The sequence below is a fragment of the Camelus dromedarius genome, chromosome 29 (assembly GCF_036321535.1).
Source record: "Camelus dromedarius isolate mCamDro1 chromosome 29, mCamDro1.pat, whole genome shotgun sequence".
In the NCBI taxonomy this organism is placed as follows: Eukaryota; Metazoa; Chordata; class Mammalia; order Artiodactyla; family Camelidae; genus Camelus; species Camelus dromedarius.
The window spans coordinates 16,897,562-17,135,867 of record NC_087464.1 but is presented as its reverse complement, the minus strand read 5'-3'; the positions used below and the strand labels follow the sequence as shown (position 1 = coordinate 17,135,867).

General features: G+C 41.6%; 2 protein-coding genes and 1 long non-coding RNA gene across 6 annotated transcripts; 2 read left to right on the top strand and 1 right to left on the bottom strand.

Annotated features, from left to right (window-relative positions):
• Nucleotides 1–15,950: 15,950 nt before the first annotated feature.
• On the top strand, nt 15,951–106,636 carry IQGAP1 (IQ motif containing GTPase activating protein 1). Its single transcript, XM_031440601.2, has 38 exons — nt 15,951–16,107; nt 17,948–18,047; nt 46,119–46,275; nt 47,728–47,805; nt 52,323–52,399; nt 56,139–56,206; nt 57,349–57,462; nt 58,039–58,217; nt 59,472–59,556; nt 63,553–63,716; nt 64,525–64,609; nt 65,348–65,511; nt 65,851–66,011; nt 67,112–67,236; nt 68,843–69,006; nt 76,702–76,792; nt 76,958–77,125; nt 77,882–78,024; nt 81,609–81,779; nt 82,622–82,705; nt 82,808–82,879; nt 82,977–83,046; nt 83,415–83,623; nt 84,332–84,487; nt 84,725–84,888; nt 85,499–85,723; nt 89,168–89,308; nt 89,401–89,485; nt 90,573–90,805; nt 91,392–91,524; nt 92,538–92,640; nt 93,138–93,273; nt 93,659–93,746; nt 96,314–96,526; nt 97,271–97,437; nt 99,287–99,409; nt 102,498–102,606; nt 104,455–106,636. The coding sequence occupies exons 1-38, from the start codon at nt 16,053–16,055 to the stop codon at nt 104,566–104,568; spliced, it is 4,974 nt and encodes a 1,657-aa protein (XP_031296461.1). The 5' UTR covers nt 15,951–16,052; the 3' UTR covers nt 104,569–106,636.
• Nucleotides 106,637–117,377: 10,741 nt separating this feature from the next.
• CRTC3 (CREB regulated transcription coactivator 3) lies at nt 117,378–205,056 on the top strand. 4 transcript variants are annotated; one of them, XM_064480601.1, is made up of 16 exons: nt 117,378–117,628; nt 126,320–126,418; nt 164,196–164,315; nt 171,532–171,593; nt 172,899–172,961; nt 175,111–175,211; nt 181,943–181,978; nt 184,543–184,628; nt 186,161–186,210; nt 191,423–191,640; nt 194,119–194,417; nt 199,163–199,363; nt 199,452–199,532; nt 200,842–200,944; nt 201,060–201,128; nt 201,410–205,056. In XM_064480601.1, the coding sequence occupies exons 1-16, from the start codon at nt 117,497–117,499 to the stop codon at nt 201,616–201,618; spliced, it is 1,929 nt and encodes a 642-aa protein (XP_064336671.1). In that variant the 5' UTR covers nt 117,378–117,496; the 3' UTR covers nt 201,619–205,056. The 4 variants fall into 4 exon arrangements, with proteins under 4 accessions (XP_064336671.1, XP_064336672.1, XP_031296460.2 ...); XM_064480602.1 differs by lacking the exon at nt 201,060–201,128 and having other exon boundaries at nt 117,379–117,628; nt 201,413–205,056; XM_031440600.2 differs by lacking the exon at nt 201,060–201,128 and having other exon boundaries at nt 117,380–117,628.
• On the bottom strand, nt 126,649–142,668 carry LOC135319566 (uncharacterized). Its single transcript, XR_010378288.1, has 4 exons — nt 142,510–142,668; nt 132,418–132,591; nt 127,149–127,233; nt 126,649–126,953 (listed from the first exon to the last, which is right to left on the bottom strand). It is a non-coding gene; the product is annotated as an uncharacterized LOC135319566 (long non-coding RNA).
• Nucleotides 205,057–238,306: the final 33,250 nt, after the last annotated feature.

Sequence of the window (238,306 nt, the reverse complement as noted above, 5' to 3'; positions counted from 1 at the left end):
TCTAGGATATGTTAGAGTGTCTGAGACACCGCAGGACTGGAGGGCCCATATTACATCCACTAGACCACTCTGAATTTGGAAATGATGGAGGGATGTACCCAAAGTTCCCAGCAGCTTTACAGGATCCTGTGCTGGGGTCCTTGATCCTCATGGAGTAAGGTGGGGTACTAACAGCAGATGTAAGTGGTTGAGGAGGGAGCTGGGCATTTAACACTCTACAGAGAAAAGTGGTAAACTGAGGGTTTTTTATTTCAGCCTTCCTATGTCAATACAGACTAAATTAATACATCAGCCTTGGAACACGAGTTCTCTTCCATTACGTAGAATGCTGACTACTGTAGCTCATGGGGAATAGAACTCAGCTGATAACTAAACCCTTTCTTTAGATAATTGATCAGAAAAAAAAAATCTGGTTACAGCAGCACAGTAAATTCTTAAAATGGGAGCCCTGACCAGTAGCATTTTCATCACCTGGGAACCTGTTAGAAAGAGTCCCCACCCCAGAGTTACTGAACTGGAAACTCTAGAGGTGGGGCTTAGCAACATGTAGTTTAATAAGCCCTCCAGGTGGTTCTAATGCATGCTCAAGTCTGAGAATCACTGCTTTCAAAGGTATCTCTTCTACTAACGTGGCCATGATATGATTATTACTCCTAAAAGGTATTTGATAAAAAATATCAAATACTCCAGTTAACATTCACGTTTCCCTAGTTATACTTTTGGGGGGGGTGGATTTAGGTTTATTTATTTATTTCTAGAGGAGTTACTGGGAATTGAATCCAGGGCCTTGTACATACTAAGCATGCACTCTACTCTCCCCCGCCTTTCCCCCCTCCTTTTGTTTTTCAGTTTGTTTGAGCCAAAATCCAAATAAGGTCTTTACATTTGATTGGTTGATATGTTCCTTGCAAGTCTTGATCTAAAGTCCTCCCTCTTCTCTCTCCTTTTCTTACCTCATTTGTTGGGAAAAAAAACCTTACTCTTTAAGTGTCTCCCACAGGTCTGTACCCTATAGGGTCCTTTAACATACTCCTCTATCCTCTAATGTCCTAATATTGGTAGTTGGATCTGTAAATAAGATCAGATTCAGATTGAGGGGGAGCATGAATACTCCATAGTGTTCTTATGTACTTGTATCAAGAGGTACCTGGTGGTTTTGTTGTTGTTTTGTCTCTTTACTTATGATGTTAGCAGCCTTTCATAGGCCCTTACTTCACTTGGGTGTGACAGGTGGTGATACAGCTGTCATTTCTTCTTTTATTAGCTGGAAAGCTTCTATAAAGAGAACTCCCCTAATCAACAATTTGGTTTCCCTGAGGCACAATTTGTATAGTACAGATCTGCATAATAGCACAGTAGCTACTTGATTAGAACTCTTTTGATTTTTTTAATATCACTATATAAATTTTGGCCTCCATGCCTTAGATTTCTAACCCTCTTCCAATGAGGTACTCTGCTCTGACAGGACGTGTATAAATGCATGAATCTCAGGTTAACTTTATTAATATCCCCTATCATTCTTCTCCTGCCTACTCCCCTCCAGTTTGTCTGGGTTCCCCAGAAAGCAGTGTGCTAAAGAGCTCAGTAAGTACTTGAGTGAGTCCTTCATCAGGAGTGAACTTGCTCAGTTGTCAGTTAATATTTCCTGATATGATCCAGGCCTGAAAACAGGAGAGGAAACTACATTCCTATTAGCTAGGAATGGTTTTACATCACTTTTATGGTCATATGAGAGTATACCTTCCTTTATCTTATCTACCCAAGGATTGTTCTAAATCAAATATGATCAGTATGTTAAATGACAGCAATAATTTATAAAAATCAGATGAGACGGTAAGGAAAAAGCCTGGCAGGCAGAGGTAAGAGGTAATTCATGTGCGATCCAGGGGTACCATCTCCCAGGGGTGGAAGTGTTTTGGATGGCCAGGGGCAACGATGTGGAATGAGAAAGTTCAGCGTTGAGTATGATCTTCCTCAGAAGTGACACTCTGAGAATTTCATACTGGATTAATGTGAAATGTCTTAGAAGAGTGTTCCACAAGAAGGAGCCAGTTAGAGGACATGGAGGGACACAAAAGTTGCATTATTAGCACAAGCAGGCATAACCCTAAACTGGACTAGGAATGCGACGTGGGCTCCTTGTTTGTGAGCGACCCTAGATCTTGGAGGCAGGGTGTGGAAGCATCACAGAATCAGGAATCAGAAGAGCCAGCCTCTAGTTTTGGTGTGGTTATTTACCAGCCGACTGTCTTTGGACAGGTCAGTTGATCACTCTAGGCTTCAGTCTATCTGTGAAGTCAGAAACAAAATCTTTGTCTCTAACGCTTTATGAATTTGGGGCTCTCACGGACCCCAGTACTGTCCATGTCGTGAGCAGGCTGTTCCACATGTGCACCTTCCTGCTCTGCGAGGATGAAGCAGGTGGCCCACAGCCTGGCTCCCTCTCCCTCCCACTCTGCAGCCCTCTCCAGCTTCTTGTAGGAGAGGGGAAACCTCACAGCTGCCTGCGGAGTTAGCATGGTGTCTCCAAACTAAAGACCTCCCCAGGCTCCGGCCCCTCCTCTCCCGACTTCCCAACAGCATTTAACAGACACGGGTTGCTGGCTTATAACATAAACTGAGTCTTTTTCTATCACCTTGTTTCTCATGTTGTACCGGTGTGCCTATCTTATAAGCTGTGAACTCTTAAGGGACGATGTGTGACTTGCTTTGTGGCTCTGCCACCTGCTCCCCACCAAGCTCTGCAGCCATGAGCAGGGAGCACTTAAATGGTATTGGTGAGAGTCAAGGTAACTGACTTTCCATGTTCCCTTGTTTCTACCCTGTGACTGGGCCATTAGCTTCTTTCACATGCTCTATACTGCTTCTCTCTCTCACTTCAAAATCCACATCATCACCAAGCCCTATCACCTTTGCCTCTCAGATTCCTCTCAACCCCATCTGTCAACCTCTCCATCTCCACCGCCGCTCTCTCATCCCAGATGACCACCATCTCTTGTCTGGATTTCTGCAGTGGACTCCTAACTGATCTAGATTTTATTTTTACTCTAATTTCTTCTCACTGAAGCAAAAGTGATCTTCTAAAATCCTGAATCTACTTACATACTTAAAACCAGTAGCTTCCCATTGCTTTAGGATAAAGACTGAAATCTTTAACGAGACCTATAAGGCCTGCCTTGGTTTGACCCATCCTCCAGTCTCTTCTGGTATCACCTTGCCCCTCACTCACTGTGCTTCAGCCCACTTGCTTTCTCTGTTCCTTGATCACACCAAGGTCATGCACACCTCAGAGCCTTGGTACTAACTGTGCCCTCTGCCCAGAATGTTCCTCATCCAGATCTTTGCTTAGACTCCGATTTGTCAACCAGGTTTCAGCCTAACTCTCACCTCCTAACAGAGACCTTCCCTGCCTATCCCATCCAAATTAATCCTCCTCCCCAACAGTCACTCTCTATCACATTATCCTCTTTTATTTTCATCGAAGTCCTTACACCTGTCTGATATTTTCTTGTTTACTTATTTATTTTGGTCAACTCCATGATAGGAGGGAGCCATTTCTCCTATTTCCCATTCATTTCCTGGTACCTAAAACAGTGCCTGGCATGTAGTAGGTGCTCAGTAAATGCTCATTGGATGAATTAATGAATGCATACTCACAGGCAAGGAACTCATGCTGGAAAAGCAGCAGTGTGAGACAAAGCTGGACAGGTGAGTGAGAGTCACACCAAGAAGGTTAGTTGCCAAACTGAGGAGTTTGAATGTTATTCTCTGGGGAATAGAGTGTCACTGCTGGTTTTCCAGTAGAGGAGAGGCATGATCAGCATTTGAGGAAGTTTGATTTGGCAGCTGTGTTAAGTCATATTCCAGAGAAAAAAACCGAAGGCATTGATGTAACAGTGTCTGGCCCATAGTAAGCCTCCAATACGTGATTGTCATCACCAAGTACCATGGCAGGCACTGGGGGATACAGAACAAAAAGGCAATATCATTAAACTTTCTGTCTACTTCACAATAATTCTTCCTAGATCCTATTGTCACATTCCTTCCCCTACCCCTTTTGTCACACTTCCATTAATATGTAGTTATTCTCAGAGCTATCACGTCTAGGCCCTTTTAATCGGGCTTCCCACCACCAGTCTGCCTCTAGCCTAGGTTCCTCTCTGCCCCTTGTTTCCTGTATTTTGTTGGTGCCAAGTCACATAGCTTCTGCCTCCACACTATCTCTCTTTTTAATTGTAAAAGCACCACATGCTTTCTGTAAAATTCTCCAGAAAATACAGAAGTGCCCAAAGTGAAAAAATGGAAATACCTTGTCTCTTCCTCACTGCCTCCCCCAACCTCACTTCCCAGATACCAGCTCTGTAATAGCCCAGTGTGCCAAATCTCATTTCTAGCTCCTCTTTTCCATCCCCACTGCCATCATCTGAACGAAAGGGATGGTTTTCCATCTGTTCTCTTTGACTTTTTCCTTTAGTTCAGCTCAACAGACATTTACTGAGTGCTTCCTATATATACATGGAGTCCTACATTAGACCATGGAGGTATAAAGACAAAACAGTGAAAGAGGTCCCCATTTAAGAGCTGTTGAACTTTGGGCAAGTTACTTACTCTCTCTGACCCTTATTTCCTTATCTGTAAAATGAGGTTAAGCTCAGTACCTTCTTCATGAGGTTGGGTGAGGATTAATGAGATGACACATAGAAAACTGCATAGTAACTGGTACATTGTATCTGCTCTATAAATGTCAATGACAACAATGATAATGATGATAAGCTTGCGTTGGAGGAGTTTATAATTTAATGGAGAGACTTGAAAGAATAGGAATTATCTAGGTGAAGAAAAAAATGGGAAAATATTTTTTGGAAAAGAGGAGACGAGCAGTTTAATTGAAATTAAAAGTTAGAGGTAGAGATTTGGGAGACTGAAAGAGAAGAGCTGGTTCTCATCCTCTAAGAATATTTCTCAAAGTGTGAGCCAGGGACCACCTGCATTAGTTCTATCTGGGGTGCTTGTTTAAAACGCAGACTTGGTGCCCACCCCAGGCCAAACTGATAAATTCACACAGTGGAACCATTGAACACATCAGGAAAAATGAACAAACTACAGTTATGTGCATTAACACAGATAAGCCTCACAAACTCAATACTGAGCACAAAAAATAAGACACAGAAAATACTTATAGCTAGGGCCAAAATACAGTAAAGATTAAAACATGCAAAGCCAAATACTGTATTGCTTAAGCAGTAAGGATACACACAAAACGGCAATGAAAAGCACAGGATTTATCAGCATATAATTCAGGGTAGAGGTTAACTGGAATGGGGAAGAGGATGCTGAGTTTCTATTTCTTAAGCTGGGTGCTGAGCCCACAGGTTTTCTTTTTATTACAATTCTTTAAATTAATATGCATTATTTAGATACTTTTTACTTACAAGATACTTCACAAGGGAAAAAAAAGCAAATAGGAAAACAGAATACTCTTCCAGAGACTGCCCTTTTCCACTTAAATCTCATAGAATTGAGTTATACTAAGAAAAAAAGAAAGGAAAAAACAAACAACAACAACAACAAAAAACCAATCCAAATGCCTGGGTCTGAACAGACACCAGGCCAATCCCCTCTATTCTTTCTTAATCACAAGCTCACACTTTCTCATTTTTCCTTCCATTAAAAAATAAACCCTCCCTTTATCAGTTAGTGCAGATAGATGTCTGGAAGATTACAGGCCCACCCTCCTAAAACAGCCAAACCAGGACCCCTGTCTGAAGGGAGGATGCCCTGCCACATTAATAATGCTTTTGAGAACATCCTTTTTTTTTTTTTGTCTCAGGGAAAATATTTCCACAGGGTGTGAACAGTTTTACAGCTCTTGTTGCTTGCTGCCAAATCATTTTCCAAGAGAACTGTATCAATTTACAATGCTACCAGCAATAAATGACTACCAGTTTCACCACACCCTCATCCTTGAAAAACTGTTTTGCTAATTTAATAAACATGATTCCTACATATTGTTTTAATTTGCATTTCTTTGATTATCAGTGAAGTTGAACACTTCTTCATATGTTAGCTTCTTTATTTCTTCTGTTGTTTGTCATTTTTGTACATAAGGGATAAGATCACAATCAAAGAACTTGACTATTTGACTTAGAGGAAGTCAGTTTTTTCCTGCTCCCTTCCCTTCCCCTCCTTGCAATATTACTTTTTTACTTCATGAGTTATACATGTTCATTTTAGAAACATCAGAAAATATAATTAAGCAAACAAGAAAAGCAAAATCACCTATTAACCTACCTTCCAGAGATAACCACTACTGTTCATTGTATATCCTTTTAAGCTTTTTTTCTCCAACAAAAATATTTACAAACATATCATCTAACCTTTCTGAGCCTGTTTCATCATCTATAAAATGGGAATACATGTCTCTCAAGTTAATTAAATGAGCTGGTGTATGTGAAAGTGATTTATAAAGTACAGGATGTTATATAAATGCAAGTTGGTTTTTATGACATAAAATACCCTTTACTCTGCCAAACAGAATGATGACACTTTGTTCCCTGAATGTAGCCTGCCCTCTCCAGTACATTCTTCTTTCTAGAATGACTTTCTGCCTCAATTCTTCCAACTAAATCAATATCCACTATAGTTTTAAAATATTCAATATGTAAGATATACAAAATGTGTAGAGTAATGCAAAGAACAACCACATATCTACACAGCTTAAGAAATAAAATTCTCAAAAAAAAAAAAAAAGATTTTACCAATACACTTAAAGTTTCCTGTGAACCCCTCCCCAGTTATAGCCCCTCTCCAACCCATATTCCACTCTCCTGAATTTGGCATTTCTCACTCCTATGCCTTTGTATTTATTTATGTATGCTCTTTCTTTCTTTATATATATTTATATGGCAATATTGATATACATCCCTAAGCAATGTATAGTATTGGTTTGTATAAACTTGTTTAAATTGCAAATGAATGGATATCAATGTAAGTATTCTGTACTCCCCTCCTTCCAATATTATGTTTGTGAGATTCATCCATGTTGGTACCTGTACTTAATTAATTTCCTTGCTTTAATATTCAGTATATAATTATACCACAATGCATCTGTTTTCCTGATGATAGCCATTTAGATCATTTCTGGGTTTGCTGTCACAGGTATTTCTGTGATGAACATTTTGGTACGTCTCCTTGTGTACACGTGTAGGAGTTTCTCCGGGCATACGAAACTAGAAGTGGAATTCTCAAGTCACAGAGTGAATCGTTAGCTAGATATTGCCAAATTATTCTCCAGAGTGGTTGTACTAATTCCCATTCTCATCAGAAGTGTATAAATATTCCCTTTACTATTCTTTCCCATCAACCTTTAGTTTTCTCAGATTAAAAAAAAATTCCTATCTGTTGGGTGTGAAATAACATCTTGTTGTGGCTTTAATCTGCATTTCCCTGATTAGTAGGGAGGCTGAACAACTTTCACAAGTTTGTTGGTTGTGTTGCCTCTTTAGTGAATTCTATGTTCATAAAGTACCTATCCTTTAAAACCCCTTTAAAACACTCCTTCTCCAGGAAATATTTCCAGGCCTCCTCCATCAGGCAGGTGGGATCTCCTTTGGGTCTCTATAATCCTTTCTGTATCCTGGGTTTCATTCATTTTTTATTTCATCTTATACTGTCGTTTGTGTACTTGTCTAAAGGGCAGGAACTATGTTTAACTCAACTTTATGACCTTGTTAGTAGTACCTAGTACAAAGTAAATATTTCATAAATCTTTATTGAGTCAAATCACACTCCTTCCCTGCTTATATAATCTGAAGTAGTTTCCTATTGTCTACAGGAGAGAGTTGAATCTCCGTAGTGTAGAATTTAAGACCCTTACATGGTCTCTGGCATCAATTTTCCTTCTCCTGGTCTGACCCTGCCTTCTGCCCCAGATACTAGATTCTTTGTTCTCAGTGAGGTCCCAGTACTCAGATGTTTGGCTTCTTTCCTTGCAGTCAGGATGGCAGGTTGATCCCACCTGTTTTAGCCACCCATCAGATTATTTAAGAGAAAATCTTGGGATCCTGAAGTGATAAGCTTGTTTTTACTACTGAGCAGGGAATTTGCCATGAATCTGTCATTTATGTACTTAGAGTACATACATTTCTTAACCCAGGTGACTTGGATTCAGCTGAAGGAATCCCAAAGCATTTAATTTCAACACCTTAGCATGGAGTCTAGACCTGGACACAGCCTGTCCTACCTCTTCAGAGTCAGAGGCATATCACAGTCTGTAAATACATGCCCAACCCCACGTTGTATCTCCCCAAATGATTCAATTTAATTCAGTAAACACTTATTATATACCTATTACATCTAGGCCCATTCCAAGGTGCCAGGGATACAGGTATAAACACAATTTTCTCAATGAGCACATAGAGTAGTTGAGGGAGACATACATAGTTTCAATACAAAGAAGAATATGGGAGCCACAGAAGGGCTATCTTGAGAATCAAGGAAGACTTCCTGGAGGAGATGTCACTCAGGGGAGTTGGTGTATGAATGAGTAGATGAATACAGGGCATGAGCTTGAAATTAAGCTTTCTTTAAGCTTCACATGTGAATTCTGCCACATAAGACACTCTGATACATGGGGTGCTGCCAGTGATTCCACTGAACTGAACAACATGATTGGTACTTACTTACAGTTTAGACAACCCATCTCTGTATTGTGAGGAGGTGGTTAGAATTTGGCCATTTTCCTACCAGACTGGACATGAGTTAGCTAACTGACTGGTGTCTTAGGGAGGAACAGGGCTACATACGTGTGTGTCTGTCCCATTTTTTTTTTCTGTGATAGTTTACATAGCTTTGAAATCTCACAGTAATCTACATAATCCTGTTCTGGCAAACAGATGGTACTAGAAATTCCCCAGTTTGCCTGTGATCTCCCGAGAGGCCCTGGAAGATTTCCACACTCTACTTCTGGAGGAGCCCATAGGAAAGTGGCATTGCACAAATGATGTGAGCATTCTGCCATCTGAATACCAATCTTACAGAGAATGAGGGATGACAAAGGAAGAGGGCATTTAAAAATCCCTCACAGCAAAAGTGTCTGCCCATTCCCCAACCAGCAACCCAGGTACCAGAGGAAAGAGAAGGGCACATCCTCTGCAAGAATGGGGCGTCTTTCCAAAGAGGTTCTACTTGGACTTTCTGAAGTTTGTGTGGCTTTTGCTGTCTGAGAAGGCTGGAGTGAAGTGAGCTAGGAAGTAAGAAGGGCAAATACACACATGCACAAGACCACACACCATACATTTTCACAATTTCCTGACTTCGTTTACAGTTTCCCCAACTTGTGCTCTTTCTCACCCTTTCCACTGGTCTTCCCTAGAAGCCTTGCTTAAATAACACCTTTTCTAGGAAATCTTATATCTTCCAGTAAAAATCAACTGTTCTCTATTCTGTGCTCCCTGATCTCTGTCTTGATGTCTGAAAGCTCCGTGGGGGTGCTTCGTTATGACTGTGCATCATGTTCTTTGGCAGATGAGGCCTCATAAATCTTTCAACTCAGCTCACTACCATGGACAAGGATTGGCACGTCAGCATACAGTAGTGTTCACATACATGGGCTTTGGGTCCAATGCAATTTGAATCCTAGCTATGTCACTCATTAGGTATGTAATCTTTGGAAAAGTTAATCTTTTGGAGTCTCAGTTTCCTCATCCTTAAATTGAAGAGTTCTAGTGCAATTGACCCTTGAAAAATTCTCAGGTTAATCTTCATGTGATTTATAGTTGGCCCTCAGGATCCGTGGTTTCTCGGCATCTGTGGATTCAACCAACCACCGACCATGTAGATCTGTGGTATTTGCTATTGAAAAATATCCACATATAAGTGGACCCATGCAGTTCAAACCCATATTGTTCAAGGGTCAGCTGTACATCCTGCCTTAACAACCTGTTGGGAAGATCAAAAAGGTAATACATATCAAACATTTAAAACTGGATCTGGAGGACACTCATTACAAGTTAGCCATCGCTGCTAGTAACCCACTGTCATCCTTGTAGATATGTAAGAGGCATGCCGCGAGGGAAACCTGCCTGTGCAGGCTTGTCTCAGGATCCAGGCCCGGGAAGCAGTCTGGCGTTCATTGCCATTTACTTCGCTTTTCTTCATACTTTGATCTGGCTACCTCCTGAGCTCATGTGTGTCACCTAATGGGCCCTTATATTGTCCTTTGCCTGTAGCCTTCAGACTGCTAATGCCTTGTGGTTTATTCTAACCCCAGCCCTTGGAAACCAATGCCCCACTCTATTCTGGGCTGACTTTCTGGCTTCCTCCTGCAACTTCTGAGTCTCTGTTGTCAGCTGTCCCTAGATCAGGACATGAGTGTTGAGAAATGTTTGTTGAAGAGTTCCCAGAGGCAATTAGACATGTTCAAGAAGTGAATGAACATCTTTTCACTGATAAGCTGTCTATAAACTGTGAGCTGGTGTTGAATGGTGATATACCAGAAATTTTAGAATCTGAAGGACCTAGGCTTGATTCTTAATTCTGAATCTTATGACCTTGAGCAAAATACCTGACCTTTTTGTGCCTGTTTCCTCATTTATAAAATGAGAATAATAGTATTTTCCTCACAGGTTTATTATGAAGATTAAATGAGACAATAAGTATAAAGCACCTAGCATGTTCTGGAACATGGTAAACAATTGGTAAATGGCTGCAATTATGAACAGATAGTTTAAAAATTTGTCTTCTTTCTGAACAACCATGAGGTTGAAGAAGTATCAAAATTTAGAATACCTGGCAGGAGCTATGCTCAGACACAAGGTCCAGAACATATGAATACCTGAAGTGCAAGACAAAATAGGTTTTCTTCAAATGAAGAGGTAAAGGAGAGTTAAACAGTTAAACACTTAAAGTTTATTAAAGATGAAAACTGGCTCTTAACAGACTCACTTCATGGTATCCTGTAATTTGCTGTGTGTTGTCTCTTTTGTTCTAGATCTAGCCTTTTAGTTTACTTTGTTTAGTCTGCAGGAAGACAGAGAAATAAGATCCAAGATTGCATAGATCAAATAGAGTGCTTACTTCATTACTGGCTACATCTGCTCAAAAGACTCGTTGAATATATGAAGACAGTCCTGTCAGAAAGGAGCTGGGACCCCAGCTAGCTCATAGTGTTTTTTAATGCAAAATCTTATCATCATTTGGTGACATTACCTGTGAACCTCCTTATGCACCTCCCCACACACTCAAATGTCCTAGGGCATATGTATTGGTTTCTATTTTTTTTTTCAATCAGGCAGATTTATTTATTCATTTAAAATTGAAGTAGAGTTGATTTACAATGTTGTGTTAATTTCTGGTGTACAGCATAGTGATTCATTTATACATATACATATTCTTTTTCCTTATAGGCCATTACAAGTTATTGAATATAGTTCCCTGTTCTATACAGCAGGACCTTATTCATTTATGTTTATACATAGTTGTTAGTATCTACAAATCCCAAACTCCCAATTTATCCCTCCTTACCCCCTGGTAACCATAAGTTTGTTTTCTATGTCTGTGAATGTGTATTAGTTTTCTATTAAGTCTTAGCAAGCTTGACTGGATTCTTTGCTTAAGGTCTTACCAGGCCAAAGTAAAAATGTCCACTGAGCTAGGCTCTTATCTTGAGGATCTGGGGAAGAATCTGCTTCCAAGCTTCTTTAGGTTGTTAATAAAATCAAGTTTTCTCACATCTGTAGATCTGAGGTCCCTGTTTCCTTGCTGGCTGTTAGTTGGGGGTCACTCTGCTCCTCAAGGCTGCTCTTAGGTCCTTTCCATGAGGCCCCCTCCATCTTTAAAACTGACATTGGCCCACTGAATCCCTCCTGTGCTTTGAGTCTCTTTGACTTCTTCTGCTACCAGCTAAAGAAACTCTACTTTTTTTCCCTCTGAATTTATTATTATTATTATTTTTGGAGGTACTGGGGATTGAACCCAGGACCTCGTGCATGCTAAGCATTCTAGCTCTGAAAGTTTTCTGACCTTTTCTGAGAAATTAGTTAAATTCACACATTGGCAAGCAATGACAGTTATGTTACTTTCCCATCTAATTCTCTACCTGGTAGCTGGCTAGTGTCTTTAAATACTGATTGTAAGGCTATCCTGATTTCAGAAGTATTGAAATGTGAAAAAAAACTTGGGACTTACTTTGAAGACATATGGTTTATAAGTGCTATGGGAAGTAAATGAGGAAGTAATTAATTTTGCTTAGGGAGGAGGTGACATTTAAGTTGAATCTGGAGAGTTAAGTAGAAGTTTCCCAGGCAGATAAGAGGCGAAAAGTTATCCCAGGCCAAGAGAAACCTCTATTATTGTGCTTATCTGAAGCTATTTTGTGAATATTTCTCCACTCTCATGAGTCTGTAAATTCCTTGAGGTTATGAACCAATTCTATCTCCAAAATAACACTTTAGCTCATTAGTTTCCCATTTTATTATTTATTTATTTATTTATTTCATATTTACTAACTTTATTCATATTTATAGTTCTGATAAGATAGTATTTTGAGTAGCTCATTGTAGAAAACTTGGTAAAAACGAAGAGGCAAATAAATCCTACACAAATCCACTGTAATTCCACATTTGGAGAAACCACTGTTAATATATTGATGTACATGCTTCAAGCCTTTTTTCTATTCATATGTACATCTATATCTATCTACCTATACTTTTAAAGCAAAAGTAGTATCACAATATATTTATTCATTCATGATGTTATTTCATTTAACTATCATATTAAAAATACTGATCATTATTTGCCTACCCAGCCTCCTGTTGAAGGAAATAATGCCAGCTCACAGTTTTCTGTTCTTAATTGGCTGACCTCCTGATCCCAGCTAACTGATTTAAAAGATTGGTATCTGATCCAAGGACAGCCCACCTGTAGGCAGTCAGAGACTGACTCATGGGGTGAAACATGAGCTGGGCCAATCAGATGCCACTGGATTATGGGATTGAGCAACTGATATTATCCTCAAGGGAGCTGATGGTGTAAAGATGCAATGGCCTTGCATCAAACAGAAGCCAGAGTTGTGAGGGAGCAGAAAAAATTAGAATGGAGGAACGGAGGATTGTCAAAGAGAGGAGGGTATAGCAGACCTGTGGAGGAGCAGAGATGCCTGGAGGGACAGAGCCATGCCTTCAAGCTTCTGTTAGTCCTGTTTTTTCTTGCTCCAGTTCCAATCCATATATATCTTTATTGTAAGTGCCTCCCTTCCAGTCTTTTTTCCTCTAGGGGGAAAAAAAAGTGGGTCTCAATTCCTTGTAGCCAGTCAAGCCTGACCAGAACCACAAATCATCACTGTTATGGCTGTATAGCATTCCATTATGTGGTGGTGCCATCACCTATTAAAATAACGACAACAACAATAACAACAAAAAACAAAACAAAAAAACCAAATGACAAGCATTTAAGACATTTCCAATGAGCATCTTTATCACTAATTTCTGCACATTAAAAAAAACTTTGTTATGATATATTATAAGAAGTGAAATTCCTTGCTTGAAGGATAGCTGCATAATGCAAAATTGGACTTCAGAAAGATTGTATCAATTTACAACCCAACCAGTCATGGGAATGGTTGCTTTTCCACCCTTCTGCCAATAGTATCAATTAGAAAACAAAACAAAACAAAACAAAACAAAACATTGCTACTCTGATGCCAGTTATGACCTTAATGTGCATTTCTCTAAATCTTGTGTTGAATGACCAGGCATGTGGGTTATGTCATTAGATGGACCTAGGTTTGAGTTGCAGCTCTGCCTCTTGCTCTGTGGCTTCAGGTGAATTACTTAGTTCTCCATTCTTTCATCTGTAAATTGGAGATAATAATAGTTCTTTGTAGGATTATCATAAGGCTCAGATGAGAAAATAAATACAAAATATTGAGTCCAGTAAAGCCTCAGTACATTTCAGTTATTATAGTTATGAAGAATAACTTAATTTGTGACCACCAGATAAAGCTATGTGAGATATCTGAAACTCAATGGGATATTAACTTAAATACTTTTTAGAATTGTATGGTCCTAGGAATAAGATAGAATGCAAGAGCCCATTAGGTTCATAACCTTTATGATTAGAGAGAAAATACATTTATATATGCGAACTTCATCCAGTACAATTTATTTTAGAATTAAAATAAAAACATATATACATATCTTAAAAGCCAAGAAATATAAAATAAAACCAAAAGATACACTGCAGATTTCTAAGAGTAGTCAGGGGATGAGGTAATGAGGTAATTAATATATGACATAATTTAAAAAGGAACCCCTAATGACAGTTGGCACAGTGAGGAGAATGGCTCTGAAAGTCTGCAGCTCCAGGACTTATGTTTGGTAGAAACCTCTGATCAAAAGTAATCTTAATTAACTAGGTTGGAAACTGTCTTTCTTAGCAGCTCTGTGTCTTTCAACTCAGAGAAGCTTCAGAATTAAGCACAGAAAGGCTTAACAGGGTAAAAACTATGGGATTAATATGTTGAGGTTTAGAAGAAATATGTGCATATTTTACATTTTATACACTTGCAATGTTTAAGAGAATTTTTAAATGGGAGTGGTTTTTTTTAAATAGATTTTCAAATATCTCACTTTAATATTTTGAAGTTGGAGTGGATAAGCTGAAAATTGCTAGAGCAAAAAGCCTAGACTCAGGTTGTGAAGGGGCATGCTAAGGAAATTGGGCCACATCCTGAAGGGAGTATTAGGAAAAAATTATAAAAGGGAGAAACACAACCGCACTTGCATTTTAGAAAAAATATGCAGGTGACTGTAGGTAGTTAGTTAACAGAAGGGAGAATAGAGATGATGGCAATCCAAACAGTGTAATCACAGTGAAGACAGGGACTAAAGCAAGAAACCATAAATGATACCGATTGCATGTAGGGCATGAGGCAAGGAATGTGGTGTGTCCCACCTGCGAACTGAGCACTTCCATTAATAGAAAATATAATAGGATCAGGGTCATTGTTGGACACATTAAGTTTAAAGTATCTGTGGAATTCATAGGTTAAACTGTCCATTACATAGCTGAAAATAATGAGTTGGGGCTTCTAGAAAGTCTGTTCTGGGATATACATTTAGGGCTGTTCAGTAGTTTAAGGTGAACGTTGAGAAAGTTATTCAGAAAGAGTGAGCAAAGAAAAAATGAAAGAGGACTGGGAACAGAATTTCGTTGAATACCAATGTTTTAAGGGTAGGCTACAGGCTGCAGGGGGAAGAGGCATCCCTAAAAGGGGTAGAGTCCCCTAAAGAAGAACTTGCAAAGAGTACTGGCAGGGAGTCTAAGGGAAGGAATTTTGGACAAACACAATTCTCCTGCTTTAGCATCCACTTCTCAAATACTAGAGGGTGGGGTGCGGTTAAGCAGTTCAAATCTGGCGACTTCTGGCGAGTCTGGGAGAGGACTGAGGCCAGAATGCCAGACTGCCAGACTGTTTGGTCCCTTTCGGCAATTTGGGTCCCGCTTGTGTCCACAAGATCAACTGGGTCACTTCAAAGGAGGCCTTTCTCGAGTCCTTTGGTGCAGAAGAGTTTAGCTAGGCAGCCAGGGGAAGGAAAGGTGCCCACGTTTTTTATTTTAAGCTATCGACACTGTCGGCCTTTTTGTCCGAGATGTAGATGGGGCGGCGGCCGGGAAGGGCGAGGCTCCAGAGCAGGGGAGGGCCTTTTCCGTCGAGCCGCGGTGACAGCGAGTAAAGCTGGCGGGCAGGCTCCGCCTTCTTCCTTCCGCCTCCAGAGGGCGTTGCGGGCACAGGGCGGGGCCAGGGCGTGGTCGGGAGGCTCAGGCCCCGCCTCCTTTCGCCAGCTCCTGTCGGCGCGGCAGGGCGGGGCCGCTGGGGCGGGGCCTGCGGGTGGGGCCGGCGGCGTGGGGCGGGGCCTGCGGGTGGGGCCGGCGGCGTGGGGCGGGGCCCCAGGGACCAAGGCAGCCCGCGCACTCTGCAGGAGTTGCAGCCGCCACCGCCCGCGCCTCCAAGGTCTCGCCGCTTCCTGAGCAGAGACCCGGGCTCGGCCGCCATGTCCGCCACGGACGAGGTTGACGGACTGGGCGTGGCTCGGCCACACTATGGCTGTGAGTGTGGGCTCCGCGGCGCGGGGGTCTCGGGGCCAGGCTCGCTGCTTCCGAGGCGCCGTTTTCCCGGGGGCTCGCGGGGCGGGTGGGGCAGGGCGGCTGTGGGCCGCGAGGACCCGGAAGAGCCGGTCCGGCGAGGTGGCGGGCGACGAGGCCCCCGGCCCGCGCCCCTTCGGTCCCTGAGGCAGCCGGGAGGACCCAGGCGGCCTCTCCGCCTAATGCCGGGCGCTGCAGTCGGAGGGCCCCACCCAGCGCCTCCCGTCTCCGGGAGGCTTGACCGAAATTGGGGAGGTGGCCTAGGGTGAGGTGGCAGGAGGACGGTGCAGGGCGTGTCCCGGGGACCGGAGACCGGAGACGCGGGCTCTGCTCCGGCTTCATGGGAAGGTGCTGCCCTAGAGCCGCCTGCGAGGTGTACCCAGGGTCCAGATTTGCCCGGGCCCCAGGCTAGCTGAGAGGTGCGGCCCTGGGCAGGTCACTTCAGCTTTCTGAGCTTAGTTCCCTCGTCAGGATTTCAAAAGTGAGAAAAAAAAGAAGCAAAACCAAACCCAAACCTTTGACTTCCTCATTTTCCCGAATCTTTTATTTTGTAACTATCCCTGGGACATTACTGAACTGCAGGCGAGATCGTTACCCCTGGCCAAAAAAGTTTTTTGGGATCTTGAGGTTTTAGATTTTATTTTATATTCTGCGAATAATGTTCTGTTTTTAAGTTAATTTCACTCAACAGTTATACGTCAGGTGTTGTGTCACATTTGTGACATTAAAGATGGATAAGACCAGGCCCTGCCTTCAAAGAACGTTTAATCAGAGAGGCAGGTGTACAATCTAGTGATAATAAAGATAAAGGTGCCCATGAACTAACTAGGCATAAACAGTAATGTGGGCGAGGAGGAGAGGCTTGGGGAAGGCAGTAAGAACACAGGTAGGGCATTTGAACAGAGAGCCTTGCAGGATGCTGTGTAGTTTGACAGGGGTAAGGGACTTGACATGAATAGTAAGAGCTTGGATTAAGGAATTGAAGAATAGGAGAGCACTATGTGTGTTGGAAACTGAGTGGTGCAGAGTGCCCAGTGCTGGGAGGGAGGCTAGGGAGAGGGAGAAGAGTTTCCACAAGTAGTTGGGGCTAAATTGGGAAAGGCATTGAATGCCATCCCCAGGAGTTAGGAATTTATTCCACATCCTGGGTGCCCATAAAGGAAATGGATTACTTTGAAGTTAAGCTCATAGGCTTTTGAGATGTACTGCCTGGGTTTGAATCCAGGCCCCATCATTTATTGGCTGTGAGACTAAGATCATCAGCCTTAATTTCCTCATTTGTGAAATGAGAGTGATAATCACAGGATTGTTGTGGGGCTTCAAAGAGCGAATGCATGTAAAATGCATAGCACGATTACTGCCACTTAGTTCTCAATGACTGCTGGCTTTAGTTAGTAATAAAAGAGGGAAAAACATTACTCCGGAATGTACAGAGTCTGGCAGATAGACTAGCACAAATTTAGACCAAAATCTCGTCAGTAGTTTTCAAGTCACACTGAAATTTAGTACATGTTCATATAATTGTATTTTTAACAAAGGGTAGGATGAACATAGTTTATTTTTTTCTCTTAACGGAGGCACTGGGGATTGAACCCAGGACCTCATACATTCCAAGCACACACTCTGCCTCTGACCACCCCCTAGGATGAATATAGTTGAAGCCCCATGGTTCCTGTTTTAGGAAAGTTATTGTGGTATACCTGGCTGCCACACATTACCCTGATTCTCTAGGAGATTAGCAGGAATTTTATCACTCAGGAAGGTTACAGATCCTTGTACTTACATTCTTTCTTTCATGTTTTAGCTGTCCTGGATAATGAGAGACTTACTGCGGAGGAGATGGATGAAAGGCGACGTCAGAATGTGGCTTATGAGTACCTGTGTCATTTGGAAGAAGCAAAGAGGTAAAGAAGGGCTGACTGGAGAGAAGATTGGGAGAAGGGAGCTGATCTGATGTGGACAGAGATAAAGATCTCTTTGAGTATGTTGTAGGTATGACTGTGGGAGGCTGGTAGTTTAAAGGAGTAAGTCCACATAGGGTGTTTTTCATGGGAGCAAGTAGCCTTGATGGCAGTTTATCATGAAACACTTCAGTGGGCAAAATATGTATACTGAGAAACTTCCAGATTTGTGTCGTTCAGTTTTATGCTTATGGTGCATGTTTGGGGCACTACCACCCAGCTGTGGGGGAGAAATACCATTTTTAAGGTTTGAAGTTCTTGACCTTAATATTTCACTGGTTCTTCATTAGTTTTGATTTCTATACAAATTGGGTCCATTCTCCACTTGGAAGTGCTCTGGGTGTAGGTCCATCCATTTGGCAATGTGCAAAGACTGTTTACTAAAGCCAGCGTCCTCTGCATTCTTTGTGAAGTGAATGTACAACTGCTGTTTTCCTTTTTCAGATATTCCAAGACCTTGTGGTCTTATTCTTAGAGTGTCGATTTGCTATCAGTGGTTCCTTTCTTTTGTTCTGGTGCCTGTGTTCCTTTGCAAGGTCCCAGGGTAGACAGATGTAATTACAGATCATGTATCCTATAAGTGAGCATTGGTGGGTAATAAAAAGGGATAAAAAAAGGGTTTTGTGGTTAAAGTCTAATGAAAATCGAGGGTGTTTCAAATGGTGCTAATAAACAAGAGTGTTTTTGTCTTGTTTTGTCTTTTTAATTCTGAAAATTTTAAAATGCTACAGAAAAGTCCAGAGAACGATACAACAAACATCTACGTATTTCAGAACTAGCAAATGTTAGCTCTTCAGATTTTTCCCTTTTCTCTCAAAAGGCACAGTTGGAGTCCCCTTTGTGTCCCTCCCTGGTCCCATTCTCCTTCTTTCCATTCCTGGGGCCACCACTAACATGTGTTTGGTGCATCTTCTTGAATCTGGGCTTCTTTTCTGAGCTTTAAGCCCTTTCATTAGACTGGGGGAGAATTGTGGGGAGATTAGTGATGATTTAGGTGGAGAGGATGATAATAACACTTGTTTTTCTAAATGGAAGATTAGACCACAGGAGGTGAATATGTTACTAGAAGACGTTTCTCATACAAAGTTTGTAAGGGCCCCATGAAAAAAAAAATTAAATCCTTTGCTACTTAAATTGTAGACCAAATCTAGTTTTGGAAGGTATAGAATTTGAAAGCTGCAGCTGGTATGAGAGACCATCTTGTGCTCTGTGAAGTCTTGGTGTCTTTGTTAAGGTGACCTGGGGATGAGAGAGAAGGGCCCCACCTTGCCTTTCTTCCCCTGGCTATTGCGTTTCTTCTTTTATTGGGTTTCCATGGTAAAATTCCCTTTTTTTTTTTACAGAGGGTATCTTGGCTAACACTCCCTTGCTACCACTATTCTAGTTGTACTACTAACCTGGTGCAGCCACCTCATTTCAGTGAGGAGACTGAGGCCTGAGCTTTCATGGTCTACTTGTCATTTTCTTAACTGAAGAATAGTTTTCATCATTTTATACAGTGGTTCTTAACCAGGTGTGTATATTAGAGTCACCTGGGGAACTTTTTAAAAAATACATATCTAGGTCTTATGACACAGATTCTGGTTCAGTAGATCTGGGCTGGAAGGTCCAGATAGCTATATATTTTAAATGCTTTTAGTGGTTCTGATGGTCCTCCCTCCCCCAGTAGAGAAACAATATTTTAAACATTTCTAGAACTCTATCTTCTGCTGGGTTATGATAGCCTGGATAAGATGATGCACTTCATCACGTTTCCTTCTTCAAGTGCTGCACTAGCAAGGCGCTTCACTTCCATCTACTGTAGAGCACTCTGTCAGGTGTTTTTTCCCCCATAGTAGGAAAGGAGCCCATTTCCTTTAAAATCCATCCAGTGGGCCATGATCCCCTGGGATGTTTTTTAGTTGGGTGCTTTTGCATACTTAGGAAGTGACTAAGGCACTGAGACATTTGTGATAGTCTTTATTTTTTATGCTTTGGGTTATAAGGGAGAGCATAACAGTGGCATATTGTCCGGGTACACTCTATGCTTTGACCTGGCATCGAGGAAATGTGCTTGGTTTATTTTATGGAGGCAATCATATACAATCTGGATGCAATGTTTTTTTGTTGTTGTTGTTTGTTTTGTTTTTGTTTTTGTTTTTTTTGCTTAAAGCTTTGATTAGGTAATAGATACTGTAGTTTTATATATCTATCATTTCAGTGAAGAAGAGGCAGTTGCAAAAATTTTTTTTAAGTTTTTTAGATTTTTTTTGATTAGAAGATCAACTTTGGAAGCACCTATTTAGATTTTACAACTAGAGAGGATTATGAAAAAAAGCCCAGGATTGTCATGCTGAGAAAAGAAGATTGGGATCCCTCCTGGCCACCTAACGTGGCTGCTCCCTCCACTAAAAATTGTTTGAGGTGCGCCACAGACAAACCACATGCTCTTCCTAATAAGCTGGGGCTTCAGCTCCCAGTTGTGTCTCCTACCCTCATGAGCTGGGTTGTACCTTGTGTGCTCCTGAGGTCCCACTTTCCCCTCTAGCACAAGTCCATTTTGCCTTTTTGGACTGACCCCATCCTGTTTCCCTCATACCTCCACCCCTTCCAAGTTGGAGGAGTCCCAAGGTCTGGAATTTATACCCGCTTCAAGGCCAGGGAGAAAGATCAGAGAGATCCAAGGGAGAAAAGGTTTCCCTCTTCAGTTCTATTTATAATGCTGCTACTCCTCCCACTAAAAGCTCCACCTTATAGCACAGTGGCCCCATTGTGTATCCCAGGATACTCTTATTTTCTCCTGTACCTGTAACAGCTCTTTCGTGGGAAGAGAGGAGAGTGTGTAGAGACAGAGCATATAAATGTGCACAGACATGGAGTAAGAGTATGTGTAGAGAAATCAGTGTGTTGTGGGTGTAAGTTTGTGTTTCCCCAAAAGGTTAAGTGGGAAAATTTAGGAGTGATTCCATAAAAGTATGCACTGGGAGTGGTTGGGAAATAAAAAGTATAGAGATTTTGCTTTTCTCTGTTGTTTGGAGAGTATCGTCAATATGGAAATTGTTATTGTTCTAATGAAGTATCTAAGGATTCAGGGTTTTATGCTGTGGGCTGCAGAGCAGACCAAGGACTTTATAAAAGACATCTTAAATTACAGATTTATGCTTAAATGTGGTTAATTTTTTTTATCCTTTTGCCTGTTCTGATTGGGCTTTACATTTGTTTTGCCTAAGGAGCAGTTGTTCGTAGAGATGAGCAGCATTTTCACTCCACTGAAGGAGATGAGGTTTAAATATGTGAGGTGTGGTAGGTGCTCAGGTCTTGTACAGGAGGAAGTAATAGGAAAATCAAAAGGTTCAGGTGAAAAGACCCAAGAAGAGAACATATCAGGCAGAGCAGAACAGGGCAGTCAGCAGAAGAGGAGCATGTATGAGTAGAACTGAAAATGGGAGAAAATTCAGTTCGGTTAGAGGTCACAGAGGAGGGTTAGTTAATTCCAGCACTCCTCGAGTTTGACAATTTAGGATTCCTTCTTTCAGATGCTTGCTGGTATGCCCTTTGAAGCCTGTCAAGGGCCACCTTCCTCCTGCTTAGTGTCCCTACCCCAGCTCCAGGGGCAGGACACCCTCCCCCTTGTAGAAGGGAAAGTGAGGGCTGTGGCTGGTTGGAGACAGGAACCACGTGATGTTAACAAGCGCTTAGCACTAAACAGAGGCACTTTACCTTCTGTAATTTAGGGGAATTGAAAAAATATCTTGGAAAGAAATCAGTTCTTGAGAACAAATTCTCTTTTGTGCCTGTGTCCTTGTTTTTAGCACTGAACATTTTTCAGGATAGGCTCTTGAGATCTCTCCTCTAAGTGGGATCAGAATTCCAGTAACATCTGCATATATCCAGGTTGGCACACAGTGATCATGAAAAGAGTAGTTAAAGACATTTAAGAGGCTACCAAATAAGAATGGATAGGTGAGGTGAGTAGGAAGAACAGCTTGCGCACCAGCTTCTAGAATTCTCAGATGGAAGAATATCACCTAAAGACTGAGGAGGATTCTTTCAGTTTGACCCAAACTCTCCTTTTACAGATGAAAAAACTAATTTAATCGTTTCACGAGACCCAGTGTGATTAAGGGGCCACAGTATATGTAGCTACTTAATGGTACTTTGGGACTGCAAGCTGCATGCATTCATGTATTTATGATTATCAAGAAGCACGGGGTGGTATTTATTCTTTTTTTTTTTTTTAATATAAGTACAGTCAGTTACAATGTGTCAATTTCTGGTGTACAGCACAATGTCCCAGTCATGCTGTTCTTAAGTCTTAAAATGGTGACAGATGAAAATCTCTTTTTTTTCTGAAATTTACGTTAGTTCAACTGCCTTGGACAGACTCCATGGTAAGAAGTGGGTTGCGTCTGAAAAGTGATTCAAACTAAGAGAGCTTATCACATTGTAATAATGTTACAAAGGGGAGGAGTAGTTCCTAGCAGAGGCCAGGAAAAGCTACCCTACAGTGTAGCTGAAACACTTAGCAAAGTTTACATTTGGGAAACGTGGAGAGTAATCTGGTATATATTAGGCAGTCAACTAGTTAGTAGCTATCAGGATTATTAAGAAAAGTCGTACAACTATAATCTCATAATACTTGTAATTAAGTAAGATAAATTTTTAAAAATCTGAATAAAAGGTTTCTGAAAATCTTGACTGTTGAGATACGTGAAGCGAAAAGAATGAGAGGACTTTCAGTTTTGGCAGGTGTGAGTTCTGATTCTTGTTTTGCAAGTTGTTTAACTTTAGGGAGTGAGACTAAATTTGTACTTTGCAGATTGGCGATACTGTGCATTTTAGGGAGTTGATGTGAGGGTTAAGTGCCTTACATTGTCTGAAATACAGTAGGCACTCAATAAATGTATTCTTTATCCTGGTCCTTGCGGCAAAAGCAGGTTTAATATGAAGATGATGAGACGTTCATAAACTTTTCTGGGGAAGTTTCTGGACACTTTCAAGGTGCTGAAGATTGGTAGTTCTAGTTTTTTTTCATTTCAGACTTAAGCTGTTGTCTGAAAGGAAACACCAGAAACAGAGGATACCTCTAGAGGGTCGAGGGAAGACTCTTCCTTTTTACTTAATATTTTCTGTATATTTAAAGTGATTTTTATGGAGAGGGTATAGCTCAAGTGTTAGAGTGCGTGCTTAGCATGCAAGAGGTCCTGGGTTTAATCCCCAGTACCTCCTCTAAAAATAAATAAATAAACCTAATTACCTCCCCCCCCTGAAAAAAAAAAACTTTACAAAATAAATAAAATAAAATACTTTTTACAATAATCATGAATTTATAATAAAAAAAGGAATGGATTAAGAAAAAGGAAAAACTATCCAAGTATGTAATTTTTAGATAGTTGTAATCACAAATTTAGATTTGTTTGATTACTGTGTTGTCATCTTAACTACTATTTTCAATGGGTACATAATGTCCATAATTTATTTAGGCTTATTCCAAAAGTTACATTGCTTTCATTGCTGGAAAGAGTAAACATTTTCCCATTTTTTTGTTTACCATTTTAATTTTATTATGCAAATTGTCAATGATGTTTGTTGGTCTTCTAGGGTCATGATGTTGATTTTTTCCAGCTCTCTTATAATATGGGTGTCAACCTGTCATATTGCTACAAACATTTTCTCCTGATTTTCCATTTTATTTGTTCTTTCACTATACAGAAGTTTTAAATTTTATGCAGTTAAGTGTTAATCTTTCTCTTTATAATTTCTTCTATCAATTCAGAGCCTAGATAGTTTAACTTCTCTAAAGCCTTGCTAAGATTTGAAGTTTTATATTCTGTTGCTTTTCTATGATTTAGTCATGTGGTTTTTAAGCATCTAAGTCTTTAAATTTCATGGTGTTTCTCAATTACTCTGATATTATTTAAAAATAATCTTTCTACTACCTATTAGCAGTCGATATCTACTATTTCAAATATTAAATTATATATAATTCTATTTCTAGACTTTTTATTTTATTATGGTGAATTATGTTTCATTTTTCTTGAAAAACTGTGTGACTTCACTTTCTTGTACTTACTATTGAGAAACAACATCTGAAGCTAGTTTGATTTTTAGCTCCATGACAAGTAACATTTTTAAAATGCTTTTTCATGATTTGAAACTTGTAAAATTCTTGTTTCTTGAAGTTTCCCCAAGTTACATATTAGAATTGATACTGACTTAGTAACTTTGCCTGTAATAATATGTTTTTTGTGTGTTTATTTTAGATCCCAGAAATTGTTATACCTTTAATGATTAGTTCTAATTCATTAGTTCTGTGGTAGGGGTGCCTGTTGGCAGGTTGTATCTGCACAGTGTTTTATGGTGGATCTTCATTTTGTTTAAATCAGCATTCTAGATATGTATCTTACATATATGTCTTCTGTTTCACTAACTTGATTTTCTGCCATCTTGATTTATTTTTCCCCTTGGTTCTGTTAATGGTAGTTGCTTTATCATATTGTGACTTTTTTTTGTTTGTTTGGATTTTTTGGTGAGGGGAGGGAGGTAATTAGGTTTTTAATATATTCTTAGAGGTGGTACTGGGGATTGAACCCAGGACCTCGTGCATGCTAAGCATGCACTCATACCACTTGAGCTATACCCTCCCCCTATCATACTGCAATTTTCATTTTGGACAATTAATTCTTTTTCCCTCTCTGCTCTTATTAATAGATTAAACAGTCTCTGATTAGTTCATGAAGAATAATGTAACACATGTAGGGTCCTTTTTAGGTGGAAAAAAGGAGATTGTAGCCAAGAGAATTTGTTAGTTTACCAGTTCCCTTATTTTTGGTGTGACCACAGGAAATCAGTGTTAACTGGGTTGTCTACCTGTCAAGGTTAGGAAAGTCTGGTTGGGCTAAGTAGACCATTGGTTTGACCTAATCTGGCATATATTTCTTCTGGTCTCAGATGTCAGAGCAACAATTGTGTTTATATATTTTGATGTTCCCAGTTGAAAACACAGTAAAAATATATTTGAGAGCCTAAATTGGCATTTCTAAGAATGTAATTTTATAGCTTTGCATAATGACCTGTCTCTGATTTCTGCATAATTCTTTCTGTTTTCACAGTTTAGCAATTTGGGGATACCTGTTGATACCAGGACCTGTTTTGAACATTTTTAAGCGATGTGGTATTTGATGGACTCCAGTTGTTTCCAACTGGTGTTGCTAAATAAGCCCCTTCACAGGAAATATTTTTTGTAAGAAAGTGCTGGTAGGCAAAGTGAGACCGTCCGGAAGTGATTCATATGACTGGGGTTGTTTGTTTAGTTTGGGACTTGGTTGCCTAGAGACAACATCTTTGAGCAAGCTGAGTGAAGTGGCACTTGAATGCAGAGGTCCCATTGCCTACCTGATCAAATCAGGACTCTGCTCTTTGGTTGTTCTGGAAGAGCTTCTGGTAATCTAATTGATCCCTGTGCTTTGGCAGTGTGTGAATCAAAAAACTTTAAACATATAAACGAAAGATCTGGTTAGTGGTTTATTTTGAAGAGAAAGTTTACTTGCTTAAGTTTGAATGTTGTTTAACAATTTTTTTTTTTGTAATTGTATGTTGGGAAGAATTAATTTATTTTTCAATAATAAGGCATTTTGTTATAGAAACCCCAATACCTCAAATACCTTTACAACAGCTAAGAAGAAGCAAAATAAAACAAAAAACCCCAAACCAAAAATCAGCCCTGCAGTTTGCAAGGATATCATGATATACAATATCTCCCTCTTCTTCATCATCATTATCATCAGTAACATTTACTGAGCCCTTGTCATGTGCTAGGTACTGTGCTGAGCACTTCATATGCATTGTCTAATTAGCTATTTTTGAAGTCCCATGAGGTGCTTATTCTTATCTACATTTAACAGAAAAGAAAGCAAAGCTCAGAGAGATTGACTCACCCATCTAGTAAGTGGTAGATCCAGATTTTATTTTAGGCTTGGCAAGGACTCCATAGCCCTTGCTCTTCCCCAGACCAGTCTGTCACCGCAGTACTACTTCTGCTTCTAAAAATAAAATTGATGGCAACAGTAACTACGAGTAATTAAGCAGAATGGTGATATACTTTACCTACAACATTACTGTGAGATAGGCATTATTTTCTTTTGAAAGAGGGAAAAGATGAGGTAGTATCACTTGTTTCAAAGTCATGCAGCTATCTGGGGAATTCAAACCTAGGTCTGAGTGACACCAGCACTACTGTTGTCAGCCTCTACAGGCACTGAAGGGGCAACATCTAAGTCCAACATTAAGTCAGTTAGCTCCCAGAGATATTAAACAATCGTCTAGCTGTCAGATGTGTGAGGGAGTGTGAGCCATTCCCTGCTTCTTACTGCAGTCTCTTACCTGCCTTTCTGATTGTATGAGGGCAATTCTCTGATTTGTCTTATGTATTTTTGTGTCTAACAAATTGTTGAACTCTGTCTTATACTTCTTATTCACTGCAGAGCTAAGATAGTGACAGGCATATATGTTAAATGTTTGTTGATTGGTGAAAATTTTGTGCATGAATGCTTAAAAGAAATACAATAAACATAAAATCTAAGTTAACTGATTTTTTACAGGTATCTAGAATCAAAACTGGTCTGTGATAAATGTGTATATATCTAACTTTTTGACCTAACACCTGCTCACTAAGATGGTCTCCTAGAACTGGAAATGGATTCATCAGAGGTTATATGGTTACATACAGTGATCTGGCGAGACTGGAGAGTGCCTGGTTGGTTTTCTTCTTCACAACCTGGGATATATTTTTGATTCAGCTTAGAAAGGCATTCCTTCTTCCCAATTGCTTACTTTTTAAATAGTGACCTCATGCAGACAGGAGTGGCAAATTGGATTGGAAATTGCCTTGGATTGTTTGGCAAGAATTGTATTTTTTGGTGTTGTGGGTGGAGGAAAGGCCTGTCTAAAGGCCCTTATTTCTTCTTTACTCCGAATACCTTCCTGTTGACTCATTGGAAATCATAACAAAAAGCAGAAGGATCATTGGAGAAGCAGCTGCCAGCCCAGGGCTTGGCTTCTGTTGGGGCAGATATTTGGGGACTGAGAGAACTCTGGCTTTAAGAAAAATTGTGAGACTTTTGTAGTAGAAGAAAACACTATTACCATGGTAGATGTTTATCAGCCTGTTGCTAGCAATCATTAATCAGCAGCATAAAAAACTAAAAAATATTTTCTTGAATAGGATTATTGTTCTAAAAATTGAAGCAGAGGAACTAACGTGTAGAAAGAGAGAATGGGGCAAAATTAGAAAAGGAAGAATTGAAAAGAGGAAAAAACCTACCACCATTAAGGATAGGAAATGATATTAAAAAAAACTTAAATAGAATACATCTCATGATATAGCAGATCACTTTGTTACAAATACCATACATCTCAGATAACCTTTAAAACAGCTGAAACAAAACAAAAATTACTTACCACTTACATGACTATTATAACAAAATGTTTTTCTGCCTTGAAGACATATTACTTTGGACAGTGCTTCTTAATCACTGATAGTTTGAAAGGGTAGTGCTTAACAGTGGCTCAGCTTCAGAGGTTTTCCTTTAAAAACTCAAGAATACCCACAATAATATTTTTTAGGCAGATTTGGTCTTAATTTTTAAATTAAATATTTTTTCTTAATTATTTAAAATAAATAGGTAGTATTACAGATATGATATTTAATTCAGAGGCTCTGCTAGGATATGCAGTTAAAAAAAAAGTCTGTCCCCTTAGTCCTGTTTCCCAGCCACCCAAATTTCCCCAGTTGGAACCACTGTTACAATTGTGTATCCTTCCAGAGTCTATGCATATAAATACAAATCACTTTTGTTTCCTTGTTTAAAAGTGATAGCACTATACATTCTGCTTTGCATCTATTAACATATTCCACATGAATACATTATAGTGTTTCATTTTTTCCCATCACAGTGGTGTAGTTTTTCAGTATATGGGTTTAACCTGTCAATGGACACTTTCTCCCCAGCTTTTACTATTATAAATAGTGTTGTATTAGCCACTTTGTATGTATACCATCTTGCAATTGTGAGTATTCTTGTGGAATAAATTTCTAGATGTGGGAATATGTACATTTAGTTTTGATAAATATTGTCAATTTGCTCTCTCTGGAGGTTGTATCAATTTATAAGTCCATCAATAATATATGAGAGGGCTGCTTTCTCTGTAATTTCACTACTCTAGAGTATCATAATTTTTTTCATATTTGTGAATTTCACAGATGAAAATGGTATTTCACTTGTAGTTCCATTTCTAGATTATCTTATTCTGAGTGAAACTGAACATCTTTCCATATGTTTAAAAGCCATTTATATTTCTTTTTCTGTCAATTGTTTTGGCAGAACCCTTTGCTTATTTTATTAATGTTGATTCTTTGGATGCCATATGTATAGTAAGTAATTATCCCAGCTTGTCTTTTAACTTTTTATTTTAGGGTGTTTAAAATAATTTAGAGTTTTAAAACAATTTTTTTTCATTAATCTTTTATTTTTAGCTTTCGGGCTTTATGTAGTTTTTAGTGTCCTTATCTATACTGAGATTACACAAACACATTATTCCCCCAGGCTTTCTTCTGGTATTTTTAGGATACAAAGAATTTTAACATGTAACCCTTTGATCCATTTGAAATTTATTTTGGTGTTAGGAGTGGTGTAGAGATCCTGCTTTTTTTTTCCCCCCCCTCTAAATGATACTTGCATAGTATCTTAAATATTGAGCACCAGCAATGGCCTGCTTATGAAATGTACTTTGGAGTTTGCCAAACTCTCTGGTCTATGAATTGAGATCTTAATTTTTTTCAGAACAAGGGAGCTTCAACTTTTGAGATTTTTGAAATATATGGCTTAAATATCCTTTTAGGAAAATTAGCTAGAATTTTCCAGAGTGCTTTCAAGCAAGTTGTGTTATGTTAAAGAGATTTATAGTGTAATGAAGTTGGCATTGGGAAAACAGGTTTTGGATTAACAGCTTTGACGTATATACTGTGAAGAGATAAATAGACTTAACCAAACTAATATAATTTATTCTTTGTGTTAAAGGAAAGTACAGTGTTGAAAACCTTTGAAAAAACTGTTTAGCTGACTTCTGTATCACTATTTTTTGAAGTGTATTCTATTAATGTGACATTAAGGAAGAAAGGGTTTGGTGGTCAAACATATTTCAAAAATACTGGATTAAACCAAGTTAAATAGATTAGTTAACTGATGGACTATTTAGACTGTCATGGGCTGTAAACTCTGAATCTCCAATGGAGAGGATAGTATAAGCAATATTCCTCAAACCCAGTTACTAGTTTACTATCAGACGCTTGCCTCACAGATCATCCTTCTTAGGACTAGTGTTCCAGGGTCTACTTGTTGGGAAACACTGTTCTCTATCAGAATAATGGATTTTAGGGACTATTTCAAGTAAGAATTTGAGACATGTTCATGGTCAGTTCCTGTTTTATGTTTTATCTATAGTTTCTATCCTTTCTCCATTGAGTTCTCATGTTCTTGGTTTACAGAGCTTACAGCCATTATTGTACTAACTGAATAGGTATAATTGCTGAACTGTTGCCGTGATCTTTAAGGCATTGTGAAAAACAAGAAGGTAGTTTTTAGAAGTGTGGGAGTGCAAATGTAATTATTATAAAGAAGAAGATATCACAAATTCTAGTCTAGTAAACTAGTCTGGCAAAATTCCATAGCATTTTGTCAAACAGATGGCTTATGAGCACTTGGTGAGAAAGGAGGCAATGCTTAGGAGACAACCAGGACTCCCTGAGAAAGGCCCTGTCACATTAACATCGTTTCCTTTTGGACAGGGTCACCAGATTGGTGAATCAGAGAAACATGGTAACGTCTAGATTTCAGTAAGGCATTTGAAAGTATGTCTTGTGATACTTTTGCAGACAGGTTGGATTAATGTGGACTAGATTGTAATGTAATTAAGATTTATAGCCAGTTGAATAAATCATATCCAAAAAGAGCTGCTAGGTGGGGAATGACTGCTTAATGGGCATGGGGTTCCTTTTTTGGTCATGAAAATTTTCTGAAATTAGTCATGGTGATTGTACAACATTGTGAGTATACTAAAAACCACTGAATTGCATACTTTAAAATTGTTCAAAATGGTGAATTTATGTTATATGAATTTTAGCTAAAAAAAAGCTGCTAGGTTTTTAATTCAAAGAAAGCTCTTTAGGGCATGTTACATGTAAAACATTTGTGTTGGGACTTATGAATGCATCAGTCATGTTGCTGGGATGAGTTAATACACTGCATGACAGATTTTGCTTTCAAAATACCTTGAATCTCATGATGAAGTTTAATACTGATAAATGTGACATTCTACATTGGGGTTCAAAAAATGGAGTGTCTAAATACAGGGTAGAGAGAGAAGTTGCATTAGTGGGAACAGGACTACTGGGAAAATAAAACAAAATGAAATAAACCTGAGACCTTTATTAATTCACAGAAATGTGGTGTGTGTATGCAGCAAAGGAAGACATGGTTCCATTGTCCTCTGTCCTGATGAGAGGCTACCTGAAGTTGGTCTTCAGTTCTGGAGGCCATACTTTAAGAGGGGCCTTGATAGTCTAGAGCGGGGATGAAAGATAATGTGATAAGATTCTTTCACACCCACAGCAGGCACTGCCAATAGTCAGAATCCTTTTCAACATAGAAACTGAGAACTACTCCTAGTCAGTGGGTGTTGGTCCACTAGTTGAGATCTGGTTATTGCTCCAGTACTAGGGCATGTTGAGGGCATGTTGGATGAGCATGACCAGGATGAAAAAGGATCTACAGATTACTATGTATGAGGAATAGTTGAAAGGAGTGAGATTATTTAATATGGAAACACGATTTATAGGGAATATAGAATCATAGAATCTCAGAAGATCAACCTCTTATCCAGTATAGGAATTCATTCACCTGTTACTATTTTGCCTACATTATTAGAAAATTCCTGAAAAAAGAAGAGAGGTTTAGTGTATCATGTGTGATACCAGAGGAACAGAACTAAGCAATGGAACTCTGCTTAATCTGAGGGAGAACTTTATAACGATAAGAAATTTCCAAAAACATTCCCCCAAAACTTGCTTTGGGAAAGCCTACGTTGCAGATTTTCAAACATAGACTGTGTAATGGTTAATGGAAGATTATGTTCTAACCTAAATGCTTTCTCAAGTTACTTAAAACAGTTTTTAGTTTCATTTCCTGTGTTATTAATAGGTATTTTTATTTTAAGTGACTTGATAATATTACATTGCTCTTTTTTTTTTTCTGACATGGCTAAAAAAGGTGGGAAAAACACCTCCAATATAATAAAACAGGTAAAACATTTTGAGCTCTTCCATCCTTTAGGACCTTCTGATAGAACTGGAGAAGATGAGAAAGTATAAGCCAGTCCTGCCCTTAGGGAGCTTACAGGTTAATTGGACAGATAGGGGATAGCTCTTTGAAAAGTTACACAACATCAAAGGATGAAAAGTCTAGCTAATGTCATAAGGCAAGATAGATTGCCAAGGAAATGATGCACACAGTTAATGTGTGAGAGTTTAGATTAGGGAAAGGTTATTTTATGGCTGAGTTTTGCTAAATAATGTGAAATTATATGGAAGAGAAGGGAAAGCATAACATGTACATTTATCTTTTTCTTTTGTGCTCCTTTAGAGGTAAGACTGTCCTTTTCAACTTTGGTGTCCAAAAGCACCTCCCTCCATAGTGCTTTTCACAAAGTAGATGCTGGGGAATATGGTTCAGTAGAATTGGTGCAAAGTTGGGTGGAATGTGGAGGCTGTGGAGGTTAAGAGAATTTCAGTCCTAATGGCAATGAGAACTGAGGGTAATTTCTTTTTCTTTTATTATTTGGTTGTACTTGAGACCAGGTCCTTAAGCAAGAAAGGTGACTTTTGGAAGTAACATTGGAATTGTCAGAGATGGGTGCTTAGTAGGCATCTCCATCCCTAACTTCCCACAGCACAACTTGATGACCTCTATTTTCTTTACAAAATCCCTCAGTTTTTCTGGCGCTAACGAATTTATCCCATCTCGCTTAACATACCATCTTGACCTCCTTCCCTGTAGCAATTGAAGAACTGTTTTTCTTCCTAGGACACAACCTTCTCTCAGTGGCCTAGATCCTATCCCTTCTTGTCTTCTAGAGTTCTTTCCCAATATTATTTTCTTAACTATATATAACTTGAACTTTTTCCTGCCAGTTCTTTCTCTTTAGCACATAAACATCCTCACCCATTCAAGATATATCCCCTTAGTCCTAGACCCTCACCTAATTATTGTCCCCTCTTTTTTCCTGGGAGGAAAACTTGTCTTTATTCCCTACATCCACTTTCTAAAATCTTAAGTCATGTGGGTGTGATTCCTTTACCCTAATGAAATTTCTCTTTCTCAAATCACCAATGACCTAATTGCTATGTCCGTTGGAAAATTTTCAGTACTTATTTTACTTAATCTCTGCAGCATATGACACTTGATTCATTTCATGAGATTTTCTTCCTTTTAACTGGGTATCATTTTATACGTAAAAAAATTTGGCCTGTGTAAATATATTGCCTGTCTAAGAAAATAAATTCAGGCAGTACTTTCAGGAAGCTTACTTGGACACCCACCCTCATCCCATGTCTGAGTTAGATGCTCCTCTCCTGTGTTTCTATCACCCTACCCACCTGCCTTGTTTCTCTTGGGGTTTTTTGTTTTTTTTGGTGTATATATATATATATATATATATAGATATATATATGTTTATATATATATTTATATATATCTATATATAGATATATAGATATCTTTTTTTTTTGGTGTTTTTTGGGAAGAGGGAAGTAATTAGTTTTACTTATTTTATTTAATTTTTAGAGGAGGTACTGGGCATTGAACCCAGGACCTCGTGCATGGGAAGCATGCGCTCTACCATGTGAGCTATCCCCTCCCCCCGGTATATATATATCTTTTATTGAAGTATAGTCAGTTTACAATGTTGTGTCAGTTTCTGGTGTACAGCATAATGCTTCAGTCATGCAAGTATTTTTATTACAGCTTTTCAGAATGTATTGTATGTGTTTTATATTTTTCTCTTCCTTAATTTACTGTGAGTCTTAGAGGGCAAGGGCTATGTCCTTAATGATATCGTAGTTAACCCTGCCTCCTGATATTTCTCACTAATGACTAGATCTGCAAACTAAATTTTTCACATATTCTTGCTCTACAGGCTCTCCTTGTTCCCCCGAGCTCTAACAGCTAACGCAGTAGGCAGTGACTCAGAGAACTGCTTTTTGCAAAGAAATATGTATCACTCTTCTAGTAGAGGAATCTTCTAGTAGAGGATTCTCACCTGTTTTTTTTTTTTTTTTTTTCCACAAGAGCTGCTCACAACCAACAGTGACTAGGCTGAGACTTTAACTCAGTTTGAAGAATTTTTTTTGTTTTTGTTTTTTCATTTACAGTTAAAAAGTCTTTTATGCCTCATGGTATTTGGTAAAGTAGAGATGGATGGATGGATAGATTGAATATGATAATGTATTTGAAAACTTAGTCTGGGAGTAAGTTAATCCTATTCACCCAGGGACTTTTTTGTTTCTTTTTTAACTTTATTGAAGTATAATTTACATGCCATAAAATTCTCTCATTTTAAATATATGACACAATGATTTTTAGTAAATTTACCAAGTGGTGCAACCATCACCATAGTCTAGTTTCTACCACTCTAGTAAGACCAGAGGATATTTTGAAATATGATAACAGTTAGACATTTAATTTTAGCAAGTAAACTTGACATACCTCATCCTGTTCAGCAAGAGTGAAATGATTTGCTCAGGGTTAGGTCTGTATTAGGTATCAAGAGACACAGGTTAGATAAGTTACTTAAGATAAAGAAAAAAATTTTCTCTTGTGTTTCTCACTTATTCCTATAGCTGTTCAGACTGGTTTAATTTATACTCAGAAGTTTCTTTTAGAACAAATACTACCAAGATTTCTCATTTTGCTTGTATGGCGTGGAAAACTAGCCTTTATCATTTCTTGCCTGGGTTACTACAGTACTTTCTTTAGCACTTCCTCATCCCTTAATAGTCCTTCTCCTAATCCATTCTGCTCAGAGTAATCTTTTAAATCAGATCTGATCATTTCCTTCATGTTTCAAATCCTTCACAGGGTCTGTACATTTTCTTCCTTGGGTTTGACATGTTCTCCCTCATCAAAACACACACACACACACACACACACACACACACACACACACAGACGGGTCTGTACGTTTTCTTCCTTTGGCTTGACATGTTCTCCCTCATCAAAACACACACACACACACACACACACATACACACACACACATCCTTCAAGACCAGAATGCCCTTTTCTCCTGGAAACCAGCCTTAATTTCCCTCTCTTTTCATGTGGTGAGGAATGCTTTATTGAATACATTTCTTTTTTTCAAGACTTGTTCTTAACCACAATATGTTGAAATTACTAGACTGTTTCCAGTGCCTAGATGGTGCTCAGATGTGTTGGTGGCTTAGTAAAATTATGTAATTTTAAAAGTAATTATGAGGAGAGATGAACCAACTTGGGAGGTTTTTAGCAGTGAGTAATGCTGGCATTTGGTGTGGGGGGTGGGGGGGCATTTGCTCTGCAAGCTGGGTGTGGTACCAGCAGAGCTGCTCCTGGAGGAACTGAATCTCAATGGTTTGGAGTAGTCAGTTCCGGCATTGGTATGTTCCTCTTCTGTATTGCACAGAGCTGGCAAACCACTGAAGTCATGTGCTCTGCGGAACTTGTTCAACTGGTTTCCTCTTCACAGACCCCTAATTCAGATTTCCACCCTGATTCTTTTCTCCATATGCACTTGGTCTGGGCTTGTTTTAAGGCTTACCACAGTAGAGTTCTCCGAAAAATCATTTCTTTGTCTTGCTGAGTGGTGGAAAGGGTAGGGCCAAGTTTATGCTCCCTTTAACAAACTTTATCAGTAAGACAAGGTAGACAGGTATTACACAAGTTACTGGGTATCAGACTTTAGAGGTAGGTTTATTTCTGGGATCTAGCTATCCCACACACATATGCAAACATGCAGTTACTATTATTTAGAGCCTACTAGTGCTTGTATATATTGTCTCAGTTAATCTTCTCAGTCTCAGTTAATCTTCACAACAGTCTTACGAGGGTAGGTGCTGTTCCTAAATCCTGTTTTATAGACAGGAAACTGAAGCTCAGAGAGGTTAGTTAGGTATGTCATTCTTGCTCATTCTTATTTCCTTCCCTCTTTTCTCAAGGAAGAAGCGGGTATTTTTCTTTCCATAGCTAACTGCCCACTGTGTTCTTTAGAACCTTCTTTTTTATTCTTTATTTCTTGTATCTTTAGTCCCTCCTTCTTTTCTTGCAGGGTGAAAATGCATGCCTCTTCTTCAGTTATTAAGAGAAAAAAAGAGAGAGACAGACAGACAGACATAGACATGCCTTCCCTGGACATGCATGCCACCACCTCAGACTAACCCTTTCTCTATTCCCCCAATTTCTCTTCTTAGACTTCTTCAAAAAGAAGTCTACATTTGCTGTCTCTAGTTTCCCACTTCTAGTTACTTTTCTAGTTACAATAATCTGATCCTCCTGCATCACTGCTTCACTGAGACTCCTCCTTATTGGGGTCCCAGATGACCTTCTTTCTTATTTGCCGTATCCTTTTCTCTTTGCCACCCATCTCTCTGCAGCATTTGAAGTTGGTGACCTCTCCGAGCTTCCTGAAAAAATTTTCTTCCTTGATTGCCATCATGTGATTCTCTCATAGTTCTCATTTTATCATAGTAACTATTCTTTCTCTGCAATATTCACCTCTTAAATGTTGGCATTTTCTAAGGCATAGTCCTTGAACTTTTAAATTTTTCTGTACAGTCTTTCTGTCATGAGCTCATTCACTTCCATGGTGCCAGTTTTCAAATCTGGATCTCCAACTTGGTCTCCCTCCTGAGTTTTTCAGACTTTTACTTCCAGCTGCCTGCAGGATGTCTCTACCTGGATGTCTCGTTGACCTTTCAAGCTGAACGTGTTTCAGGCATGAATTTATCATTCTGGCCTGCTTCTCCTGATGTGTCCAGCTTTGTTTAGTGGCATCATCTTTTATTTAGCCACCTATGCCACAAGTCACCAAATCATTTGTTAAAAATAAAACAACCTTTTTCCTTTCATAGAAGTTTTTGCAAGTTTGCTATGGATGGTACATGTTGCCAGATTTTCTTCTGGGACAGTGTGAGAATGTGGAGTTTCCCCGCATATTGGACAATAATAAGTTACTATCATTCTTTTTTATCTTTGCCAGTCTGATAGCTGAAAATGGTGTTGTTGTTTCTTTAATTTGCATTTCTTTGATTAGTAGTGAGATTAAGAATTTTTCCTATAATTACTGGCTATTTATATTCTTTTGTGAATTGCCTATTTGTGATTCTGTTACATTTTCCTAGGGGGAATATCTGTCATTTTGTTTATTTCAAGCATTAAATATGTATATGCATATAAAGATTATGGGAGAGTATTAGCTCCTTGTTATGTGTTGCAGATTTTCCCTCTAGTTTATCTTTCCTTTCAGATTTTTATTTTTTTAAGAAGTTTTATTTTTTTATTTTTTATTTTATTTTTTTATTTTTTATTTTATTTTTTTGTAGAAGTTTAACTGCTTTTTATATAGCCAGTTTATTTCCTTCTCTTTTTTATGGCTTCTGCCTCCATAATCTTGTTTGGAAAGGCCTTTCCCATTTCAAGATTATAAAACTATTCATCTCTATTTTTTCTCCTTTTATTTTATTTATTTTTAATTTTTAAAAACTCTCTTAATTCACTTGATGTTTAATGTCGGTAGCAAAATGTGAAGTCAGGAGCTAACTTTGCTTTTTTTTCTTTTCCAGTTGTCTGTAAAATCTTCATCTTCCTCAGTGTCCTGACTCCCACTCCCAGCCATCTGACAGATGGTCAGATGGGGTCAGTTCTTCCTTTGAAATTACTCATCATTTTTCTTTCTGTTTTTGCCATTGCCCTAGTTGAAGACCTTATTATCTCTCACCTGGATTCCTGAGGTAGTTGCCTAATATTTCTCTGTTGAATCTGTCTTCTGTGCTGCTGTCCTAGTTACCACACTAAGCATTAGATCTGACCAAGCCACTCTTCTGTTTGAAAACTTTTGTGGTTCTAAAGTTCCAGATATATCCACCTACTCCTCTACCACAGTGATTTGTCATTCCCTAAGTATGCCTTTTGTTTTCATGCCTTTTTGCCCTTTCTTCATGCTATCTCCTTTATCTTAAATGTCTCTTTTTTCTATTTTCACCTCTCTAAACACAATTTATCTTACAAAGCCTAGTGCAAATATCATCTATTGTAACTAGTAGTTTAAGCATCTCTGTTCCCAGAGGGTAATATCCAGGTATTCAGTACATTTTATGCCACTGATAAGTGCTGCACAGAGTGTTCCACTGGATATGTTTCCCGGATGGATGTGTAGCTGTCGGAGTAGATTTTTATTTTTTTGAAAATTGATTTAAAATATTTATAAAATAAAACTTTATCAAAATAGGCTAAATATGAAATGTATATAAGGACTATTTATAAGAACTATTATGCAGTTATATTAAAAATAGGCTTTTATATAAGCATTTATTTTTCAGACTAATTTGTTAACTTCAGTGTTTAATATTTAATAGATCTCTCTCAGTACTTGATAGAGTGAGGGTTGCTAATGAGGTCATATACTGTGGTGTGGGATGCTTCAGGAAGCCCAGCTTCAGAACTTGAGCCTGTATTGGTGAGTGTTAAGTAGGTAGTAGCCGTTATTATTTTTGAAGGAAGTAATATATTGTAGCAATTGAGTTTGGGCTTTAGAATCACACCAGCTTGAGTTCAAGTATGAGCTCAGCCACTTACTAGGCAGATAATCTTGGACAGGTTGCTTTACTTGGAGGAGCCCATGGCTTTCTTATCGGTAAAAGAAGAATAATAATACATTTGCCTTATGAGGTTTTTGCAAGGATCAAAGGAGGTAATGCATGTAAAGTATTTAGTTTAACATCTGCCAAATGGCCTTAGAGATTCTTTTTCAGTGTTACTTATATTGAAAATGAACCATTCAAATGTTATTCTCCCTGTTTAATAGTTGTGTTTCAGATCAGATGTCACTTAAAAAATTTTAGTATTTTTCATTTGAATTAGATTTGTTAAAGCATTTCTGGAGTTAACAGGAGGAAAAGAAAATGTTGAAATTTTGTATCCCTTTTTGTGAGAGGAAGGACTAAGAACTCTGCTCTCCGTTTCCTTCATATAAGAGTTTTGTCACTGAGTTCTATTTGTGACCAAGGCTGAGGATGTGCTGATGTCACCACTTGATGTGATATTCTCAGAACTTTTAAAAAGTGACTTATTTGTTAAAACATTTGTACTTGTAGAAACATTTGTACTTGAAGAAAAATTAAAAAACCCCACATTGTTGCCAAAGTGATTTCCTGAAACACGGATCTGATCAGGTCATCTCCCACTTAAAATCCTTCGGTGCCTCTCCTGACAAGAGTGAAGGAAAGATTTCTTACCATGACAGACAAGCCTTGCACCATCCAGCCTGCTCATTTTTTTTTATCTCCACCTCCCATTGTCCCCCTTGTGCTTTTTTTTTTCCAGCAGTGGCAGTGCTGAGCTACTGTGTAACCCACGTTGTTTTCTCAGCCCTCTCTGCCTTTGTACATGGTATTTCTTCTGCTTGGAGGCCTTCTCTGCCTCAGCCATTTGGTTACCTCCTCATCATTCTTTAAAACCTATTAATATTTATGGATTATAAATAAGCTGGAAGAGAAGTTAATGTTTTGGATAACAGAATTAGGATCCCAGAAGATGTTGATATTTGGGACAATGGGCTGAATCAAACATAAAGAAATGTAACAGAGATGAGTGCAAATAATGATTCTAATATGTAATTGTACAGATAGAGTTTAACAGCTGCATATTTGGGAAAAAGATTCTAAGAATTTCTGTTGGTTGGAAAAGTGTTATGAAATAATTTAATCGAGGCTTTGCAGTTATTTAGTGTTTAGAATGAAGGGTGATCGTCTGGTCCATTTCAGGCTAGTCAGACCACACCTGGAACATAGTATTCAGCTGGAGAGAGTTCAGAGATGAGTGAGGAAGATGGGGGGGGCAGGCAGTAATGTCTAACACTGCTAGTAATACCAGCTAACGTTCTGAGTGCTCTTCCAGGCACTGTTCTTAACACTTTATGTGTATTACTTCTTTTAATCCTCACAGTCATCCTATGAGGTAGGTGCTATTCTTCCTCTCATTTTATGAAGAGTACTTGAAGGAACTGGAAATCATTTTACTTACAAAAGTGTTAGCATATGACTCATCCTGTGAGGAGAAAGGAGTAAAAGGACAAATATTTTTTAAATACCCAGCCAAGCATTGTGCATTTCATGTGGAGCCAGCTCCACATTTCACATATAATCTTATTAATCCTTAACGACAGACCTATTCAGAAAGTAATGTTATTTCCTTTTAACAAATGAAGAAACTGGATAAGCAATTTGCTGTGTTGATAAATAATAGAGACAGGATATAAATCCAGGTCTTTTTAAGTCCCTAACCAGTGTGAGTCACATCATATTTTTAATTCCATATGTTGTGTTGCTCGAGAAGGCAGCTTAGGGTGCCAATGGGGAACTAGTGCTTGCTTAATAAATTTTTTCCTGCTGCCAGAGTCCAGAAATGAAATGGGTTAACTTGAATGTGTGATTCCATGTTAGCATCAGTGTTCTGGGTCAGCTTGCATCGTGATTTAGCCAAGATGTTTTGAGAGCATTCAGGCATTAAGGTCAGGGAGGGAGTGGGAGGTGAGAGAGGAGTGGAGGAGTTGGGGTAGACTAGAAGATCTTTAAGGAGCCTTCCAACTGTGAAATTCTCTGAAAATTAAGATAGTTTTAAACATGAGAATTGGTAACATGAAAATTGTTTTGCCCAATGACTTTTCTTTTGTGCATAGATTGATTTATTTTTTAATTTCAGCATTATTGAGGTATAAATAGCATATAAAATTGTAAAGTGTTTAACGTAAGTCCATTGTGTTGATTTATTTATTTGTTTATTTGTTTACTTATATAGAGATACTGGGGATTGAATCCAGGACCTCATGTACACTAAGCATGTGCTCTATCACTGAGCTACACTCTCCCCCCTAACCATTGTGGTGATTTGATATATGTATACATTTTGAAAAGATTCCCTCCATCTAGTTAATTAACATATCCATCACCTCACATATTTATCTTTTTGTGTCTACGTGTAAGAACAGTTAAGTTCTACTCTCTTAGCAAATTTCAATTATACAATACAGTGTTATCAACTATAGTCAGTATATTTTACATTAGATCACTCAGACCTTATTATAGCTTATAGCTGAAAGTTTGTATCCTTATACCAACCTCACCCTATTTTCCCTACCCTCTACCCACTAGCGACCACTAAATGTTTGACTTTTTCTTTTAGAGTCTACATATAAGTGATACCATGCCATATTTATCTTTCTCTGTCTGGTTTATTTCACTTAGCATAATGCTCTCAAGATCCACCCATGTTGTCACAGGTGACAGGATTTTGTTCTTTCTCATGGCTGAATAATATTCCTTTGTATACGTATACCACAGCCTCTTTATCCATTCAGTTATTCCTGGGCACTTAGGTTGTTTCCATATCTTGGCTATTGTGGAATAGTGCTGCAGTGAACACAAGGGCACATATATCACAGTCATCCTTCATATCCACAGGTTTAGCATCTGTGAGTTCAGCTTACTGAATTGAAAATACTCAGGGAAAAAAATAATTCCAGGAAGTTCAAAAAGCAAAACTTGAATCTGCTGCTTGACAGCAAATATTTATATAGCATCTACATTGTTTTATAACTGTTTACATAGTATTTACATTGCATTAGGTATTATAATTAATCTACAGATGATTTAAAGTGTGCAGGAGGATGTGCTTAGGTTGTATGCAAGTGCTCCAACATTTTATATATGGGAATTAAACATCTTTGGATTTTGCTACCTATCTATGTGGGTCTTAGAATCAATCCCCTGTTGATACCCAGGGATAACTATATCTCCAGTAGTTGGATTGCTGGATGATATGGAAGTTCTGTTTTTAATTTTTTGAGGAACTTCCATATTGCCTCTGAAGTGACTGCACCAATTTACATTCCCACTGTCGACTGAAAAAAAAAAAAAAAAAAAGCACATCTTAGAAGTTGAGAATTATGTTTTATTTGGCAGACTTACTGAGGACTTAAACCCGGGAGACAGCCTCTCAGATAGCTCTGAGGGACTATTCCGAAGAGTTGAGGAGCCAGGATACATAGGAGTTTTTGAAAAAAAACTCAGGGATTTGGAACATCAAAACATTACTGCTAATTAAAGAAAACCAGACATCTCAAGTTAATGAATTTAGTGCTTTTCTATGTATATGGGAAGATGCAAGAGTCGGCCTATTGAAATTATTCCTTTGATATGCACCTTACCTAAAGGGCCAGTATCCTTTTTTCTCTATCCTGAATCCCCTCAGGGTGCACCATTGGGGGTGGCTGCAGAGTCCGATGGCTTGGTGGCAGCCAACCTGTTTTTCTCCATCCGGAATTCCCTTCAGGGTGTACCTTCAGGGGTGACTGCAGTGGCTGATGACTTGATGGCCTCAACATTCTTTGTTTACTGAAATGGCAGGTGCCATTCTTTGTCCACACCATCAACTCTGCACAAGGGTTCCCTTTTCTTCATGTCATCAACAGCACTTGTTTTCTCTTGTCTTTTTGTTAATAGCCATTCTAACTTGAGTGAAGTGATATCTCATTGTGGTTTTGATTTACATTTCCCTGATGATTTAAATGATGTTGAACACCTTTTCACATTCCTATTGGCCATTTAAATGTCTTTGGAAAAATACCTATTCAGTTCCTCTGCTGAGTCAAGTTGGATTGTTTGGTGGTTTTTTTTTGTTTGTTTGCTTGCTTGTTTTTTGCTATCGAGTTGTATGAGTTCTTCTTATAATTTGGATATTAATCCCTTATCAGATACATGATTTGCAAATATTTTCTACCATTCTGTAATTTGTCTCTTCATTTTGCTGGTGGTTTCCTTTGCTGTGCGGATCTATTTAGTTTGCTGTAGTCCTCTTTGTTTATTTTTGCTTTTGATGCCTTTGCTTTTGGTGTCAAATAAAAAAAAAATCATCTCCAAGACCGATGTCAAGGATCTTCCCCCCATGTTTTCTTATGGGAGTTTATGGTTTCAGATCTTATATTCAAGTCTTTAATCCCTTTTGAGTTGATTTTTGTGTCTGGTGTAAGTTAGGAATTAATGCATAGATTTATTTTTAAATGTATTTATAAAGTTAAATGCTTAAGTTCTAGAAGGAAGATTTGTGTTTGAGTTGAGAGTCACTGGTGGACTTAAACTAAAATACTTAAAACCCTATTAAGTGGACAGAACATGGAGAGAAACCAGCCTTTTTCCTGCATGGGCTATCTGAAACTTTATCCTGTTTAGACGGTCCTGTGGAGCTCAGCCCTGCTAGGTGATGTGGTAAGAGCAACAGTGGTATAGTGAGAAGGATTCTCAACTAGGAATCAGGTTCCTCTTATTCCACCTTTGCTACTAGCTGGTAAGTGACCTTACTCTTATTTGTAAAATGATGGGGTTGAACGAAAATGTACAGCCTTTGGGTAAGCTTTTGGGCAATAATTTTTTTTCTTATTTTGGAGTTACACTTCTAAGATCTCTCTGAAGGAATTAATTATAAATGCAGAAGAACATTGTGTACAAAGATGTTCCTTGCAGAATTATTCAGTGGTTGAAAACATTTAGAAATGATATAAATATCCAACATAGGTGACTGATTAAGCACTTGGTAGAATTTTAATGTAATTCATAGTCTTCAGAAACTCCATATAGTTAACATGGAAAATATTCATAAAATATTAAGAAATGTTTTATAATTTTCTTTAGTGAATATGTATTATATTGGGGAGAATACCCCAAAGGATTTGTCCTAGAAGTACATTCAGTTCCTGGCTCTCACACTTTGTGATTCTGTAAGTCAGTGGCAGAGGGGGAATCTCAGTTGGGCTCTAGAGAAGGACATGAAGGAGGGTTTGTTGTATCTTCTTGGAATTACAGTAGAATCCAAACCTCTGCTAAGATTAAAAATGATAGTACTATAACACCGTACATAGTGCTCTTGATTTTTCATAGCAGTTTGGTCCTAATTTAACTTACTCTATTCTTATAAACAAACCAAGTGATACTGTAGTGTGGAGCAGAACTTTGAATGGAGGGTGAGCCATGCATAACTGGAGGGCAGTTTTGGGCTTTGGGCAGTTGTTTAGAGACACTTCTGTGTTTTGCCTGTTTCTTCTAGCTCTCCCTCTCTGCTTATCCCTTTTCATCAGATCACAGTTAGCTTTTATTCTGGCCTGACACTTGTGTGATATGTAGGGTGTTCTACTCCACTATAGAAAATTTGTAAACCTTGTTATCAGTCAGTTAACTGTTTTATAGCAGTTAGACAAGAAGGCAGAGATAAAGGATTGTGGGAAATGTGGCTGTGGTCCCTCCTTTTACTTTAATTTAATCTAGTGGTCTCAGACAAGAGGACAACCTAAACGGCTCTGATTCAGGGTAAAAGCACTACTGTGCTGTTTATCCGTAGTCTTCTCTATGTGTTTACCTCATCTTGAGAGGAAAATAAGTAACTTTTTCTTCATACTGTTATGTGTTCAAGGGCTGGTTTTGGCTTAGAGTTGTTCTAGGTTTATCCCTGTTAATGAAAACACAAGTTAGGTTGTCCCCTGAGAGCTGGGGTTGCCAGGAGCTGTTTGCTGTAATCTTTTTAGCAGTGAAATATTGGAGGGACAGTTATATGAGATGTATCGTTGGACTACAACTCTTTTTCCATACCAATGACCTACGTTCTTTTCCATATTGCCCTTCTGGACTTTAGGCTGTTGGAGAAGTATAGTTTAGATTTTGTAGCTGTTACAAATTGGTATCCAGTTCAGTTACTATGGCAACTCTTCTGGAAAATTCATTTGTTTCTTCTTTTTTCCCTTATGACATTTTAGTTCTACTACCTAAAAGAAAAGCCAGAGGAGAACACTTACTATCATTGGGTATAGGAAATACCCAGGGAATTCTCTGGCCCATTCATCTAGCCAGTTTTAATTTGGGTACCTACTGTGCATCAAACAGTATGCTTACTGCTTTAGAAGTAGAATAGATTTGAAAGTGAGGCTGAGTAACTATTCTATAGAACTTAAGAAAAACAGGGAAATTGTTGCATTTCCTTATTATTTTTTAAAGATTCTGAGTAGTAATCTCATTTTGAAAAGATATAATTAATATAAGAAATTTTATCCTGAATTCTAAAAGTAGTTTTTAAAAGTATGGTAAATTCAAGCTCTATTGTATATCTTTCAGGCAATTTTATTACTGTAAAGAATTATACAGAAACACACAAATGGGATTATAAATACATTTACATGTTACTTGGCCTGTTTTTCTGTTGGTATGTTAGTTTTTCTAGTGTTAAATTTTCGTATGTGCGTGTACAAAATATGGCATATTTAAATGTTTCTTCCAGGTTTTATCTTTTAAGTTAAGTGTCTATGTAGCAATGAACATTGTAAATATTTTATTCTTATTATATTGTAAATGTTTTGTTTTATTTGGCAGTAGATCTAGTTTTTATTTCAGTCAGCTGTACCTTTGGATTTTTTTTTTAATTTGGCTTTTCAAAGATTTATCACTAGTGAAACAGACAAGGCATCATCTAGTGTTTTGGGTTTTTTTCCCCCAATATGATGATGAATGTGGGGATAACAGATGCCTTGTGAAATCTGAGTGGAATAACTTTAAATTAGGAGTTTCTAATCTGCAGTCGATGAAATCTCTGAAATTATATATTAAATTTAAGTATATTTACATTTTGGGGGGGGAGCTATAGCTTTCTTTAGATATTCAAAGGATTGTGACTAAAAAAAAAAAGTTTAAAACCATTGTCCTAAATGATTTTTTAGTTATCTACATTTCTGTTGGTAAAAAATATATGCAAATAAACTATGTTTTATCTTGGGCTTCCCTGAAGCCTTGTGAGAGATATTTGAGAGGGACAATATAGTTTTCTTTTCCTTAAGTGTTTCCTTTAAAAAACACTGAAGAATTCATTTTACTGTTTCCATTGGAGTTTCCTTTAATATTTTAGGTGAGATGATTGACTGTTTTGGTAACTCCAAAACAGCTTTAAAATCTTAACCTAGAATAGCACAGAGAACTAATATTCAATATCCTATAATAGCCTTTAATGAAAAAGAATATGAAAATGACTACATATAAATATGTGCGTGACTGGGACATGATACTGTACACCAGAAGTTGACACATTGTAATTGACTATCCTTCAACTGAAAAATAAAAAAAAATAAAAAAATAAAATCTGAACCTAGAAATTCACTGTAGATGATGAATTCTTAAACCAGAAAAAAACTTCAAGTACAAATTTAAGTTTCTGAACAGTTGAGATGGTGGCTCCAATACTTTTTTTAAGGAATTTTTAAGGAGCAACTGAAGGAGTGAGAGAGTCTGAGGCTCATGGGGCAGTTAGGACCTGGGGAGACCAGTTGGCTTCTTGATGCAGGAGAAGATATGGTAGAGAAGAGGATGGCATTTATGCTCAGGAATTTTCCTAAGTTCCCTGCCCCTGAGATCTCACTCTGCCAGGACAAGGATGTGTGTGAAATTGAACCTTAAAAGAGTATTGCTTTTAAAAAAGAGAGAGAGAGAGAGAGAGAGAGAGAGAGAGAGAGAGAGAGAGAGAGAGAGTATGGCTTATGTTCAGTTTAAACTTCTCCAAGGAGAAAGGAAATTAAGCTTGAAATGTCTAAGGAAGGGTTCAGACCTTCCCTCTCTTTTCTCATGTCCTCTCTCCTTTTGTGCAGGTGGATGGAAGCTTGCCTTGGGGAGGATCTGCCTCCCACCACAGAACTGGAAGAAGGGCTTAGGAATGGGGTCTACCTTGCCAAACTAGGGAACTTCTTTTCCCCCAAAGTGGTGTCCCTGAAGAAAATCTATGATCGAGAGCAGACCAGATACAAGGTGAGTTCTTCCTTGCCTGGTGCTTAAATTTCCATAAACTTGAGAGAGAAGGTTAGCATACTTTATCCTGTGAAAGAGTTAATGAGAAATATGTATAAGTGTGTTTGTTCCAACAAAATTAAATACCTGGAATAGTGGAGAAAATAGCGCAAAGTCAAGATACAGTAGTAAAAGAACTTTAGCTGTCTGTACTTCTGGCTCAATTCTGAGTAATTTGTATCTAGAAATTTTCATGGTCCTTGATAAATTTTTTATTTCTTAGAAGGCAGAGGAAGTAACTAGGGGAATTACTACTTTAACTCTAATTTTAACTAAGCACTGAGATTTGTAGACAAATTGAAAGCAATAGCAACTTTGGGGGAAAAACATCACCTTGTGATATTAAAGTTCAGGATAAAATGGGAAAGTGATCCAGTTTCAGAAAATTGAGATAAGTGAAAGGGTTTGATTCTTGTGGCCTGGGGCCTTCAAAAAGACGATTGTTTTAAGTTGGGATGTTGACAAAGTCCAGATTCCGTTGTCTACAGAGCTTCTGTGGGTAGCTTTCCTAAGAGCTCTTATCTGGAAAAAGATGAGTATAAAAGATAGTGGAAGATTGCAAAACCAAGAGCAAATGTAAGAATGGTCAAGTGTAAGAACTGGGTCAGAGCTCAGAATGAGTTAAGAGTGAAGACAGAATCAAAAGAGATTTTTTATGTTTTAAGTTCAAAGGAAAAGAAGGAAAGTGTAGGTCTTAAGCCAAAATTAACATCCCAAATAGAAACTGTTCTTCATCAAAAAGCAAAGATTTATATATTGAGTTTTACATGAGTGGTTATTCTGAAGACACCTCTGGAGCTGTTCTATTTAGAGTCTGCAAATGTTGGACAGAACAGGCAGACATTAAAGGAAGAGTAGAGACTGCAGCAACAGTAAAAACAATGGCCTGCACCTCTACCCTCTTGAGAGTAAATCTTCCTTAAAAATAACAGGCATAGGGATTTCGAGGGGGATACTTGTATGTGTAGTATAGAAAACCCTCATTTTGGGAGTATCTGCTATCAGCCAGATACCACACTGAGTGCATTATGTGTATTTTTCTCAGTTAAATCTTTCCAACAAAGATAAAGTAGGTGTTAAAGATGGGGAAACTCAGACTCAAAAGGGTGAAGTGACTTGCCCAGTGTTACCAGTAGATGGACAAGTCATTGAATCTGAGATAATTGAATTCCAAAGACCATGTTCTGTTGAGCGCACTGTACATAGAAGATTCTCCAGATGGTTCTTAAGTGAGAGAACCTGAGATGTGGATTTGGCTTTTTGGGATTGGAATGTAAACATAATGCTATAGACAGACCTGAAATTTAAGGGGACCATGTAAAGTCTCAGAGGGAAACTTTTACAAGGAGAGTTTTAATTCAGTATTTGCTTCAATATTGCCAACAGTGCCTAATGGTCTTTTATTTGTTCTAGGCAACTGGCCTCCACTTTAGACATACTGATAATGTGATTCAGTGGTTGAATGCCATGGGTGAGATTGGATTGCCTAAGGTAATTTACATGATACTCTGGCTTAATTCTGGCTGTTTTGGCATGACAGTTCTCATTCAACCTATAAAATTTTTCTCGGTGTTGAATCTTTGGTGATTTTTTTTCTTACATACTAAAGAGTCTCTTTCTTCTGTTTGTTTTTCTTTTATGTTTCTCATCTCTGCTTCACCTCACCCTAGAGAAATTTCCTATGATATCATTTACTTTTACTATACTAAATTGTAAACACTGAAATTCATATACCATGAAATTCACCACTATGAAGTATACAATTCAGTGGTTTGTATTCATTGACAAAGTTGCTACATTCTAGTTTGACTTTAGGAAACATAAGGGAATATTTTAGAAATGTCATCTTCCAGCTTCAGAATAACCAAATCTATAAGGAGGATCATTTTATATTTCAAATTGTAGAGGCAGTATAATGACATTTACTTCTTGCATCTGGTTTTGGTGATGGCTGTAGTTTTTTGTCTTTTGCTTTTTGTTTTTTTTGAACAGCCTTATTGAGGTATAATTGATTATAGAAAAACTGCACATATTTAATGTATACAACTTGATAAGTTTGAAATGATGGCTGTAGTTTTGATATGAGGGTGTGTGTATCCTTGAGTGTTTGGCTCAAGTGTTTATTTAGTGCTGTTCTTAGTGAAATTGCAGTTGGGTTAGCGTTGGGCTGCACCTCTCAGGCCTGCAAGCCTTGTGATTGCCCAGCCTTGAGACTGAGGGATGAGCCCAAAGGTAGGAACAGAGACATCAGTGGTTTATTGGATAGGGGATCTTACATGTCCAAAGCAAGGCCCTAGAATAACACCCTACCATGGACGGCAGTCAACACTACAGCAGTCTTCGATACTGGGGCAGGGGAGGTGTAGGGGAGGAATTGAAGTCAAGTTGGCTCATCAGTTACCAAGGAGAGCAGCAGAGAGGCATATCCCTCATAGCCCCTTAGGCAGATGCCTTCCCTTTGATAAATTATCATAGTGGAGTCATTCTGATCTAAAGATTAGAGATATCACTAGTATTTACTGATTAGGCTCTGTAACTAAGAGGGAAGGTCAGTCATATGAGTTGGGTGTAGGTGAAGCAGGGACTGGTGGACCAGGGAATGTACTTAGCGCTAGAGAACAGCTGTCCTGGTGGCCTAATCATGTGTCCAGCTACCTAGTCCTACCTCGAACCCATAGAGGCCATGATGTAGTATCACTCTTAGAGGCAGGGACAGCTTCCCCACCCGCCTCCCCCCAATATCCTCTGGCCTAAGAATTCTGTTTCTAGAAATGTATCTCCCCATTTCACTTCACCACTACCACTGGTCCAAAAAAAAAAAAAAAATTAGACAAACACACACACAAAATATATATGTAAGGATTTTTTTTTAACATTGCTTATGATAGAAAAAATTGGTAGCAAACCAAATGTTCCTTCACTTGAGGTATTGTGTTACAGCCAAATACTAGTGTAGTCATTAAAAAAGATGATGTCAATCTATATTGACAAAGGAATTTGTCCATGATGTCTTGAGTTGGGAAAAAAAAAAAAGAAGAAAACTAGGCTAAGGTTATAAGAATTTGTGTTCTGGCTAAGATGAGATCACTATTTTTGTCTAAAAATAAATGAGATTTCTTGGGGAAAATCTCCAAGGAGATAGTTTTCATTTCCATATGATGGGATTAAGGGGTGGTTTTTATTTTCTTTATGTTTGCTTGTGGAGTCTAAATTTTTGTAACCAAAGAAAGGTTAAAAACAAGTGAGATGTGGAGTACCAGAAGGTGGCTGAAACCACTTGGAAATGAACATTTGGCATTTAGCAGAGTGCTCAGCTCACATACCTGTTGAATTGAGTTAAATTTGGAGCTAAGTCTTTGCAGAAGACTAGCTTTTGTCCTCTTTTTTTCAGAACAAGGTGCTGAAGTTCTCTTCCTTGCACTGGTATGTTTGAGAATGAAGCCCCACAAATGTCAGGAAATGTAATAAGTCAAGTTCTTACAGCTACTTGGCCTTTCTGTGCACCTGTAACTTCCTGTTCCTGTTTTTTATGTGGTATGCCCAATGGGCAGTGATGATTTAACCTCTTTTGAATGGTACTAAGAGCTTTGTTAATATTTGCTCTTGCTAATAGTATTGTTACCACAGAATGCTTTTTTAATGATTTAATTTTATTACCTTTTTTGTTTACTAACAGTAGTGCATTGTCCTGGACCACAATCTCAACAAACATAGAATTCCCCGAAGACTATCAGGAACAAAAGGATTATTAAGGCTATCAGCCTTGAAATGTCTGCTTTATATGATTTAAATAATGTAGACTAAAGATCCTTAGCCTAAAAATATGTTGTTACCCATAATATAATGTGTGATCTGTAATACAATACATATATAGTATTCATTGGGATGTCTTCCTTAATCTTCCCTTTATTATTTATTTTAATGGAGGCACTGGGGATTGAACCCAATATCTTGTGCATGCTAAGCATGCACTCTACCACTGAGCTATACCCACCCCCTCTTCCCTAATCTTTTTCTATGGTACATACAGGCTAATTACAGAAACTTGTTATGATAATTTTTTGGTTTTTATTTGTTTGACTCTTTATTATAATTGGTGCTTTTGGCCAACTCCTCCAGGAAACATTCTATTATTTTGATTTTTTAAATTGTTTTAATCTGCATAATAGACCTCTGTTTTCTTCAACTACTCTACCTTCTACATTCTAGTGGTGGGCATTCCTTAAGATGCAATTTTTATTTTAGCTATATTCTCTCGTTCTTACGGTTTTAGTAGTTTTGAAGACTCTTTGCTGTTAGATAAAAACAGTTTCTTCATTTGGCTGCTGGACATTTCTCCTTGGATAGCTTTCTATCTCCTAGAATTTCTCATACCTGAAACTAAACCTACCTTTTCCTCCAAGTGAACTTCCCTTCCTCTGAGTTGTAGTTTGTCATCATTTTTCCAGTCATCCAGTCTCAAAATCTTGGAGTTACCTTGACTCCTAACTGCAGTCATTCCCTAAGCCTTCCTCAGTTATTTGAAATGTTTCTTTTATCTGTTGAAATAGCCACCCAGCCTGCTTTCCCAGCTTTAATCTCTGCACTATTCAATATAGCCTGTGTCCTGTCTCTAGTCAGATCTTCCTGAAGCTCTGTTTTCAGCCTTGACTCCAAACGTAGGACTTCTCTGTGGCCTGCATAATCAAGCTCAAACTTGTCTGACTTTCAAGATCCTCATAATCTGACTCCAGCCTACTTACCCAACCTTATTTTTCTATTACTTTCTAAAATCTATTTTTGTACTATTCTCGGGTAAGGTGACTGACCTTGACCATAATTTTCACCTTTCAGGAGAAGAGATTTCAGTCTTGGGAAGTGAGCATTTAAAGTTTGAAAAATTATCAAAAAAAGATGATTTGGGTACATCCCATCTCTCTTGTGTGTGTCGGGGGCGGGGGGTGCAGTTCTTTCTCATCGGGAGCCATAGCTATAGTGAGGGGAATGAACATAAAAACGAGTAATTAAACACAGTGTGTTAAGTGCTCTAATAGAGTTAGATATGAAGTGCTGTAGTAGTCTTCTCACTGCCTTAGTTAAGGCATTTTATTGCTCATTCAAGTTCTGCTGATCACCTCATAATTCAGTCTTCTACTTTTCTAATCCACTGTTATTCCTTTTTTTCTCTGAATTACAGATTGGGTTGTATAGTGCCGCATTACCCATGAGACTAGGTCTTGAAATTCAACACTGTTCTCCATATAAACCTACTCTGTTCCTATCCTACCTCATTCATTAATTCATCAAATATAGAGCTCCTTCCATGACCTTGACTCTGGGCTTGGCATTGAAGGTATAGCAGCGAACAACATATTCCTGGTCTTTGGATTCATGTGGCTTAGGAGGAGTCAAACAGATAATTACAACACACATAATTGATTAATTGTTGTATGTGCTGCCAAGGAAAACTACCCATCTCTCTCATTCCCACGTACATCCTCTATTGTATCTGTCTGTGTATCTTTCTACTTCCCCCAATCTTTGTAACACATTTTAATATTTTGTAGTTTTTTCAATATTTAAATGTAGTGATTTACACATACTGAACCACTTAGTGAATGTTTGTTGTTGAGTTATTACTCAGTCTAAGCATGGTAGATAGTAACTAGGAAGATTGCAGTCTGTCAGAGCCTCATACGTTTGCCAGTGTTTTGAGCTGCACTGAAACTTGGGTTTTGTTTGCCCGTGTGTGAGTCTATAGTAAGTAAATCACTTTCACATACTTAGTGAAATTCAGTGGGTTGACCAAATAAGGCTTTTCCAAGTAGTGCTTTTCATTATGTATTGTAGCATTTTATTCCTTACACTACTTATGATGAAATGTCTGTTCACCTTAATGAAGTTACTGGCCAAATGTTGACAATGTTTTCTAATTGTCCATAATTGTACTTGTACTACTGATGATTGGTGAACGATTAATGGTCTCTAGTGGATGAATACCTTACTCTACTTCTTTTCTCTCTCCTTAGATTTTTTACCCGGAAACTACAGACATCTATGATCGAAAGAACATGCCAAGATGTATCTACTGTATCCATGCACTTAGGTAATTAGACTTTCTTGATAAAATAAGCAGTATATAGACACAGAGAAAAGATTGGTAGTTGCCAGAGGTGGGGATTTGGGAGTGGGCGAAGTGGGTGAAGGTGGCCAAAAGATACAACCTTCCAGTTATAAAAAAAAAATAAGCCCTGGGGATGTAATGTACAGCATGGTGCCTACAGTTAATAATATTGTATTGTGTATTTGAAAGTGGCTTAGAGAATAGATCTTAAAAGTTCTCATCACAAGAAAAAATTTTGTAACTGTGTGGTGATGGATGTTAATTAGACTTGTTATGGTGATCATATTGTTATGTTGCACACCTGAAACTAATATATTAATGTATGTCAGTTATATCTCAATTAAAAAAAATAGTTTAGAGGTCACATCTGAGTTGAGTATGTAGTTTTTGTCTAAGGTATAATGAAAAAGTTTTTGCATTCGCTTCTCAGAATTTTCAAGTAGAATAGGACACTATTTTCTTAACAAAACGGTGAGGAACAGCTGTATTTTTCTAGGAAGCAGGGAGAAAGGATTTATTTAATCATATAATAATAGAAAGTTGTTTTCTAAAAACATGATATAATCTTTCATTATTGATCTAGTGTTCTATGAACTATGTATTTTGCTTGGAATGTAGTTGCTTTCTTTTAAATTAAAATCTCTTAAAAATTATAAAAACTATATACATTTAAGTGCTTTTATTGTCTACCATTTTGTTTCAAGGTGCTAAACTGAATTATGAAATATACTATGTCTTGATACTCTTGGTAGTACAGTTAAATTTTGCCTACATCTTCAAATAATACCAGCAAATATCAAATGGTAATTTATTTAGTTATCTAAGCCCTTGACAAGCCATTTCTTCATTGAATAATTTTTATGCCAATACCAATTGACTTAATTTCAGGTCCCCAGCTCTCAAAATCAACAAAATACTAAATTGGAGGGAAGAGGTGATACGTCTAGGGGGAGCATGGGATGGGATGGGAGTAGGTGCCAGTAGTACAGTGTTTCAGAGCAGTGCATGTTTGCTTGATGGCTATGGGGCTAAATCAGAAGATGGTAGAAGTGAGTGAGTATGAGAAGGGACATGAGTGTGAGATTTCTCTGCTTAGACTGCTGTTTTTATATAGCATCTGTATGTGTATTTAATAAATGTTAATTATGTATGTGAATGTATGTATAATATTGACCCATAAGAAGCCTAGTGTCTCCAGTTTCTTGATAAAACGTGTGCTGGATCCTTGGTATCACTGGAATCTTTTGTGTGAAACCCACAAAAGAATGGACATAAATGAGGACTAATAGATCTCGTGTGTGGACTAACGCATTAACCTCCTTAGAAATTTCCCTCCCTAGGCTCTCTGCCTCCCTTCTGGGCCATCTGCCATGCTCTCTTTCCAAAACAGCCCAGTCATATTGGATGCTTCATAAAATATTTTGATGGTTCCTTTCTAGTCTCACCTCCAGCCATTCCCTCCTGTGTACCTGTGCTCTGGTATTTTCACCAAATAAGCATGTACTCTTGTGCCTTTGATTATGCTGTTTCTTCCACCTGAAGAACCTTTTTTCCTCCCCAGTTTAACCTGTGTTCTCCAGGTGCCACTTCAGAATGCCACCTCTTGATTAGTATCTTCTCTTACTTTTTCCCTCTCAGGCAGTATTAGCTACTTACCATCTTTGTGATCCTTTCGCAATTTGTAACATACCTCTTACTTCAAGTATGGTCCTTGTTACATTGTACTCTGGTTACTGTTTGTTCTTACAGCTTGCTTTTTTTGTGGACTCCTTAGGGACGAGAACTATTTCCTTTGTTCTTTATCTTTGTGTCTCTAGTAGTTAGATGCCTGGCATAGAATCATAGTAAATGTTTTGTGTCAAAATTATACATTATAACAAATCTGCCTCCTCTCCTCCAGCTCAAGGGGATATTTTCTGTCCTATAGCTGAGAAAGGAAATGGTACTTTCTGTTTTATTAGACAGCTCTTCGTGTTTGTCTCTGTTTATTCAGCCAAGTTTTAGCTTAGTTCCCACCTTCTTGGTGAAGTTTCCCCAATGACTTCAGCTCATTCCTTTGTCTAAACTCCTCTTTTGTGTTTGTTTGTTTGTTTGTTTTTGGTTTTGTTTTTTGTGCATTTTTTTAAAGTTACATATTGCTTCTTTCATATGTTTGATCTTTTCTACATATTATATTTATTAAACTTAGGGACAGAAGTCACACCATACTCTTTTTTCCTCCAAGGTACATAGCATAATGTTGGACAAACAATGGTAACGTGAGAATTTTTAATAATTGTTTAGAAATAGGTAATATATCAGGGAATTTTCAGAATGTAGCAATTTCAAATGTATATATCTGAGCTAAAATCAGATTAATTCTGAGTATTGTGGTTGGCTTAGTGTTATGTGAGGTCTATGTTGATAACCTTGAAAAGGCTGTACCTACAATGAATATCTGAACTTGGCAGGCACAGAAGCTAAGCTGGCAGAATTCCTCTCTGCTGGGTCTGTAGCCAGTGCTCTCTGCAGTGTCACCTGGGTCGCAGACCCTCTGAGAAGAGATTGAAGAATTAACTGTGCCTTTCCAATCATGGAGTCAGAATGAGAATGGGAGGAAGCCTGCTATTGTTTTCCATTTCTCTTCAATATGCAGTTCGTGCTTAGAAAGTATATACACAACAGTGTGTTCTGGTTGGTGATTTATGATTTCTTTCCTCCCTTACAGCGTTTTTCCTGAAGGGTGGGTTGGCGACACTTGATGATAGGTAGGAAGTGTTTCTGACTTCCTGAGCCTCTTTACCTTTACACAACAGAGTTTAAGGCAGGTTCCATGCTTCACTGTATTTCCCTTTTGGATCAACAGTGACAGAGAAGCATTATCTCCTAGTTTTCTCCCTTCTTGTCTTTTTTTTTTAAGTCTTGACTGACATTATTCCAGAGATAATCACTGTACTTCAGTCATACTAAATTATTCTTATAGACTACATTCCTCTCCTAGATAAGACCCCAGTTCTTCATTATTCCAAATATATTTGTGTACTCCCTTTCCATTTCCTCTGATGCTTTATCTTTCTAAGAACTGATTTTGGGATTAAATATGCCCATCCATCCATCTTTGAAATATTGATTAATATTTATTAATATGTCCTAGGCTCTGGGTAGGCATTGATAAACAAGACTTTTATTGTCCCTGCCTTCGTGGAGCTTAGAGTCTAGGAGATTTTTATTTGAAGAGTAACAATTTATAATATGTACTTTATTTAAAACTCTTAAAGTACCCGAGTTAAACTTTTCTATCGGTAATATGAATTCAGCTTAAAAAAGATTTGCTGTCTGAATCATTTTCATGGGACTTTTCTAAAGTGTTTTGTTATTTAAAATTTATTAATCACTGGGAGGTAAACAAGTGGAGACTTCAGTGATATTCATTATGCTAACATATTAACATCTACTCACATACTGGATTTGTGCTAAACTGGGACTTAAATTTTTATCTACTGATTCCCAGTCTAGTGCTTTCTGCATTACATTAGGTGACTTTTTAGGACCTGGTTGATATGTAAAACTGAAAAAAAGACTCTGAGGTAAAGTATTGTAACTACAAAGTGTAATATGGTAGAGTACTGGGAGTCTCTGTGTTCAGAATATTTCTGTTCATTATGTTGATTTTCCCCTTCAGACTAAGCAGCAGCTCAGTATAGCTGGGAGGCCTGACTCTTTTGCATGTTGTGTCTTCTAGTTTGTACCTGTTCAAACTAGGCCTGGCTCCTCAGATCCAAGACCTATATGGAAAGGTTGACTTCACAGGTAAGAAGTTACAAACTTGGCAGGACATGCTTGAGTTGTGTGGAAATAGCCTGGAGAGTCAACAGTGCCAGTCTTAGAGATGTAGGGCTTTAAAAATACTGAGCCAGCAGAGATAAAGTGTAAGTAGCTTGCTTCTCCTGGTGTGGTGGAAAGAACACTAAACTTAGAATTTCAGGCCCTATTCTCTGTTATGACATGAGTATGATTAATAAGACTAAGTTTTCTTATGTGTAAATTAGACTATTAAGATATCATATGTAAAATGATAAAATATAATATCAACATCTAACAGTAAGTGTTCTCATATGGTGAAAAAACTTTATAACAGACTTTCTCTTTCAGCAAGCACCTGTTGTAGGCAAAGAAAGGGGAGTGAGATGATACAAAGATGACAATTTACTAATTTAAAAACTTCAGCTTTTTTGGGTGGGTGTTTCTATATGTATTTGCTGTCGTCAGAAGCTTGAAGGGATAGAAGCTTGGGGAGAAAAAGAACTGTGGTAGTATTGGTTAGGGGTAAGATAGATGTAAATCTTTTGACCTAGTGGTTATTTTGTAGGCCTGTGAGTTTTAAAAATTGGTAATAAAACTTTCACCCATGATATTTTTTTCCTTCCCGGGAAGTTTGTTCCCCAGTCCTGGGGCAAGGGCCAATCCTTATATGTTATTTTCTTTGTAATTTGGCTTCCTGCCTTAGAAATGAAACTGTTTAATAGTAGCTAGTGACTTGGATTATAAAGACTAAGATAACAGGCTGGCTTGTGAGTCACTTCTTGTTCGAGCTCCCTTTAAAGCTGGTCATTCATCAAGGGAGAAAAGAAAGCTGCTCCATTCATAAGTTCATTATAGAAAATGCCATAAGTGGCAGTTTTGGAAAACTATTTTCTTTAGAGCCATTCTTATGTTACAGCTATTTTTGGTGTTCTTGGTCATACTGATAATAGTCGCTCTGTCTGTTGAGTGCATGTTATGTACCAGGTATCATGTTCAGTGCTTTCCACATATTATTTAAATCCTTGTAACAACCCTAAGAGGTAGGTGCCATTTTACCCAATACATTTGCCATTGAGGAATCTGTTTCTTTCTCTGAGTTATGGAAAGGTACTTAACTTGCTTGATTGGGTATTAATTCTTTCCTGTAGAGGAAGAAATCAACAACATGAAGATTGAACTGGAGAAGTATGGGATCCAGATGCCTGCTTTCAGCAAGATCGGGGGCATTCTGGCTAATGAACTGTCAGTGGATGAAGCTGCGTGTAAGAAGAGAGGAATTTTGTGGGTTCAGATGGGATTGTTGCTGCCACTTTCAATGATTACTACTGCAAAGATGCTCTAGGACATTAGGAATTTTGCTAGCAAGTTTAGCTCAGTAGATACAGTTTTAAACGCTGCTATACGGTCTTCTATGCTATTGTTATTTGGAAATAAGTGAGTGATTTTGATTAAATTTAAAACACTAGAAAATGAATTCTACATTTCAGTTCCTTTTTGAATTTCTTATTTTCTGATGGTATTTACATGATGATTAAGGGTGAACATTGTCATAACAAATGCTCAAATGCTCCTTGCAGAGTCTCTTATGAATATTTCCCTGTAAGATTCTAACTCAGCAATCCAGACATGGATCACAGGCAGAGCAGTGGCTTTATGCATCAGAGGGAAAAGACTGGGTAGATTTATAAGATCTGGGGAGCCACTCTTCTAACCCCAATCGTTAAATCTCTGTGAAAGGAGCCTCTTTTTGTAACAGGGGATTTTAATATTGTTTTGACTGTGTAAGTTACATCCTTTACTTTATATAACCTCAGTGTTCTACTTTTTGAAATTTTTAGTGCATGCTGCCGTTATTGCCATTAATGAAGCTATTGACCATAGAATTCCAGCTGACACATTTGCAGCCTTGAGAAACCCCAATGCCATGCTTGTGAATCTTGAAGAACCCTTGGCTTCCACTTACCAGGATGTACTTTACCAGGCCAAGCAGGACAAAATGACAAATGCTAAAAACAGGGTAAAAATGGAATATCTGTTCTTTCTAACTGATTTATATTCTTCCATTGTTTGATTTGACTCCACTTTTTATTTTGTTTGTTTGTTTTTTGTTTTTATTTTGTATATAATCAATAATACATTTATACTTAGCTTGGTGGTTGACCTAAATTTTCTTATTACTCTTACTGAAAACAAGATTATTCACCAGAAGGATTTGGGTACATTTAAAGTTTTGGTCTACATGTAAAGCAAAATACTACCCTGAAAGGTTATTTCCTTTTTATCTTCAGAGTCAGTTTTATCCTGCAAGTACCACACAGAAAAATTTTAAATGCATTTTGTTAATTTAAACTTTGTACTATTTCTTAAATAGTCATGATAGACTGAATATGTCTAATTGAAAACATTTATCTGAATTTGTTGGTAGACCTAAGGAATAAGGAATATAACACAAAAATTGTTTAAATGGCTAAAAAAAAAAAAAATACTCCTCATTAAAAAACTTTCTTACACTAAGTATCTTTGTGAAAATGCGTCCCATACAAAATAGCATAGTAACTCTTTTCTGATAATTACATACTTTAAAGAAAATGCCTATTTTTGAATACTTATGACTTCATTTTTAAAATCAGTTTTATTGAGCTATAATTTACATATAATAAAATTCATTTATTTTAAGTATGCGGTTTGATGGGTTTTGACAAATGTCTTTGGTTATATAACCATCACCCCAAAAGTTCCCATGTCTTCCTTACCAATCAATCTCTACTTCTCCTCCGCTCCTTGTCTCTGACCCTGACAACTACCAGTTTGTTTTCTATCACTTTAGTTTACCTTTTTTAGAATTTTATATAAATGAAATGGAATTATCCAGTATGTAGTCTTTTGGTATTAGATTCCATTTTGACTTCTACTTTCTTCTTGAATTTTGTGCAAATCAATGAGAGGTTCTGACATGTGGTCCCTGGATGTGCCTGCCCTGCTCAGGTCTGAGACAAGCATGCAGGCTCACATGTGAGCAGAGCAGGGTTCACCAGTGCTTCCTCTCTTGCTTGGCTCTGGAAGAACCCTTGGGCTTGTCATTTACAAGTGGATCTGCTTTTTATGTGTTCAGTTTCAGTCATGCAGCATTGCACTTTGTTCTTCATTAAGGGTTTAAGCCATACCCTTCCTTGCTCTTGGTTCTGTCATGGTGAGGGGAAAGCACAATTGTATTTCTGTGGTCTTCTTAGAGACCTGAGCTAATTTAATTACATTTTTTACTCCTCTTCAGACAGAAAACTCTGAGAGAGAAAGGGACGTTTATGAGGAGCTGCTCACTCAAGCTGAAATTCAAGGCAATATAAACAAAGTCAATAGTAAGTATGTCCTGGGTCAGGCACCTAAGGGAATGTTACAGAATAATGTGAATGTCGATCTATTCTTGGACTGATGACATGGTTTATTTATTTTAGACATTTGTGGGTTTGCTTAGGAACTGTTGCTTATTTACTATCTTTTGTGTTCATTTATCTTCTCTTTGGGCTACCATTGTCTTCAGGCAGGCTCCCACTCCTCCATCTGCTTATCTGTTGTTACTTCCAGACTGAGTTTTCTAACTAGAGTTTTACTCTTTCACTCTCTGTTGCACCCTTTAAAAAAAATCTGAATAAGGATTTTATTTTTCTATTTTAAAGTAATATTATAGTTTTGTTTTTCTTTTAAAGAGTAATTCAAGTTAGCCAGAAAGAAACAAACAAATTAAAAATTAGACCCCTGTCACCTAGAAATAACCAGTATTGATATTTTCAACGTATCCTTCAAAACATATATTTAAACAAAAATGAAGTGGTACTATTCATATTGATTTTTTGTATATTGTACACTTTTGAGAAATTAACTTCTTGATAGTGTCATTTTCATTTTGTCACTCTTCTGCTAAAGAACATACATTGGTTCCTTATTACTTGCCAAACAAAATGCAGATCACTAGCCTAGTGGAGTTCTTTATGCAGCATTTTGTGCATACAACTCTGTAGAAGTTCATTTGCCTAATTGCTTGCCATATGCATTGTGTTCACTGCGTGACTCAGGAAGAGTGGCTCTGGAGTGGTTCAGACTTGGGATTTGATCTCTTGAACTGATATTAATAGCTGTGGGAATTGGACACCTGTGGCATAGAATCGTTATGCAAATGATGAGATAATATATGTAAATATCCTAGTATTTCATTAAGCACTCAATAAATAGTATTATTATCACTTTTGTTAATCATGTAATCTCCCCACTATCATGCCCTCTTGCCTCATCTCTTACCTAATCCAAATTGTACCCATCATTCAAGACTCAGCGTAATTTTCACCTCAGTGCCTGTCCTGGCTCACAATACACTTGCCTTTCAAATCTCCTACAGCATTTATAGGCTAAACCACACAGTCTTGTATTTAATTATGTATTGTCTTATATTGTTTACTTTTTGTTTCTGACATTTTTATAAACTTAAAATAGTGTTTACTTGTGAGTTCTGCATCTTTTCAAATCCTCATAATTCCTGGCATAGGGTAAGACTTACCAGAAGAACTAAAAAATTATTTGATTCAACCAGGCGTAATCTTGTTTTGCTCAAGATAATAATAATAGTATATTAATATTAATAATAGTAACCAGTGTCCTCTTTATTCGTTTGAAGATCATAATTTCTCACTTGAACTAATACTCTGAATAACTGGTGAGAATTTATAAGATTTTACTAACTCCATAGGATATAAAGTTCTAAATCCTGACCAGGAGACTTTGTATATTGTTCCATTCTGGTTCATTTAGGGTAATGACTTTCTGAACAGAGTAATAGTTCCATTCAGGTATGGGTCATTTATTGTGCTGTATCTGTATGAACACTACTTAAGTCAGCAAATGTAAACCAGAGTATCCTTGTACTTAGTTCTCTGTGTGAGAAGAAAGTTCAGCATGTTTCCTGCTGCATACAGTGCATAAAATAACTCTTCTTGCTTTACTAAGGGAATTTGCTCTATTATGTTGGTTGGGATTTTGTAACCTTTATAGCTTTACCTGGCTAATTATATGAGGATCAGTTATCAACACGTAAGAAAACAACCATGTGTATATGTTTTTAAAGTGTTCTGTGCATATTGTCACGTGGTCAGAGGAGCAAAACAGTAAACATTCCCTCAAATAGCTTTCAATGTAGTGAGGAAGGTAGGTAGGCAAATGAATAATTTCAGAGCAACTTGCTCAGAACAATACAATGAGTAATTTCAAGGCAACCAAAGGTGTGTGAAGTGCAGTCCTAGAATAAGAAGAAAATGATGACCTTTCTTTGAGGTTTGTACATGGACCTTCACTGGGACTCTTAGGGTAGATAAGAAGATGAGGATAAGGCAGAATTCCCCATGCAGGGACAATCTCTTCCTAGTAATAGAGAAAGAGGCAAGGGAAAGTTATATGTTAGGAAGACAGAGGGACTTTAGGTCCCAGGAATTGTCTTAATGTAATTGTAGATAAGATTGTTTCCTTAGGGCTTGAGAACCAGCAGTGAAGCCATTAACACTGCCCCAGAAGAAAGCCACAGGCCAAATAGTTAAAATTGAGAAAAAGTTTTTGTTTTTTGTCAAGTAGAATAAGGAAAACTCAAGTTAGATAATTAAAGCATAGTGGGAGAAAGTATTTAAATGATGTTCTAAACTTTATCATCTTTATAGTGTAAGTATTGGTAAATGTTCATTTAAATATTTACGTATTTAAGTAGTAAGATTATGTTTCTAGTAAAAGTAGAATTGACTTCATGCTTGGCAGATAGTCTGAGGTTCTACATTGCATACCTAGAGGAAGCCTGGCTGTTACCTATACCGATTTTATTTTCTGGTTCCTACTACTACCATATCTCCCTGAGGATGGACATACCTGTCTGTTTTGCTCACGGCTGTGTTTACATCAGGTGTGTAGTTAATGTTGTTGAAAGAATGGATGGTTAGTTGACTAATGGCCACATAGACCTGCAGCCTTGACTCAGGGAGCCACCACCTTTGTGTGCTGATCAGTGAGCCAAAGTGTAGGGAAGAATGTTGGGAAGAAGGAAACAGTCTCAGGAATCTAACCTTATCATCCTTTTACCTCTTGGTGTTATTTATTAGTTCTGCTTTTCCCCACTGCCCCATTCCCCATTTTCTAGCTTGAGACTTCATTTTCTCTTAGACTGTTTTTTCCCCCGTAACAGCTTATATTAATTTTCTTTTCTTTCTTTTCTTTTAACTAATGAAAATATTTAAAACTGATAAGTACTACTATGCCCCAAATATTTTGATTTTTACTATTTTATTATTGGTTTGTTTTGCTACTTTGGTGATAAAATCATATGTCCATCCGTGGGTGGGGCATGGGAAGGAGAAACTCTATTTTCCTTTCTAAAAATAGGGAAACTGAAAATAATACAGTAATTATGATTTTCCAGTAGCTGTCATTTCTGAAATCAGAAAATACGTTATTCTGACTTTCAACCTAGTAATAACCTTATTTACTTTACAATATACAAAATGTTTCCACATATATGATTTTATTTAATCTTAATAGCTCTGTGAGGAAGGTATCTTTATTATCATTTTCAGATGAAGGAAAGTCTGCATTTTTACTGTCAGATAGTATATGAGAGATCTTGTGTGACCTCAGGTTCTGTGACTGGAAATAGAGGATATTGAGAGGGTGCAGAGAGCCTCTTCTCCACGTGGTCAGACCAGCTGTGGCGTCTGGGCTCTGATTGCTTTGGGTGGAGTATGTTCAGGAGATGCCAGGGTAGTGAAGGGATTCAGAATGATGCTGTATAAGAAACAGTTGGAGGAACTAAGCTCTTTAGTCAGGAGTAGACTGTCACAGGGATGAGGGAGGGGGTTGGATGTATTCAAGTATCAACTCTAGGGTGAGAGCATTAACAAATTTTTTTTAAACAAAATTGTCCAAAGGTGTAGTAAACTGCTGTGGGAGATACTTTTTCCTGTGTAGTAGTTTAGTCTGGACAATAACTTGGTATTTTAGATGGAATTTAGGCTCACATTATTGATGCCTCTATGTTGCTGCCCACATTGGTGCCAAGCTGTGTACATCTGGAAGCTTCTAAGTAGGCCAGGCGTGTGGTCCAGGAATCTGTTAACAATCTGAACACCTTGGGAACCTCTGGGCTTGATGATTTTAAGGTTCTCTTCCAACCTCAAGGTCTCATGCTTCTGTGATACTCCAGAATAAAGGCTATATGAACTCTATTTCCCTCATCTGGAACTAAGATTGATTTGCAGAAAGGAAAAATATTCTAGGCTATAATATTAACATAGTTTTCCCTTAAGCTTTTGCCTTTTTTTCTTCCTCAGTGCTTTCTGCATTAGCGAATGTAGACCTGGCTTTGGAGCAGGGATCTGCACTGGCCTTGTTCAAGGTTCTTCAGTCACCAGCTCTGAGCCTTCGAGGACTGCAGCAGCAGAACAGTGACTGGTACCTCAAGCAGCTCCTGAGTGATAGACAGCAGAAGAGACAGGTAAGAATATCCCGAGTTGAACCTGCAGGTGTTTATATACATCCATTTGAATCCCATGTTGTTGTTTAAAGATATTTATGGGGCCTTTTTCTTTCTAGTATACCTTTTTCTTCTGCATGTAAATTAAGTTGTTTAACAGCCTCAGATAGAGTACATGTTGTCTTCAGCTCTCTTTTGCTTTTAGAGTTGTAAATTCTCTTTTAAAATAAACAGTGCCTTCCCTCTGAATTTTACCACCCCTTCACTTGCAGTCTCTTAAATCCCCAACTAAAAAGCCTGAGTTTTTACATTCTTACTTTAGGAATTTCCACTTTAAAAAAACCATACCTCCCTACTTTGCTCAGGCCAACACTGGGCAAGTACTTACTGTGCAATAAGAATAGACCTTGTGGGATTATACTATGTGGTGTTTTTTTAGAACAAGCATGAGGGGCTTTTTTTTTTTTTCTTCTTTTTCTTTTTCTAAGTAAGGACAAGTATACATTTTACAGATTCCCAGCGTTGGCCAGAGTAAGCAGCATTAATGTGCTAATAATTCTGTAAACATTTTATCTCAGAACATTTTGATGCTTTTTACAAAATATGTTTTTTTTTTAACATGCTGGTATCTGGAAAATGAGTCTACCCCAGATTTGGCAAGGGCTTTTGGCTCTAGTTGGGGCTGCCAGTTTGGCTGCATGTAGCCTGAAGGTGTCACTTATGCCTGTGGCTCTCTGTCCCTAGTGACTGTTGTTGAGATATGAGAACTATAAGGTCTGGGGGCATAGGCAGGAGTGATCTTTATCTAAATGTTCTTTGCTTTTCTCAGAATGGTCAGGCTGATTCCCTGCAGAAGGAGGAACTACAGTCTGGAGTGGATGCTGCAAACAGTGCTGCCCAGCAGTATCAGAGAAGTAAGAGTTCTCTCAGTGGTGTCTACTGAAATATTGAGTAGAGGGGAGGAAAGTGGCTTTATGGCACTGAGGGGGTCTAAGCTCAGATTCTCCTTAACCCACCTTAAGCCTGTTAGCCACAGTCAACCACCAGGTACCTTTGGTGGCAATACGATTTCTTCAGTTTTAAAAGTAGAACTGGAGTCAGTGTAGGCTCACATTGGCTAGTAAAGATGTCATAGTTGGTTAGGGAAACATCTGGAGGAGGTGAGACGTAAGGGATTGATTGGTAAGATATGGATGATGAAAGAGGATAGAGAAGGATGTTCCTGATAAGAGGCAACAGGGAGAAAAGGAAGTGTGAGCAGAGGGACAGAAGGTGAAAGATGTATTTAAGAAATAATGGTTAGAATAAAATTTTTGTAGGTGTTTTAGGCTGAGTTGTGTAAGATAGAGGCTTGGAAAGATTATGGAAAACTTTGAATGGCAGCTTAATAGGCTGGTACTTTGTTTGCTGGGCTGCAGGGGAAGGATGTTTTAGGTAGAGAGCAGTGATGGCATGCAGGATGATTTGGAATGGGAAGAAAATAGGGGGGAGGAGAAAAAGAGGCTGCTTCTTAAAGATGAAAGTTCCACTTCAAACATCATGGATAATAGTTTATCCGCAGAAAATAACTTTATTCTGTGAAAATTGACATCTCCTTCCCCTCAGGGCTTCTCAGAGCCAACTGTATTTCTGACCTTCTGTTCTCTGTGCAGGGTTGGCGGCAGTGGCAGCGATTAATGCTGCAATCCAGAAGGGCATCGCGGAGAAGACTGTTCAGGAACTAATGAATCCTGAAGCCCAGCTGCCCCAGGTGTATGCATTTGCTGCCGATCTTTATCAGAAGGAGCTGGCTACCCTGCAGCAACAGAGTCCAGAGGTAAGTTAACTGAACCTGTCCTGTTTGTGAGCAAAGTGGAGTGGAAGTGAATTAATACCCACTTCTTGGTGTAGTTGGGTAGAATTTTTTTTTTTTAACCAGAAACTTAGACATCTTATGGTTTTTTTGTTTATTGGTTTTTTTTTTCCTTCTTTTTTTAATGGAGGTACTGGGGATTGAATTTAGGACCTCGTGCACACTAAGCATGTGCTCCACCATTGAGCTACACCCACTGTCCACCTCCCCCCTGACTCCTTATGGTTTATTAAACTCTGAGCTCCCTTCATATTCCAGAATATCTTTCCTTATTCTTTCTCCCCCGTCTCCATTTCTGTATAGCATAACCTCACCCATCCTGAGCTCTCTGTTGCTGTGGAGATGTTGTCATCGGTGGCCCTAATCAACAGGGCGCTGGAATCCGGAGACATGAATACAGTGTGGAAACAGTTGAGCAGTTCAGTTACAGGCCTTACTAATATTGAAGAAGAAAACTGTCAGAGGTGGGTGCCCAGAGTGGTGGAATGAACCCATTAGGTAGCTGTACCTCTGTCTTTTGTGTGCCAGCCCTTTTATTTTCTTTGCAGGCATTGTGACTTTACTGTGATCATCTTTTTTTTTTTTTCTTTTCTATTTTGATTTATTTTATTCTTTATTATGCTGAAGGATTTATAGTAAATTTCAAGTATCTTAACATTCCACTCCTAAATATATAACTATGCTTGTGTAAAACAATGAGGCTATTTGTTATGTAGCAAAATTAATACTCTCTTACACACTGATAAAATCAACAGTACTTCTTTAATGCCCTCTAAACCTAGTCCATTTTCATACTTCCTCACTTGTTCTAAAACTGTTCTTTTCAGCTGGTTTGTTCAAACCAGGATCCGGTCCAGGACCACATGTTCCATCTGGCTGTTGTGTTCCTTTGGTATCTTTTAATCTAGTATTGTCCCTTTCTTTATGACATTGAGTTGTTAAAGAGGTGGAGTCAGTTGTCCTATAAAATGTCCCATCTTCAGTTCTAATTGCTTCCTAATATTTGGTTTATTCTTATAAATTGGAAATAAGGTCTAAAAGTTTGTCAAGATTCAATTAAATATTTTTGGTAGTGTGTGTTTCATATTTTCTCGTAACAAGAGGCAGACTTTTGCACCATCAAAATGTCCAATTCCCCATTGCCATTCACCTAATATTTTTAACCCCAATTGATAATCCTTGCTGAAATCTGTACTTTTGGTGAGAGTCCCTGAATGGTGATTTGTTGATCTATCATTCCTTCTATGTTTATTAGCTGGTGTATAGCCTTGTTTTCTTGTCTTTAGAGGAGTTGCTTGAGCTGCTGCCTCTGATTCTAGAGTTGGTCTTGCCTGGAATTTAGACCATGTAATAGGCTGTTAAGAATAAGTGATATTCTTGCATTTTTACACTTTGTTCAAGGTAACTCCTCATTCCCAAAGCTGGCCTCTGGAATACCTTTGCTATCTCTGTTCCTTAGATCCTTTATTCCCAAGTCTCCTCATTCCTGTCACCCAAAATAGTCCTGAAAGTCCCTTTTCTTATATTACCTTTCATTGTTTCTTTTTGTGGGGGAATGGAGCAGATATCTCGATGAGTTGATGAAACTGAAAGCTCAGGCACATGCAGAGAATAATGAATTTATTACGTGGAATGACATCCAAGCTTGTGTGGACCATGTGAATCTGGTGGTGCAGGAGGAACATGAGAGTGAGTAATCTACTTCCTGTCCCCCCAGATAATGTCACAGTTAAAGATAGTGTGATTCCATGAGCTGATTCTAAATGCTACTCCTGGCAGGATTTTTGGAAATTGAAAAATATATAAACTCTAAACCTAAGGTTGGATATAGTTTTCAAAACTCCAGGCAAATATTATAATTAGATATGTATGTAATCATTACATTTTTCAGGAGGTGAATTGAACATGGTCTGTTTTTAAAATGCTGTTATAACAAGTGGTTCTGACCCTGACTACCTGGTGTTAGATCATATTGCACAGATTGAGGGCACAGTCCTCCTCAAGACTCCTCTCACTTCAGACACCAGCCTTACCCTCTGGAGTTCCCAGGTCACCACACTTCTGAAAAACTGGCCGTATGTTCAGTGGTCTCCCTCTACCCACTCAGGTTCAGTAATTTGCTAGAATGCCTCACAGAACTCAGGAAAGAACTATACTTATGATTACAGTTTCCTTATAAACGATACAAATCTGGTCCAATCTAAAGAAGAACCCAATAAGGGGGTGCCTGGTAGGGTCCCAGATTTGAAGCTTGTGTATCCTCAGGATGCATTGCCCTCCCAGCCAATCGATGTGTATTGCCACCAGGGAAGTGCACCTGAGCTTTGGCTATATCCACAGTTTTTGCTGGGGCTTCATTACATATGAATAATTGGTTGAATACTGGTTGAACTATTCCAGTCTACTACCCCTCCCTGGAGATAAGGAGGCTGTGCTGATATCCTGGTGATCAAAGGGCTCAAAGCCCCAGTCTTCTAATCACATGGTTGGTCTTTGCAGCATGACGAGCCCCCATCCAGAAGCTATCTAGGGGCCCACCAGGAGTCACCTGGTTGGCATAAACTCAGGTGTGGTCCTAAGAGCCCACCATGAATAACAAAGATACTCCTATCACTTGGGAAATTCCAAGGGTTTAGAGGCTTCTACCCATAAACCAGGGGCAAAGAAAGTCAGATTTTTTTTTATTATACAATAGAGTCTTTACAAAAGTAGGCCAGCTGCCTAGGATACCTGAGGAGTGAACATTTTTAGTTTTAATTAGTATTTCCTGTGAGAAATATGCAGTGATTTAGTGGAAGGAGCCTTGCCTTGGAGTGGGAAGCCCTGAGCTTTGATTCTCTACTTGCTGCTTGTTTGCTGTGTAATCTTGGAGAAGAGATCCCTAAGCCTCATTTTTTTTTTTCTATAAAAATGTTAAGCTTGGTGCCTTTTGGGGTGGGGGTAGGTTTATTTATTTATTTAATGGAGGTACTGGGGATTGAACCCAGGATCTTGTGCATGCTAAGCTATACCCTCCCCCTCCAATCATTATCACCCTTAAGTTAGAGCAATTAAAAGTAAAACAAAAGGACCTGAGGTTTCAATAGGAGTATGGATACAAGGAGGTTTACTTAGATGAAACAAACACTAAATTTAAAGGAAAAAAATTAAATGCTGCTTAGTATTATGGATGACAAATTTTAGTTTGAATCATGGTAACTCTTGAGTAGAGGATTTATGATCATTTAGCATGTTTAAAGACTTATTTATATAATGTTTTAATTAAAAAATAACCTTTTGTCCCTTTTTTATTTAGGGATTTTAGCCATTGGTTTAATTAATGAAGCCCTGGATGAAGGTGATGCCCAAAAGACCCTGCAGGCTCTGCAGATTCCTGCAGCTAAACTTGAGGGGGTCCTTGCAGAAGTCGCCCAGCATTACCAAGACACACTAATAAGGGCAAAGAGAGAAAAAGCCCAGGTGAGTGGCACGAAGTTGATCCTTTCTCTTTAGAGAACTTCATTCCTCCTAGAACTGAGACAGAGGTAGGGAGGTTCACTCTGTGCCTATTCTTGGGCACCCTTAGATTCAGAGCACTGGAGGGCAACACAGCGCGAGAGACAGAGACTCCACCTTCCGGAAGCTTATGCTATTTTACACATTTGGTTTTTTGTTGTTCTTTGCTGTTACTGTTGTAAACACATCTCTTAACATCTCTTTAAATAAATTCTGTATCGAAATATAAGATCCAGAAAAATTCATAAGTTATAAGCATACGGTTGTATAAATGTTCAAAAGTGAGCATACCTATGTAATTGGTGCTCAGATTATAAAAAACATTAACAGAAGCCCCACTTCCATCCTTATTTACTCCCCCAGCCTTGTGGTAACTACTATCCTGGTTTCTAACACCGCAGTTGAATTTTGTCAGGTTTTGAGCGGTACTTAACTTAGATCCTGCATTATGTACTCTCTTGTGTCTGGCTTCTTTTGCCCAACACAATGTTAGTGAAATTCATCCATGTGGTTGCATGTAGCAATAGTTGGTTCATTCTCATTGTGGTGTACTATTCTGTTTTGTGGTTATATATTCTATTATTGGTGAGTTTTTAGCTGTTTTCACTTTATGGCTATTACAAATAGTGCTTCAATGGATATCCTAGTACATGTCTTTTGGTAAATATATGTATGCACTTCTATTTAGGTATACATTTAGAAGTGGAATATGTGGGTCATAAGGAATACATGTGTTAGTTAAGCTTTAGTAGATAATGTCATAAAATTGTTGTTTTAAATAATGACTTTATTGAGATATAATTCACATACCATACAACTCACTTTTTTTTTAACATTTTTTATTGATTTATAATCATTTTACAATGTTGTGTTAAATTCCAGTGTAGAGCACAATTTTTCAGTTATACATGAACATATATATATTCATTGTCACATTTTTTTCTCTGTGAGCTACCATAAGATCTTGTGTGTATTTCCCTGTGCTATACAGTATAATCTTGTTTGTCTATTCTACAATTTTGAAATCCCGTCTATCCCTTCCCACCCTCCAACCCCTTGGAAACCACAAGTTTGTATTCTATGTCTATGAATCTATTTCTGTTTTGTATTTATGCTTTGTTTTTTTGTTTTTGTTTTTGTTTTTGTACAACTCACTATTTTAAAGAGTCCAATTCAGTGTTTTTCCGTCTGTTCATGAAATTGTGCAACCATCACCACAATCAATTTTAGGACATTTTCGTCACCTGAGAAAGAAACCTGGTACACATTAGTAGTCACTCCTCATTTCCCTCAATCAGAGAGCCAGCCGTAGGTTATTATCAGTCTACTTTCTGTCTGGATTTGTGTATTCTGGACATTTCATATAAATGGGATCTTGTATGTGTGGTCCTTTCTGACTGGCTTCTTTCATTTAGCTTGGTTTATCTAAGCTGTAGCATGTATTTGTATTTTCTTTTTGTTTTGAATAATATTCCATTGTATGGCTAGCCCATATTTTATTTATCTGTTCATGAGTTGATGGTCGTATTTCCACTTTATGGCTATTAGGAATAACATTATGACTATAAAAGCTTTCCAAAGTAATTGTAACACAAACCAATCTTTTAAAAAGTATGTCTTGCCTCTCAGAGAGTTTGTTGAGGAAATAGTCCTTTTGCTGAATAGGATGTTGTCATGTGTAGAGTAGGCTCTCAGATATTTGTTCTGTGATTAAAGCATAATGACATATGTTTTTCTAAATTGTGAAGGATCTCCTTTAATGTTCTTCCTAACTAACAGTTGGATAAGGAGGAGCACAGAGCTTTCATTCCTGACTTAGAAGGTCCCTACAGTGAGGTTCTTGCAGCAGGCAGAAGAGCTCAGAGAAATTCTTTTACTCAGGGGGTTAGATTCTTTCTGAGAAGCCAAAAGTAGTAAAACAGACCAGGGCTTTCGTGTTATTGGAGATTTTGGACACTGACACCCTTGCGGGCTCTGTAAGCTTGGGTTGTGGGGGAGATGTGGGAAATATAATGTTGATAGATCTCCTTTGATTCCATTGTCATGAGAGTAGTTGACATTACTGCGTCCTAAACATGTAAATGTAGCAAGTACCAGGTTTTTCTTTAAGAGGTTCATTATTATGCAGGTCAGTTGTTCCAATGGTGAGGGTTGAATCACATCTCCTGGTTAGTAACCAGGAAATTGAGACAAAGGCATTAACTCATTTTACTTAGGTGAGGAGCAGCTGGCTGTCAAGAAGCTATAAATGGAAGTCTGTCTTTGGTATCAGTATATTGGATCAGAGCTTCCCAAACTTGACTGATCATTAGAACACTTGACTTGTATTCTTTGTTTTATGAGGGAGAGGTAATTAGGTTTCTTCATTGACTGCTGCTTGGAAGAGGTTCTGGGGATTGAACCCCTGACCTCTTGGGTGCTGAGCATGTGCTCTACCACTTGAGCTATATCATTTCCCCCATTAGAACACTTGAAAAGTCATCTTTTAAAATATAGATTCCTAAGCTTTAACTCTGTTTCTGCTAATTCAGAATCTGTAACCTGGGGCCTGGCTGCAATGATTCTGCATAGGCCAGTGGTGGTTAATGTTATTTTTGCTACGTTATTAGTCCAAAAGGAGCCTTATATCTGACAGAGGAATGGGCTCTGAAAGAAGAGGTCCGGGTCTATGTCTAAAAAATGAAAGTAGATTGAGGATATAACTTGTACCTGCTCTCACTCATGTGATGGGCCTGACTCCTCCTTTTGTTTGGGTCATGGGAGTTGAACTTTTAGAGGATGTGACCAGAGTATGAAGCATTTCCTTTTGTTGTGGAATAACTTTTCAGAGTTCATCAGAGGCAGAGGCAGAGGAGAGATAGGAAAAGTTGCTTAACACTGCCAGGCTCAGCTGGTAGACTGCAGTTTAGGTGTAACTGTCTTTTTTAAAGCCTCAGCTCAACTTCTAAGTTTCTCTTGGGAGTAGTTTTAAAAATAATCAGCTGAGTTCCAAATTTAGCAAGCAAAGTATCTTAACTTAAATTTGGCCTGTTTTTCTTATAATATCTTCATGTCTGGTTTTGGTATCAGGGTAATAAAAGCCTCATAGAATGAATGGGGAAGTGTTCCTTCCTCTTTTATGTTTTAGAAGAGTTTATAAAGAATTGATATTCATTCTTCTTTAAACATCTGGTAGAATTCACCAGTGAAGCCATATGATATGGTCCTGCATTTTTGGTTTTCTTTTGTTTTTGTATGACTATGTTTTGATTATGAGTCCATGTCTATCTATATTTGTTATAGGTCTGTTCAGATCTTCTTCAAGTAAAATACCTCTCTCTCTTTCTCCTTACCTTCTGAGAGTTCCATTGTGCATATATTAGTGTTATTGATGGTGTCCACAGGTTTCTGGGGCTTTGTTCATGTTTCTTCTTTCCTTTTCTTTACTGTTCCTTAGACTGGATGCTGTTCTTCAGACTGCATCATTTCAATTGACCTATCTTCAGGTTTACTGATTCTTCTCCTTGCTCAAATATGCTGAGTCCCTCAAGTGAATTTTGCATTTCAGTCATTGTATTTTTCAATTCCATAATTTAATCTGGTTCTTTTAAAATCAGTCAGTCTCATCTCTATTTGGTGAGACGTTGTTCTCATACTTTCCTTTAGTTCTTTAGATATGGTTTCCTTTAGTTATTTGAATATATTTAAGGTAACTGGTTTGTTTTTGTCTACTAAGTTCAATCTGGGTGTTTTCTGTTGTCTGCTTTTTTCCTGTTTGGACCTTGCTTTCTTGTTTCTTTGCATATCTTGTAATTTAAAATCTGGACATTTTAATAATATATAATGGGGCAACTCTGGAAATCTAGATTCTTATGTGTCCACTGAAGTCTCTGCTTGGTTACTAGTGGTCAGTTAATGATTAGACAGAAGTTTTCTTAAATGCCTAGAACCAGTAAAGCTCCCAGCCTTTGCTGAGGGCCTTTGTGTGTGTTGGGGCATGCCTTCAACACTCAGCCAGGCCGTTAACAATTTTGCTTTCCTTCACTTCATGCTTGCCCAGAGCCTTAAGGTCAGCCAGAGCTGAGAGCTTACAGCCTTATCTGATTTTTTCTGAGCATGTGCACAGCCCACACATACACTTTGGCTTTCTAGATTCCCATCCCAGGAATTTTTCAGAGCTTTTCAAAGATATCTGTGGACATATCATTCTCTAGCTTTTCCTTTTAAGCTTTTTGGTTAGCCTGTTATTTGCCTAAGTTTTTATCCACGACCTCAGACATCTGTGATGTGAAACAATTACCTCTTACTGTTTTGGACAAATGCCCCTGGAGAAAAAGCTGTTTGCACTGGGCAAGCTCTAAGTCAGGTCAAATAAAAACAGCCTAGCTGTGGTCTTCCAAGGAACTATCTAACAGGTCAACTAAAGACTGTTCTCTGTGAATAGATAGGGCTTTGAAGGAGGTAGATGTGTATGGGGTGGGGGGAGGGGGGACAGAACACAGGAGAGAATAGGGCGATTTAAAGTGCCACAAAGCTCACTGTCCTTACTGAGTTCAACTATTTTTCTTGAATAAACTCTCTCTGATTGCTGCAAGTGTTTGGTTAATTTCTGTTGTTTTGAAAAGTTGATTCTGATGATTTTTGTCGGTGTTTTTGTTGCTTTTATGTAGGAGGGGATTTTCAGAGGACCTTCCTCTACCATTTTCACTGTTGTCACATCTCTATTTAAATTTAGTGCCTTTGAAATACTAAAAAGTAGATTACTGGTCATTGGGTCGTATTGTCTGAATGCCAAGGCATGGATATCAGGGATTCTCAAGGAACCCATGTTATAATTAGAAATATGAATGATTCTTAAGTCTCTCTTTTCTTCCCCCACCTCACAGTGTCTGTGTACACTGACGTGCATACATGCATGTCGCTAAAAATCAGCTCATATGTACTGGCATAGCTGTACCAGTTGTTAGACTACTCAAATACTTTTGTTTGGTACATTGCTGCAGTCCCAGTCCTCCCAAATCTGTGCCACCCACAGTTCTAGCTCTCCCTGAACTTCCACTATGCTGCAGCTAAAGGATTAATACATAAACCAAAAAGGGGCCATAAGATCTCTACTCCACTCTGTTTGATCAGTGCTTGTGTTGATAAATATATGCTGTATAGATTCATGTATATGTGTTTTACATGTATATATGGCATGGTTTGCATGTGTATGTATGTGTGATGAGAGATAAAACATTTCATCTATATTATATGTATATGTACTATATCTCTAATACACAGATATATATAATACTTACACATGCATTACATATGTGTAATATTCACCGTCACACAGGCATCCATGCCACGTATAACAGGAGACACTTTTAAGAGAGTTTTAAGGGGTGAGAAGTGCCCTTTACTGGTGTGTGTGTGTGCATGTGCTTCCCATATATATGCACACACATAAGGGCCATTCTTCCATCTCTTCTCCATTTCCCTTCCTTGTATCTTGTGGCTCCTCCACCTCTTTTATCTCCAATCATTGCCCACTCCTCTTTGATTCTTATTTCTGGTTCCTATCTCTCTGCCTCTTCTAAAATGCAGTTGATGTGCTTCTAAGTGTCACTGTTGTTAGGGGACATTATTTCAGTATATTTTATAAAGGATTTTCATATTAAATCTGTTTTATCTCAATATTCTCTTAAGTATCTCATTCAGGGTTTTAACTCCCTACTAAGTGATTTGAGTTGATCTTTAGAGCAAACTTTCACAGGAGGATGTTGGCTTTTGTCATCTTATTAGATCTAATTGGAGCAGAGAGAACCTGTTCTTCCCTTACACTGGAATGAGACGGTGTATGTCGTCTACCTTTCCTTCTTTAGTCTGGTGAAGAGGAAATCATATTTCCCTGACACACCTGAGACACTGATCCATTGCCTTTTTTTTTTTTGTCTTTCATACCACAGTTCTGTCGCTTGTTTCTTAGGGGAGAATGTATGGAAGGTTTTGTTTTAATCTTTTTGCTGTAGTCTGTATGGGGCAGAGAAGACAGAACTCTGAGTGGTTAGAGTTCTTGATAAGCTATGCCTTTCTCTGGATGCAAGGAAGGTTGTGCCAACCCTCCCAGCTTTGCTTATTATAGATTCGGCTTAGAGATACCTGATGTGTGATTGGCCTAAAAGTGAACTAAATATGGTCTGGTTCTGTTTTTAGGGTACAAGGATGTTTATGCCACTTCTCTTAGAGACTGCACCTTCAGCCCTCTAGCTTATGACTCTCAGTTTAAGTTGTCGCAAAGCTGTGGCTGACTCATTGTGTTGTCTCATATTGAAACTATTTCTTACCATTTCCAGTAATTATTCATAGGACTCTAGGGATTGTGTGCAGCCATGTTCTATTTTTAGTAACAGAAAGTGACCATTGGTAGGAAAGTGCTAAATTCTCCTGCTAGTAGGTGACTTGGTCTTGCATTCTGTTTATCTGGTTACTCCTTTCCTTTCTCAAGACTGTGAGCTTCTTAAATTGGGATAGTGCCCCTTACTACTGTAACCCCAGCACTTATAATTAATTTAGTTAAAACATCTTTCTTTCTAGGGAGAAAACACTGGTTCGATTTCAGATGCCTTCCTTTGGCCTTATCCGGTCACCACCGTGCTTTATGTATTGCAAGGATCTGTGACTGCTTAGCTTTGCTGAGTGACATATTGTGTCTCTCCCCCAAGTAATGCAGGAAGAAAGCCAAGCCTCCTCTAAGGTTTTACAAGTTCAACTCCTGGGCCTGCTGAAGGCGCGGAAACTTTCCATTTTGCCTCAGAGCCCAGACCCTTCCACATCTGGCAACATGGTTATAGTTACTGACCCCAGATACCTCATTGGTACTTTGGTAAATTAATTTACATCAGGTAGTCTTGATGGATTTTTGAGCTGCTATTTATCCCAACTGCTCTTAGCTCAAGCCTTAGGAGTAGTTACTTTTGTTGGGTCTGCCAGGATTTCTTCAAACATGACTCTCGCAACCTGGTTACTTTAACACCTGAGGTGCCTCACCTTTTCTGGAGAAAAAGACTCCACTTCTATTTCACCTCTGTCCCTAGTATTCAACTCAAACTACACTGTGGAGTAGAGAGGCTTTGTTGGCCATATTGAGGAAACTAAGCACTATTTATTATGTTTCTGTGTGAAAATATGTTTTTAAATTTCCAACAACTGATTTAACACTCAAGTTTTAGAATAGAAGCTGGTAATAAGTTTAGATTGCCTATAGTGACTCCTGGCTTTACATGTGATGAAGTCTTGAGAGTCTTAAAAACAGTAGTCAATAGAGAATATCAACTTCCTCTGAATATTGTTGGCAAGGAGGTTTTCTAAAAAGTACTGCATGTTCATATGCATACTGTGGTTTTTGTCACAGTATGTAAGTCCCTGGGCCCCTTCCCAGTGTGGTCCTTTTGCCCTTTCTGGCCGCTCTTGACCTCCTGAGTGACTAATTTATCTTCATATATCCATCACCTACATCCAAGGCATTTCTCTTGTAACCTCTTACTGGTATTTTGATGCCTGGCTTCTTCGATTTGACTTTTCCATGTGTCTTGTATATTTGAAACTTCTTCCTCTGTATCTAATTGCCTCAGAAGCCCCATCACAATATGTACTCTGATTTCATGACTCTAATGTTTTGCTTTCAATGGTGTGCAGGAGACCCAGGATGAGTCAGCTGTGTTGTGGTTGGATGAAATCCAAGGTGGAATCTGTCAGTCCAACAAAGACACCCAAGAGGCACAGAGGTGTATGTGTCAGTTTTATTTGTTTTGGTGGAGAGTGGGGGTGGCAAGGTGCTCCATCTCAGTACTCAACCTGACCAAGACAGAGAGATGTTGGTGGGAACAGTTTGCCAGTAGGTGAATCTAGACACTTTCTGAACTATTCCAGTAACAGTTCTCTTCTGGGATAGTTGCCTTAGGAATTTTTGCCATTAATGAAGCAGTAGAGAGCGGCGATGTTGGCAAAACACTGAGTGCCCTTCGTTCCCCTGATGTCGGCTTGTATGGAGTCATCCCTGAATGTGGTGAGACTTACCAGAGTGATCTTGCTGAAGCCAAGAAGAAAAAACTGGCAGCAGGTGAGTTATGGGTAAATAAATATGTGCCCTGAAAGTAAGAACTTGAACGTATGATGGGACAAGCTGGGGGGACGTACTTCAGAAGAACAGTATTAGTCTTATTTTAAAGACCCAAGGAGATAATATTCCTGTTTTGTTGTTGTTGTTGTTGTTGTTGTTGTTGTTTTTGAAAAGTTTTTTCAAAGTTTTGAAAACATTCTTTTCTCCCCCTTGAGGGCAGCTATGTTAAAAGGGTCAATTTTCTGAAAATGAGGGAAGGATCAAAATATTTGACTGCTTATCTGGTATAGAGTATCTGTAGTTCTGATTACCTAAGCCTATAAATAGTTAGAAATAGTTTATCTGCAAGAAGGGGAAAAAATAAGATTTTTCATCCTATTTCATGGCCTTTGTTTTATTAACTAGAGAGGCCGAATGGTTGTAAGTCTTTTATCAGAGTAGTTTCCTGACATACAATCTCTTACTTAGGAATAGGCTTCGGAAGGAACCAAGGTAGTCAAGGTTAATTTTCCTGTTTGGATTCCATAGGTATTTTCTTTTTATAACATAAATATGAATGACTAAATGAGATACTATGAAGTCATGATTTGAGGGACTTAGAATGTCCCTTTACTCTCACAGACCCAAGGAATAGGTTTTTGGAATGGTCTTTATTTAGGTTGTTAAACCCGACTGGAACAATCTTGTAATGTTAGACGTGCGAATGTGGGGAACGTGGCTCTGGGTGTCTTTGATCTTTCCTGTCTCTTCCGTCAGGAGATAACAGCAGCAAGTGGGTGAAGCACTGGGTGAAAGGTGGGTATCATTATTACCACAATCTGGAGACCCAGGAAGGAGGATGGGATGAACCCCCAGACTTTGTGCAAAATTCTTTGCAGCTTTCTCGGGAGGAGATCCAGGTAGGTCACATTTTTTTCACAAAAGAAGAAGCTGAGAGAAAGTATCTGCATTTTAGAGCTAATATTAGGAGGAACAGGGCATGTGGTCAGGAGCTCTAGACTAAAATTAAAGCTACATAACAAACTAATTTGGAGTAATTTTTTTCTTGTGGGAGTGCCTGAGGCCTAAATTAGTAAGACATCTGGATTATAAAATTAAGTCAGATAAATTATGTACTTATTAAAAAATTTGGATGATCCAGCAAAGACGAAAAACTGAAAATTGCACTGACTCATTAAATGCAACTACTATTAATCTTCCCAATGTATATTTTTAATCCCTTTTCTGACTATTCCACAAACTCCAAACTGTACTGTATTAGAATATAACCTACAATTCACATGAAGTTAGCATTTTTATAGCTGTTTTTAAGTGTTTTTTTCCCATTCCCTGTGTCTTTGCTTATGCTGTTCATTTTTACTGGAATTTCATCATTCAACAGTTTCTGAAGGCCTCCTTAAATGTACCAGACACCCTTCTAAGCAATGGAGATATAGTCGTGAACAAAACAAAGCCCCTGCTGTCATGAGATGTCCCTCCCCTGCCATCTACGTCTGTCAAAATTCTATCCTTCCAGACATACCCATGTCAGGTGTCACTGCCTCGATGAATCTTCTTAAAATTCCTTTTCCTTCCCCTCTCCATCCTCGTAGTCTTGTATTCATTCAGAATTTAACCACCTTGGATTTGAATTTCAGTCATGTCTGTACTTGTTTTATGCCCACTGCTGGTCTGTAAGGTGAGCTGGTAAGTTTGCAACCTTGTATGTAATGGCCAATTATCTTGTCCTTGGTGGGCTATTGAGCACTTTCAGTGTTAAATGGCGCTGAGCTCATGTTCATTAAACTGGAGTTGTCTAATGAACATTAAAGGAGAGGAAAATACATTGAGGGAAGCTGTTCAATAAGCTCCTGTAGGTCATGATAAGACACATTATGAACAGGCACAAAGATTCTTAGAGAGAAAGGACAGTACAGGACTTCTGAAAGGTCATCTGCTTCCATTGAGCATTATTTCCCAAGTCCTTTGAACACATGGAATATACACATATGTAAAAAGTGAAGCAGTCTCTTTATTCAGAACTTACCGATCAGAGGGATGAGTTTCTATCCTGTGTATAAAATTGTCCTCTTTGGGAAATTATAGTCTCTTACTTCCCTAGTGTTTCATCGTTACTGCTGATGGTTTCACAAGTGATTACCTTTAAGTAAACTCGGTGAACTCTGTGTTGGGTGTTGAGGGGATATAAAGATGTATCAAAGAATCTGCCTCCCAGTTCACAGTGTTGTGGTGAGAACAGCAGGCACAGAGTACCGCGGTGTAAGCCAGAGAGAAACAGATGCTCTCGGAACAGTAAAACAGAGGAAATGTTAGGGAAGCAGTTAATTCTGTCCTGGAGAAAGAAAGCACAGATAACATTTAGCAGGTGGGAAAAAGGCGGAAGGCTATTCTGAACAGAGAGGACAACGTGGGAAAGGCACCAAGAGCTAGAGGAATGTGGGCCACTGAAGGGAGATCGAGTGGTCCTGATGATGGTGTGCAGAGGAGGAGGCAGAGCAGAGAGGCTCAGACCTGGCCGGCCACGTTTAGGAAGCCAGGCTGCATCTTCCAGCGCGGTGATTTTTAACTCTTCGGGTCATGAACACCTTTGAGAGTCTTACTGTCTTCTACAGAGACACTCATACTTAGTGTTTTGCATGTGGCCCTAAGAATTTTAAACAGCACATTACCTAACCTCCTCCTACTTCTCTAAAAATAAAAATAAAAGAAACGTGACCATCAAATTAGTTCTCCTTCTCTCCTTTTTCCTTCCTTTCAGTGAGTCTGGATTTTCACTGCCTCCTTCATCATTTCCTTTCCCCCCCAAAAAAAAATTTATCCTAAATTTATCATTCATCTTGTCTCCTTATTTCATTCTCTCCCAGTTCCTTGCAGAGCTCGTACTCCACCTCCTCTCATTTTTTTCTATTATTCTAATATGTAAGATGATCAGCCCTTTTCAGAATTTAGTGTGTACCTACATAAATCACCTGGGAACCTTGTAAAGTGAAGACTGATTCTGTGGGCCTGAGAGTCTGCATTTCAGACCAGTCCCTAGGTGATGCTGATGCTGCTGGTCCAAGGATATACTTTTAAGCATCAGCCTACATACGTAATCATGTCTCCCTTGTCTTAAAAAAAAGAAAAATTGTAAGCCTGTAGAACTTTTCTGATTTTGCTGTGCCTATAAGTTCATACTCTGTTCTTGCTAAGTGCCTTGAAATTAGTCTGCCCCACATTATCCAGCTTTTACTTTAATAAAACTCTTATTTTAGAATTTATTCTAAATTAAGGGGATCTCATCATAACTGACTTCTCACTGTGTTCTCTTCCTTAAACTCTCAACTCTTTGGCTTCTCTGGTGCCATTCTCTTCTGGTTCTACTTCTGAGTGTCCCTTCTTAATCTCTCACTACTTTCCTTTTCTCTACCTCCTTGAATTATATCAGAATCTCACTGGCACCTTCTCTTCCTCTAAACAGTCTTACTGAGTAATCTCATTCAAGCCTGTGGCTCCAGCTCTCACCTGTGTGCTTGCAAATCCTAAATCTTGTTCCTCCAGACTTTAGTCCTTTTTTTACCACCACCAGGTTTGCCTTTCCACTTATAGTTTAGGTGCCCAGCAGACACCTCAACAGTTCAATGGAAAAACCAGGGCTGAAATAGTATATAAGGGTGTATTTTTAACTCATAGAATTATTCTGGAGTTGAGCAGTCCAGGGAAGGTGTGGTGGCTCCCCAGTGTCATCTGTCCCCAGGTCCTTCTGTCTTTCTGCTCTGCAATTCTTAGCATGTGGCTTCCATTCTCAGGATCACCTTGTCATCCAGAAGGATAGCAGGCAGGGAGTAGGAAGATGGGAAGAAGAGCAAAACAGGCATAATACCAGCTGTCTGTCTGTCTCTCAAAGAGTTCTCCTAGAGATCTTACCACACTACTTGTGCTTACATCACATGACCTATCCCTGGCTCATAGCTACTCTGCTAACAGTGCTGCGTCTCTAAAAAGAAATCTGATGGTTTTATTCCTGTTTGAAAGTTTGCTGGCTCTGGTTCTCCAGTGCCTGTAGTAACTGGAGTCCAAACACTTTAAGTTACTTCTCAAGACCATTTGCAGTCTGGCCCTCCCCTGCAGTGTCTCCACTGTGGCGTTCTAGGGACTCTGGGCCTTGGTATTGGCACCTGTCACTCTGTCTTCTTGTCAACAGTGACCCCAGATCAGCAAGCACAGTTCCTGACACAGTCAGTGTTGGGTAGGTGAGTGAGTAAAGGAAATAACATATGAAGTAAAAGATCAGGTTTTTGCTTATGACTTTTTGGGGGGATGTGAGAACAACTTGGCCTTGAAAAATAGACCTGAAGTCTTCATTCCTGTTTCTTGGCTGAAGGTCTAGTGTAGGCGTAGAAAGCAGTGAGGGTTACTTTGCATGCTGTGGATGATACTGTGTTAAAATTTTTGTCCATTCTCACCTTTGTATATCTTCTCTCGTCACCAAATGCTTCTTCAGAGTTCCATCTCGGGGGTGACTGCCGCGTACAACCGAGAGCAGCTTTGGCTGGCCAACGAAGGCTTGGTCACCAAGCTGCAGGCCTGCTGCCGGGGATACTTAGTTCGACAGGAATTCCGATCCCGGATGAATTTCCTGAAGAAACAAGTCCCTGCAATCACCTGCATTCAGGTATTTCAGAGCCTAAGACACAGCACGTGGGCCTCTAGAGCAGGGGTAATAAACAGTCAGCTCCTACAGTCCAACGTCTGAGTGTGTTTTTTGCCTTCTGACCTCTTAGCCTCATCCTTCTTCTGACGAGCAATTCGTCTGCTGCCACGGTAAACAGAGTGCTTAATGGTGTTTAGTGGTGAGCTGCCCAGCTCAGTGGCACTTCTTCTCGGACACCTCTTTGTCTTCTAAGACTGTTCCCTTGTGTGGATTTGAATGTCACGGGAAACAACTGTGATTTTGCTTCAGTGACAGGGTAGCACAGTGTCACGGAAAGAATTCTGAGTCAAGAATTATGGCTCCACCACTGCCGGGTAGTGGGGAACCTCTCTAAGTTTGTTCCCTTATCTGTAAGTGGAGATACTGGTATTTATCTTTTCCACCTGATTTGTTGTGAGGAGCCCGTAAGAGAGCCTGTGTGGATGCACTTTCAAAGGTGTAAAGTGCTCTGCTGGCGTCAGGGAATTGGGGGTTGCCCAGTGTGCTCTCCTGGTGGAGTTACAGCCCAGGACCTCCTTCCCGTCACTGATAGATGTGGTCCTTTTTAAAGCTGCATCATGAATTGCACTTGGATAATATATCAGGATGAGATTTTGGGGGGTTTTTTTGTAGGGGAGAGGGGGATAATTAGGTTTATTTATTTTTGTTTTAACGGAGGCACTGGGGATTGAACCCGGGACCTTGTGCGTGTTAAGCACGCACTCTACCACTGAGCCTATACCCTCCTCCCAAGATGAGTTTTTTTTTAACTTCCTCTAACCCTTGGAAAATAATGTGTCGACTATAATATTTGATGGTTTCAGTCACAGTGGAGAGGATACAAGCAGAGGAAGGCGTATCAGGATCGCTTAGCTTACCTGCGCTCCCATAAAGATGAAGTTGTAAAGGTATGTAGCCCGAGCAGGGTTTCTCAGTGGGGGACGTGAGTCTGGTATGTGTTGAGATGAAGGGCTCTTCTCATTTCAAGGATCCCTCTTCCTTTTCCACAGATTCAGTCCCTGGCAAGGATGCATCAAGCTAGAAAGCGCTATAGAGACCGCCTGCAGTATTTCCGAGACCATGTAAGTACCCCTGGGTAGTAAGGACCAGTAGAGTCAGTTTTGCTGTATTTGTGGTGGACAAATGAACAAAGGAGTTTCTTCTTTTTTGTTCTTTTAGATAAATGACATTATCAAAATCCAGGCTTTTATTCGGGCAAACAAAGCTCGTGATGACTACAAGACTCTCAGTGAGTAACTGTGGCTCAGCAGAGAAGAGTTGAGGCAGTGGTTGAGAGCCGTCAGGTTCTGGGTATTCTCCACGGATCTCTTTTCTTGTCCTGCAGGCAAGGCTTGGCGGGTAGGGTGCTGCTTGTGACTTAAACCCCTTTGCTAACAGATGTCTTGTTGCTTGCCGTGTGAGCCTTCCACATAACAACATAGTGATCGCATGACCCAGAAGACTGCACTTGGTGGTTGTCTTTGCACATCTCAGAAATAAACAAATAACCTTAATGTGTGAATGGAGCTGTTTTTTCAAGACATTACTGATGTTTGCCAAGACGTAGAACTTCTGGAAATTCCATTCTTTGTCTGACACATGCTTTCTTTCTGTCAGTCAATGCTGAGGATCCCCCTATGATTGTGGTCCGAAAATTTGTCCACCTGCTCGACCAAAGTGACCAGGATTTTCAGGAGGAGCTTGATCTTATGAAGATGCGGGAAGAGGTCATTACCCTCATTCGTTCTAACCAACAGCTGGAGAATGACCTCAATCTCATGGACATCAAAATTGGACTGCTAGTGAAAAACAAAATTACACTGCAGGTATGGTCCAGTGCCTGCAGGGCCTTGGGGCACTTTGTCCTGCTTGGTACTCCTGTCTCCTCCCTTATGACTTGTGGGGGGAGGGGGCTCACTTTCTTCTCAGCTAAAGTCATAAATTTTTAAAAAGTTAAATAAGAAATGAAATGATTTAAACGCAAAATTTTAAATAGAGAAAAGAAGATAAAAATCATCCCATAATTCCACTATCCCAACAGTCATTTTGTGTCCTACATTTTTACTTACCACAGAGGATAAGATACTTTCCATATGATAAGTAGTCATAAATATTATTTTTAATGGCAGTGTAATAATTCATCAGAAAATATTCTATGATTTACCTCCTTCTTCCCTCAACTATTTGACATTTCCAAATTTTTATTATTACCAAATAACAATGTAATTAATATTTCAATGTGTATGTAGCTTTTACTGTCCTTAAGACTTTGTTTGTAAGATAGATTCCTAGAAGTTAGTTTTCTAAATCATTGGACATTTTTATGGTTCAGATTCTTCATGGGAAGATGGAAGTAGGAATGGATTTGATTGGTGTACTGAAAGTAAGACATAGTGTAGTGATTCTGAAATGTTTGATGGGGAGCCAGTGCAGTAGACCTTCATGAAAGTTTTTAGGTGCTAAAAGAACTTTCCATGATGGCCAGAGTTTCACCTTGAAAGCTTTTTGATATTTGTATATGTGTTTGTTTCCAGGATGTGGTTTCTCACAGTAAAAAACTTACCAAAAAAAATAAGGAACAGTTGTCTGATATGATGATGCTAAATAAACAGAAGGGGGGGCTCAAGGCTTTGAGCAAGGAAAAGAGAGAAAAGTTGGAAGCTTATCAACACCTGTTTTATTTACTGCAGGTGAGTGGCTCCTGGCATTAGTGCTGTAAAGTTTAGTTAATTTACTTTTCCACAAGAAAACCTTACACATAGATCTCTGCAGAAGTCTTTCTTATTTCCACTGAGGGGTGAGCAAAGGGCTGTCCTGTTTTTCTTTATTACTCAGGTACCTTCTAATCCTTGAAACTGAAAAGTCTGGATTGTTTGTGCCAGCCTTTGTGTTATCTAGAAATGATTTATCCCTTGGTTTTATTTCAGACCAACCCCACCTATCTGGCGAAGCTGATTTTTCAGATGCCCCAGAACAAGTCCACCAAGTTCATGGACTCCGTAATCTTCACACTGTACAACTACGCATCCAACCAGCGAGAGGAGTACCTGCTCCTACGGCTCTTTAAGACAGCACTTCAGGAGGAAATCAAGTATGAACAGATTTCTGCAGGGCAGGGGACCCCTCCCACTATCATAGATGCTCCCAGTTTGAGGTTCAGGCCTGCCTGTGCCTCTTCTTGTTCTCAATACTGTGATCTGTGTGAAACATTTACTCAAAAGAAGCGTCTATCTCTTATAATGTAATAATATATTATACATGAATTAAGCTAATTATACTACACACGATATATACTATACACTAATATAAACTAATATCCTACACTCATTATAAATGATTATAAACACTAATATAAAGTGTTCCTGCTTCTGGGGAGGTGAGTGATAGAGTAAGAAATTTGCTAGATTAGTTTTAGAAGCATTCTATATTAAGGTATAATTTTTTAAAAAGCTGATCCAAACATGAAGATTTCACTTAGTTGGCTAATAAAGGGTCTGATCGTGGTCCCATGATTGAGTTCGCAACCTCAGGAAGATCCTGTGTTCGGATAAGTGTTGGGGAATGTTTCTAGAAAAGAGCATATACCCCTTTCCATCTAAGTCTTTCTGTTTTTAGGAGATGAGACCTTTAAGTGGGAAGGATCCTTAAGTTGGTAGATTCAGTGATTAGTTTGAATTGAATTTGTATCTTCTGTTCTATAGGTCAAAAGTAGATCAGATTCAAGAGATTGTGACAGGAAATCCTACCGTTATAAAGATGGTTGTAAGTTTCAACCGTGGTGCCCGGGGCCAGAATGCGCTGAGACAGATATTGGCCCCAGTCGTGAAGGAGATTATGGACGACAAATCTCTCAACATCAAAACTGATCCTGTGGATATTTACAAATCTTGGGTTAATCAGATGGAGTCTCAGACAGGAGAGGCAAGGTATGATAACCACAATACATTTTCTTTCATGTTTTTATTCTTTCCTTTCTCTCTCTTTAAGCAGTTAATGTTTCTTTAATTTATAAATTAATAATTATTCAAATAGTCTTTCCTTGGAGACCTCTTCTTTAAACAGTTGACCTAGTAATTTATTCACTTATTTAGCAAATATTTGTTGATTACTATATGCCAGACTCTGTCATGTATACATATAATAATACAATAATGAATGAAACAGACATGCTCCCTGCCCTCTGTTCATAGTTTATTGCATGGGAGAGGTGACAAACACATGCATAAAAGTAACATTACAAACTGAGGAGGATTTTGTGGCAAACTGTAATGGAGAATACAGAGGGAGCTGACTAAGAGGGGGAGCCTCTCTGAGAAGGTGAAACGCCACATGGCTAAAGCCTGAAGGATACGAGGGACCAGCCTTGCCAAGAGCTAGGTGCAGAGTCTCCGTGTCTGAATGCCCTCAGGTGGAAGGAGCTTGGGAGAGTGTAGGATCTAGGAGGACACTGGCATCACTCGAGATGCGGTTGGATGGGAAGACTCGCACAGATCTGCATGAGAGTACTGTTTCGTTAAAGGAAAGAGGAGATGGCGTGGGCAAGTGATGAACTGCCCTGGAGTACTGAGCATTGGACTAACTAAATTCACATAATTCGGGAGAGTTCTGTGCCTGGGCTGTAGTTTACCACCAGCAGTAACACATCTAAAGCAATAGTATGTCAACAGAATATGGTTAGTGCTGGTAAAACAGAATTCAGAAAGCCAGAATGTTTCAAAACGTTTTTATTCAGTAGAGTGAGGACAGTGAGGGTTGAGGAATAGAAATGTGAATGGCTTAGGCTATGGCAGTTTTTCTTGTTGTTGTAGAGTAGGGTTAGATCATGCATGAAGTTCTCTGGAGCTTAAAAAAGTACCATTGCTATTCAGTGTGATCTGTGGGCCAGAAACTGAAAATCTGTGAGGCTAAGCACACTGTTTTTAGTTCAGCTGACATTTTTTTTCCATAGCAAGACTTTCAACAGTGTGTTGATTATATTCTGGCTCCAGCTCCTTACCGGTCTTGGACTGACTGGTAGACTGGTACTGGTCCACACATTGAAAAGCGCTGCTCTACATCATTCTGCTTTCCAGGTTACCTGGACACCAGACAAAGAGGGAAGTTACCCTGGATAGAAAACAGAACATTCTGCTGACTCCTAGAGAAGGCTTATCTCCCTTACTGGGAATTACTGGGCACCTGATTTGATTCTCAGTAATGTGCAAGTCTGTTACTAGGAGTTAGATCATTGCTTGGTGGGATGAAAAAAATCCATTTTTGTTTTGACCTGCACACCTGAGGTTCAGATCCTGGAATGTGGTCAGCCAACTGCAGTATTTGACTGGGAAGGTTTGCCTGCAACCCAGAGCATCCCAGATGACAGTCCTGTGGATGCTGACTCAAGGATACTAAGATATTTCCTCCAGTGGTCATAAGTCAGTTGTTTTTAAAGCAAAATTCCAGTAGATGTTTCAGGATTTTTTTTCTTATGGGTGCCTATCAGAAACTGATGTCTTAGTTTGCTTTTCATAAAATTGAAATCAGTTTCAACACTTTTTTTTTTTTTTTTTTTTTGATATGGATAACTTGGAGGTGTAGTGGTGTGTGATAGGAGCCCATTCCGCATGTAAGCATCATGGATCCTTGAGCTGTAGCCACCAAACACATAGCAAACTGGGACCTTGTCATCGCTTGGGAATGTTCACCTCTAAAATCTTAGAGATTTAAGATTCTGTTTTCTGCCTATAGCCATTGTGTTTTGCACTTTTATTCCCTTTGCTCCTTACTACTTTTTTAAAATGTCATATACACAGAGTTATAAATTTTTACTGCTATAAAAATGTTTAGCACATAACTTAAAAATAACAAAATATACAATGCCCTTATTATAAATCCCATACGGCCAGTTGTTTCAAACAGAATATGTTTGTTGATTTTGGCTGAATCCTTGTGTTCATAGTCTACCTATGTTTGTAATCCAGCCACCGTGTGATAAATGGAGTTGTAGCCCTATCTGCTTGTATCAGTTTTCTGTTGCTCCTGTGATGAATTACCACACTCTTGGTGGCTTAAAACAACAGAAATGTATTATCTCACAGTTTTGGAGCCCAGAAGTCCAAAATCAGTATCAAAGGGGTGGAATCGAGGTGTCAGCAGGGCTGCGCTCCCTCTGGAGGCTCTAGTGGGAAATCCATTCCTTGCCTCTCCTGGCTTCTTGGTGGCTGCTGGCATCCCTGGACTTGTGGGTGAATCACTCCAGTCTCTGCTTCTGTTGTCACATCGTCTCCTCTTGTGTGTGTAAGGTCTCCCTCCAGGTCTCCCTCCAAATCTCCCTCCACTTGTCTCTTATTAGGACGCTTGTTATTGGATTTAGGCCACCAAGATCACCATTACTGCTTTTTGACCTCATTGAAAGTATTGGACCTTGACCCCTGCATTTCATTTTTGTCTTTCAGCTCCCTCCTGTTTTTATTTCCTTCCTAATCAAGCCTAGGCTCAGTGTTCTAGCATGTTTCCTATTCTCTTGAGTTTCTTTTGACACATTGCCCTCTCCTTGAGTGATCTTGTCAGCTCCTCTGGCTTGAGTTCCTATATATAAAACTGTCACCTCCCTCATTAGTACCCAAAGGGTCACCAAGTCGCATTGATTGTATCTCCTTAATATCTGTCATATCTGCCTCCTGGCCCCACCACTGCGTCCGTGTCTATGCCCTCAGCATCTCTGGAGCAGCCTGTGGCACCAGGCTTCCAGCTCTTTCGTCTGTGAGTGTCCACCTTTAATTCATTTCTCGTGGTGGACCAGAGCAATTTTACTCAGAATTCAGGTCTCCTGTCTTTTAATAGCTCTTCCTGGCTTCTAGGAAAGTTTAAACTTCTTAGCATTATATACAAGGTCCTCCGTGACTTGGCCCCTGTTTATTTTTCTACTGTCATTTCTCCTCCCTCTTCCCTTTCTTTGCATTTGATCATCTTTCCTAGAAGACCTTTCTTCTCCCTTTTTCCTGGGGCCAGATATCCCTTCTTTATGAAAGTCTTCCTTAGTTCCTCTAGTCTGGATGGCCTCTTCTCTGTGGCCTGGTGGTACTCCTCGTTAGCTCCTTATCTACAGCACAATGTGTTTGCAGGTATTTATTTGTATGTCTCTCCCACCAGATTGTAAGAAACTTGAGAAGCTGTCATGTCACATACCTTTTATCCCAAGTGCCTATTTTAGTGCCTGGCACATAGTTCAAGGCACCCAATTCATAGATGAAAACCTGAGTCTAAGTTCTGGCTCCCCAAATTTACCAGCTCTATGTGCATAAGAAAATTACCTGATCTCTCTGAGTCTTGCCTCAGGATGTTCCTGGCTGTTGGTCTAACATAGTTGGGAATGATTTCTGCTTTCCCAGCAAACTACCCTATGACGTGACCCCAGAGCAGGCTCTGGCTCATGAAGAAGTCAGAACACGACTAGACAACTCCATCAGGAACATGCGGGCTGTGACAGACAAGTTCCTCTCAGCCATCATCAGCTCTGTGGACAAAATCCCGTGAGTGCCATCACTTGTGACCCCAAATAGAGCCCAGCATTGGTGGCCTTCTGCTCCCCGGCCCTTCTCACCAAGTTTTGTCCATCCCACAGTTACGGGATGCGCTTCATTGCCAAAGTGCTGAAGGACTCTTTACATGAGAAGTTCCCTGATGCTGGTGAGGATGAACTGCTGAAGGTAAGACCCGGAAAGCTGGCACATTCTTGCCCTGGCAATAATCCTCTGGGAGGGAAGTGACAAGACTAGACCTGACCTTAGATCCTTAGTGAATACCTAAGCATAGATTTTTGTCAGTAACTCACCATTGATTGTGAGGTTTTGAAAGTGACTGTAAACAGTAAATAATACCTCTCTTAGTTCCTCTATAGTTCCGGTGTTGTTTGATTGGTACACAGACACCAAACAAGTAGAGAAGATGGATTTTCCTGTCTTGAGACAAATTTCTTTTGAGTCCTCTATCTTTTCGCTGAAGAATTGCTCCCTCTGCTGGTGGCCAGGTGAATGGTAGCAAGCACTTTTCTGCTAAGGCTGTTGCTGATAACTCTCTCTTACTCGGCTATGCTCCTTCCCTTTTTTTTTTTTTTTAATCTGAACGCTTTTTTCTTCTCTCCTAGTTCTGTGCTTTCCTACAGTGAGGCCTCGATTCTAGACTTTCTGTTCAGGTGAATTAATTTTATTTTTTTCTGAATGAAACTCTAGGGGAAATGCTGTGACTTTCCTTGAGTCCTTCTGTGAAAGTGTTGTGTGTTGAGTGACTTTAATTTCAGAGGCATGAATTTGTCCGCCTTTGAAGTCTGCAGCATGAGGATGGTGGGGGTTGGACAGATTATGCTATGCTAATTTGGTCATGTTTAAGGATTGATTTTAGCTACGTTTGTTAGCTTCTTAGGATGAAAGCCCATTTACCTAAAAACGAAAAGTGCATGTGGTTGACAGCACCCTTATTTGCTGCCGTGATATGTGAACAAAGACTGCCCTAAAATGCCCAATACAGACTTTACATCTTTCATTTTTACCTTCCGAATCTTCTCTTTCATTATGATTTTCAGTTCTGTTCTCATTTTCTTTTTTCTGCATCCAGTCAAGGGATGTTTGGTCACTAAAAGTTTCAGGTGCCTTGAGAGAAAGTGTATGTGCATGTGTGTGTAGTGTTTATTTTTTTCTCACAGGACTGCATTTTCTGGTTTTCTTTGCTAGCAAAGCCATTTATGGCTTACTTGGTGGAGTGATTTTTAACTCCCATTTCTTTATCCTCTGTTCCCAGATTATTGGTAACTTGCTCTACTATCGATACATGAATCCAGCCATTGTTGCTCCTGATGCCTTTGACATCATTGACCTGTCAGCAGGAGGCCAGCTTACCACAGACCAACGCCGAAATCTTGGCTCCATTGCAAAGATGCTCCAACACGCAGCTTCCAATAAGATGTTTCTGGGAGATAATGCTCACTTAAGCATCATTAACGAATATCTTTCCCAATCCTACCAGAAATTCAGGTGAGGGGAAAGGGACAATGTACTTGAAAGATTCCATGGGCATGTTTCTAACTCTGAAGGAAAAGACAGGATTAAATACCACACTCAGCATTCCCTGGACCACAGTATTGTAGGACACATGTTTGATATGCTCAGAGCTCTGGGAGATAATGAAGAGGATGTCTGAGCTATTAAAATGTATTCCTGTGAAACAGACAGTAATGTAAAAACAATGGTCTGCATTAGGCACATGCTACTTTGTAGTCAGAGAAGAACTGGAGAGTGCTTTTAATAGTTGTAAATTAAACATTCAGTTGAGCTGGGGGCATTGTCTTAGAAAGTTGGATCCACTAATGACACAGGTGTTTGAGAACTGTTTTAAATTATGGTTGAGTAGTTCTTGTGGGTAGAATTAAAACTGGGTGGTGAGAGAACCAACGCCCCAAGGCTGTCAAGCATCAATGAGTGTGCAGCAGTTTCTCTAGAATTAACCATCTTGACTGGCTTATGTTTGAACTCACTGCTCCAGAGGGTTGTGGGGTGTCCTCCCGTCCACTTCTCACACATGTGTCACCTGTTGGGGCCTGACTCCTGTGTTTATTTTCAGACGGTTTTTCCAAACCGCTTGTGATGTCCCAGAGCTTCAGGATAAATTTAATGTGGATGAGTACTCTGATTTAGTGACCCTCACCAAACCAGTGATCTACATTTCCATAGGCGAAATCATCAACACCCACACTGTACGTGTTTTTCTTTAATTGCTTACTTTCATTGCTGTGTCTTAATTGCCTTCCCTGGCTGCTGCTTGCTATCTCTGGAAGCCAGATAGCTTACCTTCCTGTGGTCTTACTGACATCACATCTGCCTTGTTGTTTATCTTCCTTTGCTTATTATCCTTAACTTTCTCGAAGTGATCCCCAGGCCACCTGCATCAGAACATCTGGGCTGATTATTAAAAATGAAGTTTCCTGAGCCCCACCACAGACCAGCTGAATCTGAATCCCCACGGGTGGGCTTCCGAATCTACATTGTGACCACTGATGTAGTGACTTGATAAAATACTGTTTTTACTGCTCCTTCATTTTACCCTGGCCCTCTGTGTTACATTCTAACATCATAATACCAACTTTTTTGGTCTGTCACCTTAGAGTGATTTTTCCCTTGGGTGCTCCTTTTTTCCCCCAAATTTTTATAATTGATTCCTTTTCCCTTTGGGGACATATTGAACAGGAAATGAGGAAATATATAAAATGTAAATGAAATTTCAGGTATTGTCGTTTCTGATGGCATCGCCTGGGATAATAGCATCTTAAAGGCTTTGCTCAATGTCCCTAAAATAATGATAATGTTGATCTGGTGCACTTTTCTCTGAATTAGAAGATATTATATACTGGAAACATTAAGTAAAAGTATGAATGTGAGTCATTGGAACTGGCTGATGACTTGGAAATTGAAGTCTGTGGGTTTCATTGTTCTTTCTTATATAGAGTTCATTGAAATCCTTTATATCTATAAATTTGAGAGAGTACCAGCGTTCCCTCTTCATACCTCACAGCATATGCCATTCAGCACGGCTAGTGTGTTGCTTTGTATGTTGTTAATTTAGGTCAGTTTGTTGAGGATTGGTTTGTCAGTTCTTTGAATGTAGGAGCTTTGTTATCTCACCTCTTTTGTGCTGTTAGGCATTGTGGATGGGGTGGGAGCTAATGGGTTGAGTATGTGAATGGAATTGACCCCTGGATGTTCGATGCAGCTCCTGTTAGATCACCAGGACGCCATTGCCCCGGAGCACAACGACCCGATCCACGAGCTGCTGGATGACCTTGGCGAGGTGCCCACTATCGAGTCCCTAATAGGTAAGGTTCTGACTCAGCTACCCAGAAGCTGAGAGGAGACCTTGGCAGGAGTGCTGTTCATTGTCACCTCCACTGTTTCTGCACTGTTCAAGCTCTGAATATACATTGGGGAAGAAAACCGATGTAACCCCTGTCTGTAAGGAGCTGAAGTCCAGGGGAAGAGATCATTTCCAGTGCATATACGTGCATAGTCTTGTCACTAGAAATTGTAAGTCCTGTAAAGGAAATGAACAGAGTATTTTGAGAGAGAAATATTACAGTGTTGAAATGGTTTGTTAAACATTTATTAAATTGTTTTATTATGGATCCTTTGCCTTTATCATCTGGCATAATATTTTCTTACATTTCTTAGTAAAAGATGTCCTTGCTACAGTGTACATATTGGCTTGTTCAACTATCTTCTTAAACTCACATTATCTTTTACTTGTATTATTATCTCCTCTCCAGTGTCTCCTCTCTTTTTAACATTGATTCTTTCTACCCTCTCAAAACTTTAGGAGAAAGCTCTGGCAATTTAAATGACCCAAATAAGGAGGCACTGGCTAAGACAGAAGTATCTCTCACACTGACCAACAAGTTTGATGTGCCTGGAGATGAGAATGCAGAAATGGACGCGAGGACCATCTTACTGAAGTGAGTATTGGAAGTAGGAGGAATGGAGTAAATGTAACCCAGTGACCCCTTAGTCCTGATGGACAAGTCTGCTTGTTCACACCTGAAGCGATCATCCTGGCCGTTTAAGCCTGACATGATTCTGGCCACTTCATGTGTTATGCTTGGCAAAGGACCTACTGCCTTATTTGCTAATAAGATGCCAAAATGAGTTTGCACCTTGGAAATCCTAACCTCGGTGCCCACCCTGGTACAGCTGCATAGAGAAGCCTGGGGCCTGTGTGCCTTGCAGTAGCAGCTGCTCAGTAGGCCCGTGTGAGGCAGTGCCGTGCTGCTGCTGCTGCGGCCACTCGAGGGGAAGCAGGACTCCTGCTAATGCTTAAACGCTGCCCGCATCTCCTTTCAGCACAAAACGTTTAATCGTGGACGTCATCCGGTTCCAGCCAGGAGAGACCTTGACTGAAATCCTAGAAACACCAGCCACCAGTGAACAGGTAAAATTTAGGGGTTTAACATCTACCACAGCAAGGCGGAGATATGCTCCTGTGACGGTCACATGACAGGGCTGAGGAGGCAGGACGCAGCTGGTGAGAGGTGGCAACCTGGAGGTGGGCTTGGCAGTGACTGGAGGGTGGTGGTGTTTAGGGCTTCCTGAGAAAGTTGTTGGTTCCTAAATCCAGAGGTAGATGTTTCTAGGGCACAAAGCTCACTGGCACTTACATGCAGCCTATGTGTGTGTTTTAATTTAACCTGAAGCAGAATCAATGAGTTACTTATTAAATATTATATGGTTGGAAGTTTGGTAAGTGCCTTGGTAGACAGAATAAAAGTAGAGAATGTGGCTTCTAAGTTCAGTGAACTCATGATCTAGTTGGAGACGTGTGGCATATACACCTGAAGCAATTAGAAAACCTATTCAATTCTTTTTTTTTTTTTTTAAATGGAGATACCGGGGATTGAACTCCGGATCTCATGCATGCTAAGCATGCGCTCTGTCACTGAGCTGTACCCAATCCCCTTAGTAAACCATTAAAAATTCTCTGTGGTATTGGCTCTAAAAATGCTAGAAGTTAAGGAGAAAGGCCAGTGGGGAGCAAAGCATCAGGAAGGTGTGGGACTTGAACCAAATGGACAAAATGGACAGGATTGGAGTGTACATGTATGACAAGGGGGCATTCTGGACAGGAGAGTCCAGGTGAACAGAGGCCCGAGGGAGGGGACAGCGTGATGTGACCAGACCTACATATCTGGAATGAAGAGGTGGGTGAAGATGAGTAGTGAGAAATTAAGCATGAGGACAAATTATATAGAACCCAAAACTTAGGAGTTTGGCACCAGAGAGATAAGGAGTAAAGAGCTTTATAACCTTTGGGACCATTTGATATTGATCCACTTGGCAGTGCTGTCGGAGCAGCTGGTAGCTGTGTCATCTAGGTGTGTGCTTAGGGCCCAGGCCCAGCTGGTTGAGGGGTGGCAGTGGGAAGGGACAGATGAATCACTTCACACTTAAGATTCCTGTTTCATGTATATAAAATGGGAAAAGTAAGTCCAGTCATTCGATTTCAAATTTTGAGCATGAGAATCCTTTTCATTAAGTAACAGTATATTTGGAAGCCCAATATGTAATACAAGTAAAATTGGAGCTACTCTAGTGGCACTAGGGATGGGGCCCTTAGAAGCCCACCCTCTGAGACTCATGGTCCCTCTGGGAGACCCTTAAGGCTGCACCAAGGACTATATGAAAACTACTGTTTTAAATGAATTGTCAGCTATCAGATGCTGTGGTTGATTACCATTTAGATGTATGTGAGGGTCAAGAAAAGATACGTAACCAGTAACTGCAACTTGTGTAACCTGGAAGGAAGTTTGAAGTTGGGAAGGAGGAGCTGGTCTTTATTGAGAACTGACAGTAGTTTGGTGCTTTCACCTACGTTCTTTCGTGTAATCTTTGCAGTGTCCCTATGAGGTGAGTCTTTTTATCTACATTTTACAGATGATGAAACTAAAGAACTGCTAGAGGTTAAGTAATTTGCCCAAGATCATCAACTTGCAGTGGCAGAACCAAACTTGGATGCAGTTTTTTCTGACTCCATAGTTTATGTTCCTTACATTATATGATAAAGAGTAGTATTGGCTTTAGAAGAAAAGGGAATATTAAGAAAGAAATTGCTCCAGTTTGGGAGAAATTACAAGTTTGAACTACAAGCTTTTCCAAATATAAACATCCCTAGTACAAACATTTCAAAATATGGTACCAGAGCCTTAGCCATATGCTGGGATCTCTCAGCATAGAGGTGGTCATTGAAGTTTTGAGAGAGAACAATTATAAGGAAATGACCATGGGTCACTTGGAGGTGCCAACCCATGCTTAGTGCAGGGAAGATGACCAAGGCAACAACTAGGAGGAGGTGCTGGATTTAGGGTAGGAAGAATGGTAATTGGTGATGAGAGCAGTAGATGCAGAAGCCAGATTCTGAGGCAATAAAGAGGAAAGTGTTGAAAGAGTGGAACAGCACGTGTGGATCATTTGTTGGGCGGGAACATAATGGACACGTGTTGGATGGTGATTGGGAGAGATACCAGAATTAAGAAGGGTCTTTTTAAGATTACCAGCATTTGTGGCATGTCTGACAGTAGAGGGAAGGCCTGAGTGTGAGTGGCACTCAGCCTGGAAGAGGTGGCAAAAAGAATTAGCAAGAATTTACTGAGCACTGTTGTTGCATTGGGTGGTTATAACATTCATCAAGCTGGGTTTCCATTAAAATTAAATGGTTTCCATGTCCCAGATGTGATAGGGAAAAAAGGAGGGATTTTGTATCCAGCAGAGTCCAATCTCCAATTATACCTTAGAGTCCAGGAAAGAAGCCCTAAAAAGGCTCGTGACTTCACAGACTTGTCTTCTGGATGAAGAGAGATCTTCCTCTGCTTCATGCAGTGTCTCTGTCATTTGTTGGGGAGTAAATTTGTTCCCTTCTGTTTCCAGAATGGAGTTTGAAAACTATATAAATTCAGTATAAATAAGTGTGAAGACCTTGCCACGAACTTCCATTTCTTACTGTAGGAAGCAGAACATCAGAGGGCCATGCAGAGACGTGCTATCCGTGACGCCAAAACTCCTGACAAGATGAAAAAGTCAAAAACGATAAAGGAAGACAGCAATCTCACTCTTCAAGAGAAGAAGGAGAAGATCCAGTCAGGCTTGAAGAAGCTAACGGAGCTTGGGACTGTGGACCCGAAGAACAGATACCAGGAACTGATCAACGACATCGCCAAGGTACGGCATTTGGGGGACAGGGAAGGCCTGGCAACGTTTAAAACTGTCACAGAGGCTCATGAGGGGACAGCAGCTGTTCCAATGACAACATACCTTCAGTTCATCAGCAGAGTTGAGCCCTCCTCTGGGGAGTTGTTTCTGACTCTTCCAACGTGAGTTCCTGGCCTGCCCTTTGATGGCTTATTCCATGGCCTAAATTAGGGAGAAGACCCTAATTAGAGCTTCCTGCGTCTCAGTTTGTCTTTGGCCTTAAAGAATTCTTCCAGGCTTTTTAATGATTACTATGAAATATAAATTCACATCAGAATTATCATCAAACCTTTGATTTATGTGAGTCTTCTCAAGAAAAGGGCTCTGGCGTGGGCTGAGAGTGTAGCCATTCTCTGCTGTCGCACCAAGATCGTGCCATGCACGGGTGGAAGCTTGGTAACTGTTCTATGAAAATTATCTTTTTCTTCCCCTCCTGACAATACACTGAAGAGATTTAAACCAGCTTTGCAAGTCAGTTCTGAGAATGCATAGTTCTGTAAAAGTAACACATTTCCCTGCCTCTGGAAAATACAAACGGGGAAAAAATTGATGAGCTCTGAATTTCTTTGTTAATTTTTGAACATAAATTGCTGCCTATTAAGAATGTGTGGTCAAGCAAGGCACAGTTAAAGCACTGCTGGGATCTAGTGTTAATGACTCAAGAAGCACGTGATATCCATCATTATTTTCCTAATTTCAATAATTATGTCTCAGGATATTCGAAATCAGCGGAGATACCGACAGAGGAGAAAGGCTGAACTCGTGAAACTGCAGCAAACGTATGCTGCTCTGAACTCTAAGGCCACCTTTTATGGAGAGCAGGTGGATTACTATAAGAGCTACATCAAAACCTGCTTGGATAACTTGGCCAGCAAGGGCAAGTGAGTATTCTTTTAAAGAATCAGTGTCGGGGGAAAAAGAAGAGGCAACTGGAGTGACATTGGAAATTTTTATTTAAAACACACTGGGTTGGTTTTTTCCATTAGTCTTTTATTTTGCTTCTAATCATTTATATAATTTCCTGGTTCCATTTATTATTATATGTAAATAAATAATGTGTGGGGGGTTTCAAGGCTGTTTATTTCTAAGCATCCCTTGTCCCAAAATACCTTCCTGGCCGTAGAAACTAAAGAATCATGGGAAGAGATCATTTAGTGGTCCCCAAACCAGAACGTGCCACAAAATCACTTAAGGAACATTATAAACACTTACGTCAATTCCTGGCCGCTACACCTCCTGAACGTGGGATCCCAGATCCTGATTGTTTCCTCAGCTGCCAACGAAAACCTGATGCAGCCCATGAGCCATCAGGCTGCCCGTTTTACAGGGAGGGAACCTGAAAATCCAGAGAGATGAGGTGATAAGCACAGGTTCTGCTTATTAGATGGGTTGGTTCATTATTTGCTCCTAACTTTTCATTTTAAGAATTTTCTATCCCCAGAAATGTTGAAGGAATAGAATAAGAAACGCCCATTTACCCTTCACCTAGATTCACCTGTATTTAACATTTTGCCACATCAGCTTCCCCTCTCTCCAGCTTGCCTATTCTTCCATCTGTGCTTTTTCCCTCCCTCCCTGAAGAGTTCCTAGAGTGAGGCAGGGCTGATATGAAGGACTACAAATCAGGTCCACCTTACCCAGCTTGCAGAGCTGACTCCTGTGTCCTTTTGAAATGTCCCCATTGTTCTTTGAGCACTTCTTGACTTTGTGCCATGAGATATTTCTGGTTCAATTTGTACTTTTCCCTCCCCAGGCTTGGAATTAGTTATTTCTCCAACCATCCCTGGTTCCTTTTAATGAAGAATGTATTTAGAAACCAAAATCTAGGCACTAGATGTGCTCATTGCCAGAGTCATCATTGTTTCAGGCCTTTTAAGCAGACGGACCTAGGTTCTCATTGCTTTTTTAATGGCTGCATGATATTCTATTGTATAGATAAATGTAACTGCTCAATCAGTTCTCCACTGATAGACATCTTCATTGTTTCCACTTACTTATTATAAAAAATTCTGTAACAAATAACCTCTTATACATATGTCGCTTTGTGAACATAGGTATGTTTTTAAAGATAAATTTCTCGAAGGGTTATTGCTGGATCAAAAGTTCTTTGCAGTTGTGATTTTGATAGATATTTCAGTTGCCAGCCATAGCAATTATTCCCTTTTACAAAAGTACCAGCTTTTCTGCTCCACTTTTTGAGACCCTCCCCTTGGGAGCCACAGATTGAGTTCTCGTTCATCTCTATTCTTCCCTCGCTTACTTTTCTTACTGCTTCTTGCCTTGATTATCCCAATAGCCTTCTAACATGTTTCTTTTTCCTTGCTCCCATTCCTCTGTAATTGCTATGGTGGCTTAAACTCTTAAAAATTATGCATTCTAAGACATTTTTATCTTTTTCCCTGCACAGCCACTAAGTGACTCCCTTGGGATTCAGCACAGTTCCCTCAGGCTGGCATGTAATTTATGTGCTTAGGTTCTGAGAGGGACATGGAAAGATTAAGGCACTGTCAGATTCATGGTGTGTTCTCAAAAATAATTTAAATTAAAAACAAAAGCGATTTAGGAATGTTTCCCTGTTTTGCAGAGACATTGCTTAGGCAATTTATTTGCCATTTTAGAATTGGTTTGTTACTTACTTGTGTATGGGGCTGACCTCATATCCTTGAATTACCAACAAAGATTCACAGTAGATAGTTACTTACAGAAAGTGACATAATGTGATTTTTACAGGGTCTCCAAAAAGCCTAGAGAAATGAAAGGAAAGAAAAGCAAAAAGATTTCTCTAAAATATACAGCAGCAAGACTACACGAAAAAGGAGTTCTTTTGGAAATTGAGGACCTGCAAGTGAATCAGTGAGTATTTACTTTTTCACTTTTAGATATTGATTTTTTTTTTAATTTAGCATTTGTCATATCTTTATCTTATTGACTTTATTTCCTTTATCTGGATATATTTTGTGTGTGTGTGTGTAATTAATCAGTTTTATGCAGAATTTGGCATAATACTCAGGGATAATTTGTCTGTCATAGAAGGGAAAATATTTCTTTACTTTGTGGAACATTTGCCTTAGGACATCTTAATTTTCCTCTTTAAAGCAGGAAGCCATTCCTTCCATTTTTTCCTGTGTCCAAACCAAGAATCAATAAGAATAACGAGAACAGGAGTGCCCCTTACTCCACTGGAGGCCAGGAACCGGGGACTTACCCTCATCTTCTTTTCTGGGAAGCACCAGCTTGCTTTACCCGTGGTTCCTGGATCAGACCTGGCCTGACCATCCTCCCTCGGGTCCTGGCCCATGTGTCATGAGCAAGAATTTATCGAGTACCCTACTCAGTCAGCCCTGAGCTTTTTCTTCTCGTGTCTGTTTAAAACTTTTTAAAAACTTTAAAAAAAAATTTTATATTTTTCTGATTCTAAAATAATCCGTATTCATTATTGAACTTTGAAAAATATGATAAATCATGAAGAAAAAGAAAAAGCACCTATAACCCCAGAAGCCAAAGATTACCACTGAAATCATTTCAGTGTATTTTCTTCTATGACTCTATTCAAATAAAGATCTTCTATTCTCTCACTTATTTACCATCCTACTTTTTCTTTTTTAATTTATCTTTCATTCTAGGATTTTTTTTTTCTTTTTCTTTCTTCCTTTTTTTTTTAATGGAAGCACTGGGGATTGAACCCAGGACTTCAAGCATGCTAAGCATGACTTCTACCACTGAGCTATACCCTCCCCCTCCACTTAAATTTTTTTTTTAACATAAATTGGGATGATACTGTTTATAGTCATAGATCCAGCTTTTTCCTCATAACATATTGTGAGCATTTTCATATTTTTTTAAAGCATCCTTTTTAATGGCCACATAACATTGCATATTATAGCATTTGCAATTATGCATTTATTTAACCATTCACCTATTGTTGAACATTTAAGTTGATTTTACTTTTTACATTATTAACATGTGATAACACCTTTATATGTAAATCTTTGATTCTCCTTCTGATTATTTTTTATGATAGATGCCTAAAAATGTAATTTCTGGTCATAGTATTAAATTTTTTTTATTGTAAAAAACACAAAACATAAAATTTACCATCTTAACTACTTTTTAGTGTACAGTTCAGCAGGGTTAAGTATACTCACATTGTTGTACAATAGATTTCCAGATCCTTTTCATCACACAAAACTGAAACTATACCCATTAAATAACAACTCCCCATTCCCCACCCCCCCACCCCCCAGCCCTGGGCAACCAGCATCCTTCTCTCTATGTCTGAATTCGACTCCTCTAGGTGCCTCATATAAATGGAATCACACAATACTTATTTTTTTGTGTCTGGCTTACTTCACCTGGCATAATGTTCTCAGGATTCATCCATGTTGTAACATGTGACAGATTTCCTTCCTTTCTAAGGCTGAATAATTTTCTATTGTATACGTGTACCACATTTTACTTAGTCATTCATCCATTGATGGACATTTGGTTTGCTTCCACCTTTTTGCTCTTGTGAATAATGCTACAGTGAATCTAGAAGTGTAAATATCTCTTTGAGAGTCTGCTTTCAGTTCTTTTGGCTGTCTAGCCAGAAGTGGGATTGCTGGGTCATATGATAGTTCTATTTTAAATGTTTTTATGAATTGTCATACTATTTTCTATAGCAATTGAAAAAGCTTTTAACTCATATATTGCAAAATATTTTCTAGCAGTATCTGACATATGTATAAAAATGCTTACTTACCTCACAACTTCCTTACCATCACTGAGTAATAAGATAATTTTCAATGTTTTGAGTCAATAGATAAAAATGGTAGCATTTTAAAATTTTGCACTTTTTAGAATTCTGGTTGAATTTTTTGGTAGGTGTGTGTGTGTGTTTTTAAACATGACTTATTATCTATATTCTTTTCTCTGGTCATTGTTTCAGTTGGGGACCTTGGTCTTTTGGGGGTTTTTTCAGTTGATTGCTTTATGCATTTTTCAAATCTAATATTTACTATCTCCTCCCTTCTTCCTGTCATTATTTGCCACTGCTATTTAAGTGCCTACCATTATTTGACTCTCTTATTTCTTTTTAATTTGTTACTATGGGTTTAGAAACCAGATGACAAACCAAACCGATTAAAATAAAATTATTTATCACATAAAATAAATAGCTTTATAACCTGTGGGATCTCCTGTTGAGTAAAGAGCATCTGTTTTAGTACATGGATTTTGTGGCCTCTCTTTTAGCTTCCCAGGATCCTCTTGCATCCTTTGTGGTTCTCAGCTCTGTTTACAGTACATCAGTTTGCTCCCCAGTTGACTGATGGAAATGTGGGGTGATATACTTTGATCACCTGGGAAACAACATATTCCCACCTTCTTCTGGTGCTATAAAATTTCTTGGCAAATAGTGTGTTGAGAATGAGTGACACCTTAAATATTTTCAGTAATAGCAGTTGATCTACCCTTGGTGGCACTCAGTACATTTATATCTATAGCACCTGCTCTTTCCAGAAAACCTCTCTTGGTTCTTCTTGTTCTGATACCCTTTTGTTTACTTCTTCCAATCCTCAAACATCCATCCCTTCCTCCTCCTCCTTCTAGCCTAATTTCCTCTTGATTCTCCTTTTATCATTAGGTTTCAGCGTGGTCACATCAGAAGGCCCAGAGAATCCCTGATGTCACCCCTTAGAGGCCATTTGTGGCCTTCCCCAGTAGTTCCTCTTTCCATAGAAAGCAAGTGCTCCCGGGAGGTTGCCACTCCTCTCTACAGATCCCTAAGTGGATGGTACTTAGTGTACAGTCCAACACGGCTTTGCCTGCAGGAGTACTTTGGACCTTTATTTTGTACCCCTTTTCACTCTTGAAGACGTTGTCCGTCTCCTTTCTGTGTTTCACAGAATATTTTTATATGAGAACATAAAAATCATACCTTTATGATGCTATGTTTCAACAGGTTTAAAAATGTTATCTTTGAAATCAGTCCAACAGAAGAAGTTGGAGACTTTGAAGTGAAAGCCAAATTCATGGGAGTTCAAATGGAGACATTTATGCTACATTATCAGGTTGGTTTGCACCAGGTGAAACCGAAAGCTCTGTGTGTGAGGTAGTTGTGTTCTTGTCAAGGTAGGAGAATGGATAAAAAAAGACACCACGTGGTAAAAGCAGTCCACCTTCAGCAGTGAGCTGGGGAAGGAGCTGAGGATTTTGGTGCATCTGATTTGGTCTGCAAATGCTTCAGAAAGCATATCTGAATCTTCTACTTGGTGTTGCCAGTAAATTGAGCTAATACCTCAGACCTGAACAGGATGCTTAGGTACAGATCTAGACAGTACAAAATTGTAAGCCTTCTCAGTAGCTTGAAAGCTCTCTCTCTTTTTTTTTTTTTTGGCTATCATTTTGATTTGGGAGCTTAAATGTGCATTTCTGACAAGGTGTGTGTAAATTGCATCTTTGTAAACTGAACCCCATTTTAAATTCAAAAAGAATTCTGCAGTGAATCATTTTGCAAAATAATTATCTCTAATATTTATTTTAAAATAGCTCTATTTTTTATGCACTAAACAATATCAGGGCACTGAGAGGATTCCTAGGGAATGCACAGACTCCGTTAGTTTTATGTCCATGGTGCTTCACTGATGATCAGTACCAATCTCATTTGCACTGCTGCCCTCTGTCAAGCTGGGCAGATGCCTTTCTCTGAACATGCATCTGGGCTCTTGCACACATTACTCTCCCTTAATTGGGGGCTCTCCCTCCTGTCCCCACCTTGTTTCAACTCCCATCATTTATTGAGTACTTTCATGTGTGTCACCACCCCCAAAGCTTCCCCGATCAGCCAAGCCACAGTTGGTTTCTTCTTCGTATCCGTAGCCTTTAGACTCAGCCTCTGTTCACCTTAGGTGTTGACTTATTTTCCTGTCAGCCTCCAAACTGCAGACTCCTTAAGGACAGGGAGCATTTGTTTCTTTCTCAATGACTAGTAGACCCTCAAAACATGTTAGCTGTACAGATGTGACATGATTTTGTGATGCACATAGCTAACTCAAGTCCTTACACAAAGAAAGATCCTGTTATTCCCTCAGTTTTACCAGAGGCCACCCAGTCTACCTCAGTGATGTATTCCTCCATGCACAAATTCATTAAATAGGGAATGACCGCCAGGTGCGCGGTATTATGTTGGCACAGGTGCTGTACCAGGGTTCTCGTTCTCATGCAGCTGCTAGGATTTTTCCAAAAGGTGAATTGGTTGAACTTTTGAGGTCCCTTTAAGCCCTTTGACTCTTGCTTTCTGTTTATTACTCTTCCAAAGTTTAGGGGTGAGATGACTCAGATTTCCTCAGTTTGTTCTGGACAGTGGAGGGTAGTGGGGAAGGCAGGGGCCTTGCAGTCAGATCCGGATTCACCACGTCAGACTCTGTACTGGTGGGCAGGTCGTTAAACATCTCTGAGCCTCAGTAGCCTTATCTTTAAATCTAGGATAATCACACCTTGTAGGATTTTTGTCAGGGCTTAAAAGGACAATATAGAATGTGCTTCCACATCGTGGAGCGCAGAGTAGGCACCTACAAGCCATTTAGTCCTCTCTTTCCCCTTGCATTCAGAATATAAAAGCTTTCTCATTTGAAATAGAAAGTAAGACTCTAGTAGATATTGTTGAGACATTACTGGCCTTATCTTGTTCTTAGTGGTTAGTAGACTTCATCATGGATTGAAACGCCGTCACCTTCTCCAGGTGACACATCCTTAGACAACCTGGGCAGTGGGCAGGCAGCACCATAGTTGTGGACTTGTTTCTCACCCCAGGTCACATCCGGCATACAAGTGCCTCATTCCTTCTGGATCCCTCCCTATATTGTGTCCTTCCTTTTCAGTTCCACAGTCTTAATTGTCCAAATGGTTTTTTTGAACAGGACCTGTTGCAGCTACAATATGAAGGAGTTGCAGTCATGAAATTATTTGATAGAGCTAAAGTAAATGTCAACCTTCTGATCTTCCTTCTCAACAAAAAGTTCTACGGAAAGTAATCGATCATTTGCTGCCAGCCCAGAAGGATGAAGAAAGAAGCGCCTTGCAGCTACCTTTCTAGGGTCCTTCTTTACTCATAGGAAGCCAAGACCCAGCTCACACCACACCAGTGCCTCAATCTGATACACCCCCATTACCCCATGTTTAACTCCTCCCACTCAGTGGGACTTTGGTTGCCCTTTTTTCATAGTGAAATTGTATTTCAGGCTTATTCTTCATTTTCTTCTGCCACTTAGGAAAGAGTGGGAACTCCACTGAAATCTCTCATGTTGTTACAGTCTTAGAGGTGGCATTACTATATTGTAAGCTTTGGTGTTTGTTTTAATTAGCCATAGGGATGGTGAGATTTGAATTCTTGTTATTTAGAAATGGAAGCCATTAGCACCAGTAACATGCATATATGTAAGAGACACAAGTAAAATGTCAGATTATCCTTTGTTATCAGATTGTCACTTAATAAATTTGGGCAGTTCTGTTAGTGTAACTCTCTCATCGGTGAATGGGAGCGCCCCATTGACAAGATTAAGCTACTTAGGTAAATTTGGGGTGGTCTGAGGCGCCCCTCTTATTTGTGGCACCTTGTTTGTGTTGGTGCACAGAGACTGACTAGGTTCAGGAAGATAGTCCACTCTGTCCCTATGGCAAAGGAATGGTTAGCCCTAGCGTAGAATGTAATTGTTTTCAAAACTGTTTTATATCTTAAGAGTGCCTTATTAAAGTGTAGATTTATTTCTTAAAATGTGGGTGATAGGAATTTTAAAGATTTATATAACGCTTCAAAAGCCTTTTTAAATACTGTAAGAAAAGGGTTTTTAAAAATTGGCTTATCTGTATATCTGAACTCTTAAAACTTTCTTATAGCTAAAACACTAGGATTTATCTGCAGGGTTGCAGAGAGAGAATCCTGCCTTAAATAGCCTGAAACAAAAACAAACAAAACCAGCTAACCGATGTTACACTTGATATTAAAGTCTATTTCTCCCCATTTCTTTCTCTTTTCTCTTGCTGCCCACACCGTGCCTTTACTCTATGAGCTTCAGGTTTTTTTTTTTTTTTTAAATTTGGTCACAAACAATTCTGTTCTAAACATTGAGTTTAGGAAGCTTTTGTTCTTAGATTAAAAGTCATATACTTAAAAAAAAATCTGTTTATCCAGGAAAATATATTGAAATCATGCTACTGAGCCTCCATTTTCTCTTCATGTTTTGGTTCAGTATTCTTTTATCATAAAACATAAACTAATATTAAAACATGTACTGATGTGTATGTATTTAAAGCCAATAAATTGTTTCATTAATAACAAATCATGTGATGTCCCTGTTACAACTGTAAGTGTTGGAGATGTGTCTTTCATGGAGGACTGTGTACTCAGTCAGGTCCACGGGTGCCAGAGTAATAGTTGCATGAAGTCTTCACACACTCCAGACAGCCCCTGGGCAGGAGCAGAGGAGAGGTGTGGAGTGCCACGGAAGGAGTCTCCACTCCTCTGACCTTATTTGTTATATTTTGGAAGACAGTTTTTCCGTAAATATTTTCCTCAGATTAAAAAAAGGTGCTATTATAAGTAGCATCACCTCAAAAACTGGAACCAACCAAAGTGTCAGCTCTTTTCTCTTAAAAGATGATACACATCCCAAATGCATATTGGGCCCCAAAGGCCACATCCATGAGAGACAGTGAGCAAAGTTTACAACTCCTTTAATAAGATATCATGTTTTGATTATTTGTAAGGATTATAATTCCCTTGACACAACCTCTAGTGCAAAATAGCACAAAGTGCACTTCAAGAATTTTGACGGAAACTGTGTAGAATTACGGTTTTAATAGCATTGAGCATTCCCAGATGATCTCAAGTCAGGACATTGAAACCTCGTAGTGCTTATTAATTTTAATTTATTAGCTATAGCATCCTCTCTCTCAACTCTCTCCTTCCTTGACCTTCTCTTTGACCAGCCATCATGACACTTCCCATGAATTTACTTCCTCCTAAGAATTTGGTCTGTCCATCAGATTGTTGCTGCACACAATCGCCTTTGTATCTCTGTATGAAATAAAAGGTCACTTGTTCGTGTTTGTGTTTATTTCTCTCAGTTTCACTGTTAGCAGTTCCTGCAAAACAGTGCTGACTGGAGTGATATTTAATAATTGAAAACTGCAACACAAAATAGCCCCTTCATAGTCTTTTTGAAGAAGTAAATTAGCTATCAAATCACTGAATTATCTCAAAGCAATTTTTAACTTGTGAATTCAGCCTTTTTAAATGTAAATTGCTAAACATAATAAGGGTGATGGTGGTGAACAAACATAATGTCACTAATTTCTTTTTTTTTTAATCCTCTAGATTTGTTTTTAATTATTATTGGTGGACATTTCAGTGGCAGTTCTGATTGGCTAATGGCTAGAAGTTTCAAATTATAGCAGCACTGAATGTTGTTTTATGACAGCAGCACACTAGGTCGCAGTATGTCCCTCAGGGGACTTCTGTGTTACATACAAGTCACCAGAAAAGACTAGCAGAAGGTGGATATGAAAGAAGTAAACAGCTGCAAAAGGGTTTGAGAAAAGGGCTTCCTTCTAAGTAAGGTCCCAAGGGGTAGCCTTACTTAAAAATACAAATAAGCGTATAGAAGCGTCCTGCTGTGTTTATAAACCGAGGCCAAGCTATATTGGAAAATTAGCAACGATGTAAAATAAGGAGGGAAACGGAGTAATTCTAAAGTAAACATAAGTGAAAAATTGGAGGTGATGGTTTGTGTGGGTGGCCGGAGATGACCCCACAGGCTTCTGAGGTAGAGAGACGTACTAAGAGCCTGGGCTTTCCTGGCAGTGGGCCCTTGTGGATGGAAGTTACCCTCGGAGCCCGTTTTCCCCTTCTGAATTGGGGAGTCCATTCCGTACGTGTGTTACTGAAACCTGATGTATGTATATTTCAACAACTTACGCTCTGCATGGTCCTGCCAAGAAATCAAGGGCGTTAGGAAGGTGCTTATCAAGAATAACAATGTTAAGGAAACCAGGACAGGAGGGAAATGAGAGGAGAAAGGTGGACGGCAGGCATCTGCAGTGATGCTGGGATCCCACGGACGCACTAGCAGTGCAGCCGCGCAGGAGTGGGGCCGAGCAGCCCCAGCGGTGCTGCAGACACTTTTCCGCCTGTGTCAACCGGAGAATTTGAGAAAACTACATTTTAAATTTGACGTCTGCATTTTTTACTTTTAAACTGTGAAGTATGTAATTGCCAACATATGAATTTCCAGGTAAAAATTACTTCACTTTTTAAGGTATCCAATGGAACCCTCTATTTTATTTTATTTTTTAGTTTTTGTTGTTGTTTGGGGTTTTGTTGTGGGGGAGGCAATTAGATTTATTTATTTTTGTTCACATTTTATTTTTTAATGGAGGTACTGGGGATTGAACCCAGGACCTTGTGCATGCTACGCACTCTACCACTGAGTTATACCCTCCTCCCTAGAACCCCCTGTTTTAAAAGGTACATGAACATAGTTGGGGTACTAGGAGTGCTCATCACTATTAGGTTGGTCATTGTTTCTAATCTTTTTCAATGGAAATAGGTTTTTAAAGAACATTTCCTGAGTTCATAAGAAAAATTTTTAAATAAAACGCTTATATCTTCATATATGCGGCTCTATGAAAGAAAAAAAAATGCCCTGATTGGTAGCATTTGCCAATTCCATGGTGTAAATACTTCCCCATAGCTGATTTTAAGCTTGATGCCATTGGTCACTGAATGTGGAATTGGGAAAAGATGCTAACAATCAGCTCTCATGAGCTAGTGCTAAACTACTGATTTGATTCCAAGAATAATAGGGAGCAACTGTTGGATTTTAAGAAGAGCAAGAAATCATCAGATTTGGGCTTTAGAGATGTGAAGGATGGAGGCAAGACTCAAGACAGGTTGTGTTAGGTATCCTCTCTGTCCCTGCAGATCCACTCTCCACCCTTCCCCTCTTTTCCCTGTGAAGCTGGCCACATGGACTACATCACTGCCTACCTTCCGGTTGGGTTTGGCCAATGACAGGCACCATAAGGAGAGTAGGTGTCTAAAGGCAGGACAGGTTAGGATTCATTCTTTCAGGTCACTGAATTGGCTGCCCCTCCCCACCACAGGTGAGAGCTCCTTACAGGTAGCTGTCTCCAAATAACCACCTTCTCCCTACTGCAGTTAGCAATCCCTCCCCAAGTCCCTTCAGGCCCAGAGTTCTAATGATTCCTGCTGTAACTAGCCCCAGGGACACTGCATTATCCATAAACCCCGCCCTGTTTCTTTATTAACTTTTCTTTAGATTACCAGTCTGAGTGTACCATCTGTTTCCTTCTGGGACCCTCACTGATACACAAGTGGACCAATTAAGGTCTCAATTAATGAGAGATTTGGTGGCCTGAACTGGATAGTGGTTGTTAGGATGAAAAGAGGTGGATGAATTCTAGAAATGTTTAGGAAGTAGAGTTGATTTACCGGTTGTTGGAAGAGTGGAACACTGCAGAACACTGGGCCAGCAAGTACTCAGGAAGTATCCTGTGATCAAGAAAGTTTGGGAAGTGCTGTATTCCATAATTCTGCTTGGAAGTTCCAACACATGTAAACACATTAAAAAGCTTTGAGAAGTTCCATGGTCCAGAAACCAGCTTGACTTTGTGTAACCCCGCTTTCCCCAAATATATTTGGCTACGCAGTCCCATCTCTCCTACTTTTCAAGAAGCTCTTCTTAGCCATCTATGAAATTCATGTTCCGTGGAACACACTTTGTGAAAGGCTGGAGAAAGAGGAGGCTAGAACAGAAACTGACTTTAACCTCTCAGTAAGTTCTAAATATTACTTAGGAGACCAAAACAAAAATCAAAAATGTGTCTTTGTATGTCACATTTGCTAAAGAATTTTGGATTCCATTCAACAGTCTGAGTTTGATTAAATTATCTGTGAAACACTTTTTGGCCTCAAATTGCAGATATTTATTCTCAAAGTTGCCCCTACTTACCTAGAAAATAAGTTTCATATGATTATGTAAAAATGTATACTTGATAAACTTATTATACTTGCCCACAATAACTGGCCTTTGTCTCTGGAGAAACATATTTCCAATACCTATAGGTACAGAGGCCCAGAGATCTGGATGGTAGGGGAAAAAACTGGAGATAGAGGTTGAAAAGGCACGTGATTGTAAGAATGATGTGATAGGAGTTCAAGGATAACTCCTTTCATAAAAAGCCAACTCAGAAAGAATGAGCTTCAAAAACAAAAAGAACCAGTGCCCAAACATCCTTTTCCACTAAGAGAAACCAGGACTGCTTGGAGGAGTGGCTGGTGCTGAGACTGGGAAGAAAAGGAACAAAATGGCCAGAATATCTTGTTATACCCAGAAAGGAAAAAACACTAAAAAATGGATGGGAATATAGTAAAAGGACACAGAAACCAGCTTAAAGGCTAAAGCTGGGATAATGTAAATACAAAAATAATAATAGCAATGGATTATAACCTATTGGATAAAATAAGAATTCAGGAGCCCATGCTAATATAAACAAATAAATAGGGAAGGGGCAAGAATCGTCAATGGATGCTAAAACCAGTTGGGTGCAGGTTTGTTGAGTAAAAAGATATATAGTCTCAGAGTGTCTCCCTTCAGGGATTGTATTGATTACAAATGGGGAAAAAAAAAAAAGAAAAGAAACAGTGGAGAAACCTGGCAGACAGCATTTTAACTAAATGCTTCAAGCTTAACATCAGTAATAGGACAAGTTGACCTCATGTGCCCCCTGATTGGTAAACTGAGAACACAACATTGCTCTTGTACCATCCCTACCCAAAATGCATAATCTGAAACTAGCCATGAGGACATACAAGACAAATCTTAATTAGGGGACATTCCACAAAATAACTGGCCTGTCACTTCAAAATTTTGCAAAGTCATGAAAGACAAATAAAAACTGAACCACTGTTCCAGACTAAAGCATGCTAAAGAGACATGACAACTGAATATTGAGAGTGATCTTAGATTTTCTTTTTCCATAATATTATTTTGAGACAGTTGGCAAAATTTTTAATAATATCTGCAGATTAGATAATAGTACTATATTGGTGTTAATTTCCTGATTTTGATCATTATACTGTTGTTAGGTAAGAGAATATCCTTGTTTTTATGTAACACAAATATTTAGGGATAAAGGGGCATCATATCAACTTACTCTCAAATTGTTTAGATAAAATGAACATGTATATATGGAGATAAATAATAAAGCAAGTGCAATAAAATCTTCATGTTTGGGAATTGGGTAAGAGTACATGTGGATTCTTTATATAATTGCAAATTTTCTGTAAACCTGATATTATGTAAAAATTAAAAGTTAAAAAAGAGAAATGAGGATCTTTACCTGAGTGCATTAGGAATGATTTTGGCTGCAAGAAATGGAAAACAGACTTCCAGCAATTTAGACAAATAGGGTTATCTTAGTTTCACAAACTTCCAGAGGAAAGCAGTTGCAAGTGTTGGTTTAGCTACTCAGTGCTGACACTGATCACGGTTGTTTTCTGTCTCTCTGAGTACTGAATTTGTTTCCATGCTTTCTCTTCATGGTTACAAGATGGCTCCATAGCTCCAGGCATCATATCTGTATTCAGAGCATAAAGGACAAAGGCGCTAGCTGCAGCTAAATAGGTCCCCTTTATCTGAAAACCAAAGTTTTCCGAGAAGCCTTCCAATTGGCTTTCCCTTAAGTCTCAACAACCAAACTGGTCATGTGGCCAACCCTGCCTGTGGGGGTACTGGGGAAGTGGCACCTGCCTTCCCGGTCTCTGCAACAGAAGAGTGGAGGGAGGGTTTGCAACACCAAGAAGTCAGTTACTTTCAGTTTGAAAAGTATAGCTCATATTAATTCTTTGACTCACTCTATGATTCCATTCTTAATGGCAGCACTTCTTAAGGTTTGACATAAACCATCTATAACAAAATCACCTTCTATGATTTTGACCTTCTATGGGCCCTGAGTACTCCTGGACATTCTGGCTGGTTATTATGCCACAAATACAATGCTCTGATCATTCTTTATGGGGTCATTTCTCAGGGCTGTGTTAGCAGCGAGCAACTTTGAGGGATGAGGCAATGCCTTCTTCTAGATCAAAGTTGGTTGGTTTCTCTCCTGTAACAGAACCCGTTGCATAGGTAGGTATCCATCTAAGCCCTTCTGTATCACCTCTGTGGGACCTGGTGGGCAAAGGGAATTGACACAAAAATGATGCCCGTGCTGCTTGCTCTGCGGTGATTCTGACCCAGGAGTCTCCTTCCTCCTGCTAGCACCCATGAAGTAGTAACAGATTAATATATCTATTTGTAAGCAGGGTAAAATCCCAGCCTGAAAGGGTAAAATCTACCCACCGTCAAAATTAACAAGGAAGCTTGACTATCTCTGGCTGGGCTCTGGGAGGAGAGTGGGGAAGCCCCTTGAGAAACCAAAAACTTGACTGTACATGGGTTTAGGATCTGAATTTACAGTCTCTATGTAATAAAATTCTCATGTCTACTAATTGATTCCCCTCCAGCTCATGGAACAAAATGAAACATTTGAGTCATATTCCCACTACCCAAGATTCCCATGCGGGAAGATAATCAAGCCCTCCTAAACATGAAAGCATAGTGAAAAACATTAGGAAACAATCCACCCTAAACAAGCACCAGCAAATACAACAAGTAGCATTAGAGCTCCCCAAATTTGAAATAATAGAACTATGTGCTGAAAGAGAATATAAAATTAGTATAACTAAAGGCATAAAAGAAGGCATAAAAATAAGAAAAGAACAGGACTCTTGAGTAAAGCGTAGTCAGATTTGAAAAAGAACTAAATGAAGTTTGTAGATGGAAAAACCTAGTTCTTAAAGAAGGAAAAACTCAATGGATAGGTTAAAGAGCAGATGAGACCTCACTGAAAAGAGAAGTTAGTAGAGTGGAAGATACATCTGATGAAATTACAAAACTAAACTAAACTAAAGAGTGGAAAATATGAAAGGGAGGTAAAAAGATATGAAGGATAGAATGGAAATGTTTAATATGCATCTAACTGAACTTCTACAGGGAAAAAACAAAGAATATTGAGAAGCAATACTTAAAGAGATTTTAGAAAAATTTCTAGAACATTTGAAAGACACGTAGCAGAGTTTTCCAGTTGTTCTCTAGTATCTACTCTCCTGGCATCTAAAAGTAATGGTCCTCAAAGTGAGGTCCCAGAGCAGACAGCATCAGCATCACCTGAGAACTTGTTAAAAATGCAAATTCTCTGCACCAGCCAAGACCTACTGAGTCAGAAACAGAGGTTTCAGAGCTCAGAAGATGCTCAGCAATTTGTTTTAATGAGCTCCCTAGAGATTCTGGTGGATGCTAAAATTTTAGAACACTGTTCTATGGTAATAGAATCTTGATTTGTGGTTGGGCACATGTCTGCCTTGTATCCAGGTGTGGCTGTGTAATGAGGTTTCATTCAATGGGGTGCACATAGAAGGAAGTTCATGTAGCAGCTTCTGAAAACCTTCCTTAAGAGACAGAATGCGTGTGCCCTTCTCCCTTTCTTCTACATACTGCTGCTTAGAATGTACATGCTACCATCTTGCATCATGAAGTTTAGCGTGTGAACGGCAGGACGATAAGATACTACCTTGACTTTTGCAGAAGAGAGAAATAAACTTTCTTATTGTTTAAGGTTACTTTTTAGGAAGTTTTCTGTTCTAGCTTAATCTAATCCTAAGTGATATATATCTTCAGATTGAAATAACTGAGTTCCAAACAAGATAAATGAAACCAAACAAAATCCGTATTTTGACATGTTGTAGCAAAACTGCAAAGTAACCAAGAAGAGGAGACAGATTATCTACAATGGAATAGAAATTAAGCTAAGAGTGACAGCAACAAAAGGGACCAGAAGGCAAGAAAAGTACTCAAAATTCTGAGTTTGACCTGAAAATAATTGATACACACAGATAATGAGCAAATCTCTTACAATCTTTATGAAGAATGAAAAGGTATGAGAGCAACTTAGACCAGGTGTCAGCAAACTATAGTCAAAGGGCCAAATCTGTCCCACTGACTACTCTTGTAAGTAAGGTTTTATTAGAATTCAGCCACGTCCATTTATTTATGTGTTATCTCTGGCTGCTTTCATGATACAATGGCAAAGGTGAGTCGTCACAAAGAGACAAGACCAGACAGCCTGCAAAACCTAGAATGTTTACTATCTGGCCCTTTACAGGAAAAAGTTTACCAACCCTTGACTTAGACAAAGGTCACATTTCAGTGGGTGTGGATTCCCAACAACAAAAGACAAAGCAATAGAAAATAGGAGAGAAAAGATGAGAAAATTAGACACGCAATCTAGGAAACCCATTAACTGACAAACAGAATTTCCAGAAAGAAATAACAAAGAAAATAAAGAGGCGAAAATTATCAAAAAGATAAGACAACTTCCCAGAACTGAAGGACATGAATATCCAGTTTCCACACACATGCCTAATGCCAGAGCAATGGATGACAAAAAAAGCCCCACAGCAAGGCACGTCATCATAAAAGATCAGAACACTAAGCCATCAGAGAATGGGGGGGGGAGGGGAAACAATAAATAAACATTAATAGCCCTCAAAAAACCAGGTCACCTACAAAGGAAAGGGAAACAGAATGTGAGTGGCCTTCCCAATAGCAACACGGAATGTGGGAAAACTGAAGCAATGATTCAAAGAACTAAGTGGAAAGGATTTCCAACAAAGAAGATGACTATTCTTAGCCAAACTATCGATCAAGTCTGAAGGAAAAATAAAAACATCTGCTTAGACACAAAGTTCAAGGATTTGACCTTTTATGTACTTTTTCTTTCTCAGGAAACTATTGGAGAATGTCCTCCACTAAAATGAAGGAGGACACAAAGCAAGAGGACCACTTAGGATGCAGGAAGCAGAGGTCAGAAGACGGGAGATGAAGGGAGCCCCCAGGACGATGGGGAGGGGAGCCAGCCACTAGCAGTCCAGGCTGCAGCAGGATGGCAAAGTGCTCTAGGACAGACGTTCCCCCTAAAACTGATCATTCATCAGCTCAGTAATGTCTTTCACAGTTCAGGGAACCTGAGAAAGAAGACCAGACGCACCAGCAGAGGAGAGGGACAGGGCAGAAAATCCAAATATTATAAATCAGAGCTTGGGAAAGAATTTATCACGAGCTGAGAGAAACCTAAGCAAATAAAATACAAAGGCAATTTTTAATGCAAAAAAATTGTATAAAAATGGAACTATAGTACACTTGGTAGACAATATTGACTTATCAAAAATGATGATAAAACTACACTGTAAGAATAGAAGTAAGGAAAATCATATTTTTTATTGGGGGCACAAAAGAGCCAAGTCATCCTTTCCCATAATAGAAAATGAAGCTAATATCTAAAATTGAAAAATAATCATAAATCAGCAGGAAAAACTTATTTACAGTGGGAATTGGGAATTACTTCTTTTTAAAAATGTAGGCCTTGTAAAACTATTGTTAAGCAAATTACATATACTTATTTGACCAAAAAGTTAAGTTGAAATGATTAAATTAATCATAATAAGAACAGAAGTAGAATGATTATCTTCCAAATTAGATAGAAATATGGAAATAAAAAACAGCCATTTGATGCAATTGGATGCAGGTATGATAGATACCTACATAGGTGAACTGGTAAATGAAAATGGAAGATTTAACCTAGCACCCACTCCAGGGTCCGATTGTGCCTTCCTATATTTCAGAAGCTGAAAGGTTACAACTACATTTCCGAGATGTTATTACAGCTAGGATTCTGAATGGAATGTTGGCTCTTCCAATCAAATTTGCTCTCTTATTTGATTTGTAAGGTAGAAGCGAAGAGGAGCCTGTGTATGTGCTGTTTCTATTGGCGAGGACTGTTGTAGAAGTGTCCAGTTTTTCTACAATGGCTTGTTAGCATGGCAATAGCTATATGGTTCAGGAGGTGGCAAGTATAGGGGGAAGGGTCTAGCTCAGTGGTACAGTGCACGAGGTCCTGGGTCCAATCCCAGTATCTCTGTTAAAAATAAATGAATGAATAAATAAACCTAATACCTCCCCCTCACCAAAAAGAAAAAAGAGAGATAAAATGGAAAGAAAATAAATAAATCATTAAAAAAAAAAAAGGAGGTGGCAAGTATAGGGACAACGTTCCAATTTAGTAGGTGGTTTCCAGATTTTAGAAGAGGCAGTGGCTCTTTTGGTGGCCTGGTTCTGCAGCATGGCTCTCAAGGTCATTCCTGAATGTTCAACGTGGAGTCAGCTTCCTCAGCCCTCCAAGTAAGTCCTTAAGCCACTTTCTACCCTATAGTAAATCCTTTTGAACTTAAACTATGTAGAATGAATTCTGTTCTCTGAAATTGAATCCAGACAATACAACAGGAAAACAGAAAATAAAATATAAAGAAAAAGCATGGAAAATAGCACAAAATACAACAGAAGAAATAAATCTAATTATGATAATAAAACAAGCTAACCTCTAGCTAATAGAGATATGTTCTCATATTAAACTTCCCCCCAAAAATCTGTAAGACACATTAAAAGAAACAATGAAATACTATACATATGAATCTCAGAAACAATGGTCAATGAAAAAAAGTTGCACAAGATTATTCAGCATGAAGCCATTTATTGTAAAATTTAAGACCAAAGTTTAGTATTCCATATGCAGTTGGTAGATCCATACATCATATGTAATAAAAGTGTAAAAACATGGATGAGGAAGATATGTACTGACTGGAGCCCAGTGACAATCTCTAGGGAGGAAGGAGAAAGAACAAGGGTGGGATTCTAGTTCTGTCTAATTTTATATTTCTTTAATAAATATCAAGTAAATAAAGCAAAATGTTGACCCATTTAATCTGGATAGTGGAGGCAGTGGGTATTAGTATCATTTTCTACACTCTTCTGCGTGACCCTAGTATTTCCTAATTTACAAAACACAGACATGCGCTCAAAACTTTCCAGGACATCTTTATGCACATCAGAGCAAACGTTTATACGGAGAGGAGCTTCTGGGCTGCAGGAGAGGGAGGGAAACGGTTGAGGCTGACAAGGGATTATACACTGGTTGGAGTTGGACTTTGCCGAGGCCACAGGGATGCTCGGAAAGAGCCAGAAAAAGGGGCTGGGGCTGAGGACCCAAGAGGGTGCACCCGGGAGGGGACGGTGTCTCCAGTTCGTGCAACTCGGGAGATAGTTTTAAAAACTGAGATCCAGATTTAGTAACTTTTTTCTTGGGTGGGCCTGAGCAGGCTGTCAGAGACACAAATCGAGGGAGGAAGCGGGCTGCGAGTCGGAGGAGGGAAGGCAGACGTTAGGTTCCACAGTGTGGGAACTGAGGGAGAGGGCTGCTCAAGCGCAGGTCGCCCCTTTTTCACCCCCTTAAGGAAATCATCCTAATTGGGGGAAGATGGGCGAGAAGGGTGTTGAAACTCTGTTCTAAAATTGTAACGTAAATGCTGAGGCCAGTGTATCCCTACATTGGAGCGTTTCAGTAAAATGGTACCCTAGCTGCTCCCTCACGTCGGACCCGTTTTGCTCTGCCGACGGGGGTTTCCTCGGTGTCTGCGCGGCGGTGCTGAGCCAGGCTCGGGACGCCGGGGAGAGCCCTCCCGCGGCGGGCGCGGGGCCGGGTCGGGGCCGGGCGGCGGGCGACGGGCGGCGGGCGGGCCGCGCCGAGGGCGGGGCCGGGCGCGCGGGGGCGGACCTCGGCGCGCTCCCGGCCGCTCGCTGGCGGTGGGGCCGCGGCGGCTCCTCTGCCGGGTCGCGCCGGAGGACGGGCTTCGGGCGGCGGCCGGGGCGGCCTGCGGACGGACGGGTGGGCCGAGGTGCAGGCCCCGCGCCCGCCGTCTCCCCCTCCTGCCGGCGCCGGGCCCGCGCCATGGCCGCCTCGCCGGGCTCCGGCAGCGCCAACCCGCGGAAGTTCAGTGAGAAGATAGCGCTGCACACGCAGCGGCAGGCCGAGGAGACGCGGGCCTTCGAGCAGCTTATGACCGACCTCACCCTGTCGCGGGTGAGGCCCCGGGGCCGGCACGGGCGGGGCGGCCGCGGGCGGGCTCCGCGCGGCGGGTGAGAGGTCGCGGGGCTGAGGCGACGGCGGGGCCGGGCGGGGGCCGCGCCCGGGGAGCGGGGCCAGGGAGCGGGGCCGGCGCGGCCGCGGCCTCGGGGCTTCCCCGCCTTCCGACACCCGCTGCCCTTTGGCAGTCGCCGCAGAGGTGGGAGGGTCGCGGGGCCGGGTGTGCGGGGAGATGGGAAGGGGCCAAGCCCGGGAAGGCGGGCCACCGAGTGAGGGCGGCCTAACGGGGAGGGTGACCGGAGGGAGCCCCGAGAGGAAATCACAAACAGCTCGGGGGCGGGCCGTGCGGCTTCTCACTGCTGCGAACATCCAGCATCCGCGAGTCCTCCTGGACTGCTCGGCGTGGAGGGCCGGAGGGTCCCGCCCGCTCCTTCGGGAGAGCGCCGCGCACCAGTAAATCCAGGGCCCGCCGCGCTAGTTTGGGGTCTGTCTGGGTACCGTGATGTGCTTCCAGGTCGGGTGTGGGGCTTTGCTACTTTCACTCCTTGGAGGTGCTTTATCGGTCCGGTGTACTGAGTTCAGCCCTGGCTATTTCATGAGAACTGGCAAGGTGCACGGCACTGCTGGTAACTGAGGAGGGTCCAGGAGGAATGAGTAAGGCGTGAGCCAGGACAAACACCCGGCGAAGTTAGGTAACTGTCGAGTGAGGCAGTGGAGGATGGAGAGCCAACAGGAGTGTCCGCTCAGGGCTGCCGAGACGGAGGATCAGCGTGAGCCCGGCAGGCCTTGAGGATCCTGAATACTGACCTTGAAGGACCCTCAGGAGGATTGGGGAGGAGATACAGATGGCTGGGGCAGAAGTAGGGTGGGCAGCCTGAAGGAGGGCTGAGAGCAGAGTTGCAAACTAGTGGTCCCTGGTTCACTGAGCTGCAGACGCGTTATTGTTTTGTCCAGCAGTGTTTGGGAAAACGTATCTTGCCAGAGCTGGGAAACTTTCATAGAAATCAAAATTGGAGATTTTAATATAAACCCCAAAATTCTCTCTATTTTAAATATATATTTATATTTATGGACATTTAAAATTGGGGGACCTGATAACTCTCATCCTGATTTCCTATATGACAGCCACTGTCTGGAGCTAGGTGGTGGTGGCCCCCTCAAATGGAGCTCGAATTCTCTAGTTCACACCACACCCTGTCATGACCTCCCACTGCTTAGGCTAGGTTCACTTGCCATTTGGCATATTTTTGATGCTGTTTTCTTTTAGCTAAGTTAAGGGAAAATCAAAATATTTCTTATACTTTCATTTCTATCATGCTGAGAAAAATATAGAGAGACAACTGAAGATTTCAGGCAATTTTTTTTCTCATCACCCTACTGGCTTCACTCTTAGTTAACCCTCCTGGTGTCCTCAGGCATTTACGTCTGTGACCTCTGTTAGATTGGAGGATGAGCATGGCAAGCTCACAGCACATTGAGGAGAATGACTGGCTGAAAGTTGAGTATTAATGCTGGGGCCTGTGTTGTTTTGTGTTGTTTAAGTGCATAAATTGTGTATGTACAAATACATGCACTCTCTGTGTCTGTATATCTAGAGTTAATCTGATCTCTCACCCAGTTCATGAATCCCCTTTAAAATGTCCTGGACAAATGAGGCCATAAGGGATGTACGGACTCTTTTAAAGGCAAAAAATTTTCACAGATCCTGTGTTCACTTAAATGAGTTTGATTATGTTACCCAAATATGTTCAAACATAAACTTGTATATTAAAGTCCTTTGTTTCTAGCCGTGATACCACCATAAACTAAAACACATGTACCAAATAAATTTAAAGTTACAAAAGCAGTAAATTCAACTGGACATTAGTTTAAGGTAAAAAGTGCTATTTTGCTGAACTGAATTGAGGCTCTCAGTGTGAATCTAGTGCTAAACCCTGTAGCTGAGATTCTGGAGTTTAGCAAGCCTGATCAACTGTGCCCCATATTGTAACTCAATCTGACCACTACTTTTCTCTTTTCTAATTACTTTAAAATTATGGTGTCATTTTATTCTTCACTTTATATAGGGCATCATTTACATATTAATTCTGCTTGTATTCTTTCCCCCTCTATCAGTTGCAAGTAAAATAATAAATACTGCTTGGTTCCACTGTGTTCAATAACACAAAGGCAAATGATAACACTGAATTTGCCTAGTAGTGTTTGCTCACTTAAAATTTTAAGGGTAATTTTTGTGATTTCAGTTTTGAAATCACAAAACTGAAACACTTCTTATAGAGAACTCTTAGATCCCCAAGCATATGTCTGTGAACCTCCAAGGGTCCAAGGATCCCAGATGGAGAAGAATCTATCCAGTTCATTATTGGTAATTGGATGACAGATAAACTGACTTTCTGTTACCAGCCCGTGGCAGACACGCTTCTGGAGGGGACAGACATCACTAATCACTCTAGATACTCTTTCGTTTCTGAGTCTGTGTGCCAGGTCTTCTTCTGCATAATCAGAGCCAATCCTTCAGAGTTAAAGTTAAATCCTATTTGTTTAGTAGGTGGGATGGACCAGATTATGGAGAATTTTTCACTCTAGCTTTAGGGGTTCAGCCTTATCAGGAAGCAGTGAAAAAATTCTGAGAAGAGAATGCTAGGAGGATTAGTTCAGTGGTGGTACCTGGGATGATAAGGAGAGGGAAGAAAGTGGAGGCAGATATGCCTGGAAAGAGACTGTTCCTTTGTTCATTCATTAATTTATCAGTACTTGAGTGCCCAGTGTGGGGTGGAGGGTAGGGGTGTGGTGGGGGGAGGTGAAGACATGATGCTTTGCTTCAAAGATCTCATTAATTTGTTTAGCAAATACTTTTTGAGTTTCTGTGTGTGTGTGGGCGGGGTGTGGTTAGGATGGATACTGGGGATATAATAGTGTTTCCTCACAGATTTTAGGGTTTCATGGGGAAGACATTCACTTGACAAGTAAGGACACATTTTGATGAATATTACAAGAGGGGAAACCGATGGAGCTCAGGAGTGCATGATAGGGAGTCCTCACCTCTTGTGGCCTAAGGAATTAGTGGGAGTGGGGAAGGCATTTGAGGGTATATGCTTGTGTGTTGAGGGTGGGAGAATGTTTTAGGCACAGGGAACGGAGGTTCAGCAAGGGGATGAGGAGAGTAGTTTGAGATGAGGCGTTGACGGGGATCAGACCATGGAGACAGGATTTGGGACTTGATCCTAAGGACAATGGAAAATCATTGAAGGGGTTGAACCAGGGGGGATTTGCATTTTAAAAGGATGTGGCTAGCTCCAGAATGTCTGCTAGATCAGAAGAGGAGGTAGCAGAGAAATCTTCTGAAGTCTAGGAGATGTGATGATGGCCTTGACAAGGATGGTAGCAACAGGGAGGCAGAGAGATGGACAGATTGATACTTAGGAGGTAGAAAGGACCAGACTTGGTGAATGACCGGGGAGGTGAGGAGGAGGGAGGACCCGAGGATGATCCCCAGCTTTCAGACTTGAGCCATGTCTCCATTAAGAGAGGGAGCACTGGCAGGAGGAAGGTGAGAGCAGACTCACTGGCAGGAGATGCTGAGGGTGAGGTGCCTCTGAGGCATTTAGGTAGAGATGGGCTGGCAGATGGTGGTTTGCATGGTTCTGAAGCTCAGGGTGGAAGTCTAGCCTAGTGAGATGAGTGTGGGAATCTTTGGTGTGAAGCTGCAGCAATAGATTCAGCTGCCTAGGAAGAATTTCTAGAACAGATCTTACAAGTTGGGGGCCTAAATTTTAATTTGGCCCTCAGATGTATTTTTTTTTTTTTTGGAGCATTGCCACCACTTTTTTTTTTAAGTGAGGGCCAACAACAAATTCTGAGATTTTACATTAAAATCTGGACTCTGGCTTCTTCTGAAAAATGAGATCATCTAATAACACTTCCGCTACCTTTCTGCATGGCAGCATTGCCTGGAGCTGAATGGTGGCTGCCCCCATTAGATGGGGCACTTGTGTTCTTCAGTTTGCCACAGTCCCATCGCTCCCTATGGTTTCCACACTGTGATTCTAGCCTGCTTCACTTACTTGCCTTCCATACTTGGCACCCGTAGGCTTTTGAATTTGTGATTTCTGCTTTTGAATTTGTGAATGAAACGTGCAGAGGGCCTAGTAGAAGCCCTAAAGGGGAGGTAGGGGAGGAGGAGCCAGCAAAGAAGACCAAAGAGCAACCAGAGAGGTAGGAGAAAAGCCAGGAGGATTATTGTTCAGAGGAGGGAATGTGGACCAGCTGAGCCTCGTGCTGCTGACTTGGTCTGATGCGATAAGGACCGGTCCTTTGGTCTAGTCAGGGGGAGGTGGTTGCTAACCTTGCTGAGAGCCACTGCGTTCCCAGGGTGCTGGGTGGAATGGAGGTTGTGAGGCATTGAGAACTGAGTGGAGGAAATGGGGACAGAGTTGGGAACTTGTTCAAGAAGCTTGGCTTTGATGGACAACTTGTGTTGAGAAACCACAGGATAAATAGCATATTAACCTGGCATGTTGATTTAGCTTGAATATTTGGGAAGAACCAGTACTTTTATATTAAAACAAACATTAGATATGCTATGGAGTAGTGAGGTCTCTGAGAGAGGAATAGAGAGAGGAGACTGAATATTGAGTGTTATCTCTTTGCCAGGCACTGTGCTGATCACTTTACATTCATTATCTCATGTAGTTCTCACAATAACCCTATGAAGTAGGTATCTAGAATGCTCCTCATTTTGTAGAAGAGCAAACCGAGACTTGAGACATAAGTTTGCATGGTTGGTAAGTGGCAGAGCTGGTGTTTGATTATGGTTGTCACACTGAATGTATGATCAAATGCTTTTCTTCCCCCCATTTCCCATATCAGATTATACCAGGAGTATTTGTTGAAAACACTTTTCTTTCCACATTGAATTGCTGCAACACTCTTGTCAAAAATCAGTTGGCCATGTATGTGTGGGTCTATTTTTGGACCCTCCCTGTTCTATCAATTTGTACATCTCTCTCTTTTTAAACAATAGCACACTGCCTGAATTACGATAGCTTTATTGTAAGTCTTGAAAGACCATAATTTAATTCTTCCATCTTTGCTCTTTTCAAAAATTGCCTTGGCTACTCTAGATCATTCGCACATCCATGCATTTCAGAATTATCCTGTCAATTTCTGTGAAAAGGCCTGCTGGGATTTTGTTTGGGGTTGTGTTGACTATTACAAGACTTCTTCAAAAAGGAATTACTGAGGCTTAGGTATCATTTCATGTAGGTATTGAAGGAAAGTCCACCAAAGCGTGTGACTGTTGGCCAACGGTTGCTAACTCAAGGCCCAGGGTGAGGCAGGTAAGGAAAATGAGTGGCGGGGCCAGGAATGAGATGATACACAGTAGCTGATCTCAGGCTGGAGGAATAACAGGGTACGGCGAGGACTTGGGCAAACAGGAGATCCCCAGCCCTGTCTAAGGGGCAGCCACTTCTCAGCTCCATGCGTTGTTGCCTTGCGCGAATATGGGTTCCGTGTTTGTCTGATCTTTCAATCAAGAAAAGATGGAAATCCAGATTTTTATTCAGTTTTGCAATTTTAAAATTTAAAACATTGAGTAGGTCAGTACCATGTGGGTCAGACAGAACTCTCCAGGCTAAACATGGCTTACGGCCTGCCAGTTCGTGACCTCTGCTTCAGGCTAATCATTCTTTGGTCCTCATTTTCCTCATCGGTAAGCATGACTCAGTTTCTTTCTAGCTCAGTGGTTCTAAATTTCAAAGAGGAAATTGTCCAAATTACTCAAGGGTTTAAGAGGTAGTTGAGGATATCAGCAATAATGATAATATTTTGAGAAGTTGTCCAGACCCTTATAGTTTACATGCCACTGTCATGTCTGTTCTCTGTTTTAATCCTCACATTATCTTTGTGAAGTAGACAGCAGAATAATTTGCCCACCTACACGGGCGATCCAGGTTACAAAATCAGGTATCCACATTCCAAATCCAGTGCTCTTTTTACCCTAGGGCAGCAGTCTCTGAAGGCTCTGGAAACAGGCACTTTGGAAGGGAGAGCAGATCTGGGAGACCTCAAGCTCAGTTGAAGGCAGGTCTCTAGCTAGATTTAGAACTGAGCTTGTTTGAAGCGTCAAGGCTCTTGGGTAAGAACTGAAGCCTTTGTGAGAACTCCCTGAAGGTAGGAACTTTGGCACATATTTATTTCAATAAGCCAGTGCCTGGCACAGTACCTGACACACAGTTAAAAGGCTTTAGATCAAGGGGGCTGAGAATTTTGTCTAGAGAATTGCAAAGGTAGATAGTCCAGTGCTTCTGGTTGAGAATGTTAAGATCAAAAGCTGATCTTTGTACTTATAACTTAGCTGATAGGTGAGAAAGTCTCACCATGGCCTTCTTCTCATATTTGACTCTCAGATCTGGGTTTTGATGAATAGATTATAACTGTTTCCCAGTACAGTATGTTTGAGAAATTAAGTACAGTGGGTGTAAGGAAGTTAAGGCAGTCAAAGGGTTTTATATGCCTTTCAAACTTCCAAATGTATGTAAGACCTTATCTTTTTGTTTTTTTTTTTTTTGTATATATATTTTTATTGAAGTATAGTCAGTTTACAATGTCATGTCAGTTTCTGGTGTACAGCACAATGCTGCAGTCATACATGAACTTACATATATTTGTTTTCATATTCTTTTTCACCATAAGTTACTACAAGATATTGAATGTAGTTCCCTGTGCTATACAGTGTGAACTTTTTACTCATCGGATTTTATGAGAATCCTCCTGTGTTTTGAAGTGAGAGACACTCTGCCAGAGTTCAGTAGGTGTTCTGTGCAATTCAGTGGGCTTGTTGATGTAATTGTTGGTGTATTTGTGGGAGAGGGTGAGCTGTGAGTCTCTCTACTCTCCCATCTTGGCTCATCCCCTCCAAGACAAGGATAGTCAAATGCTTCTGGTTGAGAATGTTAAGATCAAAAGCTGATATTTATACTTATAACTTAGCTGACAGATGGGAAAGGCTCACCATGGCCTTCTTCTCATATTTGACTCTCAGATCTCAGTTTTGATGAATAGATTATAACCATTCCCCAGTGCAGTATGTTTGAAAAATCAAATACTGTGGGTATAAGGAAGTTAAGGCACCCAAAGGGTTTTATATGCCTTTCAAACTTCCAAACATATACAAGACCTTATCTTTGGAGATGCATATTGAAAAATGGAACAGTAATCTGAATTTCTTTCAGTGGAATGCTGTGGGTAGTGGAGAGGGTAAAGATGAATCAAGATTGGACATAAGTTAATCATTGTTGGAGCTGGAAGATGAATAGATGGGGTTTCATTATATTAATCTCTATTTTGAATGTATTTGAAAGTTTTCATAATAAATGTAAAAACAGAACAAAATCACAGAGCTTCCTAGGCTCAGCGATGCTTTTCATCAACCAAACTTCACTTTTCTTTGAGCTTGTAAATAGTATGATCGTAGAGGGAGAAATGGAACAAAAGGAATATGGCAGAAATAAGAAAGTGGGTTCCAAGTCAGCTGTAGCTCAGCCTCCTTTAGCTGTGTGACCTTGGGCAAGTCTCTGAGCTTCCCTAAGTCTGGGTCTGCAGGTCTGTAAAAGCAGGATCGTGTGGTCTCCCTCGGTTGGTGAGAGGGCCAGGGATAAAGTGGGCAAAGCATCTAGCTCACCTTAGGGGCTCATGTCTAGTAGTTTTTATTACTATTAGACAAAGACAGAGAGTAATGAAAGGGTAAAGTCTGCCTCAGGGTTCCCGTCTGTCCTTTCTTCCCTACATGAATTACAAGTGCCAAGGGTTATATAACCACAGAGGTAATTTATTATTTTAGAAACAGAACTCTTAAAGACTAAATTGGACCACTCTGGGGTTTACAAGAACTGTAACCAGTTTACGGCCTTTTGAAAAATGAAGCAAGGAAGAACTTACAGAAGAAAAGCATATTAAAACAGTGGGATACCATTTAATACCTGTTGAATTGGCCTTCTTCTTTATCCCAATTAATGACAACATCCATTGTTAGTGAGTTTTTGGCTAAACTGTTTTCTCATACATACATTGGTATACCCTCTGGGAAAACGTTTTGGCAGTGTGTATTGAGAAGCCATCAGAAGGCCCAAACCCAGAGGCCAGTAATCACTCTTTGGAACGTGTTCTAAGGAAATAATTCAGAAGGAGAAATGTTATGTAGCCATTTAAAATGATTATGTAATATCATAGAAGAGACTTATGAGGTAAGCATGCAAGATTGGATCTATGTTCTGATCACCACTATGCAGATATCACACAGAAATGTAAATGGAGACTGGAAAAGAGCATGGAGAAGGGAAGCAGTCACTGTATTAGAGTCATGGACAGTGGCTTAGTTTTATTAAAGAAGTCTTTTTATTGCTGTTAAAGATTGTGCCTGCTCACCTACGCAAATGTGCATTCAAAGATGGTGCAAGAGTGCCTCACTGTCATGGCTGGGACATTTAGAACATGGGTATATTCATTCCAGAAACAGACTAATCAAAACCCAGACAGCACTGGAAGCGTAAAGGTTTTAAGTAGAGAAGAAATTGAAACAAAGACTTTCACTCTTGAACCATCTCACTACGAAAACACTGTACTTCAATGCTTCTGTTCCGTCTTTGCTGTCTTCTCTCAACAGCCTTGAAATCTCTTTGTCCCCAGGTTCAATTTCAGAAGCTTCAGCAACTGCGCCTTACACAGTACCACGGAGGGTCCTTACCCAATGTGAGCCAGCTGCGGAGCAGTGCCTCGGAGTTTCAGGTACGTCAGACACTTCCTTCAAGCTGAGTGGAGTGTAAAAAAGATAGGCAGACATTTTCCTGGAAAAGATTAGATCTTAAAGGCTAAACTGGGCTTAGACACAGTTCAGCTTAAGATAGTGTTATTACACAAATGGTCTAAGGCAGCACTGTCCACTGGAAATATAATGTGAGCCACACATACAATCTGAACTTTTCTGTAGCCACATTAAAGAAAAAGAGACTGGTGTAACTAACTTTAAAACCGTATAAATAATTTAAATAATTATGTGACCCAATATGTCCAAAATATTAATATTTCAACATATAATCAGTATAAAAAACCTAATGAGATATCTCACATTCTTTTTTTTTTCGTACTAAGTCTTTGAAATCCACACTTAAAGCACATCTTACCTGGTAGCAGCCATGCTTCACTACCTTCATGTGGCTAGTTTCTACCACGCTGGACAGTGCAGATCTAAGTCGTAGATTGTATTGCATTCAGATTAGTGCAGTATCATAGGATGCTTTAATTATTCATATTATTGAAGAGCCTAGTTCAAAAAAACAGTGTGGAATTGGTGATTCAGACAATGGTTGTTTGTTTTTTTGTGTGTGTGACAATGGTTGTCAAGATCTGAATTAAATTTAGATATACACTTTCTGAAAAATTAGAAGCCTGACATTCTAATTACAGAATTTAAGATCTGGTGTTAAATTTGAGATACAAACTTGAAGATGAAGTGTACCTTTATTCATTTGGATGCCTCTTCACTTTAAAACTACTGTCTTCTTTCTTAGTTGTGAAATCTGGTTCACTTGTTTGATGATGTCCTGTAAAATAAAAATATTATTTAAATGGAGACTTCCATTTGAGAGTGCTGATAGGAACTCTTAAACATAAAGTGATTAGAAAAAGTACTGTATGAACATGTTTGTGCCTTATTACTCTAGGATTTTGTCTTTAATATAATGACACTGAAATCTCACTGCCTAATTAGAATAATACTGCTTATTAGAATAATTACTATATAATAATTAGGATAATGCTGCCTATGTTAGACATCTACCTCTGTAGATCGAACAATCTTACATTTTGGCCTATTGGGTCATTCAGTATCCAAATAAAGTAGATCTCTGCTTTATGCTGGCTTTCATGCTTCAGAAAACAGAACATTGTCAGGATATGCTGTTTGAGATCCCGATTTTGTGGTACTTTACTAGTCAACTTTAGAGGAATATAGAATTTACTATCATGTCCCTTTCTTTGGGATGAAGTGACAGCCATTGATCTTCCCAGGAGTCTTTCTTTGGGTACTTTTTAAACTTTGAGACAATCACAAACTTACAGAAAAGTTGGAAGCACAGTAAAAATAACTGGTTTTTTCCTCTTGAGAATAGATTGCTGACCTGCCCTGTCAACCCCAAATACTTCACCGTGTATTTCCTACAAGCAAGGACGTTGTTGTACGTCACCTAAATAGAGCCAACAAAATCAGGAAAATTAACAGCAATGCTTTATTACCATTTGATCCTGAGACCCCTTTCAGGTTTCACCCATGTCCCATTACTGTCCTCTGTAGCAAAAGGATCTGGTGAGAACACCTACGCTGTCTTTAGTCTCCTTCAGTCTGGAACAATTTTTCAATCTTATTTTTGACATTAAAAAATTACTTTTGACTTTTGTGACCTTGCCACTTCTGAAGATCACAGACCAGTTATTTTGTAGAATATCCCTCTATTGGGGTTTGTCTGATGTTTCTTCATGGTTTAGATTGTGCATCTTTGGCAGGAATAGCCAGAAGTGATGCTGTTATCCAGTCCCACTAAGTGGGTGATTTTTCATTTTCATGATGTTCACTTTTATCACTTAATTAAGGTGGTGTCTGTTTGTCTTCTCCACTCTAAAGTCTTTGTAATCAATAAATATTTTGTGAGAAGATACTTTATCCTGATTCTCATCAGACTTTCAATTTGTACATTTATTTATTTCTCTCTATGAAGTTTTTTGATTTCTTAATTCATTTAATAGGTTATACTCTATAACTATTATTGTTGTTTTGATCCTTGCATTATCTCTGACTAGGCCAGTAGGAGTCCCCTTCCCAGAATTCTCATCAAACTGAAAAGAAAAAAGGGGGGGGGGATCCCAGAAGCATAGGTTTTTTTTTTTTAATAAATGTTTTTAAGGTATAGTTTACATAAAGTACAATTTACCTGTTTTAGATTTACAGTTTTGTGTTGTGTAATTACCACCACAATCAAGATACAGAACAGTTTCATCATCCCCGCAAAATTCCCTTTGTAGTCTATTTTCACCCCTTACCTCCGGCCTCTGCAACCACTGATCTGTAGTTTTGCCTTTTCCAGTGTGTCCTATAAATGGAATCAAAAGTATGTAGTCTTTTGAGTTCTTGTTCCACTTAGCATACTGCATTTGATCATCATGCATTGCTGTGGCATGGATGAGTTTCCTAGGGCTCCCCTAACAGCACCACAAACTGAGTGGTGGCTAAGACAAGAGGGAGTTTATTCTCTCACAGTTCTGGGCTCGAAGTCTGAAATCAGGGTATTAGTAGAGCCACGCTCTCTGGAGACTCTAGGGAAGAATCCTTCCTCGTCTCTTCCTAGCTTCTGTTGGCTGCTGCCAGTCCTTGGTGTCCCTTGGCTTGTAGCTGCATCACATCTGCAAAGCTTATCTTCCCAAATAAAATCACATTCATAGGTACTTGGGGTTAGGACTTGAACATATCTTTTTGGGGGAACATGATCCAATCCAGTACACTGCATTTATCAGTAGTTCATTCTTTTCATTGCTGAGTAGTATTCCGTTGTATGGAGGTACTTTAATTTGTTTATCCATTCATCAGTTGATGAGCATTTGGATTGCTTCCACCTTTTGGCAATTGTGAATGAAGATATTCACGTTCAGTTTTTGTGTAAACACCTGGTAGTAGAACTTCTGGATCATGTGGTAAGTGTATATTTAGCTTTGTAAGAGACTGCCAAACTGTTTTACAAAATGGATATATCATTTTGCATTCCCACCAGCAGTCTATGAGAGTTCCAGTGAATCTGCACTCTCTCTCCAACACTTGGTATTTCAGTTTTTTTAATTGTAAAATTAACACAACATAAAATTTATCACCTTAACCATTTTAAGTGTACATTTCAGTAGTGTTAAGTATATTCACATTGTTGTGCAACCAGTCTCCTGAACGTCTTCATCTTATAAAACTGAAATTCTATACCCATTAAACGACAACTCTCCATTTTCTCTTCCCCCGGCCCCTAGCAACCACTATTTTACTTTCTGTGTCTATGAATTTGACTCCTCTAGGTACCTCATGTAAGTGGAGTCACACAATACTTGTCTTTTTGTGAGTGGCTTATTTCACTTAGCATAATGTCCTCAAGGCTCATCCATATTATAGCGTGTGACAGGATATCCTTCCTGTTTAAGGCTGAATAATACTTCATTGTACATAAGTGCCACATTTTGTTTATCCATTCATCCACTGATGGGCACTTGGGTTACTTCCATCTCTTAGCTATTGTGAATAATGCTGCTATGAACATGGGTGTGCAAATGTCTCTTTGAAATCCTGCTTTCAGTTCTTTTTGATACATACCCAGAATTGGGATTGCTGGATCATATGGTAATTCTATTTGAGGAGCCCCCATTCTGTTTCCTACAGTGGCTGCACCATTTTACATCCCTACCAACGGTGTACGGGGGTTCTAATTCCTCCACATTGTCGACTCAGCTTACTGTCTTCTACAAAAAGGCCTGCTGGGATTTTAAATGAGGTTGCATTGAATCTGTAATCAGGTTGGGGAGAACTGATATCTTAATAGTACTGAGTCTTCTAATCCATGAATATGGTACAGAAGCACAGATTTTGATTCAAGTTAAGTTGCTGATCATTATTTAAACACAATCCTCTTTCATGTTTATAGATCATTTTGGAGTTTACAAAATGTTTTCGTATTTATTATTCGACTTGATCTTTAATACATTCGTTGGTGAGCATAGCACTATTAATGCATAATCACTATTTAATATTGGTTAAAGACCAATTTTCTATCCTAGTGGAGAATCTAAAAGCACATTCTTTCCTCTAACCCCTTGGGCCTTTATTCAGAGAACACAAACTTATCAGATAAGTAAACCAAAGTAAGCTTTTCAGACTGCCTTCTGGTAATCCTTAGCAAGGGACAGGTCATCGGTCAGGGGTGGCTAGAGTAAGAGCCCTCCTATTTCTAGGCAGGGCCTGGCACATGTGCTTTGAAAGCAGAGAGAGGAAGTGGGCATTATCGTCTCCTCTCAGGGCTAGGGCTGTGTCTTCTGGTTAGGGGACGGCTAACTGTTCTCTAGCGCGTTCCAGCCTGTGTGACAGCTAGGGCACCTGATTGTCGGCAGCCACATGAGAGGGACAGAGGGCATCTCTTTGTATAGGGATACCAGGGTACAGTTGTAGCCTTTCATAGCCTTCACCTAACCCACCTGGTCCTTTCAAATTATGTCACTAAAAACTAACCACACTTTTTACATTTCTGACTACGATGTTTTAACAAAATTGCATCATCTTGTTTATAGCTGAGGGTTTACAAGTTCTAACTAATTTAGGGAACAGTTTGGTGACCAAAGGGAGAAAGTCCTGTTCCAAGGCAGCAAAGACTGGATGGCCGGATCCAGAATGGTGATTCTTCTGAGACCTTCCACCAATGCACATGGGTCTAGAGAGGCCCAGAGTTTGCACAGCAAGTATGTAAGAGAAGCAGAACTTAAAAATCGAGTCTTTGACTCCTAATTCGATTTTAATGGCTTTCCTTTGCTGCATTTCCTTTAAAATTTTTATAAGATTCTTTAAAAAATGGTTGGCAACTGGTATATCAGTTAAATTCAAGCAAATGGAAAATATAAGTAGCAATATTAACCTCAAAATACTACAACTAATAATAGCCCACATTTATTGAGTATGTGCTGTGTGCCAAGCACTGCATTCAGCTCACTATACAGAGATTTTTTAATTTTCACAAAGACCATTTGGGGTTGGTATATGTATTTGATAAGTGTCATGACTTTATTTGAGTTGTATGTGATAAAAGAACACAGCAACAAATTGCAAAAAGCAGAAACTGGTATAACAAGGAGAATGTGACAGCACAATTGCAGGTTTTAAACTCACTCTAATGGCTGAGTCAATATACAACATAAAGATAAAGGAGAGTGATGTTAACAAATCAGGATTATTATATATAAAATTTATTCTGTATACTTTGTTTAAAGCATTTTATTAAGATGTAATTTACATGTCATATAATTCACCCACTTAAAGGGAATGAGTTAATGTTTTTTAGTATATTCACAGGGTTTGCAACCATCATAATAATAGAAGTTTAGAACATTTTCATCCCCTCTGAAAAATAGCCCACACCCATTAGCAATCAATACCCATTGCACTCCTACCTTGCCCGCCATCCAGCCTTTAAGCAACTGTTAATCTAGTGTCTCTATCCTCTTCTCTAAAAAGGTAAGATACCTTTTTTAGATATTCATAGACAAATTTTAAAAACAACATTTTTTCCTGACTATAGAAAGTGACACTTGCTTCTCATAGAAAACATGTAACATCCCCGTTCACACCTTGGCTTTTTTCATTATTTTTGTTGTGACCGTAAATATTTTTAAGAAAGTCAGCATCGTACTGCATGTATAGTTTTGTATCTTCTTTTTTATGTCATGCACATTTTCTTGTATGTTTAAATGATTTTCAAAAATATTATTTCTAGTGACTTACGATATTCTGTCACATGGATGCACCACAGTTTATTGAACTGCTCCCTTACTGTTGCATGTTTGGATTGTTTTCACTGTTTATTCATAGAATATGTGTGTGTATGCATTGTATGTATAAATCGATTACATACCAGGCCAAAGAACTTCTCAGTAAATTAAAAAAGGTACCACCATGCTGGTCCCAAGCAGCCCCGCTTTCTGCAGTTGAAGCATACCTCTCAGAGCTCCTCCGGGCCCTTGTCCTCCTGGCTGTGGGCTGTGAGGGTCTGACGAGGGGGAGAGGGCAGCAGAAGCAGATTTCGATGAAGGGTGGAGACCTGCGCCCCTGCTACACAGCCCAGGGAACACTCTGAGCTTCAAGGAGCCAAGTACAAGAAGGTGAGGAGCTTCTGTAGTGAAACAAGAGAGACTGAATTTCATTGAATATCCTCACAGAAGGTGTAGGGTCTTGTACTTCTCTCCTGACAGAAGAGCTGAGGTTCCTTGATGCTGTCCGGACATCTTGGAGGTAAACAACCTGAGGACCCACAGACCACCTCCCCTGAGCCTCCATGATTTCGACAGTCACCTGATAGGGTTGTTATGAGCATCTAATGAGCTCGGAGGAAATGCAGCAGGAGCATTGGAAGCTCTCAGGTGCTAAGCAGTGGTCAGTCATTAACACACATGGTGCCCAGGAACAAGTTTGAAGTAAGAAGTTTCTGTTTATCGCTTTCTACCTCTTTTTCTCCTGTGCTCTTCTCAATTCTCCCCACCCTGCCAAGACCTGTGCTGTCCAGTATGGGAGACATGGCTGTGTTTAAATCTTTCATGAAGATGACTTAAAATAAATACAAATTAAAGATTCAGCTTCTCGGGAAGCCCCACCTGAAGTCCTCAGTGGGCACACGTGGTGGGTGGCACTCATGCTGCATTTGTGTCCCGTGTCAGCACCAGGTTAAGGCTTCACCTGCCCCTGCAAGCCCAGTGCTTTAAGGTGATCTCCCCCTGCCTTCTTTCCTTCATCAGCCAGGCAGATTTCTGTGTCTTGGCTAAAGCGCTTATTGGGATTATAAGAAAAGTATTCTCATTAAATTTCATATAAAAAAAGTGGCCTCCATTTCACTATTCTGAGACACATGCATTTCACAAGGATGCCTGCAAAATCAAATCTCGGGGTTGGCAGAATTCCACACAATAGAAGGTGGATGTTGATCTGAAAGGCTGTGTGGAAGGGCTCATCCTTAAATTACAGCACACGCATGCACACACGCACGCACACACATACATGCAGGTGGGCATCTGAATGAAGCAGCTGACCCTGGGAGGGCTTTGTGCTCTCCTGCTCCCCTTCTCCTATAAGAGAGGATTAACTACCCTTCTTTTTCGGCCACTGCCTCTCACTGAAGAAGGGCTGCTCTGCCTTAAGCCGTGAGTGACCATGGAGTCGAAGAGACTGTCCCAAAATGGTTCTGGCTTGGGTCACAGTTGAGAGTCTCCGCAGAGACCTCGGAACGGCCTCTTGTGCCATCTGTTGGTCTTCAGAAGTTCTGTCTGTCTCTACTTTCAGCCCCCAGCTGCTCACATTTCCTGCCCAGCTCTCATCTAGTTCTTTTGTCTCCTGGAATTTTGGCAGTGACCTGCAGAGTGAGCTTGCCCTCAGCCTCTGCTTCCTCTGGATACTGCCTGGGGTGGGGCTGTGGTGTGATGAATAACACGGCTTGGGGTCCAGCAGACCTGGGCTTGAGTCCTGGCTCCCTTGCCCTTTTGATCTGTGATCCTGGGCTTTCTTTCAACCTCTCTTAGCCTGGGTTTTTTTGCAGGGGGTAGGGGGGTTGTATATAAAACAGGGATAATAATAATTATCCATAAGATAAACTGAGATAATGGGAGGCATGGAAGCATTGACCAAGGGATTTGGGAGCTGGAGTGAGTTAAGGGAACTAGGGTGCAAAGATAACTGATTCCTTCCCAAGCCACTCACTGAAGCCTGTTTATGTGTGCTCATTCATCATCGTTTGTGGCTCTTGTGGCATAGTCATCTGCTCAAAACTTAAAAGGGAGAGGAAATTTTGTTCCCAAGGCCATAAACCTTAGCCAGCCCTGCTCTTGGGTACAGCATGCTCTCTGTCAGCCCTGAAACAATACCCCTTTATCCAAATACTATTAGATATAATGAGATAGGGCAGTGACCTTGGGCTTCTGCGTGAGATTTAGAAGAACACATTTACAAATTATTTTAGCATGCATTATTTCCAGGGAAGATTTACACTGATTCCTAATATCTCTGTTAAGTCTTAGTTTCTTTTTCAGAAAACAGTATTTTTCTGAATTTGTCTCTAAATGCTTTAGGAGTCTGTACCTCCCAAACTGTGTGCACTTTGCAACTGTGATTTTTTTTTTTTTTTTACTATCTATCTATGTGTTTGATTTGCTCCTTGGTTTGCCTTTAATTTTGGCTTCCAGTGGGACATTATTCTCTTCTGCCTAAGGAAATAGTGAGAAGCACAGAAAGTTGGGGGCTTACTTAATAGCTTTGGAATCTGCATCTGTCCCAAAATAGGAACTGTGACCAAGAATATGGTTGTCATATTTTTAATACAGATTTGAGTAGTACTTTTTTCCTCTTCCTTTTTATCTAACCATATGTGTTGAATAGAAAACTTACAGAATGAAAGAGAAAAGTAGACAACTCATGAATCTCTAGTCATCGAGAATAAAGGCCTTTGAAATAACAGACGGGACAGGGAACAGCGGCCCCACACACTGAATTAGGAACATCTGCATCCATGAGGACTTGACCAAGAGACCTGGAACATGGCCGCTTTCATTCTGCCTTTCACGTGCTCCCAATTGTTCACATGATAGGGGGTCAGGAATAGCATGGATACTCCAAATAGGGCTTTAAAGGCTGAACTGTGTTCCACTAATTTAAGTTTCTTATGCTAGAAAGTAGGAAGAGATGGGAACTTCAAACTAGTGGTCTGTTTGAAAAGAAATACTGTGAGGACTAATGTGCCAATGTCCATTTTGCTTTAAAAGACAAGCTTTAGGGCAGTACAAAGGCTGTGTAGTATGATGGCCAAAAGGTCAGACTGTGAATTCAGATCCAGCCTCGGCCACTTCCCAGCCGGGTGACCTAGGACAAATCACTTAACATCTCAGCCTTAGTTCCTTTACCTGTGAAGTGAGGATGGTAGTAATGCCAGTATCAGAGTTTTGTCGTGAGGAATCAGTGAGTTAATACCTGTAACGCTCTTTGGGCCACGCCTGGCACGGGGGAGCACGTTAGAGGTCCTTCCCCTTGTCGTGGGTATTGTTACTACCCCCCCCCCCCAGCTCCACCACCGTAGTTACTTCTACCACCCCCTCTCTGGCCATCTCTACCTCCACTGCTGCCTCTCGGGCTTTGGTGTCAGCCTGGGCGGAGTTCTAGCTCTGCTGTCATTTAAGTCTAAAAGCCCCCATGTCTGCATTTGTAAAATGTTAATAGTGTACTTCTCAGGGTCCTGGTGAGGATGAAGCGGGGATAATGCATGTGGGCACTCTGCCCGAGCCTGGACAATCAGGGCTTGTTGCTGTGTTTCTGTTACTGGGGCGGCTCTTAGCCAAGGTGTCACTCCCCGCAGAGTGCTGGGCTCCCTTGTGAGTTGTGTCACAAGCAATTTGTTCTTATCAATAAGCTGCCAGCGCTTGAGAATTATTTTTAAAAGGTGATTGGAGCTAAGTCAAGGTTATCCCCCTATAGCTTTGCTGTTGGTTTCCATTTTGAGAAGTGGGAGAATGCCTGGAAGGGAAGCCCGGAGATACCTGCTAGAACAGGTCCTGCACTGGAAAGTTGAGTGCTTCATGTGAGGCAGAATCAGGTGTGAGAACCACTGGTCTGGGGGTGCTGGCCTTTTTGCCACAGAGCGTACTGTTCACAGTCTCTCATGTTCGTGCTTCTCCACGTGGCAAATCTCTGTTCTGCCACTTGTCAGACTAAAGTGCCACACTCCCCAATGTCCCCTGTTCTTATCATGTCCAAATGTGTAGATACCAAGGAAATACTTGTTCTGACTGTTAATATCACTTTCCTTATACATTAAACAGCTACTGTGACTTGCCCTGACTTTACCCATTAATAAATGTCTACCGAGCACCTGTTATGAGTAAGCTATTATTGGGCTTATGAAGATAAGTCAGGGAATGTCCATTTAAGAAGCTTATAATCAAGTTGCAGGAGAGACAGGTTGTGTACACAGGACTGTAGCAGAGAAACATTGGCTCTAGTGTTCTTTTTCTTTTTCAGCTTTCAGTTTTAAATCTTTTTACTCAGGGAAAGTAAGACATTGTGTTTGTTTATAGCTTGGTCCTTAATTCATTATAAAAGTAATACATGCTCATTGTATAAAATTCGGGAAAATATGTAAAAATGAAAAAACAAAAAATTATCCATATTTCATCAACTAGAAATTACTATTTTAATGTTTTATTTTAGTTATTTTTCATGCATCTTTTATACAGGTGATATTCTGCATATTTATATTCTTTAAAAAATTTCAGCCATTATGTAATCATCCTTTCCCTAAGTTATTAAGATACTTAATAAGTACAGTTTTAATAGCTAAATATTTCATCGCATATGACTTACTTATAACCACTCCCTCTGTATTTGGATATTTTGGTTGACTCTGGTTTTCCTTGATTATAAATAATATAGTAATAAACACCTTGGCGTATGAGTCATCTGTGTTTCTAATCATAGACTCCTATAGGTAGAATTATTCAAAGTAAAAATGCTTGTAAGATTATTAATACATGTGGCTTTGTTGCTTTTTAGCAAATATACTTAACCTAACAAAACTTTTGACTCTGATTTGAATACTTATTGCCTTAGCCTGAATATTTATTACCTTAGGTCCTTAGCCTTTATAGATCTAACATTCCAAGTGTGGGCTATTCCAGAATAACTCCAAAGTTCATGATGTAAAGTAGTTTGCGTATTTACTGAAGCACAAAGTGTAATCACACAGGCCTTGAGGCTGGCGTAAGGGGCTGAGTCCCCTGGGTAGTGAGTGGCCAGGGCTGCCTAGCACTGCTTTCGCTGGGGCTTCATGGCTCTTTCTGCAATACCTCTCATATTTTGCTCTAAAAATTCATTGTTTTAAATTTGGAGAACTTTCATAAAAACTGAGAAGGTGTACAATTATGCATAGAAAACCTATGACTGTCTGAGAAATGTGACTTAAGAAAAAACTAGGCATTTGTACAGATATTTCCATATTAGAAAATTGAAGATTTACTTTCTAATTGTTTGGTAGTATGTATTAATGCTACTTCTAGAAAATAACTGCAATTTCATTTTTAGAGCCAACTAAAGAAATTATTCTCTTTATAATAATTATGAAGTAGATATATATATATATATATCTATCTTTACAATAAAATATGAAAATAAATACATTAATGAAGTCATCAGACAAGGAGCCATAACATATATTTCCCTACTTGGATTAATTTTTAAAGAAATTCTTTGTATTTTGGTGGGAATATCTTATACTCTAGCTAGGAAAGAAACTGTATAGAAAATAATTTAATCAGTGTCTGGGAGTCTGATAACACACTTGGTAAAAGAGACATCGCTGAGACCAATCACAAGTTAATCTGTACTTAACCTTGTACTTCTAAGTGGAACCACCCACCCCGCCAGCCCCCAGCATCACACCCTGGAGCAGCTCCCCCACCCCCTTTGTTTGAACTATTCCCCTTGAGGTTGCTTTCTCTCCTTTTGGTGACAGGGAGGTGGCAGTAGCTACCATTGCTTCCTGTCTGGCCCTTAGAACATTTCTTGCTTTTATTTCACAGTCCCTTGGCAAACTGGCACCCCAACTCTTCTGATCCCAGGACCTGCCTTTCCTCCTTCCCCGCTAAGGTCTAAGACAGGTTCAAAATGGGGCCCCACTTGGAGGGACTTGTATTTCTGCACACGTGGACCTTTCTTTCATGTAGTCATCTGGCCTTGTGGCCCTGTCCAGTATGTTAAAGGCCTAGAATCAGTCTGAATATGCCCACATCACCCTGATGACACGGCTATGGGCAGAGATGGAGTCAGGTCTGTTTGGTTTCTGGCTTCCAGTGTAGCCTTCTTCCTCAGGCTCTGGAGGCCATTTGATCCCGGACTAGCCAGCCCCTTGCCGTCTCTAAGACCCAGCTGGAGCTGAGCAGAGGGACTGAGGCTGCCTCAGAGCCTGTAATTTGGCTTCAAGTCCCCACTACTGGCCTTGTGCCTTAGCTCTGATAACTGGACTCTTGTTTGGTTCCTGGGTGCCAGAATCCCATGGTAACCTGCCTCATATCCCTCGGCCTTGTTTTTATCCGCGTCTCTCCCAGGGACTGAAGTCCTGCCCTAAAGCAGTGACAGATGCACTTTCCTAATGTCAACTACCCATTTTGCCTTTCTGATTGGATTCCAGAGTGTCCTAGATTTCTCATTGTTCTGCAGTGCCTGCAGTCAGGAAGCCTCTGTTCTGGCCACTTATCTCAGCAAATGGCAACTCCTTTCTTCCAGTTACTCAGGCCAAAACCTCGGAATCATCCTTAACTCCTCCCGTTCTCTGACATCCCATAGCCGAGTCATCAGCAAATTGATTCTACAGTAAAATTACATCCAGGATCTGACTGCCCTGGTCTGAATCGCTATCATCTCTGCCCTGGATTCTTGCAAAGAGCCTCCCGACTGGTTTCCTGGCTTCTGTCTTATCCCCTTTCAGTTATTTTCAACACAGCCATCTGAGTGACCCTTTTAAAAGATGATCCAGATGATACCACTTCTCTTTTCAGAATCCTCCCGTGGCTTCCCATCTCACAGAGTAAAACCAAAGTGCAAAGTGCAGTCGCGGCCCCACGCATCCGGCTGCCTCTCTGCTCTTACCTGCTGCATGTCTGCACAGAACTGTCACGCGGGCCCCCTCCCTGCAGCCACACTGGCCTTTTTCTCTGCTCCTTGGACCCTCCCTGGGATCTCACTGCCCGGAGCGCTCTTCCCCCAGATAACTGAATGCCTTACTTCCTCACTTCTCCTAGCTGTAATCCAAGTATCTCCCTTCAGTGAGGCCTTGCCTCTTTAAAATCACCACCCCCACCTCTTTCCTGCTTAATATTTTTCTCCTCACTATCCAATGTACTATATATTCCATCTATTTATCTTATTTATACTCTGTTTCCTCCATTGGAATATAAGCTGCATAAGGCCAAGGGCACTTGGGTTCACTGCTGTATCCCCAAAGTCTGTTCTAGAACCTGGCCAGGGTATGAGTTCATTAGATATTTGTTGAATGAATGAATCAGGTAGTTGAATATTTGTTGTGTGTCAGCACTGTTCCCAGCATTTCATGTGCATTATCTCATTTAATTCTCACAGTAACCTTATGTGATGGTACTTCTGTGATTCTCATTTTGCCTATGAGAAAACTGAATCTAATTAGAGAAGTTAAGTGACTTGATCAGGAAGATCTGAGCAACCACACAAATAATCAGAGAGGGAAGCATGTTAAAACAAACACAGACTTTTCTGTTCGACAAATCTGCCTTCAGGTCCCAGCTCTGTCAGTTATTAGTTGAGTTAAAACCTCTTTAATCTTCAGTTTCCTCAGTTATAAAATGTAGACAATGATTCCACCTCTCAGGTAAAAGGATTACATGAGATCATGGGTATGTTATTTTCAAATGTATTTTCCTGATTGTTGGTGACTTTTTTTTTTTTTTTTGATATATTTACTGGCCATTAAGATTTCTTCTGGAAATTTTCTGTTTATAACCTTAGCCCAGTTTTCTTTCTTTTCTTTCTTCTTTTTTTCTTACCAAGTTGCAGGAGTTTTTTGATATACACAATGTCCTATTGTCACATTTTGAGGAAAATTCATTTATCTTTTGATAATGTTTTTGGAGTTTTCTTTTATTCATATATAGGCATTACCTTAGAGATACTGCAAGTTCAGGTTCAGATCACCACAATAAAGCAAATTTCACAATAAAGCAAGTCACATGATTTTTTTTTTTGTTTCCCAGTGCACATACAAGTTATGTTTATGTGGGCTGTTAAGTATAATAGCATTATGTCTAAAAAATGTACATACCTTAATTAAAAAATACTTTATTGCTAAAAAATGCTAACCGTCATCTGAGCCTTCAGTGAGTCCTAATCTTGCTGCTAGAGGGTCTTGCCTCGATGTTCATGGTTGCTGACTGATCAGAGGTGGTGGCTGCTGAAGGGCGGGTGGCTATGGCAATGTCGTTTAAAATAAGGCAGCAATGAAGTTGGCCACATCTATTCACTCTTCCTTCCACAGATGATTTCTCTGTAGCAGGCAATGCTGTTTGGTAGCATTTCACCCACAACAGAACTTCTTTCAAAACTGGAGTCAGTCTTCTCAAACTCTGCTGCTGCTTTATCAGTTAAGTGTATGTGATAGTCTAAATCCTTTGTTGTCACGTCAGCAGTCTTCACCACATCTTCACCAGGAGTAGATTTCATCTCAAGAAACCCCTTTCTTTCCTCATCCATAGGGAGCAACTTATATTAAAGTTTATCATGAGGTTGTAGCAATTCAATTATATCTTCAGGCTCCACTTCTGTGTCTGGTTTTCTTGCTGCTTCCACTATATCTACAGTAACTTCCTCCACTGAAGTCAGTCATCCTTGAGGGTTGGAATCAACTTCTTTTTTTTAATTTTTATTTTTTGTGGGTGACGGGAGGTAATTAGGTTTATTTATTTTTTAGAGGAGGTACTGGGAATTGAACCCAGGACTTTGTGCATGCTAACCATGCGCTCTACCACTTGAGCTGTACCTTACGCCCTGCAATCAACTTCTTTTTGACAACTTCCCATGAGTCATGAATGTTCTTAATGGCATCAGGAGTAATGAATTCTTGAAGGTTTTCCGTTGACTTTTGCCCAGGTCCTTCAGAGGAATCACTATCTAAGCAGCTATAGCCTTAGGAAATGTAGCCTCCTCACCTCTCAGCCTTCACAGAAGTGAAGAGAGTTCGGGCCTTGCTCTGGATTAGGCTTTGGCTTTAGGGAATGTTGTGACTGGTTTGATCTTCTATCCAGACCACTCAATCTTTCCCCATGTCAGCAGTAAGGCTGTTTCTCTTTCTTATCATTTGTGTGTTCACAGGAGTAGCACTTTTCATTTCCTTCAGGAACTTTAACTTTGCACTCACAACTTGGCTATCTCTTTGGTGTAAGAGGCTCAGTTTTTGCCTGTCCCGGCTTTTGATGTGCCTCCCTCACTGAGCCTAACCATACGTAGCTTTTGATTTAAAGTGAAAAACATGTGACTCTTCCTTTCACTTGAACACTTAAAGGCCATTGTAAGGTTATTAACTGGCCTAATTTCAATATTACTGTGTTTCAGGGAATGGGGAGACTGAGGAGAGGGAGCGAGATGGGGGAACAGCCAGTCAGGGAAGCGGTCAGAACACACACAACATTTACTGCTTAAGTTTGCTGTCTTACATGGATACAGGCCATGGTGCCCTAAAACAATTACAGTAGTGACATCAAAGATCACTGATCACAGGTCACCATGATGAATATAATAATAATGAAAAAGTTTGAAATATTGCGAGAATTACCAAAATGTGACACAGAGACATGAAGTGAGTAAATGCTGTTGGAAAAATGGCACCAATAGACTTGCTCGATACAGGGTTGCCACAAACCTTCAATTTCTAAAACATGGAATATCCACAAAGCACGATAAAGCAAGGTGTACCTGTAGTTAGAGGTCTGGTGTTAGTGACTGATTGGGCCAATGAGAACACAGATTCATTCATTCAACAAATATTTCCTGAGTGCTAGCGAACCTTGTGGGATGTTCATTTGGTTAGGACCAGCTCTAAATCCTGACTCAATTTGCGTCACTGATGGTGTCTCTCAGCTTTGGTTTTAGCAGATTCTTGAAAGAGAATGCATTTTCTCAGAGTCAAGTAGACCCAAACATTTCCCAGACTTTGGCCACATAATCAGAAATTTCAAAAGAGTCTTGGAATTTATGGGCGTGACTCCAAACGATCAGGCATTCATTGTCTGTCTGCAAGCAGAGTCTGCTTTCTCCCTGCAAGTTCAGGGCACTGATAGAACCAATGATGGGTACTTCAGACCTGCCCCATGGGGTGAGCTTCAAAGGCAACAGAAACTAGATGCATAATTCACATGGTCAAAACCTAGGAGGCCCTTCTGATTGTCTGACATATTATCAGGTCACCAGCTCTGCAGGCCCTCAAAGGTCCCGTTGGGGAAGCAGCAGGGACTGAGCGCAGCAGCCAGATGCCACCTACCTGAACTGCAGGTCCAGGTGCGTCCGGATGGTAAATGTCCTGTGAATGAATCACCAGTGTTCCTGGTTGCAGCCTCTGGTGCAGGTTTACTTTGTGGAGATGTCTCACACAAGGACTGTCTTGGAAGTCCCTTGGGGATTCAGCAAAATGGGTCTCTCAGAAACCTTTAATAACACAAAAGTCCTTGTTTGGAAAAAGCCACTTCAGTAAATCTCTTCCGTAAGTCTCTACAACTTGCCATCCAGTGCGTTAAAATAAAAACAGTTTTCACCCTCTGCTTCAGTATCTCAGCATGGGGTCAAGAGTGTGGTCCTTGGAGTCAGACTGGAGGTCCCATTACCAGTCTCACTGCTAACTAGCACTGGGACTTTAGACAAGATCCCTAACCTGTCTATGCCTCAGCTCACTCACCTGAGATGTGGCTACTAAATAGTACCTAGTATAATGTTATGAGGATTAAATTAGTTAATGCACAGATATCCTTAGAACAATGCCCAGCACATAGTTATTGCTCAAGAAATGTTGCAAAATTTCTGGTACAGACTCTCCCATTGTGTGAAATACGAGAAGCTGGGCACACCAGCCTTCTAATTTGACTTCAATAAATTGTTGGTATCATTTTTCCCTCTTTTGTTGCAAGTACCCTACGCAGGGCTAGAGAACTCGGCTTTTGCTGTTTATATTAAGCTGCTTAAATTCCAGACTAGCTAGCTATGTCCTGCTCATTCTTCACTGACTAGATGAAAACACTTTTGCTGAAAGTCTTCATTGGCCTGTCCTAGGGTAGCCAGGCTGTACATTGATCCCGTGACCCAGTGTGGCTTCTGGGAAAGGTAGAGGGGATATCCAGAGAGAGAAGACAGACCTGGGCAGTGGCAGAGCCAGCACGAGGGCAGAGCCCAGGTCTCCGGATTCCCTTGCATTTGAATTTCGTGTTAAGTTCAAATCATATTAATATGAAGTAACCCTCTTACCTTTCTCCCCGAATCCAGCCTCTGACTGCCAGATCATAACAGAGGGAGAAGAGGCACCACCTTTAAAACAGTGATTGTCTCTAGCTAAACTTTTCAAGTTCTCACATTTTTGGCAGTAGAAACAGCCAAAGTTTTGGTCTGACTCCCTGCAAAATTTCACAATAGTTAAGAGTCAGGATTGGTCTCTGTTATGAAACAGCCAGTTTTTACACTTTAGACTTTAAAAATGAAGCTTTAGTTGTTTATGATTACTTTGGGTATTTTCCAAGAGTCAGGATAACATCTGTAGAAGATTCTACACAGGCCTTGATGCCGGGTACCAAAGTGTTTCCCCATTCAAAGGCAATAGTCTGTGCTTCAAGGAACTCCTTGGGTATAGAAATTGGCTGCCTTGGCAACAGCTAGCTAACTAACATCTTAGCCCTTTTCTGGCTTTACCCACAACCTCTTGGGACGTGACTTCAGAAAGCTCTCCCCTATCCATTTTTTCCTGGAACCCCTTTGGAAGCAATCACCATGGTAACCACCTTCTTTTATGCTAGTTTGCTTGAATGCAAGGGAAAACACTTCCCCACAGACATAAATTAAATAGAAGTTTAACAGGGGCGTGGAGAAGAGTGCGAACAGTTACTGAGTACCTGACTGTGCTTTGTGTATCCTGTAGCTTTTAATCCTCACATCAGCCCTCTTGAGATAAGTACTATTATCCCTATTTTACTGGTGCTTAAACAGTAATGTGCCCAAGGTCACAAAAGTGGTAAGTAATGGAGTCAGAATTCAAACCCAGGTTTATCTTTCCCAGGCTTTTGCTCTTATTTTGCAAATTAAACAAGTAGAGACACAAAATCAATTCATTTTCAGTTAGGAAAGTGTTTTATTCCTTCTTTTTCTCAGTTTGGGTAGATGTCTTTTTCTAGATGCCCAGTGCAATGTGACTTGCTTGGTTCCTTCTCTTAGATGATGTTTGTTTGTTTGCTTGTCCGCCACCTGAGAAGTCTCTTTCTAGTTTAAGTCCTACTTTCAGTCCTTCTCTTGACTATCTAGGAAATCTATCCTTGGGTTAGTTTTAAGTCTCCCCTGAACTGAGATTTTCACACTGGAACTTGGTCAGGAAAGTCTAGAACTGGGAGGCTAATGCCAGGAAGAAAAAGAGGGAGGCGAGTCAATTAACAAAGAAAAGAGCCAGAAGGCAAGCAGCAGTCCAAAAGATCAGAGAGCTAGTGAGGTTGGGCAGGGCGGGGCAGGGTGGGGGGCCAGCAGGAGCAGATGTGGCCATGCAGGTCTTCTCCCGTTGCTGTGGCCTCAGGAGCTCAGGGGCTCACTGTTGAATTAGAGGCTGTGCTTATCTCTCCTCAGTATCTCTCACCCACCATCTTGTCTGTCATTCATGAAATTACTCAAGACGTGCTTTCTACCAGTCTGTGCCTGTTCAGTCTCTAAGTAGTTTGGGGGGTTAATTTAGAATTAATTAATTTAGAACTATCATTTAGAAGGTTTGAAACAGCTTATAAGTTAAAATGAAACTCCAAATGAGGCAGAGAGAAGGATATTAAAAGGGGAACATTTATGGGAAGCAAAGCATAGCCTTGACGGGGCTTCTGCCAATAATGGACGACTCTAATTTGGGACAGAGAGAGAGCTTTCATACTGACCACCTGCCCTGGCAGATGAATCAGAATTCTTAGAACCAGAATAGACACTGTAGTTCTTTTGATGCATCACTCTTACATGATCAGTCAGAAAACTGAAAGCAAGAAAAAGTAGGTGATTAGTTTAATGTTTCTCATCCAGTAAGTAGCTGATACTAGAATAGGTTTCTGCTTACTTCGTCTGGAGTTTTTCAACCACTCCATACCATATGACCAGCACATTTGCCCTTTGTTTCTGAATGCAATGAAAAAGGAAATTTATTTCCTTCCCCCCCTCCATTTCCTTTTTCCCTCCTTTCCAAACAGAATTACTACCATTAGCGCTACCATTCCTACCACTCCTACTGATGAAAATACCGAATTTGTACCATGCGTCAGGCCCTGTTGCTAAGTGCTTTGAGTACATTATTTCATCTTCCCAATAATCCCAGAGGTGGGTACTGTTACTGTCTCTATTTACTAGGGGGACAACGGAGGCTAAGAAGGATTAAGCAACTTCCCTGGGTCACGCAGCCGCAAACAGTAGAGCCAGACTTCAAGTCCTGCTGGCTCTTTGACCGTGGAGTTTGTGCTCGTAACTACTGGCCGTCCTTCTTGCATGTATTTTTTTCTTTTGTTTTTGTTCTTTTGTTGGATTACTTAAAACAGAACTATTTTCTCTGAATGCAGAAGTTGAAACCTGTTGAGGAAATTCAACCAGAGTATTTCTTGAAGAAAAAAGAAACCATTTCCTGATTTCTTCATTTGTTAACCCGGTGACATCATTAGGGCTGGTACCAGCTGTTGTCTTGCCTTCACACATGAGAATGCAGTGAGATAGTCCTTCAGGAACTTCTGAAGCTGTCTGGAGGGCCAGAAGCTCAACCCTGCGCTTTGATTCTCTTTGTGCTTCATCTGGCCCTTGGAGCCTTACCATCCCAGCGATTGAGTAAAGGCAGACGGCCAAGGCCCCAGATCTTGTCCCTGCAGTTACTGTAGACATTCTTTTCTTGATTCCAGTCTACTCTTACTACAAACCCTGTCTTGCCCCTTGTCAAAACTTTGGCTCTGAAATCCTGACTTTCAAACTACCTCTGACCCTTTGGACTTGTTTGGATTTGCTATGGGTAGAAAATTAGGCAACAGGAAATTCACCTACCAAAGAAATCTTTGGGAGTATGTTTGTTGTCACTATAAGCAATGACACATGGATTAAAACCATAATGAGATACCATAGGCAAGAGTGGTTGGCATATGGAGTCAGACTTTAGACAGCTTGGGTTCAAAGCCTGTCTCCACCCTTGCTGAGCTTTGCATTCAAGAACGTAAGCTTTCCAAGCCTCAGTTTCCTCATTCGTAAGATGGGGATAATACTAGTACCAGCTCACAAGATTGTTGTAATATTGAATGAGATGATGTGTGTGAACCATCTAGCACTGTGCTTGGAACCTTGTAAATGCCAATAAAGGTTCGTTATTGTCATAGTAATAATTTAGCCTTTTTGCTCATGAAGTTAGGAAAATTTTTGAGTTACTACTCAATGTTGGTGAGGGGGTAATGAAATTTGTTCTTGTATACATTATTGCAGATGTTATAAATCAGTATCATCTTTTTGAAAGCAGTTTAGGAATATGTATGAAGTATTAATGTATTTATATCCTTTGATGAATTCTACTTTTGGGACTCTATCCTGAGGAAGCAATCAATGTATGAAAAGAAAACTTTACGCTTGATAATACTGCAATATTATTTGTCAGTGAATAATTGACTTGAGTAAAATGTTACATCTGCTCAGTACAGTTTAAAATTATGAATGTAAAGACCCTACACACACATGGAAAGATTCTTGTATTACTATATTAAGGAAAAATTTTAAAGGAGGTACAAAATAGTATACATTGATAGTTATAGGAGTATATGAAGTTTCCACACAGCTGCTAGGACATAGCTGGTTTGTCCCTAGGGTCTTTCTGACACTGCCACTGTCACACTAGTCTTTTTTCTTTTAATGTAGCTTAACAAAAAAAGGTCAAGTAAAAAGCAAAGCATAGAACCTAATCCCGTGCCTGAGTCTCATCCCCTTTGCCAACCCCTAACCTCAGGTTGAGGGTAAGAGATGGAGGTTTGTGAGGGAGGAGACAGAACTCAGAGATGCTCTAAGAAAGTCACTTGTATCTTAAGTGGGTTTCTTCTCAAGTTCTCGAACTTCTCTCTGTGGACCTGAATAGGGAGGGATCTGTGGGCATCAGTGCAGTCTCTTACTCTTGACCTCACCACTGTTATGGACGTTCTCAGTGGATAGAAATCCTAACAGTTTCTTCAGCCACACATGCATTATATTGATGTTTGAAAACTTCTTTATAGTAATTATTTGGGGGGAGGAATAATAATTTTTAGAAGTTAACCAAGTAGACTGTAAATGAAATCATTGCTTTTTAAAAAGTTAGAACAGTAATCCATCCTCTTAAGAGTTCACATAATCTAGTAATTAATGGGATACAAAGTAAAAGTCCCCCCGAATGAGGTGTAGGTTAGTGATGAGAAAGGGTCTGGGATGTCTGTGGTCTCTTGTACACATTACTTGATTTTAAAACAGCAGTCTTTACTTTGGCTGATAAAAGTCTCATGTTTTGACAGGATGCAGCAAAATGTTCCCCGACCGAAATGTCTGTGTCGGAAGGGTCTTGTCAAAATGTCCAGCTTGGGAATACAGCTATGAAAACACATGCATAGGGAACAAAAACACTGGGTGAAAACAGTGGTGGTGTTTGGATGGTAGGATTAGAATTCCACTTCCCCACTTCTGTGTTCCTAAATTGCCTGTAATGTGGTTATATTTCTTTTGTAATGGAAGCCCAATTTGACAAAGATTTACTGAGCACCATGCCAGACGCAGTGCTTGATGCCGCAGACAGGACAGTGACCCAGCAGGCACGGTGACTGCTTGGCGGAACTTCAGTTCAGTGGAAAAGGCAGATGACTTTACCAGTCACTGTGAGACCGTGGGATAAACCCAGGGCAGAGGGATTCAGAGACAGGCTGGAACACATCTGAGTCATGCCTAACCCAGAGTGGGCGTGGGGTACACGCCATGGAAGGCTTCCTGGAGGAAGAGATGTGTGAGTTGGGACTTGAGGGCTGTATGACTGAAGGGTGGAGTGTCCCAAGCAAAAGAAACAGCATTTGGCAAAGCTTGGAGGCAAGAGAAAGTGTGTCCTGTTTGAGGAACTGGAGGTTTGGTGAGACTGGAATGTAGATTGAGAATGAGGTCGGGGGTGAGAGACGAGGCTGGAGGGTGAAACAGGAACCAGATCACGAAGAATTTTACTTTCTTTTTAAGGAATTTAGATTTTTGTACTCAGGGCAATGTATAGATATTAGGGAAATATTTATTTGCTTGCCTGCTTGTTCACTCATTCTTCCAGTTCAATTTTTATGTAAAGGAATACCTGTTTGTTATGAAAACTCAAATAATGTAGAAGCATATAAATGAAAAGTAAAAGTCTCCCTTTCTCTCCTTTACACCCTCCCCGAGTCTAACCCCCAGAGGTACCTATTGCCAAGGGTTTCTTTTGCAGAAGTTCGTGTGTCTATGCAAGCATATGTTGTATATACGTACTCTCTCTTTACACACATGGAACCATGCCATGCTAAATAACTTCCCCTTTAAAAACTAAACTTGAATGTCTTGGACATCTTTCCGTACCAGTGCATAGAGATACGTATTTTTTCCAGTGGCTGCATCGTTTACCTTTATGTAGCTATCCCATCATTTTCTTAACCAGTCTCCATGGAAGGACACTTCGACAGCCTAGTTTTTCACTATTACAAAGCAAAACTGCAGTGAACGTTCTTGTTATATGTATCCTTGGGTACTTATGTAAGGGTATCTGTAGGATCTGTTCCTAAAAGTTAAAGACCTGGGTAAGAGGGTTTGTACATTTACAGGTAGGGTGAGTATTACCAAAGTAGTTCCTGTAGAGGCAGTTACACTTTCTGTTCCCACCAGCATTACGAGAGTGTCTGTTTCTTCATATCGTCTGCACCACGGGATATACCTACTTTTTAAAACAGTGGTAAAAAATTAAAAACCCATAATGTAAAATTTATCGTATTTATCATTTTTAACCATACAGTTCAGTAATGTTAAGTGTATTTGCATGGCTGCACAACCAATCTCCAGAACTTTATCATCCTGCAAATAGAAACTCTGTTCCTATTAAATTGCAACTCCCCATTTGCCACCCCCCAGCCCCAGTAACCACCATTCCACTTACTGTATGAATTTGACTACTCTAGGTACTTCATACTAGTGAAATCATACAGTATTTGCCTTTTTATGTCTGGATTATTTCATTTAGCATGATGTCCTTCAGGTCCATCTATGTTGTTGCATGTGACAAGATTTCCTTCTTTTTACAGACTGAATAGTATTCCATTGTATGTATATACCACATTTTGTTTACCCAGTCATCCATGGAAGGACATTTGGGTTGCTTCCACATCTTGGCTATTGTGAATAATGCTGCTGTGAACATGGGTGTGTAAATATCTCTTTGAAATCCTACTTTCAGTTCTTTTCGATATACTCTTAGAAGTGGGACTGCTGGATCATATGGTAATTCTGTTTTATATTTTGGAGAACAGCCACACTGTTCTCCACGCTGTCTGTACCATTTTACATTCCCACTAACTGTACAAGAGTTCTGATTGCTCTACATCCTCTCCAACACTTGTTATTTTCTGTGTTTTGTATAGTAGCCATCCTGATACGTGTGGGATGATACCTCATTGTAGTTGATTTGCATTTCTCTAATGAAAAGTGATGCTGAGCATCTTTTCTTGTGCTTATTGGCCATTTGTATATTGTTTTGGAGAAATGTTGATTCAAGTTGTATCCGTCTTTTTAATCTTTGCTAATCTACTGGGTTAAAAATGACATCTCATTATTTTAATTGGCATTTCTTCAATTATGAGTGAAATTCAACAAATAATGCTGAATGGCCCCTACTTGTCTGGCCCCATTCTAAGTTGCTAAGGACTTGACGCAAACGGCAGGTTGAGCATCTCTTTATGCTTCTTTAACTATTTGTATTTACCACTCTGTAGACTATGTTTTTAAGTCTTTTACCTATTTTTCTATTGAGTATTTTATCTTTTTATTGGTTTTTAAGACTTCTTTACTGTATATTAAGGAAATTGGTTTTCTGTGTGTCAGATTTCTCTTGCCGTGTAACAAATTACCATGAACTTAGTGGCTTAAAACAACATAATGTTATTATCTGACAGTTTCTGTGGGTCAGAAGTCTGGTTACAGCTTATCTGGTTCTCTGCTTCAAGGCCTCACCAGGCTACAGTCTAGATACTGGCTGAGGCTGTGGGCTCATCAGAAGCTGAACTGAGAATGAGTTTCTCAGCTCCCTTGGGTTGTTGGCAGAATTTATTTCCTTGTGATTGCAGGACTGAGGCAGCAGTTTCTTGCCAGAGGCACCCACCTGCTCCTGCAGGCCACCACACTTCCTTGCCATGTGGGCTTTTCCAGCATGGCCACTAACTGCATGGCTGCTTATTCCTTCCAGGCCGATGGAGAGGGTTTTCTCCAGCACCACTGCTAGCAAGACAGAGTCTTAACAGTTCAGAATAGAATCACTCTATTGTCATATCCTGTTGGTTAGAAGAAAGTCACAGGTCTAGCCCACACTCGAGGGCAGGGAATTTCACAAAGGCATGAACACCAGGAGGTGGGGATCACTGGGGGACACCTTAGAGTCTGTCTACCACAATCTGCCATGTATATTCCAAATATTTTCTCCATTTAGTAATTTTTATTTGGGAGTTTTCTGATCTAATTTTTATGAGGCAAATGTATTGGTCTTTTTGTGGCTTCTGTGCTGTAATTTGTATATTTAGAATGGCCTTTATCACTTCAAGATTTCTCAAACATTTTTAACCCATATCAGCTCACCAAGAGCATCCTTATTCTGGTTCTTTTTTTTTTTTTTTCTGAGTGCACAGCATTCTAGTGTACAGATTTGCCATAATTTAATTCAACTAGTTTCCCCATTGATGAACATTTAAGTTATTTACAGACTTTTAAAAAACATACAGACTACGTTGTATACAAACAACACATATAATTTTATACACATGCAAGTATAGCTGCAAGGAAGCTTTCTAGAAGTGGATTGCTGGGACAGTGAGTTGATGCATTTATAGTTTTGACAGGTAATGTCAGTTCGCCCCACTCCGTAGGAGTTGTACCAGTTTACATCCCTCCCTGCTGCGGATGAGAGTGCCTGTTTGCCCACTTCCTCCCCAGCTCAGTGTTTTATCAAACTGATCTTTGTCAGTCTTATAGATGAAAAATCATGTGTCTGTGTAGTTTTAAATTACATTTCTCTTACTATAAGTGAGGTGCATTTTTCCTGTGTTTATGAATCATGTATTATCTTTACTGTGAGGAATCTGTTCATATCTTTTGCCTTAATTCTTTAGGGTGGGTGATCTTTTTCTTACTGATTTTTTAGGAGCTTTTTGTATATTAAATAAAGTAGACATTTATCTGTGATATGAGTTGTAAATATTTTCTCAGTTTGCTATTTGTCTTTTGACTTTATGATGAGATTTTTTTCCATGCATTTTTTACTGTGTCAAAATTTAATGTTTTTCGGTGGCTTCTGGGTTTTGTAAATAGTCTTTTCTTTGTTTCTTGTAATACTCTGTGCTGTCATTTTTAGATTTAAAATCTTTGATCCATCAGGAGCTTATGCTAATGTAAGGTATGGAGTGAGGATCTGACAATTATTTTTTCAGTTTGTTAGCCAGTTGTCCCAACACTGTTTATTGAATAATCATCTTTTCTCTACTAATTAAAAATGCCAGTTTTATCATATACTAAATTCCCACGTGTTTGATTATATTTTGAGTCTTCCTATTCTCTCTTGTTGATTTATGTGTCCATTCATACACCAGAATCACACTGTTTTACTGATTAGTTTAGCTTTATATTACATTTAAAAATCCTAGTAGGGTTAATTCAGTCTTACGCTTCTTTTCAGCAATTTTTCTAGGCTGTTTTTGCACATTTATCTTTCCAGGTGAACTTTAAAATAGGCTTTTTAGGATCTCTTTTTAAAAATCCTGTCATTAATGGGCTTTATGCAGCTGAATGATGTGATCAGATTTGTGTTTCAGGAAGATTACTCTGACTGCAGCGTGGAAACTAAGTTGGAGGAAACAGGATTAGAAACCAAAAGACCAGTTACAAGGTTGTTGCAGTCATCTCTGGGAGTGAGTGGATGGGAAATTGAGGGTACTAGTGGGTTTGAGAAGTGTTTAGAAGGTCTGAGTGACCATACTTGGAGATGCTTGGGATGGGGAGGGCCTGGGAGGAAGTGCTCCAGGAGGACCCTGAACTTCCAGGGCTAGGCTGTGGGGTGGTGCCTTTTCCAGAGATTTGAAACACATAAGATTGAGCTGGTATGGGAGGCAGATGACAAATTTGCCTCTAAACACGCTGAGTTTGAAATGCCTGCCAGGCAGTCCTAGAAAAGTTGTCCAGTGGGCTGTTGGATTATATATGTCTGAAGCTTTGGTGAGAGGTCTGGGCTGGAGATAGAGATTTGTATGACAGAGCCCTCAAGAACCCCAGCACTTAAAGGACCATCAGGAAGTTTAGGATTCAGCATGGAAGACTGGAAACTCCCAGGGTAGTAGGAGGAAAACGGGAGAAGTGTGGAGTCACAGAAGTCAGGAGAGTGAATTGTCAGTAATTTCAGATGCTTCTAAGAGGTCAAGTAACTTAAGAGCTGAAAAAGTCCAATTGGATTTAGTAACCAGGAAAGTCTATGGTTAGCTTGGGGAGAGAAATTTCAGTGGAGTAGAAGGGTGGGGGGTGAGGGGTGAGTGGGAGTTGAGGAGGTGGTTGAGACAGCTTCATTGGAAAGCTTGACTGTGGAGAAGAGGAGAGATGCAGGGGTGAGGGGAGGTTCTCCCAACCCCATCCTTTTGGGTTTTTATGGAAGCATCATCACATAAGCATTGTTGATTAAATCATTGGCCATTGGCAATTGATTCAACTTCCAGTCCCTATCCCCTCCATGGTGGTGGCGGTGGGGGCACTGAAAATTCCAGCCCCCTAATCACGTGGTTGGTTCTCCTGACAACCAGCCCCCACCCTTAGGGGTGTTCCGAAAGTCACCTAACTAACAACAAAGACACCTTGCCAAAGGAGCTCTGTGCCAGAAATGGGGAGGAAGATCAAATATATTTTCTTACTAAAAATCATAATACCACAGCTGTAAAGCTGGTTTACAAGGAAGAGAAAGGAGAAGGGGCACAGTCAGTAAGTCTGCTGACATGGAGAAAGGTCTCACACTGGTTCTCCCCTCCTTAGTTGCGGCACGTCCCAGCGACAGTCCTATGACTTTTCAGTCTCCTCAGTACCATAAATTATTTCTGGAAACTCCAAAAATTTTCAAAAACATCAAAAATTCTCCCAAGAAAGAACAAGGAAAATACACAGAAAATGAAAAAAAAAAATCTTTTCCTAATAAGTTTCTTAGTGGCTTCAGAGGAAATATCTGAATTATTGCATTGAGGAAACATTTTACTTTTAATCTCTAGTTTTATACTCCATGCTGATTGCACACTCCCACTGTGGACGTGAAATATAAAAAAATCACCTCAAAACTTTGAATCCCCACAAAAATAACCAAATTCACTAATGATCATATTTTCCTTATCCGTTTTTTAGGGTACCAGGTAAGTAGTTAGTTAGGGTTGTGTTAATGGTGCCTAATCTGAGTCAGCTGAACCACATCATTTTTCTGGCAATTGAGGAAACTGATTGATTACCATTCCCTTTCCTGGGTTCTCACTGGTGGGGAGTTGACCTGGGAAGCTGATGGAGGATCAAATCACTAGCTTTATTAGCTTTATTACCAGCCCCTCGGAGGCTCCCAAAGCTCCATTGGGCAGGGCTCTGGGGTTGAAATGGGACATCCCTCCTTAGTCCTCTTCCTCCTGGAGCAAGGCCACCTGGCCTGCATAGGCAGGGCTGACCCATCTTACTTCACCAGTTACACCTCACCAGTCACAGGCCAGAGCTGGAGAAAGGCCCACCTTCCTTGTAGGGGAGAGACCCTGCCCTACTATGGGGACCCAAGATGCTGTCAGGGCACATATTCATCCATCCAAAGTGGGGCCTGGCTCAGGAGAGCAGCTCTCGACAGCTCACGTCTGAGTGGTTGGTTTTCTCCCCTGTCTGGAAGCAGAGGGGAGCACTTGCAGACGAGAAGAAAAGCTTCCTCCTTATGAGTCCGGCCCAGTTTTTGTATTAGGTGACATAAGGCATGCCAAGCCAACATAATTTGGAGTCTGCAAACAAGCAACCAGACTCATTTGCAGTTTTAATTCAAATTAAATGGAGAACCTGGTCCCACAGGCCTGTCCTACTTTTGATAGCTTGGTTCCTCATGGAGAAGAATGACCTTACAATGATGAATTTTTAGAAACCTCTCATCTGGGCAGATTCCCTCAAGAGATTCCCGCAAGGACGCTTTACAGCTCAGCCTATGGGGAAACATGCCAGAAGCAAGGCTGCATAAAAAGGGAGTGGCCTGCCTGGGAAAGTCGATGATTCCCATCTCCGGAGGGGCCCCGCAGAGGCCAGATGGCCACTGAGAGGAGTCTGCGTAGTTGGATTGACTGACCTGAAGGGTGTTCCTCACTCTTTTGGCTGTATGAGTCCAGAAGGAACAGAACACTGCGCGGGCCTCTTCTTGAGCAAGTAGTCAGATGAGGAAAAGTGCCCAAAGCTTTTTAAAATCAAAAACAGGATGTACATTTTGTTTTTTTTTAAAAACTCGGTTTTCTTTATTTAGAATTGCCATGTGCTTTTATATCTAACTAAATATTCCAGATTATTTTATTCTCTCTAGTAATATTTTCTTTTATAATTCTTTTCTCATTCCTTTGCAAAATTGTACACTTAATTTTGTCCTTTAAAGTCACGTGGAAGAAGGTATATTAGTCATAATTTTTGCGGACCATATGGTAAAACATTTAGCTTCCATCTCTCTCTTTTTTTTTTTTTCATATCTGTAGGTGTTATTGGGTTAAACCTGATAAAGGGCACCCTTAATTATAGTGTCACAATTTTAAAAAATTGAACTTTTAATTTGGAAATTTAAAATATACCCCAAAGTAGAGAATAGAATAATGAACCCCCTTATACTCATCACCAATTTTCATAATATTTTCCAGTCTTGTTGAGATATAATTGACAGATAACATTTATTAGTTTAAGGTGTACAACATAATGATTTGCTATATGTATATATTGCAAAATGGTTACCACAGTAAGTCTAGTATATTCATCACCACACAGAGTCACAGAATTTTTTCCTTTGCTGAGAACTTTTAAGATCTACTCTCTTAGCAACTTTCACATATATAATACAGTATTGTTAGCTGTAGTCACCATGCTGTACATTACATCCCCAGAACTTGTTTATCTTAAAACTGGAAGTCTGAGCCTTTTGACCACCTTCACCCATTTCCCTTGATAATTTTCAACACTTTGTCAGTTTTGTCTCATTTACCCCCCCTCTGCTGTGATGCAGGACGCGGCGACACTGAGAGGAGGCGGGGAAGGGCCATCAGTACCAGCACACGACTGTTGCTTGCCTCCATCTCCCACGGCAGGAAGAGGCAAGTGATGGGAGAGCCAGGGTCAGGTGTTTTGACTCCTTTCCTGCTGGACCTAAAGTACCTACTGACCCCTCTGGCCTCCCAGGAACTGTTGGCCTTACTCTAATGGCCAGTTGCTTCCCTGTTTAACCTGCCTCTAGGCCAGGCTCCCACTACCCTGCCCTGTCACTGCTCAAGTCTTAGCTTCCAAAACCAGTTCTTCCCTTCCACAGTTCCTTTCCGTCATCCTGTCATCACGTAAGAAGCAAATCGGCTTCTTCTGGTGGAAATATATGGGCAGACCCACTTTCCCCAGAACTGATTTCTCTACTCATGATCATAGTAGCAGCCAAAGGGGAACTACACTCAGCGGAAGGCCTCTCTTTCCACCCAAGACATTGCACCAGGAATGGAGGTGGGGATGGGAGCGGACAATTTAAAAGTGGGGACCTTTGTGGGGACTTGTGTGGCATTTCCTAGAAAAAGAGTGACATACCTTCCAAGGCTTGGGGTCTACATTAACCTCTGCCATGCCTGTGCCCATCCCTGAGGATTTGAAGTTGAAATTCTTTTTATCATGGAAAATTTAACTATCCACAAAAAGAGAAAGAATAGAAAAATAGGCCCCCATACAGCCATCACCAGTTTCAATAATTATCAACATTTATCATTTAAACTAATTGATCCTGCATCCAGAAGGAGTTTTGTATCCCCAGTCTGGATGTATTTGTTTATAAATTATGTGTACATACCCCTGTACTGTTATATCATTTACACAAAGAATAGAAACCTTAGTGGAAACAGAGCTTCTAATATCTTCTTTACACTCTGAACAGAGCCTGTAGACCCCCAGAGGGGCACACGCTCTGCTTTGAATCCTAATTATTTAGAAACATAATAATTCACCAAGCGTGTGTTGGAACGCACTGTCACAGACACTGTGTGGGTGCTGAGGCAGGGAGATGCTGGAGGCAGGATGATGGTCTCAGTGCTCACAGTGCACTAGACCAACAGAATGTCACACCAGCCTCTCCAGGTGAGACACCTGCGCGAGCCCTGCCTGGGGCATCGGCCTCTTCCTGAACAGGAGCCCCGCCGTGAGCCCTAGGCCCTGCACTCTGGGCATGTTTTATGCTTTGCTGCTATTTCTTATTTTGACAGATTATTTTACTTGGCCCTCTGAGATCATTTTGACTGCTTTGATATTTTTTGTATTTGGACACTTGCTGCCTTAAAAAGCAAACTGTTTTGTCTCTCCCATTTTTTAGAATAATCTTTTAGCTTAGGTTATCTTATTAATTTTTCTTCCCTTTTACCTTTCATTTAAAAATAAGGATGAGGAAGGGACAACACAGGGGACACAGATATGGTGACAGGCCAGGTCTCGGGTTGGAAGGTCGGGTGCCAGTGCCTTCTCTGGCATCTGCTCTGCTCCTCGTGGCTTCTGCTCATCCTCACAGCAGGACTCATTTGGTGCTTTGGAGAAGACTGGGTCCCAGATTCAGTTGGCAAAAAAGGCATAGTCTCCATGTTAAAAATAAAATAAAAATAAGCCACTCAGGTGATGCAGGCGCCCTGAGGGACACAGTTCCCTGTAAGACTGGAGGAAGACTAGCCCAAAGATAGTGTAGCACTGTCAACTGCTGGGAGGAAAGCCTGAACTCGAGGTCTTGCCCTCTGACGTGGCTGAGCACCTGCTTTGCCCAGGTTCCAACACCGCAGAGAGCAAAGGAAGATGCCGGGGAGCTGCAGTCAGGGAGGGCTGGCGGGGCGCTGGCAGGTCTGACCCTAGAGATTCGTAAAGTATTTTGAATTTCTCGTTAAGTATTTTGTTTTGTTTTTTTTTTTTGATGGTTGTATAATAGAGTCTCTAACCAAGCTATGAAATCCTTTTTACTCTGCTCATTTTATAAGGTAGAATTAAAATGCTCCATTTAACCCCAAGGCAGTGAATCAATAGCCTCTTCTTTGTTCTGGGCCCTTCTTCCCGGTCCCTCCCCACCTCACGAGAACCAAAGGAGGCACTGGCTGTGGCTGGAATGATCTCCAGCTAGCTTCCCAGGAGTGGCACAGTTATCCCTTTGTTAGACTTGCCCTTTTTAAAAGCGGGGACCTTTCCATTCTAGCCTGCGTGTAAGTGAAAAGCCCTGCAAGCTCAAGGAACCTGCCCTACTTCCTGCCCTTGTTAAGCCTCCACTCTTCGCTCCAGAGGAATTTATTCAATACTGGAGCCAGTCTTTCATGCATTTACCAAGAACTAAAGAAGTAAACTAAAGAAGCGCTCAGGGCATTGTGGGCAGGCAGGAGGTCCTGCAGTGCAGTGATGAGAAGTGTGAGCTCAGGGCAGGTGTTAACTCAGCCCATCTAATAGTGCCTTTTCGACCTGTTAAGCTTCCAGTCCCCTGTTCCCACCTGAGCTCCACGGCGGGGGAGGGAAACAGATGGAAGCTCAAACAGGTAGAGGAGTTGAGAATTATTGAGGTGGCATTTTACTTCTATAGGAGGAAGCATGAGATGGTCAATTAACAGCCTTGGGGCTTGTAGCTAACCTTCTGTAAAATATTAAGTTAGACACCTACTCCAAGTGAGACTACTGGATCCTGTATCAAGCTGTAGGTGTGCTGTTTATATTATAAGACAACCAGATACTTTAGCAGGGCGATTATCATTTAATTAAATCTTAGATCTTCAGTAGGTTTATGGGAACATAATAAAATTTTATCTGGAAAATTTCTGGAAAGCCTTCTTTACTTTTTTCGTGTTTGTCAGCAAAAGTCCACTTACAATCTCAAAAATAGCTGATTTTATGCGGCGACTCAGCAAAGGAGGCAAAATGGTGTGGTGAAGAGAACACCAAGTGAGGCTCAGACTCCCGAGTTCAGGTTGCCAGGCTGCCGATAGCTGTGTGACTGTGAGAAAATCACTTCATCTTTCTGGATCCTGGTTTCTCGTCTGTAGAGGGGAAGCACGGAGCTGGTTCCACTGTGGTCCGCAGTCCTTTCACTTTTATTTGCGCAGCTCACTCTGAGAAGCCGGTGGTCCCTGTTCCCTTCTGTTGCCCATCCCCGCCTTATTTTCGCCTGCCATGGGCTGAAAGACGAGGTGGCCCAGTTTATGAGGCTGCTGTAAGGCATGGTGGAGAACCTGGGGGGCCCCCTTCCCAGTACTCCCCTCGAGGACTCTGTTTTGTTGTTTAGAGTCTCTCTTTGCTTTGGTTCACTGCTGAGATGGGTGAGGTAGTCCATCAATGACCCCTCGTTCAGGCTAGCACATTGTTCTCATACCATAAAATTATGGTGACATTACATCCAGTGTAATGCCTTTGCAGCATGGAAGATTCCTACCGTAAGTATTTCTAGTATTGACAGTGGGATTCCAGAAAACTCTTTGTTGCTCTTACAGGAATTTTATCATTTTTTTCTTGATTTTTAGTCATCATAATGTCTACAGATGAAGCTGTTGAGAGTTACTATATATATTCTTAGTCATAAAACATATAGCATGTTTACGTTTAATAATGATAATCTCCTTGAGTTGACAATAAGCAACTCTCCAATTCTCAGACTTCAGTTCATTTCATGGCTACACGTGGGCTTAGTAGGAATCTGCTTGTGGTTTATTAGTCATGTGAGAAAGATCTGCGGTTTCTCATTAACCACAAACCTAATGATATGCCAACAGTGTGGTATATCTGCTTAAAGAATGAATGCAAATATAGGTCACACTGACAGATCAGTAGTCCCTAATTAAAGGAAATAATCTTCCCCCAGGAAAGGTAAGGAAATTCAGCTGCAGTGTTCAGCCATTCATCCAGGGTGCAGCTCTCAGAGGTGATGGGAGGTGGTGGCAGATGGGGCTATGCGTAAAGATGCCTGCATGAGGTCTCGGTCCCTGGGGGTGTGCTCTGAGAGTGTGGTCCTTTCTACCATTAGCCTGGAAATCCACAGCTCTGCTTATTTTGGAAGATTCACATCTCCTGATCCATCTCAGAAATAGTTCTGCCAGCAGCATTAGCTGCGTCACCTTCACCCCGTCAGCCACCCTAATATCTGCAAACCTGAACCAATTAGCCATCCATGTTGTTTCAGAAACAGTCAGGAGCATGCAGTCCTGCAAGGTGGGCAGAGCCTGGGTCTGGGGTTCTCTGCAAGTGGACATCCAGTTTTCAGCAGTTCCTTGAACCGCTTTGGATTTTCCTCCTCCCACCAAAGCCCAACTACAGAAACTAAGCAAGACTGTGGCTGTCTGCTTGCCAACCCAGGGACCACTCTTACTTTGGCCTTGTGGCCCTTTGCTGTTGAGGTCCGTGGAGCCTTGTGTTTGGGCTGTACTCCACCCAATCTACCCTCTCTCAGATTTGGAGACCTAAGCCCAGAATCCACCTTTCTTCTGCCTTGAGTTACCACTCGGTCTTTTCTCTGTGTGTTTGGCCCCTGGCAGCTAGGTCACAATGTGGGACGGACTTCGGTAGCCCAGCCCTTCGCTGCTAAGGTTCCTGTTGAGCCTCCTGGTGCTAAACCTCACTGTCAGGCTGTTGTCACTGGCACCCTGCAGTATCTCAGGCTGCCTCCGAGACCCTGCTGTTCCCTGCTGTTCCCAGGGTGCCATTCCCATCTGCTTTCTCGTGCCCAGAGGCCTGCAGTAAGACCTTTGCTGGCCCAGGCCCAGAAGAGATTATTGGACCTCCTCTATGTGTATTTCAGAATGAAAACTATTAAGCCATCCTAAATAAACAAACAAGGAGATAAGGAAATCCAGCTACATTCTGATTTTTCCCACAATGAATACTTTGAACATTATTGAACATTCTCAGTCTTTCTCTTCTGTGTTGCCCTTTTCTTGTTTGTGTCCTAGAATGTACTCGGTCTACCTGTGGGCAGTCAGTCAGTCCAGCACCGGGTCCCAGACATCTGTGTGGAGGAGCTTTTGTACACGGGTGCATAGGAGCCCTCTCTTCTCCACTGAGTGTCTGGGTCCCACATTCCCAAACAGGGTGGTGCTTGTCAGAGCCTGAGCCTGAGGCCCTCCTCAGAACATGCAGGACCTTTTGACTTTACATCTCCCTTGTTGCTCTTCTTGAAAAAGAGGACTCTCCATCTCACTGCTGTCTGTCTCTCTGCCATCACTGCTGTATTAGTCAGCTTTGCTACAGTAACAACCAATCCAAAAACTCTGGGATTTTCAGCAAACATTTATGTTTCACTCGTGTTGCCTGCTGCGGCTCCCCTCCTTGCATCTTCCCCGCTACAGTGGAGGCTGAAGGAGCATCCCCACTGGACATGGCATTCTCATGGCAGAGGGAAGAGTATGAGAGCTCCTGGGTAGACAAGATGTATATCACGCCTGCTCGTTGGCAAAAGCAGGTCACAAGACCCTGCCAACCATTTTCAGCATCTTTTCAGCCATTCATCCCATGCAGCATCTTTCAGTGGTGACATGGAATGGGCAACAGATGGGTTGATCTAGGGAGATCTAGGCGCTTAGGGGAGCCTGTGGGAGGGTCAGAATGCTGCAGAAGTCCCTGGTGGTGATGCCACACCTGCTGTCCACAGGAGGGCCCTGCAGCAGGGCCTCGCCTTCAGCAGGATGCTTCACAGTGTCCCACCACCTGGCCTCCTTCCTCCTTCCAGTGCCTAGTGCACTGGTCTGCAGAACCCCACCGGCTGGGTGGCTTCAACAACAGAAATTTATTTTCTCACAGTTCTGGATGCTGGAAAGTTCAAAATCAAGGTGTTGATAGTGTTGGGTTCTGACCGCCTTCTTCCTGTGTCTTCACGTGGCCTTTCATCTGTGTGCATGTACTACTGGTATCTCTTCCTCTTCTTCTAAGGACACCAGTCCTCTAGAGCCTACCTTATGACCTCACTTAACCTTAATTACTTCCTTAAAGGCCCCATCTCCGAATGCAGTCACCTTGGGGGTTAGGGCTTTAACCCATGAATTTTGGGAAACACAATGCAGTCCATAACACCCGGTATCCTTGGGATAAGGCAGCTTTCACATACACAGTCTAATTTTGTTTTCTCAACAAGCCTGTGAGGAGGTTATCAGATCATCATTTTCACTTTATAGATAAGGAAGATGAAGTAACTTGTTAGTTAGTGGAGGATTCTGGACTGAAACAGTTTCTTTGACTCTAAATCACATGTTCTTTGAACTGTGACGTGGAATATTCTCCTTAAGAACATTAGAAATGAAATAACTATATATGGACTGAATTAATAACTAGGAAGGTTACATAATATATGGAAGATTGTTTACAAAATACAAAGATTGTTTATAAAGTTTTAAGTATAAAAAATAGATCACAGAAATATATGTGCTCTGTGAGCACAGCCATGTAAAAAGTATGACTGAAGCTTAAAAAGGAACAGAAAAAAATGAAGTAACTTGGCCTTCAGGGTGGTAGGGTTTTGTTTCTTTTTTGTATTAAAGTTGACCTAAAGAATTCATTTATAAATAACAGAATTTTAACTCCCAGAAATCAAGAGTTTGGAAGTTGGTGGGGACAGGAGAATTGTGTGTCCGTTTGTCCCTAGCTCTTCGGGGCCCAGAGACTTAGGATAACTACCAAACACCATAGTGTTTAATAGACTCCTTCACTGTGAAACTCCTCCAGTCCCAGCTTCTCTGATTGAACTGCTGTAGCTCACTTGATGAGCCAGGCAGGTCGCTGTGAACTGAGAGGGCTGAAGCCAAATATCATTTGGAAGAGGATCAGCGACTGCAGGGGCCGAGCGTTGAAGCTGTGCCCCGGGGAAGAGAATATCCAATGTAAGCAGAGATTATCCCCCCAAAACTGAGTCCAGGTAGTCCTGGAGGGCCTGGGCCAGTGGGGGTTAACGCAGAAGGGGCAAGTGTAAGTAGAAAATACGGGTGTCACGGGAAGCCTGGAAGACATTCCAAGAGCTTTCCACTTTTTGGAACCCTTTCTAAAGACCCTCAGCGCCACCTCTGTAGGCTGGCCCCCGGGAGCCCAGTCTGGCAGTGCTCTAAGACTCCTAGATGAAAATGTCGTGTTTTCGAGTACATTTAACGTTCCTGTGGTGAATGTTGAATATATTACCAGAGAGTCCTCCCTTTTCTTTTATCCAGGAACAAAGTCATCTGTCTCTTAAAATTATGTCTATCATATAAACAGGTTCCGATAAGGTGTGCTGTCCCCTTGATTAACGAAGGTGTCTCAGTTGGTCACTCCTAGGATAGTGTGTGTGCTCTCTTATCTGAGGTTAGCACCCAGCTTACCTGTTACAGGGATGTTTTTCTTCCAGGCTCACAGGTTGTTCCTCACTAAGATCTCTCTCTGTCTCTCTCTCTCTCTTTTTTTTTTTAGGAGTTAATAGATCTGGATTGTGAAAATAGATTAGAATTCTTCAACTAAATTAGCCCAGACATTTTATCAGCCCATTCAGGAGAAATAGGAGTAATTCTCAAGTCCAATATGACAAAATCCGTAAGTTTAACAGAGAAAAATTAGTGATCAATTCTTAGCTAAAAGGAGCTCCCCCATAAAGACATAGTCTGTCTAGGGATTCCTTTCATAGTAAGCTAGCTATTTGACATATGATTCAACTTACATAAAAGAAAACCTATTTTTATATGTTTCACAAATACCTCTGGCATCAGATTGTATACACATTGCCCCATTCTGTGAAATATAATTTTCCAGCCTAGGATTTGGTCTTTGACCATCAAAAAGATTGCTTTTCATGATGCCAATCTCAAAAATGTTAAGAATGTGCCCCAAGCCTCCCTTAACAAAGGACTTTGGATTCTACTCAAATGTCTAACATAGTAAGTCAGTGAAGTGATCTGGTGTCCTACCTGCAGGGAGCAGCCACTCTCGATTTCAGCCTCTTTTGCCATGTGGGAATTTGGGCCGAGATGTTCAGATTTTTCACGAGAAGCCCCAGACCTGAATTTTTAAACAATGCTGATTCGATAAAAAATGTAAAAAGACATTGTGCAGAGTAGCTAGTCCACAGTCTGTGGGTATCCCATTTTAATTCTGGTTGCTGGATCTGTGTTTCTGCAGGTGGACACTATGGTGCCCAGTTTGTTTCTGTCTTAAGTATACCTCTCTCACATGTCACGTGTCCCTCCTAGTTTCCAGATTTGGTGTATGAATCCGTAGTCCCCTAATTGTGACAACTTTTAATATATCACTCTTTCAGCTTGCATCTTCATACCTTAAAGACCATTTTAAGTTATTCTGTAACTATGTAGAAACAGCCCCATGTGCTGCAGTCTATTAACCTCGACTCAAGTCACAGTGAGGGACACCAGTAAAATTTTTAAGTCAGTCTTGTCATCTGTTGTTGTCAGCTGTTGTTCTTGAGGGTGAGTGGCGATGTCATGGTCACAGGCCAACTCTTCTTCCTTCCCTCTGCAGCCGTCGTTCCACCCAGCGGACAGCGTGCGAGGAACCCGCCACCACGGGCTGGTGGAGAGGCCGTCCCGGACGCGCTTCCACCCCCTCCACCGACGGTCTGGGGACAAGCCAGGACGACAGATATCCTTTCTCATCATCAGAGGAGACGATAAGTTTTGAAATGTTTGAGAAGTTTTCAGGTTTTATCTTCTCTGCGATTCCCTTTTGGCCTCAAAATCTTCATTTTATCTGATGAACAGAGAAAACAAAAATGAGCAGGAAACCAGAAACATCTCTGCATCACAAATTTGGAAGGATCATTGTAGGTGTTTATGAAAGTGTCAATCAAGTTCACTTTAATGAAGTAAGTGCACATAAGAAACATGTAAGTCAGCCTCATTGCAAGGCCTTTGCAGCATTTTCTTCAGAAATCAGCAAAGTCAGAGTTGACTTTGAATCAGGTTAGAAAGATTTAGTCTAGCTAAAACAGACATACAGATATGTGATTTATTTTTATTTCTGTTGACCCACTGAACTGCTGTTAGAACTTACAGAAGGAATTTTATATGATTTTCTATTTATGGAGTCTCAAACTCAGTAAGTGACAGCTAAAATATGAAGCTGGTATTTGGGAAAATTCTTATATGGTGATATGTACTCACACCAAGTCCTATGCTGTTACGTAGGACTAAAACAGGAGACTGAGTTCATCTGACAATTTTATTTATCAGGCCAGAGTAGGGGGTGCTGCCGAGCATCCAGCATTGTGCTCAGGGTGTTTAGAAAGAGACCTGAGCCAGATTTGGTGAGAGAGGGCACAGAATAAGTGTGCCGGGAGAGCCTGCGCCCTCCACTTCACTCTTCTCACCCACAGGGGTGGAAAAGACCAGAAAGGCAGGGTGAGTCTGACTGCAGAGCTGAATTCCTGGCAGTGATGGTAGAGTTGGCTTCGCCAGCCTAGAAACCAGGAAGCGGGGGAAGGGCACTCATGTTTACTGAGCACCTATCCGTTCCAGGCCCTGTGCTAGGCAATTCAATGTCATTTAGTCCTCAAAACTCAGTGAGCAGTTGACTTTTTTAACCCCCATTTTCCCCTGAGGAAACTGAGTATCAAAGTAACTTGCCCAAAATTCCACTGCTGAGGTAGGAGGGGCCCAGAGTCAGCCCAGGTCAAGCTGGGCCCCTTCCTCTCTGCAGTGCTCAGCTGTTCCCAGGACCATGCTCCAGAGAAACCCGTGGGAGCTGTGGGGACACAGAGGAAACCACTGCTTTTCTTGCCCTCAAGCTTCTTGCAGTCTTCCAGTAATTTGAAGTGAGGATAATGACCCCAACGAATGTTTATTTCTCCCCTCTTCTGCCCCCAGGAACACACTACATTTGGTCCATCAAGATACCCTGACTTCTGATTTTGTATATTGTGTGGCCATTATCAGGGGACATGAAAACAATAACTGATTTTTCCAGTTCCTTTCTGGGAGGTGAGAATTCTACCGTTAAACCACCGATGTATCCCTCAAATTCCTTTCTGGAATGTGCAGAACTTTAAGAATGTAAAAAGGAGAGGAGAATAGAGGCAGTTCTTCAGCGAATTCACACACATGTGGGTGGAGCAGTAAATCAAACCATTGTCTAAATTGCTCGGAATTTTCAAGCAAAAGACTTTGAGTGTTGTTCGCTTGATGTAACATTACATCTTTTTCTGTTGTCTCAATTCCCTCTTTCTCTTGTAGGTGTTCTCTCTAAATATTATAATACATATAGATACATTTACAGCTTTCTCAGATCCTTTTTGCATCAAGTATAGTCTAAATATATACATAGAGTCATAGCTTTTTTAACCAAGGAATACCTAGAAGAGGAGGAAATTGAAGAAAAGCAATAGAGAAGAATGTTCATTCACCTAAAAACAGTTTGAGTATCTGTTAGCATCAGGCATCATTTAGATACTGCAGGCATACTGGCAAACATGATATGGTCCCTGCCCTCAAGTCACTGTCATCCAGTGGGAGAGGCAGCTGGGCAAGCACGTGGTCGCAGCACAGTGCGGGGAGCTGTAGTTGAGGTGGCTCAGGGGCTCGGCAGGGACAGCCTGAACCAGTCTTGTGGGGGCATAGAAGGCATCCTGGGAGAAAATCTGAGGCTTGAAGGGTAGGTTATAAGTAAGGTGATAATGTACATCTTTATTCAACAGATGTGCACAGAGCCCCTCTCTGCACCAGGTACTGTTCTCAGTGCTGGGGACTCAGTGGTGAATAAGACAGGCATGTCCTTGCCTTCTTGACTTTACAGTTCTTTCAGAGATGACAGACAGCAAACAGTTTAAAAAATGATGAAGGAAAATAATTTCAAGTGGTTGTAAGTGATATCCAAAGAGGAAGACAGCTGCAGAGGGAATGTTTCAGGCAGAGGGACGGACTTGGGCGAAGTGTAGGAAGGCGCTACTCCGCCGTGTGCTCAGGGGGCCCCGTCTCTCCTCAGTAGTAAGTCACAGGGTGTGGCTGGACCCTGTGAGATCAGCAGCAGAGCAGATCAACTCCTAAGCGGAGGAGAAGCAAGAACCAAGTTCCTATACAGAGCAGTTAAAGTTATTCATCAGACAGTACAAGACTGATCATAGACCATGAGACGTCTCTCCATACACTCTTCTCAAGCACCGAACTGGGGCCCTGGGGCTTTAGCATAGGCCTGCCCATTAACAAACAGCAAGTCTCTTTTGAGGAATCCAGGGACCCCTAAATCCTAGTAAGATATAAAAGTGGGATGATTTTCTGTTGCAGATATTGGTATATTCAGGAGAACTTGAGGGAAGAGGGCTGCAATTCCGTCTTTCCTTTCCTGGCCTGCATTCATATGATTTTGAAATAATTCACTTAAAATGGTTGCCTTTCACACTGGTCTATTACTCCCTCATGAAGTTTTATCTTTTAAAAGTATTAACACTGGTTTGAATCTTTGTTAGAACAAAAAGAAGAAATGTGTTCAGAATTCTCTTCTTCCAGCTGTTCCTTGGCTTGGGTGTTATTTTAGAACAGGCACACTGGCTTAGACAAGGGTTCAGTCCTATGATACGGATAAATGATCTCAAATAAAGTGAACATTGTTTGACAGTGTGGGCAGCCGCACTCCGCAGAGCCTGTGGCACAAGGGCATTCCTTCTGCAGTGGGCGGCCGCCCCCACATAGAAGGCCAGTGCGGTGGGCTCTGCTGTTGGCATGAGTGGCCACCACAAGCAGAGACCAGGGCACTGCCCAGGTGGGCTCTGGCCTGGGGCCGCACTCAGGGCAGAGGAGAGGCGCTGCCTGGTCCCCGGCTGGGGGCCAGGGCTTGAGAACTCAGAGTAGAAGCTCTCCCGCCTCCCTGCAGGCAGCCCTTCTCACCCCTCCCTCCTCAAGGGCAGCAGAATGTGTACCCCAAACACCGTCTTGCTGAATTTCTCAACTGTTAACATACATTTACAGCAAATGTAATATTATCTCAGATCTGTGGGTAAGACACACTGATGAATCATAGAAAATGTCTTCTTCTAAAAGAGATGTGTTTTTTAGAAAGAAAGACAAATGTTTAGAGATTTCCCCCAATTTATATTCCCAACAAGGCTTGAGAGTATACTGTGTCCTGAAATCTAGTGTGAACAGTCATCAAGAGATGCCTTAAGACCCACGAAAGTTAGGAATGGCTCTCCTCTTTGGAATAGGTCTTGCTTTGAAACTTTTCACACAATGAAATGAAAATTATAGAACATTGGTTTATAGAGCATGTTTATTTGAAATGCATGGCCTATTATGTTTGAGAAACACTGAACTCTCTGTCACTTCTTGGAGCCTCACAGTTGACATTAAGGCTCTGAGAAGCCCTATAGTTAAGAAACTTCTCATCTTTAACCCGGGATTTCCAAAAATTTATTTGATCAAAAAACCCAATTTTCATCTAAACACCCATTAGAGATTTCCATCTCAAAGTTCATGGAAATAGTGGTTTTTAGAGTGGTAAGGGGGAAATATTCAGACTTCAAAATTCCACATGCCACCTATTTGTCACTGATATGCTGAAAGAAATAAGATGTTCTGATACACATAAGAACTCAAGAATGATTCCACTCATTATGCCAACTCCCTTCATGTTTGACTTTAAGATATATTCTAGTAGGACATAGTAGGAGGTAAGGGGACCAGAGGAAGTAGAGTGATGCTGAAGACATGGTCGAGAAATTAGGGGAGGAACCAAACTGTGACGTTTGTATATATTAAATCCTACCCTGGCACTCGTCTTGGTGGGCGGGTTCTATTAAGTGGACCTGGAGTTCACGTACCCCGCCAGCTGCAGGGGAGATCACGAGCCTGCCCCGCACCCTGTCTCTGGTAGAACCCCGAGTTCCAGAGGGTAGGAGAGAAAACAGTCGGCCTCTAGGCTGCTGTAGGGGGCAGTCCCTGAGCCCTGCCCCAGGTGCCCTTACCACATGGGAACAGAAAGCCAAAAGAATGACCCAGCTGTGCTCACCAGCCACGAGCAGGCAGCACAGGAGAGAGAAGGGTGGAAGCTGCTTGGAGCTTCTGAGGCTCAGTAATCCCACCCACAGGGAAGTGGGCCAGCAGATGTCCTGTCTTATTGATGGAAGGGCTACTCCCCTTCCTTTGGGGACGAGTAGGTGAGCACTTTCCCTCTGATATTCCCCGAGCTGAGAAGGAGTAGGAGTCCCCGTGTCAGAGGACTGAGGCAGGAGCGTGAGGGGAAGGATTTTCCTCTACTGACCCGCGGGGACTTGGGGAGAGAGAGAACAGACTGGGATGACTCTGAGATTTCCAGCTGGAGCCCCTGGGTGGATGGCGCCCTCCACTGAATACGAGGGACTGTAAGAAGATGAGAGGGAAGATGATTAGTTGGGCTTTGAGTAGAATTTGAGGTACTTCTGGTGGAGAGGCTGAGTAGGCATTTGGAAATGTGAACTTGGAGTTCACGAGAACTGTTGGGAGCTGGGGGTATGGATTCAGGAGTGGGACTGTGGGTGATAGTTGGAGCCAAATGTATGTGTGGACCGACCAAGGCGAGCATGGAGGACAGGGGTCAGGGCCTGCTGACAGAGTCTCCAAGGGCGCTCTTCCCAAAGTACCCGGCCTCTCCAGCCTCCTGCCCTGCCCCCACTCTACCTGGTACCCAGTGGTGCTGAGACCCTCTCCCCATCCTGTCCATTTGAGAGCAATGAAAGCAGATGCGAGCAGAGCAGAGAGGCTGTGAGGCCACAGAACTTTGGGACCATTAGGGTTGAAGGCAGGAGAGGAGGAGCTTCAACAGGAGTGCAGAGTGGAATAGATAAAAAGGTCCATTATGACGTGGGATTGTTTTTTGACTTAGGCTTAACTAAGGTGGTAATGGGTGAGGAGCTGGTCTGGCTTGTTAAAAACCTGTCACCTGCATTGCTCTTCTGTTTGTTTGCTGGCAATTAGCAGGCACTCTGGAAATGTTTGTTGAATTAAATGGTAAATTCAAGTTTACAAATAAGGGTATTTTTCCTGTTTTTATGTTGTTCTTTAGACGTATCAGTGTTGTGGAGTAATTAGTCACCTGAACAAAGTTTTCTGAAATCTTCAGAAGAACAAATAAACCTTTTCGGTGTTTTCCTCTGTTGAGTTTAACTGTAAGCTGCTAACATTAGTGATTCTCTTGATGCCAACAGTTCTTTGGTTTGTAAATATCCATTAAATGAGATGTGATGGTGAGAATTAAGAGAGCTCAGATGTCACATCTTTTAACTTTAGATGCCTTCAGTCTAGCCATATTATAATTTCAGGAATTTACTTCATGTCCGTGTTGTTAATCTACATCAGAAAGGCTACAATGCTAACTTACACCTCAACATTGAAATAACTGATGTTTGATCATTGCATTATTACGACACCACTGCATTCTAACTTGTATCACTTGTCTAGATAATTGGACTTAATGACTTTAAGGGTGGCAGTGCACCAGAAGAAGTGGTGAACTTCTGCTTCATGAAATTCAGCTTTTCTGGACAGAGAGTCATCACACTCTGCAGAAAAGAGAAAGGCTCAGTGCCTCCTCTCTCCGAGGGCCTTCTTATTTCTTTCTCACCTTCTCCTTTCCTGTCTTCTACTGGGCTCTGTTCTAATCCGTACTTTGCAAGCATTAAGCCTAATAGTTAATGTTGGAGAAATATCGGGTCTCTTTTTTGAAAATGTCTGCTTTATTGTACTGACTAAGATTCAGATTAAGAAATAAGGTAGCTAGACATGACACAACTAACACACAGGAAGTGAAGCTGTGATCATAATGCTTCTCCTGGCAAAGGAAATATTTCATTAAGAACTCACTAGTGCCCAAGTTCTACAGGTGCCAGATTCCACCTGCATCATAGTCCCTTCTCATCAAGGCTCCCGTCTCTTCCTGAGCTCTAGCTCATGATGGCTTCTTTTACACAGAGCCACTGAAGATTTTTTTAGCAGGAGAATAATGTAATTTAAAATGTTTTAAGAAGGCTATTCTATGGGTATAATTAACTAAATTAACCAACATGGCTCTGCTGTCCTCAGCATGAGTGGTGTAGCATCACATTTGTCTTTCCGTGCATGTGGAAGATGTGCGAAGGCACACTAAGATGTGCTAAGGCTAGACCCAGGGAAGGATACAGAATTTATGGAACGGGGCCCCTGACAACCCAGGGAAGTTAACATTTCTCCACAAACCTAATGCAGTTCCCTTCTGACGATAAGTAACAGGAACCCTCAACTTGAAGAAAAGGGAATGTATTGGCTGACATCACTAGAAGCCCACAGGCTAGATCTAGGGGCCCGTCCAGTAGCACTGAGACTCTGTCTCTGTGAGGTGCTCCCTCTGAATTGACTTCCAGGGAGAGAAACCCAGATTCACATGGTCCTCAAGCTCACCATCTCCACTGGGGACACTCCTTTTTTCTCCTCAAAAGCACTCTCATTGGTCCTGTTTATATCATGAGCCCATCATCCCTGAACCAATCACTGGGGGATAAGTTGCCTTGACTGGAAATGCTGGGCCTGGGAGCATCCCGTGGGACAGGGAGGGGAATGCCAGGCTTCCCAGGTTTCGGGTTGGGGTGGAGGCAGTTCTTCAAAGTAAAAGATGCTAGGCTGGCAAAAAGAGTAAGAAACACCCCCGATGAACCAAGCAAAGATGGCACTGGTTAGAAGACAGAGAAGTAGACTTTTCCAGAGGAAGCTGGTAAGAGAATGCGTGGAGGAAGAGCTGTCTGATGCAGCGATAAAGATAAGGACCCACAACTCAGTTGTTTTAACGCCCCACGATTCCAGCTTCTTACTTCTGCATCAGCTTTCCATTCATTTTATTTTTCCTTTATTAAAAACTCTACTTTGATGGTGGTACTTTTGGAGCTAATTACGCCTCACAGCCTCTGGATGAGAGTTGGCCCAGGTAAGCAAGCCATGTTTTCAAAGGTATGATGGGCATGTGCTATTTTTGGACGGTTTCACTTTATTTTACCCATCCTGAATGTTGTTTTAGAAATCTCTAATCTAAAGCACAGACTCTTGTTTTCTCTTGTTAAAGTGAAGTTCTTTCTATGCATAATCATATGCTTATATGAGAGTCTAAAATTAAGTTATTTAAGTAAATCTAGATCTTCATCTTTAAGACCAAATAGAAACACATTTGGAATACATTTATAAACATAATACTCTGATTTGGTATTCTTATATCTGAATATATGAGGTGTCTTGGCAAGCCACTGAAAGGAACAAAGGCTTTAGTAAGCTCCTAAAGTTGGATTTGATTTAGGGTCTCTTTGAGTATTTTTGTATAGAGAGAATATACACCCCAAAACTGAGTATTTTTGAGAGTGACAGAATATACAGTTAACTGAAAAGATGGCTACATCCAGTGGGTATGTGGTGTCATTTTCAGATCACCTAGTCAGATTTCGGAGGCATTTGAAACCATTTAGCTCTCTGGGTTGAGGTCTACTGTCCGTGCATTCTCTGGGCAAATACTGGCAGCAATTACTGCAGACGATGTATTCAGGACCTGGGAAAGGTTGGTGTGAAGGTGGGTAACAGCTGGCCCCTGCCTCCAATAGGTTTTCAGCTACCCTCAAGAATCTTGAGATCCATGGTTGTAGGATAAACACAGTATTTTATCATAAAAAGATATCTTGAAACAGATTTTAAAAATTTGTATCCAAGAAAAACAGTCTTCTGCACAAGCACGAGGATTCGTGAGATTATTGTTTTCATAAACTGGGTTACTGTACCAGTTGTATTCCTCTCAATGGACATCTGCCTGGGAATGCAGCGTCTCTGCATCCAAGCTTGTCAGGGCGCCCTCTCCACACACACGTCCGGAGTAAGACCTGAAGAGGAGTTGGCCATAGATTTGAACTATTTCAAAATATTTTCAAAGGTGCTTGTTTGACCTTTAAAAATGAAAACCAAAACTCTTATATGCCCAGCTAGCTCATCCGCTCATCCTGCTCTGGTGGATTTGTGACAGTTTTTGTCATGGAAATCAGAAATCACAAGAGCTGGAGAGATCACTCAGTGTGACCTCGTTTTATAACAATGATGAGCCAAGTGAATGAGGTGGTGCGTTGTGAAGTGACTTTCCTCAGGTCGTGCAGCGGGGTAAGTGGAAGAGCCAGTTCTCAAACCCAAGGCTGGAGGATCTCCTTTGCTCCCTGTGGATTGAACTTCTTTTCTTTTTATGTTGTTCTGTTTTTTAAAGGCAGCAGCCTGCTTGGAAGGAAGAGAAGCACCCTGGGTTCAGGCTAACATCTGCACTTAACAGGTACATGGCTGATTTCCTAGTAGAAATAAACTTTAACGTGGAAGACCAATCAACTTGATTGTCCTGATGTTTTTAATATATCATCCATTTGCCAGAGTGTGTTTATATCAGTTGTGTCCATATGAAGTGTTAAAAAACGAAGATCCAAATCTCCCAGCACGTAATGAATGTCTGCTTGGTATAGTGTAGCTGTATGAGAACGTGAGGTCTGGGTGTGGGACGACAGGGTTTGCCTCTTACTCTGTGACCTTGAACAAGTGACTTAACTTCTCTATGCTTCAGTTTATTCATCTGGAAAGTGGAGATGATAGTACCTATGTGTCAAGGGATGGTTGCAAGAATTAAATAAGATACATAAGAAAGGTGGGAAGCATTAAGTATTCAATAGATGTTAGCTGTTAAATTATCACTTTGGGCCGGACCTCCACAGTAAATTTTCTACATAGGACATTTTTTTCAGTCCTGATACCATCCTATAAGAATGTACATTATTTTCCGTTCTAAGAGGTTAAATGACTTGTCTAAGGCCTCTTAGCTAACATGTGATGGAACTGAGATTTTTTTTAAATTATAGTGCAGAATTTTAACATTCTCAAAAGGGGAAAGATTAATAAGTCCATGTGCCCATCCTTCAGTTTCAGTCCTTATCAGCATTCTGCCAGTCTTGTTTCTTCTCTACCCAACCCCCAACCCCAGTACCTCCCACCCCCATCCCACCACCAGTCAGATAGAGTATTTTACCTGTAAATATCTCTAACAGTAGAAAGCTGATTAGAACCTTTTTAAAAAAACATAACTACGATGCCATTATTACACTTAACAGAATTAACAATAATTCCAAATATTATCTAATACCCAGTCTATATTCAGATTCTCCCAGTTGTCCCTCTGCATCTGACTGATGTTCTCTTGAGTTTCTTTGAATCTGTAAAGGAGCTGGAATCTGAACCCAGGGTGCTCTGACCACAGCGTCCACGCTCTTCCTGTGGCATCGCACAGGTTCTGAACTGCCCCTCCCTTGTCTGAGCACAACACAGCCACGGTGCAGTCAGGCCACATGGCTTAATGGCCGCATGAGGCCATCCCCTGGAACAGACCACAGAAGAAGCATTTTAAGCTAATTTGAAGTCTCTCTCAAGTTCTTTTCATGGCAGACGGTTTGACCCTTGGATGAGATAAGTAAATAATCAGCTCTTGGAGCAGAAGCTGTGTACAAATTGGAGCTGTCTGGGAGAATTTCAGAAATTTGCTATAGTTCAGTGGTTCCCAAACTTTTTGTCTTAAGACTCCCTTGAACCTTAAAACCATTGAAGCCCTCAAACAGTGTTTGTTTATGTGGGTATATTTATTGACATTTAGCTATTGATTTTGGAAGTTAAGTTGAGAGATTTCTAGAAGATACTCATTAATGCATTTAGAAATAACAAGAGAAAATAATAAACATGTAATAATGTCAACCGAAATAGTATCTTTTTAAAAGAAGCACAGTTACATTTTCTGAAACGAATTAATTTACTGAGAAGACTGACGTTGTTGTACGTTTTACAAATCCCTGGGAGAAAGCTGTGCTGTCTGCTTGTGCGTTGGGTCTGCAGCGGCATTGCAGCTATGGGTCACATAGCTGCTGGAAAAACCACTGTGCTTACGAAAGAACAAGAGTGAAAGGGCAGAGAACACGTTAGTAGTATTTTGAAAGTTGTCTTGACATTGCATTCTCTCTGAAAGTGTTTGAGCATCCCTGCTTCGGCGGTCCTTCATGTAGGAGGAGTTATTCTCAGACAGGGAAGGTCTAGCGCAGCCACAGAGAATATACTGTCACAGCGATCTTTGGAGTTGCAAGGAAAAATGAGAAGTTTCTTAGAGGAAGCCACGAATCTGAGGTCTGTCTTGTTGAACCAGATCCTTATGCCATCAGCTTCAAAAGATAAGATCATACAAGTACAAATTTCAGTCTTTTGGGTGTGGGCCATCCCCAGAGGCTGTTATTGATGTAAAGGACTTCAGGTAGGTCTAGACCCCTCCTTTTTTGGTTGATTGTAAATCGATTGATCTTGCCTTCTCTCCTGTTGGTAATTTTCAGTGAAGAATATTGCATTTTCACTAAAGAAAAAAAAATGGATTTTCAGCCACTCTCTCCTCCCTCTCCTAGGACCAATTCTGATTCTGCTCTTCACACAAGTGCTCTGAGCACCAAGCCCCAAGACCCCTATGGAGGAGGGGGCCCATCGGCCTGGCCTGCCTCATACATGGGTAAGACACACGGGCCAGCTGCCAGCTCTGTGCTGCTCATTCTGTCCTGTAGGCCCAGGAGGAGAAAAGCTGAAACCGTGCCCGCACTTCCCGGGTTCGTGGTCTTCAGAGCAAAGCTCCCAGCAGGGGAATGTGTGTGTTCATGATGAAGTGAAACAGAGCTCCTCTCCTGCCTTCTCCACCGCAGATTCTCTCTTCTTGGCATCTCTTGGCCCTCAAGCTTCCTCCACTCCACACTCTCCAATTTTTAGGCCCTCATTATTTTTGCAGGAACTCATCAAAACTTTCTAATTGATCTCCTTATTTCCAGTCCAGTGTCCTCTCAGTCTAGTTTTACATTGGACTCTCTGAAAGTCCTCTCTTCCCATCCAGGCTCTGGACAAACTGAGAACTCAAACTAGAAGTGCCAGATGGAGGTAAATACTGCCTTTATTCCTGACAAGAGGAAGTGGCTTCTCCCTGTGGGTCCATGCCTATCACGACTGGACCCCAGAAGGAGGCTGGCTCCCGAGTGGCCAGCAGCACTGGCCCAGGGCGGCCCCCAGGGGAGGAGCACGGAGATCAGACCAAGGGGCAGGGCCAAGAGAGAAGGCAGGCTCTTGGAGGGAAGGCGTGCCCCTGGGCAGGGGAAGGGGGAGCCGCACCACCTGCTGGCTTGTTCCCCACTCTTCTGTGGTCACTGTTCCACCACCCTTGGGCAGGGTGAGTAAAAGGGTGGAGAGAGGCCAGAAGTGACCAGGAGTGGGGATGAGATTCATGTCATCTGCTTCCAGAGTGAACCCAAATCTGATCATATTACTGCCTGCTTAAAACCTCACCTCCAGGAGAGTCCAAATCTCTCAGTTTGGAATGACATGAATGCCAGGGTCTGGCCCCCCACCCATCTCTCTCCCTTCTCTCCTTACTCACCAGCCCCTCCCCCAAGTCTTTGAACCCCTTGGGGTTCTATTAATGTTTCATCCTGCTCCCATCTTTTCCTCTCTTAACTTACTCCTGGCTACCTGACCAGCACCCTCAGCTCTGACCCCATGCCTGTGGGGCCACCTTGACCTTTCTCCCTTTGCCGGCCCAGAACTCCCTGTGTCCTTCTAACGTCTCAAAGCTCCTAAATATAGATGGCCGTCTTGGCACCTGTGTCACTTGACCGCTTTTCTCAGGATGTGCTTCTCTGTTGCTCCATGTAGATTTCTGACAATTAGCTTCTTAATGGTCTCACCTGCTGCACAGCGCCTGGCACAGAGGAGCCCTCAGTGATGGAGAAGCGTGGAGAAATTACTCAATGGCTTATGTGCACAGAGCACTCGCTAAAACCACTCTGGTTGCTGACATCTAACCTGCCCATGAAACAAGTCTGATTGACTGAGACACATTCCAAGCCTGCCTTCCTGGGGTTTATAATGTAGTAGGAACAGTTGTCCTGAATTATCCATTCCAATGCAGATCGACTCTTGTCCACAAACAGGGGAATCTTTGGCCAAGATAATACTAGCTTTTCTGGTTTTCTTTACTTTTTAGATAATTTAAAGCCTAAATAGTCTCTGCTCCTTCTGCAGAGAACATTCAATGTCTTATTTCCTTGCATATAGTGGGGATGGGATTTAACAGTCCTTGTATTTGTTGTAATAATGCTGTTTCTGTTCTCTTGGTGCAATTCAGAGATGACTGCATTTACCCAAATGGTTGTTTGCTTGTAAAGTATGAGATCTTTTAGAATCTGTTAGGGCCTCCTAGCCGCCTCCACGCATGGGAATATGAGAATAAAGCTGACAATTATGCTGGAATTGGATAAGGGACCACTGCTCACTGATCAGAAAAGTGGGACATATGGGAAGATGAGTAGTTTAGCTTCTGTATAGGTAGAGATTTAGGAATATACAAGCCTAAAAAAGGCAGAGACTGTTATTAGTGGGGATGCTGGTGAGTGCAGCAAGATCTCGGTCTCCCTGGATTGGAAGGGAACCAGACTGATAGGTTTTTACTCGGAACCCCAAATAAAGAGCTGTATTTCCGCCTCTGCCATTCCTTGATTTGTGTTGCCCTCTATTTAAAGTTTACACTTTTCTGGAAAGGGCCAAAGACCTAGAGAGAACAAGGGAATCGTAGGTAACTTAAGTGAGATTGTGAGGCCTGCATGTAGAGAGAAACAAGTACCTAAAGAAAGTGATTAGTTGAGTGAAATATTTATGCTAAGAGTGAGGTAGCCTTGGAGGGAAGAGGTGAGAAGTGTCAGAAGGTGTGAGTGAGGATGAGTAAGAAAAGCAAAAGAATGTAAATGTTGATCGTAGTAGACAGAGCAATAAGGAAAGCAGGAAGAAAGAAAGAAATCCCAGAGCAGAATTCCCAGGTTGACTTTAGAGTCAGAGTGGGCACTCCTTTTCAAATCAGCAGTGAGAAATTGTTGGGCCCCAATTTCTGACAACTGTGGAAGGTGGACTGACCTCCAGCTTGAAAGTCTGAGCTGGGTGCCTGCTTCTGCACAGTTGCCTTGCAAGTATAGCAGAACTCAGAAACACATCCAAATATGGATGTGTTTACATGGGAAAGCCAGTGTGTTTAAAATATTACTCAAGTCTCCAAGGATGGGAATTATTTCTGGAGAATTATATTTGTTGGTGGGAGCTATTTTAAATAGTTTCATGTATTTTCCCCCTGTAATTCATTAAAGTTTTTCATTTTCTTTCCTTTTGGACTTTAAAAATATCGACTAGCTTTGCAAAAAGGTATTTCTTATTATGGGACCAACCAAATAAAGTAAAGATTTAAAAAGTGATGGGAAAATATAATTGAAGCCCAGAATTAGGCTCCATAGGAGAAGCAATAACTGTTCTTTCCCTTGGAATCTTTCCTGAGCGTAATGATGTAGCCTCAGTTAATGTTCCCACTTGTTTTTTTGTTTTTTTTTTTTTTTTGTAAGCAGATGATGAGGGAGCATCTGCTCATATCTTAACTACATAAGCAATAGACTGTGATACATTTGTGAGCAGAGGTTTGTGTCCCAAGAAAACAAAGCCATTAGTCTGATACATGGTTAGTAATTTTCATAATGGTTATTGAGCTGCACAACAATTAAGCAAACATGGTAAGTAGTTGTAATAAATGATAGAAATAAACTTTTATACAACCAAACAAGATTTTTATAATTCTCTCTTCTTGTTTAATCATCCAGAATTTATAAAGAGAAATATCGATCATTTCCCTGGTAGCATGTGCAGTTTGTCATTTCTCACACACACGCACACATGCACACACACACGTGCAGAGATGGGTAAGCATGAGACCACCGTGACACTTGCCCTGTCCCATAGTCTAGGACTGTCCCTAACTCTCCTCTACTCATCACCAGTGAATGGAGGAGGGGCTGGGTGGCCCCTGTCCTTTCAGGGAGCAGTCTAGAGCTGAAGGCAGGAGAGGGCATGCTAGTTGCCTTCTTTGCACCTGCAGCTGGAGCCGTTGATGCTGAGTATTCCTAGCCTTGAGAACTATGACCCTGAGCTCCTCCCTGGGAAAGAGGCGTGCCTTGGACTTCAGTAACCTTTCCATAGGCAGTACCTTTGACTAGCATAGTTAAGAAGGCTTAAAATGCAAATAACCCTGAAATAAGCAAGCCTGTTCATGACCCTGGTTGAACAGAGAGGAGGGAGACAGGGTTGGCAAAATCATCCCAGATCTAGAGAGGGGCAAGAGTGTCACCCAGTTGGCAGGAAGGCCCAGATGGGGAGGCTGAAGCACCAAAGGCTTCTTAAAGGACACACTCCAGTTACGGAACCTGCCTCTTGCCTCTGCCTCTATTCAGCAAATCAAGACCGTGCTAGGAGTTACTTTAGATTCGTCGGGCACAGGAGTAGGGAGCGGGAACACGGTCTTGGTTACACTTAGGAGGTCAGCCCTCAGTGGCTCTGAGACCTCAAGGTTTCTTGGAACATAGATTCAGCCCTGGTCATTGCTGTCCCATCCCCTGGGGCACTGATATGAGTTTCCTCTGTTTCTAGATATCCAGTCACAATTCGTTCCTTTTTATTTTTATCCCTTTATTTATAGTTGAATCATATGATATTTTTTATCCAGTAGTGAAAGTCCAGGCTTGGACATTTTGGTTATACATTGAGTTGGTGCTAACATACCAGTTATTGCTACCACCATGCTTCTGGTTACCTAAACTCCAAACCTGGGATTCTCATTCCCATACCACTCACACCCGCTCGGTAGCCAAGTCCTGTTCATTCTGTCCCTGCAGCGTATCTCAGATCTGCCACCTCTCTTCTGTCCTTACTGCCAGAAAATACCCTACTTCTTTCCTTCTTGCCTGGACTATTAGAGTGATGTTCCACTTCGTCTCCCTGCCTCTAGGCTTTCTCCTCTCAATCCATCTCTCACTCTGTTGCAGAAACAGTCTCTCTAAAGCTTAGCTGGGAGGAGGGGTGAGGTAGAGCTCAGTGGTAGAATGCATCCTGGGTTCAATCCCCAGTGCCTCCATTAAAATAAATAAATAAACATAATTACCCTCCCCCACCAAGAAAAAACTTAAAGTTTGGCTGTAGTCATGTCACTTCTCTAACCGAAACCTTCTATTCTCTACCTCACGCCAAATTACTGGCAGATGCCTTCAATCCAGCCTCATCTCCCATTCCTCCCATCTTGAGCTCCAGCCCAACTACACCATTCTCCACCCAGCTGTGCCCTCCCCCTTCCTTTCCACCCCTACCCTCGACCCCCTCTTCCTCTTCCTCCTCCTGTCTTTACACTGGGGCTGTCTTCCTCCTCACTCCTGAGTGTCTGAATCCCTCTAGGTGCAGCAAGGTAGGCATTCTGAAGGCACAGAGGTCAGAAGCCTAGTCCTGAAACTTCCTGGCAGTGTGATGTTGGGGGTGATAATAGCGCCTGCCTCATTGAGTTGCTGAGTAAGTGCCTGGCACATAGCGAGCCAGCAATACCACTGGCTCTGTTATTATCATCATCCTCATCGTTGTCCTTCAGTGCCTAACCTAGGTGCCACCTCCTCCATGAAGCCTTCCTTCTGTTCCAGCCTGACAGAGAGGGTGACACTAAAGGGATATTATGTGGGATGTCTGCACACCACTCAGGTGGTTCCACAAGGTAGCCCTCAGTTGAGTCCTCAAGTTCCAGGGACGGGTCAGCCTTGCTAATTAAATTGAAAACTGACCTTACTATTTAAACCCAGAGTGATTGGTGCCTTGATAATGAAGAGATGCTTCAGCATTGCCGTGTAAAACTCGGTTCTTTATCTGTAATAGAATAGTCACTTTTTAGTGATCTGAATGGTCTTTCCCAGTGTGAGGGTCCCAGGGACACCAGAATACGAATCAGAAGCTTCTCTCCTCCTGTTGGTAGTGCTGACTGTAGAGCAGCACACCGTTTGTCTCTCTGCACCTCGCCTCCCAGTGTTCTGTTCACGCTGCCTTTCTTCAGGTGTGTGCGATCAGGGTGACGCCACAGCCTCGTCCAGGCCTCTCAAAGGGACTATCTGCAGGAAAGTCCTCTGAGTGATTATTAAAAATGTAGATTCCTGGGCCCACCCCCACAGCTTCTAAATGAAAATCTGTGAGGTTTGGGCCCATGAGTATGCCTCCTAGCAAGCTTGCCCAGGTGGTCTTTATGTGCACTGAATAAAGTTCTCAGTCACTAACTTGGATTCTTTTCCCATGGGCCTGGGAGAAACTGTCTGTATGAGCATGCTTAATTTTTCATTTTTGTGCTCCTGGGGACTCTCAATATTGCCCAGCTGCTGGGCTCCACTAACATTTTGTATCTTCCAGCTGATACAGACTTTGCTTCCATGTTCTATCTTCTCACCTACGCCTATTTATTGCCTGGCCACACCTAGCACAGGGATTTAAATGTGTTGAATGAATGATTATTAAACATTTAGTTTAAATTTTATAGACTAGTCAGGTTAACTTATAGATTAAGCTTATCCAGAAACATACTTAAACCTGAAGTAAGCTATATTTAATGGCTTAGAGCTTAAAAATTTGTCCTGATTTTATACCGAAAACTCATTTGTTATATACTTGATTGCTCCAAGGAGAATGCTAACATATAACATTCTTGGCACAATTTTTTGCTTTTAGCTTGGACCAACAGGGTATATTGTACTTGTCATCTGCAATATATTTTATGGATTAAAAATACTTTGTTCAGTCAGAATTTATCCCCAGTCAAAATTTTAAAACTTCATGTATAGCTATCACATATACTATTCAAATTGACTGAGACTCCAGATAAGTTTCCTTTTAAAATGACTTGACTGTAAGAAATATAAATACAACATATAGCATGGAACTTCCAATTTGTTCCTCTAGACATTCATGGTGAGTGTGAAACAGTGATGTAGACTTTTTGAGTTACGTCCCCTTCCTTCCATGACAAAGCATTTGGAGGAGAGTTTCTATCTGTGTACTTCATTACTCTACGATTTGAATAGAGGTTCTCAGACTTTGTAAATTGTTCTTTCAGGACAAAGACGATAAAAAAATTTAAGACTGAGATAACTTTAAAAGAAAAAGAAGTAGATAGCAACCAACTTTAGACATAAATTAGCAATATCGATTTTAAGTTTAGTGTAAGTGCTAACGCACTCTAGAAGAACATCCACGTGCCAAAATTGCCTTGGGATTTTCAAAATTCTATTTTGAATCAGAAAGAGTTACTAATCCGTGAATGCAAATGAAAGCATCGTATAAAAGTGGGTTTTTTTTTTCCTTTCCCACTAGGTTTCTGTGATGGTGAGAACGATGTACATGGGGAAGGTATGAATTGATTTCGCCTACCTGTGCTGAGTTGGGTACTGACTGTAATATACATAACCTTCTTTCAACATCTGAACTAATTAATACTCACGTTTTCAGGACTTCCCCAAATGCTGACAACTGCTGATTGGTTTCCTTTCCTGAGATGCTCTATAAAATTAGGGCTAGCCATGATAAAGGCCACGAGAAAGGAAATGTGTAGTTAGATTACAAAGGCTTCTTATCATCTGAGTCCCCACAGTCCCACAGTCACAAGGTTGTGCAAGAGGGCAAAATTTGTATCACGTGAAAATATTAATGAATCAGTCACTTAAACCATTAGTTGTTCCAATGTCCTGCCTTCCTCAGCTGTCTTTCCCTGCCCATTTAGACAGTTTTGTGAGTCAATAATTGACAGATGGAAATAAACAGTGCAACAAAAATACAAATTGATTGCAAAATGAAATTGCAAATCTTGCAAAAGATAATGAGTTTCATAAAGCTGGTTAAAGTAATGCTGGAGAGCTAGCTACTCAGTGACACTCAGAGCCATTGACTGATGAGGGTCTGACACAGTTCATTTACCCATTCAGTACCAGGCACTGTTTTCTTTTCCCTGAAACTTTATAATATGAAATTTAATTTTCATAATCTGAGAGTGAACAACTATATTAGGTTTATGTATTGCAGAGATCAGCTCATGGGGAACATGATGAATGAGGAGCATCTTGCCCCAGAGGCACAATCCTCTTTCATCATCCTGGATACGCCTTTTCCCGGCAAGCCACTTTAGGCCATGAATAAAATCAGAGTTGAAGCAGCAATAAATATCTAATCCACGAGGACAGAAATAAAGAAATGGGTTCACAGTCATTTGCATTCCCCCAGTGAGTTCTTTGACGAATTCCCAGCCAGTCTTGGATGTGAAAATAGACCCAGTGAACCTGCTCTAAGGAAACCATCCTCTCTAAGGCGTTGGAGTACGCACTCCAGCCGTATTCCTGTGGCCGGACTGTAATGAAGAGCAGCCTTGAGCCATGAAGCCACCTCCATCAGCCTTGAAACTCTTCCTGTCATCCAACAGTACCTTTCAGAGCAATGTTTTATTCTTAAGTCATTGTATTGCTTTATAAAGGCTCTCAGACCTATTATTCCTGTCCTCCAGTTTGTTGAGAGGGGGCTGTAGGGCCAGTGTTTACCTGGTACTGTTTTAAGCACTGCCCAGCAGTGAATAAAATAAAGGCCCTGCCCTCATGGAGCTTACATTTCTGAAGCAGTGTGTGTTATCAATTAGCCAAGGTAACATTTGAAGAAACAGAAGCCAGACAAGGATGTTGACAAAATAAGCTTTTCCAAAAGAGAGTGGTTTGAATGTCAGGATTAAGAAAGACCCCTGGGCTCACTGATACAGCCTGGACTGTCTGGGCAGAGATGACTGCCGTAGTGATGGCACCGAGGAGGTTAACTTCAGGGAACATTGCACTGTTCTCAGAATTTACTCTGAAATTTCAGTCTCTGTTTTAAGTGGCTTGTCTCTGGGGTCTGTTATCCTGTGTGGGGCTAAGACAGGACAGTCATGACAGTCACCCTGGAGCTGACATGGTCACCAGAACCTAACAGCATTGGTAGTTCTGAGCAGTCACCCGTCTCTCTGATGAATGCCCTTCCTGACATCAGGTCCCTTCATCCCTGACAGCTGGCCCTTATCTCCTGGCCTCTCTCCAAGAACAAAAAGTTTTCCCTTGTTTGATGGCTCAGCCCTCCCATTTTACCTGGCAGAACGTTAACAGCAGAAGGCCCTGGAATGGCCCCTCGGTACAGACCCAGGCAGTTTTACAGCACTGATGAGCTAGGACAGGGCCCTTCAGCTGCCCAGCCCAGTCCTCTGGGTTCTCAATTCCTCTTTACCTGCCACTCCCAGCCCGTGCCCAAGGCGCCTCACTGCCACCATGTCTGTCATAAGGTTTTCCTTCTCTCTCTCTGTTACCATGCCCATTTCATCTCTCCTAGATTTTTGTGGGTCTCTCCTCATCCCTTTTTTTCATTCTCTCCTTGCCAAGTCTGCAGGGCCTTCCCTGGTCTGGCCTCGAGTTCCCCAAACTTTACTTCCTGCCACCTCCCCACTTACCCTACACTCCAGTTGAAAAGAACAGCTCTGCTCAGTGGTTGCCCACCACTCCCTCTCCCTCTAGGCCTTTGTCCTTATTTTTCCCTCTCTGGGAAAGCCCGTTTCCTGTGTCCCTAAAGGGCTTCTCAGTGCCGAGGTCCGGAGGCCTGCATGGGCTCTTCCTGGTCCGCCCTTTCAGCAGCACCCAGCCCTTTGCGCTTGCGAGTCTCCCCTCGCTTCTCCTTCCAGTCGTGGGTGGGTATTCGTGTGTTGGCCTTTCCCGACTAGAGTTTAAAGTCCTCACAGGCTGAATCCACATCTTACTCATCTGTGCAGGCCCCACAGTAATGCTCAAGACACCTTCCCTCGTAGATGGTCCATGCATATATGTTAAATCAGTCATGTTTACAAAGATAATTTAGCCGAAGGCGGGCTGGCTGCCTTCTAATGCAGTGAATGTGCCTCTTCTCCCTTCCAGCCGTGCCTTTCCCTGGCCCACTGAAAGAAGAGAATCTGGTAAACGTTCCCAAGCCGCTGCCAAAACAGCTGTGGGAGACCAAGGAGGTGGGTGGACAGCACTCAGCTATGTTTGTTGGCACTGAATATTTGTACTTTAGAGGTCATCGTCAAGACCCGTGGAGGAGAAAACAAGAGGAACTGGGAAAAAAGGCAGAGCGGATGTCTGGGGACAGAGACAGGAAGCCTATACTAGGGAATGATGGTTCAAATAAAAGTGATCACAATTGTGTTGATACATTAGTACAGTGATCTCTGGACTTTGTAGTTTTCATGTGAATTTACTCATTCAGAGAAGCCTTCTGGTCCCTCATATCTCATTCCAGGTACTAGAAGCGCTGAAAACTGGTTACAGGTCTTAGGCAGATTTTTCTGTTTTGTGTAGCAGTCACCAGCTTCTGTCCAGATTTGCTGGTCCATAAGATAATCCTCTGGAAGTCAGAAAGGAAGTCCTCCATTTAATGGTTTCTAAGAGCCATTGAGTATTTATTTGTCCCTGACGTCCACCATGGCTCTCTCTGTAAACTCACCTGCCGTGGAAGAGAGGGAGGTCCCACGGTGCCGGAGTTGGCCTTTCTTCCCGTGGGGAAGCTGTTGCCCCTGAAAGAAAACACTGCCTCTGCCCCAGCCGTCAGACGCACTGCTGACGTTGCTTGTATTGCCTGGGACTTGACCATCCCCGTCTGCTCAGGCTTCCTTTGGTTCAGCTCCAGTTTCTGCTGCCAAGTCTACCAAAGTCATCGTCAGCATCAGGGTGGGCTCGAGAGGTCTTTTGTAAAAGCAAGATGTTATGGTGTTCAATCTTTTGGGGGAAAAAAGAGGTGGTTTAAATTCACATACTTAAATGTAGAAGCAGCCCACTGTGTTTGTGGCTGTGGAAGGCACAGGTGCTTTTGGAGGCTTTTATCAGAGGACGTGATATCTTCCCCACAAAGGGGGCAGGGGCACCCACTCTTCCCCCAGTATCAGGGACTGCTCTCTCTCGGAAGAGGTCTTTACCTCTCCTAGTTCTTACCGACTTGCAGGTCTCCATAAATCATTTCTGGGAGAAGAGTTAAGTCAATAGGTTCATTCATCTTTTTAAACATACATTTACTGAGCACCTGTTGCCAGGCATCCTAGGTGCAGGAATACAGCAATAAACAAAATAAAGATTCCTCCCCCGCATCCTGGAACTTAGATTCTAGTTGAAATATTTATTTTCTTCTAATGGTGATTTCTTCTCTTTTCACCTTGTTTTGTTTTTCTGTATTCTTCTTTTCCTCTCAGGCCAATTGGAAAATAAACGTTTGTTTTAAAGCTCTATATGAAAAATATTGGCCTTTTGGAAGGAAATAATCTCCATCTAGAAGATAAATTAAGAAAGTATCAAAATTAAGAAAATACATTAATATTATATCTCCCTTATGCCTGAAAAAGTCTAGTTAAAACTTAAATGGCTGCTTTGCAAGGATGCTTATTTACATGTGCTGGCTCTGACTTGCACTGACTGGGGCTCCAAGATACCTGCAAAGACACTTTTTAAAAACTTGAATTTGGCTTTACGATGAGTAAGCCCCGCTTTCTGTATCTCTCCCCAGATCCAGTCCCTGTCAGGGCGCCCTCGGTCCTGTGACGTCGGAGGAGGCAGGTAAGTAATCTTCTTTCCGTTCATGGCTCAGAGGCTGTCCTGAAGGCTTTTCCAAAAGGAAAGTCATCAGAGAACCCTGAGAAACTTCACTCATTATATATAAGTTGAAAGTCAACTGAATTTTCATAAAAACAACAGCTCTCTTTAGGTACTCATATTTCACTTGTTTGCAGTAATTATATTACATAACTGCAATAACAAATAAAACTGCCATAAATATGTTTGAGAATGACACAACTGGCTCTCAGTAAACACATGACCCCACGGGCAGGAGCAGAAGTGTGCAGGCGTCGAGAGGGGCCCACCACCCTCGCTGCATTGGCAGCCCTGGGCACCTGGCAACTTGGTGACACAGAAGTCAACTAAGACAGTTTCTACAGATGTGCCAGATGCCACAGAACTGTACATTTAATGGGTGAATTTTATGTTATGGATATTTTACTACAATTTTAAAAACTGATGGAAGATGAATAAGTAGGTAAATTTGCAATATAGAGTTTCCATGTGGGGGGAGGGTATAGCTCAGTGGTAGAGTGTGTGCATGCATGAGGTCCTGGGTTCAATCCCCAGTACCTCTGTTAAAATAAACAAACAAACAAACAAACAAACAAACCTAATTACCTCCCCCCTCCCACAAAAGAAAAAAAAAGGGAGTTTCTGCGGAACAAGTAATTAACGTACTTAGAAGTGCACAACTTCCTGAAAGATTTGAGACAGCTTACAAACACATGTATAGCACTAAAAGATTAAGACGTTCCTGAGGAAGTGGGGACTGAGGAAGAACTCGAAGGTGACAGTGACACGGAGACAGAGCCATCGCTGAATGACAGATGGCAGCAGCTGGGGTGGAGCAGCCACTCCCTGATGCTGTGGCGCTGGGAGGACTCTCTCCCCTACAGATCTGCACCGAGGGGACCAACCCCTTGGAACGCGATGGACAGTGTCCTGAGACGCCACAGTGTCCCTCAGGGCTGCCCCACGGGCTTGGACCAAAACCAAATCAGAAACAGCAACTCTTTCCAGGGCCAAAATCACGTGGTTTGAAAACGGCACCCTTGCTGATGTAGCTGAGAACAAGTGCGGGGCTTAGAGGGTCTGGAGAGGAGCCAAGTCTACATCAGGCCGTCCTTATTTACCATCTCCTGGTTAATACAGCCTTCCGTGAACATTAGCAGCAGCGAGTTCGGGGCGCTCCTACTGAGTGGCTGGAGTGCAGAAGTTCTTTTTGGCTAGTTAAACATAAACCCATGTCATTAACGGCCCGCTGAGCTGAGGGTCAGGAAGTCAGAAAGCCTGCCGGGACACATGCCTGATAGAAGGCCAGCATCCCTCGGGTTAGGATGTCCCCACAGATGCGGCCAGGATTCTTCACAAGAATGCGTTGTGGCTCAGTCCTCAGACAAACGAATGATCAAGGCCCCGAAGGCCTGCCTTACAGAAGGGGCTGCAGTGCTTTAAACCCCTTGTCCCCACCCCTGAGGGTTTTGAAGCAAGTGTTTCATAGATAAGGAAAGTTGCTTTCTTGCTCTTATATTAGAGGTAGAATTTATTCAGTGACTCCTATTCATCCAGGTGTTTATTGAGCCCCTAATTCTAGGCTCTGGGGTAAAGCAGGGAACAAAACAGATCGAGTCCCTGCTTTCAAGGAGCTAATGCTCTAGTGGAGTGAGATGGGCAAAAACAATTAAGCAAATAAATATAATGTTTGTCATGTGTTGGTAAATACAGTGAAGGAAAAGAAAGCCAAGTAAGGAGATAGGCAGCGATGGATGTCTGGGAGGGCCTCTCTGATAAGATGATAAGTGAGCAGAACCCGGGATGAAGTGAAGGGAAGGGCAGAGGGAACAGTACAGAGACCCTGAGGCAGGAGTGTGCCTGGACAGTATGGAGGCTGGGGTGGCCTGAAGTAAGTTGGAATCATCCGAGGGTTTTGAAGTGGGGAGAATATTACCTGCCTTATGTCAGCTCCAAGAGATGATTCCAGCAGGTAGCAACCATAATTGGAAGGTTAAAACTTGTATTTCTCTCAACTGGAGAGAAATTGTCTTGAATGTCACTGATGACCTGGGTCATGCCAGTCCCAGTTACCATCTCCATCCTTGCTCTGTGCCACCAGATGCTATTTCTGCCCTTCTCTTCCTCCTTCTGCCTCATCCCCACCTGAGCATCCAATGGATCTTTCCTCTCTTAGTCAGAGAGCCCGTCTGCCCTCATGGTGAGCAGCTCTGGGTTCTCACGTTTATCTCCTAGTCCTTGACCTTTAACCCTGCAACCAGCCATCTGAGAGACAAGATGTCACATTCAGTTTTTCTACAACCAAAATTGTCCTTCTTCCTTATCCATCAAATTGAACACCCTTCCTGCTTCCCCACTTCTTTTCAAGCCCCCACAGTTATCCCAGCCCTGCTTTTACCCAGAAAAAAGAAGCCTTTGGGAGTGAACGCTCAGCCTCCCTCCTGCCCCGATTCCCCTCTGGCCATCTTTTTTTCTAGTCTCAGAGACACAGATGTCCCTCCTATTCAAGGCTGACTGCCTCGCCCATGTCCCGGGCCCTTTGTGAGTCCCCTCTCTTCTGCTTTATCCTCCCCTCTCTTGTATTTTCAACCTTTCCCTCTCTACTAAGTTTCCGCTCTGCATTTAAAGGATTCTGCACTAAAAAGTCCTTCCGTGACCCTGCATTCTGTTTTAGTTACTTCCTTCTCATTTCCAGAATTCTCAGCCACACTTTTTGAAAGCATATTTACTCTTGAGGCTCCTTGTCCACTCCTCGACCCCCTGTGACCTGGCTTCCACCCACACTGTTCCAGTGGAACTCTCCTCAAGAAACATTCCATGACATGTCCCTCCATCTTACCTCAGTGTCTCAAACAGAATCATTATCTTATCCACACCACCCACCCTCATCCCCAGTCTACCTGCGTACCTCCGTGTCCCCTGTCCTGGCTGGCGTGGTTCCACCAGTCCCTGCTCCAGAAAGTCAGGAGTCGTTCTTGAGTACTTCCTTGAGCATCTCTCGAGTCCCTCCCTGTCTCTCCTCCGTGCTCTCATTATGTCTCGCCTGATTATTCAGCAGCATCATAACTCACCTCTCTGCCTCCAGACTCCGCTCCTTACACCCTGCCCTCCCTCCCCCAAGTCTATGAGCCATGCTGTCCTAGGAATGATTATGTCTATTCCCTGCTCTCAACCTCCCACTGGCTTCTTGTCATCAGCTCGTCAGTTCAAGTCTCGTGCTTTCTGCCTGCTTCTCTGGTCCCATCTCCCATCACATCCGCCCCTCCTAAGCCTGACCTTCCTGCGGTGGCTAAGTTCCATGGGCACACTGTGGTTATGTGCCTCTCTGCTCTGCCCATGCTGGGAACTCAGCCTGAAATGATTTGCCTATCTAGATCATCTGAATTCTTTAGGCTTCAAGCTCAGCTCAGACGTCCTCCAGGAAGCCCCCTCTGCCTGCTGGTTCCCTCCACACCTCGTCCATCAGGCTCCGTCATTGCACTACTGAATTGTATTATATTGCAAGTTATTTTCTTTGTGGCTCTATCTCCCTGCTTTGTCCTAGTCTCTTGAGGCCCTAATGCCAGTGGCTGGCACCTGGCAGGCACCTGCTGATGCGTGCTGTGTTGAATGAAGTGTCTTCAATCGAATTCATTATCTTCCCCTGTTCCTGGCTAATGGCACCTTCCTCCAGCCATTCTCCTCTTCAACCTCTCTCTTTTTTTCCCAGATCAGACCTGGCCCACACAGTCGCTTCTGACTGTTCTCCCTCCTCTCTTTCTGCTCCCTTAAGCCATCCTCCACACTGTAACCACAGTGGCACTTCTCAAATGTCATTCTCCAGCTTAAACCTGGGCTCCCTGTGTCTCGCAGTCCCTGTTCCAGGCTCTTCAGAACAGCACATTATCATACCATTGTTTCCTCACTCACCTGCCTCGCCTACCTCATGCCCTCTCCATACTCCCCGCTCTACCCTGACTCGTGACCCCATGGCTGTGCCAAGCTGCCTGCAGTTCCCTGAGCACACGTACTTGGTCAGACCTTCCCTCCCCACCCATCCTGACAATGACAACTCCTCCTTCTGTGTCCCCAGCCATCACTTGTGTCAGGCCTGGCCCAGCAAGCTTCCTGCCATCCTGCACTTGCTTACCTTACCAGTCTGTCTCTGGTCTGCCTGTGGACCCCACGAGCAGTGCCCCCTCAGACCTGGGCCAGGCAGCCCCTCCCTGGGCCCCACACTCCCACAGAGGACTCCACTCTCAAGATCAAGTGTCCCAGGTACCACAGGGGAGCACACCACCTGGCCTGGGAGGAGGGCCCGGGGGATGCGGAGTATGGCCAGATCTCAGCCCCTAGGCTGGGATAGCTACCTGTGTGCCCTGCAGTGCAGAACAGGGCTGGCGAGGAGAGATGGTGGGGTGGACTGAGGACCGGGGCTGCCTCTTCTAATGTTCTTGTGCAGAGCTCCAAGGAGTCAGAGAATTCTAAGCTTGAATCTGGCCTTCCCAGCAATTACGAAGGTACAGTTTGTCAAGGGAAGAAACATGAAACATAATTCACTTAAGGATTTGTTGATTTGATTTATAACTTTAAAAAATTTAAGCAGACTGTGCAGACCTCCAGGCCTGCAGATGTTAGGGACGGGCCTGACTGTGAACGCACACACTGCGCTCACTCACCCTCACACCACCAGCACTGAGCCGAGTGCCTGGGCCCAGAGTGACCGCCCAGCAGATTCTGACAAATGAATGGTAACATCTCTTCCTCACTTTAAAGTTTATGAAAACTGCAATTGAAAAAGTATATCTTGGAAGGTATCTGGTTGATACAGAGATACTTTTTTTTTTTGGTAGGAAAGATAATTTAGAAATGTAGCGAAAAGAACCATATAAATACACAGCAGTACCTCGCAGTTTATACAGTGCTTTATAATTTTCAAAGTACTTTTGCATCAGTAATCTAATCTTGTCTCGGAAAACATTCCTGTAATGTGGGCATGGATGACATCCTTAGTCCAGCTTAACAGGTAAGCGAATTGCACTTCAGAGAAGTTAAGCCAGGGATGCAAGTTTTCAGAACAAGGAAGAGGCAGAGTCAGCACAAGGACTTAGATCTTTGATACCCACTGCTTTTATTTAACGAGGAAGAGTATCATACAGGTCCTATTTCCCAAGAGCTGAATGCATTTTTAAAATAATATTTATCTTTCTTTTTTCAGTGCTTTTCCACACAATGGTCAAAACATAGGCCTCTCACCCTTTCTGGGAACCCTGAACACTGGGGGGTCATTGCCAGATCTCACCAACCTCCACTACTCAGCGCCCCTGCCAGCCTCCCTGGACAGCAGCGACCACCTCTTCGGTAGCATGAGTGTGGGGAACAGCATGGGCAACCTCCCTGCTGCCATGACTCACCTGGGCATAAGAAGCTCTTCTGGTAAGCGCTCCCCACTCTGTAAGGACGTTGCCTATGTCCCCTGGTGGCTTACCTATAAGTGGTCCCTGGCCAGGTGGCATGTTAGTAAGTCACCAAATTAGAGTGACTCCCTCTGGGTTGGAGATGATAACTACCTGCTCCTGTACCTCTCAACTTGCTGGCATTTCATTTTGATGGTTCTGTTTCTCCTGGATCTGATGAACTCTGGAACAGCTCTGTTAAAGCTCATTCTTCATTGTCTTCACCAGCCCGTGTGTCCCAGGGACTTGGAGAATAAGATTTGAGAGTTGAGAAATAAGTGTCTGTTCTGTTCTGTTCTGTGTTAGTGAAACGTTTGTGGCTCTTATCAATTTATGATGATATTTAATAATTACAGATGTCTCTCTAGGTCCCTCCAATTTCCCATTGGCTTTCTAAAGAGAATATTTTGAATTTTAGAAAATTTACAGTGGATACAGGGAAAATACTTACACTTAATAGAGGTATATATTAAATAACCTACCACAGTTCAAAATTATTGGTTCAAATTTTCAGAAGTGCTTAAAGATGTGGCATGTAGCTGTATTAAAAAGCTACCCACGATGTGACTTGGGTGTTACTGTATGAGTTTGAGTGCCTGCAGCTCAGCCCCCAGGTTGAAACATGACTACATTTGCCTGAACCCTGACAGATGCTCTTATCAATGTCTCGGACAGGAATTAATCTCTCTTACTCCCAGTGTTGCAGGACGGCCCCCAGCCATAAGGGTTCTAAGAATGGTGGACCATTTCTTTTAGAAGGAATCCTCAGTGATGGTCTGTCAGTGGGGGAAGTGCTTGTGCTGGTTTCCATTCTGGGTTCAGTAAGACTTGTCCATGCAAATCAGAACTCACCACTCAAATGAGGGTGGTCCCCTTCAGTGTGGTCACCTGGAAGGTTCTCTGTCAATTACAGCGATGCTGCCATTGTACAACATAATTTTAGGTTTGAAGAACTAATACCAGAGACCACCTTTATTTTTTTATTTTTTTGTCATTTTATTATTCTGCTGCCTTACTTACGTGACCTTGGTGAAGTCTCTGTGAACAAGGACATCCAAGGTCACATAAGTAAAGCAGCATTGGCACTTAGCTCCTTTGGGTCTTGGGGAAGCTGGCATTCTCCAGTACATCCTTGGACACTGCTTCAGCTGAAAATCCTATGTATAATTGCTGGCTGTTATTTTCCTCAAACAAGCATTATTTTTTCCAGAATATGTCAGAACCAGTGCTTAAGTTTTTACAGTTTCTATGCACTCCTTAAAGTGCATGGTACACAAAGCCTCACATATATTTTTTAAGATGTTTGTGCTTTCTTTCTGAATGATTTTTTAAATCTAAATTTATATCTTTAGCTCTAATTTTAATTCTTATTTGAGCCACCCAACTCTCTGACCTTTTCATGGGGAGTTGAATGGTGGGATAACTGCTTACAGTTTTATCAGAGACACTTTCCTTCCTTTAAAAAATCATTTGCCAGCTAAAAATGCTTTTTTTTTTTTTTTGGTCATTTCTTCATTGCCATAATTTTAGTGTAACACTTAGTTTTTTTTGTACCAACATGAGACAGCACACAGTTCTGCTCGCTCCAACTGCTGGTACGAGCATGGTGGGCTGGGCTCTGAAACACGGAGCTCGCCAGCTCAGGTGCACAGCAGCAGCAGAGGACTCATTCCTGGAGTGAAGCCACTCCGCCAGGCCCTGGGCCAGGTGCCAGGGAGCCAGCAGGGCATAGGACAGGGTCCCTGGAGCTGGTGCCCTAGCAGCCTGTGTCATAGAAATGCCTTTCCAAACTCTCTTGCTCTTGCTAAAATTTACTACCCTCCCCCTAACGTGAAACAAAGCACCCGCAAAGACTTTTTCTTCCCTAAATTGGAATAGACTGTAATGAACAATTTCTCAAGAGCCAGAAAAACAAAAAGAAAGGAACCCTGGGGCAGGAGACATGGAGTGTCCCCTCCTGTGACTCTCTGCTGTGCTCGGGGTATTTAGAGGTCCATTGAGGCAGCTCCCCAAGAGCCACAACTCTCAGTGAAAGGATGTTTTCCAAAGGCAGCAGAGCGTCCTGGCTGGACACCTGGGACGGAGGCAGCCGGGGGACCTAAACAGAATCAGCTGCGCAGCCCTGGGTGTGCTCCTTGGGCTGGAGCAGAGCACACCGGGCGTTGGTCTGTGCTGCCGCTGCTCACCGCGTCCTGCTCTCCTAGGGGTGGTTCGCGCACTCTCATTCTTTGTAAGAAAAAGCCATTCTCATCTTGATGGCATCGTCCCTCTCAGTCTTGGCGCGTCTTTTCCTTGCCGTTGGCACCATTTTCAGTAGGAGAGTTGCCCAGGAGATCTTTTTCATACAGAATCATCATCAAATACAAATCATAGGAAGTTAAGTTTTCTTTAATCTTTGGAAAACAGAAGATTTGGTCAGAAATTATGACAAGTAACTTGTGAATTTGTCATCCTGTAGGTCTCCAGAGTTCTCGGAGCAACCCCTCCATCCAGGCCACGCTCAATAAGACAGCACTCTCCTCCTCCGTAAACAGCCACCCCCAGGCATCTGCCCCCAGCGCCTCTGCTCTTCACCCTTCGCTCCGTCTCTTCTCCCTCAGCAACCCATCCCTTTCCACCACAAACCTGAGCGGCCCCTCTCGGCGTAGGCAGCCCCCCGTCAGCCCTCTCACGCTTTCTCCTGGCCCTGAAGCACATCAAGGTTTCAGCAGACAGCTCTCTTCAACCAGCCCTCTGAACCCGTATCCTGCCTCGCAGGTAAAAGCCACAAACTCACAGTGAAACAGACTGAAGCATATAGGAGTCGGATTAGGTCCTCACACCAGGCGTTGTCCGTGAGGTCTCCAGTGCAGTCAGTTCTCACTTATATGCAAAATCGAATAATTCAGAATGCACTAATGATTTTCTAATAACATTTGTTGTGTTGATTACTCTTAAGCAAGCACTGAACAGTTTGCGGTCACTAACTCATGAAGTTTGGGTTGGAGGACAGAGTAGGGTGTTGAGGAACACAATCCAGGTCTATCTAAGAGAGCTTGGGGAAGCCAGGTAGGGATTTTTAATCTGGTATGGAAAATCAATACTTGACTGTATGAGTACTTTAAGTCACAGAGGAAAGCCAAAGAAGACATTTAAATACCTTCCTGAAACTTTGATACTGGATTAGACCTCTTTCCTAATTATAACGACAGGTTTAAGAAGCAATGCTTCTCTTGCTGATGAAGTACTAGGTACGATAGGATCATATCTCTATAAAAGGACTGGAAGAAGTCTGTTCAGAAAGAGGCACATTTTGAAGTCAGAAGCCTTTTATAGAAATTTAGGGTGGAAACGTCATATTTTGACTTGTTGACTGTTTCTATTCTAAGATCTTAGGGTGGTTCTCCTTACCACAGTCACCAGTGAATATGTTTTCAACCTGTTGGTCACGCCCTAAATACATTATAACATCGTTTACTCATCACTTCACTGTAAATGAGTAACGATTTAGCAAGAAGGAGTTGACAGAATACAGCGGAAGGAGTTAGCAGACCCAGTCATTAGTCACCCTGTACCAATTACTAGCTACGGGATCTTTATTATATGAGTAATCCCTTTCGGTAGAAGGTCAGGGCGTATTTCATAATTGTTTTTTAATGGTTCTTTTTACGTTATTGGGTTGCCTTTAATTCTATTTTGCAAGATTATTTTATAGGGTATAAAAAAATCACTCTTGCTTTCCAGCTACGTTTTAAGGAGACTGGAGGGACAGAGAGCATCTCCTTCAGATGTTCTCATCTTTGGTTTGCTTAATATTTAGATTTTTTTTAAAAAAAGTGTTATTCGTGCACATAGTTTAAAAAAGTCAAATTTCTAAAGGGCTTGTTATGAAACAACAATGGTATTCTCCTCCCCCACTAGCCGCCACCAGCCATATTTCTCATTGCCTGGAGATGGCCATTTTCTTTTTTATTTTTCTTTTTCTTCTTTTTTTCTTTTCTTTTTTTCTTTTTCTCTTTTTCTTAAACATTTTTTTATTGAGTTATAGTCATTTTACAATGTTGTGTCAAATTCCAGCATAAAGCACAATTTTTCAGTTATACATGAACATACATATATTCATTGTCACATTTTTTTTCGCTGTGTGCTACCACAGGATCTTGTATATATTTTCCTGTGCTATACAGTATAATCTTGTTTATCTATTCTACATATGCCTGTCAGTATCTACAAATTTTGAACTCCCAGTCTATCCCTTCCCACCCCTCTTCCCCTTGGCAACCACAAGTTTGTACTCTATGTCTATGAGTCTGTTTCTGTTTTATATTTCTTTTTGGTTTTGGGGTTTTTTTGTTGTTGTTGTTGTTTTTTAGATTCCACAGATGAGTGATCTCATATGGTATTTTTCTTTCTCTTTCTGGCTTACTTCACTTAGAATGACATTCTCCAGGGACATCCATGTTGCTGCAAATGGTGTTATGTTGTCATTTTTATGGCTGAATAGTATTCCATTGTATAAATATACCACATCTTCTTTATCCAGTCATCTGTTGATGGATATTTAGGCTGTTTCCATGTCTTGGCTGTTGTAAATAGTGCTGCTATGAACATTGGGGTGCAAGTGTCTTTTTGAAGTAGGGTTCCTTCTGGATATATGCCCAGGAGTGGGATTCCTGGGTCATGTGGTAAGTCTGTTCCTAGCCTTTGGAGGAATATCCATACTGTTTTCCACAGTGGCTGCACCAAACTGCATTGGAGATGGCCGTTTTCAACCATTTTAGGCAGTCTGGTATAATGGTGTTATTTTATTATTTTGCTCTAGATTTTTAGTGTTAGGGATTATCTAATGACATCCTACCATGGAAGATTAGGATTTAGTTCTTTCAAGTCTCTCAAGCCTCTCACCCCACACTACACACACATATTTCCTACTCACCCTCCTCATCCTCACAGGGTGATTTGTTATAATTTTGATTAGAGCAATACTCAGTGTTTGGTGTTTTCATGGTTATAATAATGCAACCAGAGTGGAACCATGTAGTTTACTGTAAAATAACAAAATGAGCATTTGTTTTCTTCTGGGAGTTAATAAATGTCTTACTTTTCTCTTGGTCTGGTTTTCTGTGTGTATTGTATTTATTCAATCCCAAAGTCTCTGCATTGGGTAAATCTTTCAATACAATTAAAAACGAATCTTCCAATAGCTTTACAAAAAGAGTATGTGTGACCTGATATGACTTAAATGTGCCTTCATTCTACCCACCATTTAATGAATAATTGGCTAAGTATAGAATTCAAACTTGAAATAATTTTCTCCTGAAATTTTGAAGGTATTAATCCATTGCTTTTTACTTTCTAGAGTTGCTCCTGAGAAATCCAGTATCATTCTGATTCATCAGACTTTGAATGAAATTCCCTTTTTTGCCTCGAGAGACTTGTAGGATCTTCTTTTTGTCCCTAGTATTCTGAAACTTAAGATAATGTGGCTTGATAGGAGTCTGGCTGGATGGTGGGTGTCTTCAATCTGGAAACTCATCTCCTTCATTTCTGGAAAATTTTCCATAATCACTTTTTTGATGATTTCTTCCCTTTAGTTGTCTCTTTTTTCTCCTGCACTCCTATTGTATGACTGTTGCACATCTGTACTTCTCCTCTGACATCCAATTTTTTTCTCTTCTCTTTTCTCTCTTTGTCTTTTTTCTCTGCTTTCTGGAAGAGTTTCTCAACATTATCTTTCAAACCTTATGTTGAGGTTTTCATTTTTGCTCTCATACTTTTAAATAGCCAATAATTTTCTTCTTATTCTCTGAATGTTCCCTTTTTTATAACATCATACTTATTCCATGGATGCAACATCATCTTTTACCTCTCTGAGGTTTTTGGTGGTAATTTTTGTTCTGGTTTTTGTTTTTGTTTTTGTTTTTGTTTTAAGGTGGGGAGGTAATTAGGTTTATTTACTTACTTATTTTTTGATGGAGGCGCTGGGGATTGAACCCAGAAACTCATGCATACTAAGCATGGCACTCTACCGCTGAGCTATATCCTCCCCCCCTGATTTCTTTTACATTTATTTTTTGTAATAGAAATTTTCCAAATTGCATGGAAGTACAGAACATAAGATAATGAATCCTTCTGTACCCATGATTTCTCATCAACAACTGTCAACATTTTTGTCATCTTGTTTCACCCATATACCTACTTCATAAAAATGTATATTGAGATATGTATTACAAATATTTTAATATGTATTTCTAACAGACAAGGATTTTTAACAGCCCTATAGATTATAATGATAATTTTGTTTTTCATGACTACTTCTTCCTCCATAGATTTTTCCAAGTTTCTTTTCTCTGTTTGTCTGCTTGGGTCTCTGACTGTCATTCAGATGCTTTCTTCATGGTCTGGTGATCCTTGTCACCGTACTCCTATTTAAGAACAGAACACACACAAACTGGCTGGAAGCTCTGTATAGATGGGTGGGCTTGTTGAATATGGTCTTCATTGTAGAGTGATCTAACTCAGCCATTTCCTTGGGGAACCTCTGGTGTCGTAAGTTGGATTTTCTCCTAGGCTGGTCAGATCCCCAAAGGACACTCTCCTGATCTCGCGCCCGGCTCTTGCCTGGATTCCAGCACTCTGAGAGCTGAGCTGGGAAAGAAAGGCGGAAGGCTCAAGATTTGACAGTGAGCTTTCTCATAAACCCTGTTTTCGGTGGTGCCCCACCTTCTGGGGTCTGGTGCAGCCTGTGCGAAGACCCTGTGCTGTACTCTTTCCAGAGTGCAGCCCCCAGTCTCCCGCCAGGCAGGGGCTCTGAAGCCTAACCGCTGCCCACGTCAGCTTCGTCCGCATCCTCCGGGTAGCTGCACCTTCACCCGCTGCTGCTTGCTGCCCCAGTTCCAGGCCCCGCTAGGGATGCTGTGATGTCAGGCAGATTGCCTCTAGATTCTCCCCCCGGCTGCCAGCTTAGCATTTGGCTTTCTCAGCTCTGCTCAGCCAGTTCCTACTTGTCCATCTGCTTTTCGTTTTCCAAATCATGTTGCTATTTTCTTCTCTCCCACTTTCTTTGTCCCTGTGTTGTTTATTATCATTTTAGTGTTATTTATTATTGTTTTAGTGTTGTTTATTGTTGTTTAATGTTATTTTGGGGTCTTAGTAGAGTCTTGGGAGACAGCAGAGCTAAATGCTTTATTCAGTCTTCCATTTTTAACCAGAAGTTATGGCTTTAAAAAACAAACACAATTTTCACTGAGAAAACTGAGAGGAAACTGGTTAAATTGGCTGTGTTTTGTTTTGTTTGTTTTTTTAAGACAATAGAAATTGTCATTGAATGGAAAATGCTTTGTGGGGAAGTGAGATTTAAAATATATTTTGAAAGAACAGAAGCAGGCTTCTCAGAGCGTAGTGCAGAATACCAGGGTGGGGAAAAAATCTCAGGGTTTTTCCTTACTTTGACATTCCCTAATCATAAAAGACTTAGAAACTAGAAACTCAGAAGCTAAGTAGTCAGTGGCTTTGTTTTTCAGATGGTGTCCTCAGATCGAAGCCCGCTCTCCTTCCTGCCCGCAGAAGCTCAAGCCCAGGTGTCCCCTCCGCCCCCGTACCCCACGCCCCAGGACCTCCCCCAGCCTCTGCTGCAGCAGCCCTGCACCCAGGAGCCCCCTGCTCAGCAGCCCCATGCAGCTTCATCGCTGCCACAGTCAGACTTCCAGCTCCTCACAGCCCAGGTGAGTCCTACCAGGAACACTGGTCAGGAGGGAACGCTCATGTTGCCCCGAGTTCCAAGCTAAACGGTCCACTCCTTGTTCCTTGAAGGGCTCATCTTTGACCAGCTTCTTCCCAGATGTGAGCTTTGACCAGCAGTCCATGAGGCCAGGCCCAGCCTTTCCTCAGCAGGTGAGTGATCGCCCAGCCTGCCTCTGCCTCAGGGTGGGGATGCTGCAGTCGGTCTGCTCCCCCCAGGGAACCCATGCCCCCCAGACTTGGTCCTCCACTTCTCTGACCGCAGATGTGCTCGGTGCCTAGAGCCTGGTGTGGCCCGAGCCCTGGAATGCTGGGGCTGGCTGCCTTATCTAATGTCAGGCCTAGTCAGAGGACCTGTTTGAACAAGCAATGGAAGACTTGTGTGTGACACTCTAGCCATAGAATTGTGGATTATTCATACTGGAAGGAGGCATAGCCATCCATGAATCTGTCACGTGAGGAGACTGAGACACAGGGAGGGGCCTTGCCTCTGCCCGAGCTGCTGTGCCCTGCACAGTGTGTGGCCTCCTGGGAGCTTGTCCTGGCCAGGGGCGGGGGTTCCTTCCTGAGGATGCTTTCATTCAGCCATTTTCTTTTGGTTTTTAGTTGCTCCCTAACACTGACCATTTTTAATATCCCTAGATTTTACAGTATTCAGTAATTGTGGTTTGGGCTCCAGGATGTACTAAGGAGAGAAGAAGAGCAATTTTCCAGAAATTAATAATAATAATAATAAAAAAAATAAAGACAGGTATTTCCTGATTAGGCCGTGGGGAAACCTTGTGGTAAGCAGTAGTCCTTGCCTCCCCATTTTCTGAAGAAGCCATTTGAGTCCAGGTAAGTCAGTGTCTCTCTGAAAAATGATGGAAATTCAAATACTTTTGAAAGATTTAAAAAAATAGTTTGAAAATTAATTTCAGGAAAGCCACCTAAAATGGGCCCAAGTTCTAAACCATCCTTACAGAGGCTTTCTCATAGAGAGGAGCTTGCCTGTGGTTCCTCCCTCTGAGTGAGAGAAGGAAATGGTCCCACCTCCTCGTTTTTCTAGAAACCAAAGAGGAAAAGAACCCATCACTTTCTTGGTAACAGATGGAGCCTTTGAAGGGTTCCCACAGCTGGTGGTTTTCCAAAGGCCTCGGTGTGCTGAGGAGGGTGGTGGCTGAGACCAGAGGGCCCAAAGAAACCAATAGTGTCTCCTGGGATGGCATGGTGGGCCGGGCAGTGTGCGAACGGGGACGAGTCACCCACAGTGGCCCTCAGGAACCCTTCCTCCACCCCAGCATCCCCCGGCCTGAAAATAACGTTCTGTGTAGGCTGTTGCAGCAGCAAAGCACTCTGGGATCCTGGAGAGACGGGACCAGAAGACAGTTTTCATGTCTGGTTTTGCTCTGGGAGCACACTGCGCTATCCTCTCCTTGGAAGCGGGGGTCGTTCCTTACAGCATGAGCTTTGATGCTTCCAGGTGCCCCTGGTGCAGCAGGGCCCCCGAGAACCACAGGACTCCTTTCATTTGAGACCAAACCTGTATTCCAATTGCGGGAATTTCCCGAGCGCCATCCTGACAGGTGAGTGTGGGCCACCCCTCCGCTTCTCTTTTTATTTCGCTGTGTTTCTACAGATACTGCTGTAAGACAGTTTAAACAATAACATTATATAAAGCAAAAGATGAATGCCTTCCAGCTCAACTTGACCTTTGTGAGATGCGGGTGTCCAGCCCCAGAGGCTGTGAGGCCGCAGGGAAAGGGCCAGGTAAGCCAGGCCTTTTCTGATCTACTTAGTTTCTGGTGATTGACAGCTATTCAGAGGGAGAAAACCTGCCAAACTGGGAGTCGTGGAACCGACTGCAAAGAACATAGATTCCAGAGTGAAACTGTAGGCCTGGAGTGGTTGGGACACGGGTGATGACCATCCTGGATAGGAAGATGACAGGAACAGCGTTTTGAGGGTTTTCATTAGTTATGCCCTTTTAGTGGCCTGGGCCCTCACGCCTCCTAATCAGCACTGTTTTCCCCTCTCACTGCTCTTTCCAGAAGACTCGAGCACCAGCCTATTCAAAGACCTCAGCAGTGCTCTGGCCGGCATGCCTGAGGTCAGCCTGAACGTGGACACTCCGTTTCCATTGGAAGAAGAGCTCCAAATTGAACCCCTGAGCCTGGACGGACTCAACATGTTAAGTGATTCCAGCATGGGCCTGCTCGACCCCTCTGTTGAAGAGACCTTCCGAGCTGACCGACTGTGAACAGAATGGAACGGAACAGGAGAACTTATTTCTGAAATAGCTAAAATAGAATGGAACAGAGTGGAGCCAGCTACACCCCTGGGCTTTAGTTATCTCTGGCTTCTGACATGGAAGGAACCAATTCCTTGGCTCCCAGCTTTCAGACAAGGTCCCATCTCACACACAGTGGCTTATTCGAGACCACAGAGCTGGGCACCGCCCCTCAGGCCTGCGGCGCAGGTCCCGTTGCTGCAGGCAAGCTGCTTTGGGGCCTCCGATGAATCAGCCATCACCACCACCATGACATCTTTTCATCGGCCATCTAGTCGGTCGATGTGTAAAGTAGAAAATATGTAACAGGAGGCCCCAGTGGAATCGTGTCATGCTCAGAACCACTGATCTCAGTCAACACTGAAGGAAGGACCCGGAGTTGGGGACAGTTAGGCCTTTGGGAGTCAGTTCAGCTTCCAGAAACGGTACCACAGCCCCAGGACGCCTTCTCTGATCCAGCCGCTGTGCCTCGCAGCACCAGGATGTAGCAGGGCGGAGCAGAGGGCCAGGGCTCTCTCGGGGCCTCAGTTCTCACATGAAGAATTTTTACCACATGTCCAAGAACAGACTTGCGTGAAGCAAACTGAATGCTAATTTGTTTCCTCCCAGTTTGTAATCTCTTTTCTGCTGCTTCAGTACACCTTTTCCTATGGACAAGAGGAAAGGGAAGACTATTTTATTCAGTCACTGAAATAAGAAATCCCCGGTAACGGATGAGCCTGAAGAGAACAGTGCTCCTTCTTGGTGGCTGGGGAAGAAAGAAGGGGGCTGTAGGTATCTCACAGACACGTGACATCCTCCAGACAAGCGCCAGACAATACAGGCCTCCCTCCCTCTGGACCAGCTGGAGGGAATGGCTGAGGTCTGACTCCGGCCCACCCGGCAGCCGAGCAGCAGCAGAGGGAGGCGGATTCTCTGTGGAACAGGAGTGTTAATGTAACCCTGCTAGACCGTAAGCTCCTTGAGGGCAGGGACTGTGCCTCAGTCATCGTTGAACTCCTAGTACCTAACAAGTGCCTGGCACGGAGCAGGTGCTGCAGAAGTGTGCATCGGATGCACACACGCGTGAGTGAGTGAGTGCGTGCGTGAACGAATGAATCTGCCTTGCTGTGGGGCAGTCTGATCTCCAGCTATCCCTGTTCCTCACCAGATCTTCTCAGAGTTTCAGCTTTTCTAACACTTGTGCCTGTGGTTCAGTTAAGCGTGCACTTTAATATGCTTTTAACACTAGATGACCAAATCCACGAGTAGACTGCGCCCTGTTCTTCTCGAGGGTGTGCAGGGAGGTGACATCTGTCTTTGCAATGCGTCCAGAATGGCTGAGCCAACTGAGGCCTCCTACATGCCGGGACCTCAGAGGTCCTGGCCCCCGCAAAAATCTTCCCTCTCAGACCCAGGTTTTACTCTTAATTGCTTTTTTTTAATTTTTTTTTTTTGAGGGGAGGAGGGAATTAGGTTTATCTGTTTTAAGAGGAGGTACTGGGGAGTGAACAGGACCCTGTGCATGCTAAGCATGTACTCTACCACTTGAGCTATACCCTCCCCCTGCTCTCAATTGCTTTAAAAAGAGATTCATTCTCTGAGGTTGAAGACATAGTGTATAATAAAATGAAGGCCTAATTTATGAAGCCATCATTAAGCATCAGTATCTTCGCATAATAGTATCACTATATTTCCACCACCGCCTGCCTCCTCTGACTTAGTCTAGGCCATCCCTGACCAGAGACCTGACTGGTGGGCTTGAGGCCCCTCTGGAGGGGTCTGGCCAGTGGGGCCGAATACACGCTTGGGAAGACAGGACAGGAGGACAGGAACACTGAAGGAGAGAGAGATGCCAGAACCTTTGCCCAGACAAAGTGGCTACTGCCCTTCCTGGAGACACCAGGAGTGTCACTAAAGGCCTCTTGGCCACTCCCACCCAAAGAAGCCAGGCTGCACTGTGTGGGTCTGAATCTGACACATGTGCCTGGTGGCAGGAGGAGCCTGTCATAGGATCCTGGCTGTTAACCTCTCCAGACCTTGTCCTATTTCCTTCTGTCCTCAGGGGGATTCCTCCTTCCCATCTTTCAAATAACCCCAATGGTGCATATCTTTACTGAGAAACCCAAGTCTTCCCAATTCTCATTTGCCCTGAACCCCCACTGTTGAGTTAGGAAGTCAAGCCGGAGCCCTCCTTGCCTGAGCTCAGGCTCAGGAAGGGGCAATTGGCCTCCCCTTAGAAGCCTTAGTCCCAGTTAAACTTCCAGCTCCCTTTATATTTGAGATCTCAGAGGGCAGTAACTTTTTGTTGAAGTAAAAGGGCCTTTCGTCGTACACAGCACCCTGGTGTGCTGAAAGAAGCCAGATCCTTGCTGCCTCTCCTGAGTCAAGGGCCCCCAAAATCTGATCTGGCCATTCAGATAGGGAGGAGTGCTGATGTTGTCAGTTGGTTTTGTTTTGTTTTTTTTTTTGAAAAATGGAGGTCCCAGCATAATCTGCTCTTTACACAGTGCCTTACCCATGGAGATCATTGCTGTCGGGGTCCCAGCTCTTTCTGTCTGCACAGCAGCCCTGCCTTACAGCTGGAGACCCTGAGACCTACAGGACAACGTGTACTCCCGCCTGCATTTGCCAGGTGACTCGTGGAAATGGAGGCTCCCAGGAAAAGTGGCTTGCTTGGGGGAGTATAATGATGACAGTAAGGTTTAGCACTGAATTAAATTTGTCCTTAGGTCCATCAGTCCGATCTTTTCCTGTGAAAAGGTTTTGGGCATTATACAACCCACTTTGATTACAGGGTGTCAAGGACACCCGCAGACAGGTGTCTGCCTGACCTTCGGTGGGTACATCTGCCCTCACTGCTGCCTTTGTAACAAACCAGGCGTGGTCCTCGGCATCTGAAGTGGCTGCAGACTTCAGAGTAAACTATTTTTCAATATTTAGTTTTTCACAAGAAATCGATGGTTGTACTACTCTCATTTACCAGCAGTTAAACAGCATAGAACTAAAACCTTTTTTTCTATTTTGTTCCTTCTGTATGGTTGTGGGTTTTAGGACATAAGCTTTTCTTGTTTATGTCAAGATCAACATGAATTCTCCTTTGTCCTGTTTCATTTCTCCTAAGTCTACTGTATATTACCTGAGCTGAAATGTTGTGTATTCCAGTCCATTTGCATATCTGAAGACATTTCCAGTTCCGACTCTCATCGGCTCTTCTGATCCATGCACAGATGGTTCCAAGCGTGTTTCTTCCACTGCTTCATGATGGAACCATCACGGTAACTAATCAGACTTCCCGCCAGTGTCCTAGTTCCCAAGTCCTTCATTAAACAATATTTAAAGATTGGAATTTGTATAAAGTAGCTTCCAAGTTTTATAATGCATCATTTTACATCTTTCCTAATTAAAGGCAGCACAATAAGGTTGTAACTGCATTTGGTGTTTTTCTTCAGCCTCGGGTGAGATGAATTAGTGGAAAGCCTTTCTCAGCTCAGCCTGCAGTTAGAGACGTCTGATCCTCGGCTCAGCAGGTCCTGCACTGGCCCCACTTGTCAAGTGTTCTTAATATGTGATGTTGCGCCCAGTCCTGAGAGCAGTTCAGAAAGAAGTAGGGGCGCGCGGTTGCTTTGAGGCTGTAGGTACCCAGGATGGGACATCATGGCAGGGAACTCAGGTTTCTGCTCCCACGGTGGCACCTCTTCCAGACCCTGCACCTGCCCTCCCCTAAAACCCCTCCGCTTTGAAGGTTCAGCTGCTGATGCTCCTCCCCAACTACTAAGCTATCCTGAATGGTCTTTAGCCCTCCCCCCACCTCACCAAGGACTTGGGCTCAGTTTTCTACCCCCAGCCCCGCTCCCCACATCCCAGCAGGGTTCACAGGCCTGACCCATCCAACAGCAAACAGCCTCAACCACCTCCACAGACCCACTTCCTCAGCCACAGCCACACCCAGGGCTTGTCAAAGGTGAGTCTTCTGAAATCTTACTCAGAAATCCCATCTCTGACCCCAACTTCCTGAGCTACCATTTCTACTTGGGTCTACACACACTCTATTCTTTGACCCCACTGTGAGTTCTGTCCCTTGTACCTTCTCAGTCTGCCTGTCCTCTCCCGCCTCCACCCCCACTCCCCGTGTAGGAGGCCTCCATGACACCCTCCCCAGCCCTCCTCCTGCTCTGACTCTTGGCATTTAAATTACCTTTGCCACAGGCCTTCCCCATGGGGCTCTAAACTCTTCAAGGACAGGGGCTGTGCCTGTCTACGTGAATTCACCATTTCCGGTGCCTGGCATGTAGTAGATGCTCAATAAATATTTTCAACCTGCTGACTACTGTTGGGCCTCTCTTGGATCACGGCCTCTAGCTGGATCTGCTCAAGCTGGAGAGCGAGCCCTTCTGCACAGCCATCCTCCTCCCCCCAGATCCAGCCTGAGTCCCCATGCCTGTCTCAGCCCCCATTCTGTCTCCTGAGCCTTGCAGTGGCTTCCCATCTGGCTCCTTCCTCATCTCTGGCACACTAGGGAACCTCTACCTCCTCTCAGAACTTACCAGAGTGACAGATTTTACTTCTCGTGTCCCCCAGTGTTCTTATCTACAAAGTGAGACACTAAGCACCCCCACCCCCGCTTCATAGCATTGTAAAGGGTGAAATGAACTCACACAGTTAAAGCACTTAGAATTGTGCCCAGCACATCGTAAGCACTCAATAAATGTCCATGATAATAAGTATTATTTGTTGCACAAATTTGCTGTCCTCTCAAAGGATGCACGAATCTTTAGCAGCACTGACTCTATATAGTGCTCGCTTTGAAGTACTAAATCTTAGTATAGGGAAGTATGTTTTAAATTGATCATATTTAGGTCTTGTTTGCCTGATGCGTGCTTTAAGTTTCGCAAGTATGGAAATTTTACAGTAAGGACAGTCATATGTGACTGTGTCCCAATGTGGACACTAGATGGAGCTGAGACATAAGAGTAGCTGTTAGGACCCGGAAACAGCCGACAGCGCTACCTGACCCGCTTCTCTCCAATTTAACCTTTAGAGTGGGTTGGCGGCAGTGTAGGTTAAAATCGAATCCTATAATGGCAGAGTGTATTGGTAAGTCTCTAGTGACCGCTCAACTGTGGATGCTCAGACACTGTACATCACACGTCCCTCACAGCAGCCTGGAAGTGAGACAAGGATGACTTCTTGGGTTTATAGACGAGGAAGCAGGCCCAGAGAGGCGCAGAGTCCCTCGGCTCCGCAGGGAGCACAGCCCCTGAGCGCGAGCGGGCCTCCCCACCCGCCGCAGCACCAACTTCCCAGGCTCAAAACTGCCCGCCGAGCTCCGGAAGCGGCGCCGCCTCGCCCTCCCGCTCCGACCGCCCAGCGGGTTCCCCGGCCCCGCCCGCCGGCCCCACCGGCTGGACCCGGAGGGGCTGGACGGCGCCCCGTACCGCGGGGACCTGCGGGACCAGTCCCGACCCGTCGGGTCCTGCAGCGTGGGGAGGGAGCATGAGAGGCGAGTGCGGATTTTCTCTTTTCCAGAAGTAAATACATATGTAACATATATTTTTATAGAAAGCTTTGCTTTTCTAGTAATAGTGCATGCACATTGTAAGGAATTCAAGTAACACCGAAGAGCAGGAAAAAGAAAATTTTCAAGTGGTCGGGAAAACCAGCTCCCCCAGAAACTTCGATGGAGACATGTGTCTACACACCTATTCAGAGAAAGGGGCGGATAGATGGATGAAATTTTTTTACAAAAAAGGGCTCACACAGTACATGCTCTTTTGGGAAAAGTCTTTAACAGAAAGAAAAAGAAAAAGAAGAAGAAGCGTAAATGTAACTAAAGAAATTGCCGAGCTAAAAATGATTAAAAGGAAAGAAAAATATCCAGAGGCTGAATTCATTCTTTACATATGTTTCAACTGTAGATGGCAGCTCTTGACAGCCTGCGATTTAGGATAAGGAAATGAGCTCACCCACTTCCCATCCCTTCCCCCCTCCCAAATGTGGTGAGTTCTTATTTTTACATTGTCGAGGTTTGTACTACTTGCATCCTGTCCTGCAACCATCCTTCCCACCATTGTTTGACCCCAGTTCTGCATATGCACGGGTCCCCTGATCACTGCCAGTCTTTTTAGACTGGGTTTCCCAGCCCTCCATTCCTGAGTTCCTTATTTTGATTCACCTCATATCTGCCTTGACGGTTGTCCCCAAGAAGTGTATTCAAGAAGGGCTGTGGTGGTCCCAGCTGGGGTGGGGCGGAGGAAGATAGATGGAGACCTCAACTCAGAAATGAGGGTTGGCGGGCTATAAAATTGCCTGGTTTGTGCCCAGAGAAACTGGCATAAATCCCCAGTGTTGAGATAAGTACTGACACTTTCCAGTATGACTCCTGGCTAAAAACCGAGTCTTCAACTTGTATTTGGTGGCACAAAATTGAAGTCTTAGAAATTGCAAATAAAGAAAATGACTGGGGTGGGGGGGCCTGGATAGTAATGTGTCCAAAGAAAGGACATGCCCAATTTATGGCTCAGGGAGCCTCTAAGACCAGTCCACCACCACTACCTTGACAGCCACTCCCCACCCGCCTCCATGCACACATTTCATCCCTTTGACAGCAGTGCTTTGTCCCATCTTCACCTGGAAAAATCCGACTCCTCCTTCAAGACCTAGGTCATATGACACCTCCTCTGTGAAGCCTTTTGTGAGATTTGGATTCTTGCTTGGCAAATATTTACTTACCTGCCTTCCTACTTTGGGAGTAGTATACCTCCAGGCCCCTTTGCTCTTGGGATGGGCTCTGTGACTTGCTTCGGCCACTGAGATGTTTGGAGACAAGACCTGGAACACAGCCTTGGCATGGGCTGGTGGCAGAGCCTACCCACTCACACTTCTGCCACTGCCAAGAGCATATATTCCCTGACATAGCCCTGTGGTTCCAGGAGAATGAAAGACAAGGCAGACCGCAGCCTAACTAACCCATGCCCAGGAGCCAGTCTAACCAGGCCCAGCTGAAACTGGCAGGGCTGCTCTAGTCAGTGTACAGACACATGAGCCAGAAATAAATGATCATAACAGTAAGCTATTGAATTATGGAGTCATTTGTTATACAGCATTGTTGACAATAGTTGACCCATGTCCCTTCTCTATTCGTTTCCTCTTTTGTGCTTGAGTTGTACTTTGTGTCCACAACTTTACTTGTTAACTGTAAGGCTGATTTTGTTGCAGAGTCTGCCCTCACCCTGGCCTATGACCAACTTGAAGAAAGGACTGTGTCTCATTCAATTCTGACTCCCCAGTGCCTACCCAGATGGCACCTAGTGTCATCCTGTCGATCTGCACACTCTCCAGCCCAGTCCGAGTGAAGAGCCTAGGCCTCTGTTTCCAGGACTTACCTGCAAGTGTGGACAAAAAGGTTTAAAAAGCCCTAAGCTTCGGCACCCACCGCTGGAGAAAACACTCAGGGCATAGCAGCCCTAACCTGGAACACCGGGGACCACAGCAGCTGCCTTCCGAGCCAGGCTAACGCATGAAAACAGGGACAAGACCCTGGTAAGTACATGTAGGGAGGTGGGAACAGAGAGAAAGCTGAGCTCTCTGTCCAAATAGAAACAAAGAACTTTGGGGTATGGAAGTCTCAGAGGACTTCCTTGCAAAGTGCCCAAGTATCCAGGGTCAGTAAGGGCCATGTCACCAACATAATGCAGACCTGCCCTGGGACGAGGAGCACTGGCACGCAGAACTCTGGGACAGTGAGGGGAGCTGTGGGCTGGGTTTTCCAGACTCTGACCATCAGCATCTTGCTGTGATAATCCTGGTTCCGTCCATCCTAGCTTCCCTAACGTGTATCACCCAAACCAGGATGCTGAGCAGCACAAACAGGGACGCACGGTCAGCCCGCGTAGAGGAACAAGACCTAGACGACTTCTGTTTAGGGGCCAAGTGCGTGGACTCTGGACTTCTAGAGACCCAGCTTCAAACCTGTCTCCACCCTTCCCGGCTGTGAAGCAGGGGCAAGCCAGTGGCCTCTGTGTGGTTCTGTTTCCTGAACTGAAAAAGTAGAGGTGATGGTACTTGCCTCATGGGGTTGTGCCTGACCCTGGTGAGCACTTCCTAAATGTTAGCTCCTGTTTTCATTGTTAATCTTTTTACTAAATGGATCCTTTATTGGTAGACCTCAGAAACATGACAAAAGGATTTGTTGAGAAGACCAAGCCCATACTCTGAGAGGAGGACAGAACATAGTTTTCCCGATGTGCAGAAGGCTCCTGTGAAGCCTCCGCCTCTCTTCTCCGGGGAGCCGGTGCAACTCAACAGTTTGGCCAGACTCGGATCTGCTCTGTGCACTGGCTTTCCTGGTTCAGAAGATGATGCATATTCTTTACCCGCTCAAAACCTGGCCTTGTAAGTATGGAGTGCTCCTTAATTGCTTTCTGCAGCGTCTTCATTGCCCTCCAACAAGCCCTAAACGCTGCCAGGAGCCCGGGTTCCTGGTTGCAGGAGAAGCCGTGGAGGCTGCTGGGCACTCCCATCCCAGAAGCCAGGCCAGCACAGACTGAGTCCCCTGAGGATGTTTGCTTGATCCACTTGGCCAATCAGATGTTTTCTCCCAGGAATTTGAAGCTTGACTACAAGAGATACAGTGTCCGGGGAGGTGGGGAGGGGGTGCCACTGAAATGAAGCCACATTAAAGGGCAGTTCTTTGGAGAGAAGTTCCCCTTGCGACCCCCAAGAGGCCGTTATTCTGTGGGCTGCCCCACTAACTTTCTCATAAAGCCCCTGGAGCAAAGAGTTGCTTCAGTTTGCCAGCTGTAGGGCTGACCTTTCCACACTGCAGCCGGGAATCTCTGCAGCTCTGTTTCTGCCCCAGCCTGGGGGGCTGGGCTGCCACCTGGGCCCCTGTTGCTGACTCTGCCTTCTCCCACGGCTCAGGCGGTAGCAGTGGGAGCTGGTGAAACACGTCAGTTCCTGCTCCAGGTTCACTCTTCAGGGCTGGCCCTGGGGAACGTCCCTTGTTACATCAACACACACCTCTAGCCACTGCAAACAGTGCTGTTTAATTGCTTCCCACCCAGGGGCCTGAGAGCCAGCACTCCCTATGGCGAGGTCAGGCAAGTGCTAGTTTTGCAGGACGCTCGCAAGGGGTGCACAGATCAGTGCTTCTAAAAGCCTGGGGTACCAGCTGCTCACACACAGAGACGAAATGTCTTCCCTGAAGGGCTTCCCAGAGGCTCTAAAGTGCCAGCCTACTTCCTAGAGGGTGACATGTTAGTCAGCGTTGCTCAAACTTGTTTGACCCCCAAGTCCTCTTTGTTGAGACCATCTTAATGAGGCTGATATTCATGGAAACAGGCAGGGATGGTTGAGGGCAGGATGCGGGAGGGAATTAGACTTTGAAAGGACCAAAGAAGAAGAAGGGAAGGATGGAGCAAACGCGGAAAAGAGCATATGGAGGACCCACCTAAGACTGTACTATTAACCGAGACAGGGCTGTGGCCTGCAAAGTGCGCCCCCTTGTGTTCTCCCACCTCCCGGTGATCGCAGTTGCCCGGCACCCAGCCCAGGACAGGCTGACAGCTGCCTCTGGTCTAATTTTAGCATACGTGCTGCTGAAGCGAGCACAAGCCGCCTCTGGTCTAGAAGTTGGATTTTTTTTCAATTCAAAAATGTCCCTGTGGTCTTCTAGTTTGCATGAATGAGAGTGTGGCTCACCAATGCAAGCTTGTTAAAATGTCTCTGGTAAAATAATCATTTTACCAAATGATCTTAGACCTGAAAGCTTGGAGAAAATAAAAATTTAAAACCAGAAGAAACAACAACAAAAAAATCAGTTACATGATTAGGTAAGACTTAATGATGGAGAATATGGCAGCTTGAGTATCTGTTCCAAAGGCCCTGTTCCAACTCGAGCAATAAAATATGTATTAAAAAAAAAATCTAGGAAGCGAGGATATATCTCAGTGGTAGAGTGTGTGCTTAGCATGCACGAGGTCCTGGGTTCAATCCCCAGTACCTCCATCAAAAAAAATAAATAAACCTAATTGCCTCCCCCCCCCCCAAAAAACCAAATAAATAAAGACAAAAACATATTTTAAAAAAATCTGTCATAGGCTAGAAACCACAAAAAGATACCCTCATCATCAAAAGTTATGAGGCGTAAAGGATGCTGGAGAGCGAAAGGAAAATAGGATTGAGTTGAAGGTGAAAATCTGAATGTTGGGAAGAGAATGTCTGTGTAGGGAGGGGCTGGCTCTTGGGGTGTGCCAAGCACAGGGGAAGCCTAGGCAGCTGACAAGGTGACTGGTGGGGTGTGGCGAGGGCTTGCTGTTCCCCCATCCCACTGCACCGAGCAGCTGGCCAATAGATGCTGCTAGCAGACAGCAGAGAGGTAAGGACAAACCGGGGGAACTTATTTACCACACAGGGGCGGGACCCAGGGCTCATTTCCTTCATAAACAATGAGCCCTTTATCAATCAGATAAAGACTGACAGCCAACAGAAAAACCAAGTGAAGATACCATCGGGCAGTTCACAGAAAAAGAAACACAAATAACCAATACTCATGTGAAAATATTCTTGATCTCACTCACAATTAATACATATTCACTATTGGCAAAGTTTTGAAGGGGCTGGGGAGGGTGTAGGGAAATAGGGCTCATACACTGTGCTGATGAGATGTAAATTGGTACTACCTTTCTGGAGGACAATTTGACATCAGCCTTCAAACAGAATATTTAAGGTACTGGAAAAAAATATGATAAAAAATTTTTTTATTTTCTTGTCGTGGGGAAAACTTTCCTAAGCAAGACAAAATCTAGAAGCCCTAAAGGGAAAAGTGAACAGGTGTGACCTCATAAAGATTTAAGACTTCTGTAGGGCTAGAGACCATAACAAAGATAAAAGACAAATGACAGACACGAGGTGCAACATGCATAATAACCTGAAAGTATGAAGACTCCCTTCATATCAAAGGATGAAGCTTTATATTCCAATACATAAATGGTCAAAGGACAAGAACAGGCAATTCACAGGAGAAGAAATTCAAATGGCCGCTGGTTGAGAGATGACATTTATGCTCACTAGGGATCAGAGAAATGCAAATTTAAAAACTGTAAACATCTAGTGTTGACAGGAAGAAAAGGAGTACTTCTGTATACTGTGGGCATTATGTGCTGGTACAGTCTTTTGAAGGACCATTGAGAGAACCCATCTGCGTGTAAAACGTGCAGATGAACTTCTAGGAAACACTTGCTCTAAAGTACGTGGACTTGTGAACAAGTATGCTCATCACACAACTGTTTGTATTAGAGAAAACCTGAAGGTAATCTAAATAATCAGAGAGTGGAAAGAGTAAGGAGGGTTCACTTTTGATATTTGTGTATTGTTTGAACTTTTTCTATTTAGTATTTGGGGTTTTTTTTTAATTGAAGTATAGTTGAGTTACAATATTGTATTCATTTCAGGTGTACAGCATAGTAATTCAGTATTTTTACAGATTATACTCCATTAAAGGTTATTATAAATACTGGCTATAATTCACTGTGCTATACAGTAGAGCCTTGTTGCTAGTATTTTTTAAATTAATGCCAAAAAGAGGGGGAAATGCTGTGTGTCTGATTTTCAGGAAGTTATTTAGAGTGAGCTGAAATACCAGTGCCTCTTATCCCTAAAGCCCATTAAAATGTCCTTAAAACCAACCCCAATAAACTGTCAGGCACAGCCAGAACAGAGAAATCCACATAACCCAGCCCCTTCTAATGGGAACAGATGAAGAAGGGATTCCCTTCACACAGCCCCTAACCCACCCGGCTGGAGTCTGGGGCCACAACTGCACAGAGGAGGCAGAGGGAAGGCAGCCTCTGCCGCTGACTAGTGCCCAGTGCCCATATCTGGACTGAGAGCTCTGCCCAGCCCAGGAGAGGGAATTCGGACAACAGCCCAATCCTCCAACCTCAGGTCTGGAATTGCTCCAAGTGGAACAAGGAGGAGAGCTCACCCGGATCACCCAGAGTCGTGGGGCATTTACAGTGAGGACACAGACATTGGAACCCGGAGAGCAACCTGGACGCAGGAGAAGCCAAGACTGTAGCTGAGCTGGGCTGCGGGTCTTTACTCTGTCCTCCTCCAAAGAGCGTGACTCAGCCCTCCCCAGGGTGCTGCTTTCTCTCTGCCTCCACCATCTGGTCTCATCTCCCACGTGGGCTCACTCAGGGCTCGTACTCAAGATACATAACAACTCTTAAAGCCTGGGCACCTGCCAAGCAGGACAGACACTGGCTGTAACAATGGATAGAGGTAGCAAATTACCCCAAAACCCGGTGGCCTAGAACAGCAACCATTTATGATCATGCACACTCATGGGTCAAGAATTCAGAGCTGCCTAGTTTGGTGGTTCTGGCCCAGGGTCTCTCCTGAAGTTGTAGCCAAGATGTCAGTTGGAGTTGCAGTCATGTGAAGGCTTGACCAGGATTGAAGGATCTCCTGCAAGATGTCTCACTCACCAGTGGGTCTCTCTGTAGGGCCGCTTGGGTGTCCTCACAACATGGCAGCCGGCTTCCCCAGAGGGAGTGACTCAAGAGAGCAAGGGAAAGTCACAGTGCCTTTAATGACCCAGCCTTGGGAGGCACACACTCATTTCTGCAGCATCCTAGTGGTTACACAGATCAGCCGTATCCTGTGTGGGCTGGACTACACAAGTGTGTATGTGCCAGGAACTGAGGATCCGTGGGGGCATTCTCAGAGCTGCCTACCAGTGCCTTATCACTCCCTAAGACCTTCTAATGGCTTCCTGCCATTATTCTTGTATCTTAGAATAAAATACAAGCACCTGGCCATGACCTGCAAAGCCTGGCGTGAACTGGCCCCTACCTACTGTCCAATCTCATCACGTCCTTCTTTATCCACTAAACACGCCAGCCTTCCATTGGTTCCTCAACTTCTCAAGTTCATCCTTTATATCTTCTGCTCCTTCTGCCTAGAAGTTTCCTTACCCAGATCTTTGCATGGCTGGTTCCTGCTCATCTTTCAAATCTCAGCTCAAATGTCACCTCTTCAGACAGGCTTGCTTGAACACCTTATCAAAAAGAGCCCCTACCCTAGCCTGTCACTCTCTCTCACTTCAGTTTGTGGGGTTTTTTTTGTGTGTGTGTGTGGTTACTGTTCACTGTTATAAATTTGTAAATACTATGGGAACCATGATACACGACTGACATGTTATGGTTTGCCGGTATGATGTATTCACACACGCGCAGTCTGCATCAATGTCATGCTCCGTTCCCTTAGGAGATGCCCATTCACATCACCTGTGTTAACTTCTTCCTAGCACTGACCTCTGTCTGAAATTATCTCATTTATTGGATTATTGCCCTTCTCCCTTCATGTACCAGCAAGAGTCCTTGTTTATAAGCAACAGACTCTTCTTTAGCTGTTTTAAGCTGAAGAGGAATTTGTTAAAAGATAATAGGTACCTCATAAAATCCCCAGGAAAGCAGAGAATCGGGCATGGAGGCCACCTGTGCAGATAACCCGTGCTGCACTCACACTACCATTTGCCGGTGGGGGGGGGGGCCTTGAAGATGGACACCATCACTGGGATGCTGGCTGCTGCTGCCTCTGGGAGCCAGGTGGATCTGCTATTATCCTCTCCAGAGAAGATGACTTGGCACCTGCTTCTCTGTGTCACTTAGCCTCAGGCAGGTGCCTCTGACTGGGGGTGTCTTAAGTCACATGCTCTGCCCTGTCTGCACGTAAAGCTGGAAAAAGATGGCTCCCTGTGGCTTCCACCATGGGGAGGGTGTGAGCTCATCGGGCGGGGAATTCTTAAAATGTAGAAAGAGTGTTTCGTGGTTCAGGGAAGCCAAAGCACATTGGTGACATATATCCTCCAGTCTACCTCCTTGGTTACTCAGCATCATCAACCCTTCTGCCATACTTAGTCCTACAGACAACAACAGAACCCAACAGAAAGCTGAGAGCTGTCTCTCAAAAAGAAACTGGCTGCTTGCAAAGAGAATTCATGGCTTCACTCCAAAACGCAGGGCTTTCTGCTGTTCTCTGACCATCTCACTCATGTATCTGTTTCTTGCTGGTCTTGAGCAGCGCTCCACGTAAGCGCTGGAGAGCAGGAAACTTGTTCACCTCTGTACCCTCAGAACCTAGAACAGTGCCTGGCACATCCTAGGTACCCATAAATGTTAAGTTAGGGGATTGTGTCCATGGAGTCCCCTCCCACAGTGGATGGGGCTGACCTGTGTGACGAGCAGGGGACCACAGAGATGGCCATGTGTGTGACTTTCAAGCCTCAGCATCCATGGTAACAGCCTCCTTCTTTGGCTATTCTCATTTTCAGGTTTCAGAGAGGGGGAATCTGATTGGCTCATGTTGCCTACTTGTACCAAGCCATAGATTGTCAGGGGGCCTCTCAACTGGGGGCTCTGGGGAGAGGTGTCTGCCCACTTTGGTCATCAGAAAGGGCTCTGGCATCCCAGACACTGTGGTTGACATGTTTAGTACAGTTGGTTCAAATCTCACCTGAAGACTGGATTCAAAAATCTCCATGTAAGAATTTATCCCATATAGTCAGTTACTCTTATAAATCTCTTAAATTACCCGTATGTGTCTCTACTGTGTAGTACCATCCAAAGAAAATCCAGGTCAACCAGTGTTCCCTTCAAAGTGGAAAGTGATGGCTGTTTCTCTGGTTGCGGACCAGAGGAAGTAGCCGGTTTACCTTATGGATCTTATATGAAAAACATCTTTAGACATTAGGGTCGTGATGAGATGCTTGCATATAAGAGGCACATGAGACCTTCTTCCCACGGAGGGAACCACAGGTTCCCATGACATCTCCCATCTCTGCTCATCACAGGCACCTGCTTTCTGTGTAGACTGGGAGGCAGAATCTCCAGCGCTATTTAAATCAATCTCTCTCCTCCCCTTCCCTGCTCTCTCAACAATTTCCTCTCTTTCCCCTATTTTGAATGCATATATACTACAAGATTTAGTGATTTTAAAATAAACCATCTACTTGCTCTTATTGGATTAACATATGAATTGTGAGGAAGTCTGAATAGAAGGGGAAGAAAACGAATCTGATCCCAGTGAGAAAGCCTCGAGCATAGGAGTGAAGAAGAAAGCAGTGAAATTGTGCTGATTATCCTATTTCTCTGAAGAGGATCTCGCACATGAAATGAAAGAAAATTTTAGAAGACAGCTATTCCCTATTCTCAGGACCATCAGACAAGGACAGTGCAGGGCAGGTGGATGCTCCCATCACGTTAGCGTGTCACCGGAAGCTGTGGTTAATAGGATTAGAGGAGATTGGATTATTGGACAAGACTGGCAAGAGAAACGTAGGTGGCAAATTTAATGAGGAGATGAAAGGAAAGCCACGGGGAAATGCAGGACTTTTAGGATAAAGTATGAAGACATAATGAGGGGGAGGCATCCCTGAAGTTTCTAAATAAATCAATGGAACAGGATCAATAATCAAAACTTGCTTGTTTTCTCTCTTCCACTTTCCCTCTCTCCCACACAGTTTTCTGTTGCCTTCATTACCCAGAACTTAAAACAGTAATAGTAAGCCCTTAATATTTGTTAAATAAACTGTTATAATGAACTGAGATGGGTCATCTGGTGCCAATTAAAGTGAAAAGCCAACCCGACCCTAAGGCACATTCTGGTGAAATTCCTAAACTTGGTGGAAAAATAAAGACTTTCCCAAATTTCAAGCAGAAAAAAAACAAAATCAGATGACTGTCAAACTCTATCGGAGATGAGGACTCCTGAAGCCAGGAAGACGATCAGAGGAAATCTGGGACCCAGGAACGCAGGGAAACAGCCTCCCGGGCCCTCGGCGAAACGCAGAGCCTGAAGGACACCTGCAAGGGGAGAGCTGACACCGCACTGACACATGTGGAGCACCCTCCGCGGGCCTGCTCTCCATCCTCCCACGCCTGGGCCTTGTTACATCCACGAGCCCCGTCTGTGCGCCCCTTATCCGGTCTTTTACGTGTATTTATTGAGTGCCTACTGTGCACTACAAGCTGGTGGGCAGAACAGTCTCAAAACCTGCCGTTGCGGGGTTTTTACTCCATGGGGACAACCCTCTTGGGTCAGCGTCCCCAGCTCTCTGAAGCTCCAGAACCCTCACCTTGGACACATCACTCTGCTGATGCACTGTGAGAAAGTAGGCAGTACTTTTTGTACCTTGGGGACAAAAATAAAAACCCAGTCACTTAAGTGTCACTCCTACAGCAGCGTTGACTTAATGACTGAAGATAGGGGAAAAATACCGTTGTCTGAACAGAGACATATTTAGTGAGTTTTGTTACACTGACTGACATGCCTAATTCGCATCCCCACTGAATGCCCCCTCCCCATAAAAGGATAAAAATAAATTGCCAGAACAGACACAAAATAGGAGCCCAGCTCCCTTCAGTCTCAAGCACTGTCTGGTGAATGAATCACCCAGATTTGGGGTTTATGCCAAAAGGGACAGAGAAAGTGGTGATTTAGAGTCCGGGAAGCACCCAGGCAGGGGGTTGGGGACATGTGGGGAGCCAGGGTGCCATCTCCTGGTCCCTTTGTCTCTCAGTCTATGCCTCTGGCTCTGTCATCTCTTTTGCTTCTTACTGTGTCTCTGTGCCTTTGTCCTTCCATCACTCTGTGGCCTGGTCTCTGTCCCCTGGCCTTCATTGTCTCTGCATGATGACCTGTCTGTCAGAATATGAGATCTCTCATCTCTGCCTCCCAGCGCATCTGCCCCCCCCACCCCCCCCCACCCCCCCGCAGACTGGCTTTCTCACCTCTGCTGAAACATGGCTGGGCTTCTCAAGACTCTGAACTTTGGTGCCTGTACCAACTGACCCTTGTCTCTAGGTGACCCAGTTCCAAATCCCCAGGGCAGGGGATTGGCTCTGTCTCTGGGGCACTTGCCCTGGGTTGGCCACCTTTCTGTCCTATGGCTCTGTGAGCACATGTGCATGCACGTGTGTGTGTATGTGTGTGTGTAGGTGGAGGTCAGTATCCACTCTTGGGAATGGCAGTGGGTGTGAGAGTTCTCAGATAAAGAGGCAAACCCTGGGGGTGCACCTCAAGAAATCCTTCCATGTTACAAACCTCACAGAAAGAGGTGTTCCTGGAAATCCCTGGGGCAGACCCCACATGTAGTGCTCCCTTTTGCAGATTTTATAAATATATGAATTCCTAAGGCTTAAAAAAGACATATTTCACATGTGACACTGGGGAATTGGAGTGTTTCACGTATCTGTGAAACAAGAGTGAAAATACATCCTTGTTCTACAAGATTCAGGCTGAAAGGTTTTCTAAATGCAGTAGGTTGCATTAGCATCTTCATGCAGCTTCGTCCTAATTTAAAGATACTATAATTATATACCATGCATTGACATTGCTGGAAATCTGTGTAAAAACTTGGCCCAGGAAGGATCTAACTGCAATATGCAGTTTCCTTGACTTAAACTAGCCAAGATTGTGTCTGAAAAATTCTACCCATTGTCAGAGACAGCTCTGTGAGCAGGGCTCTTCCCTCCATGCTTTATCAAGACCTCCTCACATCTCTGTGAAGGACCAGGGAGGCACATCTTCAGCCAGGGGAAAACATCTCAAAAAGATGCAGCTTCTTAAACGTGGGGGCAATGACAGTTCATAGGTTTCAGGCAATAGATCCTGGGAGAGAGACTCCAGCTTCTTCTAGACTCTGGGTGCTGAATACACTACAAAAAGAAGATGTCTGCATTAGCTTTTCTGTAGACACTAAATACAGCAAAATTCTCTCATCCTGAATCACAGAGAGACTAATTGTTGTTTAAGTGGCTGTTTCTCATCCAAGGCCTTTGGCGATTCTCTCTTGTTCCCAGGAATTTCTTGAAACCGTGGTTTGTCTAGTTTTGAATTATGCTGTGAGAATGCCAGGGATGGGCTGGGGCCAGGGGCTGCCCTCCTAGTCCAGGCAGAGAGGCTGTGATTTGATCTGTTTTATTTTCCTAATTTTAATTTGGCCAATTGTACAATAAACATTGGTTAAATAGCAGTAGTCCCCTAATTCAGCCCTGCAAAGTTCAAGCTCTTAACACAGTTCTTCTGGTATTTACCGCCCTGATTTTCAATAATATGCTTATGTTTTTCAACTTGATTTTTCAATTTGAATCATCATCTTCCGATTTCCAGCTTCCTACTCTGGAAGCTGAAGCTGAAGCTGTCTCATCACACACCTCTCCCCTACACACTCCCACACCCACATCCCACACACACATCAACTCACCTTTTCCCTTCCTTGTCTTCCCAAGACAGTTCATCACGATTTTAACTAAATCAACAGTGTTTATATTCTTATGACTGCAGAAGAGGCTGTTAATACCCTGCCCACCATGGGAAGCACATCTAACTTCAAGTGAGGGATCAGGGAAAGATTTCTGGAAAAAGTAACAGATAAAAGTGAGACTTGAGGACCCACCTCCTTGAGTTTGGGGTGTATCCTTCCCGTACCTCCCACCTTGTCTGTCCGGGGAGGATGGCTGTCTGGTGGGGCACATTGCAGGTGGAGGACGGGGCTGCATCGCAGCATTGCTGTAACAAATAGGAAGAGAAATCACGGAGGCATCAAAACTCTCCTTTAGAGACAGAAGTAGAGCAATTGCAGAGACGGAGACCCGGAGCTATCTGCCCTGGTACATAAGCTCTGACACAGGAGTGACAAGTGGAGTGAGTGGCCATCTCAGGACACGGAAGCCTGTGAGTGGACAACCCACAGGACCATGACAAAGTTAGGGAGCCTGGGCCAGGACTGACCCCTCCCAGCTACTCCCGGCCAGGATTTCACCAATATCCAGGAGAGGAGTCACTGTTTAACAGCAGAGTGGAGTGACTGTGCAGTGTGGTGTTTTCAGAGGGGCTTTGGGATAATCTGGCTGGTAAGTTGTGCTAAATCCACTCCGTGCTGAGGGATTGGTTTTTCCTAACAAGCCAGTGCTCAGATGGTTCTACCCACCAGGCTCACATTTGGATGAGGAAAATAAAATGAAAGCCCTATTGGATTGTTGGGCCATCTCGGAGCACTTCCGAAGGGACAGATGAGTGAGAGGCTGTTGGTTGACATTTAACTACAGTTCCAAGTTTGCCCAATGTCTCCTAGCAATATGTCCATGTCAGCCTGGACTGGACTGGACTTGGTGGCTGAGGGGCTGCCTGTCCTCCAGGCTGTGCTGCTAGCCCTCCGCCACCATCCCATGCTGGGCACAGGTCCCTGCTTGCACTGTGGGATCGGCTGCCCAAGCTCCTGCCAAGAGTAATTTTCTGTTCAAAACTTCTTTCTCCTCTTGTTCTGATTGTGAGTCTCACGGTATGATATGGCATTTGAATTCCTATAATAAAATACCATGGACTGGGTGCCTTAAACAATAGGAAGTTATTTTCTCACAGTTCTGGATGCTAGAAGTTCCAGATCCAGGTGCCAACAAAGTAGGTTTCATCCTGAGGCCTCCTTTCTTGACGTGTAGATGGCCACAGCCTCCCTGTGTACTCGGCTTCTTTGTGTGTGGAGGGGAGGGGGGAGGGGGAGGGAAGGAGAGCACGCTGGTATCTCTTTTTATGAGGATACTAATTCTATCAGATTAAGGCCCACCTTTATAACTTCATTTAACCTTAATTATGGTTTTTTTCCCAGCAATAATATAATTTAATAAAGAAGTTGCCCAGATTTTTGATAACTAAATATCCTTAAACTTTTTCCCTCTATATAAGTTTTATTTTTATAAATTGAAAAGTCTTAATTATTTTGGGTGGGTAATTAGGTTTATTTATTTATTTACTTATTTATTTTAATGGAGGTACTGGGGATTGAACCCAGGACCTCGTGCATGCTAAGCACATGCTCTACCAATGAGCTGTAGCCTCCCTACTCAAGTCTTAACTATTTTAAAATCATAAATAACACTGCTGTTTGTATCTGATATTATTACTAACAGGTACCTTTTTCCAATTTAATGAAACAAATTTGGGATGATTACACATCACCATATGAAAGCAGTCTATAAAAAGATTTTCTGCAATGGTTCTTTATTTTTAATTGAAGTGTAGTCAATTTACAATGTTGTATTAATTTCTGGTCACAGCATAGTAATTCAATAATATATATATATTGACATTTAACTACAGTTCCAAGTTTACCTTTAAATATTTTTTTTCAGTATAGGCCATTACAAGGTATTGAATATAGTTCACTATGCTATACAGTAGAAACTTATTTATCTGTTTTTTATACATAGTAGTTAGTATCTGCAAATCCTGAGTTCCCAATTTATCCCTCCCCACCTCCCTTCCCCCCAGTAACCATAAGTTTGTTTTCTGTGTCTGTGAGTCTATCTCTGTTTTATACATAAGTTCATCTGTGTCCTTTTTTTTTTTCTTTTTAGATTCCACATGTAAGTAATATCATATGGTATTTTTCTTTCTCTTTCTGGCTTACTTCACTTAGTATGAGATCGTCTGGATGACTAAGTGAAGTCATCCAAAAAGAGAAAGAAAAATAATTACATTTTAAAACCATATCTCCAAATATAGTCACACTGGGGGTTAGGGTTCCAACTCATGAATTATGGGAGAACACAATTCAGTTCATAGCACATGGACACCCAACCAGCTGCTCATAACTGATCTGCAACTCCACAGAGAGTAGAAAGAGTAACCTCCTGTAAGCAGTGGAAATGTTCTGTGTCTGGGTGGTAGTTACATAAGGATGTGTTTATGTGTGAGTGTGTAAAAATTCTTTGACAGACATACTTAAGATTTGTGTTCTTTACTATGTTATGCCTCAATAAAAACATTTTTTTTCTTTAATGAACATGCACAAAAGAAAAGTGAATCCAATTAAATCTCTGAGGCTTTTGGGAATGAAGAAGGTGGCCCATGGTATCCTTAGGCTAAGGCTAAGAAGTGACACCAAGGACTTAGCCTGTAGGAAGGGAAAGAACTTAACATTTATTGAACATTTTGTTTGGTCAGGGTGGTTTTGGCTATAAGAAACAGGAGGGCACTCATGTGTCAAGTATAAAGGGTCTTATATGAACCCAGCAGAATCCGAAAAGCTGGGCCCCCAAGAGACAGAAAGTCAGGGTATTTCCTCCTTGCTAGCTCTCTCTGTCATGCCGTTTCTGCCTATGCTTGTGCCTCTGCCTCATTCCACTCCTTGGATCTGTTTCATCTCCTTTTTCCTCATGGTTCCCATATGGCTGCCACAACTGCTTAGGCAATATGAATCTCCATCCTCAGCTCCTACACCAAATGTTCCTTCCCTTTTTGTCTCTTAGGTCAGCCTCCTGAGAAGGGCATCTGTTTGGGTTCCAGCACACCTCTTTAAGCCAGTCTCCAGGCACAATTAAATGGCTGCCCTTGGTTCCAAACATCTGGAACCAGGCAGAAGAAGGCCTTCTATACAGTTCAAGGTCATTTAAGATCTAGGTTCTGGGTTAGGATAACTTCTTTTCAAAAGAGCTATTAAGGGGTAGGCAACAAATGATGACTATCTCAGGAATGAGTGCCTATTTGGTAGGTGTAGGGATTTTTGGGATTTTTATGTATTTCCTTATGATGTCTTTGAGTTTAGCATCGGGGTAATGCTGGTCTCAAACGATGAGTTGGGACGTATTCTCTTCTCTTCGATTTTCTGGAAGAGTCTGTATGGAAGCGGCATTGTTTCTTCTTTAAATATTTGGTAGAGTTCACCAGGAACGTCATCTGGGCCTGAAGTACTCTTTGTAAGAAGGCTTTTTGGCTGCAAATTCAATTTCTTTAATAAATGTAGGGCTATTCAAGTTGTCTATTTCTTCTTGAGTGAGATTTAGTAGTTTGATTCTTTCAAGGAAATTATCCATATCATCTAAGTTATGCAATTCATTGACACAAAGTTGCTCATAACATACCCTTACTACCCTTTTAATATCTATACAATCTGCAGTGATATTCTTGATATTAGTGATTTGTGTTTTCTCTGTTTTTCTCCTAGTCACTCTGGCTAGGGATTTATCAATTTTATTCATTTCCTCAAAGAACTAGCTTTTGGTTTCATTGATTTTATCTGTTCTTCTGTTTTCTATTCATTGAGTTCCTCTTTGATGTTTATTATGTCCTTTCATTTCCTTACTTGGGACTTAGTTTACTCATCTTTTTCTAGTTTGTTATGGTAGAAACTGAGATCACTGATGCGAGCTCTTTCTTCTTTTCTAATATAAGCATTTAGTGCTATGAGGACCCAAGTCCTTGATGACATTCCTGACCATCAGATCAATTCTCATCTGAGGCCAGCTTAAATCCAGAATACTGGTTCTCAACTCTGGCTACACATTAGAACCACCTAGAGAGCTTCTAAAAATACCCATGGGTTTCATCCTAGGTCAATTAAAGCAAAATTTCTAAGAATGAACTCCAGTATGACTAGTTGTCAAAATTCACCCAGTGAGTCTAAGGAGTAGCCAGGATTTCGAATCACCACACTAGGCCAGTGTTTCTCAAACTGTCTGTGATTAAGGCAGTTTTGATTTTCATTTCCAGTTTCATATTTCTATTATCCCGTTGACTGATACTTTTGTGACATACAATAAAAATGAACCATATGGTTTCTAGAGCCTCCCTTATAGAAAGTAGTATTGCCATTGCCTCTTAAACCCAGGTGTTCTCATGATTCTTTATCATTATCAACAATGGCAGTGGAGGGGGTAGCTCAGTGGTAGAGTGCCTGCCTAGCATGTACAAGGTCCTGGGTTCAATCCCCAGTACCTCCACTTAAAAGATAAGTAAATAAATAAACCTAATTACCTCCTCCCCTTTAAAAAATGGAAGAAAGGAAGTTTTTAGAAAGACGGTTTATGGTCAGGCCGCTCAAGATGGCTGTTCTCTTGCTCTCTGTAGTACATTCCCTGCTTGACCAGTCCCCGTCTCACCTTCAACTCCACTCACATGACTATCCAGTTCTCTTAATCATGGGGCTTATTCAGTAACTGCCTGCATGCTTGCTCCCTGCCCCAGCCCCTGGTTTCCCTGGTGACTGATGAGCCAACCTGACATCAATCCCCCCAATAATTGGTAGCCTCCTTCTTCCCCGCCGAGTAGCAAAGACTGCTGCAGTGTCCTGCCTGCTGTTCACTGTACATGGTGAGGTGTCACTCTAGGACTTTGCTTAGGGTATGTAAGATTCTCTGCCCAATCAATCATTGATGTCTCTGTCACTGTCTCCGGGCTCTTTCTTTGGTCTTGCAGCTGGGCAATTACAAGGCTTGCAGGCCTTAACGTCTATTAAGATGACTGTGCATGACTTCAGCAGTATAGTTATATCTCAACGTGGACCAGTAACAGTCTGTGGACCTCTCCAGTCCATACTTTGAGTAGCACTGTCTAGATCTCTTGATTATGATTCAGTAACTTCTTTTTATTGTTTAAACTTACTTGAGTTGGGTTTTTGGTTATAAGAGGACAATTCCAGCTGACGCACCCTACTATTGTAGACCATATTTGTCCATTCTGCAATCACCGGTTCATACGTTACTCTCTTTCTCACTCTCTTTCCCACTTGAGAGCTGCAGCCATCTCAGGGTATGTGCCTAGTCATGGTTTGTTTGATGATGACTGTGTGATCACTGTGTAGCCTCATTCCGGCTCCCTTTCCAGAGCAACTTTAATATGGGAGCTTAATCAAGGTGATACAAATTTCCTTTCCTCCATTGTTGATAATACTAAAGAAAAATGAGAACACCTAACTTTAAGAGGCAATGGAAATGCCGTTTTTTAAAATAAAGGAAGCCTCTCTAAGCCACATGATTGCAGATATGAATTTTCCCATATTTGCGTTATTCTTTTTGATGCCCAAAGCATCCCATTTTGACCATAGGGAACGTCTTCAGTTTGGCTCCTGTTACCTTTTAATCTGACCCCATAGTCTCTGATACCTTCCTTGCTCATCTGTTGCAGCCCTAGAATGGCCATTTCTCAGGAACCTTGGTTCCTTTTAGTGGAGAATGGTATTTAGAGACTAAGATCTAGGCAAGATTGATACACTTTTTAAACACAGAAATTACATGATTTTTCAAAAGATCTGTTTTTACCATAACTAGAAGCCTTTCATTAAGTCAATTAATGACCTGAAATCATCAAGTCATTTGGGATTCAGTGTCAGTTTGGATTAAAGCAGTTTCTCAACCTCAGCAGTATTGACATTTGGGGCTGGAAAATTCTTTGCTATGTAGACTGTCCTGAGCATTATAGGATGCTTTTAGCAGCATCCCTGGCCTCTACACGCTAAATGCCAGTAGCACCCTCCCAGCTCTGAGTACCAAAAATGTCTCCAGACATTGCCAGATGCCCCTTGGATTGGCAAAATCATCCCCCATTAAGAACCGCTGGATGGGGGGAGGGTATAGCTCAGTAGTGGAGCACGTGCTTAGCATGCACGAGGTCCTGGGTTCAATCCCCAGTGCCTCCATTAAATAAATAAATTAAATAAATAGACCTAATTACTCCCCTCACCGCCCCCAAAAAAGAACCACTGGATGGCCTCTGGACTTCTGCAGAAAACGTCCTGGAACAAAGCAGAGAGAATCTGGCCCCTAATGTGACATCCATGACAGTTTCCTGCCTCCATTTCCCCCTGCGTCTATTGGAACAATGGCTGCAGAATGAAACAACACAACACATTGCGGGAAGCAGTTTGACCCACAAAGACTCATCGGCAAGAAAGTGAGGAGCAGACGTTACGTCAAGGGCAGCACCACACCAAAGCCGCGTGGCGGGTTGGTTTTTTTGCTCACTTTGCTGACACTGTACGGCATCTGCTTGAACTGACTCAAGTCCTGAAGAAGTTCCCACCAGGCCTCTTTTTAATGTCAGCCTTGTTTAAGATCTTTCATTTTACTGTCACCAAGAGAAAGTCCCGTTTAATTCATACCAGATGCTGAGTGAGTCGTCATGAATCAATACAACATCCAAAAACCACCAATGTGAATCATGAGGACAAACAGGACTTTTTCTCCCCGCAAAACAGTGACTAAAATAGTGTTTTGCCCTTTTAGGAAAAAAAATGTACAAGATTAAGAGGAGGGTTAGGGCCCTGCTTATGTAACACATGGGTCCGTGGGCATGAAATTGTTAAATTGCGTGTCCCCAGCAGGATGATGTATGAGGCCTGCCTCTGAGCCAGACAGAGGCTGGTAAGAGGAGACAAGAGACTTGCCAAGCAGAGACTCAACTGGGAGTCCAGCAGCACCCTGAAATGGTTATGCAATCGTCTGCATCCGAGTGGCAAGAGTGTCTGAGACTCAGAGTTTAGGAATCTTTATCGTGGAGGAGGGGCTCTTGAGAACTGTGGAGAGTCTTCCAAGAAATGAGCATCCAGAACCTTCTCCCAGTAGAGCTGAGGAAGTCCCTAAGCCTTATTTTCTCAGTCCTGCCTCTGCTCTCCGGATTCCGGGAATAGCACCCTGATTACCTAGGAAAATCAGAAAATGATGTCTGTCCTCCCTGGGGTGGGAGGACACTGAGCCTACCAAGGCGCTCTCTCCTGGACTCTGACTCTTGAATGGAGGGAAAGAAAAGCAGAGAAGAGGTGAGGGTTGATGCACCCCCGTAGTGGCCAGATGAGACTATCAACCAGTTCGTGCTTCTGCGTCCCCAAGGCCTCCCTGGTCCCTGTGCTTTTCAGACTGGGTTCTCCAACTTCCCCATTTATTTTGTGAGAGACTCCATATCCTTCCGATGAATTTCCTTTGTGGCGAAGTCAGTGTCTGTTGCTGACCGCCATAGCACCAAGCTGTTGCGTAAGAGCCAATGAGAGCTGCATGTCCCGCCTCCGTATCTCACCACTCTGGCGGGAGCACCAAGAACACGGCAGGGAGAGCCATGCTCAATGACGTTTATGAGGCGCAAGTCAGAAGGTTCTCCCCTCTGTAAAGGCAAAATGGGAGCAATTGAGGCTGACAGCTGCCCGCAGTTACTGGGCCTGTCCTGATCAAGGAACTGACTCATCATGTGAGCCAGTGAGAGATGCTCAAGTTGGACTAGTGGACAGCTCTTAGCTACAGCAACAAAAGAGGATGGCACTGCTAACACGGAGGCCCTCAGTGCCACTTCGGGTAGCAGTAGTGCTCAGTGGGCAGGCCTGGGCACACAGGCTCTGCTGCAGGACCCCTGGGTGGCCCCCTGGAATCTGCCCTGCCTGTGCCTCTGGACCCCTCCATTCTCTTACATGTTGTTTGGCGAACCTACTGTGTCTCCTAGCTCCCCTACTCCCCAGAGACTATTTCAATTCGTCATTCTTTCAAATCTCTATGGCCCTCCCATCCCCCTCATTCCCGGCAGATGATGAATTTCTTATTCCACAGAAAAAGCTTAGCCCTTCCTATGGGAACTTCTTCAGCTTCCCAACACCAAACCCACCCTGTCCTCCCCTCTGCCTGCGCCGACCTATGCGCTGTGAAATGTGTAGCAGCGTCCCTGGCCTCTGTCCACTAGATGAGCCTCCTCACCATGACAACCAAACATGTCCCCAGACATTGCCAAATGTCCCCCGGGGCATAAAGTCACCCACATGCAAACTGTTGATCTAGACCAACCTCTGGTCACAGGAGGTGCACCCACAGGACCAACCTTCACCTACCTCTCAAATAAAGCTCTTTGGAAAAGCCCAGCCACTGACAGACAGCCACAGCCTCCCCTGTAGGTTTCCAGGTGTGCCTCAGTCACCCCTGTGTCCCCCTGGCTCGAGGGACCACCCCTCGAGTTCCCCAGGTGGCCCTCCTTGGTTGATTTGGAAGAAACAGGAAGCATACCTCCCTCCTCCCACGGAGGGGGCTGGGGGTGGGCTCTGTAGTACAAGTGTCTCCTCCAGAAAACTCCTCCATAATTTCTGGTCCCCTCCCTCTTGGGCTTTTCATCCATCCGCTTTATAAGCTGGAGGTGGGCGGTCAATATACTGACTCAGAACTAGTTCTCAGACATTTCCCTCCCCGCTCGTGCTTAGTGGTCCAGCATCCCACGTTGGGCGGGGCGAGCGGCTGCCTCCCTTGTCGGGGCCTCAGCCACCTGTGAGGCGAAAGAGCTTCTATTAACATCCATGTGCCCCTTAGAAGTGCCTTCACTCTTCCTCTCTGGATCCTTCCTCACACTGAATTATTCAACCTGTCCCACCCGATTGGAACCTTCCCATGACAATTAAACATGTTTAAATCACTCCCTAAATTAAAAAACAAAAAAATCTCTGCTTTGACCACAAAGCTCCTTGCAACCACCACCCTAATCCTCTCCTCCCCTTCAAAGCCAAACTTGTGAGAAGGCTGTCTACACCCACTGCCTCCCTTTCCTCACCTCCCACTCTTTTCAGTCTGGCTTCCACCCTCATCAGTCCCCCAAAACAGCTCTCAGCAACATGGTGAGCGATCTCTGCAGAGCAGAGCTGAGGCCGGAGTGCAGGAGGCTGGGCTGGCCCCACTCAGGACACTGGCCATGGGAGCAGTGGCCAGTCAGTGTTACCCAGGGTTGTGAGCAGGAACTGCCGATGATCCGATGGAACTTCCGAGGGGTTCCAGAAAGAATATTTGGCCTCGAGTCCTGAGAATGTGCCACTACCTGCTTGCCCTCAATCATTCATTCATTCAATCTCGACTGAGTACAGCTTGAGCCAGACCCTGAAGTGGGCACTTGGTGGACACTTCGTGAATGGCCCAGGCATGGTCTCTGCCCTTATGGAGTGACCTGTCTACCTGGGGACGTAGGATTAGTCAAAGAGTCGTGAAAATACACGATGACAACGTAAACGTTTTCTAGCGGACAGACACACAGTGTATCATGAAGGTGTAATGGTGGGATCTGATCTCGCTGGAAGGTCAGAAAAGAGATTTGGAGGCTGAGATCTGACTTCAGGGTAGGAATTAGCTAGTCCAGGAGGGAGGGGAGGAAGAAGGTGCGAAAAGAACCGGGGAAAAGGAGCAAGGGCAATGTTGCCTCCAGAGACTAGGGATTCCAGAAGTGGAAGATACCGGGAGGGGGCCGGGGGTTGGGGGTGAGATGCAGCAGATAGAAATGCGATTTTTCTCTCTGCCTCATAAGCTTTGTGCCATGTCCTTGTCCTGCCTCATTCTGAGGGACTTCAGCACCCTCAGTCCCCCTGTGTGGTTAACCCCTCTTAACCCCTCTCTTCTCCTTTTCTCCCAGGGCTGTGTGCCTCATGGCCCAGCTGCTGCGTGTCCCTCCTGTAACCTAAATGGGAGTGTTTCAGAGGGTTCCACCCAAGCCTTCCTCTCCTCTGCACCCTTCTTACCTGACACGGTCTCCCAGTTTTAGGGACTATCACTTCTAGCAGATTTCCAGCCCCAGAGCTCTCACCCGAGACCCCAGTTTATAGCTCCATTTGCCCATGCAGACACCCTGCCACCATCTCCAACGTGGTGGACTGAGTATAGAAAATAATATCACATCTTTTTTCCAACTCTTGATCAACAAGGGATCAACTAAGACAAAGAATCTTAAACAGAGCATGAGCATTTGACCCGGACCCACAGAAACTTTGTGCAGCTGGTGAGTGGTGAATAGCCTTTCTGGATGACGATAAGGAAACTGAAATGAAACAAAGAGGTTTGATTAGCTGATTAATCAAGTTGGAGCAAGTTCCCAGTAAAGCTAAATTTAACTATGCCCTGCTCTGTATCCCAAACTGCAGACTTTTTCTTTTATGATTTCTTCCAACTCAGTGTAATTGGATTGTTCAGTCTGGGGGATGGGTGGGTAAGGGGGTTATTACACTATTCTTCTGCATACGTTTGAAATTTTTCACAATAAAAATCTAAAAAAGAAGTAACATCTCTCTCTTTAAAAAAAAATAACTAGTCTGTCTTAATTGGTTGGTTAGTGCTTATCTAAATGTAATCCTTAACCTCCTGATTTGAGAGAATTGCCTGGACTCATGAACATGCTTTTTGCAGGAAGTCATGTGATATGAAACATATAACTGTGCACTGAAGTTGCAAATTACATCATCAATGAATTATTTTTCCTTGTGCTCCTTTTCTTTGTTCTTCTAACCATATGTGTATATAAATGTGCGTGTGTGCGCTCTCCTCTGAGAATTTCTGAGCAGGGAGGAAGTGGTTCAATCTGCTTGTCTCTGAGCAGCTGTTGGCTTTTAGAATAAAGAAGGACTCTGCCTCGTTTCTGATTCAGATGCAATATGAGATTTGCTTTCATCCACGTCTAAATTTAAACGCCTGTCTTCTCTCCCTGTAAAACTTAATCCTCTTCCCCATAACACTGTAAGAAAAACTTGGCTTCACAATGGTGTTTAGGTTAAAGTTGCAAGAGGAGTTTAAGTGTTGAGTGCAAGAAACATCAAGGAGAGAACGCCAACTGGCATGGAAACCTGGTGCATCCTTGTGATGCATCTAAGGACTCAACCTTCCAATTTCTTCAACCGTAACTTTTATTCCTTCCCGTATCTTTCCCCCTCTGGTCTTCATTTCAGCAGAAAAAGACAATCTTGCTTGACCAAAATTTGAACCGTTCAGTATCACCAGTTTGCACATTCCACCCACTTTGTTTAAATTTTTATTGTGATGTAATTTGAAACATACAGAAAACCTGTAAGAACAGTGTAAGGAACCACCAAATAGCCTTTACCCTGGCCCCACTTTTATTTTCTCTTTCTCCATCTTGCTGTTTCCTTTCTTCCTCTTACTTTGGATTTAATTTGTCTTCATTTCCCAGCTACTTAAGGTGGAAAGTTAGATTATTGATTCAAAACTTTTCTTCTTCTGTAATACAAGCATTTAAAGCTATAAATTTCCCTCTAGGCATAGCTTTACCTATCTCCCATGTATTTTGATATGTTATATTATTATCTTGCAATTCAAGGTATTTCACAATTTCTCTTGTAATTTCTTTCTTCTTTGATTCATAAGTTGTTTAGTGCTGTGTTGTTTATATTCCAAATACTTGGGACTTTTCTAGATTTCTTTTAGAACATACTCCATAAGACATCAGTCTTTTAATATGCATTTATGTTATGGTCCAGCATATGGTTTATCTTGGTGAATGTTTCATGTGTCCTTGAAAAAAATGTACATATGTTTACCGGGCATATAAACAGCTATTGATATAAAATAGATAAACAAGTTCATACTGTATAGCACAGGGAACTATATTCAATATCTTGTAGTAACTTATGGTGAAAAAGAACATGAAAATGAATATACGTATTTTCATGTATGACTGAAGCATTATGCTGTACACCAGAAATTCACACAATGTTGTAAACTGACTATACTTCAATAAAATATATATATATTTAGCAAAAAAAAGTTATTGGACATAGTGTTCTGGACACAGACATAGACAGAAGGAAGACAATGTAAAGACACAGGGAGAAGACAGCCCTTGGAGGGAACCAACACTGGGTGTGTGATATCCTAGTGTTGGCAGGATATCACACGCCCAGCCTCCGGAACTGTGAGAAAATAAATTTCTGTTGTTTAAGCCGCTCAGTCTGTGATCCTTTGTTACAGCAGCCCTAATAAACAATACAGTTACTAAGTGTACATATGTAGGATTGCTAAAACTTCTTGATGAAGTGACCCTTTTGTCAATATGAAATTTCTCTCTTTATATCTAGTGATACACCACATCTTGAAGCCTACTTTGATATTAAGATGACTCCACCAGCTTTCTTGTGTTCTTATTTTCCTTTGTATTTCATCTTATTAGCTATATTATATGTACATCATGTATTTTTCCATCATTTTGTTTTATCTGTGTCTATAAATTTAAAATGTCTCTTAAGACAGTATAGGTTTGGGTCATTTTTATCTAATTTGATAATCTCTGCCTTTTAGTTGTAGTGTTTAGTTTATTTACACTTAATGTAATTATCGATGTGCTTTGGTTTAAATCTATGATCTTTCTATTTGTTTTATATTTGTCCTACCTGTTTTTTGTTCTTCTATTTCTTATTTTCTGCCTTCAATTAATCAAATATTTTAGTAGTTTATCTTATTTCCTCTATTTGCTTTTTAGATCCACCTCTTTGCAATATTCTGTTTAGTGCTATAAGATTATAATATATATTCTTAATTTATCATATTCTGCTTAGAATTAATTTATACCAATTCTCATAAAGTGTATTACTTAAAAAGAAAATAATTCTATTTATCCTCCCTGTCCTTGTGCTATTATAGTCATATATTTTATTTCTCCATGTTTTAAACTCTGTAATAAACTATTATTATTGCTTTAAACAGTTGTCTTTTAAGGGAATTGAAAGGAAAAATATAGTCTTTTATAGTTACCCATATATGATGCTTTTCATTCCTTCTTGCAAATTCAAGTTTTTAATCTGATATCCTTGCCCTTCAGCCTGAGAAATAACCTTTAGCACTTGTTGTAGTACAAGTCTGCTGAGAATGAATTCTTTCAGTTTCTGCTTATCTGAAAATGTCTATGTTTCATGTCATGGCTTCCAGGAACTGTGGGAGCCAACAAGAAATGAAGCACATGTTCATAGCATGTTGGTATGTCAGTCAAAGAAAAGTATTGTTTTTTCTTTCTGGTGAGATGATGAGTATGAAATGATAGTTATAGCTAATAAGGGGCCAATATTTCAGGAGACACTGGGTTTTTTAAAGCCTGTTTGGATGGGCAAAATAATTCTGTTTTGGGATTGCAAATCTTCAACTGAATAGGCAGTTAAGGCAGAGACCCAGGACCCTTCCGTAGCAACCAGGAAGGACAGTCACAACCAACAGCCCCTGTGCCTGCTGCTCATGAAGCGCAAATGGCCGCAGTGGGCATTTCCCTGGCAGCTTTGGTTTCTTTGTCAGGGGCAAAGCGATAAGCACCATGACTCTGCCTCTACGCTCCTCTCCCTGCCTACACTGAGCAGAATTCTTTGTGCAGTAATGGATTCAAAGCCAAAGACTCCTTTCAGCAATATTTCAGGAAAGAGTTTTGCTGGTAAACTTAGATGTGTATCCCAACCTTAGGCTGTACATGGCAGCATGGTTTATCAGGGATGGTTGCTTTCTTAGGTTGGGTTCCCCAAAACACAGGCTGAGACAGGAGTCATGTGCAAATGATTTTTTTAAAGTGCTTCAGGGAGGAACAAGGAAAAGAATAGGAAAAGAAGTATAGAAAGGGAAGGAGCCAGCAACAGTATGATGTCGGCCAAGCCCCAGCCTCAGCCTAATCCAGAGAGGAGTTCTGAAGGAGTTTGTCCCTCCTCAAACAAGGGACCTAGGCTTTTGTACTCCTGCACCAGTCAGTAGCCATGGACCCAGGAAGAAGACGCTCCCAGGCAATTCCAGCTCCCTTTGTGTGCTAGTGTGCATTTTAGCCCCCAAAGCCCAATAGAGATCCTCTGAACAAAGTCATAGTTACAAACCATTGGAAACCAAGGGCACAGAAGCTGGAGGATGACAAAACAGAAATGCTGTAATTTATAATAAGAAATAACGTATTTCGTCTTTGTCCCTGTTCCTGGCACAGAGCTCCTAAAATCCTTGGGGTTTCCTATTTGATGACAGCAATAAAATTGTCTTTTAAAGTTTTGTTAATGAAGTGACTTGGGAAGCTGCTAGGTCACTTAAGGATGAGCTGGTTGCCAGGGGAATCAACCAAGCGATTAGAAGGTTGAAACTTTCAGTCCCATTCTTTTGACCTCTGCAGGGGGAGACAGGCTGGAGATTGAGTTCAGTCATCAATGGCCAATGATTTAATCAATCGTGCCTAGGTAATGAAGCCTCCATAAAACCCCAAAAGGACAGGGTTTGGAGAGCTTCCAGGTTAGTGAACACGTGGCGATTCAGGGAGAGAGCCTCTCAGAGAGAGCATGGAAGTGTTGTACCCCTGCCACATAATTTGCCCTATTCATGTCTTCCATTTGACTTTTCCTTGAGTTATGCCTTTTTATAGTAAACTGGTAATCTGCTAAATAAAATGTTTCTCTGAGTTCTCTAGCAAATTAATCAAACCGAAAGAGGGAGTCATAAGAACCTCTCCAATCTATAGCGGTTGGTCAGAAGCACAAATGACAACCTATAATTATGATTGGCATCTGAAGGCAGGGTCAGTCTTGTAGGATTCAGCCTTAACCTGTGGTTATCTATCTCCAGGTAGGTAGTATCCGAACTGAGTTATGTTGGAGGATGCACAGCTGGTGTGGGAAAATTTCTTGGTATGTGGGAAAAATTCTCCACATATCAGAATTTGAATCAGAATCAGAGGGATCCAAGGGGATGTAACAGAAGTACCAACAGCGTTTGCAATGGTAGGACAGTTATGAATGGAAGGCCTTGACATACTTTAAAAAAAAATGGTTTGTACTGCTTTAGTAGAATGTCATTTAATACATGATTTCTTTTAAGTGGGTGCCTCTGGGAGTATAGTGGGAAGTTTCATGGGTCAACACATTAATATTTCAAGATGAGAGAGTCTCGCCTCTTTGATAACTGTACATCTTATAATTTTGCAAGAACTACGGGCAAGATCTTGGCCATTTGATTCAGGTTTCTGCACATATCTTGGCCAATTTAGTTTTCAAGATCCTCTTTTGTCATTTTACCCCCCTTACTGAATCTACAGTGAAAGTCAACAGTGAAATACTTGTTGTTTCTGAGAGATTCCACAGACTTCCTTTCCAGTTTGACCTATAAAATGTGTGTCCCATTCTAATCAAGGACAGAGGTATTTCAAATCTGAGTGTGAAAACTTTTCACAGCTAGATGGTAGTATATTATATTTTGCATATGGCAATATTTCTATATATCCTGTGAACAGATTGGTATTTCTTCATCTGGATGAAATTAAACAGAATAATCCTGTGGTGGATTGAGCCCTTCCATTATATGCTTTAAAAAGACACAGTAGTACTATGATCCACAATGGAACATTTTGGAACACATCAATAACTTTTATCAGACTTCCTTTATTACGACCGCACTTTATTCACGTGAGCCACCCCACGGATCATGTGAGTGAAGTGAAGAAGATTCTTGGGTGCCACCAAGTGGCCATCTGAGGAACACCTAAGGAACACCAAATGGTGAAGACCATTTGGCCTCTACAGAGTTCCCCCTAAATTTGGTGCCTGCTTTTGGAGCAGAACAACATTAAAGAAAGTTGTCAGAGAAGCCTAGTTGTTGGGTGAGGAAAACAAAGCCATGGCCCAAGACAGGAGAAGATGACTGCAGCAGCCAAAGCATTTTTAGCTGGAGCTCCTATAAGTCTTCTTTAGAAGACAGTTGTAAGGCATGAAAAGTCACTAATCTAAAGACATTTGGAAATGTATTTCTCTTCATTGTTTTTCAGTTGGCCATAAATATGAACAAACCCAAAGTCAGCTGGAATCAATAAAAATGTTGGCAGATTTTTATGAAGGGTATGTGTTTTGATGAAAACAGTCAGACACCAAAGGGGAACATGACTTTACCTCATGAACACTGAAACCCACGAGCAGATCCATCTGTGTGAAGATGACACCAAGATGTCTTTGAGGCCAATATAGGTTCAGTCAACTGTATCAGTTTGGGTTTTGGCAGAAAAGAGATGAGATACTCAAAAGGGAACATTTCAGAGAGGCAAACGGAAGGATTATTTACGAAAGTATGGGTAGGGTTAGGGGGACTAACTGGCAACAGAGGAAAGCTACCCCCATGCTTGAGAAGGCAAAGGGAAGGGGTAGTTATTGGAAACTCAGAAATATGGCTAAAAAAATGCAGCTACTATTGAATCATGGCCTGTCTCTACCCCCACCCTTGGATCTACTGTTGATGCATGCCATTGACCAAACCCAACCTCCTGATTCACAAACAGGAATAGAGAGTGAATATGGAGAGCCAAACGGAAAACAATCTAGTGCATGACTTCAATTTGGCTTAAAAAAATTAAGAGTATTTTATTTAACAAGACTTCCTGAGGTGGGGAAGCTCCATGGTTGGTATATTCAGGGATGTCATGGAGGACCCAAAATCCTTCCATCTTTCTCCTCTGCCCTTCGAAGACTAGATTATGTCCCAGTCACAAGAAGGCAGCTGCACATTATTTACAGTCACCAAGATATAAAAGTAACCTAGGTGTCCAACAACAGATGAACGGATAAAGAAGATGTGGCATATATACACAATGGAATACTACTCAGGCATAAAAAAGAACAAAATGTTGCCATTTGCAGCAACATGGATGGACTTGGAGGGCATTATGCTAAGTGAAATGAGTCATACAGAGAAAGACAAATACTATATGATATCATTTATATGTGGAATCTAAAAATATAATAAACTAGTGAATATGACAAAAAAAGAAGCAGACTCACAGATATAGAGAACAAACTAGTGGTTATAGTGGGAAGAGGAAAGTGGGGAAGGGCAATATAGGGGTAAGGGAGTAAGAGGTACAAACTACTAGGTATAAAATAACCTACAAGGACATATTGTACAACACAGGAAATATAGCCAATATTTTATAATAACTATAAATGGAGTATAAACTTTAAAAATTGTGAATCACTATATTGCGTACCTGTAACTTACATAATATTGTAGAGAAACTATACTTCAATTTAAAGAAAAGGTGGCTGCAGCTCCATGTGCCACACTCAGGCCCCAAAATGATCAGCACAAGAGAATGACTCTGGGTGGGGGCATCTATTTTGGGGAATAAGGAAACTTTTCTCAGAAGTCTCCCCAGAAGATTTCTCCCTATGTTCCATTGGCAGAATCGTATCTATATTGGACCAATCCTCATCTAGGGGAATGGTACCCAATTAAAGAAGATTTGCCCCTAAACCAGGAATAGTGTCAGTTTCCAGGGGACAAGTGATGTATTTAGATGTCTGCACAAAATCAAGATTCTGTTAACAAAAAAGAGGAAAGAAAGGTTGTGTGAAGGCAAACAGAGGTGAGTGCAAAAATGTTAAAACAGATATGAGTATATTGGAATTGGAAGTGAAGATGCTGGGTTTACTTGGAGACAATGTGAAAGGGTAATATGACCAGCCAAGATAAGTAAAATTTAATACTAACATACTTGGACAGTAGACAGGAGTTGTATTGGCTTTTAGAAGGAGTGCTATACCTGAAGTGGAGTAGCCCCCTCTCCATTTAGAGGACAGTCAAGACAGAAATAGAAGAAGGCTCCAACAAGATAGAAGTCCTAGCTGTAGAACATGGGCTGGAAGCACACCTGGTGTTACCAATTGCAAAGAAAATTATAATAGGCAATAGGGAGTTGTCTCCATCAGTCTTTGTACAACAAAGGTAAACACTGCTCGTTAACGGCAGAAAAGAGTGAAGTGCTTACTAGTAGAATCAAGAATACCTAATGCCAGGGCTGATAGGACTTGTTTAAGGGGAAAAAAGGCTTTTAGTTTTTAAGCTAGGTAATCATTTAACATTATTAGCTTGAATTAGATGCAATTGAGGTTTTATATTTGAAATATAATGTAATATTTACTGTCAGCAAAAGCCAGACATGTCCAAGAAGGTATGCATTTGTGAAACTGTGGTGAGCCCAGGTCCCTTGAGGATGGCTACTTCCCTAGAAGAATATGAGTGTCTCTTTTTTACTGATTTGTTATGTCCAACTAATGAACTTGGGTCAGGCATAATTGTAATTTATTTTAGAGGTTTTGTGGCCCTTGAGGGCACAAGAA

Bases quoted from the DNA above. Each gene is read 5' to 3' on its own strand.
- CRTC3 (XM_064480601.1), top strand. From the start codon at position 117,497: ATGGCCGCCTCGCCGGGCTCCGGCAGCGCCAACCCGCGGAAGTTCAGT. The intron at 175,212-181,942 runs GTAAGACACACG...CTTTCCCACTAG, and splicing joins CTGGCCTGCCTCATACATGG to GTTTCTGTGATGGTGAGAAC. The intron at 191,641-194,118 runs GTAAGCGCTCCC...GTCATCCTGTAG, and splicing joins GGGCATAAGAAGCTCTTCTG to GTCTCCAGAGTTCTCGGAGC.
- IQGAP1 (XM_031440601.2), top strand. From the start codon at position 16,053: ATGTCCGCCACGGACGAGGTTGACGGACTGGGCGTGGCTCGGCCACAC. The intron at 89,486-90,572 runs GTAAGACCCGGA...CTCTGTTCCCAG, and splicing joins GTGAGGATGAACTGCTGAAG to ATTATTGGTAACTTGCTCTA. The intron at 90,806-91,391 runs GTGAGGGGAAAG...GTTTATTTTCAG, and splicing joins CAATCCTACCAGAAATTCAG to ACGGTTTTTCCAAACCGCTT.